Genomic DNA, 259907 nt, shown 5'->3' on the forward strand with positions numbered 1-259907 from the left:
AGTGCTTGTTTGGATTACGTGAATCAGTAGGAATTTCAAATTTCCTAAAGAATTAACACTAAAACTAACACAAATTGCTGCTAGAAAGAGTGCTGGAGGGGATTCAAGAGACCTGCATTCTAGCCCTGGCTCTACTGCTAGTCATGCCCAGAACATGGGGTGAAGAGATTAGATAATCTTATTTCCCAGTCAATTCTAGAATTCTATGATTTGCAAAATTTTAAAATTTATCTATAAATATATATAATAAATATATATAAAATAAATATAAAATAAATAGTATATACAAATAAATATATATATAATCAACCTGATGTAGGCAAATAAAGCAAAAAATTACATGTGGGGGGAAAAAAGAAAAGGTAGGAAAGAAAAACAATATTTGTCTCTCCTATTTAATGGTTAGAGTTAATAGTTATTAGTAGTACCTTTTGCACTGTGTCCTTCAGCTTTTGCACATTTCTCTGGATATGCTGGTCATCGTTCTCAATATGCTACAAAATGAAAACCAGAGCACTTATTTTAACACTGTCGTGCTGAAGCTTTATGAACCTCAGCGTCCCTAACTGAGGTGTGTTACAATGCACCTGGAGTTAAAGTTCTTAGCAATTTTGCCCACAATGACCTAGATTTCACCAGTGACCTAGATTTTCAAAGCTCTTGAATTCCCTTGGACACCAAAATCCAGTCATTTCCCTTACATGGGACCTCTCTTCACCCTTGAGAAATCCTACTGAGGTTTACGTTTGTGGAAAGAGTAGAGTGGTTTATGCAAATTCTGTGAAGAATAAAACCCTAACTCTACCCCTCAAAAAAATGCATGCTCAGAACAAGAAACGGACATAAAATGTCTTGTGTGAACAGTAGGCCCTCCTCAATAAATACTAGGTCCCTTCACTCTGCCCACTCCACTGCAGTCTTTTCATAATTTTAAATATTCAGAGCCATCAAGGTCACACACCTCTGACTTTTGTCCCTTCTCGTGACATCCAAAGGGCAACCATCTTTGCCCACCCAGCACTGAACATTAAATCTTCCCATTAGCCTCTCTTCTTCCCACCTGTTCCATCTATACTCCAGGGACCCATTCCCACACCTAGGCATTTTTTCCCTACAGGTCTCAACACCTTTCTTGTCTCACATAACTTGAGATGCTTTTTCCCAAGGACAAAAGAGCTTTCTCTGCTCTTGTCTTTCAGACACTCTTCGTCATCATATGTTCAAAATATGATTCAATTAAAGCAAAAACAAACATTCTGTGATTCCAAATGACTCTCACGGTGGTGTTGCTGAGGCACCTCTTGCTGCCAGCGTGGGAAGGGGCAGTGAGGGTTTGCAGAGAAGAGCTCTAAAGGAAAGAAGCAAGGCAAGACAGTCAAGTAGGAGAGGGTAGAGTTAGGCGGGGACAAAAACTCACACATTGGCTTAGCTTGTTGCTGAGCCTGGCCAGGAAGGGCACCACCTCCTGCATATAGGGCTGAAACCTATCGGATTGGGGGAGCAGCACTTCTTCAAGGGTAAAGTTCAGCACCTCCTTCATCAGATAGCAGCGCTCTCCCATCTGCAGGCAAAAGTGAAACAGCAGGGGTCATGTTGAGGGGCATCCAGAAGACCCAAAGCATCATCACCACCATCCAAACAACCAGGGATGACACACTGCCCCGCTCATCATGACTATGGCTTACATTGACTCCGTGGAACAGTTTCTCCCCAATGAGACGAACATCTGTGTTGTTATCTGCCAAACTAGCCTGGAAGAGAAGAAAAGACTAAGTGCCTTTTCATCTGTGATGAAAAGTCTGTGAGTAGAGATGCACTCTATCCACTCTCCCCAGAGCAGCCCCATGAAGACTCAAGAATTCAGATGTGTGCATGAGTTTAAAATAATGCACACAGGAGTAAGGAGAAACACAGTCAGAAGGGCTAATAAATGGCCTTTGGGGAGTAAAATTCAACGAACATATATCATCAAGGCCAACACGGAGGGTCTTCTGGTAAAGCCTAATCTCCAAAGAGTCTCTAAGGAGACATAGAAAATAATCTCTGGTCTACCAGTGAGGAGAGACAATGCATTCTTACAGATCTTAGTAGTGTTCTGGAAAACGTTTTAGGAACTATCAGGTTCCAAGGAGAGAAGATATGAAAGACAGAGAGACCGAGATAAGTACCTCCTTAGCCAGCATGAAGGTGCGGTTGGTGATATAGGGCTGCTGGAAGTTGGACTTGTCAAGTCTGCAGTGAGAACTGATGGGCAGCGCTGCCCCTCCCTGCACCCACAGGGCAATGAGAAGGAGGCAGCTGGCGGCCAGAGTTCCCATAAGGGTAGAGCTCACAGATTTCTGCAGGGCAGCCATCGCAGACAGCTCTAACTGGAACTAATGGCGACTAGAAAAGAAACCTGGTATCAAGAGAACAAGAAGCAAAAGCATAAGGGCAAACAATTAGGTATCAAGAAGTATCACGTCAAACGAACCCATCACACCAAGTTTGCTGAAACACTTACCTGTTTCGATGATTCTGCTTGTGAGGGGAAGGCAAAAGTTGCTGCTTTTATAGCCCCCAGAATACACATTTTTTTTTTTGTAAAAAATGACATCAGCAATTATCTAATTTCCAGTACTGTCTTCTGAGAACTACCTAACCACCACAGGAGCCCACAAAACGCCACCTCCTATTTTTCCCACCTTGAAATGCGAGTGTTTCCCTAAAACGTCACTATTAGGGCCCCAAAGGTGTTTTCACAGATAAATCCCAGAAATTTTCTAAACCCTACTTATTTTTCAAAGAAAGCAATTGCTTTGTCTTCGTGGATTCCAGATTCGGCATAATATTTTTTCATCTTCTGTAGTAGCTGAGTAAACAGTTTGGTCATAGGCTCATTTTCCTTCCAGCTTCATAGATTCTTATCTCATTAAAGGTGATCAGAAATAAAGGACTCGTGTCCTATATCCTCTGCCTTAAAATAAATAGTGATAATAGCTTGGAGATAATTCCACTTTTAAAAATAACCTTATATATTTTTAATACACTTTTATGTACATTTATTTTTTTTAAGATTATTGATTTTTTTTAATTTTTTTTATTTATTTATGATAATCAGAGAGAGAGAGAGAGGCAGAGAGAGGCAGAGACACAGGCAGAGGTAGAAGCAGGCTCCATGCACCGGGAGCCTGACGTGGGATTCGATCCCGGGTCTCCAGGATCGCGCCCTGGGCTAAAGGCAGGCGCCAAACCGCTGTGCCACCCAGGGATCCCTCACTTTTATGTACATTTAATGTACATAAAAATATACACATATATTTTTAATCCTGAGGAAGACTTGCATTTTTAAAATAACAGTGTTGGCTAATCTAAGCACTCATTTTATCCCATTCTGTGACTTTTTAAAGTGATCTTAATAATTATGGTGGATGCAAATATATCTTAAAATTTTCTTTGAAGGATACCTGGCTGGCTCAGTCAGAGGAGCATGTGACTCTTAATTCCTGGCATCATAAGGCTGAGTCCTACGTTGGGTGTAGAGGTTACTTTAAAAAAAAATTTTATTAAATTATAATCAGTATCAATTTAAATTTGGAAATACTAATGCTTAGCAATCTAATCGCTACCTTTCTTAACATACAAGTGTTTTAAGAATATAGTAGATATAGTAGCTCATCTTGAAATATTACCTGTGCTCATTCAAGTTAAGTAACACACAAGTTAAGTCTCGAAATAATATTTCCAAAAAATCTTTCTAACAACTTTTATCATGTATATGGATGCCTAAGGAAGAGAACCTGGCAATATAGTAGTTATATCTTGATTTTGAGTTATTAAAAATGGATTAAATTCTAAATAACACCTAAAAACTAGACTGGGAAACCTCCCAAGAGATGGATGACAGGGGAGCAAGTGCCATGATCTATTGCTAGGGGAAGGAGTATGCACATAGGTTTGATCAGATTTTTCTCCCACAACTAGTCAAGATCAAGAGTGTTGAAGAACTAGAAGAAGGAAAATGAATAATTATAGAATCTTGAGCATTGGTGAGATGGCAAGACCCAGGTGAAGGCCACCGTGGAGGAATAGAGCAGCACGAGGACACTGAGCATTTGGGAAGGTGTCTTAGGAGACAGATGCAAAGGGTGAGATTTGGACGAGTAAATAACAGTTAGACTCCTTCCAAACATTTGCTTGGGGGTGTTCATGAGCCCAAGATGAGAGACTCTTTTTCTTTCAATTTTCTATTATATGAGACATGGCCACTTTTGTCCAAAACTCTGTATAATTATATCAGCACTAGGTTTATGCTTATACTGTGGATTCAGTAGACTTGTTGGTTTGCCTGGGAACATGACAAGCATATATAATTGTTTTCCCATGGAAAATAAGTTTTGACATCATCAAGTTATATGCTTCCCAGGGAAGAGTCTTCATCTTGTTTATCTTTGCATCTCCAACACTTAGCACAGCACCAGACACCTAAAAAGAAATCAACAAAAAGGATGTCGAGGGAATTGATATATAGTTCTGTGAATTTAAATAACTCACTAAGCATCTTTGGGAACATGCATGGAGGTGAATTGGGGCTGCCTTTACAGTACTTGTAATTTGAAGGTTTGGTGCAATCTTGCTTGCCAGCCTCATTATTATTATTATTCCTGATTAGGGAATAAACAGCTGTGAAACAAACATCGAATGTCAGAAAATTGCAAACCAGTCTTCAGCAGCATCGACATGTCTCTGAGTCATTATACAGCCCTGCTGGGCAACCATCAAAAACATAGTGTTAATGGAGCCAAGATCTTAGGCTTCCATGAGCTTGACCAAAACCCACTAAAGTGAAAAAATGCACTAGGATTTCTGAACAGTGATAGAGAAAGTCTCAAAAATATTTGTTATTAGGAGAGCTGGGGATACAGCATAAAACTGCTCCCAGGAAGAAACAGCTGGAGCCATATCGGTGCTAAATAACTTCAGATCATGAGAGGTCTTCTCTTCTGTTGTTGACTTGTAAACTGTCAAATGTCTTCCAGCGGCCACCCCAGATGAACACCCCCCTGGCCTCATGTTCCCAGGCCCCAGACAGACTGTACCCATGGTAGATCTAAAATTTTAAGTGGCAGTTTTCCCAGCCTGATGCCAGGAAGGGCTAAACCAGAATCCCTATCCAGAAGGCAAGTCCTCTGTCTCATGCACTGTACTGTCCCCAGCACCCGGGAGAGCACTTGGCACGCAATAGGCGATTAATAAATATTCATTGACTGCATGATGAAACTATTTCTCAATTTTTTGTCTGATGTTCAGAAACCCATAACTCATTCTTTGGCAGTATACGTCTCTCCAGGAGAAAGAGAACTTCGGGTAACTCAGGTAGAAAGCTTTGTAGTCATCATACCCCCAGTACAATACACATGATCGTTGTTCTCTGCAGGTGTCCTTCCCTTCCCACCCCTGCACCTGCCCCCGTGTGTGTGTGTGTGTGTGTGTGTGTGTGTGTGTGAGAAAGAGACAGAGACAGAGACCAAGGCCTCACTCTCCTTACCCTCCTTCCCTCTGCATCACACACCACCACCTGCCATAGGCTCTAATATATTTATATACATTTCTGAATCCTTGTAAAACATAAAATGTTGTTGAGCTTGTGGACACGTTTTTATTTTATGGGAATGGCTCTCTTTCTTTTTTTATTTTTAAAGATTTTATTTATTTATTCATGAGAGAGAGAGAGAGGCAGAGACACAGGCAGAGGGAGAAGCAGGCTCCAAGCCCAACGTGGGACTCGATCCTGGGACTCCAGGATCACGCCCTGAGCCAAAGGCAGGCACCAAACCACTGAGCCACCCAGGGATCCCAATGGCTCTCTTTCTTAATCTTTCATTCAGCACCATGGCCTTGGACTCTGCCCACGTCGCTACAAGTAGATTCCTTTCCTAACATGCCGTTCCATAGTGGGTATCCATACTTTACCTTTTTGCTCCTCCTTCAGTGGGCACCTAATCCATCTCCAGTTGTACTCTACAGACCCTGCAGCACTAAGCGCCTCACCCAAGTCATGTAATGGTGTATTTTTGAGAATATCTTTGTAGTAATTATCCCAGAAGTAGATATACCGAGTCTTAAAGGTAAGTTTACCGGCTTTTACTAGATGCTACCAAACTGCTCTCCAAAAAGACAGCATCGATTACTCTCTCAAATCATTGAATAAAGGTTTGTTTCCTTACATCTCCACCCACACTCTCCAGCTCAGACTTTGCCAGCTTTGGAGATTCAAAATACTATCTTCTTACGGTTGTGATTTGATTTTTTTTTCATACACTTGGAGCCTCTTGAGTTTTCCCCTTTCTGTGAATTGATGGTTTACATCAATTGTCCATTGTTTTAGTGGGCTTGGGTCTTTTGTTGTTGTTGTGGATTCATAAGAGTTTCCTGTATATTTTATGTATTATTTCTCTTTTTGCTTGCAGGCATAACAAACTCTCCTCTCAACTTGCATCCTACTAACTGTGTTTTGTTGAACAGAAACTTAATTTGGATGACATCTAAGACATTATTTTTTGTCATAAGGTTTGCACTGTTCAAGACTTTGTTTAAAGACTCTTCCCATCTCTAGATCATGGAGATATTCTTCTATCTTTTCCTCTATTTATGGTTTTTACCTTTTATAATCAGGTCCTTAATGGCTTTTTGTATATGATGAAGAGTTGGGAATCCAGTTTATTTTCCTCTGCATAACAAGCCCATTTTCCTAACACAGTTACTAAACAGTGAGTCCTTTATTATATGTGAATTTCCATGTATAAATAGCTACATCTGGACTCTGTTTTGTTCCATTGGTTTATTTTTCTTTTTGTTCTTGAGCCAGTTCCATAATATTTTTATTATTGAGAAATGTCTTTATATCTGAACAAGAAAGTCTGCCCTCTTTGCTCTTTTTCAAGGCTGTCCTAGCTATTTATGGACCTTTCATATATTTTTTTACATAAATTTTATAAGAAATGTGTCAAGTTCCTGTAAAAAATGCAGGAGAGACTTTGATTGGGCTATGACTTAATTTGCAAAGAATTAACATCTTTATAAAATGAACTCATTCCATCTAAGAGAATTTGCCTTCTCTCTACTACTTAAGATCTTTTATTATATCCATTGACAGTGTTTTTCAAAATTTTCTTCATTGAGTCTTATGTACTTTTTTAAGATTTTCTTTATTTGAGAGAGGAGGGGACACAAGCAGGGATTCCAACCCGGGGCTTCATCCCAGGACCCTGGGAAAATGACCTGAACCAAAGGTAGACTCTTAACCCACTGAGCCACCCAGGGGCCCCTTGTATATTATTTTTAATTCTTAGTCACTTTATAGGCAAAGTAAGATATTAAGTTGTTATTAATCACTTTCACCTTGGTGTGAATAAGTACCAAGTTGGGATTATTGGGATATCCATCTCCTGGGAAAATGAAGAGCACATTTTTTTTTTTTTTTTTTTTTTTTTGGTTAGGGTCAGCAGAATAGAGAGTTAGAGATATTTTACTTCCCTGTTATGCTCAAAGCTGATCCTGAAAACACCCGGGCCAACTTTCTTCCATGCCAACTCACCCTGTTTGACACCTTGCCCACAAAGACACTTGTCAACCATAGCCACCTTTCTCTCCTTCCTGAGGACTAAATCTTGTGACTCTAGTCTGCATCTCATCTTCAAGAGGAAGACAAAGGCCACAGGAATGTGTCGTAATATAAATGAGCTTATTTTCCTCTCTAGTAAAACCAAGTACTGAAATCAATTTCAATGAAAGAAGAAAACAACATTTATTCAAATGCCTCACTACGCTAGTAGGTACAAACAGAATTTGGCTTTGGCTCCCTAATGTCTGCCCTCTACTGTCATATATTTTTAAAAATCCGTAGGTCTCTCTGAGTGTTTCATTTCATTTTTTAAATTTTGACTAGTAAATAAATTCTTAAAAAATCGTAATTCACACTTGCTCATCACACCAGATATTCAAAGTCATAGTTCATTAACTAATTTCAGTGAATCTTTTATTCTAATTCTCTAATCAATTTTAGAATTATTACTGTTTCTCACAATCATTCCCACAGGTTAACTAGTATTTAAGACATAACTTTTAAAAATTCCTATTCAAAACTGTGTGTCTTGGTGCAGATTTACCAGACCCTCTTAGTCTCTGAGGGAAAATTGTGGGCCAAGAAAACTCAGTATTTCCTACCTTCTCACTACCCTGGTGAACTTTTTAAAATACATGTGACCAAACAGTTCTAATCTTGAGGTTATTTGGTTTTAAAATATCATAAACATCATCCTGAGAAAATGGCTTTTTCCCTTTTCCTTTGTCACTACCCTAATTCAAATGCCATGTGTGTGCTATGAGTAAGGTGAAACATCAATAATTTAGGTTAGGTGGAAAAGACAGCCCTCTGAATCAATGGCAAATCTAAAATGCAGCATGTTTTAAAAGCAGTATAAGATTTTTACCACTTCCAAATTCATACAACCGAATCGACTAGGCTAATAATATTTTGTTCTGTTTAATAAATACCTTTTTTCTTACTGTTTGACTATTTTGTCACATGGGGTTCTTGGACTCATGTTTAACACTTTAAAGAAATACAGCACTAGGTAACATACTAATTGTGTTGTAGCAGCTTTAGGGTTAATCTGAAGTGGGCTCAGTTTTGAGATAAAACATTCAATGTACCTAAATACCAATTAGAGAACTAGAATTTAAATTGTTCTCCTATTAGTTAATTAACATTATTTTAGAATTAGAAGATCTACAGGCCCTTAAATGAGAAGAGGGGGAACTAAATATACGGACTGGATGGAAATAGTGCTTAGAATACTTAGCAGGCTGACAAAGGGGGGAGTTACAATAAATAATAAAGCCATGGATGAGTGGGATCATCTATTAGAATATATAGCTTAAATACAGGAGCGTAAGAGGAGATGTTTGGGAGAGGTTTGCCAGGAAATAAAACAGAAACAAAGAGCTACTTGTAGGATACCAGGTGGATGCTGGATGAGAGAAAAAGGGGCAATATGCTTTATTCATTCTTTTCCTCATTCATTCATTCACTGTAAGCTCAGCTCCATAAGAGCACAGATTTCATCTGGTAAGACCATCGTAGGCCCTTGATAAGTCCAGTCAACTAATTAAATAAACTACAAGCAAAAGTGACCCGATTATTGTTGCAATCATTACATTTTGACCTTTCAATTTATTAAGCTCCTAGCACAGTGCTTGGCATCCAGGAGGCACTTAATAATTATTCTCTTCATTGAGGGGACAAATGAATATTTATTGAGAAAACAACTCTCACTGCTTTGATCTCTTCTCACCTTTGCAACCACCCTCTAGGCACCCTAGACACGTAGTTGTACCCGCTTTTTATAGCCATTAGACTAATATTTGTGCGTGACCCACCCAATGCCACAGAGTCATCATGAGAAAGCCAGAACTTGAGGTCAGGTCTTCTGATTCAATGACCACTGCTTTTACTCTCTACCTAATTCTTTTTTATCCCCCATCCTCTGCAATCTGGTTTTTTCAAGTTCATTGCTGAAGATGGTTTGGGGCCATATGTTTAATAATGAATCTGACTCCTCCTCTTACTAACTAGATAACCTTAGCTAAGTTAGCCAGATGTTCTGGAAAATGTGTCCTGTATATACAGCTATGACAATCTGTAAGAAGTGCCTGGGCTAGTGCCTGAAACCCAGTAATGTCCAGAAAACATTTGCTATTAACAATAATGAGCATCTTCATGGACAAAATATGGAACAACCAAGAGAAAGTAGTGGAGATAGTCATGAGGAAGCCAAGAGTTAGGAAACAGAGATTCTGTAACTTAACTAGGTGTTTACCTTACACGGACCAGATCTGTTTAATGAATTAATGCATATTGTTCTTGACCTCAGATTTTTAGCATGAGTATCTCTTCTCCTTCATCCATTATGATCAAACTGTACTAAATGCTTCCATTTTTTTTCTTTGAAATATCTCTTAATTTAGGGTCTTTTCATAAATACCTACTGACACTTATTGTAGAACCACCCACTGCAAGTGTGAGTTGTTATTTAAAACAATTCTGGAAAAAAATATTTGTAATATAGCTGACAAAGGAGTCAAATCCAGAATATGTAAAGAGTTCTTGCAAATAAATAAGAATGCCCCAGAGGAGGAAAAAAACAAACAAACAAAAGCTTGAACAGATGTTTCTCAAAAGAGAATATGAAAGGGGTTAGATTTCATTAGGCATAGGGAAAGGTAAAATTGAAACCACATATGCACCAGAATGACTAAAATGAAAAAGACAATTCCAATTGTTGACAAGCATGTAGAGCAAAGGGAAATCTCACAGACACTTGTAGGAGTATAAATTGATGCAATCATGTTATTATTTTTATTGACAATATAGTTGAGATACAGTGTTACATTAGCTTCAGATGTACAACAAAGCAGTTCAAAAAGTCGATGTTATGCTATGCTCACAAGTCTAGTTGCCTGCTGTCATCATACAGTGCTACTACAATACCATTGACTGTATTCTCTGTGTTGTGCCTTTTCTTCTCATCATTTATTCATTCCATAACTGGAAGACTGTACCTCCCACTCCCTTTCACCCATTTTGCCCATCGCTCAACCTCCTCTCCTCGGGCAACCATCAGTTTGTTCTTCGTATTTATGGGTCTGTTTCTGTTTTTATTTGTTTTGTTTTCTAGAATCCACATATAAATGAAATCTTATGGTATTTGTCTTTCTCTGTCTGATATATTTCATTTAGACTTTTACCATCTAGGTCCACCCATGTTGTTGCAGATGGCAAGATATCATTCCTTTTATGGCTGAGTAATATTCCATTGTGCATATATATCACATCTTCATTATCCATTCATCTATGAAGGGTCACTTGGGTTGCTTCCATATCTTGGCTATTATAAATAATGTTGTAATAAATATAGAAGTGTATGTATCTTTTTAAATTAATGTTTTCATTTTCTTTGGGTAAATACCCAGTACTGGAATGACAGGATTATATGGTGTTTCTATTTTTAACTTTCTGAGGAAACTCCATACTGCTCTTCACAGTGGCTGCACCAGTTTGTATTCCCACCACCAGTGCACAAGGGTTCCTTTTCCTCCACATCCTAATCAACACTTGTTATTGCTTCTTTTTCTTTATACTAGTCATTCTGACATGTATGAGGTGATATCTCATTGTGGGTATAACCACTTTAGAAAATTGTTTTTGGGGATCCCTGGGTGGCGCCTGCCTTTGGCCCAGGGCGCGATCCTGGAGACCCGGGATCGATTCCCACGTCGGGCTCCTGGTGCATGGAGCCTGCTTCTCTCTGCCTGTGTCTCTGCCTCTCTTTCTCTCTCTGTGACTATCATAAATAAATAAAAATTAAAAAAAATATTTAAAAAAAAAAAAAAGAAAATTGTTTTTGCAGTGTCTACCAAAGTTGAACAGATGCATATCTATGACAAATTATCCAGTTTCTAGCTACATAAAAGACATAAATGAGTTTGTTATTGAGAGACATTTACAAAATTATACATTGCAGCATTCTTCACAATAGCCTAAGTCAAAAACCATTAGAATAGATAAATACAGTATGTTATATACCGGAATACTACACAGCAATGATAATATACATGATATTGCTACACATAACTACAGGGATTAACATAAACAAACGCTGAGCAAAAGAAGCCAAATACAGAAAAATAAAACATATATAATTCCTTTCATATAAAGTTCAGAAACAGACAAAACTGGTCTATCAAGTTAGAGGTCAGAAGAGTAACCACTTCCGGGGGTGATCAGATGCTGAAATAGGAAAAAAGAAGATTTCTGGGGTGCTTGTAGTTCATTTCTTTATCTGCCTGATTATATAGGTGTGTTTATCTGGTGAAAACATATTGAGCTGTGCATTTATGATACATTCATTTTCTATATGTATTTATATCTTAATGAAACTTTTCTTAATGTCATTCATTATTCCTCAAAATCAATTAAACCTTTTCTGCTGTGACCCTGTTCACATTTTTCCCTAATTGAGGCAAGAATTTCCAGGGCTTTCTCTGCTCACTTGTGTATAGCCCTAGGTATAGCCTGGACTAAAATGAAAAAAAGAAAGAAAAACAGGAATATGAGACTATGGCTACTCTACAGAGTTTCTAATAAATTATGTGACTGAACATGAAGGTCTTTTACAGGAAACTTCCCCCTTTACATTTGGAGCAGAGATTGAGATTGAGAGAGGATGGCCAGGAAGAAGAAGAGTACCATTTGGCCCCAAGGGGAGAGGAGGAGCAAACTGCACACTTCCTCATTTCCTAAAGGATACAGCCTGTACTCATATGACCAAGGCAGCCTCTTGATGGCCTGTCCTTTGACCTATGTTCAGGGCTGGGAGATCCCCTCGAGGAAGGTCAGATTGGGAAGGATTAGGTCTCTGTGTCTCACAAGAGTTGTCCAGTTCTTCCTACCACCAGCAGGCATGTGTGAGCCCAGAGTGACCCAATGGCAACGAATACCCAAGTTCACCACTGATCTGCTCTCTCCGCACCAGTGGCAGGGCTACCCTGAGGGCACTCTAGCTGAAAAACCACAGTGGCAACCACACCCATCTTTACTAGCTCTGCTTTCCTCCTCTTGCTCTGCTAGCACCGGTCATACTTACGTTGACTTCCATGCAATTCAGAGTCTCCAAAGTCTCCTCCATAGAGGCACAACCTCACTGGAATCACCCCCATACTCCGGGAGCTCCATCCTGCCCTCAGTCTTATAAAAAATTAACCTAGCCGCTGTTGCTACTACCCAAAGTGACACCAGGTAACTGAGACTATAATGACCAACTAACACATATCTAGATATAAATAAGACATTCTAAATGCAGATAGGCATTTTTGCAGGATTCTACATCTTAGCTTCAGGAATGACTAATGGGAAACTTGGGGAAAATGGCAGACTTGTAGTGGAAAAATTTGGATGTCTTTTTGTAACTTTCTGTGCCTCTTTCATATATGTTGGGTTAGGCCTTACCTACTCCTGACCCTCTGACTCTTTCCTAACATTAAAATTTCTGTGACCTCTTTGGAAACGTTTGTGGTTGATTGCATTCACTGTAGTTGAGAAAAAGTAGAGTGTTTTGATACTTTTGCACAGAATCCCTGAATATATATGTTATTTGACACCGAGTTGACTTCAGGGACCTACAGCATATTTACTACTGGGTAGCCATTAATGAACTCCCTCAAGGACGTCCAGAATACTTTTCCTAGAAACCTCTCTGAGGACGTGTTCTCAGATCATGTTTGCCAATGGGATTCCCCTATGTTACCCTGGTGGTTTAATATTCTCGACAATGACTTACAAAATGAAGAGGATTGGGGGAAAGAACTGGAAGCTAGCATCACTTTACCTCAAGAGCCACAAATGCTTCCTTCTTTCATTTTTTTTGTACCCACAGATACAACCAAAACTCTACCTTGATCTTTTGAGATAATCCACTTTCCTAGATATCTACCTTTGTCACACTGTGTTGCTAGGTCATTTGTTTCGTGAATTGGCAAAACCATAGTCAAAATGGCAAGAGTTTCCTTCATCAAAATAAATAAAAAATACTGGCATTCTGGCGGAAGTTCCATCCTGAAGTCCTAATCAATCCACAAAGGAGCTTTCCAAAGGACTTAACCAAAAGCCACTTGTCCCCAAGAGTCAGTCTCTCACAAAAGCTGAGTGACTACTGTGTGCCCAGTCCTCTACTAGTCCTCGTTATTCAGTAGGGAAGAAACATAGGGAAAGTTCCTCACATTACAATTGAATTAGTGAGACAAATGCAAAGGAAAAGCAATCAGGAAGCATTGATATTAAGTGTAACAGAGATTCAGGTCAGAGTAAGACACACGTCCTCTGTGTTTAGAAATCTTGCCATCTCCTTTTTTTTCTGGTTTCTATTAGAAAATAGAAATTTGCCCTTTAGGGTTCCAAATGAAGCTAAAAAGTTATCAGTGCCTGTTCACAATGCTGCTCTGAGAGACGGTTATAAAAGGAATCAGAATGCTCTACAATAGCATCACTTTGGAGTGACAGCCTTCTAGGCCAGCAGAGGGTCAGCCAAAAACACAGGCCCTCCCTTGGATGCCCAGACCTCAAACCAGTTTCAAACCAAGAGTTTTCTCCTAAAGGGAACTGTTCCATAATGGGTGGAATGGACTGTCTTATAAGAGAACAAACTCCCATCACTAGAATTTAGCATTGCTTCTGTAGAACTTGCCCTGCTGGGTGGTTTACGTAGCCCATTGATGATCCTCACCATACTCCTCCAAGAGGAGCATGTTGCAGATGAGCAAACAGCCTCAGAGGGCTTATGTGCCAGTTACTCGGCAGCGGAGCTGTGGCCTTCAGGTGTTTGTTACAACAACCCTCTCAGTGAGGCCACCTTGGCAGTTGCCAACACTCCCTAATATATCTATTCGCTATTTTCTTTTTGTATTGGTCACCAATTGCTATGTAACAAATTGCCCCCAAAATGTAGCAGCTTAAAACAACAAAGATTTATTATCTAGTATAATTTCTAAGTGTTTGGCTCTGGGTCACTCATGGTGTTGTAGTCAACATGGCCGGGACTGCATTCATAGGAAGGCTTGACAGGGCCCACAGGATCCAGTTTTAAGAAGGCTCACTTACATGGCAGCTGTCAGAGGCCTCGTGTCCTTACACAGGGTTCTCCAGAGGACTGCTCATGATACGGTCTCTAACATCCCCCAGAGTGTGAGATCTAAGACAGGGGAGGGGGGTCACAGTGCATTTCAAGATCTAGTCTCCAAGGTCACACACCATCACTTCTGACTTACTCTATTCATTTGAAATGAGCCATGAAGTCCAACCTACACAGAGGGAAAAGGCAGTTGGACTCAAACTCCTGGAGGGAGGCGTATCAAAGGAGGTGTGGAAATATTTAAAATCACTACATCTTCCACGCTATCTTTCCTCCACGGCATTCGTCACCACCCGACATAACACAGTTTATTTATTTGATGATTACCTGTCTTCTACCTCTGGGATATAATCTCTAAGGGAAGTTTCTCTGTTTTATTTACTATTTAATTCTTGAATCAGTGCCTGGAACACAGTAAGCGCTAAATAAATACAGGACAAACAGGTTGACAAAGGACTGAAGAAATGAAACAAAAACTGAAGAGATCAGCAGAGGTCAGGCTGTGGAAGACCTCCCAGGCCGTGTCACCACGTCAAGGAGTTTGGACTTTGCCCTAGAAACATAGGAAGCTATCAAAGAGTTTTAAACAGGTCACGTCAAGACCTGGATGCTGCAGAACAGCTCTCGCATCAGCTGTGGCATTTGAACTCCATCCCTCTGAGGTCCTTTCTGACTCAGAGTGTGGCCCAAATTGCCATGACCCAGCTCCCTTCCCCTTCACTGTGGAGACGGGCCCACCCCCAGGGTTCCACTACAGGTGAAGTAGTCTCACCGTTGGGAAATGACTTGCTACAACCAACCCACTGACAAATTTTTTTCCCCAGTGAAATGAATCCCTTTTATAGTTGTGCAAAATATTTGAGATGTGACATATCCTAAATGCCTCCCTTACGAGAAAGTGTTTGTTACAAATATGTGATATTTTGGAATTGATTTGGCTTTTTGTGCCTAATGGATCTAGCCCTGGGGGAGGCGACCTCTCAAACTGTCAAAAGATGGCAAAGAATCAAGGAAACTGTAGTTGAGAATACCTTCAGGTTTTTCAGTTGTAATGACTCTAGCTTGTTGCAATGGTGTCCCTGAGGAAAGGACTAGAAAGATGAAGTCTTCAAAGCACAATACTTGAAATTATTACTGACTGATAGAAGTCAAAGATTCTTACAATACGATTTGTAAGAATTTTTTGAGGCTACAAAAAAGTTTAGAGTCATGTAATTTGCAAATACTGAATCTGCAAAAGATGAGAATCAACTGTCCACACTTCCAGAAGAAGAAACAGTCATTCTGGAAGGAAATCAGCGCTGCAGTGGTTAAAGAAGGAAACAAGTAACAGCATCACATTCCACACAGTGTTCAAGGAACATGAAGACTGAGTCCCTTAGACGCTGTGAATGGAGGGTAGTTAGAGCCCTGACACCAGGCCAGGTGAGGCAAGGATTTGGTTGCTATGAGCTGGGGAATGATTGGGGGACACAGAGAGAAGGGAGACAAAACTTGGTCCTGCTCATGAGAGGAGAGAACCCTCATCCACCTGCTGTTGAAACAGATGCTCCACGAGGGTGGGAGACGTCTCCTCCTGTGCTCATTGCTGGGACAGAGGAGCTCCATACAGATCCCATCCCAGTAGGCCTGTCTGCTGGAGCTGGGGGGTACCTTGGGATCGTGTGGCCCGCCCCCTGACTTTACAAAGAAGAAAACTGAGGCCAAAGAGGCCAAAAGACTTACCCATTTACCCATAAGACTTACCCCTACTGGCTAAGGGCAGAATTATAGCTCCAAACCCAAGACTGTCTCATCTTGTTTCAGTGTACCTTTCTTTTTTTTTCTTTTTCTTTTTTTTTTTTTGGCAGACCGTGGAGCCAAAAATAGGAGAATGGAAATGAGAGGGAGCAAAAGTATTTGGCCTCATTATTACAAGGATCTTAACATATGGAGAAGCTGAAGAAAGCAAACTGCAAAACGGTTTGTGTATAGCATTTTGTAAAACTCCACTTCTGTAAAATCGGGACGACGTCACCAGTGACCCCCTTTATAAAAAATGGGGAGTATAGAACTGCTAAAATGGTTTTCTCTGGAGGGTGGGATTACAAGGGGCCTTCACCGGACATATTTCTGCAGTGTTTGGGTTTTATCCAAGGGAATCTATTCCTTTTGTCAAGAGAAAAATAAAAGAAGTACTTTTAACACCCAGGAGGAGAATCGCTGCTGTTGGCACCGGACAATGTTGGCTAAGGAGGGGGCTTGGGGACCTTGGAGCAACATAGAAAGCAAGTTGGGCCAGGACGCCTGCCACGCCTGGAACAGCGCCTGGAGTTTTCTCCAAACCCCAGAGGGAACTAGAGGAGCATGGGAGATGCTAGACTTACCACCCAAAGTGGGAGAAAGAGAAGGTGGTGGGAGACACAGGGAGGCATTCCCGCTATGGCAAGGGGGCCAAGGTATGTCAAAAACAAACCACAGATAATCTAGGAATTAATAACATGGGCACCTACTGAGAAGGAAAATGACTCAGAGGTTTGCAGTATCGAGCACAGAGGGTTTCCTGTCCACTCCCACATCTGGCTCGGTTCACACTCACACATGCACGCACAAACAGCTCCAGCACTCCTGCTTCTGCACGGCCTGCAAATTACCAAGCCCGCGGCTCTAACCTCCCGGAGGCCGCTGGAGGAGCCAATGCTGTGGTGCATGCAAAGTAAAGCACGGCAGCAGACTCCTCATAAGCTATCATCGTGGTGGCAGAAAGAAAAAGGCGATCCTCACAACGCACACACCTTAGGGAACTGCACAGATTTATTTTATGTACACGGACACCTTCTCTTAAGTAAACACCGCCGGATAGGGTTGTTTGGAAGTGGGAAATGCTGGATGTCCGTGCATCCTGACTGGGGATGATGCTGGAGAGTCTCCCAAGAGGTGATTCTGCTTTCTGAGGACGTGGTGGACGAGAGAGTGTTTTAGGGGGCCTGTTAGCCAAAGTTCAGGGAGGCACTCTCTTTTCTTTCCCAGGCTGTAAAGTAATAGGATCTTTTGAAAAGTCTGAGAAAAAGTTTGAAGCTCCGAGAGAGACAGGCATCCAGCATAAGACTTTCAACTTGGATACCGTTCGGTAGTGACTCCTGTGGTCATTGCTGGGACAGAGGTGCTCCATACAAATCCCTTGCCAGTAGGCCTGGGGCATCCAGGGTTGGCTTCTTGGTGCTCCTCCAGGGAGGTTCCTTTTCGGGAATTGTTTCAAACATCCAAGTAGAGCAGCAAATCAACTCCCCACTCACCCCCAACCCCACACTCTCCTCATGCCCCTCTACCCCCATCCCCACAAACAGTGGAGAGGAAACAGCATCCTTCGTCATCCACTCCAGGCACCTGCCTCCTGCTGCTGCCCTTGCAGGGAGATTAGTGACGGAGACACGCTGGTACTAGTCTCTATGGATGTGTAAGGAGGCTAGACTTATACACACGATATAATTGGCAGGAAAAACTTTCTTCCACTTTAGGGCACTAAGAGAAGGACGTCCTCTCTTCCCTAAAGGAAATATTTCCCTAAAGGAAATATTATAAATCATTAAAATGTGCTATAAAGCCTTAATAATAAAAGCAGTGTAGTACTGGAGCACCTGGGGGGCTCAGCAGTTGAGCGTCTGCCTTGGGCCCAGGGCATGATCCTGGAGCCCGGAGATCGAGTCCCGCATTGGACTCCCCATGAGGAGCCTGCTTCTCCCTCTGCCTGTGTCTCTCTACCTCTCTCTGTGTCTCTCATGAATAAATAAATAAAATCTTAAAAAAAAAAAAAAAGGCAGTGTGGTACTACTAGGCCAATAGACAAATGGACCAATGGAAAAGAACAAGAAGTCAGAATTAAGACCAAATGCCTACAGGGATTTGGTATATGACAAAGGTAGCATCTCGAGTAAAAATGGACCATTTATTAAAATGTGCTGGGGCAGTTGGGTAGTCATATTAAAAAACACAAAGCTAGGTGCATAAAATAACATTCATCAGAATATCACCAAATAGAATTTTAAACGTGGGTGGAAAAACAGAAGAAACTATAAAACTATGATGAGAAAAAAAGGGGAATCCGTTTGTAGTATCAGAGTAAGAAAGACTAAGTGTGGCTCCAAATCCAGAGGTTATCAGAGAGAATAATGATGCCCTCAAACCCTGTAACAAAAGCCCTCTAAATGGCAAAATGATAGCAATAGTAATGATGACAATAACGATACATCGAGAGTGAAGTCAAAAGATAAGGGACAAACTGGGAAAGATATTTGTCACTTATATCTCAGGCAACATAATCTCCCCACGCTGTATTTTTCACAGAAAGGAAACATAAGTGCCCTTAAACATATGAAAAGATCTCAACCTTAGTCATAAAAAAAAACAACTGTAAATCAGAACTGCATTAGGAAACCATTTCTCGCCTATCAGATTGGCAAAAATCCAAGTGTGATAAAGCACTCTATCAGCAGGGCGGTGGAGAAAGAGGCTTTTATATAAGGCTGGTGAGAGAGTCCTATAAAGGGCAATTTGACAATAAGCATCAAAAATGCATTTACCCTTAAGCCTACCAGTCCCTCTTCTGGGAATTTATCCTGCACATAGAGCTACGTGGGGAAAAAAAAAAAAAGTCATTTATACACGTTTATCCATTGCAACGTTGTTTGTAATTACAAGATTTCAAAAATTTTAGTATTTGCTGCGATTATCTTAATGCCCTAAATGCCCATTAGTGGGGACTAATTAGATAGAGGATAGCCGCATGATGGAATACTATGCAAATGCAAGGAGTAGTGAGTAGTAAATAAGTCCTAGAGATCTAATGCCCAGTAGAGTGAAAATATAGACAGCAGTCCTGGATTATAATCATCAACTTGCTAAGGGACTAGATCTTAACTATTTCAACTACTAAGAAGAAATGATTATGTGATGAGAGAGATGCTAATTATTGATAGCATGGCAACTGTATTACAATATAGAGCTGTATCAAATCATTATGTTGTACCTCTTAAATATGCACATTACACGTCAAATATATTTCAGTGAAGAATAAAAATGCACTTAATGAGAAAAAGAGAGAAAATAGATCATCCCCACCTTTTAACATAGGAAGATTACCAGGTGTAATATTGTGATATAATAAGAAACATATATTTGGTCCCTCGTCCCTGGCACAGATTTCATAACACCCTTGTGATTTCCTGAGTCATAAGGGTGATAGGATCATCTTTTCTTATATTATTTTGTTTTTGTCCCTGATTCCTGACAGGAGAGCTTCTAAGCCCCTTGGACTCTCCAGAGTGAGGAGTGTCTTTTTGAATGCTAATGCACTGACTCCTGGTAGCTCCAAGATGGGTGCTGGGGACCCAGAAACCAGACCAAGGGAGGACTAGAGGATTGCAACTTTCAACCCCATCCCCCAGACCTTCAGGGAGGGGAGAGAGGTTGGAGATTGGGAAAATCACCAATGACCCAACACTTGTTTGATCATGCCTCTGAAATAGAGCCTCCATAAAAACTCTTAACACAGGAGTTTAGAGAACCTCCAGGTCGGTGAATGTGTCCATGTGCTGGGAGAACGACATACCCTAAACTCCATGGGGACAGAAGCTTCTGTGCTCTGGACTCCTCCAGATTGTACCCTTTTATCTGAATGTTCATTTATATTCTTTGTAATAAACCATAATAATAAGCAAAGTGTTTCCCTGAGTTCTATGAACCATTATAGCAAATTATGGAAACTGAGGAGGATGAAACAGCCACTGAAGTCCCTCACCTGAAAGAGAGACTCGAGGCTATTTTGAGGAGACCAGAAAGGTGAACAAAGCAGGACTCCATGGTCAAAGGATGCGGCTTGTAGATTCAGTCCAGCAGTTTATTGGTTACATTTTCTGAAAATCAATATACCATGGTGCTGAAGACAGAGATCTCCAAAATCGGTTGGGTTTGCATTAAGCCCCAAGTATAGCGGTTATACCGGATGTGAACACGGCCAAGTTACTTCATTTCTGTATCTCATTAGGCAACGTGTCATGCAGAGTTAGTGCAGTTTCGAAGGAGGGACACCAAATATTTTCACTACTTCCGTCATTTTATTTTTCATTTCAACTCCTTTAAATCTAAGAGAGTAAGGCCCTCATTTGTATAGCTCCTACTGGGGCCAAGGGTGTAAAGGTATGAGTGTGTGTGGCAACTCTTCCAAATGAACCCACTCTTTATGTTCTGGGTACAGAGGGCTGCTACCCCTTTACAGCAGGAAAGAAGCCACTTCTAGCAACTTACCCCATGTGGGAGAAAATCTCAACTCTGAAAATCTCAACATCTCAAAGATGTCCTCAACTTTGGACATCTTTGATGGAAGTCAGCAAATCCTTAAAAGCAGTTAAATCATTTGGCTTCAGCAAATCTTTCCAATACAGGGTGCAAAGAGAAGTTTGGCTTTTCCCCTCCAGTTTCACTAAGATACTATTGACTATAACATATGTAAATTTAAGGTGTACCATGTGATGACTTGATACACATATATGTTGCGAAATACTTCGACAATAAGGTGAGTCAGCACCTCTATCTCCTCACATAATTACCAATTTTTGTAGTGATAACAGCTAAGATCTACTCTCTTAGCAATTTTCAAATATATAATACAGTATTGACAACTATAGTCACTAAATTCCCAGAACTTATTCATCTTACAGCTGGAAGTTTGTACCCTTTGCCTAACATCTCCCCGTCTCCCCCACTGCCAGCCCCTGGCCACCATTCTACTTCCTATGTGTTTGGCCTTTTTAGATTCCATACAAAACTGAGATTATACACAGTTGTTTGTTTTTCTCCATCTGACACTTCATTTAGCTTAATGCCCTCGGGTCCATCCATGTCGTTGCAGATGACTAGATTGCATTGTTTTTTGTGGCCCACTTGTATTCCACTGTATACATATGCTATATTTTCTTTATCCATTCATCTGTTGATGGACACTTAGGTCATTTCCAGGTCTTGGCTTTTGTCAACAAAGCTGCAGTGAACATGGGTTTGCAGAACCTCTTTGTGAGAGTGTTTTCATCTTGAAATATACGCCCAGAAGTGGGATTGCTGGGTTATATGGTAGTTCTATTTTAATTTTGGGGGGCACACTCCATACTTCCTTCCATAGTGGTTGCACCAATTTACATTCCCAGAAACAGTGCACAAGGGTTCCCTTCTCTCCACCTCCTCACCCACACATGTCATCTCTTGTCTTTTAATAATAACCACTCTGACAGATATGAGCAATTTAGCTTGAGCTGTTGCTTACAATTTTCATGGCAACAGAAATACGTATGCCCTGTGAGGAGATTCAGTAATGCCATCCTTAGTGACTAAGAGCTGAGCCACTACTCAGAGAAGTCGTTGCACTGCCACATCCATGCAGGAGCATTTATCTGTTACCTTCTGTGACACTGCAAGCTCTAAGAGGTTGGTGGTCATGGGAATGAGATAATTCAGTATAGCATTTGTTTATACAATGCTTAAAGCTGCCATATGCAACTTGATAAATCTTTCAAATGGAAGTAATGATAATTCTTATTCCACATGGTTATTGTGGTACTAAATAAATTAATACATATAAAACATTTAGACTAAAACAGGAGCATCATAAGAGCTCAATGAGTATAAGTGCTTAAGATAATAAAGCCTCCTCCTATTGTGTGATTATTATCCAATCCTGCTTAGGAAAAAAGGAAAAGTTAAACAGGAACCAAAGATTTAATTAATGTATTTATTTTGAAAGATTATATGTATTTATTTGAGAGAGAAAGAGAAAGCACATGCACAAATGGGGGGGGTGGGCAGAGGGAGAGGGAGAGAGAGATTCTCAAGCAGACTCTGAGCTGAATGGGGGAGTCTGACATGGGGCTTGATTTCATGACCCTGAGATCATGACCAGAGCCAAAATCAAAAGTCATATGCTCAACTGACTGAGCCATGCAGACGCCCCATGGAATCAAAGATGTAATTTAATTGATAGTTTGAACCATGTGAATTGTTAATATTTGATGATTTGCAACCTGCAGACGTGGTAATTTCTTAGGGTTCAATCCCATCATTTAGAGGGTTTTTGTTGTTGTTGTTGTTGTTGTTTGTTGTTGTTGTTTTTATTTAAACCTGGCTGACTCAGAGAAGCAAGTAGCACTTTCCCCATTGCAACCCAATCTCCCACATGATGTTATGGATTGTACTTTTAAAGGCAAGTTCCTTAGACTGGGTGTTTCCTTTTGGCATTTATGTAGCTGCCACCGGATGAACAGTGGTGCCTCAGCCTTGACAACCAGCTGGGCTTTCCTCACCATGGCTAAAATATAACAATCTTAAATACCTAGTATAATTATTTTATCAAGCTCTAATTAATTAGTAAAAGCGAAATGGTATGCAATGTAGAATACGTTATTAAGGTATTTGTTTTAAATAAAAATAAACACCTAGGTCCACCATAACACCTTTCTTAAACTAAAATGGCTGAACTGCTATCTTTGCCTGTTTAGAATAAACTTTTTTCTTCTCTAATGAAAATCTTTTCATTTTTGACTGCTGTTTCAAAAGTCAAAAAGGTTTTGTGTAGCCTCTCATGATTTTAGAGTCAGAATCTCCTGCCGTCCATTTAACTCTGCCGTCTGCCTATCAAATTGTCACTGATTTGAGAGGAGGCTGTAGGTGCCCCTTGTCCTTTCTCCATGCCAGTGGACAGGATTGATTGTACGTGTTTTGTTGAGTTAGAAGATCTGCGTTTAGATTCCAATTTAACTTAGCCTCAATTTTCATACTGGCAGAAGGGAAACAATGTTCATAAGATGATTTAGAAACATGAATTAAATCATGTAGCCAAAGGACAAGCCACATAAAAAGCATCGATCACTGTTATTTCCCTCCTAACCATAGCTAGAGTTTACTAAGTGTTCACTGTGTGCAAAGCACTAGGTAAGAATCCTGAGTGGACCTACTCATCTCATCCTTGTAGGAGGGACTAAACACAGGCTTAGAGAAATTCAGCAACTTGTCTGAGAGACGACATCAACATGTCAAAGCAAAGATCTGAACCCAGAAAGTCTAACCACACGACTTCTATGATTAGCCACTGAGCCTCTCAATGAGATGCTTGTTCCAAAACGTATCACAAGTTGGTTGATGCTGTCTTGCTTTTACTTATCAAATGTTTAAAACTTTTAGGGGATGCTCGCTTCAGTAGCACATACACTAAAATTGGAATGATACAGAGAAGATTAGCATGGCCCCTGCGCAAGGATGACACGCAAATTCGTGAAGCATTCCATATTTTAAAAAAATAAAAATAATAATAAATAAATAAAATTTTTAGGGGCGCCTGGGTGGCTCAGTTGGTTAAGTGTCTGCCTTCAGCTCAAGTCATGATCCCGAGGTCCTGGGACAGAGCTCCAGGTCAGGCTCCCTGCTCAGTAGAGAATCGGTTTCTCCCTCTCCTTCTGCACCTCCTCCCTCTGCTCATGCTCTCTCTGTCTCACTCTCAAATAAATAAGTAAATCTTAAAAAAAAAAAAAAAAGTTTACAACTTTTATAATGAAAAAGCTTGGAGAAGTGGTTCTCAACTAGTTCATGCAGAAATACCCCAGATGGAATGACAACTTTCTTAAGAGTTTGCGTGGTGAGTATACAGTCCAGGCTACAAGGTCAGGTAGGCAAAAAAACAATTTCATTTATTTTTCTCTATAATGAGACTTAATTTTCTATCAAGTGTCATTCAGGTGGGTGGTAGAATGGAGTTCAGATAATTGCAATCAAGAATCCCTCTCGCTTCTCTATCACATCGGGAGGCATCTCCACCTTCTTGTCCACCAATGGGGGCAGGAAAGAAACTAGTTCTCCTCTGTCACATGGAGACATGCTCTCATGTCTCATATGCTGAGATGTGCATCTTCCTGCCTGATTGTTGATCATCAAAGCCACAGTTACAGCTCCATTTCAATTATTTCTGAGCTCTTCTCAAAAGTACAGGACAGCAGTGCCTCGATGGCACAGTCAGTTAAATGTCCAACTCTTGATTTTGGCTCAAGTCGTGATCTCAGGGTTGTGAGATCAAGCCCCAAGTTAGGCTCCCTGCTGAGTATGGAGCCTGCTTAAGATTCTCTGTGTTGAAGTACCTGGGCAGTTCAGATGTTGGAGTGTCTGACTTTGACTCAGGTCATGATCAGAGGGTCCAAGATTGAGCCCCACATTAGGCTCCCTGCTCATCAGGGAATCTACTTCACCCCTCCCTCTGGCCCTTCCCCCACTCTGATGCTCTCTGTCTCTCTCTTTCTCTGTAAAACAAAACCAAAACAAAACAAAAGTACAGGACAAATTTGAGTGTTTTCCATGCCCATCTGTGGCCATGGAAAATTGTGGGATACTGTCTTACAACCTTTCTGCTAAGATGAGCCACAGGTCACTCAGCAACAATCATTTGTACCTTTTGCCAGATGTAGGTTAGACATGGATGGATTTCCAAAGATTTGCTACCTCCCTAGACTTTACCCAGGAAGTGAGGCAGAGGTCACCTTTATCCTCAAATAGTTCCCAAAGCAGTGATGTACCAGAAAATGTCTATAAAGCTGACCTGCAAGGGAAACATCTTGATTTGTCTCAGTCACCAATTTCTGTGTTGTAACGAGTCTCACCGTGGCCAGTTTCAAGCACCCAGTGTGAGAACACTGAAGGTGGAGTTGCGACTAGATGCCAGGATTGGTTCCCGCAGCTTCAGCACACCATTGCCTCACCTGAAGTGAAATGCCTGTACTCCTCACTCATCCAATCAGCCCAGGGCTCCATCCCTCTGAGAGGAAGGACCTCTCCCCCACAGCCCACCGACTTCTAATCCATCTCTTTCCCATTTCCAGCCCTAGTCTGGCCACTTTGGGTCTCCTGCTGGCCAGAAACACTGGCTTTGCTTGACTCCAAACTCAATGAATTTTTTTTTAAGATTTTATTTATTTATTCATGAGAGACAGAGAGAGAGAGAGGCAGAGACACAGGCAGAGGGACAAGCAGTCTCCATGCAAGGAGCCCGACGTGGGACTCGATCCCGGGACTCCAGGATCAAACCCTGGGTCAAAGGCAGGCACTAAACCTCCAAGCCACCCAGGGATCCCATGACTCCAAACTCAACCAATTTTTATCTTACGAAAACAAAATCCTAAAGCTTGACTTTGTATTTCACTATTCAGTGACCACCTTTTATAGGTAATAACAACATGTGCTCTAGTGTTCCACTAGAGAGAAAAACAGTTTAGCAAAAAAAAAAAAAAAAAAAAAAGCCAAATTGTGAGATGGGGGTAGGATGGATCTATATTTACTATAAAGAAGTAATAGCTTCCTACATTATACAGCATTCACTCCCTCTCACCTCCCAAACCCCCTCCAGCACTGCCTGCCAAGGATTATTCTCTGGGTGGCAAAGGTGTGGCATGTGTTTCAGCGGTTGCTCAGGCCAAAAGCTCTGGTGTACAAGAAACACAGTTTCATTTATTATAGTCTATAATGAAAATTCACATTTTTAGGATGACAATCCATCCAATTTATTAAAATTTAAAATACACATACTCTGTAACCCAACAATTTCATATTTTTCATATGTACCTGTTATAGGCTGAATGGTGTCTGCCTCCTGCCCCCAAATTCATATGAAGTTTTAACCGCTCAGTAGGTCAGAAAGTGATCATATTTGGAGCAAGGGTCTTCAACGAGGTAATTAAGGTAAGATGAGACCCTCTGGTTGGGCCCTAATTCAGTATGACTGGCGGCCTTACAAGAAGTGGTTGGGACATGTAGGGAAGATCACACGAAGACACGGGGAAGAAAGTCCCAAGCCAAGGACAGAAGCCTCAGAGGAAACCAGATGTGCCACTACCTTAATCCCAGCCCTCCAGCCTCCACATCCGAGAGGAAATTTCTGCTCTTCCAGCCACCCAGGCTGCAGTGCTTTGTCAGGGCCACCCTGGTGCACTCAGAGAACACCCTAGAGAAATACTTGCACATTTTTACAAGGCAGGCCATCATGGGGCAGTACTTAGACTTTGAGGACTTGACTGCGAGGAATCAGAACGACAGGACCGAAGGACACAGTGCTGCTGCTGCTGCTGCTGTGAACACAGTGGGCGCCCTGTCCCCGCCACCCCCGCCTTCAATGCAGCACTGCTGATTCCCAGCCGCAGCACGTGATCTTCTGGGGCCTTTCCTGTCACTTCCACGACAAGCCAGGGCATTGATGCCGCTGATGTTCACTTCCCTTCTCTCCCCAGCATCCTTCATGTGGTGGCTTATGGGAGGTTCTTCAACCTTCAGTGCAGAGCTGCAGGCTCCCAGAGTGCTCCCAGCTGTGCTAAGCTCCACAGCCCTTTACTGGATGCTTCTGTGATCAATCTCCAGGGTGGATGCATGGCTGTCATTGAGTGTTCAATATGAAAAGCATGCTCTTTTCTCTTTTTTTCTAACTTTTCTTTCAAGTCCCATTCAGGTGGGCGGTAAACTGCCATCAGTGGGGAGCATGCTGGAGTTCCAGGCCAAAGCTGCCAGTGCAGGGGAGCGTACCTGTTAAGCTTGGCCCTCCTGGCCCTTAGGCCACTGCCCCAACTTCCTGCCTCACAAGCGAATATTTCTTAAAATACTAAGCTAAAATTATTTTCCTTCCTCCAGTGTCCCCCATCTTCTTTAAAATAGAGCAATTTTAGGAAATAAGATAGAAAATAACAATCATAATTATTGAACTCCAACTCTGTGCCAGCATTAAGCTACTCCACATGCATGAAATTGTTTTATTTTCACAAAGAACCATTTGAGACCACTTATCATTCTCCCTATTATTATTATTACCACTGTTTATGGTAAGTGTTTAACATACTAATCAACTAGACCTCAGAGAAATTAGGTAACTGACCCACAATCACACAACTAGCAAGAGGTAGAACCAAGATTCAAACATCTTTTGTCTGACCCAAGAGTGAAAGCTCTGTTTAAAATGAACATTGACAGGTGGGTTTTTTTTTTTTTTTCCAGCTTCCTTGTTGTCTCAAGATTGTTAAAGAAAACCTAGGGATGCCTGGGTGGCTCAGTCTGTTAAGCGTCTGCCTTCGGCTCAGGTCATGATCCCAGGGTCCAGGGATTGAGCCCCACATTGGGCTTCCTGCTCTGTGGGGAGTCTGCTTCTCCTTCTGCCCCTCACCCTGCTTGTGCTGTCTCTCAAATAAATAAATAATCTTAAAAAAAAAAAAAGAAAAGAAAGACAATCTATTGTAGGAAGACTTGTGGAGATTGATTCATTCACCCAGAGAAAAATATGTTAACATGCTCTAACACATTGAACCATATATCGTAGCCATGTCTGGATATGAGATGCCTTGCAGAAGCCAAGGAAAAGATGCATTCTCTAGAATCAATGAGTTGGACCCATGGAAAATCAGAAGGCAAAAACAGGGCAAATATTCTTTAAAGCAGATTGGTTTGGCAGAGGGAAAACCATACAAGATTTGTTATATTTTTTTTTTTTTTGCTCTTTGTGAATATGGGCAGTGACACATGGCAGTTTGTTGGTGTTATCATTAATGCACACTCAAACACATATCTTGCACACACACGAACAGCACATACCATAGTTTGCTATAACTTAGATGGATTTCTTTTCTTTTCTTTTCTTTTTTTTTTTTTTTTTTTTTTTTTGCTATTAGCAATTAGGATAGAGTTTAATCTGTCACAGGAAAAAGGAAGATTTGCTGGCTGCCTATGCTGCCCTTAAGAGAGAAGAAAGTGGAAGTTAGTTGTCCATAAATTTGAAAATTCAAAAATCCATAAAGCATGAGTGGAAAGTTATCTTTCTCCTTATATGGAATTAACAAAAACCAAATAGCCAAATGTCTAGTAGATGATTTTGTAAATTGCAATTATGACATGTTTAAGTGGATTATTACCTAAAGAGACACTAAGATTAATGTGATTTAATCTGTGTAATTTTTGCATCCATTTGAATGAATGAACATATTCACTGAATTTGAATTTGTAAAATAGGGAGTGTTATCAGATATTTTTCTAGAAGCTTCTCCAACCAAAAGTATTCAGCTTCTACATTTTATTTTTTATTATGTTATTATTTAAATAGTGACTAAAGAACATGTTGAATATCAGTCTCTAGTACTCTGTATTTTTATATTTCCTCAAATTATAAAAACAAATCTGAATGAAATGTCTTTCCTTGGTCCCCACATTTTGACTCTGAATGACAAAAGAAAGTGACAGGTTCTTAGATCATTGATCCATGATGTTTTTACAGTCTTGGCAGCTACGCTTTATGTAGTAATCAACTTAAATGATCAGGCTTGGGTGTTGGTAATGCCAGGTTATGCTCATTTGGAAAGCACTTTAGATGTTTCATCTTCCAAAATTACAAGTCATACTTTATAATGTTATTGGCTCTTTATGGAGCCAAAGAGCTAGTGTTATACAAATCTATTTTCCATTCTCTTTGATTTGTCTAGAATCTTAATTGTTTTGACTTCACTAATTTTTTACCAGGAACATCAAATGCTTAGGTACTCATTGTGGGCAAAATCTTCCTGAGTGACATGCCCAAACTCTGATGGTAATTGAATTTAAAAGCGGAAAGCTCCTACATTTTCCCATTATGTGTGGCATCTAGGTAGTTTATATTTTCTTCTTGAAACTACAAAACCTTGAGTTTCATATCATCAATCTCTAAATAAAAAATAACTTGTAGCAAACATAGGAAATCATTGATATTGGCCAGGTATATTCATTTAGAGACCAGCCTTGCCTATCTTTCCTTTCATCGGTAATTATGGTGGGTCCTTTACTCGTATCTGATAACATCTCCAATTCATGGTTACACTAATACGGTTTGCACATCTCAGGTAATTGATTCCACCCTCTAGAGTTGCTGAGTCACAAGACTGTAGTCAGTCTTTTTTGCTTTACCACATAACGGAAATAGATAAATCATTTCAGCACCCCTGCCCCAAACTGGCTCTGTGTGAGCTGAATGTAGGTCATCACAGATAGGGCTTTGATGCCAGAAGCCACAATTTCAGGATACACTGCCTCCTGCATTCTAGATTTGAACCTAGCTTCTCTAAAACATGCTTACCACTCCCTACCCTCATTATTTTAATGAAAATTTGCCATCAAGACAACAGAACATCTTGAACTTCTGAATAGAGGATATGAAACACCTTTAGAGACCTTAAGCCATGTAATCTTAATTCTTACAGATGAGGAACACAGAGTCGAAGAAGTTTAACCAGCTTGCTCAAGGGAGAGTTGGAATTTGACCATAGGTTACCATAACTCCTAAGCCACCAGCTCTTAAAATACCTGAATATCAGAATCACTTGGAAGGTTATACACACAGACTCCCAGGCCCTCTTTCTAGGTAGTACCAAGGATGGATCATGGATAGTCTCCCTCTACGATCTATCATCGGCGATTTGTAGCTTATTTGTATTTTCTAGGTGGACTTCAGCCAAGAAATGAAACTAAGTCAAAGTATTTTTATTTTTTTAATTCAAGTATAATTAACATACAGTGTCATATTAGTTTCAGGTATACAATATAATGATTTAACAATTCTATACATTTCTCAGTACTCATCCCAATAAGCGTACTCTTAATCCCCTTTGTCTCCTTCACCCATCCCTCTGCCACCTCCCCTCTGGCAACTACAACCACCGGTTTGTTCTCTGTATTTAAGAGTTGTTGGGGGAGGGGGGTGTTGGTTTATCTCTTTTTTTTTTTTTTCTGTTTGTTCATTTGTTTTGTTTCTTGAATTCCACATATGAGTGAAATCGTGGTACTTGGCTTTATAAACTTCCTTAGATGGGAATGGTTTAAAGCAGCTTCCCTTGGGTTGCCTCTTCTCCTTTCTGAAGTGGATTGTTTTCTATCAGGCAAATGATATAGGAAGAGAATCAATGACCACAGTGTAGTGGTCACAGTGCTGGGCTTGAGACCGTCTCTGGTGGGTAAGTGGGGAGAAAGCCCTGATTTGTAACACTGGCTGATTTCCATGGTACAAATACTCCCACCATGGCCAATTTCAAACCACTGAGGGTTTGACAACCTGCTCACAACATTTCTGAACTTTTAACAATTGGCCAGAAGCCAGCTCCAACATACTAGTGGGTGTAGAATAATAGAGTAAAACTGAACAATCTCCCAACATTATCTAGATTGTCCACTATAATTATGTGATTCAAAGTGGTCATAACCTGGCCCCCCACACACATCACTCTACCTGTTGGCTTCATGCTCTTCCGAAGGCAACTCAGTGCCCTCCCATATTTCATCTCTTCCTCTTCCAAGGACACACTCTGATATGGGTCTGGAGCATAGTAGTGGATGGGACGAGTGGATGGAGCAATGAAGAGAAGAAAAGTGGAGGCCATCTTTGGGATGACTACTCTCTCTTATGCAGCATATAGCAGGGGTAGTGCTATAGGGCGGGGGCGTCCTCTGCTTGCGCGAGGCTGTTATCCTTCCTGGGCCTTGCAGACTCGGGGAGGGGAGGTAAGAATGAAATATGAAATAGGGTTATAGGAAGCTTGGCTCTCAACTTGAGAGGAAGAAAATGGTTGAGTCTTCCTATGTCTCTACTCACCCAAGGAGAAAGACCTGCACGGTCAAATCAGAGTGCAAGTTCAGCATTAGCATTACCATGAAGTCTACTGGAACAGCTGAAGATAACCCCAGCCTTCTTTTAATCCACAGTTATGCTGGAGGGGCAGACTGGCTTCTCACATGACCAGGCTGGCCGAGCACAACCCTAACTAGTCCAACGACAGAGACGGTTCTTCTGTCTGGAGTAGCCTTTGCACAGCTGACTCATCTTGGGAAAGTGAGGGTTGACGGCAGTTTGACAAAACTGGCCCTGCGCACGCTAACATGACTAATACTGCCTCACGTAAAAGTACCAGAAATATATTCCAAAACTAAATGTCAATGATTCTAGGATCACTTTGCACTTTATTTGCTCGTGTGGCAAACTTCTAGAAGTCAGGATAACTATCTTGGGGGTGTTGACAACTACAGCAAAGGTAAATAATCCCCATCTTTCAGCATCCTGGGTAGCCTATGCTCTATTTAAGTGCAAGCTTGTTTGTAATACTGACTCACTTTTCATTGACTCACAATCCATTTGTACAATAATTCAATGCCCACATACAGACCCTTCTCCCAACTATAGACACTTATCTTCTAAGACAGAAAAGTTAAAAAAGAAACTCCCTAACAAATCACCAGAGAGAGACAAGTGATCACAGTACGGACTCAAAATTTTAGTATAAACTTTCTAGTGTGGGCAACACAGGTAGATTTCGAGTAAAAAGATATAGATTTAATTCACCAGCTATGAGATTTGGGTCCAGTCATTTAGTTTAAGAGCATTTTCCTCTCTGTAAAATGAAGATATTTATACTTAAATCTCATGGTAACATTTCCTACCATGTACTAAGCATATTTATCATGTTCTTTATCCTTAACCCTCAAAATCAGCGTTCAAGAGTTCTTACCATGGAGTTCAAACTCCCAATGAGATCGATAGCAGAAACGAACATGCAAAGCCTACCATATATGCGTATGTGTGCATTTTTATCTGGGTTCTCAATCAGGGACACATGAGAATCTTAGCATCTGTGGTGAAGATGGGAGAAAGAACAGAAGCAGAGATGTGTGCAGTTTGGAAGAACTCTCCACTGTGATTCTGTTTTTTGCTCCCTGGTCTAGCTTGTGAGATACCGATTTTGACAAAAAGATCAAACCACCAGTTTAAAACATTGATTTGCATGTATACTCAAAGTAGAAGCTATATTAAAGATGAATACTGAATTATCTATTTTCCAGAGAAATGAAAGCATATATCCACACAAAAACTTGCAAACATTAATAGCAACTTTATTCATTACAGTCCCAAACTGTCAACAATCCAAGTCTACCAGTGGGTGAATGGATTAAAAAGGAACATATACATCAAAACAGAAGACTTCCAAAAAACACGCTGAGTGAAAGCAATATAAAAGATGGTTCCGTTTATACAAAATTCTTGCAAACTATACTGACTGCAGATTAGTGTTGGCCTTGGGATCGGGGGTGGAGGGGAGGATTGAACTGCAGAGAAAACTGAAACTTAGGATGATGGAACTGTAATAACATATCTTGGTTGTAGAGTGGTTTCACAGAGGTGTACCTTCTACTCAAATGCCATGTCCTTTGAGCTGCTTTCAGTACAAGTACTAATCTCTCAACACTATTCTCTTGCCAGGGCCACTGAGTAGGGCTTTTAAGAGGCAGTCAGTAGGATACTACAAAGCTAAATTGTCACCCAGAGACCGAGGATAACCTCAGCCTTGTAAGAACCATACCCATACCTGAATCTATCTAACACCCGACAGAGCAAGAGCAAGTTCGTGTGGTGTGACTTATTCCAACAGGTGTACCCGTATTTTAAAGTCTGCAGCTTAGGTAACATAGACTATTACACACAATTCCCGGAAGCTAGCTAGAATTCCTTTCTTTACTGTACATCAGTGCCAGTCATTGCAAACTCTATCCTAACCAACTAAACTAACCAACTTTGGAGGAAGAAAATGATACCTCTAAGCTTCTAGAGATAAATTCCAAATTTAGTTTACAGAGAATTTGCCTCAGTACATAGGTGTATGGAAGCCAAATGATTTTGTGTTCTAAATTCTAATTACACACTAATTTCTAACTTCTATTTCCACCTTTAGAGCCTTAATAACTTTATCAACTATTTTAAAGTGAGATATAAGTAAGCAAATATTTGTATGCCCACTTATTTAAGACCTCATAAGACCTTAAACTTACTGTGAATCAACAATTTGCAAAAGCACTTTTGATCAAATTGAGCACTTTAAAAGACTTTTATTTTCTAACCAACAGTCATGAATATTTTGTATATTTTATCTTCAGTACCCTCTGTGTATTCTCGTAAACATCACATGTAATACTTATGAAATTTATATTTTTTAGAAAAATTAGGTTTATGATTTACAAAGTGAAGAGTAAGAAAACAAAACATGTTCTACAAGTGAAGAACAATCAAAAAGTATGTGTTAAATTTTTGAAAATGAGTCTACCTTGGAAATACTGTATTTTTCTTATATTCATACAAAATTATTATGGACTTAAATTTCATTGCAAAAGAAGTAGAACATTTAGTTATCCCACTATGAGCAAAATGTTTCTAAAAGATAATTATTCCATGTAGTGACTTTCTGGAGGACAAGCCAAACACTTCAAACAAACAGAATTGAAATACTTGATCAATTTTTATTCAAAATGTCTACAAAGTTTTAACTCTCCATTATACAAATATTTTTTCAAAATTGAGACATTATTCAAATGTAAGCCAAAGTCCTTATACAAATAGAATACACACAAAGGTCAAAAATATACAAATTCTCTCAGCAGACTTTGTTACATAAATAAGAAAAATATATACAGCTCATATGTTCAGTTTAAAGTACAATTGTCTTAACACTGCAACCACATACAGAAGGTCCTAAAATAAAGACTACAGCAAATGTCACACGAATGACAAATTCATCTTATGACATATACACATAACCAATCTTCAAGGAATATATACTTCACACCTGGATCTTAATTTTTATTTTACTTTTGTTCATTTTTCAGAATATTCTGTGGATAGGTAAAATTCATAATTCTACCAGCTATGCTTGATACAAAACTTACAACATGTGAAGAAATCTACGTCTTTGTACTTTGGGGTGGGTGTTAAAAGAATTCTGTAAGTTGAATTTCTATGAGCCTGTGTTAAAATTTTCCAAGTAAACTGAATTGGCTATTGAAAAGTCGACCAATTCTTTTTAAGTAGGAAATGTTGGGGAAAAAATCCAAACACTTAAAAAAGTTTCAACATAGTAAAGCAATAAAGAAAAATTATGCCAATGGTTCCCTAGATTGTTATGCAACCCAACTACATATATGTTTAATTATGTTTTGCCCCAGAAATTCTCCTTCCTTTTCTGAGCTCGTGCCAGAGTTTGAAAAGCCCGGAGACTAGAAGCTGCAGAACGAGCAGAAATCTCAGATAATCTGTCCTCATCTGCAATGAAAAAATAATAATCAGTGCAGAAAATATTGCTAATAAAAATACTGTTTTATAACATTAACAGAAAATTAAAAGCATCAAGTTTTGTAATGTCAATATTCACTGGTCAGAAAAAAATATTAAAATTATAAAAATAGAAGATATTGACATTTTCAGGTGAGTTCATAATAATTACCATATTTAGAAATCAAACATTTTAATGTTACATGAGCATTCTGTTTCCTGCCTGAAATCCCACAATGTCGTTACCTAATAAACACATGGCCTGTGATTTCAGCATTACTTGGAAACAATTCATCATCATACTGTCTCGTCCTACTTTAAAAAGTACAGCTGTTCTAAGCAAAAAGCTTAAGCATTTTAAAAACAAAATGCTCTACCTTAACATAAAACTTACATTTCCAAAATAATCTCACTTAAGGTAGAAATAATGTTTGACTTTAACATGCTACCCTTAATTATTACAGAAATTCCTCATTCTGAGCAAGCAAATCTATTATGTTTATTTGCAAACAATGTTTTTCTATTAAGAAGAAAACACAATTGGATTTAGTGTCCAAATGTCTGCATTTCAAAAACAGTAACTTGATTTCTAGCTCATTGAATTCTGAAAAAAGTCCTAAGTTTGCTAAGAGGAAAGAAAATCTTTAATACACATGAACTTATAATACATAAAGTATTAATTCAAATTTACTTTCAAATCCAAAATTTATAAATTCAGATAGTTCATATATTTTAGGACGAATTAATAATTTTGATTGTTCACATCAGGAATTCAAAATTCCTCCTGCCACTATTAGAAGCAAATGAATTTGTCAGAATGACTGCTACACAAGAAAAAAAGTTCATTTTCCCTAATCATATTTTTTTGAGAATTGAAAATTGATAACACTTGAAAAAAATAATAGATATGCTAGACCAAATTCCTGAGCCCCCAGCTAGCCAGGTTGGAAAGACAGAGTATTGACCTCAAGTAAAATGTTAGGCATAATCTCTTATCATTAGTTTGCCCTAAAAAAAAAAAAAATTGAAGATTTTAGGTCCCAGTTTACTGATTTTAGGTCCCAGTTTACTCATTTGTAAATGGAGATAATTTCACACTCCTCTCAGGGTTTCACAGATCTAATGAACTAGTATCTGTGGAGGTGCTTTGTAAACTATAAAGTGCTAACCCAATGTTAAGATCATAACACTACTATAAACTACCATATAACAAAACTTCATACTTTGATCATATGTTACTTCACTACTGAAATACCTTCATCATTAAAGACTTCATGCTGAGGCAACTGGAAATTGTTCATCTTTGCTTTTCCCACTTAAAAAAAAAAAAAGGTAGAAAAATTATCCTTCAAAGCCACTTAACAGTATATCTTATTTATAGGAAAACATTAGTGAAAGTAGATTATCAAAAATTTTAGTGACTTTATATTTTTAATAGAAATTATCAACAGGCCATTCACTAATTTATAATGTGCTAAGCAAATATGTAAATAAACAACAAAATTTCTAGAATTCTTTACAGTGACAATATTGATCTATTCTAACTTTAAAGAAATGCAGTAAGCTTCTGTTTTTAAATATTTATTTATTTATTGGGGAGAAGGGTGGAGAGGCAGAGAAAGAGGGAGAGAGTCTTAAGTAGGCTCTGTGGGGCTCAATCTCAAGACCTTGAGATTCCGACCTGAGCTGAGGCCGGGTCAGACACTTAACTGACTGTGCCCCCCAGGTACCTCAAGAAATGCTGTGGACTTCTGTTTAAAGATGGTAGATGGACTACACACATTTACAAAAATGACATAGACCCACAGGACAGAGAAAATGAGACAATGAGACAGCAACAAAATTTTGGTAACTGGAAAGCAAACAGAAAAGAACTGAGTGCGTATCGTCATACCTACACTGAATCCTAAACCAGCAGAGGTAGGAAACCAAGAAGCAACCAATTTGTTCTCGTTTCCTGGCTCAGGTTTAGGAGTATCAAGTACCCCTGAAAGTTGGAGTGAAAGTAAGGCTGAGCCAGGAAACTGCTTTAATACAACAGTCTGCCAAATCCTTTAAATCTGCACAGCTGGCTAACCACTCTTCCTCCCAAAAGTGGAATGGAGGTTTCATCTCCAAAAAGTTATCAGTGCTACTGTGACTAAAGGACTCAAGTTCAACAGAGGGCAAGGCACCATATTACAAACAGGGGAAATTACATATATCATTCCTCTCTTCAAAGAGATAGAACATGACATCCATAAAAGAAGAACATGATGCTGTATAAAAGGAGTAATCAGTGTTAAAAAAAATTCTTAAATTAAAAAATATAGCACAATTTTTTTTTAAAACTCAGAAGGGGTGGGAAATAAAAATGAATAACCCTTAGAAGACAGAAATGGAAAATAGGAAAGGTAAGATGAGAAAATAAGATCATGTCCAACATCAGAATAACAAGGAGTGCCAGATGAGGAGGAAGCAAAAAATGGAGAGGAAGGAATTACTGACTCAACAATTTGAGGAAGCTGAGGAAGCAAGTTCCCCACCTGAAAGAATCCACTGAGTACTAGCAAAATGGAGAGACCTGCTGTAAAAGCTCAGAGTGCTGAGTGTGAAGAGGAGATCCCCAAAGGGAAGAAGCCACACACAATGATCAAAAATGAGAAGAGCATACGACTTCCAACAGTAAAAGTAGAAGCTAGAAAAGAGTAGACCAATGCTTAACAAAACGACAGGAAAATAACTTATGACCTTGAATTCTCCATGTAGGCAGCATTTAGCAAGATCTGAAGACATTTTTAGACATCGCACCTGGGAACGGGGCATGACTGGCATCTAGGGGGTTGTGAACTGGGGTTATGGCACAGCTGAGTGCTCCAGAGAGGAGAGGAGACTTTTCCCATTTAAAGACATCTGCTATATTAACTGAAAAACTAGGTAACCTAACTTATTAACATATAGCACGTACTTAAGCCTTTGCATCCATCAGTAGAACTTTCATTTTAAAAGACAAAAAATTAAAACCAAAATAATTACCATTATGCTGAAATTCTGGATCTCTCAGAGAGCCCTGAATTCGACGAGAGGGATGCCAGTAGGATGGAGCACAGGGTGGAGAAGGAGACTGCCCAGGAGTATTTGTTGGATATTCTGGAATTTTTGAAACTGGAAGAGTTACCTCAGCAAGTTTGGGGATATGATTGGCTTCAGAATCTTCCCTCAAAGGCAGGGGATCAATTGTTTTTATACCAGCAGCTGGAGAAGTCAGGAGGGATATGGCGCGACTTTCTTTCTAAGTGACAGGAAAAAAAGATACGTATATATGTCCATATATATATAAAACCAAACCTTTAAACACTCAAAAGAATATACTCGTAAAAAAATAAAATAAAATAATAATAATAATAATAATAATAATAATAATTGTAAAAGCATTAGGAGCAAAGTATGGGGAAAATCTATATAACCTCCATGTGAGGAAGATTTTATAATCCTACAACCACTATTGGTAGACATATTTAGCTGTATAAAAATATACAAACATTAAAAAAATTTTAAATCACAAATTTGAGGAAAATACACAATTTATATATTGACAATTAATTATTGTTACATAAATATTTCTTTAAAAGTAGTAAAAGATAAATTAAAATGAAGGATATATATAAGCAATTTAAATAGACATAAAGGACAAAGAGCAGAAATATCCTACCCTATTAGTAATCAAATAATTTCAAAATAAAAGCACCAAAGAACTAATTTTTCACTTTCCAGATTAAAAGATTAATTTTTTTTAAAAGCCATGCTATAATACCCAGCATTGACGAGGATGTGGAAAAAATTGGCACTCTGCTAGAGGGCTGTTGGGAGCACAGTCTTCCCAGGGAGCTGGTGAAACAGCAAAAGCCTTAAAAAACTTTGTGTTCTTTCATCATACAGTAATACTTGGGAGAATATTTACACACAAAAAGGTAATATTAGGAATAAAAAAGTAGCTGAAGGAGGATTTCTTTACAGTATTTTTTCAAAATAGAAAAATTAAGAAATAACAGTGGGCATCTAGTTTTAAAAAACTGGTTTCAATAATAAACAGGTGGTGTAACTATAGGTCACATATCATGTCACTATTAAAATTTAGTTGTGATATTTAATGATATGTGAATATGTTCACAATGCATTGCCAAGTGAGAAAAAAGTAGATTGTGAAACCTTATCTCCAGCACAACACATAAACACACTGTAAACCCAAAGAACTCAAACATTCAATAGTGGCTGCCCCCGAAGAGTAGAGGGGACATCACATATTTTGTTAAGTTGGTCCACAGTGATACATTTATCACTTTCCTAAAAGTCCTTGTATAATTTACTTATTAGTGAGAATACAAACCAGTGAAATCAAACACAGTTCCAAATTTTCCTAATTATTGCTTATCAATGTGGCCCTTCTTATTGATTTTGGGTTTATCAGTGCAATATTCAAAACACTGCTTTCTGAACTTAGGTATCGTTTTCTGCAATTGGAGAACTTACTTGATTCAAAGCAGAAAAGGCTTGGGATCTTACCCAGCAAAACTTTCTTTTTAAATCAAGATCTAAAATAAAACCACACATCTTCCTCTTGCTTCCCTTTTTAATTATAGGTATCACTTAGGAGAACTGTTCTTTTTTTCTTTATACACACACACACACACACACACACACAGAATTTGAGATCTGCCATATTGGCTTTACTATTGCTAAAAAAAAAAAAAAAAAAAAAAGGCCTGAATGAAATCTCTAGAATATTTTGTAACACGTAGCGTTCCCAGGTTTAACTTAATGGCCTTGGTGATCTGCATGTGAGCCCAAGGCTTCTCACTGGCCTCACTGCCTTAGCCCTGCCCCCATACAGCCCATTTTTTTTTATCACGAAAGACCAGATCATGTTTGCTGTGTGGCTTTAAACCCTCCCAGGGCTTCCAAGTGCCTCAGAACAACATCATCACTCCTTACCCAACCTCCCTTCCAAAGCTCATTTCCTACCCCCCCCCCTTCCCTCTCCAGGCCCCAGTCACACTGGTCTTCTCACTCTTTAAAACTTCCACTGCTGCACATTTGTACTTACTGTTCTTTCAAACTGGAAAACAGTCTCCCCTAATCTCTGCCTGGGCACATCCCTCATGAGTGAGGTCTTAGCTTTTTTTTTTTTTTAATTTACAGCACTTGCTACTACCTGAAATTATCTTTTTAAAAAATTATCTATTTCTCAAAATGAAACGGTAAGCTCCATGAGGGCAGGGATTACCATTACTGTTAACTACCACCTCTCCATAATTCTAATTTCTGACCACCACCTCCTGCCTTTAAAACTAATCGCCACGGCTACCCTAATTTCAACAAGTCCTTAAGTCTGCCAAGACCTTCCGATGATCCTGTCACCTCTGCACTGTGCCTTCCCTTCCCAAGTCCTATTTTTCTGCCCTAACCAACTCAACTTCCATGGCCAATCCTCATAATCACTTCCTGCTTATATCTTAACTCCCTGACCCCCTTTCTCATTTCCTCTTACTCCCTTAACAAAACACGGACCCCAATTAAATCTCTCTACTTATCCTGCACCTCTGCAGCCAAACATGTCTGGAGGAAAACACACAACTCATCCTGACTGGTCTTACATCAAATCTGTGACCACTAGCCTTAAATGGGCCCTTCAGGCTGCCCTGCATTATCTCACATTTCCCTGGCCTGCTCCCTCTCCCACTCTCGGAAAAAGACTATTCCCTGCCTTCTTCTCTTTACTCAAACCTCCAACCTTTTCTTCCCCGGCCTTCTTCTCAGCAAGGGTCTTTCTTCATGTGTTACCAAGAAACAATCCAGACACTTTCCCAAAGCCCCCATCATCACATCTCCCTATTTTATCTGCAGTGCTCACATATTCTGTGTCCTCTGTAACAAGGAAGGAATTGTCAGAGTGCCTAAAATCAACAATTCCACTCGTACCTCTCCCACATCCTACGCAACATCTTGAGGGGTGCTTGGCACTCAGTGCACAGGTGCAAAGGGGCTGCATCATCTTTCTCTGCCTTTAAAACTGTTCTTGTTGGGGCTCCTGGGTGGCTCAGTGGGTTAAGTGTCTGCCTTCAGCTCAGGTCATGATCTCAGGGTCCTGGGATTGAGCCTTGCATCAGGCTCCCTGCTCAGAGGGAAGTCTGCTTCTGACTTTCTGCCCCTCCCCACTACTTCTCTCTCTCTCTCAAATAAATCATAATATTTTTTAAAATCTTTAAAAAGCTGTTCTTGTCAACATATAAATGTGCTGTTATCTCCTCTCCTTCATCTTAACCTTACTCCCAACTACCATCTGTTACTCCACTCCCCTCCATGGAAAAAACTCTTTTTTTTTTTTTTTTTTTTTTTTTTTGGAAAAAACTCTTAAAAGAATTGTCTATGGGCAGCCCGGGGGGCTCAGCGATTTAGTGCTACCTTTAGCCCAGGGCTTGATCCTAGAGACCTGGGATCGAGTCCCACGTCGGGCTCCCTGCATGGAGCCTGCTTCTCCCTCTGCCTGTGTCTCTGCCTCTCTGTCTCTCATGAATAAATAAATAAAATCTTAAAAAAACAAAAAAAACAAACAAACAAAAAAAAGAGCTAGAAAACAAATCTCAGGTCTAAAAAAAAAATTGTCTGTGATGACTGCCTCCGATTCCTCTCATTTCTCTTGAACTCACTTGCACTTAGGCTTTTGTCCCTCCTCACCACCAAAACTGCCCTTTGTCAAGGTCACTGATGACATCTCTGTTGCCAAATCCAATCATCAGTTCTCATATCTTCCTGATCCATCAGTAGCACTGACACTCAGCCCTCCATGACACCTCCAAGGTACTAGTCTCCTATTTCCCACCACCTCGCTGGCTATTCTTCCTTAGCCTCTTTGTTGGTCACACCTCAACTACCCTGTATCAAAAAACGGGGGTTGACACCTGCCTATCCATACTCTTCTCTCTCTCTCCCCACTCCCCTGATGATCTCCCCTAGTCTCAAGACCTCACACACCTGTGCCACCTATATGGTAAAGAGATGCAAATCTGTATCTGCAGCCCAACCTCTCCTCCCATACTCCAAACTCAGAAAGGCAACTCCTACTCAACATGTCTACTTGTACATCTAATAAGCTTCTCAAATGTAATGTGTTCAAAATAGAACTCTGTTTCCCCTTACAAACCTTTTCCTTATACTCTCCTCCCCATCTCAGTTCAATGGCAACTCCATCCTTACTGTACAGGCCAAAAATCTTGAGTTGTCCTTGATTCTTGTCTTTCTCCCATTCTGTATCTTAACCATTAGCAAATCTCAGCAGCTACACCTTCAATGCATATCCAGAATCAGACTTCATCGCATCACCTCCACTGCTACCACTATGAACCAAACCACCACCACTGGATATTGTAATGGACTCCTATCTAGTTTCATGCCCCTGCTCTTGCAACCCTACTGTCTTTCCCCAACACAGCAGGCAGAGTAACCATGGGAAAACCTGAGTCAAATCACATCACTCCTCGCCCCTCCAAAGGCTTCTCATTTCATTCAAAATAAAATTCAAAGTCTTTGTTACACCCAATAAGGCCCTATACAGTTTAGTTCCCCACTATGCCTCCAAACTCATTGCCTTTTCTTGCTCTCCCTTCTCTTGCTCTCTGCTCCAGCCACACTCACTTTCTGCCTGGTCCTCAAGGAATCAGATAACTGATCGCCTCAAGGACTTTGCACTTTCTATTCCTTTTGCCCAGAATGCCTTCCTACATATGCATGTGGAATCTCTCGCCCACTTCAGATTCTGCTCAAATGCAACCCTCTCAGCAAGAACTTCCTATTCACTTCCCTTGCTTTATTTTTCTTAGTACTTATCACTATCTAGAACACTATGTATTGTATCTACTTATCCTGTTTATGGTCTCTCTTCTTCACTAGAACAGAAGCTCAAAAAGGGCCAGAATTTTTACCTGCTTCTTTCACTGCTATATCTCCAGTCCTAAAACAGTGCCTGGAACACAGCTGGAATACAACTGCCACACAGTAGATGCTCAATAAAAACTATTACTTTTCTTCTCTCTCTTCCTGTTGAGTTAGTATTGATAAGACTTAAAAGTGTATCAGCAGAGAGGAACCTGGGTGACACGGTTAAGTATCTGCTTTCAGCTCAGTTCATAATCTCAGAGACCTGGGATCAAGCCTCACGTCTCGGGCTCCCTGCTCAGCAGGGAGTCTGCTTGTCCCTCTCCCTCTGCTTGTGCTCTTTTAAATAAATAAATAAAATCTTAAAAAAAAAAGTGTATCAGCAGAAATAGAATGCCACTGCCAGAAATAAACAATTTAATGCCTTTGCCTTACTAAAAACAGGTTAATAACATCATCTCCACATGATACACAGAATTTTCTAAAATCTGAATCTATCATTCATTCCATGCAACTAAAACAATCATGCCCTAAAAAGATACTTTTCTACCAAAATATAAGTACTTACCTTCCTAAAATCATTCTTTGCAGATTCTATGACATCCTGAGAAGACATTCTTTTCCTCGGTTCGGGGACGGAAGGCCTCACTTTAGAGGGAGATACTAAAACAGCACCACCTAGAAAAATACAGAAGACAACAAGTCTCAAACCAAATTCTCATGTAGAAAAAGTAGGTAAAATAAGAACTGCAGTGTTTGCCCCTTACCAACAGCTGGAGTGGTGAGATCATGATGAGTCCTTTGGATTCCACCAAGTTCTCTCAGCTTTGGAGTAGGAAGCCTGCCTTCTTTTCCAGAAGATACAGAAGAAGAATCTGACCTATAAATACAGTCTACTATGAAGCATTTTCTCCAGAAAATATAATTTAAAATATTTTGTCATTATTGTGCAATAATAAAATACGTAATTTATAAGATAAGGCCATTTTGTTTCTGAAAAAAATAACAAATCCACATGCAATTGAAAGTGACTGAATACTAGAAAAGAGGGGAAGATCACTGCAAGTCAGCAACACAGAACATAGAATTCCTCCATTAAATCAGGGCCTAAGGTTCCTATTAGGTGCAAAACCCATGACTGAATGATAAGGGATTTAGATTATGAGCCAAAAGCACCATTATCAGTGATAGAGAACCACCTCCCAGAGCAATTAACATACATATCAACATATCAACAGGAATTAGCTATTTGCAGAAATCACTTATTTTAATATCATCAAACATTATCTTTCTTTTTGGTAAAACATTTGATATTGAAGAGTATCAGCTATTTTCCTTAAATCATAAAGAAAGCCATGGTCCCAGACACATTTACAAAACTGGCAGGTCAGAACTGATGGAACATAAATTAAAATGATTCTATAACTACTGCCGCCCAAGTAGCTCAATGTTCAAGTGTTCAACTACCAATTACTGGTGACTCAAATACCTGCGTGAACCAAATTATACATCAGATAGAAATGCCTGCATTGTGACATTAAAGTAACATCTGTTCTCTCTGAGTCATAAAACCAAGAGTGTAAGCCACTGAACTTAGTGACAAAACAAAAAATATGAACCATGTGCATAATGTTAATACCGATTAACTTAAAACTCTCACCCTTCTTTTATCTTGTCTGCCTCAGATTTTTCATGTACTTCCAACTTGTCCAGCTCTCCCGAATGAACCTGCTTGTCCTTTTCCATTTTCTCCTCCTCCTCCCCCTCCTCCTCTCGCAGCTGTTTCTGCATCCCCTCATTGGTGTTCTCTGCATCCCACGCCAGGCGCCTTCTAACAGGTAAGGTGGGAGCATCTGACATGCCCAATTTCTCTGTGGTATTTTTCTGGGGCTGCTCTTCCAAAACAGGCCTTTTTTCTTCCAGTGTTGTAGGAGGACACTTCTGCAAAGTCTTATGGCTTGTAGGATCTCTACATAACAAAAAAGTTTCAAACTTGAGTTTGAGCTTATACTAATTTTAATGAGTCTATCATTCCCTTCCAATGTTCACTACTATGTTTCCCACAAGTATTACCTTGCCCAGGTACTGAAGAAAGAAATCAAATTAAGAGTTCACAGGACAGTATAATAAAGTAATACTACAATTTGGATTTTCTATTAAAATACTCCAAAATAAAATATTTGCATCTTCTCTCATTCCTACCCTCACAAGGCATGCCCATACCACCGCTGACAACATGCATGGGTGTCCCCGGACCGGCATTTACACACATACATTAGGACTCCACATAGTCTAATTTGTTCACTTGTCAATTAGGGTTTATGCACAAACTCAAGTGTACTTGAGGATCAAGCAAACTGATTCAAATTTTACACTTTAGGTAATCTTTTTCAGACATTCCTAAGGAATGGATTTTGTGGTGAATTTTTAAAATCAGATGTCATAATTAGAACTTATAGGTCAATTGGGCTTATATGATGATATTAATAAATACTAGAACCAAAATATAATTTGCTACAAATCAAAGTGCTATTTCTCTTACAAACAGTTAAATAATGTTCACTTTAAAACCCAAAAGAGCAGAGAACTCTCCCATAGAATCAGGGCCTAAGTGTCATATTAGCCACATAAATCCATTAACGAATGGTGACAGGATGTACTACTAGCTTATATTCTCTAAGTTGTCATTGTTGTTGCTGCCTTTTCTTCTTACTTTTTTAAAGTTCTTTCCATCTACTGCATAATCATCCCTATTCTCTATCCTTAAGAGACATTATTTTAAAAAAGTAACATTATAAAGTCTAGTCTTCCAGATTTACATTATTATTTACACAAAGCTTTATGTCTCACAGAAAATAAACTAAAATAATGAATAATCTCATCCGACTAGAAGACAAATTTTGAGTGGTCATGTCATTTTCCTGTGATTCCATGACCTACTTAAGCTACAACAGACTTTTTTGCCGTCCACAAAGAACATAGCTCACCCAGCAAGATCTAGAGCTCTGATGTTACTACTAATAGTTCCTTCTGAGCTTGTTGTGGAGGAGACGTCCCAACAGCGATTGTTATCAGACAGAAGCTGATTCAGATGGTCCCGAGAAAAATGTGTTCCTTGAACTCGTTTCCTGTAAAACTCCGCCTTCTCTCGGAGTTCTTTAACCTACACAGGAGAGTTGAGACACTGTGTGTTACTTTGAATGCTCGATTGCAAATATCACCACGCTGCTTATCAACAATAATGCACAAATATAGCCAGAGACCAAGGAAAAGGGAAGGCAAAAGGAGCCACAGACATTCATCAGACTACGCACATTTTAAGCAGAAATTAAAACAGTCAAGCTAAAGCGCAATGCAGTTATTTTATTTCAGGCCAGCGGGCAGGAAGAACTTGCAGCAGTTAAGAAAAATATTGACACCTACTTCTTATTTTGACTGAAATTACACAAGTACTCTATGCATTATTACAGTTTTTAAAAACTCAAAAGCGACCAACCTCCGCATACCACATGGCATTTAGAGAAGCCTAGGAGAGGAATATAGAAACATAACTTAATGACAGGTTAATGTCATAGCAGAACATTAATGGGAATCAATGAAATACCTTATTATTCTTCCTTCTAAATATATAACAAACTTGTCAATCAATATTTTAAAAATAATTTTTAGTAATATTTAATCCACTAAGCAAGATGTCCTATTACTACCTGGAAACCCAGCCACATTCCCACATGGCTGAAATGCTATCAACAACAGGTAACCTAATTATTATTCCCACTTCCCCACGTTTGGAAGAGTAGTGACATGCCACAAACCCCTACCCTTTCTGTCCTAGCTGCTACTACTATCGAAGGCCCCAGTGAGAGAATCATGAGACTGCCCTCTCTCAATTGTTCGACATTCCCTAGGCATCAGCAAAATCTCAACTTTAAAAAAAAAAAAATGTATTAAATATAAGAATATCCCACAAAATAACAATTGTAATATATTCAGCAAAGTGACAATTCAAAAAACTGTTCTGATGAACTATAAGGTAATGTGAATTCCTTAACATGCAAAGAACATTTTTTCATTTGGAAGAAGCCTTTTATACTCTCTGAAACCCTTTAATTTTATACGTCACACTGCCACCTGCTGGCTTCCCTAAATTCAATTCCACAACGCAAAAAAATTAAGTTTCAGCTTAAAATTGTTTCAAATCATCTTTTATTTATTTTATTTATTTTATTTATTTATTTATTTTATTTATTTATTCTTTAAAAACTCAATTTTTCCTATCATAAAGATGGACTAATAACATTAAAAAGATATGCAGATGCTGTCTGCTAACATTTTCTTTCACTTATAGGCAAAAAGCAAATAAACTTGGCATTGCAAAAGCAACTGGGGAAACACATCCTCAGTTCCTTAAGGAACACTCCTGAATGCAAAGGGATGAAAGTGTTACATCTGCAAGGGAACTACCGAAAGCAAAGGACAGTACCTGTCATGGTGGCTAAGAAACCATATAATCCGAGCAGAGTACTACTGGCCTAACAAACCAAACCTGAAACATTCCTTAAGGATAATGCAAAATATTTTTTTTAAAGATTTATTTATTTATTCATTCAGAGAGAGAGAGAGACAGGCAGAGACACAGGCAGAGGGAGAAGCAGGCTCCATGCAGGTAGCCCGACGTGGGACTCAATCCTGGGTCTCCAGGATCACGCCTTGGGCTGCAGGCGGCGCCAAACCGCTGCACCACCGGGGCTGCCCAATGCAAAATATTGTCTTCACTGCCAAGAAAAACTGAGCCATGTTCATTTATCATTTCTGTTAACTCCTAAACTTTAAATTACCAGTAATGGTTTTTGTATTTAACAGATGGAACTGAGATATACAGTTTGAGTCCATTAACCAGAGCGTTCTGCTGTTAAGTAGGCTCCACGCCCAATGTGGGGCTTGAACTCAGGACTCTAAGATCAAGAGTTGCATGCCCTACCAGCAGAGCCAGCCAGGTACCCTCTCACCAGGGTGTTTTGAACGCACAGAGATCTTGTTATAAAAGTGCCTTGATATAATCCAGATCTTACTTCTATTAAGTCCTCTCACGTTTCAAATGTTTCACAGCTGCATTATCACCTACTTGATAAAATCTTCAAGCTTTAGCACAGCTTCCTCCTCCAGTCTCAAAGGCCTTCATGCATATCCTCATTAGTACTTATTTCATTCCACTGGAATTAATTGCTCTTGTCATTCTCCCCCATTAATCTATAAACCACACAATGTGAAGGAAAATGCAGCACACAACCTGTCCTGAGTGTAGACTCAGCGCTAGGCCTGAGCTGGATGGCTGGTAGCCAAAGATAAGCAAGAAAGTCCCTGCAGCACTCAATGTGCTCACAGTCTGATAGAGGAGGCCAACTTTCTCCTCCTTGATAAATTATCATAATACTGTATAGTCTATGCCATAATAATTGAAGGAATGGTTCAAATGCAGCCACACTGTGTAAGGTGAGCTGGGAAGGAACAGCAGAGAAGGCTGTATTTCATCCAGGTGGGAAGACCTATTGTCTGATGAACGAGAGGAAGGATAAATATCCCCTCCATGTGAACAGTGATCCAGTTTTACTTGTTAACAATATTTTTTTTTAAAAAAAGCAGATACTATGGAAATTCTATAAAGCTTTATTCAATTCTATTTGTTACTGACATTCAAAACTCAATGTTTTAAACTTATCATCAATATTTATTAATAATCTTAGTGCTAATGTTATAGTGGTTTACAAATATATGATTTTAGACTTCTAGATCCTAAACTAGGATGAAAAAATAGAAAGTTAGTATTTCCTAAAGCGAGCTGTTCTACTAGAAAAAGAAAAAAAACCCCTAATGGTATGAATTCAGTCTCAAGAACCAATAAGCAGAGCCACTAAAAAGGATATGAACTCAAACGCAATTAAAACAACACACACATCCTTTCCAAGTAATGCCATCAGATTATAGGATATAAATGCTGTAAGTAGAATGTTTTCATTTCTGAATTTCTTTGTCCAAAATAAGAATTCAACTAAGTTGTTTAACATTTATATACAGAAAATTCAGATTAAAAAAGATTAAAAAATAAAAATTTTCCCCAAAAGTTATCCCCCTCAAAATGAGTCATCTTTATGCATAGCCATCCTTACAATATCTGTCAAATTACAGTATGTCTCTCAAATGTGGGACTTTATCTTAAAGTCCTATTTGTGGAAGATACATTAGAAAAAAAAGCATCTCAACTAATGTTTGGATTATTAGAAAATTATCTAACAATCAAGAAAAAAGAAATTTAACACAGGTTCAGCAGTTATTCTAAGGATGAGACCGAACAATCACAACATGCTAGTTATTATTAAAAACCTTTAAAAAAATAAATAAAAATAAAAACCACCTTATAAGTGAGCGTTTTAAAAAGCAATAGTGCCAGTGGTTATATAATGGAGACAACAAATATAAGTCACTGGACAAATAAAATCAACCACCTTAATATTATATGAATAGGTACTTGGGTCTTAGGATAAGATACCCAGGCACTAGAGTATGAATAAATAGATTCAAAAAGTTTAATATTTCAAACAACATAGGAGGAAATGAATATGATATAGGGACTAGAAAACTATAACAGGACTCAAAAAGTTAACATTCTAATTATAATAAAATCACTGATTTCCAAGTGCATTTGAAGAGCATGAATAATATTCCTTCATGAAATGTTAGGAGTGGGAAATAAGGGAGTTCCCTATATGTAGATACTTCATAAGCAGCCACAAAAGTAAATGTCTTCAAGTTAAAAATAAAATCTAAGATTTAAGTAAAATATGGCCCACCCTAAATATTTATGACCTGGTTAACTGAAACAGCTATCAGCATCAGTATAAAATTTAGCTAAAACTTATTCTTTTCTAGCTCAAATTCACTATTTGAATTATTTTGCCCGCAGAGGTTAAGGCAAACAATAGCACTAAATGTTAACAACCACCATTAGCAATGAATTTTTTTTAAGTCTAAAAAACTCAAGATGGATCATAAATTAACATCAACACAAATGTTTTCTTCCATCAGGGCAGGATAAGGACTATCATTTTATCATGACTCCAGGCATAATCCTCTAGTCCACTAAATTTTTAGAACTGAGGTCTAAATACCAACTTGTCTTAATTTAATGAAGTCTCAGAGACTAAGAGATAATCTTTCCAAAACAAGAAGCCTCTTGTGAGCCCAACCCAGGGAAGCCCCTAAATCTAACAGGCCAGTGGCTAACACCGAATAATTGGCCACACGAGCTCTCTATGGCCATGCTCTGTACCCTGCTGCCTCTGCCCCCAGCTTTTCCTCATTCCCTTTGAGACTGCTCAGAGCTCCTCACCAAGGTCTGGCATGGCTGTAAACCAGTCAGGAGTTTCACTGACACTACTCCTTTGCTTCATCAGGCCTGCTCCCGATGCTCTTCTTTTTAACTTTATTTCACCAGGGTGACTATGTGAATTTTGACTCCACCAATATTTGGGACGGCTTCAAGATTGGCCCTTTACTCTGCTATACTGCTGCTGAGCTATGCTCAAGTAAAGAGCAGCCACAGTGGAAGGAATCAGGTAACCTCCTGAAACAACATGTGGAATACAGGAATCTCACCAGGACATTGGTCTGGGAGCTGCCAGGGCAAAGAGCCAGCAGCTCAAAGAACGAACGCCTTCCTCCAGAGGCTCATTACATGTAACTTTTGGCTATGGCTTCAAGTACAGAGCTAAATAAAAGGTTCATTCCCCATCCAAATTCTCTCTCTCTTCACAATGAAGGGGGATGGGATGTTTTACTTTTGCTTATTCACACAGAAAAAGGCAGGGAAACCATCAAGATGTGGTTTAAAAGATGATAGTTACACAACAACCCAAAAAAACCCTCCACTGTTTCTGACTGTAAGAAGCTTCCCAAAGATTACCCTTTCCCTCAAACCTTTCTTTCGGATCCTCAGAATTTCTCCCACATGTCAGGGTATCCCAACACTAGAACTCAAACCTCTATCAACACAGGCCACTCCTCCCTTACTCTTACAGACTATAATAGTTACACACTGCCAGTGGATTCCACTGTCAGACAAACTAATCTTGAAAATTAACCTTCAATTGAGAGAGTGGAGGTCTGGATATTATTAAGAAAACTACAATGCTATAATTCTATAAACTCAATTGGATTAACACAATGAAACCTTGGATTGTAAAAACCTTTTTAACTTAAAAGACTTTAATAATAAAAATCTCTAGTTGAAAAAGGAACTATTTGATATAAAAAAAATAAACATGCTCATAAACTATATCCTAACACATAACTTTAAGTTCCAGATACTTTCAGTGTTACTACTGTATCACATATCTTTAAACTATTGTCCCTATTACTAAAAGAAACTCACTGTGAAATCAAACTGGGATACAGGCTCAAAGAAAATGTGAGCTTACTGACCTTATATATACTCACCTGGTCTGGTATGTTTTCCTTCACACGGGTCCAAGCCCCGGCTTTATATAAATACTGGGCTGGGCTCAAAAATTTTGCCCTATATTCAGAATTCACCTTCCTAACAAAAATGAAATGAGAGTAAATATTTCAGCATGTTAATCATCTAAATACCATGATATTTTTCTTCTAAAATACATACCCAAGCCTTTGATGTCTCCAAGGAGTAAGCTTCTTTTTAGGCTGGCTTGACTCTTTTGATTCCATCTCTGCTTCTAATCTTAAAGGATCATCTGTTTTATCACACTACAATGGAAATAATTTAAACATTTTATGCTTAAAATGTTATACATTAAAGTGAAAACATAAATATTAAAAAGTATAACTGGACACTGTATTACAATTCTGTTTATGGAAGTAAGTTTTAACTACTAAAGATAACCTAGAAGTCACAAGGAATTGACAAGCAAGTTTTAAAACTAGTATACTTTGGTTTTTTGAAGTATAGCTCAGGATTTGGTTCATTTTACAACAAAGAAATTTTATATCCTTGGCTAGGAAAAAAAAAACTTTTAATTAACAAACATCTAAATAAATAAACTTGATGTTACTACCTATTGAACAATTCTTTTACATTTGCCTTTGATATTCAAATTTACATTTAATTGTGTTGTAGTAATTAAGTAGGCTCCATGTTGGGCGTGGAAACCTACTTAAAAATTAATTAATTAAAAACTTAAAAATACACGTATATATGCATATTTGTGTTTGATTTCCATTATTTAAAGTATGTGTTTCTATCTCTACTGTCACCCCTATAGCTCACATTACTGTAAGGCCAATTATTTGCTATTACACATGATAGACTTACCTGCTGTATTGCCAAGCACTTGCCACAGTATTATATTTATTTAATTAAATCTTTGTCTCCCCACCAGCACAAGAGCTGCATGGGGCTTAGCGTGGTTATTGTATTCTCAGTACCTACCCAGTGCCTGGCTCCCAGTAAATGCTTAATGAACATGAGACACTTAATGAACAAATGAATAAACTAGCTAAAACCAAAAATTTCGGGTAGCATTTGGTAAAAGAAAATGTGTAGAGTCTAAAATAATTTTTTTATTTTGTTTAAAGTTAAGAGTTGATGAATACCTTCTTTTCAGGAGATACTGCTTCAAAGTTTCCGTTATCTTTCAAATCATTTCTTAATTTTGGTTCTTTCACTGGAGATAAACCTTTGAAATTTCTTCTGTATTCAGTTTCATGGATGACTGAGTTACCTTTGAATTGTGGAACAAATTTGCTTTTATTGTGGAAAACCTTAAAACAAAAATTACTGTAGTTTAGTTCTTTGTTGGTTAAATATACAAAACTTAGTTTTTCAATTGCTTTAAGAATTTCACATATAAAATTGAATTATAGGATCCAAAAAAAGTAAAATTATATGACTGTTTATAATGTCATTTCATATACATCAAAAGGACAACAAAAGCAAAAACAGACAAAATGGACTGCATCAAACTAAAAAGCTGCCATATAGGAAGGAAAACAATCAACAGAGTGAAGAGGCAACCTATGGAATGGGAGAAAATTTCTACAAATGCTATATCTGATAGGTTAATATTCAAAATATATAAGGAACTCAATTCAGTAACCAGAAAACAATCTGATTTCAAAAATGGGCAAAGGAGGGGAGCCTGGGTGGCTCACCCAGTTAAGTGTCTGACTTCTGATTTCAGCTCAGGCCCTGATCTTAGGGTCCTAAGATTGAGCCCCACATCACAGTCTGCACTTAGCAGGCAGTCTGCTCAAGGATTCTCTGTCTCCCTCTCCCTCTGCCCTTCCTCCTGTGCAGGCTTTCTCTCACTCTCTGAAATGAATAAAATCTTTTTTAAAAAAAATTTTTTTAATTTTTAAAAATGGGCAAAGGGACATAAACAGACACAAATAACAATGGAACAGAATAGAAAGCCCAAAAATAACCTTGTGCATATATAGTCAATTAATTTATAACAAAAGAGACAAAAATTGGGAAAGTATAACCGCTTCAATAAATGGCGTTGAAAAAATTTGACAGTCACATGCAGAAAAATGAAACTAGACCCTATCAATCAGACCAAAATGGGTCAGAGATGCAAATATAAGATCTAAAACTATAACTAGAAGAAAACATAGGCAGTAAGCTCCTTGACATTGGTGTTGGCAATGATTTTTTGGATTTGACCCCAAAAGCAAAGGCAACAAAAGCAAAAATAAACAAGTAGGACTATATCAAACTAAAAAGCTTTTGTATAGCAAAAGAAAGCACCAACAAAATGAAAAGGCAAACTATGGAATGGGAGAAAATATTTGCAAATCATATATCTGATAAGGGGCTAATAACCAAAATAATAAAGAACTACAACGCAGTAGAAAAGCAAACAATCCGATTAAAAAATAGGCAAGGAATTGAATAGACATTTTTCCAAAAAAGACATACAGATAGCCAACAAGTATATTAAATGGTGCTCAACATCACTCATCATCAGGGAAATGTAAATCAAAACCACAGTGAGTTATCAGCTCACACCTGTTCAAATAGTTATTATCAAAAATACAAAAGATGACAAGCGTTAGCAAAGACGTGAAGAAAAGAGAACCCTTGTATATTGTTGGTAGGAATGTAAATTAGTACAGTCATTATGGAAAACAATATGAAGGTTCCTCAAAAAATTAAAAATAGAACTACCATATGATCCAACAATTCCACTTCTGGGCATGTTCCCAAAGGAAATGAAATCAGTATCTCACAGATATCTGCATTCCCACATTCACTGCAGCATTATGCATAACAGTCAAGATATGGAACCAACCTAAGTGCTCACAAACAGATGAATGGATAAAGAATATGATACATACAATTAGAGGAATATCATTCAGCCTTAAAAAAAGAAGGAAATCCTGTCATTTGCAAGAAAAAAAAAAGATGAACCTGGAGAACATATGCTAAGTAAAATAAGCTAGACACAGAAAGACAAATACAGTAGATCTCACTTATGTGAAATCTAAACAAGTGCAACTCACAGACGCAGAGAATAGTGGTTACCAGGGACTAGGGAGCAGGAGAAATGGAGACACACTTGTCAAAGGGTACAAAGCTCCAGTTTGCACAATGAATTCTGGAAATCTAAGGTACAACATAGTGACCATAGTTAATACTACCATATTATATACTTGAAATGTGCTAAGAGGGTAAATCCTACCACACACATACACACAAAGGCAACTGCGATAAATGTGTTAATTAGCTTGATTATGGTATTTCACAAAGTACATACAGATCAGAACATTACATGTACACTGTATCATTTTTATTTGTCAATTATACCTCAATAAAGCAGGGGAAAAAAAACCCAAAAATCAATTTTCTACACTCGTTGTTTTGAATAATAGTTACTATAATAAAAAATAACATTTAAACCAAAAAAAAAAAAAAATGAACCATATCTTTTCTCCTCAAAATTTCCCTCTCCCCTCCCCTCCCTCTCAGCAGTATGGTAAAGGGATAAGTAAAATAGGCATATTTTAAGGATATGAACAAGACATTCACTTTTCAAGCAATTCTGTTAGTTCTACAGGTTTTTTCCTTCCTTGACATCAACTTTTTTTCTTCCTCCAAAAAGAGAAAGATTCTCAACATTTTGAATGTCTGATATGTTCATTTGTTCAGTTTTAGTCCTTTGCTTGCTTATCCTTAGCTTAATGCAAGGGAAAAAATAGGTAATTATTATCTTTTTAGTTTTAAACATTTTCATTTATCCTGAATATTTTACAATATGGTTTCTATTGTACCACTGATTACAAAGAAAGCAAAAGGAAAAGACATGGAGGGCAAATGAGATATATTATTGCTTGACAATGCTGAATAGTGCATCTTCATTCAGACCAAATCCAAGCAGAGTATCTTTTTCCTGAGTATAACCTCAAAACTTTTCTGCCAAAAGTTGTTCAGACCCCTGTACATATTAATATAAGACATCCTTTCAGAAAACAGGTGCTTGGTAAAATAGGACCAAATAGCTCCTTTAGAGGTTCCCTATCAACAAGCATTGAAAGTTTCCATCACATGGTTCTTCAAACTACAGACCCTAAAATTGATATGCTTTGAATCAACAAAGAGCATTTGCTTCCCCCCCAAAAATATTTGAAACCCTCACTGATGAAAGCAGTAAAGCTACTAAGTGAAGGTACTGCTAGTGATTTACTTCATAATATCCTTGTGGGCCCATAAAAAGAGCATTTCTGAAGCACAATGTTTCTCCTGAAATATGTAAAAGCCATCAGTGGGGCTTTGATTTGAATCAGCTTTAGCTGATAAAGGAGAAATGCTCTACAAAAACTGAACAATTACAATTTTCAAATAGTAAGTAATTTTGTAGGTACACTTACTATTCAAGAACACTTGTGAGCCAGCAAAAGAAGTACTGCTCCTATTTACTAGATTCACAAAGGATACACACATCACCTCATGCTATTTTTTGTTTCTAAAATGTTATATAAATTTCAGTTTTTTAGAAAATTGAATAACAAGTAAGCAAGCCCAATGCTGCCACAATTTACAGGATCACAGGTATTATCATCTTAGTATAAGATTACTGATATTACTGTCTTGTTGAATCTACCCTCTCAGTGCTCAGGGGTATATAATGTTTGTAAGTGAATGTTGAGATAGAGGAGCAAATGAACATAAGGGTGTATGGGAGCAGGGGCGGTTTATAAAGAAAAATGCCAAAATCAAGAGAAAGAAAAGTCTAAGCTGCCATGGGCCTCTGCAGCTATTCTAAATTAAGTATTTCCTTACCTGGGCCTAGAAGTATGATTAAGAAGTAAGAGTTAAGAGCCTAAGAACTGTTTAGATGATGATAGTAGTAAAACAACAGAGCATTTATTAGTTAACGGTAGTCCAGTACCAAAAACTGCGTAAAGGTATAATGAAATCTAGTATCACATTTAGTTCTCATCATAGCTTTCAAATTTTACAAATGTAGTTAAACTGACAATTCTAATTACTGCTCATTTGATACAAAAACAAGATTATGTATCTTGCATTGCTTTTATTTTGTATTTACTAAAATATACAAAGCAGTTATGCCTTTCTTGCAAGACAGAAAACATGCAACATATTAGTCAACAAACACAATATTTTAGAATAAGACCAATCTAATAATTTTTTTATTAAGCAAAAAAATCCCACAGCATGCAGAAACTTACCAGGAATCAAGTTTCATTACCCTGTCTCATATTTAGTGGATGTCATGGATTTGGCAACAATGATCATGAGTGGCCTAGGACAATATCACTTATCACTACTATAAATCAGAATAGAATGATTTTAGCAAAAAATCTCATTTTCACTTTCCTAGAACCTACCTCCAGGCCTACTTAAGTACCTAATTTCTCTTAGCTCTTAGTTCCATGTAAATCTCCATCACTAGATCAGAAGAGGATACTTAAAAATGTATTACATCCATTAACCTACCTGATTGGCGGCAAAAACTGGAGCAGTTTCTTTAGGGGTCTTCCAAACAAACTGCCTTTGATACTCAGAATTCCTCAAGATATTACGTGAAGGAACAACAGTCAATCCTGCTTTCTTCCGAAGAACTCTATCCAACTGTTAGGGAAGAAAAATCCCACCCAGAGTCATTAGAAGTTTCTATTCAAACTTTTTCTTTCACTATAGTAAAAAAAACAAAACGTGTAACATGAAATCCACCCTCTTAACAAATTTTTAAGTATACAGTATTGTTAACTACGTGCACATCGTTGTAACCACAAACTTTTTTCAATTGAGAAGTAATCTCCCTTTTAAATTGTCAAACTATTGAAAATTCCTTTAATTCCTTACAAGGAATTTAAAAAATTAAATTAAAAATTAAATTCCTTACAAGGAATTTTATTTCTTAATTTCTGTGCGTTCCACGAAAAGATAGCACCTTTCATTCAATCTCTTCCTACCAGTTATTCATAACTAAATCTGTTACGAAGAAACGGCAGCACCTTGCCTTATCCACACCTTGCTTCTGAGACACCCCTTCCCCTGCCCACCACTTACACGTCACCTTCCTTGATTCTACTGTGCCCCCCGGTTTTTGCAACAAGCCACAAATTCTTCACCAACACTTCTGAATGCCTCTCCGCGGTTCTGGCGGACAAGAAATGGGGAAGAAGCAATGCACTGGAGAAAGATGCGGGAGGCAGTGAGCCGCCTGCACAGGTCCCTGCAGCCTATGCTTATGTGCTCGCAGGGACGTTCCGCGGGCCAGGTGTGACATAAGAGAGCAGAACTCCAAGATCTTTGAGATTCAGCCAGAACTGCCCTTCCTTTTGCGTTTAATCAATTGCGATTCTGTTTGTTTACACAATAAGAAATTGAAAAGGGCCCACGTAGAAGTCAGCTCACCACCCCCGCCAGAGGTAATGGCCTGCTACTCTCCTTCTCCTGTCTCAATTTGATCTCTCCCTTAGGACTGTGGTGCTGATATATGATGAATAAAATCCAGAGGCAAGCTGTCCATCCAATGAAGAGATATCTTAGTATAACCAGTACAAAATGGCAACTACTAAAAACAGAACTCCCAATAACTAAAATCAACAGCCTCTTACCTATATATATTCTCTAAGACATTAGATAAGAAAACAACAATGGAAAATTTTTAAGCACAAAATATAGTATTACTGAAATGATGAAATTTACAAAGGATTCTATGGTTTTGAAAAGAAATACCGTGAGTATACCTACCCCGTTATCTACATTTTCTGAATGAAGCTTAGTGGAAGGTTCCGGGTCCTCATTTTCTTTAACTGGTATATGGTTTGCTATTATATCCGCATTATTTTCCACAGTATCTGAAGCCCCTTCAGCTCTAGAGTCTGTAGACTGAGATCTGGTTCTTTTGGGAACCCTTTCTTGGGTAACATCTTCTTTTTGTTCTGCCTCTTGCAATTCTGTTTCTGGGGCTTCAGGTTTTGGGGATATAACTATATCATTCTCTGGGATCGCTCCATTCCACTCAAGAGATTTTGAAATCTGTGGGTCATGATAAGGGACTCTTCTTTTTGAAATAAAACTTGGCTCTCTTGTGATTCCTACAAAATACAGCATATAAAAATTACAGCTACCAAAGTATAAAGTTACAAAGACAACTTTTAATAACACTTGTAAGGGACGCCTGGGGGCTCAGTTGGTTGAGCGGCTGCCTTCGGCTCAGGGCGTGATCCTGGAGTGCCAGAATCGAGTACCACGTCGGGCTCCTTGCATGGAGCTTGCTTCTCCTCCCTGTGCCTCTGCCTCTCTGTATCTCTCATGAATAAATAAATAAAACATTTAAAAATAATAATAATAATACTTATGAGAGAAGAAATGGAATTGAAAATTCAGTTGAGGTACAAGGTCCTTTGAGTGGCAGGATAAAAAAAAGTTTATCAACATAAAAATCTTTAATTTTGCTTTTTAAAAATACTAAAAGTTTGACATAATTTTTTTTTTTTAATCGGGGTCACAATGTTCAAGTTATCCTGACACAAGTCACTAGAATCACAACGTGACGGGCCTGGCAAGCCAAGCAGGACATGTTGCCTCCGTTTCTAATTACTTTCCTGTGCTACTTAACAGAACAATGGGCATTGGTACTGTCAAAATTTGGAACTTTTCACAAAGCTTCTCTTATGCACAGTAGACCAAGAAGAGAAGGGATGAGATGTCATTATGCTGGATCTTGGTTCTACGTTTGCATTGATTTCCTGGGAATTAAAGAGAATGAACCCTTTTAACAGGAGCTAAGATACTATTTCTCTATATTTCTGTCTGGCAAGCAAATGTCTAAAAAACTGAACCTTCTACCCAAGTAAGAGGAGCTCTGTGGAATGACAGCCACTGAGATACTGTCCTAGTTTGGGGCCATTCTTTAAATAGAAGCCTGTGTAGGATGGGGAAGAAGGAGTAAGACTAGAAAGGAGGAGAAGGAAGGTGAACTGAAAATCTGGCAATGACATAGAACCCCCAGTTCTCTAGCCTGTCACTGAGTTTTGGCCATTGAACCAGGGTCCCCACCCTTACAACGCTTCCCTAGACTAGTGGTCTTCATACTGGGTGCATATGTGTCTGGAGGCATATGGAGACATTCTGGGGGATAAGCAGAAATGGGCCGCTTAAGGGAATCATTTTGCAGATCCTAACTCTATATGATTTCCCAACACTGGTCTGCCTGAGAGCTGCACCTGCCTTCTGTAGTCTTTGTTCCCTTTCCCACTTTGCAAAAGGAAGACATACCTCTCAGCCAGCCCCATGGGATAAAAAAAAATTATCCGAAGTGGGAAGGACAAACAAAGGGACAATTCATGTGTAACTACTGAGAGAGAATATCTGACAGCCAAGCAAAGAAGGCTGAGATTACAAATAACAAAGGAACAGTGCTTTATTTTATCCAGCTCCACACCTTCCTATCTATCTTAGAATTAAAATTCGGGAGTCAGAGGGTTGTCACATGAAACAACTAGATGTTAACACATGTTAACACGTTTACAGCAATTGAAAAACACAGACTTTTTTCTCACAGAAAGGAATTCTAATTTGCCTGATTAGTTTGCCAAGGAGGACTGACTTTCCCAATTATATGATGAACATTTACCATAAATTCAATGAGCTACACTGGCAGCTCCAAAGTTTTAACAAAGCATATGTGAAACAGATGCACAATATTCAATATGCCAGAAAGCATATCCTTTGAAACTATTTGTTACACTTATGATTAAAAAACTTAAATATTAACTTGAAAATGTGAAAAGATGCAAAGACTTTCCAAACCCTTTTAAGGGATATGAAAGCAAAAAAGTTTGAGGGCCATTGCCCTAGACTTTAACACACAGAGAGGCTTCTGGTGGAAGAGCACAATGAAAGGGGAAGATTCTCAAGCGCTCCGGCCTTTTCTCCCAGCACCAGCAAAAATACACTAAGGGGGAAAAATACACTATGTTAACAGAACGTCCAGCTCGTCCTTGGTAAAACCAGCGTTATTCCTCACTAGCCTCCCACCTCCCTTTCTGAACACCCTGGAGTTCTCACTCTGCCCTTCCCCTTAACCTCACATTCTCCATTAATACACCTCCCCTGGACTGTTCCTGCCTTCATAATATACCATACTCCAAAGTGGCTTTGCTCCCACTCTTGTTTCAACACACCCTCAAATGTAGCTTATCTAAGTTAAAATGTTACGGGGACAATGATCTGGTTAACCAATTCCCCAGTGTTCTAACGGGCCATCAGTGGAATATCTATACTTTAGGATTTACTTTGGATTAATCTAATAGAGCCTCAAATTTGTAGACTTTTGGGTCATTTGGTGGATTCTGAGTACCACCTTGCCCAAAAAGCAGGGACATCCCGTGTCTGAAGTCGGGCTCTGGACAAAGGATCCTGATGCTTCAGAGGAACCCAGAGCCACCCACTTAGCCCACTCTTCCCTTTGTTCTCCAACCTAATCCTGGAAACACTCTCCTCATTTTACTAATTTCCCAAGCTTGGGAAAATCATGCTTATTTCCCATTAAGTCTTTTTCTTGGCTTCAAATACCTAACATTTGGGGGACATATATGTCATACTTCACGCACTCTCATATGTGGGGCCCCAAGCACTCATCTGCATATACGCACCGCCCCTTAACAGGCAATATCTCATTTAATCTCTCCCAGCAATCCTGTGCAATGGGCTTCCTAAACCCCACTCGGTAAAACAGTCCCTGTTTGCCAACGTCACATAGCTAATGTGGAGTCAAACGCTTACTCATTCATTCAAACAGTAGCCTCAACAAGCACTAGAGTGTGTCAAGGCCCTGTGTCATCTACTAGGCAGGAAGATTGAGCCCTTGCTCTGAGAAATCTTGAAGTCTAGTGAGGGAGAATAAAACCAGTCTTTCTCCTTTACCATCCTCTGGGAAACCTTGGTTGGCCCAGGGCTCTGACTTCCCTGGGATACCAGAAGGAAATATATGGGATGACAAAAGTACAGCTTTTGAATTCAGGGGCTTTCCACAAGACAGACTTGATTTCAAATTACGGTTTTGCCACTTACTAGCTCTGAACTCTGGGCAAGTTACTTAATCTAAGTCTCCCTTCCTCAAGACACGTCCCCAGCTTTGTCTGCTCTCAGCCTTCACCTGTCGGCTCAAATATCACCTTCTCAGAAAGGCCCTTCTGGACCATTAGAGCTAAAGTGTATTCCCTCCAATCCTGCCCTCCCCCAAGTTATCTCTAGGCTAGCCTGTAGCAACCTGAAATCCCCCGCTTTATTTATTGTTACCTGGTTACTGTTTTTTCCCTATAGTTTGGGTCTTTGTCTGGTTCTAGGCTCTCTCCCTAGAAGCTGGGAATAGTCCTGGCCCATAGTAAGCCCTCAATGAATATTTGTTAAAGAAGTAAGCCAACCAGGCCAACTAATGCTTCACAAGTTTTTTTTTTAAATATATATATTTTATTTATTTATTCATGAGACACACAGAGAGAGGCAGAGACACAGGCAGAGGGAGAAGCAGGCTCCATGCAGGGAGCCCCATGCAGACTCGATCTCAGAACTCCGGGATCACGCCCTGGGCCAAAGGCAAACGCTCAACCACTGAGCCACCCAGGCGCCCCTTGCTTCACAAGTTTTAATCATTCTGCAAATGTAACCCCAAGGTTACTTAAGCCATGATGACTGCTAAGTGTGTTCGACTTACCTAATTGATCGGATCTAAGTCCAGCCCATGGGTACCTCCTCCCCACTGAGGGATTATACGACTCTGACAAATAGGACTTCTTCCACAGAAAGTTTCTCTGGTATTCACTCAGCCCCTGTAATACAAAAGACACTTTGAGCATGATGCAATTCATGGCTGTTGTTTTAAAGAAGGCATCGGTAAAAAGGACCTCGGAACCACGACAAGGAGTTCAGTCTCGAGCTCCCCGTCACCAGCTGCTGTTTATCCAGCCCCATGCTAAGCAGGTTGCACCTATTCTGATCCTTTAATCCTCACAACCACCTGAGGCTCTGAGTGGCCACCTTTCTTTCTTTTTTTTTTTTTTTTCTTTGCTGGATGGCTGATTCCAAAGCCTGAGCTCTTGTCTGATAACAGGTGACCATCCAAATCCTCATCACAATAATTGTCCTAGCTGATTAAGTTCTCAGTGAGGACACACCATCACCAACAAGGGCCTCGTGCCTTTTGAAATTCCGTAAAAGTCAACCAAAGACAGACAAGAGTCCCCTCCCATCATTCTGGATAGAGGCCCCTAAGATAGAATAGGACGGGGATCTGCGGGAGAGCTGTGGCCAGCTGTTGGGGCGACGGGTGCCTGACCCCCCGACGGCGACCACCTACCTGGAACTCTGGCGCGACGGTGAACAGTGTGAGTTTCCTACACCCTATCTTCGCATTGTCAAGGTCCCACGTCTCTATCCCTTTTAAAGACGCAGGCAGTTTGAGGTCTTAAAGGGTAGGGACGGGGCGGGGGGGGGGGGGGACAAGCGTAAGCCCTGAGACGGGCCACAGGTGTCCCCAGGTGAAGCCACCTTCGATCTCATTGCAAAGTGCTCGCCTTGCACCTGCACCGCCTCGCGTCCTGCAAAACCCCTGCAAAATCGGTCTCTCTCAACACGGCCTAACGCTTCCGCGCTGCAACTCGGGGGTGTGTGTGCGCGGACCGGGAGCCAGGCGTCGTGCAGGACCGCGGCCGGCGGGCTCCGCGGGGCCCGGGAGCCCCCCCTTCCCCTCCCCCGCCCCCAGCAGCCTTCGGGCCCGGGGACCACGGCCTCACCTTGAAGCGCACCGGCATGTCGCCCGGTGCTGGAGCCCCCGCCACTCCGACAGTTAACGGGACAGAAAGCCCCGAGGGGGCGGGGCGACAACAGTGGGTTCCCTAGCAAAAGCCTCGGCCCGGCGTCCCCGACTACGCGCCGGCGCACTTCGCTCCTGCCGCCTTGAGCCCCGTCGCTCCGCCTTTCCCCGCCCACCCCTAGAGCTAAGAGCCAATCGGGACTCGGAGGCCTTCCTGACGTCATTAAGATCCGACCAATCAATGCCCGGAACGGAGACGCCCGCCTCCCGCCGCAAATTGGGGGACTAACAGAAATGGCGGGCGGAAGGCTGGCCAATGAGGCTCCCGGAAGGGCGGTGGGCGGGGCCCCGCGGGAGCTTCGTCCTGAGGAGAGCGCTGGGCGCGTCCTGTGTGACTAAGGGTCACCCCTGCAGGTAGGCTGCGTGTGTCGCACGCCTCGCTGGGCCGGCTTCGTGACGTCGTAAAACGTGAAGGTGTGTTCTTAATTCCGCATCTGTGACGAAATCGGAATGTAGGTTTTGATGGGTTTTTTTTGTTTGTTTTTCTGATATGAAAGAATGTTCAGGTCTCTTCTCCTGAGAACCCGTTCCTACAGCTGACAGGCATGTTACACCACGTATTGTCACATCAAAAGGGTCGGGCAAACAAAGAAATATTGCTTAGGCAGGCCCCCCCCCCAAAAATTTATTTATTTATTTATTTATTTATTTATTTATTTATTTATTTATTGTGACTCTTGCAAGAGAAAATGCTCACTTCCGGTGACGTTCTTGCCTCCCCCGGCCCCGCACCCGCCGCCTGCCGCCCGCCACCCGCGCGCCGAGCTTGCACGTCAGGGACCATGAATGAGGCTCCCGGGTCCCGGTTCCCGAAGAGTCCGCGTTGTCGCTCCTCTCACTCATCTTAAAAAATAATATGCATCTGATTTGAACGGACTGTTGCCGTCGCCAGCAGGTACTTCTCTACCATCGACAGAGCACTTGCCTGGACGCTGAGGATGGGAAGGACAGAATTGTCCAGGCAGGTGCCCAAGACACTTGCAGAGAAGCATCCTCTGTATTCAATGATAGTATAACGTGTCATTCTACTAAAGTTTTAGTTGTAAAGTACCACCGGGCACCCCGGGTGGCTCAGCCGGTTAGCACCGCCTGCGGCCCAGGTCGTGACCCTGGGGTCACGGGATCTGCTCGGAGCCTGCTTCTCCTTCTGCTTGTGTCTCCGCCTGCCTCTCTCTCTCTCTCTCTCTCTCTCTCTCTCTCTCTCTGTGTGTGTGTGTGTGTGTGTGTGTCTCATGAATAAATAAATAGAATCTTTAAAAAAAAAATAGGTTAGGATCATCAGGAGTTGGAGGACGGAGTTGTCCTTGAGGGCAGAGATGATCAGAAGAAGCCTCCAGAAGAAATACTGAGACACCGCCTTGATGATGAGAAGGACTGACATAGAGGAAAATGGGATGATCAAAGGGCAGATGCCTGAATGGAACGCTGCCAGGCTTCTTCCAAAAACCGCGAGGACAAGTGCCTTTACTTTTGTCATTTGTTGACCGAAGAAAAGTATACCATCTTTTAAACTTCCAAATAGTCATAGCTATCCAGGAATGCTCTAAGCCTTTTCTGCAAAGACTCGTCTCCCTGGATCCTAATTGATGTCTCTGTTCTTCTTCACCATCATGGAGATATTTAAAAATTCATTTGAAGAAGGCACCTGATATCCGAAAACAAAGAGAATATTAAATTAGCCCCTATGTGGCCATGCATCCAGGGGGCCCTTGATAAATGTTAATTGGTGATGACAGCATCTCTGTCGTGTAAATTAAGAATGGCACAAACAGGACACCGTGGAACATAAAACGAAGGTCCTCTGCAGGGAAACAGCCCGGATCTCACAGAGTAGGAAAAACACAGCCCTGGTTGTATGCACAACTTTGTTATGACACAATACTGAGGTGAAATCAGTAAAAGCAAGCATGCAGAATGTAGCCTGTCTGCTAAACAAGGGCCATAAAAAAAAAAAATAAAAAAAAAAATAAACAAGGGCCATGATGACTGCAGTGGAGCTCTGCTGAGCACGGAATGAATGACAAGAACAGCAGATGGTAAAAATATCTGAGTCATAACCTGGGTTTGCTGAGATGTGTTATAAGGACTCAAGGAAGAGGAGTACTTTACTTTTTTTTTTTAAGATTTTATTTATTTATTCATGAGACACAGAGAGAGAGAGGCAGAGACACAGGCAGAGGCAGAAGCAGGCTCCCTGCAAGGAACCCAATGTGGGACTCGATCCTGGGACTCCAGGATCACCACCTGAGCCCAAGGCACATACTCAACCGCTCAGCCACCCAGGCGTCCCTACTTTGCTATTTTTAAATGAAAGCCCACTCAAATTAATGGGGGAAAGACATAAAAATGAAAAAAAGGGACAACCTTAGTAAACGAGAGTCTATAGCCTGTGTTTTATCAGCTTTTACACTCTCCGCTACTGCAGGAACAGCCCCAGAACCTACAGCGTTCCACCCGGGTGTTTTGGGGCATCCCTAGGAGGTGTCTCACATGTGCCTACAGCCACCACGTATGGTATGCTGGGCAACACTGCATCTCATTCCAATAGCCACACATCTGTCTGTGTGTGTCACTCTTGCTGCTGGTCACCACAGCCGCATTTGCCGAGTCCTGAAGTCTCCACTGGGCATAGCATGAAGCCTCCTTGGACTGCCCAACCCTGCTTATGATCTGTGACAAGGCACCTCTCGCATTTTTGTGTTACCCTGTATTGAGTATCACAGTGTCTTAGAGGGCTTTTCCATTTGTTTTTTAGCCTTTCTTCTCTCCAAACGGAATTCCACGGAGCCTGGGCCAGAAAGTCACCCTCAAATGATAGGTTTCATTCTGTGTTATTCTATGACATTCTATTCTAGATATGCTTCTCTCTTCCACTAGCCAAGGCCCTCTTACTAGGACAGGGGTGTCATACCTGGCTCCCTCTTCCTTTTGTTGATTTCTCTATTTCTCATGCAAATAGATTTCTCTTTAATATGCATGAGATTAAATTGGTACCATCTCTATGAAAGACAATTTGGTAATCCTTTTGACCCAGCAATTATTTTTATAATTCGTTTACAACTTTATCTTATAAATATACTTGCCCACTTGTGAAAAACATTTAAGATTGTTTACTGTATTGTTTAAAGCAACAAAACTTGGAAATAATTTAAATGTACATCCTAATTAAAGATATTATGGTTCCTCCAGCGCCCAGAACAAGGACAGGCTATGCAGCAGGTCCAATTGACAGTGCAGGCTGCTCTGCTTCTTGGGACTTCCAGCCCAGCAGATCCAGCTGGGTCAGACCCACTTCAGGTGTCAAATATTATATCCATCAGGGTCTGGCTGGGAAAACAAACTACCAGAGGCATTTCAAAAAAGATAGCTTAATATAAACTGTTGGTTAATGAGTTATTGGAGAACTTCAACAAGCTAAAAGGAGAAAACAAGATAGTAATTCCAGAAAGCAGCTCATACCTCTGAGGTTAGAAGAGCAGAGCAAAATGTTGATGTTACTGGAACACAGAGGTTTTCCCTAGAAGCCTCAGGGAATTGGCGAGACCTCTGAGAAGGGTCACAGCCTAGCTGGTATTGGGGCTTCTTAGGGAACAAAGTGAGGCTGCCTCTGGGAATGACAGAAAAAAAAGGAAGGGAGGGAGAGAGAGAGAAAAAGAAAAAGAGAGGGAGAAAGAAAGAAAGAAAGAAAGAAAGAAAGAAAGAAAGAAAGAAAGAAAGAAAGAAAGAAAGAAAGAAAGAAAGAAGAAAGAAAAAAGAAAGAGAGAGAGAGAAGGAAAAGTTGGAGACCAACTACTACCATGGAGCAAAAGGTCATTAAGATGCTGCTGAGAGCAAACAGCAAGCAAAAGCAAGTATTCTGGTCTCTAGTGTCCTCTCTTAGCAGACCTAATGGAGTTAGCAGGATCCAAAGGATCTGCAGAGCCTAGAAGGTAAGATTGGAAGTAAGAGACTATAACATATTAACCTCCACTCATCCCACTCTTAAAAAGGAAGAAGCATGTTTTTATGAGCTAACAGAGTTAGAAAAAAAAAAAGTTATAGACGAGTGTGTATGGTATACCATCGGGATAAAAGACAAAGAATGATGTATGTAATAGCATCATTCACAGGTATTTGTTTCGTCACTCACAAGTCTAACTCCATTAGCAGCAGCTATGAAGGTACCATTTCATTCAACTTAGAAATACGTGAAAACTTTAAGGAATTGGTAGTTATGGCTCTTCTCTTCATGAAATAACTGCACTGGCACTTTCTAGATTCATTTTGATTTGCATATATTGCAATAAGACTATTGCTTCTTTTAGAGACAAAAACATATCAAAATCCTTTAAAAACAACCTTTGGGGATGCCTGGGGGGCTCAGTGGTTTAGCGTCTGCCTTTGGCTCAGGTTATGATCCCAGGGTCCTGAGATCAAGTCCTGAATCAGGTTCCCCACCAGGAGACTGCGTCTCCCTCTGCCTCTCTCTGTGTCTCTCATGAATAAATAAATAAAATCTTAAAAAAAAAAACCAACCTTTGCACTCAAAATATAAATACACTACTCATTCTATTAAAAACAGGAAATCACCCGCTTCACAAATTCAACAATCTCCCATCATTTCCTCGGCAGCAATTGAAACATTGGGGAATCTGTATTCAAATTTGTGTTTGTGTGTTGAATCTGTATGTGCTTCTAACCATATCTTTATGTTACAAACAAAAATGTGTTACATATAAGCGGAACACCTGCAGACAAAAGGGTTGTGGAAAGAAGATACCAAGAAGGGTAGGACCTAGCCCCTGCCTTCCAATCTGATTATAATCGAATCAGGGAACTGACACATATACAAAGAGCTCAGGAAATGATGGAAAGAAGGATTCAAGGAAGGGGCTAAATGTGAGCACTTGGGTATTCTGAAGATGCTTTTAAATCCAGTGCCAGAAGGTCTGATCCAAGACTGGGGACTAAAGAGCAGACAGGATAAGACAGCCGCTTTTAAGTTCCATCCTGGGAAACACCTGATCTACAGGACCTTTCACTTTCTCTTTTGTTCGGCCCTAGGTAGCTGAATCCAGGCCAGAACTAACATTTGCCCAAGACTGGGTCCCAAAAAGGTAAGTTACTTGCTCTCTGTTGTCTTTTTTTTTTTCCTCTTGTTGCTCCAGAAATCAGAGTAAAGCTGTTTTAGAACCTACTGTTCCATCAACACAGTGATACATTCGCCTTGTGTTTGCATACATGTAATTTTTTCTCAAATACCTTGCAAGGTAACTGAAATTCCAGTTTCCAGGCTTAGCAGTGCTCTTGAGCTCTGTCGCCTCCTCTTGGGTCATATTTACGTGGGCTTTCCTTGGTAAATCTTGTTCTCAGCCTCTGCCAAAAAGCGATCAGTCTGACAGCCGCTTTCTTTGGCCTTTTTCCATAGGTTTTAACTGCTTTTTCCTCACATGAATGAATTTCTGATTGCACAACTGAAAAGAAAAATGACAAAATTAAATCAATGGATTCTGTCTCAAAAGCAAAATTGCTGAAACTTCACATTAGTGTCAGTAAGAATCAAATAAACAGGGTGTGTGATTAAGACTCACCAATGAGCCAAGTGCAATTTATCCCCCAGACTTTTCACCATGGGATGCCTTTGTTGACAAAGAAGTGTCTGGCTTTTGAATCAATGGGGCACCTTTTGGAGGGACTCCAGGTTCTCTTGACAACATGTACTTTTTTCTTTCTTTCTTTCTTTTTTTTTTTTTTTTTTTTTTTTTTTTTTTTTGTGAGCTTGAGGGACTCCTGACCATACAAGGCCATAACTGAATAAAGTAATTCTTAGTAAGGCATAAGCCAGTGCAAGCCTCACATACCATAATAACATGCTGTGCCTCTGCTGAACAAGACACAGGGAACAAAATATGAAGGCACAAAATTCTTTTCATTTTAACACCTTCACTGTTGATGATTCTGTTATCAAAAAATTGCCTTCCCTTTTCTTCCGTGATTATTGTCTTAAATCACCATCTTTGTGAAAGTATCCACAGGAACACAGTGTTTCTAGAATTGCTAACTCTGTAGATTTGGAAGCATTAATTCTCTGGCCACTTGAAACCAGATGTATCTTAAGGTCAGATCAGAGGACACGGTCTTCCTAAGAACCTTCCAAATCTGTACACTACACCAAAATAAATTTTGAAATATTCTTTTATCACATAGTGTGTAAGCACCTTAAGAACTTCAGGTCAAGACCAAAGTCTGGGGGATCCCTGGGTGGCGCAGCGGTTTGGCGCCTGCCTTTGGCCCAGGGCACGATCCTGGAGACCCGGGATCGAATCCCACATCAGGCTCCCGGTGCATGGAGCCTGCTTCTCCCTCTGCCTGTGTCTCTGCCTCTCTCTCTCTCTCTCTCTCTCTCTCTCTGTGACTATCATAAATAAATAAAAAAAAAAATTAAAAAAAAAAAGACCAAAGTCTGTTATTATTCCTTCTGAAATTGCTATTCTATTACTAATGCTATATCAAATATCAATAGGGGACTAAGAATTTTTCAAAACATAAATCAGTTATCCTCTCCTTAGCGACTTATACTTGTTGGTTCTCTTTAAAACTTATTCATTTGGGGACACCCGGGTGGCTCAGCAGTTGAGTGTCTGCCTTTGGCTCAGGGTGTGATCCCGGTCCCAGGATCGAGTCCCATATCGAGCTCCCTGCAAGGGGTCTGCTTCTCCCTCTGTCTGTGTTTCTGCCTCTCTCTGTGTCTCTCATGAATAAATAGAATCTTTATAAATAAATAAACAAACTTATTCATTTGGGTTTTGCTGGCACAATGAGTTCATCAAATTTCAGTGCCATGTTGTTCATTCTTCAGTTTCTCAACTTCTGGTGATTGAATACTGTTCGATCCTATAGAGAGTGATAGACCCAATTGTAAAATATCACACATATGAGTTTAAAGAAATGGTTTCAATATCACTGAGCACAACTTGCAGAATAAGTTTTAGGAATCATGCTCGTTTAAGTTAATCAAAGCGGTGGCAGATACTGAGGCTGACACTGCGAATCCATTCCAACCTCCTCCTCATGTACTGCAGAAATCAGAAAGCTGCAAGGCCCTTTGCCACTAGACCCTTCACAGCTGAAAGTCAGGCATAACTTACATTTTTGCTGATGAGAAGCACTAGCATAAACGGAGTTAGATGGGAGAAAGGCAAAGCCCAGGCACCTGTTGTGATGGTGTAAATCATGGCAGGAGTAGCAGTAGCATGGTTCTGAGAGGGCAGCTCCATCAGCAGCTCCCTGATTACTGCAGGAGTAACAGAGTTTGGGAGCCAGAGCTTACAGCAGTGGTTTAGTAACTTAGCAAGGAATCTCCTGGTTCTACAACTTCCTGGTGTTAGTGGGTCTGTTCTGTGATGTGGTCCTAGAATTGACTTCTTCTGCCTTCCCAAGGATTCCCAAGCCACTTCGTGTCACTCATCTATTACCACAATAATGCTGTATAACAAACACCTCCAAATGCAGTGGCTTAAAATAATAACCACATTATTGCTCATGAATCTGTGGGTCAGCTGGCCAGTGTTACTAGTCTAGGTTGAGCTTGGCTGACCTCACTGAGCTTGTTCAGGTATTTGTGCTTAGCTGTTGGGGAAGCTGGAAGCTGGCCGGTCTCAAGATGACCTCAGCTAGGACAACTCTCGCTGCTCCTTCACCTTTCAATAGGCCAGCCTGGATTATTCTCTTGGGAGATGAAAGTACCAAGAAGGAGAGCAAAGTGTGCAAGGTCTCTTGAGGATTAAGTTTAGAAATTACACACTATGACTTCTACCACATTCCATTGGCCAAATCAGGCCAAAAGGCCAGCCCAGATTCAAGAGGTAGGGAAACAGACTGAGTCTGTTGGTGGGAGGAGTTACAAAGACCTGGTCTTTGTAAAGGAGGAAGGAAAATGTGGGGCTAATTACAACCCATCCATCTCAACACTGAACACCCTGAAAATACCCTCTCTGCTTTAAATAACTGAATAAAATATGTTCTCTGCTGTTTAACTCTGACCAATACAGTGGTGAGTTATACATATGCATTTATCTCTATTGCCTCTTAAAAAGCCATAAAATGACAATAAACGAATGAAACAGGTATAAATTGACGAGGTCGGAGAGAATGGCAGAGGAGATAACTGCAAAATGGAGACGTCGCCAAATATTGGTGATGTGGAAAACAGAGTTTGTTGCAGGCCGGGCTCTGTGGGAAGCAGACCCCGAGATGAAGTTGAGTGTGCTGAATGTTTATTAGTGAGGGGTCCTTAGGATCAACACCCTAAGGGAGGGAAGGGAGCAGGACTGGGTAGAAGTCAGACTTTGAGGCAGGCCTGACAACAGCTTCAGTTAACCCCACGGAGGGTCCAGAACTACAAGGGCCTGTCAGACTTATCCTGTGCTGGGCCTTAGGAAGAGCATGGCCTTGGGGAAGGTGGTTCCCTGCAGGGGAGGTAACAGTAGAGGTCACAGGCAGTAGCAGCAGCAACTATCCTCCCCTCAAGTGGGACAGGGACAAGTGCGTCACCGTAGGTATGTTCCTACTAAGTAAACAAAAACCCATGCATTTGAAGCCAAAGGCAGAATTATCTCTGTTCCCATCAGGAGCTGGTCTCAGCGTAGCTATGAGAGTGTGAGTCCCCAAACCTTCAAGAGTGAAGGAGGGTACCTGCCAGCACTGGGACCCTTAGTTCTGGTTCAGAACTCCCAGAGGCAAGATGCTGGACCTGACTCCCGCAGTGCCCTTTCCCTCCCCTGGGCTGTCTCCTCCACCCTACCATGCTGCAGTTGGCTTTGCTCCTACGTCAGCCCATCCACAACCTTGTACGTCCAGAGACTCTGGTGGTGCTGGTGCCATGCAAACGGTTAGGAAAGCCAGGTGCAGGAGCCAGCAGGACATTCTGCTTATGAATTTCACAGGCAAAGGGTGGGAATTGGAGCTGGAGAACACAGAAACCCCCTATCTAAGGAGCAAAAGAAAAATAAACTGGACCTGAGGAGGTGGCCTAGGACTTGCCTTTTTACCTATAGGTATATAAAGCTCACATTTTAAAAAATTGTCAATACTAGTGAACCAGGAAAAGAAAAAAATATTGACTCCCCAAATTTAATTCCAGTTACAGTCATTTGTAAACTGGCTGCTGCCAGTTATACCTGATTGTCATATAGCAAGATAACAAGTATACATGTCATAGAGTGTATGTTCAGTAGATTGATTGGAAAGCTAAACTTTCCGATATATGGACAGCCATTAGGCTTTGCTATTTCTGCCTTGTGATCCAAGGCTCCCCCCATAACAATGGAGGGCACATGAGCCAGAGGGCAACTCCATTCCCTTCTGATGAAAGAATGCTCTGTGGAACAAATCATGTTTCAAATAAGTGTTCTGTTTACAATATAAGCTGCATTCTTATTTGAATTGTGACGTTCTCTTGATCATGGGCTTTTATTGTTAGGAAAGCAACGGTCCATTTGCAATACATGCTTCATCTCAGCCAAATGCAGGAAAATGTGTGCAAACACTTCATGAATTTGAAAACATTGTAGAAATGGGAGCAGTTCCTGGCATTAGGTGTTTAAAATGGTCTCCTTTTGAACCATTTTGTATGACTCCTCATCTTTGCTCTTCCTAAACAGTGGAACTCACACAGTTTTACATAACTAATTAGTCTCCAATTTATTGTGAATAATACCTTTTCTAATTATTATTCTTGTTATGTCTAGTATTTATTGAGTGCTCATTACATGTCTTAGGACTGTATATGCTGTATCAGAATGAGCTCATTAGGAAAACAGAGCCACTGTAAATGGTATAGAAATAAGGGGCTTCGTATAGAAATGACAGCTTACATAGATATGAGAGGAGCTGGAGGAGGAAAGGTCTAGAAGGTGGCAGCCAGAGGAGTGGAGAGTCACTGATGTGTTCAGTCTGAAGTCACAGAGTGTGGATGGAGAGACTCAGCTGATGGGGCGTGGAGCTCCATGAGAGCTCATGGAGAGGGCTGTGAGCCTCTATGTCCGGTGAAGCCCTGATGAGCCTAAGTAACTATTATCCCAGAAACAATGGTCTCCCTTCACTTCTGCTTTCCAAGTCTTGTGCAGGTCACAAACTCCAACCTGGAAGCACAAAGGAAAGGAGATTTTGGGAAGTTCCAGCCATGCCTGGTAGTTCCCAGCCTTAGATAGGAGTGATATAAGTTACCATCAGGCAATGCAGCACACAGACAACTCTAGTATCTAGGAAACAAGTGTTACTGTTAGCATTTTTTGTCAGTTAAAATTCTGAGATGTTTAACAACTTGCCTGAGGTCACATGCTAATAGGTGGCAGAGCTAAAGCTCAAACCCAGGCCTGTCTGATACCCATGGTCATACTTTTAACAACTCTTACTTAATGGCTCTTCAAAATCTATAAATACTGACTATCCGTCAAAATATTTAATACTATTTTCTGTCTCTGTGAAGACCAGAGGCATATGTTTCGACTATTCTAGAACACTATGGTTAAGACATACAGATTTCAGAACTAAAGTGATGTGTCAGGGATGCAAGTCTTTATTGGGGCTGAGCTGGGACATTTCTGCTGAGGTATTAGGGGTTTGGCAGCTTACAGAGCTACATCATCGGGAAGTCTCATTTCATCCTCTGGCTGGAGAAAAATTAATAATGCCTATACCCCTTAATTCTCCCAACCTTTCTACATGCTGTGACTACACAATGATACCTTGAACTCTCCTTCTGGGAGAAAGGAAAGAATATGCTTTCCATTACCTCAAGCCGAGTGGAAAGAAGTTCCAGGGAATATTTGGAGAGTTTGACAAATGTTCCTTGGACTTTGCGAAACAGAAAGGCTATTATCTAATTCCTGCCTGGGGACTCACAATGGTGAAAGATGACAACTAGAATTGCTGGTTTAATGGCAGAGTAACAAGAAGTGAGTACATTAGAAACAAACTACACTTCTGCCCACAGTAGGACAAAAATGTCTGAATTTGCTTATGGGCCAAGTTGAACAGATGGGAGGGAGCCAACCTGGGGTCATGTTCGCTCCTACCCAAGAGTATTGCCTGGAGGGGAAATGTGACCCACAGGTGGATTGTCACAAGTCCAGGTGCTAATGGTGGGATCATGGTGGCTATTGATATATAGCCCCACCCATACCAGGGAAGCTGCAGTCAGAGGTCCTCAGTGGGCACACCTCCATGTAAACATCCCTCAAGGGGAAAAGCCAGCAATTGTGCACCTGCCACCTCAGAGGAAATCATCAGATTACAGGCTGCACAAGCCACAAAAAGTCCTTTTCATTAATCCCTCCTCCTTCTGAGGCTGGCCCTGGAGAGGTCAGAAGCAGTACCTACAAAACAGGGAAAGGTAGATGGACAAGGTAAAAATGAAGAAGTAGAGAAGTCAAGTATGTGTCTCTCTCCAACTGGGCACAGTTTTTTTTGTTTTGTTTTTTGTTTTTTGTTTTTGTTTTTGTTTTTGTTTTTGAGGGGAGTAGTGGGGACAGGCGGAAAGGAAAAAGGAACCAGATCGAGTTTTATACTACATGAGGACTTTTAAAACTACCAACTGGAGGCTGTTCTTATGACTAAAAGTAACCATGGGATTTTTCCCCCCTCTCTATGAGTAACTGAAAAAGTTTGGGTACCAAGACTGTACCCAGGAATGGGATCTAACAGAGGGAGAGAGGGAAGAATGAAGTTGATGTCTAATGACCCTATTCAGTCCAGCTTGTAAGTAAAATGATTATACCAATATAATAGGAACAATGAAATAACGTGAGAGAATTCTTAGCAACTAAAAATGTTATAGCAGCATCTTAGAATGCCGTGTAAGAGTTAGAAAATAAAGTTGAAGCCACCTCCTGGAAGTTAGAGCAAAAAGAGAAAAAATCCATAAAAAGAAATAAAATACAATAAAAATCAACAGTCACTGAGGAGGTCCAAAATCTGACATTGTAATAGGAGTTTGTAAAAGGGAAAACATGAAAAAAAAATGTAGAGAAAGAAATTAAATTTTTTTTTCAAAAAATCTTCCCAGAATTGAAAAGATGAGTTTCTAAAATAAAAGTACTTACCAATCATATGTATTAATCATTCAGCAAATATCTGAAAACACCTTTCATGTGCTAGGCCCTATTCTAAAACTACAGCAAAGACTAAAACAAGGATGTAAGCCCCTGCCAAGTAGCTTGCATCCTACTCAGAGAAACAGGTAGTAGACAAAGAAATAATTACTTATGTCATATAGTGATAGATGTCATTAAGAAAAATAAACCAGAATAAAGGAATATGAGATAATTAGATGGTGGGAAGGGATTGCTATTTTAGGCCAGATGGTCAGGGAAGGCCTTTCTGATCACATGAGAGTTGAGCAGAGAGAGCAAAGACATAGACCTGCTGGAAATAGAAGCACAGCAAAAGCAAGGTTCTTTGTCTGCCGTGTTCACTAATGTATCCCAACTGTCTAGAATAGTGCCTGGCTGACAGTAGGCACTCAAGAAACACTTGTTGAATGAATAAATCAAAGCATAAGGAAAAGCATATGCAAAGGCTGTGGCACAAAAACATCCGTGGTTCCTTCAAGAATGCCAGCATAGCTGGAGCAATGGAAGCTTAGAGAGGAATGGTAGGTGATGACCTTGTGGGCCATGGCAAGGACTTTGGATTTTATTCTGAGATAGACAAAAATCCATTGCAGGTTTCTGGACATCAGAGTGTCATGATACAATTGTATTGTTAAAGAACCACCCTTGCTTCTTTGAGGAAGGTAGACCGTAAGGAGGTGAGGCTGGGAGCAGAGGCAACACACTAGTCCAGACAAACGTTAGGAGTGGCTTAGAGTTGGGTAGTATGAGTGGAGACAGGGAGAAATTATCAGATTATTGATAAATCTCAAAGACAGATTACACAAGACTTGCTGATGAATTAATAGGATGTCATATGTGAGAGAAACAGAAAAGTTAAGGATGAAGCCCAAGTTTTTAGCCTCAACAATTAGAAGGATGGAAGGGGGAAACTGTTAAATGCAAGTTGTACCAGTGCAAGGGTGAAATGAGGGGTTGTGCTGGATTTAATAATTTTGAGATGCCTACAAGGCATACAAGTGGAGATGTCACATGTCATATTCTTTCCTAAATAAATAAATTTAGGGGAAAAATGCGTATTCAAGTTTGTCCTCCTCAATATAATGCATCTATCTCAAGGGCCAGACAAGTGACCAGATTTTAAAGCCCATTTCCAACCCTGAGACCTGACAATCCAATAGTCCTCCCCTCACAGCTGAAGTAAAAGCTATTGGTTCTCCTCTTTTATGACTCCTACAGGATCTTTCCTTCCGCACATGCATTCCTTGCATTTTCCACATTGCATTCTCCCTCTTTCCTTTAGCTTCCTGAGGCATAGGTCCCTCTTATTTTGGAAAAAGAAGAAAAGAAATACAAACCCTCCATTTGACCATCCTGTTCTTTCATTTTCCTCATTTCCCTGACTAAACTTGGTCACTTCCCCCTCAGGTCTCTGATGAAGCTTTCTCTTCTTAACCCTGATTTCCCTCTCCAGTCCTGACCCTAAACCAGTCCTTTTGAGGCCAAGCCTACAGCCTGTTCTCTGATCTGTGCACCCGCGCTGGGGCTCTGTACCATTCCCTGTGGTTGACGTCTCATGGGGGCCTCCCCCAGAATTCATTTTTGGCCATCTGCTCTCCTATTTGCATGATTTTCCCTCAGAAAGCTCATCATTCCCATAACTACAATGAACATCCCTACGTGGATGACTCCCAGCTGTTCATGTCAGTCTTTGCTTTGTATCAGAGTTTGACTTCCTAAGAGCAAAGCAGTGGTCTAGCATAAGTGCTGGAATCGATGGCTTGGGGTTAAGTTTAACTATATAAACTTGGAGTTATATTTAGCCTCTCATCCTTTATAAAATGGCAATAATAATAGTACCTAACTCAGTTTCCATGAGGATTATGTGAGCTTTATGTATAAAACATATAGTCCCTGGCACATTGTAAATAATAAATGTAATAATAAAATGTAAATAATAAAAGCCATCATTATTGGAGATCACACGATCACTGCAAACTCAATTTATAGAACCCCAATTCTTCCTTTGCCTCTCTCCATTTCTAATTGGTTCTCAAGTTTTTCTGTGATATCTCTATCATATTTAACATTTGTAATAATCTTTGATTTACCCACTACTTCAATTTTGTTAATCCAGTCAGTTGACAAATAGGTCTTGCCAACTTTCCTACTAATTTTTTTCTTGAAATGCGACTTCAATCTTTTTCTCTGCGATGCCCCAGCTATTTCCCATCTCCTCATACTAACACAAGCAGAGCAGCAACCTCCTCATTAGTCTCCATGGACTCAGCCTCTGACCCCAAAACCATGGAAATATTCTCTAAGTCCCCATCTATTCTCTCCTTCAATCAGAAACTTTGAGTTGCTGTTCCTTTTCTAACAGATGAAGAATCCTCTAAGTACATAGTACTTTTTAGAACTTCCATAATACAGCTCCATTCTATGCAATCTTATTTCCTTAAACTCACCTGCTTACCAGCTCTGTCTCCCCACTGCCTGAAGCCCATCTCATGTGCTTTCTGGCCTCCCTCCTTTCATGCACATTGTTCTCATCTGGAATGCCCCCCTCACTTTTCTTCACCTTTCTAGTCCTACCTGTTCTTTAGCCCAACTCTATCTCAGCCTTCTCCCTGAGGTGCATGAAATCTCATTCATTTGATTACTCCCATGCCTGAAATCAACATTTGATGCTATTTACATATTGTAGCATATTCTTCCATAAAGTGCCAAATATATGTCATTTTTGGATGTATTAGATTATATTTTAAAAGGTTACAATCTTTCCTAAACTTCATTGTTCCTGCTTCATCCCTTCCCTACCCCAAGCCTAGGAGAGCTGTAAGTGGTAAAGACCCCGGAAGCCTTGATGAGAATATAAAAATAATGATGATGAGGATGATGATAATAAAAGTAATAATAATAATATACACTGTGCTATATGCCAAGTACTCATCTATGGCTTTTTACATATATTAATCATTTAATCTTCACAATAATTCTATAAAGTAGAAAGATTATGTCTATTTTACAGCTGAAGGAAACTAAAGCACAGAAGTTAAGTACCTTGACCATGATTGATTACTGACCCAGAGTAATCTTCACACATGCAAATAAGTGAAGGAATGCAAAATATAATCTAGGAAGACAATATTGTAGAACCTCCATTGAAGAATCAAAAAAAGAAATCCTAAGACTCACCCTTACTTCACTGACACAAAGTAACTGTATTGTAAGAGGGAAAGAATAAATATAGTATTTTTTTTTAAGATACAATTTGTCATCTCTTTATTTCTCTGATTCTCAATGAATCACAGAAGAGGCTGGAAAAAACATCCAGTCCCACCCTCATTTCCCCCATTCCCATTATAAATCAGGCCACCCAACTACAACCATCAGCCCCTAACATTAAATAAGCATCCATGTAAATTGGCAACTGCTGTGTCCTAGGAGGAGACACATGTTACATGGTCTTCTCTGAAAGTCATGTGCTTCTCTTCTATACCTGGCACATGGGACAGTTTTGGATATGCACAAATAAAGAAGTGCTGTATGAATTAACTTGTGACTGAAAATCGATCAAGTATTCCCCCACAAATAGCAGCTTGTCATCACCTACCTGAACTCCAGCTGTTCACTCTTTAGAAGAGCCTGGAGCCATCCCTCCATGGCTGGCCCAGGAGGCTGCAGTCTAACACAGAAAGCAAATCCCCCAGAGCTGGGCTGTCCCATCCACACTCAGTATCTCCCATGGGTGAAGGAAAGACTGTAGCTTGACCACAGTGAAGACTAACGTGGTGATTTGAAGACTTAAACAAATCAGTCATTTTCCTGTTGCATAAGTAAGAATTTATACCTCTTGTCTTTTTGTTAGAAAAGGAGGGAGAAGTGTGGCTTGTTACCTCAGAAAACGCTGCCCAATGAGAGGCTGGCCCTTTAGAGGCTCTGCCCTGGTTGCCACACAGGATTTTGCAAACCTGGCTTAAAAGTTCTTGAAATAGTTATCTTTGTTTACAGTGGTGTTTAGAAAAATAAAATGAAAATTAAGAAACCTTGTAATATAATACTCTATACCACCTCATTGGTATTCAAATATGTTTTTCTAAGCTCAGATGATTTCCATATGGGTGGAAGACTTCAGATTTAATTTTACTAAAGATAATTAATATCACTTTGAAACAGTAGCTATCTATATATCATTCTACCTCCAGCAAAATATTTATGCTTTCCCTCTCACAACCCAGGAGATGTTTCACCTGCCACACATATTCTTGACTGGCATTCAAGTGGATCATTAGCTGTCGTGCCCCTAGCATCTATTCTGTCTTAATGACTTCTATCCTCCGACACTGCTGAAAGTGACTTGAGGCAGTACAGATTCCAAAGGCAGCCTGCCAGATGAAGCAGAGAAGCTGCAGGAAGCATACATTGAAAGAAAAGTGAGGGCAGTTCCCCAGAGATAGGTGTACGGTTAATGTAACCATGGTTTTTAATCTCCTCATATACTCTCTTTGTAACTATACATGCCTTGAATAGTATGTTCAAAAGAAACATGATAATAGCTAACAGCTGGACTCTTTCTAGCACTTTCTTATCAAGTACCTTCTAGTTTGCAGCCTCCCAGAACAAAGAGTGTCTCTGTTGCTTAAGCCCAGAAGCTTGATTTATAAACTTAGTGTAATGAACCCTGTCAAAATTTCATTACCAATTGGTTTGTACCATAATATATGTGTGGAGCAGCTATTGAATACAAGGATGACTTCTTTCAACGCACTAGAACTTTCCCTTTGTTAACTTTCTCTTAGCACTGGGAATTGTAATGTCTCCTTTGTATTTAGATAGTTGCCATTTAGCCAGCTGCCATAAGATAGCCATCTCTATCTGATTTCTTTGGAGCTATAATTCACATATTAAAGTGGAATCCATATCTTTTATTCCCCCCTGGGTGATGAACAGAAAAGATCCTGTCCATAGCTGATCAAACACCTGTGTGTTCTTGCTCATAAGAACCCAAGTTAAATCTCAAACTACAAGTAATCATTACAGTCTTTCTGGAACCCACGAATGCCAAGGCACTTGCTCCACAAGACAGCCTGGAACCAAGGTGTAATCAAGCCTTTCACTGGTCCCACCGGACCGGGCTATGAATCATCTCCCTTTCTTACCCAACTGGCACAGATAAATAGCAACTGAACAGTATTTTGTCTCCTGAAGAGTATAATTTCCTTAAATTAACATAAGGTACTAGCTGTTGTATTCACTTGCAGCTTTTATAAGGCCACACATATCTCAGGAAGGCCTAACTAATCTCAGGAAGCAACCCACATGTGGAAAAAGCCTATTACAGAGTTCAAATCCTCTTAAGGAGCTGGCGTAGGCGGTATCGTCCTCACAATCACCTGTCTGGGAAATTTGAGCTGATGGGACCTGAACAGCATTGCAACGCCAAGCAATAACGCCACCTTTTGTGCTCAGGTTCATTTTATTGCCGGAATCATTCTATCACCTGCCTCTTCCCTAGGGGCTGAGCTAAGAGACTGTTACATCTATCAGCAAGTCCATCTGGTTCACCGAAATTTATCTCACAAATAGTAGCTGGTCAAAAGATGAGAAAGTGGCACAAAGTGGTCAAATTTTTGTAAGTCCTCTCCCCCACTACACATACACACAACTCTGTGGGGAAAAGCACCGGCTTCTCTTTCACTGGAGCAGCAACCTATGAAGTGATGGGTCCTTTCAGAGCATTCAGATATGGCCTACATTGGGGCTGATACTTATTCCACTTGTGTCTGGTATTTTATTCAGGTTAAACCTGCAGCGATTCGGTCTTCCACTGAAAGTGACTTTTTCTCCTAATCTTCATAACCTGGAGGGAGTACAAATCATTTAGACATATACAAAAGGTAATGATGCATCCATAATATAAACAAAAAGCAGGAAATTTTTTTTCCTTGCAAGTATTCCTGCTAAATATTTTAAGAATCAGTGGGAATTATGATATTTATTCATTTTTTAACCATGGGTCGGATTTGCAGCACCCCTTCGACCTCCTAGTCTGGGGCTAGAATGTAGTTTCCCACACTTGGTGCCCTACTGGTCAAGAATGCATGCTCTGTAGCCACCTGGATTTGAATCTTGACTCTACTATACAGCTAATGGTGGCCTAGAGACAATAATAGTACCTCCATCATGAGATGGTAGTGAGGATTCATTTGGTTAATAGAGATGAAATATTTAAATAGTAACTAGCTGATCATAAGTGCTACATATTATTTTGATTATATTCCACCGAACACTCGTTCCAAGAGATGTTCCTGGGGAAACAAGAATCTGTGGTCAAATAAGATTGGAAATACTTCACAGTAATATGTTTCATGAAATCTATAAAGCTTATCAATTAGGTACCAGTAAGAAAGGAAAAGCAGGAAACAAGGCTCTCCTGGGACTTGGCAGTTCGGATTTCAATTTTATTGCTTTCTTGGCATGTGGCAGGTAATCCTTTTGCATCTATATCAGTAACAAAATACACCAACTACAGCGTATCTTCCTATCTTAAGTTCTATCAGGCACTTGGTTATTGCTTTGCAAGAAAATATGGAATGGTAAACCCTGCAGTACTGAAGTTTTGCCACTCTAACATCGTACATACACCCCATTGCTGTGTTTCCATACCTCTTGGCATATACAGTAACTTCTCATTTCAGTGCCAGATTATGGTGTGATCTTTCTGAAGACATTTTGAAGAGCAATTAAACATCATATACATTCTAAGAAGATATCTAACTCAATTAATATGATGACAATAGGAACATCTGTGACCAAGTTCACATGTGCCCAGCAGTGACCTCAGTTGAGCAGGTCTCAACTGCTGCCTCCCAACAGCCCCTGTAAGATGCCACTGTCCAAGAAGTATACTAGCTTCAGAGATGATAAAATATGGGAGGAAAGTACTGCTTAGAATTGATGAAATACTTATGAACTCCTTTAGGACCTCTCCAATACGCATATTAGCATATTAAAAGTAGAAGGAAGCACTGCAGTAAAGAAACCATCTTCCCTGATTGAAGCCAACATATCAGACCACACAGCCTTCTTTACAAGTTAATACCTATCAACCTGTTAGGGTGTGCTTAAATTAAACCTGATATTGCAGAGTAATTGGAAGAGATTTTTTAGCTCCTTTATATTCAAGTAGCAACAAAAAGAAGGAAGACAGACCCTAATGGAGTTCAGAACACGCTACCCCAAAATATGGCACCTTGGCATATTAAATATTTTAACCTGGAGGAGTTTGAGAAAAGGGCAACAGCAGGAAAGTCAGTCACTCTGAGCTCCCCTGCTCCCAACTCTTTTCCCCTGAAGTGGGTCATAAAATCCTTAATGTGAGAGTGCCCTCCCTCTACCCAGAGGAAAGGAGCATTCTTATCTCCAAAAACGTAGGGTGCCCGGAAGAGTCCTAATAAGCAGGCCTTGCTAGTTTCCCCTAGTTTAATATACTTACCTCATACTCTTTAACTTATCATATATCTCTACAACTGCCCACTTTTCATCAAAGAGAAAAGATACATAGATCTGTTTCTTCAGGTCTTCCTTTCCTTATGAAGGCTTCCGTATCACATAAAACTTACATTCATTACATTTGTGTGCTTCTTTCCTGTTAATCTGTCTTTGTCAGTTTAATTTCCAGACTCAGCCAGGGACTCTGAGAGAGCCAAGAAAAACTTTTTCGTCTTCTACAATCCTGTTTGGTATCAAAGACAGAAAAGTAGCCCCCAAAGAACTGCTAGAGACTAGTGATGTGTCAGTCTCTCCATACTTTTAAGGAAAATACTTGCCTTGATCTCAGTCCAAAGTTCTCATGATGAGGAGACTAACACCTTGGAACTGGTCAAATTCTAGTTTAATAACAAACATTATTGAGGTCTCAATATCTAATAAGCCCTGAGCTCAGGAGCAGAGCTATGAAATAATTATGCAAGTTCCCTTTCATCACTGTAAAAAGGTAATAGTAACATAATAACAGTGTTATTGTCTATATGCAATGGAAGAAAGGAGTCAAGAAACCTTGTAATATAATACTTTATACCACCCTAATTACAGTGCCTGGCACAGATTGTTGCAGGGTTCATTCCAATGAGAAAGATGGAAAGGAAATGTAAGAAATGCTGCAAGAACAAGGGCCACTCTCCCTCCCCTGTCCTCTGCTCTAAAAGGGCAGATTCCCATAGAGGCCACCAAGCAAATGGCTCACTGTCCTCTGGCTTAGTTTAATGTTAAATTCAATCCATTCTAGTTCCTTTGTGCCTGCAAAAAGAGAGGAACTAAATGAGCCTTCAGCCTACTTGGCATCTGGTCCTCTGCCCCTTGCAAATGCTGGGGCATGACAGAGCAAAGCAACAACTTGTTCCGCCTTCAGCTTGGCATTTGGGATGAGAACCAGAAGTGAGATCTGTTAGCAGAGGGGAGAAAAGGTGCATAGGAGCATTGGCCAGTAGGCTGGAGACAAACATCAACTCAGGGCTCTCACTTCGAGCCCCAGAATGGCAACCCAAGTGAAGGATGGTGCCTCAGGTACTGCCGGATGGCCCCTACTGACCCTCCGAAGTCGGGGCTGGTGAGAACTTTGTGAGATATACAGGCCCACTTTCACGGGAGTTAGAGCCAGACTAGGTACGGAGATTTTGAAGACTGGGATACGTGTCCTCAAGAGCACCCACTTCACAGCCAAGCTCCCAGTTCTTCTCCCCTGTCAGAGCAGCACAGCCAGCCGCTCCTACAGTGTTGTAGTGCTTCTGTGTACTCACAGCTACTCTGAGCAAGATGTCAGAGCTTAGAAGCTTAGCCTCCTGCTGGGAAAAAGAAACTGAAGTAAAAGAGAATGGTTTAAAGGGGGTTATTTGGAGGATGGGAAAACTATTAAATCCGCTTACTTTCTTTTCCTGTTTTTCATCTTAAGTGACTCAAAAGGAGGGGAGGGAAAAAGGTGTACAGTTCATCACTGAAAAAAATGACTGCTGGCAGAAAGTTGCAAGAGCATTGGTTCTGAATGTTCTCTTCAAAGTAAGATACTGTTTTCTGCTACTGTAGGGTCAGGTCTCATCCTATTAGTCTGATAACTAAAAGCTACAATACCCACTAGGGAATGCATATGCTTCATTGCTCCAGATTAAGTGTTGTAATAATAGCTTGTCTTCATGCACCAAATCGCTCTCAAAAGAACAAAGAATATATGATTTTTAAAAGTCTGACTGAACTCATTTATAAAATGTTAACTAATAGAGACAGCCTGGTATAATATCTGTCTGATGCCCCATGGATGGGTAACTGGTGTTACTTGATTTCACTCTTTAAGACAGTTAGAGCTATCTATTTATGGTGACTTCTTAAAAGTTGAAGCAAAACCCACACAGAAATTGGAACATCAGTAATTGGCAGTAGTAACAAAACTGATAACTTTAAGTTGGGTTTGGCTTCTCCAAGCAGACATTAATAGTGATAAGGAACAACTTGTTGAATCAACAAAGATTGTCCTCACTTACAAGGAGGAAAGGAAGAACAAGGTAGATATGCGGCCCAGAATCACACCCATGAGAAAGAGTAAGGCGTAATACAAGAGAAGAAGAGTGGAGGTAGAGGGTTGGGGATGCATTCAAGGGAAAGTTTGGTAGAGAAGACATTTGCAAACCAGTGACAGAATTTGAAAATGGTAAGCAGAGGGAGTTAATCTTATTTTTGTAGCAGCCTCTATAACTGCCTGGAGGATGGAGAGAGGCCACAGAGAAAAAGATGGCATATGTCATTGGTTTCCATGGCAATGCCTAATGGTATCACCATCAGAGCATCATGACTTAGCAATGAGAGAATAGCAATGAGGATATAATACTAACATATTCCTCTTAAATCACTCCCCAAGCTCTTGTATTTATTCACTAATTTTTACACCTATGACATACAGAATATTATCCATGTTATTTTGGAGATTAAGAAACCAAAACAGGAGCAGTTCAAATGGACACAATCCTGAAAAGTAGTATTGCTGTTAATCTTTCACCATACATCACTTGAGAAATAATCTATGTGAAAGACTGTTTCACTGGTTTCATTATAAGTAATGAATTTTGAGCTAATTATTTTTTGGAAAATGTACTACTGTTGTATGGAGGAAAAACCATTTCTAACAACTATTCATATGTTTCTTCTTTGCTTACAAAACAAGAAAAAGCAGAAATTTCAACTATTTCAACAGCTCAGCATTGCTTTCCAAACTTTTTGCATCGAAGATTGCTAGTCTGTCTATCTTCCCCTTATTGCAATTGGCACTCTTTCAGGCTTTTAATATTTTTTTCTGGGCTTTGTTTCACTTTTGTCTTCTGTCTCCTTCTCTCTCCTCCTTCATTCATCTGAAACATAATCCCCTTCAACACACTTTTAAAACCAGGGGTGAGACCTGTGACCATATAACTCCAAAATTCTTAGTAGAACTAATTAACATGAAGAAGGAGTTCGTATGGCAGCAGAGAAGGCTTTGGAGTTGGACAAACTGCAAAACTGCATTCTAATTGTGCCTCTGCGACCTATCAGCAGGGTGACCTTGGACCAACCACTTCCCTAACATTAAAATAAGATAATAGAATGTACTTCACAGAGTTATGAGAATAAAATTAAATAATGTATATAGAGTACTTAACAATTATTATTCCTGGAGCTTTGAAAACCTAGGGGTCTCTCCCTAGGTGGCTCTCGTGTCACTTTCTCATATCCTATTTTACATTTTCTACCTTGGCTCTAAAGTCATTTGACAGTTACCTCTATTAATATCATGAGGGGAAAGAGAAATGCTCAGAAAAACTATGTTCACACTCAGTATCTGTTAGGACCTCAGGAAGCAGCTGAGAGACTGTGGATCTAGAGACCAAAGTTTTCTTGCTGTGTGCCCTCTTACAAATTGTGTGATCTTGGGCAAGCTACTTAACTTCTCAGACCTTCATTTTCCTCTTCTACAAAATGTCATCAATACTTCATAGGGGGTTATAGGGATCTTGTGAAGGTTAAATGTGATTATGAATATGAAAATTGCCTTGGACAAGAGCATAACACACAATAGATGCTCAATAAAGTATTAACTGAATATTACTATGAATTTAAAATATTCCCTACCTTCTCACTTTTCTCAAATTTAACAATTTTGGTATATCCTATAATATAGTTGCTAAAATCATGTAGTAAAAGAACATTTATTAACATGAGACAATGCTTGTTATATATTACTAGGTGAAAAGAAGTATTTCTATCATTTTTGGGTTTTGTTTTTAGAAACACACACAAAGAGACTGTAAGAATTTTTACCAAAATGTTAACAATGATTATCTCTGAGATGGTATGTAGGTGGTTTCCCTGTTTTCCAAGTGTCCTGAATTAAGCATGAACCCTTTTCCCTTTAGGAAGAAAAAGTAAAACTAAAATTTAAAAAGGAAACTATGGCAACTTTTAAAAAGTATTATATTCTTAGGTACATAAAGCATGACCATGGAAGAAAAGCAGTAAAAGCAGCAGGGAACGTTGAGAGACAAGGAAGCAGCCAAGAGCTTGGGGGGGAAGGGCGAGGGAGGAAAAGAGGTCAGAGAGAGGACATGGGTCAAGTCAGGGCTAAGACTCAGAAAGAGCCTTGTCCTCTTCCAAGCATTTGTTTCTGCGACCACCAAAAAGCCTGTAGGGATCCAGGGTTGTGTCCCAGTGAGGGAAGCCACCACATACCAGTTCCACCAGAGAACTGGGAGTCTGTGGCCTTCTGAGCTCTGTGGTTTCAAACTGCCTATCTTTTCTCTCTCAGGTCCATGAAAGGGTGATATCCTTGCCTGCCTTCATAAAACCTAAAAGATGACTCAGATGGCCTCTAATGTGGTTTTCAAGCCTAGGAGTCTTGGGTACTTAGGTACCCTTAGGTTTACTAGGGTAAATGAGCAATAAACCAAAAGCTATTGCCACTAGGTGGCATGCCCCAAATACTATTTCACTTTGAAACTGGCAGAAAAGTTGAACCAGAGACCCTCTAAGTCCAAAGCATTGTTAGAAGCAACAAGGTGAAGACCATTTAAGGTTTTCAGTTTCTTCCTGGTTAAAAAAAAAAAAAAACAATCATCACAATCATCACCTCCATAACACTACTCTCCAGAATAATAAATTCAATGTATTTCTCATGGACACATCTGAAAGTCTCCTTGGAAGACTCCCCTCCCACCCGCACTCTGGTCCCCATCAGGGTCTGTAACCAATAACCCCATCTTTAGCCAACCAAAATAAATAAGTGCCCTCACAATACTCCAAAAGTAAAAATAGGTCTCTGGAATCATCACTGAAAAATGTCCAGCTGCAGATGTCAGATTAGCATTAGATGAAGGAGGACAAGAAAGGTCCTAATGTGGGATCTATTATAGTTGAAGAAGGACAAGAATGGTATTCAGCCCAAAATGAATATACTCCTTTTGACCTAATAAGCTTCTTTTACTAAATAGCAGTGCTACTGCCAGGACCTCCATATTTAGCTAGAGCTATCAGTCATTTACACCTTGTTGTCTTTTTTCCTAAAAGTTACATGCTGTTGAATATCCTGTAAGAAGAGGATTTTGTTCAGGAGGCTAAAGAGAGGGACCGTTTTGAAGCACAAGAAAAGAGCACTCAGAGAGGAGGGAACAGGGTGGGACCTTGAACTTCAGGACTCTACATCTGGCTGCTGAGGCTCTCTGAACTCTTGGCATTTTTGAGTGAGGAGAGGAGAGTGGAGAAATAATTAGAGGGAAGTGCTGAAAGAAAGGGATGTGGCAAGACACACTTTGCATAATTTGCAGATCTGCCTAGGACTATCTGGATCATAAAGCCCTAGTGATGAAATATGAAGAAATATAGGCAGTTTAGTATTTTCTGATCATATAACTAATAGGAAACTGCCCCGATTCCCTGTTATTTAAGTAAATTAACTATGTGAGATATGACAATAAATATAAGGACAGATTTTTTAAAGCAAACTCCCATGGATATTCACACAAATGGGTACTACCCCTTTAAAGTGGGAACCTTAGGAAGCTGATCACTCATTTTGATGATACAAAGCATTTGGGGAGTTGCTTTTTTTGAATTGATTTTAGAAACTGACACATACCTTTTGAAAAGCCACAGTACTAACAAAACATCATTCTTTTTGAAGATGGATTTCACTTGATGATAGAACCAAAAGTCATGTGGAACTAAATCTGGCAAAAAGGAAAGATGATCAATAGGAATGTTCTATTTTGAAATGAGATGACTTTGAAGTATTGACTGAAAGTATATGTTCTGGTTTCAGCGTGGGCCCCCATACCCATTCCACTATTTCATTAGCTTTGTGAATATAAGCAAGTTATGAAATCATTCTGTACCTCAGTTTCCTCATCTATAAAATGCAAATGATAATATTGCTTACCTGATAACGCTTATATGTGATTAAATGAGATAATATGTGTAAAATACTTCCATGGTACTGGTACATACTGTTTACTAAATAAATGGTCATATTGGCAGTAGAGGCAATAGCCATAATAGAAGTAGTGGAAACCACAATAAAAGTATACTGCCTCCTGAAATAGCAGCTTTTAATAATCACACTGATTTGCATATGTTTTCTGAAAAAAATTTTAAATCTTTTTTACTTATTAGCCAATCCTTATTTAAACTCAGGTGGTACATATTTCCAAAGAGCTCCTCCGTCAGTGGAGAATATTTAAACAGCAGTTTCTGCATCAGTGGTTTTAAATTACTATACCAATACATTTGAATTAATTAAGATGCTCTATTTTCTAGACATGTCAAATATTGTATGCCTTTGTTAATTCAACAAGATATACAAGGCTAATGCAGATCATTTTAAAAACTACTAACATAGATCCTAATCAATCAACAAACAATTGTTGACCAGGAATTTTGGACTGAACGGACTAGCCACTGTGCTAGCCAACAGAGATTTAGGAAATTAGACCAGCAAGAAGTTTTTGGATTTTTTTTTTTTAAGATTTTATTTATCTGTTCATGAGAGACAGAGGCAGAGACACAGGCAGAGGGAGAAGCAGGCTCCATGCAGGGAACCCAATGTGGGACTCCATCCCGGGACTCCAGGATCACGCCGCGGGCCCAAGGCAGGCGCCAAACCGCTGAGCCACCCAGGGAACCCCTCTTCTAGGATTCTTTCCCCAGTTTTTGGATTCTTAAAAGTACTTTTAGTTAAAAAAAAAAATACTACTTCTAGCTACATCCCCACCCTACCCCACGCACACAACATCACCTCTAAAACAACACCCAAGACAATAGTGATTATGGAAAGCAACCATCTTATATCATTTTGTACTGAGTTACCATGCACGTGCACTATCTTTTCAAAACGTAAAGAGAAACTAAAAATTAAAACTTTTTTAAAGGATTGATTGATTGACTGATTGATTTTAGAGGGAGAGCAAGCATGAACAGGGGTAAGGGCAGAAGGAGAAAATCTTTAAGCAAACTCCTCACTGAGTGTAGAGCATGGCATAAGGATTAATCCCATGACCCATGAGATCATGATCTGAGCTGAAACCAAGAGTCTGATGCTTAACCAACCAACTGAGCCACCCAGGTGCCCCTAAAATTTAAAACTTTTATATAAACCAAGAAATTTAGTAGTTTATAATTCTGATCCATCTATTTTAATTATCTTTGTGTATCCCCCTTAACTCAGAAAGAAAATTAAATCATCCACTGTGATATAGGATAGTGATATAGTATTGCTATTGATCCCCAGCCCATTAATTACTCCTAATTTCCCTTGTAAGCACACAATAACAGCTATGCAATCTATCAATCTATGTGCTCCAGTGACTAGCCTGTTGAAATGCTTTGCTAAATGAATTTAGTTGTGGCAGGGTTATCAGGATCTCACTGTCTGGCTGGGTAACCATTCTGTAGCTGGCCAGCAGGGTCTGCAACCCACATAGCGGAGTGGCCCAGCATCCTCCTCATCCATCAGCAGCATGTCTCCCACAGGCACTGAGCAATGACCTTCCTCCATTAATGCTGAGGCTCATTTTCCTTTTGGAAGCTCATTGCTCTGTGCTTGATTCCAGAGAGCAGTATGTCCTTCAGCTTTAACCTTGTCAAGAAATCCATCAATCAGTCTATCCACAAACATTTATTAATCATCTCCTATGTTCCAGGCACCATGATAGATGCTTTGGGGCATGTCAAGAAATACAAAATGTGGTTTCTAACCTATAAGATTTTCTTGTCTAGTTCAAGAGATAGACTATCTAACAATTCCAAAAGTAGAATCATAAAGGATAGAATATTAAAAGTGACAAATCAAGAGGTGAAGAGGAGGAAAGAGAACTAACATTTATCAAATGTCTATATACTGTGCTAGGTGCTTCATATATGCTTTTTACTTAATCATCCTGCCAGCCCTGCTTTTAACTCCATTTTATAGACCTAGAGATGAAGAAAGTTGCCTAACATCACACAGATAAGAAGTGGCAGCACTTGCATTAAAACTTCAGTAAATTTGATTCTAAGGCTCTGCTGTGCTGACTCTAAAGCTTTGTTCTTCCCCACGTATACTATACTTCCCCATAGGATATAAATGCCCCAGGAATTAATTGGAATGACCTATCACTTGAAGTGATAACATTAGATACCATGAATAGGGGTTGAAATCTGAGGAAAGTTTTCAATGGGTTAAAAAGCCAAAGATAGGTAGAATGTCGTAAGGCAAGAGGAAGGAAGGGTATTTCCATTTTGTAAGAAAGGCCTGTACTGTGGGGTAGAGATGGAAAAGCCCAAGCTGGTGAGAAGAGCATTAAGAGCCCAACCCTGTCACCTGCTCTTCAACACAGGTAAACAGCATGGTTGTGAGAGCATGTAGCTGCTTCAGGAATCAGCCAGTTTATAAATAAGTGGGCTCTTCTTGGGAGGCTAAAGCCCTGGGAATACACTGGGAGTGGCATGGGCCTGGAGTGTCTTAAAACCTTATATGTTGGGGTACCTGGGTGATGCAGTAGGTTAAGCAACCGACTCTTGGTTTCGGCTCAGGTCATAATCTCAGGATCATGAGATCAAGCCCTGCATTGGGCTCTGCACTCAGCACAGTGTCTGTTTGGGATTCTTTCTCTCTTTCTCTTTGCCCCTCCTTCTCCTGCTCTCTCTCTAAAACAAATAAATCTCTTTAAAAAGGGGGGGGGGGAGGATCCCTGGGTGGCTCAGCGGTTTAGCGCCTGCCTTTGGCCCAGGGCGCAATCCTGGAGTCCAGGGATCGAGTCCCATGTCGGGCTCCCGGCATGGAGCCTGCTTCTCCCTCTGCCTGTGTCTCTGCCCCTCTCTCTCTCTCTCTCTCTCTATGTCTATCATGAATGAATGAATGAATAAATAAATTAATTAATTAATTAAATAAATATTTTTAAAAAAACAACCTTGTGTGTTTTCTTAGAGATTCTTGGTGTATGTCAGGGAGATGGACCATACAAGACCAGCAATTTTACTTTGTTATAAATAATGACTATATTAAAACAAACATACAGATATTTTGGAGTAGATTCCAATGTTGACATAATTATTTTTTTATTTTTTTAAAGATTTATTTATTTATTCATGATAGACACAGAGATTGAGAGAGAGGCAGAGACACAGGAGTACTTTCTCTTCCTTCTCCCTGGGATACCCTTCCCTGAGACATCCACATGGTAGTCTCCCATCCCCCTCCAGCTCTCCATGCAAATGTCACTTTTTCATTGAGGGTTTTCCTATTTTTGCAAAGCTCTTACTTCCCTGCTAGCAACATCTGGGATACCATGTCTTTTTTTTTTTTTTTTTTTTTTGATACCACGTCTTATACCTGTTCATTGTCTACCACCCTCCACTAAGATGTCCGTTCCACAAGGGCAAGGATTTTTATCATTTCATTTACTCACAGCACCTTGAATAGTGCCTGATACTTAGTTGGTAGGCAACAAATAATAGTTGGATGAATTTGGTAGTCTTTTGCTCAAAAAATTTTCTTAATAAAGCACGGATCAAACTAAACTACCTGCCAAAAGGCAAAGAGAAACTGCATTTAAATAAAATTTAAAACCAGTTGTAGAATTTGTATAGTATACTCTTTTGTTGTTGAAATGATACGTTTGGGTACATATTTTTCAGTACTAGTCGGTACTGACTATATGCTAGCAGTTTGATAAACATACTATCCATAGGCCACGTTATATGCTCTTATGCAAATGTTTGTAATTGCATGAACAAAGCTCTGGAGAAATACATACCAAACCATTGGAGAATGAGTACAAGGTTTGAGGGAGCAAGAGAAGACTAGCTTTATTTTATACTTTTCTCCATTATTCAAGTGATTCATAACAAAAATGTATTATTTTATAATTTAAAAAGAAAAATATCTGAAAAGACTGGATATCAGTCTTATGTCTGTTGAAAATTTCCCATTTTCATCGATTTACTTTGGATTTGGGGCCTGTGGTAATTTACATGATTGTAATTCTCCCAGAAATTCTTTCTTGACTGCCATAGAAAATACTACAAGTTTTGGTGCCATCCAGAAAGCAAAGGATGAGGATGATGCCTTTTCTTCCCCTTTGGGTTGCATTTTGTTTTAAGATATCTTGTTCTAATTGGCATCGTTATGAAATGAGAAATATTACATACAAGAATGCTGCAATCCACATTTTCTGCCTATCTTTTTGTCCCACATGTTCTTGAGATTTCTATCAGCTCGGTATCTACCATTTCCACATCTGTAGTATAACAGCGTGGTGCAACAGTCCTTTGCAATGCTGCAGACCAACAGAAAGATGCCAGGCCCCGCCGCAGTTTCACAACACACAGGGTCTTCCCGCCTTAGCTGGAGTGATGCCCAGAAAGGCTCGGCAGAGGATTCTTAAGGTCTCCACACAGAGACCAAGGCCTGTCACAACTGCAGTGTTCGGCTCCACACAGTCGGCAAGGGACGTCGTCCGTGCAGCAGTTTGCCTGTGTCCCTCTGGCTCACGCTTGTTGTTGAGTTGAGCAACTGGGGCTGTTCACTGGCAACAGAGATTTCCACAACCTCTCCCATCTGGCTTTTCAAGGCTGCTCTTAGGAGAGTTACTTCTGCCCCTCAGTGGCCACGCCCTTTCCCAGGCTGGGCCCAGCGGAAGTCAGGCCAGGAGGGGAGGAGGCGTTGCAAGTTGTGGGAACCACAGGAACTCCACACTCCTCCTGACAAGATCTACTCCACCTGGCTCAGAACCAGCTTTGTTCCTCTCCCCCATCCCCCAGCCCTCTTGCCCTGAATGGCTGACTTGGGTGATATTTATACTCATAGTTTCACACTATGGAGGTTTGGGTACAGGGATCAACACTGTTACCACTCAGATTGCACTCAAAAAGCCTGATGCTGAAACATACTTGACCTCCATTAATCAAGTCATGCAAATGGGGGGGGGGGGGGCGGGGGAGCCAAGATAGTATTTTATATATATGTGGGGTGGGGGGAGCTGAGGGAGAGAGAGCAAGAGATTTTTTCATGGTAGCAGTGGTTGCCAAATACTTGGTTTCATTTGACTGCTGCTAGAGTGCACAGCTTTGATACAACCTTTCCAAAAGGTAATTTGACAACATGTACCAAAAGCCTTAAAAATGTACATATCTACCAGTAATTCCATTTCAGAAATGTAATCTAAGGAAACACAAGATGTACATACAAGAATGTTCTTTGGCAGGTTACATCCATAGGCATGTACTACTTTAATATTTTAGAAGGTAGAAGGTACTTTTAATATTTTAGAAGGTAGAAGGTTTTTTTTTAAGGGCATGAAGAAGTGTTCATGATAAATGAAAAAGCCACTATATTTATGTTAAAATGTACATATTCTATGTAAAAATGTACATATTCCATGTAAAAATATGCATGAGAGAGGGAGCACTCCTTTCTCTTGAGCTACCCTCTGCCCTTGGCTACTGAGCACTGTACTCTCTTCTAATTTTCTTCCTAGTCACTTGCCACTCCTTCAGTTTCTTACATGTGTCCTCCTCCTCCTCCTCCTCTTTCCAATGGACACATATTGGAGGGCCTCAGGTCTCAGTCTCAGATTTCCTGTCCATCTTATTTAACTTCCTAGACAGGTCTCTTTTCCATCCTCTCAATCAGATGATCCTCAGATTAGAATCCCTAGTCCCATCCTCTCCCCAGGGCTCCCACCATATATCCAACTGCCTGGGCCCAACTGGATATCGAAATCTTCACTAGGATATAAAATTTTCACTCAAACTTCTCATATCCAAAACTAAACTCTTGATTTCCACCACTGCATTTCCCCTACATACACACACACATCTGCTTCTCCCTTGTTATTTTCCACCCCTGTAAATGGATCATCATTTCACTGGAAATGAGATTGGACAGCATCCTTTTCATGCCTGCCTTCCTTACATCCAACCCATCAGCAAGTCCCATTGTTTCTATGTTCAAAATATATGCCAAATCTAACAACCTTTCACCATCTCCGCCACTTACCCCTCAGCCCAGGACACCAACATCTTTTCCCTAGACTTCTGTAACAGCCTTTCAATGGGTCTCTCTGCACTCATATTATGTGCCTATAATCCATTCTCCACACAGCAGTCAGTGATCATTTTTTAAAAATAAGTAAATCAAATCAAAAGGCAAGAAATCCATTCCAAAATGTTAAAGTTATCCAGGAATGATGAGATTATGAGCTGTTCTTATTTTTTGTCTGTTTCTCTGTTATTTGTCAAACTTCCAACAACAAACATGTTTCACTTTCCTAGCAAGAAATCAAATTTTTTTTTGAAAAAACAAAAATCATTATAGGTTTCAGCCTGAAATGTTAGGAATTCATCTCCCATGAATCAGTTCTGGCAGACCAGGACCAAACAAGCTACAGAGCAGTAGTGAATACTCCACCTCCAAATGCAACTCTAGGAGCAATGGAGGAACATCCTGAACTAAGGTGGCACATACACAGCACTTGTGAAGCCACTTCTCCTCCTGCCCCAATGTGTGGCAGACATCACTAAATGATTGCTATCATTGCCAGCTGAGTTTAGATATAACCTCAGAATCCTTCTCAACACAGAGGCAGCGACTATCACTCACTTAGGATTGATACTTAAGGGGAAACATATTAGTCATCTGTAATAAGCATCCTATCTGGAGATTGAGAAGTTAAATTCTACTCTTTTTTTTTTTTTTTAATTCTACTCTTTCTTAAGTGAGTATAATGCACTAAACATTTTCAAATCAGTTTTATTTCTAAAGTGTCATATAACTTTGCAAAACCCCATTTGGTGGGTAGGGAAGATTTTTTTTTTTTTTTAAAGATTTTATTTATTTATTCATGATAGTCACAGAGAGAGAGAGAGAGGGGCAGAGACATAGGCAGAGGGAGAAGCAGGCTCCATGCAGGGAGCTCGACGTGGGATTCGATCCCGGGTCTCCAGGATCGTGCCCTGGGCCAAAGGCAGGCGCTAAACTGCTGCGCCACCCAGGGATCCCAGGGGAAGATATTTTTATCCCCCTTTTAATGGAAATGAGAGTCACAGTAGCGAGAGTCACACCGCAGGCTCTGGTCACGTCGTTGCCACACTCCTGTGTGCTTTTCCATGGTTCCCATGAGCCTCTGCAGGCTATGAGAGAGGTCAGAACCGCATACCAGACCCTGACCACAGGAGAAAGGAACATAGGGGCTAGGGTTAGCACCAAACCTGAGCAAAGATGGCCTGTTTGTAGGTAATGAGTAATTCATTACTATTAGCAACTTTGAAAATAAATAGTGGTGAAACAGATGAAGTTCACAAATTTCATAACAATAGCCATCATCCTCTTCAGGGGCAGGGCCTCTGAAAGACAAACATGTTTGTTGGTTACCATAGCAACCGTGACTGGCCAGTCTTCCATTTGACCTATTCTGAAGTAGCTTTTTATTCAGGGCTCCAAAGCCTGCAAAGAACAGATTACTCAAATGGCTTTAGCATCTTTTCACACTTTCTTGTCACCTTCTCTACAGTCATACGCGAGTTCAGTGACCAAGAAAAATAAAGCATTCACATGACTGCCATGAAATAGAGTACACATTCCCACTGCTGTTCCATCTGTCTGAAGTAAGCAGCTTACTCCATCAGCCACTAAGCACTTCTGATTGCCATCAGAGGTAGTGTGACCCCTGCCCTTGGCAAGCCAATTAATGGAAGTTCCATGGTAGGAAAAAAGTGGAGAAAACTCCTATTCCCAAAGGAATAGGCATGGCACTCTAAAATAGAAAAGACCAGCGAGAAGATTAATCTTTTGTAACATGGTCCTGCCAGTGGTATCATTGGCAAATGGGATTCATCTTCTCTTCAATCTCCCCTTCCGCTCCCTTCTCCCACACATATCTCCCATTAACTGCTCCACCTCTCCCCACCCTCCTTCAGCATTCTCCCCAATTCCCCACAATCAGGTACCCAGAGGCTAGACCCTCTCTATTCTTTACGCACCTTTATGCCTCTTTAGTTTTAAAATGAACTGCTGCATATCTGAGCAATATACAAATGGCAGGGGCCATCCTTTAGCCAAGGAATTTCCTCTTCCTGATAGCACAATAAGAATGCTTCTGGTATAGACTGGTTCTGCCTTTTTTGGGTGCCAGGGTCAAGTGGAGGTAGGGAACTATAGAGCACTTAGGTTGTGCTGTCAGCCCCACCTCCTTCAAAGATTATTCCACACACATCCACCCTTCCACCCTAAGACTATGGGCTTCCAGAATCCAAGGCTCTATTTCACTTTGCTGCAAGAATGGCCACTGCCCCTCATTACTGCTGGCAAATGAGAGCCTGACTTTCAGGTGTGCTGGGTAAAAGTGATTATGCAAATGATACTGTTCAAAGGACGGTGGGCTAAAGTCAGAACGAACACTGGGATCAAACACAGTATTTGACCCCTTCCACTTGTTAATCACATGTGTGGACTCTGTCTAATTTCCTCTATGGGATAATAATTGCCATAAAGTATGATGTGCTGGTATGATACTAATATAGTACCACCATGGTAATACCATCTATGCCAATTATAGACACTAGAGAAGTCAAGTGAGATGAGAAATACAAAGTGTGGTTTAACTAAATAAAAAAAAATAATCAGTAAATTGCTTTCAGGGTGTGCCTAAGTGCCATGCAACTCCCAGTAACAGTTAGGTATTCTGTTAACTATGTGCCAGACTGGATCTGTTTTAAATTTAACTCAATTACAATAATTGGATTTATGAAGGGCCATTTGCTCACAATCAAAAACAAAACAAAAAGGACCCCTCCATCTCTCTCTCCCCTCCAGGAAAAGTGGAAATGGCATCCCTAACGTGCCCCATGTTAGTGTCCTAAGTCTGCCAGCTGTCCAATGTCCAGTCACACTGTTTTATTCTGTGCTACTTACACACCTTCCAGCTCCAGCTCCATCTATCCCATGGCTCCTAGGATTGGGCAAAGAGAAATAGGTCGCTCAGGGACAGCTAACAAAGTGGCTTCTCTGAAGGAGGCCTGCAGGCTGGATCAGAATGGCTGGCATTTCTTAGTGGAAAGGATGAGGCGAAGGAGACCCAACTGACAAGTACATGGGCAAGAAGGAGGTTGTTTGCAGGAAGAGAGTGACAGGAAGAGGTGCCAGTTGGAATGAGCCAAAAGCTGTGATGAGTTGCTAAAGGATAAGCACCAAAACTGCAGGAGTTAGAAGCCAGGAGGGAGGTATCCCCAAAAGACAGCCACCAGATATGACTGGCTGGGAGGCAGTGCGCCTTTCCATTGGCCCAGCTTTCTGGGGCTCTCCCTTGTTAAAGGGGCCTCTCTTGCTCTTACAGGGCCTGAATCCTCATAAGACTCTTATCTAGATCCCAAACAGGTCTGAGAAAATGAACCAGGCTGGACAAAATGGTAGAGTTCAAGGAAAAGCTATGACTCCACTCCTCACATTAAAAAAACAAACAAACAAACAAAAAAAAAAAACCAAAAACAAAAAAAACAGGGGCACCTGGGTGGCTCAGTGGCTTAAGCGTCGGCCTTCAGCTCAGGTCATGATCCCAGGGTCCTGGGATTGAGCCCCATCGGGCTCCCTGGTCAGCGGGGAGACTGCTTCTCCCTCTGCCCCTCCTCTTCTTGTTCTCTCTCTCTCTCAAATAAATAAAATGAAATAAAATCACAAAAAACAAAAGATGGTCCCCCCAGTCACCAAATCTGTGTCAGATCTACCATCATCCTAAAAATGGTAGGTCTGGACCCTGCTTCAGGAGTGTAGTTTCTTATCCTGGTGAAACACAGAAACATAAGGGAACAGGGGGGAATATAGTTACATTTGTTGCCTTATAATTATAGGATCCTAAAACAATAGGCTTGAAAGGAATTTGATACTCCACACCCAATAGGAAGAATATGGGTCACAGAGGACAAATTCATGCACAAGAGTTCACCATGTGAATTACCCCATCCTACCCCACCCACCCCACACACAAATACTGTAGTTATATTTTGCCAAAGCAGGGCAGCATATTCTGGTATCATGCCAAGACAAGGCTTTCAGTGGTTTCCCATTGTCCTTAGAATGAAATCCAAACAACAGGGCCTATAAGGCCTGGCATGATAGGGGTCCTACCTCCCTGGCAAACCTTATCATTTGGTGTTGCAGCCTGCCTTGCTCATGCTGACTTAGCCACTCTGGGCTGCTCTCCAATCCTTTTTCTTGCCCCAGAGCCTTGGCACCAGCTGTTTCCTGTGCCTGTACTCTGACACCACCTCTCTTCCCAAACAGCTCTTTCTCATCCTCAAACCCCAGTTTCATGCACACCTCCCAAGAAAGCCTCCACTAATGAAGTCATCCAGCAGATACTGAGAACCAGCAGCGGGCCAGGTGCAGCAGTGAACTGCAAAGCCCCTGCTCTCCTGGGGCTTACATTCAAGTTGGTGGCCACAGACAATAAACAAACAAACCAAGAAATATTATACATACTCTGTCAGATGTGGTAAGTGCTATAGAGAAAACAAAGCATGGTTAGGAGTTAAGGGAGAAGATGGGGGGGGAGTATGATTCTATTTTAAAATCCTTTATTCTCTCTCTTGGCCTTTGTTCCCTTTATAATGCCCATCACAATGTGTAACTTTTTAATATGGGTTTGTTTTTGTTTTTAATCTAGAATGTGAACACCCACTAGAATGTAAACTCCATGAAGGTGAGAGGGAGGATTTGCTGCCTTATTTTCCATTCATCCCAGCACGTGTACTATGCCTAGTAGGTGCTTAATAGAAAAATGTTGAAAAATGGAGGGAGGAAGGAAAGCAGGCAAAAGGTAGGAATTATGGAGAAGAGCCAAGAAATCAGAGACTAGAAAAAGACAAGCTGAGTGGGAAGGTGGTCTCAGTGGATATTACCCTACAGTGGACTTTAACTGATTGGTAAGTGTGTGTGCATGTGCATGTTGATGGGAAATGGGACTGGGAAATGGGAGTAGAGATTGGCCTGGGTTCACATCTAAAGGGTTTGACATAGAATAAAAAGAAGAAACTTAGAACTACCTCACTCTCCTAAGAAGAAGAAACAGATGTTCGGAGTGATTGCTCAGCCAAGTGAGGTGAGAGTTGAGAAAGTTTCAACTCTTAAAATGGAACTGAGACACTACCCTTGGAAGGGAGTGATAAGAGGGACAAATGTCGGTCCTGTGTCCTTAGTGCTGCTATCTTTGGGAGGTACATGTTCTTTGAAAGTTTTTAATTGGTGAGAAGTTACTTTATTGAGGATGAATGAAATGAGCACTCATGTATGTTGATGGTGGCAATATAAATTGATAAATAACACTATAAAGGCAATTAGGCAACATGTATTAAAAATGCAAATGCCCAGAGATCTTAAAATTTTGTTTTAGGTGTTTTAAGGAAATAATGCAAAATATGAAAAAGTTTTATTCCCCAAAATATCCAAAGATGGTTTTTTAATTATTAACAAATTATAGCATGCAAAATAATCTTAAGTGTCCTACAATAGACGATAACCAGAGTATATTCACTTGATGGAATAGTATGCAGTCATTAAAAATAAAGTTTATGAAGACTGGGTAAGTCTTCTGGGTAAGTATTGAAAATATTTCCTATAATGTTTAGGAAAAAACACAATAATAAAATGTTTATACGATATGGTCTCTCACATAAAATTTACATCTGTGTAGAATGTAAATTTACATTTATACTATATGGTCTCTAACATAAAATTTACATCTGTGTAGAATGGAAAACACCATATGATTAAAGCAAAGGTTAAGAGGAAATGTTTCTAAATGTAAACAATGATTCAATTTAAATTCACCTCCACAAATATTGATTGAGCTGTGTAACATGAAATAGGAAGTGAGCTCTGCACTGAGGATAAAGAGAGACCTTCCAAACGAGCTAAAATACTGTTCAGTGAGCTATATGGTAGAAGAAATCTATGTGTTTTTTTGTTTTTGTTTTTGTTTTTAAGCAAACAGGAAGACCTCGAAACTCAGATTTGGTAGGGCAATGGGGAAGGACAGTCAAGAATGGAGTTTGAGGGAGGAAAGTAGTATCTAAATTCCAAATCAGAGGGAGAAAAAGATAAACACAGGCACGGAAACAAAGAGATAAAGCATAGAACCAAGAAAGGTGGAGAGTTTTAAGCAGAGTCAACAGCTCGTGAAAAAGACCAGAGACAGCAGGAGAGGGTGCAGCTCATTCAAAGAATTGAAGGAAATTCCATTTGACGCAAGCATCATATGATAGGGACTCAGAGGAATAGGAAGCTGAAGACATAAGCAGAGCCAACCCTGTCGAGTGGTTTGGACACTGAGGGCAATGGGAAGCCTTTGAATTGTTTTAAGATCTGTGTTTTGGGAATATCTCTCCCTGGCCCTGCAACTAGATTGGAGGGTGGCTAGGCTAGAAGGAAGGGGGTCAAGTTTAAAAGGCTATTTCAGTAATCCAGGAGAAAGAGAAGGATGGATTTGTCTTTGAGTAAAAGGATTATGGATAATGTTTTGACCTTCAGATTTTTCTACTGTTTCCAATCTTCACTTAATGAGCATGTGTTATTTTCATAATGGGAAAAAAGTAAGATGTTTTAAGGAAGAGGAACTTTATAGTATTATGCCTGAAAGTCCTTCTGAGCTTTTGGGACTATCTGCTAAGCCCGGGGCCTCTGTGTTTGTGTAAGAATCCACAACCACATGCTGACCCATAATACCCTGGGAACCACCCACAGTTTCTACCCTGAGAAAGTGGAATTGACGATAGGCAAGGGACTCAGGTATATTTGGCAGAAGTAACAGCATCTGAGAAAAGAGACAGATGGTTTCCAGCTCAAACATAAAATCCAAGTTTTCATTTGTTAAGTTATGTATCCATTCATCCACAAATACTGAGCACCTACTAACTCCAGGCCCTGTTCTAGGTACTGGGGATACACAAATGAACAAAATGACAAAGTTCCAGTTCTAGGGGGCAAGCAGATTGTCTACAAACAAAAGCAGATCGTCTACAAACAAAAATTTACCCATGTACCCCATTTGATGGGAAAGTACCTATGCCATACTACTACTTATTGACAAGAATGGCTTAGGAAACAGAAATAATTGCAGGTTCCATATTCATACTAAGTGTGGCACCTGTTCACAGGCCTCTATAGCTACAGTGTTTGCAACTGGGTTGAGTGACACTCTTTCCTGGAACAGTGTCAATCTCATATACATGCACGTAAATTTATAAACAAAACAAATTTCTCTAAGGCTCCCCGGCCAGTGGGTACAAATGAGGTTACAATAACAATAATAATTCACATCTTATTCATGTGTTCTCCTACCATTTCAGGAGGGACCTCAGCAATCTGTTCTCCCATGCTTGTGTTTAGGGCAATCTCATGGGCATCTCAATCCAAGGTCATCTCATGTGTGTTCAAAACAAGCTTCTTATATTCTTGCATCCCACCTTCATCAGTGATGCTTGCCATAAAGCAATCATTTGGAGTAGCATCTCACCCCAGCCCTTCATGAGAATTCTGCTTCCATGCCCAGAAAGCAACTTACAGAGATCCCCAAAATGCAACTACTGAGGTAGCACACTCTTTTAAATCAGGAAAAAAAGTTCCTTTTATCTAACCTAAGGGAAAGACCCAAACTGAGTGCATTATAATTGTTCAAGATTCTGTAAGCACTAGCTCTGGAAGTGATTAGCAATGTTTGCGTGCACCCTAGGTAGCATTTGCTCACCTGGACCCCATAACAATGTTGCTTGTGGCCCTTTGTGTCAGAGTTCCATGTAAAAAACAAACAGCCTTTTTGGCTTCTGCTTGCAGTCTCCTCTCCACTGAATGCAAACCTAGTCCACAGGCTCCTCTGGGGAATAGCCCAGTGCCTCCTCCACACAATTCTCAGCTCCAAGCCCCAAGCACAAATATCCCTCAGCTGGGGCCCTCTGGGGTCACCAGATGGACCCAAACATGGCTATATCTTAATTTAGCAGGTGAGATGGACCAAATTCAAACAGATTAAGCATGGTTTAGGAGAGTATTAGGGCAGAAAAATCCTGCCTGTGCCACTGAGAAAGGGGGAATTAACAGAGGGAAAAGTGGTCTGGAGTCAGTAGTATGCCACTTAGGACACTGCGCTTCAGGATGCAACTGTCCCAGCCCAAAGGAAGAACGCACCCTCCATCCTAGCCCCCACTACTTCTCATACATGACTGTCTGGTTTAGAAGCCCTGCTATGGAGGACAGAAGATCTTAGGGGAGGGAGGGAAGACAGCAATATTGCCAGGAACTATTTCTAAATTTCAATTCTGGGGCTGTAATCCAAATTGTATTTGCTTTTTGGGTTTTGTTTTGTTTTTTAATTTTTTTAAGGTTTTATTTATTTATTCATGAGAGACAGACAGAGAGAGAGAGAGAGGTAGAGACACAGGCAGAGGGAGAAGCAAGCTCCCTGCAAGGAACCCGATGTGGGACTTGATCCCGGATCCCAGGATCACACCCTGAGTCAAAGGCAGACTCTCAACCTCTAAGTCACCCAGGCATCCCCCAAATTGTATTTGGTAGCAAGCTTTGCCCTGTAGAGGTTTAGGGTTTTTCAGATGGTGGATTTTGGCCCCTACTCAGCACTAGAAGTCAGGTCAGGAACCTCCTGTCAGTTCCAAGACCACTGATTGAAGTTAGTTATTTGTACAGAGAGACCCCAATCCCCTTGCCCCCTAAACAAGCTGGAAATCCTGAAGGCCACATCCAGAAACAGAAACATCCATCTCAAAGGCCAACTCAAATGCTACTCCCTCCATGAAGCACACCTAGAGTTCCCACCCAGAGGTCCAAACTCTTTGTAATCTTTTTTCTTTTTCGTATAAAGTTTTCCAAGACTTTGGCCTCTCTTCACCCCATTGGGTAAGGATTTGTATGTCCATTTCCTTTGCTAGCAGTTAAACTATCGATGACAGACACCAGACTTCATCTCAGCAGCCCTAGCAGCACCATGCAAAGTCCCTCCTGTAACACATACTTGGTTAAGTAATTACTGAGCCAAGTAGGTGTCCAGGGGACCACTTATAAAGGCCATTTTTCTTTGGCCTTGATGTGGTAGGCCCTGAGTTGGAATGGACAATTATAAAAGACCATAGAAGTGTGTGTGTGTTTTGGGGGGGGGGGGTACAAGCCAAATTTAACAAAGGTCAGAAAAAAACACAAATACATATTAGATCTGCCACCTGCCTATGGTGATCATGAGCCTGTCAAGTATCACTTGAGATCCTCATGTCATTACGGAGAGGCAGGTATCTCTATTCTCTGGCCATTATGTGGCCATCGGTGGTATCCTCTGGACTAAAACCCTTGGCCTCCGTCCCCAACTCCTTTGATGCCCTCTCCTAGGCAATGCCTTTCCTTGAGTTTTCCAGATGCCTGCAGCATTCCCCCACCAGCAGCTCATTGGTATTAGCAGACAGAGCCCACCAGTTCCTCTCTAATGCCACTGCCCCTTCCCGAAGGCCTACACAACCATCAAAATCCAGAAAGCAACCTCTTACCCATATAAGTGATTACTTTTAAAGGCATGATCTATTCAAGCTGACTTCTTGCGGAGTTCTTTCATTCACTGAAGCAGTATTTCTCAAAGCATTTGAATCATCTGGGATGCTTGTTAAAACATTCCCACTGAATCAGGCGTTCTCTGGGTGAGGCTGGGAGTCTGCATAAGTAACAAGCTCTTTAAGACTGTAGCTGATTCTGTCTCAAGATAAAAGTGCAAAGAACTAGTTAATCTCATCCCTATACACACCAAGTTTAGGGTTTCTTAGGATTTCTTCTGTGCTTCCTCTTCTTCACTGCCCCTGTCTTACCACACCACGTGCTCAGCCCATTCCCTCTCCCTGTGGACTTCCCATGGCAAATCCCTTCCATCAGTCCCTGGAGCACCCTGGCCTCCACTAAGCTCTAGATCTCTCTTTCTTCCTTAATCCTCCCAAATGTTGCCTGCATTTTCCCCCACACCCATTTTATGCTGGTAGCTGCGGGTGGAGGGCAGAGCTGGGAAGAGATCATCAAACTTTTTCTGTAAAGGACCAGATAGTAAATACCTCTGTAGGCCATAGTCTTTTGTAACTACTCAAGCCTGCCAGCCACTGTAGTTCAAAAGCAACCACAGATGGTAAGTAAACGAATGAACGTGTTTCAATTAAACTTTTTCTTTTTTTTTTTTAAGATTTTTTATTTATGTATTCACGAGAGACACACACAGAGAGAGAGAGAGAGAGGCAGAGGCACAGGCAGAGGGAGAAGCAGGCTCCATGCAGGGAGCCCGACATGGGACTCCATCCCAGGCCTCCAGGATCCCACCCCGGGCTGAAGGCAGCGCTAAACCGCTGAGCCACCGGGGCTCAATTAAACTTTTTCTATGGACACTGAAATGTGAATTTTATATAATGTTCATATGTCACAAATTTCTTTTGAAAAAATTTTCAACTATTTAAGAATGTAAAAACTATTCGTAGCTCATGGGCCATACAAAAAAAGGGACTGGACTAGGTTTGGCCCATGACTCTTCTTTGTTGACTCTTGATCTAAACTGGTGCTTCTCAAACTCTAATTTACATACATATCATGAAGAATCTGGTTAAAATGCAGACTTTGATTCAGTAGATCTGGGGTTCCTGAGATCCTACATTTCTAACAAATTCCCAGGTGATGCAAGTGCTCCTGGTCAGTGCAACACACTTTGAGCAGCAAGGTTCTACAGTTGTGTGTCAAAATTTATTCTTTATATAATAAAGGCATTAAAATAGTTTAACGATATAGGAAAGTATTCCTACTATAATTTATGTTTGGTAGAAAGGCTGTGTGGAAGGCCTGGTGGCTGAGAGCAGGCTTTCAAACCTAACAGACTCCCACTTACCAGTTATATGAATATGGATACGCTTGTTAACCTCCCTCGGTTTCCATTTATTCAACTGTAAACCTATGCAATAATAACCTCTACCTCAGATGGCTGTTGGATTTTAACACGATTATGCAGCTAGCAAGTGCTCCATAAATCTGAGGCATTATTATTTTTAAATTTAAAAAGCAAAACATGAACCTGTACATAACAAAATAATAAGAACTTTGAGTGCCTCAGGGGACCTCCTTGCTTTCTTTCTTGGAAAACATTTGCAAGGGTCATGCCCGTTCCTTTATTCAGGAAACATTGGCTGAGCTGCTACGTCTCCTGCCAGGCAATGTGCATTGTTGGATCTGCTAAGATGACTGAAATGTAAACTCACATTAGTGGAGGAGACGGAAATACAAAGCAATTTCAGCATGGAATAAGTGCTGTATGCAGAGTGCTGGGGGAGATCTGCACTCCCTCTCTGCTATGAGGAAAGGCCAGAGGATTCCACACAGGAGGTGACCTTCAGCTGGATGTCAAAGAATGATTATGGGCCTGAATGATGGAGGAAAGAGGGAACAGGGTAGGCAAAGGAGGTAGAGAATTCGGGGGGAATCCAGGGCAACTGGACTCTAGGGATGCATGGGATAGGCCAAGGACTGGCCCTGACCAATCAGAGTAGACGTAGGCCCTGATGTTACAGAGGTTTGGACTGGCTGAGTATCAGCCCAGGGTAGGTTATTATCCCTTTTGGTAAAACATCCTGATATAATAACCTTAATACATGCCAACAGGGACTCTAAGAAAAGACAGTGCCAGAAAATCCTTGACTACTTTTGCTAGGGAGCCTTGTGCTGAACCGAGGATTCCCAGCCCCTGTGGCTTGTGCTCCTCAGAATATAATAGAAATAGACTGGGTGAGTATTTTCTCAGGTGCTAGATGGGGACTCAGTGCCAATTAAATTATGATATTAGCCCCCAAGGAATCTCTGACACCAAGGTAGATATGCTTTGACAACTTATATTTCACAAATTACAAAAATAAAAATATCAGGTAGCATGAATACAAGGCATTGTCTCACACATCAACAATTTAGTTCCCTAGAAAAGATAGGTAAGGAGAAGAAGGACAGGATGGGAAATTAGTGCTTGTTTTAATCTGCTTTGGAACTGCTATGGAAGTTCAATTGTCTTCTGTTTTTTTCTGTTTCCTGTCCATTTAAGGAAACCACGCTGGAAACAACCACATTGAGGCACTGCATGAAACATCTGTCCTGTTTTGGCTTCTCAGTGAGATGTCAGTTCAGCTTTTGCATGCAGCACCTTGCTTCCTTGAGACAAAAAAACATTCCCAGGCTCTTTAAGCTATTATGTAGGGTTGCTATTAGGAACTGAGTGCATTTAAACAGACTCCTCAGCCCACCCAGGAATATAGGTCTGACCCTTAAGGATAGTAAATCAGGGAGTCCGATCCAAGAAAGGCTGACACTCCCTGTCCAGTTATTTTTAAACCCCAGAGGCTACTTCCGCATATGATATCACTTATGTAACTTCTCTATGCAAGGACCCCTCTGCGCCCCAACCCACCCTCCACACCCATCCCGCCCTGGAGCATCAGCACAATGACACATGTGCTGCTCCACCCAGCTGTGAATTTGCCAACAGTTTAAGGATGTGGACATTGAGTAAATAAACACACAAAAATGAAATTGGCTTTTGTGCAACCAGCTTTCAGGAGTTACATTTTGTTCTTTTAGGTTTAAAATTTCAGTGCAGTGGGATTAAAAAAATAGCCCAAGCTATATTACAAAGCTGATTAGGAATTTCCATCAACAGAAATAGCATTATGTTACTGGGAATAAAAGATTATTAATTTATAGTGCAGCTTCTATGTAAGGATATGACTATTAATCTGGAATAATCCTCTGGTTTCTATATTACTGGGTTTATAAACGAGTTTATGATTAAAACCATATATTAAACCTTTTAAATAAATTCTAACAGTAATTAGTGACCATCTACTCTCTAAAAAGTAGGCACCAACTAATGGGATTTTGCTTCAAGGAATCTGGCCTATTAAATACGACATTAAATATTCATCTATTTAAAAAGCTTCAAATGTCAATGAAGGAACAAAGCTGTCAAATGCTAGGAGCATTTCATTAAGAAAACAGCCTCAAACACTGATGAGACTTGATGAAGTTGGGGACTCAAACCAGCTTTCCCTGCTAGTAAGGCAGCTATGACATTGTTTGTTGTTACCAAAATGTCAAAAGAGTGGGAAAATAGCAATATGGTGTCCTGAATTAAAATTTCTTTTTTTTTTAATTAAAATTTCTTTTCCACATTTCTACTAGCTCAGTCCTGTTGAAAAATAAAATCTTTATGTAACTAAATTAAGTCAACTTCTGGAAAATCATGACATCAATATTATAGTTAATTTTATTACCATAGCCAGGCTAAGAGAGGAAAAGAATGGATAATCAGTGTTTATAATAACTTAAAAGGGTCATTTTAGCAATTTCTTTCAATCTTTTGTTTCAGATAGAGATCCTTTTGGCTGCAAGTAACAGAACATCCAAATAACAGTAGTATAAAAAATAGGGTGTTCCAGTTTCTATTGCTGCAGAAATAAACCATCCCCAAATGTAGTGGCTTAAAATAACATTTTCCTCCTGAATCTGCAATTTGGGAAGGACTTGGTAGAGGGCAACTTGTCTCTTCTCCTTGGCATCAGCTAGAGCAGCTTGAAGACTGGGGCCTGGAATCATCTGAAGGCTGGTTCACTCACATGTTTGTTCATCCTTGATGGGAAGAGTGAGAGAGCTGGAGCCTGGTACAGTGGGGGTCCTCGAGCATCTCTGTTTCTATGTGGTCTCCTACATGGTTTCTCTGGCAAGGCAGCTTTTGTGTAGACTGACTTCTGATACATCAACTCATGGCTCCCATGTGAGACAAAGAATAACAAAGCAGTAACTGCATGACCTTTTATGACCTAGCCTGGGGAGTCATATACTATCCTTCCCACTGCATTCTGTTTTGTTGGAAGCAACTCGCTAAGGCTGGCCTATATGAAAGAAGGGGAATTAGGCCATTTCTTTTGATGGGAGAAGTATCAAAGAATCTGTAACCATTTATTGAAACTACTCTGTAGGGATTTGCTTTTCATATACAATGTCTAGAGGGAAGCAATTCTATATAATGTGGGACTCCACGATATAATATTTATTTTATTAAAGATTTTATTTTATTTATTCATGAGAGACACACACAGAGAGAGAAAGAGAGGCAAAAACATAGGCAGAGGGAGAAGTAGGCTCCATGCAGGGAGCCCAATGCGGGACTCGATCCCAGGACCCCAGGATCACGCCCTGGTCCAAGGCCAAACCGCTGAGCCACCCAGGGATCCCGTCCACAATATAATAAAAACAAAGGTTTCTTCCATAATTCTACTCTACAATTTTTAGTTACATTGGTTTATTGTCTCAAAGTCATTGCTGGATGACTTGTGGATTTCGCCGTCATAACTATGGGTCAAGACCAAAAGAAATCGGAAGGTTATAGTACCAGCAGCTTCTGGCCTCTTTTATTAGGAAATAAAAGATCCTTTCCCAAACCCTCCATTTCAGAATTCCACATACGCTCCATTGGCCGGAACTCTGTCAGAAGGCCGCTCCTTGCTGCAGGGGAGATTAGAACAGTGATATTTAGCTTCTTCATTCTCCATTGTAGTGGTAGGCAAGGGTAGAGAGACCTGGAAATGGGCTTTGGGTCAGGCAAGCCACACTTCTGCCCTAATAAACCCCCATATGAGACCCATGAAGTCACATGTAAGAACAGTTTCAAAGAGTTTCTTCTCCTTCCTCAGCCAAAGTTAACAATGAAATGACCCAAATATGGTTAGCAGAGGGAAAATGCATCAGCTAATGAATGGAATCATTTTCAGCTATATATCTGCAGATAGTATCAAAAGCTAGATATTGAATTAAATGAAATCATTTATACAGTTTAAACAGGAAACAGAATTGGGTCACCACAGAAACTTGCCAATAAGATAGGAGGACAAAGAAGAGAGAAGATCACTGACTTGTGATAAAATGTTAAAGATGCCTAGAAGATTGCCTTGGGTTCAGAGGCCCAGGGCCTAAAAATAATTTGTGGCAGGGTACATAGGAACTACTAACTTATAACCCAAACCCAAATTTTGTATCTTACTTTATAGAACATCTTTTTTTTTTTTTTTTAAAGGCTTCTGTTATTCACTGATGAATAGAAACAGGAAAAAAAATGCTGAGTTGATAGATTTTATTTAACCCATCTGCAACAATTATTCAAATTTAAGCTTTAAAGTTTTCTAACATTTAGCTAAAGAAAAAAATCAAAACTCCTTTCTTTCCTCCCTGTAAGCACAGAGCCCCCCTGCCCCCCCCCCAGACTATTGTATCATGATATGGTCTCAAACAAGTTAAGGAAATAGCACTGCAGCAAGTATTTTCTGGAGCCTTCATTTATACAGGCATTAGCACATGACCTCAACAATAGCTAAGACTGAAAAATGAAACAAGTAGATTTATTGACACTGATGGTGTAGAGAGCTCTTTCCCAGGGAAATTAACAGACATTCATGAAAACACATGTGCTTGAGGGAGAGCCCTGAGTGTGAAGAAAGTATGTGTCCTCAGTAAGAATTCCAGTAAACCCCAGGTTACAACTTGGAGTAAAGTATAAGGGGATAAATGAGTGCTTAATGCTCAAAAGAAATGGAATGGGGAATAGGAAAACTTTTCCTTTACAATGAAAGAACTCTAACATAATTAAATAATTTCTCCAAAGCGATATGGCACATATTAAGCAAAAAAAAAAAAAAAAAAGTCCAGGCATTTGTAAGCATTCCCATTTATAGTTTAATTTGGGAGAGAAAGTCATGCAGGTCTTTGTTCTAAGCAACTAATTTGATCTTACATGAAATAGACTCGTTAAACAAAATCATAAAACATATGTATGGGAGTTACCAGTCTCTTTTTATCATTTATAAGCTAATAATCTGCTTTCAATGTTTCTATCATCTGCACAACTTAATTAAGTAGTAAAGAATAGGCTTATAGAGATCATGACCCCACATGCTTCTTACTCACATTTCAAATTATAATCATATCATGATGGCTTTTGATCCTCAAAGAGTACAACAAAATAATATATTTGAACTTTTTCTTATTAAAGAAATGCCAATTTAGAGGCCGATTATAAGATACTTAGATACTGTCAAGCAATATAGCAAAATTCTCAAGTGCAGAAACTATCATAAAACTTATTCTTTACCTCTCAAAAGCCACTGCCAACAGTTCTAGGAGGATAAGTGTTCAGTTAATAGTCAACAAAATTTCATTAGATATTCAATATCTCTCACAAGTACATATATATTCTTTGTGTATGAAAATATTTTTCAGATCAAATATTTTCCACACTAACTAGAAATTCCCATTGGGTTGTAAAAGAAAAGATTTATTAGGTATTATTCAATTAGGTGACAATATTAATAGTCCCCATTAAACGCTAATTTGCTCTTTATTCTGCAAAGACTAACACAGATGTAAAACAGGGGTTGGCCACCCTCAGAACATATGTCTAAGACGGCAAGCAAGCTGAGAGTAATTTGGAACATGCGCTGGCTGTCCCTTCCATACCTCCCTTTCCACTGGCAGTTCTGTCACAGATGGAATTTAACACTTTTCTATAATATGTCCAACTTCCTTGGTGCTAGTAGTTTCTATGGCGGGCGGGGGGGGGGGGGGACATGCGTGTGCGCAAGTGCACACAGGTTAGATCAACAAGCATTTATCAAGTATCCACTACCAGGCATTTATCAAGTGTCTGCTACCAGGAACCATGCTGGTGTTATAGATACAGTTGCAAAAGGTGCAGCCTTGGGAGTCCGGCTGTCTAAATTCACACCCCTTCTCATCATTCACTGGTTATATAACCTCAGGCAAGTTCCTCAGCCTCTAAGCCCCTAGCTTCTTTATCTGCAAAATGAGGATACTAATAATACTTATCTCGTGGGAGTTTTGTGAATATTAAATACCTCATATACAGAGCCTGGCACCTACTGAATACAGTAAGGTTAGCTGTCATTACCATCATCGTCATTATCCTCATCATCATAGTGTGGTCCCTGAGTCTTTAACCCCCAGTAAACTAGGAGGAAGAAGACACATAAACAGATTATTCCAACTGTGATAAGTGGAACTCATAAGAGAGGCACTTATCTCGACTTGGAATTCAAGAAAGATCCCTGAGTTGAGAGTTCAAAGATGAGTGACTTAGCCAGAGGAAGAAATGTTCCAGAGGGAAGAACTTGAGCAAAATCACAGGGAGCATGTTGTATGAACTAGATATGGTTTGCTATTATTAGACATCAAGCTCAAGGTAGGGAATGGTGAAAATGAAGCTCATGAGGAAGGTGAGGACCAAGTCATCGGAAGTCTCATATACCATGTTAACATGACTATATTTCTTTCTGTAAACCAAATTCCCTAAACCAAGTTATATAAAGTACTATTATTCATTGAGGTATTCCATGAGATGCTCTTGGTGTCTCTCAAAACAATAGCTTCATTGTAACTTATGTCTGAAAATATCCTCATTTTTGGCCCATATGATTGATTCATGATGCCTTACATTAGCATTTGGAAGGCTCTGAGAAGTCCTGCAATAAAGGAATCTCTTTATCTCATGTTAGCCCTATATTTTAAAAATTGATTTAATTGTAGGATATCATTTTTACAGACTGCTGGGAGAGGTTTTGCCAGGGTTTGTTGGTGGTGGTGTTGGTGTCGGTGTTGGTACTGTTTTAAGTAGGCTCCACACTGGGCCTAGAACTCATAACCCTGACATCAAGACCTGAGCTGAGATCAAGAGTCAGACACTTAATCAACTGAGCCAGCCAGGCATCCTTGCCAGGTTTTAATTAGAGAATGAACTATATAGTTTAGCTTGTTAGTAAAATCACTCTAGATACAGAGATGCATTTTAAGAGAGCACTACTGGAGAACATGAGTGAGATGATGATGATTTAGGATGGAGGAAATGGACAGATTCAAGAAATATTCAGGAGGTAAAATCTATGAGTTTTACAATGGAGTGGAGTGAGGGAGACAGCTGTACAGAATGACCTGGAGTACTGGCTTGAGCTAAAAGAATAATAGTGCCACTTACTTCAAAAGGATAGAGGGATCCCTGGGTGGCGCAGTGGTTTGGTGCCTGCCTTTGGCCCGGGCGCGATCCTGGAGACCTGGGATCGAATCCCATGTCGGGCTCCCAGTGCATGGAGCCTGCTTCTCCCTCTGCCTATGTCTCTGCCTCTCTCTCTCTCTCTCTCTCTGTGTGACTATCATAAATAAATAAAAGTTAAAAAAAAAAAAAACAAAAGGATAGAAAAATACAAAGCAGACAAAGGAAAAGGCTTTAGGTCAGATAAAGAACTTAGTTTTGAGACTTCCAAGTGAAATTATATGTAGTGATTAAGTAAAAAAAAAAAAAAAAAAAACATTATTCAGCCCCAAACTAAACCAGAATCATCTGACAAACAATTCCCTGGTAGTCCTAGTCAAAATGTCAAAGTTAATTTAAGATTTAATAATGCATTATTCTAATTTTAACAGAAAATTTGCTAGTAATAAGATCAAATTTTACTTCTATTAAAAAACTCAGGGTTTTCTCTTTGGTAAGATTTATTTATTTATTTGAGAAAGAGAGAGAACAGGTGTAGGGGGCAGAGGGCGAGAGGGAGAGATTCTCAAGCATGCTCCCTGCCGAGTGTGGAGCCCAATGTGGGGCTTGATTTCACAATCCTGAGATCATGACCTGAGCCAAAAGTCAAGAGTCAGACGCTTAAACAACTGAGCTACCCAGGTGCCCCAAAACTCAGGATTTTCCTAATGCATCCCCAAACTTATCCCTACCTCAGGGCCTCTATATTGCTGTTCCCTCTGCTTCAAGTTCTCTTCCACCTGGCTCTTCCCCTGACTGACTCTTTCTCCTTATTCAGGTCTCAGCTCAAAATGTCACCTCACCTAGGGAAGCCTTCTCTGACCACCTTATCTCCTCTGTGATTTATTATCCCAACACTCCATGTTACTCCCTTCATATGTTTGTCATTCTGTAAAATTATCTTGCTTATTTAGTTGTTTACTCATTATTTTTCAACTTCTCATCTAGACTATAAACTTCATGAGTGCAGGGATTATGTCTGTCTTATTCATTGCTCCACCTCCATGTCTAGAGCAATTTTTGGCACAGAGTAGCTTCTTGATAAATTTTGTTTTTAATAAATGGGTGAATTTTTTTAAAAAACCACAATAACACAGTCTTGAACTTTTAGAAATATGCCAAAGTTTATGGTCCTGAGAACAAATGGTTTTCTTGTCTAAAATCTCCAAGAGCAAAACAATTTTAGATTTAAATAAAAGCTAACTTCAGTATATTTGACTCAGAACTTGCCTGATATAATCCTGATAATTACCCTCTATCACAGGTAAATAGTTTTGCTTACCACATACTCTTTAACCTAGTTATAGTACTATAAGGAAGAATTAGACCCTTGATATAAGTTGCCAAGTGTCATGTTTTTAAATAAAACAAGCCCTCAGGACTTTGGAAGGGAGCCCAATAGACTCACAGTTCAAAGCTTCCAGATCCATTTACATGTGGTAGCAGTAAGGAAAGGCTAACCTACAGAGCGTTCCTATGGACAGCATATAAAGTCAGCGATTTTTTTTCTAAATTCTTCAGTTACAATCCAGTGAAAATAAAATTTGTAGGAAAAATGTCCAAGATAATCAATACCACCTCTTTAAGGGTCAGATGTTTTCAAAACCACAAGGAAAAGGGCATACATTTCTGGTCAGTTGTCTTTCTAGATGGTTTATTCAGCAATTTGGAGATTTTATTGGGATATACCAGTATTTTCATGAGGAAATTCTTTGAATTGGAAGGAAAGGGAGAAGAGGCTTATACCACTGCTCTTCCTAGCTCTACTACAGATGCCAGTAACAAAGCAAGTAAAATGCCCCGTTCCTGGAACTCCCAAAGACATTGTCATATTACGGGCAATACAAAAGGCGGGGAGGAAAACTGGTGGGTGGTGGGACAAATCAGGGGACATAGAGAACACATGGTCCTAGGCAGCAGAAAGGAGCACTCAGAAAGTGAGGACCACTCTCTTCCCTTGGGTCCTTTCATTTCCTCTGCTTTTCCCTTTCTCTAAGAATAGTCCACAAAGTCCTAGAAACTCCTTCAGGGAATATGTGAGATCAAAACTGCTCTTACAATAATGTTAAAGAATGACTTGCCTTATTCACTATGTGGATTTTTACACTGGGTGCAAAAGTAACAGTGGGCCAAACTGCCAGTGTGTTAGTACAAGCCACAATGGTGGCACCAAATTGTATCTAATGGTCACCATATTCTTCACTATCACAAGTTCACAAGGAAGGAAGGAAGGGAGCGAGGATGGAGGAGGGAAGAAAGAAAAAAGAAGAGAAAAGAAAAAAAGAAAAGAAAAGAGAGAAAGAAAGAAAAGAAAGAGGAAAAAGAGAAAGAAAGAAAGAAAGAAAGAAAGAAAGAAAGAAAGAAGAAAGAAAAAAAGAAAAAAGGAAAGAAAAAAGAAAGAAAGAAAAGCAAGCCAGTTTTACTTAAGAAAATCCTTGGTGAAGCATTAAAAATTGTTAGTTTCATTAATTCTCAATACTTCAGTGTAGGTCTTTGTAATACTCTGTGTAATAAACTAGGAGTACACAACTGTAATAGCGTGTGTAACAAACTAGGAAGTGTTATTGTTTGAGTTGCAAGCTGAACTAACTGTTTTTTCTTTTCATGAAACATCATTTTTACCTTAAATAACAATTTGTTCAGATTTAGATATTGGCAGACATTTTCTTGAAAATGAACAGTGAGCCTGTCGCTTCAAAGAACATATCTGGTAATATCTCTTGACAAATAACCTTTAAGAAACTCTCTTGTTGATCTTTGGGGTAGAATCTACAGCTATCCAAAAATGGTATTAAGATATTCCTCCGTTTTCCAACTATGTATCTCTGTGATGCTAGATTTTCTTCATATACATCAATAAAAACAACATAGACCACATTGAATGCAGAGGCCAATGTAAAAATCCAGCTGTCTTCTATTAAGTCAGACATTAAAAGGATTTGCAAAAAGTGCCAAAGAATACTATGATACTCATTACTTTTCTTTGTTTAGAAAAATAAATATTTTTAATAAAAAGATGTTATTTATGGGGCACCTGAGTGGCTCAGTCAGTTGAACATCTGACTCTTGGATTCAGATTGGTTGTCATGATCTTGGGGTCGTGGGATTGAGCCTCAAGTCAAGCTCTGAGCTTGGTGTGGAATCGGCTTGGGATTCTCTCCCTCTCTCTCCTTTTACCCCTCCCCTTCCACATGAGCGCTCTCTCTCTCTCTCTCTCTCTTTCTCTAAATAAAATATTAAAATCTTTAAAAAATTTTTAAAGATTTTATGTTACACATAATGTGTTTATTATTGTTGTCTTCAAATGAACTAGTATTTTTCTTAATGTCTCAGTTTTGCCTTCTAGTGTGGTAAATATCCATAGATATAACCCAAATAAACAAAAGCTCTTTGGGATTTTCAATAATTTTTAAAAGTGCAAAAGAATCCCAAGACCAGAACCTGGCACAATAGAGAGTCATAATACAAATACATTAAGGAACTACATAAAAGAGAAAAAAAATGTATGGTAAAAATATTTAACAAAAACTCAAATCATACATTTCTAATAGCACAGATGAGATCATTTTCATTCTACCACAAAAGAGAGTTCCATTATATAGTTAAAGTAAAAATTCAAGTAGTAAAGCCTGGGTTACTACCTAGCATGTTCTTAAAGTAACCAATGGCTTATAAGAGTTAAAAAGCTGTGAGGGAGCAGTGGCAGGTGGGCTTGTGACATAGGAAAGAGCCAGCCATGAATGGACTGGAGAACAAGATAAGACGTCATGGGATAAAATGCTGCAATGTGTGGGGGTGTATCTAGGTGCAGAGATGTGAACAATGAGAAATGAACTCTGACACAAGATAACTTTTAAAATTATTTTTTAAATTTCATTATAATTAATATATAATGGGGCAGCCCGGGTGGCTCAGTGGTTTAGCGCCACCTTTGGCCCAGGGCATGATTCTGGAGACCCGGGATCGCGTCCCACGTTGGGCTCCCTGCATGGAGCCTGCTTGTCTCTCTGCCTGTGTCTGTGTGTGTGTGTGTGTGTGTGTGTGTATCTTTCAGGAATAAATAAATAAAATCTTAAAAAAAATAAATCCTATAAAAAAAGTATATATAGTGTTATATTAGCTTCAGGTATACAATATAATGATTCAACAATGCTATACTCAGTGTTCATCACAGTAAGTGTACTCTTATTCCCCTTCACCTATTTTACCCATCCCCTGACCTACTTCCTGTCTGGTAACCACCAGTTTGTTCTAAATAGTTAAGACTCTGGTTTTTTTGTCTCTTTTCCTTTGTTTTGTTTCTTAAATTCCACATATGAGTGAAATCATATGGTATTTGTCTTTTTGTGACTTATTTCACTTAGCACTATACCCTCTAAATCATTCTGTTATTACAAATGGCAAGATTCCATTCCATTCTTTTTTCTAATATTCCATTATATATATATATCACTTTTTTCTTTTTTTCTAATATTCCATTATATATATATATATATATATATATATATATATATATATCACTTTTTCTTTACCCATTTATCTATTGATGTACATGAGGGTTGTTTCCATATCTTGACTACTGTAAATACTATTGCAATAAGCATGCATGTGCATATATGTTTTTTAATTAGTGTTTTCAGTTTCTTTGGGTAAATACCCAGTAGTGGAATTACTGGATCATATGGTAACTCTATTTTTTAAAGATTTTATTTATTTATTTGAGAGAGGGAGAGAGAGAGAGAGTAGGCACAAGTAGATGGAGGAGCAGAGGGAAAAGCAGACTCCTCACTGAGCAGGGAGCCCAATATGGGGCTTGACCCTGGAATCATGACCTGAGCTGAAGGAGATGCTTAACTGAGTGAGCCACCCAGGTGCCCCTGGTAGTTCCTTTTTTAATTTTTTGAGGAACCTCCATACTGTTTTCCACAGTGGCTGCACCAGTTTGCATTCCCACCAACAGTGCACATGGGTTCCTTTTTCTCCACATTTTTGCAAATACTAGTTTCTTGTGTTTTTTATTTTAGCCATTCTGACAGCTGTGAGGTAATATCTCATTGTGGTTTTGATTTTCATTTCCCTGATGATTAGTGATGTTGAGCATCTTTTCATGTATCTATTGGCCAACTGTGTGTCTTCTTTAGAAATATATCTGTTCATGTCTTCTGCCCATTTTCTAATTGAATTATTTCACTTTTTGGTGTTGAGTTGTATAAGTTCTCTATGTATTTTGGATACTAACCCCTTATCAGATATATAATTTGTAAATATCTTCTCCCACTCAATGGTTGTCTTTTTATTTTGTTGATGGTTTCCTTCACTGTGCAAAAGCTTTTGCTTTTGGGTATAGCAAAAGCTTTTTTGTTTGGGTGTAGTCCCAATAGTTTAATTTTCTTTCTTTTTCCTTGCCAAAGGAAACATACCTAGAAAAATGTTTCTATGGCTAATGCCAAAGAGATTACTGCTTGTTTTCATCTAGGAATTTTATGGCTTCAGGTCTTTAATCCATTTTGAGTTTGTTTTTGTGTATAGTATAAGAAACTGGTCCAGTTTCATTCTTTTGGATATAGCTGTCCAGTGTTCCCAGCACCATTTGTTGAAGAGACTGTTTTTCCCCCATTGCATATACTTGCCTCTTCTGTTGAAAATTAATTGAACATATAATTATGGAGTAATTTCTAGTCTGTTCTGTTGATGTACATGTCTACTTTTGTGCCAGTAGCATACTGTTTTGATTACTACAGCTTTGCAGTATACCTTGAAACCTGGGATCATGGTACTTCCTGTTTTGTTCTTATTTTTCAAGATTGCTTTGGTTATTTGGGGTATTTTGTGGTTCCAGACAAATTTTAGGATTATTTGTTCGAGTTCTGTGAAAAAATGATGTTGGTATTTTGATAGAGATTGCATTAAATCTATAGATTGCTTTGTGTAGTATGGGCATTTTTTTAAGAGTATTTGTTCTTCTAATCCATGAGCATGGAATATTTTTCCATTTGTTCGTGTCATCTTCAGTTTCTTTCATCAACATTTTATGATTTTCAGAGTACAGGTCTTTAACCTTAGGTTTATTTCTAGGTATGTTTTTATTTTTGGTACAATTATAAATGGGGTTTTCTTAATTTCTGTTTTTGCTACTTTATTATTAGTGTACAGAAATGCAACAGACTTCTATATATTGATTTTGTATCCTGCAACTTTACTGAATTTATTTATCAGTTATAGGTTTTTTGGGGGTAGAATCTTTAGGGTTTTCTATACATGGTATCATGCCATCTGCAAAAAGTGAAAGTTTTGCTTCTTTTACCAGTTTGGATGCATTTTCTTTTTCTTATCAGACTGCCATGGCTAGGACTTCCAGTACTATGTTGAATAAAAGTGGTAAGAGTAGACTACCTTGTCTTGTTCCTGATTTTCAAGGGGAAAACTCTGTTTTTTTTTACCATTGAGTATGTTAGCTATGAGTTTTTTATATATGGCCTTTACTATGTTGTGCTATGTTCCCTCTAAACCTACTTTGCTGAGAGTTTTTATCATGAATGGATGTTGTACTTTGTCAAATGTTTCTTCTGTGTCTATTGAAATGATCATATGGTGTTTACCTTTTCTCTTATTGATGTAATATATCATGTTGATTGGCTTGCAAATACTGAATCATCCTTGTATCCCAGGAATAAATCCCACTTGATCATGGTGAATGATTTTTTTAATGTGTTGTTGGATTCAGTTTGCTAATATTTTGTTGAGGATTTTTGCATCTATGTTTATTAGAGCTATTGGCCTGAAGTTTCCTTTATTTTGTAGTGTCTTTATCTGCTTTTGGTATTAGGGTTGCACTGGCCTCATAGGATGAATTTGGAATCTTTACTTCCTCTTCTATTTTTTGGAATAGTTTGAGAAGAATAAATATTAACTCTTCTTTAAATGTTTTGTAAAATTCACCTGTGAAGCCATATGGTCCTGGACATTTGTTTGTTGGGAGTTTTTTTTTTTTTTTTCATTACAAATTCAGTTTCATCACTAGAAATTGGTCTGTTCAAATGTTCTACTTTTTTTCTCTTTCAATTTTAGGAGGTTATATGTTTCTGAGAATTTATCCATTTCTTCTAGGTTGTCCAATTTGTTGAAATATAATTTTTCATAATATTCTTATAATCCTTTGTATTTCTGTGTTATTGGTTGTGATCTCTCCTCTTTCATTCCTGATTTTATTTAAATCTCCTCTCTCTCTTTTTTTTTTTTTTTATGAGTCTGGCTAAAGGTTTATCAATTTTGTTAATCTTTTCAAAGAACCAGCTCCTGGTTATATTTGGTCTACCCTATTGGTCTTTTAGTGTCTATGTCAGTTATTTCTGCTCTAATCTTTATTACTTCCTTCCTCTTACTGGTTTGGGGCTTTGTTCTTCTTTTTCTAGCTTACAAGATAACTTCTTTAGATTAACTTGTGTTTCTCCTTCTGTTTGCCCCTCTGAACGCCCCTTCATATGAGTACCAGGCTTTGTGCTTCCTTGCCTCAGTGAAAATTTGAGGTTGGAATTCCTGAGTTTTGTTTTCAAAAGCCTGAGGGCATTAAGGAGAATTTAGTTGAATCCTAGGAGAAATATCCCCTGTCTAAAATGAAAGTCTCTCCTGCTCAAGGAAAACCCAAGGTCCAGGGTTCCTTGTGTCCTAACTTACTCCTTGTCACTGACCAAAGACACACAGCAGGACCTCAGAGAGATTAGCCATCAGTTTACCAAGAGGCAGAACATTAGCCCAGACACCTCCCAACCACAGGAATAACTCCCATACTCCAAAGGTGGCACAAAGTTGGCAGTGAGGAAGCCCTTTAAAGGACTACAGAAGTTGGGCAGCCCGGATGTCTCAGCGGTTTAGTGCTGCCTTCCTGGAGACCCGGAATCAAGTCCCACATCAGGCTCCCTGCATGGAGCCTGCTTCTCCCTCTGCCTATGTCTCTCACCCTGTCTCTCTCTCTCTCTCTCGCGCGCGCGCGCGCGCGCGCTCTCTCTCTCTCTCCTGAATAAATAAATAAAATCTTTAAAAGAAAAAAAAAAAGGACTACAGAGGGAGAGACAATGGCATCTCAACAGTAACCTATGTGGCCAGGTGGTTGATGCCTTACTGGGCATCTGAGATGTCTCAACTCTGCTTGAAAATTTGGAACCTTGCATAGCCTCCAATAGGAAGCTCTGAGAATAAGTTTAATTGCTCACTAGTCCTTTGGAATGCCAGGAGAGAGTCATAGTTAGCTATTGAGTTAAAAATAGAGAATCATGGGGATCCCTGGGTGGCGCAGCGGTTTGGCGCCTGCCTTTGGCCCAGGGCGCGATCCTGGAGACCCGGGATCGAATCCCACATCGGGCTCCCGGTGCATGGAGCCTGCTTCTCCCTCTGCCTGTGTCTCTGCCTCTCTCTCTCTCTCTCTCTGTGACTATCATAAATAAATTAAAAAAAATTAAAAAAAAATAGAGAATCATGAATATTATTTGGCAATAAAAAGAACGAAGTATTGACAGATGCTATGATATGGACGAACCTTAAAAATATTAGGCTAAATGAAAAGAGTCAGTTACAAAAGGCCACATTTTGTATGATTACATTTATAGGAAATGTCCAAAATAGGCAATCTACAGATGAAAAGTAGATCAGTAGTTGCTAAGGTAAAGAAGAGGTAACTACTAAACAGTAGGGTTTGGAGAGGGTAGTAATTAAAATATTCTAAAATTAATTGTACAAGGCCCCTGGGTGGCTCAGAGGTTGAGTGCCTGCCTTCAGCCCAGGGCATGATCCTGGAGTCCCAGGATCAAGTCCTACATCAGGCTTACTGCATGGAGCCTGCTTCTCCCTCGGCCTGTGTCTCTGGCTCTTTCTCTCTCTCTCTCTCTCTCCCTCTCTTTGTCTCTCATGAATAAATAAAATCTAAAAAATAATAATAATAAAATTGATTATAGTGATAGTTGTACAACTCTATGAATACACGAAAAAATGCTTAATTTTATATTTTAGGTGAGTGAAGTATATGGTTTGTGAATTATATATCAACAAAGCTGTAACCAAAAATAGTAGAGAAATGTGATAACTCTTGCCCATTTGAGTCTGTTCTGAGGTTCATACCCATTTTATGTGCATGATGCTTTACAAAGTTATTTTATAAGATTGTGTCAATCTAAGGTGAGAACTTTGGTACACACACTGTACAAACACAGGAGCTAGTCAGGAAGCCCAAGACACAAGCACTGGGGAAAGGTGCAGCAGAGAAGAGAACATGGGTTCCAGGGAACAGGTGGTCTAGGGAAGTAGCCTGCACCACCAAGGAACCACACACACCACCAGAGCACCATCTTGGGGAACACAATAGATGTAGGAGGGCAGTCAATATCAAGAATACCTTGAGCAGATTGCAAGGTCTCACCTCATGTAAGGGGCCCAGTGACTGGAATCCTGCCCCAGTGCATTATTGCAATGAGGGCTGCAGCCCCAGAGAGATGGGAAAATTTACCTGAGAAGGCAGGGGCCTAATTAGTGACAATAATAATATAAGTATATAATTGATGTCATTTATGCATAATAATATAAAGTATAGATCAGCTAAGTTCTGTAATAATAATAACAAACACTATTTGGCAGGTACTGCTATATGTACTTTTATTGATAAATTTACTAAGTCTTCACAACAACCCTCTATAATAACTATTATTACTCCTCTCATTTTACAAATGAGAAAACTGAACCACAGAAAGATGAACTCATTTGCCCAAGATCATCAGAAAGGGCAGAACTAAGATTAAAACATAGGCAGTAGTTCCCAGGGCCCATTTGAACAACTCTACCCTCTGCAGTTAAGGTAGAGGCCCACTTATTGCAGCCACTTCATCAGGACCAACAGGAACCATGGTTGATGTTGAATCCTCTTCTGCATTAAACTAAAGATCTCTACAGTCTTTGCATGGAAGAAAGATTAGTCCTGAAGCCTGGGCTGGGCTGAGCCTACAGACAGTGGTTAAGTGATGGTTACTCTACAGAGAAGCAAGATAGGGAGCCAGGCAACTGCTGACATGCATCATTATCTTTCCATTTCCACTATGATGCTGAGGTAGGTATTATTTCCTTCATTTACTGATGACCAAACTGAGGCTCAAAGAATTTACACAATTTGGCTGAAGACCCAAAAAACAAGAGAGCCAAGACTGGATCCCAGACCTTCTGATTCCAAGGTGGAATCCATAAGCTGGCTTTGGACATTGGCAGGCAATTCCAAACAGCAAGTAAATTGGGAAATAGGGTAGCAGAATGGTTACAAACGTGCTTGATGGCCAATTAACTCCAGCTATGCCAATTACTCTATGATCTTGAAAGGGCTCCTTAAACTTCCTGAGACCTAGCACCTTCATCATAAAACAGGTTTAGTAGTAATAATAATGTCTACCTCCTAGAGTTGCTATGGAAAGTAAATGAAACACTGTATACATGAATTTCTGATACAGGGCAAACATATAGGTGCTCAATAAGTGGTAAGTGTTTTGAGCAGTCAATTATCTTATTATACTGCTGAGTGAGGGCAAGCTCTGAAGCAGGCAGTCCAGATCTTTCTCCTGAGCCATTTTGCCTCTTGACTCAGAGAACGTCAGTGTTGGAAGCAACATTAGAATTGATTGGATCTGGTTCTCTTAACAGTTGAGAAAACTGAGGATTCAAGGAGTTGTATGAGTTGCCCAAGGTTTTACAGCTAGTTACAAGTAGAGCAAAACTGTATCATTTATTTGTAACTTAAAATTTTAAATAGCTGTTAAGAGAAGAAGGAGAAGGAAAAGAAGGAGGAGGAGGAGGAGGAGGAGAAGAAGAAGAGGAAGAGGAAGAAGAGGAAGAAGAAGAAGAAGAAGAAGAAGAAGAAGAAGAAGAAGAAGAAGAAGAAGAAGAAGAAGAAGAAGAAGAAGAAGAAGGAGGAGGAGGAGGAGGGGGAGGAAGAAGAGGAGGAGGAGGAGAAAGAAGAAGAAGAAGAAGAAGGAGGAGGAGGAGGAGGAGGAGGAAGAAGGAGAAGAAATAAAATTGACACAACCTTAGGTCACCTTAAGGTCACCCTAAATTAGTCAGGGATATAACTTATCGAGAAAAGAAGGCCTGCCACACCTGAGAAGAGCAAGATGACTGATAATGCCCTAGTGGAGCCTCCCTTTTGCTGTCAGCAAGCCCACATGAAGAGACACTTCCTGGGAAGCACAAAGTATTGCTTTCAGATATTCATTCCATATTATCACATCCCTACACTGTGGTTTTGTCTGTACCAAACAAAGGAAACTGGAGTTTGGTTGATACACAAGAGAAGTTAACAATAGGAATGGAACCAGTAACTTAGAAAGCAGATGTTAGATAGGTCATTAGTGTTACTAAAAGGATCAGAGGCAGGAAGGAAGGAATGAAGGGAAGAAAGGAAGGAGGGATGAAGGGAGGGAAGGAAGGAAGGAAGGAAGGAAGGAAGGAAGGAAGGAAGGAAGGAAGGAAGGAAGGAAGGAAGGAAAAATCCCCTTTATATTATTTGAATTGGTTGCTTTCACTTGCTAAAGACTAAGTGAAAATTGAATGGGATTAACAAGCAGGTGTTAGATAAGGATGCAGAATGTTCAAGAAGGTGTATTGAACTGTACAGGTAATAAAAGACTTTAAGAATGAGGTTTGAGGAAAGCAAATGTGTATGTTTGCACACGTGCGCATATATATATTTAGCAGAGTGCCTGTGTTTCCCCTTTGCAGTTCATTTAAGAACTGCCCTCCAAAGCAAATTAAATTGTGTCCACTGTGCTATTTACAAGTGTCAAGGGAGGTTCTTGGGTATGATGGGAGTTGTAGTGGGAGTATGACAGGGCAATGCAGTTAAGGATTAAGGAGCAGAAATTCCAAACTGAAATTGCTGTGTCCACTTGCTATGCATTAATTATGCAACAATTACTGTCTGTTTAGAGTCACTGCTGCATCTTTCAAGAGAAAGTACATTTGGGAATGTTTGGGAAACATTTGACAAATCCACTCACAAAGAAAGAGAAGGTTAGAATTTTGTATGTTTTTTTTAACCACATACATTATTAAAAGAAACTAATAATCCCATTTAATAAAAACACACTGAGTGATTACCAGGCAAAGAAATCAGCCTAGATTTCAAACCACTACTCCAGTCTCATTTGTTTTTTTTTAAGCACCCAAGTGATATTAACTTACAAATTGTTTTACATAGATTTGCATTTTTACTTAAAGAGGCACATGGGTACATATATGTGAAGGAAAAAGGCAGTTAATATTGCAGACTATCCACTAATGCCATCAGTTGTAAAATCACACACTAATAAGATCAGTCTCAAAGACCACAACTCTTCCTGGAGATCCTCCCAACAGGAGAACCACAAGTAGTATGGGAGAAGAGAATTGCCCCAAAATTGAAGTGACAAAGTTGACACAAGTTACAGATAATGCAGGATTCCCATCTAAATATGTACTCACCCTGATGAATGATGCACATGTATTCCCATGTGACTATCACTCCAGATGGTGCCATTCCTTGCCTGGATGCTGCTGCTGCCAGTCCTCCCGTAGAAGATGCTGTAGCTAGTTGTTCTGCTCAGGAAACTGCTGTTTTTTTCTTGTGAAGACATCCTTGGGAAAGTCTAGTTTTTATCCATCTTCTAGTCTTGGGATTTTGTTGGTGCTTGTCCTTCTGTCTTCACAGAACATTTGCAAGCTCACTAGCAATCCTCTCTAGTCTTAATCTCCCACCACTTCTTTCACACAGATATGATTTTAGATTGATGGGCAACCATTAATGTTTGTCCAGGAGCTGCTGGGTTAACAGGTGCTGCTGGAATTTCTGTTATATTTATGTGCTTTTTGTCTGATTATACCATTGTTTGACCCATTTCAGTCATTTCGGGGAACTTATTTAAACACATACCCACGACTCGTAAGCACTGTTTTCATAATGCTTGTCATTAGTCACTCCCACATTTTAAATTGTCTTGGCCATATATTTACACACAGAACTAGAATATAATTTCTACATACCTCTGTTAGCCATGTTGCTGTAATAAGAAAAATGTTGTCAGTGCTCTCTTGCTCCTTAAGTAAACTAGGTAGGAAATCAGTAGCAGCCCTCGCTAAAGGGAAGATTGGAATTGGAGCCTTCATTAACAAGATTAGATTTTACTTTATCCCATTCTGTTCTGAAGCCAAAATACCTAAGCAGTGAGAATCTCTATTGGTGTCAAGTTTCTAAGGGGCTTACAAGGCATGAGAAAAAACCAAGGGAGAAAATCCTTGAGAGAAGGGTGGTAATTCCAAAGGGAGGGGACATAGGCACAAGTCTGCAGACCCTAGGAGGTGACAGCTAAGAAAAGAAAAGGCAATTGAGGAGAGAAGGATCAACAATTTAGAACTCCCTCCTGCCACAACATCAAATCCTTTGAGTGCTTTCTTCTATTTAGCATACAGCAGGAAAACTTAAGTTTAAACTGCTACTGCCTCTGTTCCTCCTATATTGCATGATTCTTTCTGAAACATATCTGGTCCTAGGGCCAAGTCTCAGGGCAAAAAAGAACAATCCAGATGCCGCTCAACATTGCAGCCTTTGCTCTAGCGATAAAGGCAGCCCAAGGGTCCCTAGTCCTCCAAATAGACCTAACTAGAACAGTTCCTCCATCTTTCTCTGTGGAGAAACTCAGTAAATTAAGCAATTTGGTGATCCACAAAATATTGAATTCTTTCTGAATCTGTAAGAATTTTGTCTTTCCTTTCCTAGAGCCTTTCATGCTGATTTTGAGAATTTCAAATTTTATGAGGTTCCTGGGAGCCATTACAGAAGGGAGATTTGTTTACTTGCTATTCTTTGGGGTTATAGAATTTCTTTGTCCAGGTTTTCATAAAAACTCCAGGAAATAAAAAGGCTAAGGGAAATATAGGAATGCCTCCGGGACAAGTGATCATCCACAAAATGTTCCACAAACGGAACTTACTTAAAATATCTTTAATAGTGACCATACGAGACGTAAAATAAAGTACATAGAGCAAGACACTGACCCTCAAATTTTAATGTGCCTCAAAACACTTTTGGAACTTACTAAATATAAAGATCACAGGGTATCAACCCCTGAGATCTTGGAGTGGGGCACTCTATTTGTAATAAGCCCCACAGGTGAGCTTGTTGTTGCAAAGTGGTTCTAAACTAATTGTTGGAAGACATCAATTTCTCATAAGGGTCTCAGTTTCCACCTTCTCCACTTCTGTCTTGACATCCTCCCATCCCACCAGTGACCTCCATGTTCCCAAATCTGTGATTCATTTAGTGCTCATCTTGCTTGACCGATTGACTGGATTTAATACAGTTAGTTGATCACTTTCCGCCTTGAAACACTTCACCTGTTCCTAGGGCACTAATCTCTCTTGGTTCTCCTTCTCACTTCCTATGTACTCTTTCTCATTTGCTGACCTTATTTTCCTAATTTCTAAACCTGGAGTGGCCCCAGGATTTCAATCCACAGGCCTTGTCTTTCTTAGTCTATGCTCATTTCTTCAGTATTTTCATCCACTCCGTTTTCACATAGCCTGTTAATGCTTGGAATTCCCAAATTCGTATTTGTAGTCCACTCCACTCTCCAGAGCTACAGACTTAGATATCCAGATGCCAACTCAGCATCTTCACTTAGATGTCTGATCGGCATACATTAACATGTACAAAACCCCTTATACTTCTCCTCCTACAACTTGATGCTCCATCAGTATTTTTCAGCTTAATAAAGGACAACTATTCTTCGAGTTGCTAAGTCCGAAAACCTTGGAGTCACTACTGATTCCTCACTTTCTTCACAATCCACAGCTAAACCATCAACAAACCCTGTCAGCTCTACTAGGAAATACATCCAAAGTCCAATCACTTCATGCCATGTCTAATCCTATCATCCTGGTCTAAGTCATGATCATGGCTCAGCTGGATTAGTACCATAGCCTTCTAACTGGTCCTATTGCTTTTACTCATGCCTGCTCTCCTTATGTGTTCTCCACACAGCAACCTGAGTGAGCCTCTTAAAACATAAATCAAGTCTTGTCACTCCTCTACTCAGAAGCCTTCCCATCTCAAAGGAGAGTCCAAATTCCCCATAATGACCCACATAAAATGACATGATTTCATCCATTGCTTTCTCTCTAGCCTCATCTTTTGCCATACTCCCTTCCCCTCAACCTGTGCACTAGCTGTTTCCCCTGCCTACAACACTTTTCTCCTGGACAGCCTCACACCTGCTATCTTACTTCCTTAGGTTTCTGCTCAAATGTCATCTCATTAGAGAGGGCTCCCTAACTGTGGTAGGCAATTTCTAAGATGTCCGCAGGGATCCCCACCTGCTGATTTATACCTTTATATAATCCCCAACACTTGATTTAATGACTTGCTTCTAGTGAATAGGATTAGGCAGTGTGATGGGTTGAGATTAGGTTACAGAAAGACTGTGGCTTCCATCTTAAGCACAGTCTCTCACTCTCTTGCACACATACTCTGAGAGAGGCCAACTGGCATATTGTGAGCTACCATATAGAGAGGCCCACATGGCAGAGACTGAGGGAGGCCTCCAGCCATGCCAGCAAGAAACTTTCTTGCTGATGACTGGCTATACTGAGATCCTCAGTACAACAGCCTGAAACAAACTGAATCTTGCCAACTGTTCCAGCCACAAACTGAACGCAACCTCCTAAGAGTCCTTGAAGAAGAGACACTAGCTAAGCCATACCCAGGTTCCTGACCTACAGAAACTATAAGATAATAAATGTTTGTTGTTTTAAGCTACAATATTTGGAGTAATTTGGTTTTTCAGCAAATGTAACTAATACAATGACCATCCCATATAAATCTACAAGTTCCTCCCACCCTCGCCACCTCTTTACCCTCATTACTTTCTCCACACCACTGTTCTCCAAAGCCTCGCATATAATATATTTGTTGTTTTGTTTGTTTAGTTCTGTTTCCACCCACTAAAATAAAAGCTCCATGGGGTCAGGGACATTTGCGGGTTTTGTTCACTGCTACATCCCCAACAGCTAAAACATGCCTGCCACATAGTAGGCACTCAATAAATATTTGTTGAATGAATCAATGAGTGAGCAAGGGAAAGAGCTTTGCGAGGTGGTGAAAAACAGCTCACAAGGTTGTGGTGAGCATTAAAAATGAGCAAAATATGTAACACATATGCTCCTTAGTAGGTACTTAGCACAGAGGATTCTCTCTCTCAAAAGAAACTTTCGTCAAATGACTGCTGTGGACAGATCAAATTGTAGAACTTTTTTCAGACTGGGATGCTTATTTGCAGAATGCCTTACAAAAAAGGGAGATGCTCCTTTAAATTAAGACGCAAAACATCATCTCAGCGGCTACTTTCATTGTGGATCTTACTCAGCTTAACCATTTTATTCAGGATCTCTGAAAGCAAACAATACTTATTAAGGAGCCATACCTTTAGTTTTCTACATTGTTCTATAACTCCATCTCCTTTCAGCTTTACAGACTTTGAGCTATCATAGAAGTTCTTTCAGACCTTTATGAGCTCTGAATTAGATTCTCACATGGAGAGTCATTCAGAGAAAAATAAAATAGTGCCTTCTGTCACTCTTATTGAATGGCCTCTTAAAACCCCGCTGCCTTCATAAGCATTGCCAGACAATAAGATAAACCCAAGAGCAATAGGCAATTATTACCATTTCAAAACCATTGTGCAGTTGCCTCTGAAACAAAATCATTGGGTTATATGATCTTCAGTTACTATGGACTTATGGCATTCTCCAGCAGGAAGCAGCGTAAGTGGATCATTTCTACAGAACAGTAATGTTTAAAACTTTAATATTGGCCAAGCAATAGAAGCAATTTCCCTAACAGGACTGAACCGAGGATAAATGGGATATCTGACAAGCTACTCTGCTGCACTGATGTTTCTTGAACCTTTCAGGAACTGTTTTCTTCACTGTTTTTTTCCATATCTAACACAGTGCCTGTTACATGAGAGGTGCTCAGAAAGTGTGGGTTCACTGGATACATAGGCAAATGGAAAAGTTATCATGAACCCCTACTGAGCATATCCTTGTCTTAGAAGTTGGCCCACCTGGGTACAGTACAACAGCCTGAGTGGTCACTTCTTTTCTACCTGAATCAGATGGTAGCCTGACTTGCCTTGGTGGTTAAATAGACTTGACTCTCAAATCCTGACCTGCCACTTCCTAAAAGTGTGACATTGGTCCTGTCACTTCATCACTCTCAGACTCAGTTGCCTCATCTGTAAAACTAGTATAATATTTACCTCATAGGGTTATTAAAAACATTAAATTAGTTAACATGTAAGATACCATAACAGACACACCTAGGCAGTCAATACTTAATTGTTAATTAAACCTAGCCTATCCTCTGTCATTATGAAGAAAAATATTCCACTTGGTCTGTTCTCTCTTAAGCAATTTTGTTTCTCAAGCCCCGGGTAGGTTGGTCCTTAGTAAGGAGAAACTTATGCACCAGAAAAGTACTTCCATTATTATGTTTGCTAACTCTTTTTATTTAAATTTTCTTTTCTGTTTACAAAGTGCTCTCAAATACATCATTTCTTCGAATCTTACAACAACACTGAAAGGTATAAACAATTGAATTACTTTCACAAGATCACATGGTGATGATAAAGTGGAGTCTCAAACTCAAGTCCAGAATCCTTTCATTACACAGCCTCTGACAGGTGAACAGAGGCAAAAAAGCCAATAAAATGGCCCAAATACATTTCTTAACCTTAGCCTATCTCAAGCAGCATGAGTAACATAAGATGCTGCACAGGCAGCCCCTTCTGGAATCTTGAACCTATGTCTTTATAAATTGTCAGATCATTGAGCATCTCTGACTAACAGTGGAAGGGAGCCTTTGAAAGGGTGATTTCAAGCCTTCTGGTATTTGCTCTGAGTGTGAGGTGGTGGTGCCAGCATTGGGTCACTCCCACCAAGAGTTGCTATGGTGACAGATAACTTGAAACTGAGAGGCAGTTTCTTTGAGCACATCACAGTCCTGTTTCACTGGTCCTCCAAATACACAGCCCTAAGATACTTGAAGAGGGAGTATTCTCTAGCCTCTTGCCACTTTGCAGCACAGCTAACTAGATTTAGGAAAGAAGAGTAATTCACAATTATTGACCATCTCCTAAGTTCTAGGCATAAATATTCTGGGTTCAAGCTTATAGGAAGTGGAAAGAACATGGAGGAATTTTATGTTCCAGAGCCAGATGTGTTACACAATTTGACAAGGCCTCATATATATTATCTCATTCAATTTAATCCTTAAAATAATCCTTACATCCCTTGATGGAGAAGGTGGTACTTCCTCAACATCTAGTCCTTCTTATCTTGATAACCATTCCAATTTCTATTCAGGTACCCACACCTCCTCCACATAATCCTTATGTTCTAGAGAAGCTGCCCTGCCCTGCTGCTATAAGTGGGAAAAGTGGATTGGGCTTAAGCTGATCTGTTGAAGCCCATTCTCTGGTCTCAGTTCATAGAAGACATGTGAGCAAAATTGGGTCAGTAAGAAGTTTGCTGGGGATGTTGAAAAGATTCTTACTTGTGTACTCTTTCTCTCTCTCTCTCTGCCTCCTCCTAGAAGGTGTGATGAGGTAAGGTGAAGCTTGGAATTTCCATAGCCATAGGGTAAAGTTGACTCCAAAAAAGACAGAGCAAAGTAATAGGAAGAAATCAATTATTTGATGATGTCATTGAATACTGAACCAAACAACCCTAAAGTTTCCTCTACTTCTTAAATTTTCTACTGTGTGGGAGTCAAATATATACCATCTACTTATTTACCTAGTTTGAGTTGAATGTTCTACTACTTGTGACATAGAGTGTAAACTAGTGTAAATTGATTAGGGTAAGGCTAGGCTGTCATAACAAAAAGACCCAACAATAATAAGTGGCTTAAAGAAGTCAAAGTTCATTTATCTCTCTTATAACAGTGGGCAGGTGTTCCAGGTAGGCAGGCAGCTCTGCTCCTCATGTTCATTTAAAGACCCAGGTTCTTTCCATGTCATTGCTCTGTCACTCCTATAACTCTTGTCCTCATCTCCCTGGTCAAGCTTAGGGTGCTCTGGATTCAAGCTTGTAGGGAAAGAGCATGGAAAGCATGTCCCAGAGCCAATGTGTCACACAACACTTCTCACATTCCACTGGCAGGGAATTAGTCCCTGGCCATATTTAACAGTAAGGTCATATTCGTATAATTATACAAATTATGTTAGTAGTCATGTGCTCAGCTAATACATGTCTGTTCCTACAAAAGAAAACAAGAATGGATTTTGGTGAACTAAAAGCACTATTAACCATGTTAACCATTATAGGACCCATTTTATAAAGGAGAAAACTAAGGCTGAGAAAACTTGCCTAAAGTCACATATCCAGTAAGAGGCAGAGTCAGAATCTGAACCCAAACTTTCCATTTTTACTACTTCATTCTCCATCGGGCAGACTCTCTTTCTCTTCCATGCGTATAGTAATGCCTCTCTACAATTCCATCTCTTAAATAATAACATCACCCACCCTTAGCAATGTACATGGCATAGGTTGCTAATCCCTGATCTGTCAGTGGTCTGGTTCCCCACAAAGATAGCTAGCTTCCTCCGTAACTCCCAACCACAACTTTATTTTCTGTTCTCTAGAGGGGGAGGTGTTGAAGCAAGGATTGAGGAGATTCCCCCCTCCAAAACATATGGCACACAGAAAAAGATAATGATAGCCAGAAAGGTTGTTAGCTGATAACAACAGGAGAAATCAGGAGACAAACTGAAGTCAGAACAGAGAGAGGAAAATGTATGGTACTTAGAGGAACAAAGGAAATACATTAAATGGTGGATGGATGGCCACTATATTCAATAATGAAAGAGGCTGAGAGGAGAGTTGGAGGTTATAGTACAGGTTGGGTAAATGTAGATCATTTCAGATTTAATCTGTGTCAGAGCACATTCTTATTTAAAATGTTTTTATTTATTAATTTGGATTGGTAGTACATTTCCAAAAACAACAAAAGGGGGTACAAAGTAAAAAGTGAAAAATTCTCTCTCCCACTCAATCCCCCAGGCACCCAAATTCTCTCCACCAACATACTACATATTATCAATTTCTTACATATCCTCCTGGACATGTATACATGACATACACACAAGCAAATACATACATATCTAGTGTAAGTATTCTTTCTCTCCTCTTTTTTTTCAGTTTGCTGCACTTTAATTTTTGTCTTTTAACAAAATATAGATCTTTCAATGTATGTACATAAAGAATATCTTCATTTTTATGGCTATATCATATTCCATTATACTGATATGCTATAATTTACTTAAATAATCCCTTATTGATAGATGTCTGGATTATTTTCAACCTTCTGATGTTAAAGCAATGCTACAATGTATAACCTTGTGAACTTATTACCTACATGCATGAATACATCTGCAGGGTAAATTCCTAGAACTGGCTTTGACTCATCAAAGAATATATATATGTAATTTTGAGAGGTATTTACAAATAACCCTTCATTAGATTGTACCAACTTATTTTCCTACTAGTCACCTATGAGAGCACCCGTTTCCTCATACTGTTACCAACACAGCATGTTGTTTATTTTATCATTGCCAATCTGTTACATGAAAAATGAGTGTTGATATAAATTGAACTTCTGTTTCTTATTATGAAGCTAGCTATCTTTTAATATCTTAAAGAAACATTTATATTCCCTTTTCTATGGACTTTCTATTTTTGTATTTTTTGTTGGGCTCTTGGTCTTTTACTGGTTCGTGAGACCTTTTTATATAGAATCAGCTCTTCTCTATTAAATGAGTTACAAATATTTCCCCTTTTTTAATGGTCTTTTGACTTTGCTCCTGATAGGTTTTACATTGCAGAAAAGCATTCCTTTTATTCACTCTCTGAAGCATCTCAATTAGCTGGGAGGAGCTCCTTAAACAAGCCAAGCTTTACTAAACAGGTAGGAAAGGATGATGAACTTGGCAGAACTTTACTTTTGAAGATTTTCTGTCCTGTTGGATCCCATCTTTAATTACTCCCAGATAATGACATTGTCAGACAACTCACCCTACTGAATAAAATTAAAATGACTAACCATGACTTCCAGCAGTAACAAAGTGCAAAGGAAGCCAAGTTTCCTGCCCATTGGCTTTCCAGCTAAATCAGAGAGGAAAGTAATGTTCTGAACATCTCTAGAGAATGCTGTTGACACATCAGCTTTCATTCTTTCTGAACCTACTTCCTCCACACAAGTCAGTTATAAAAGTCCTCAGATGAATGGGATTGAGCTGAGGGAGAATGGGCCCATGGATACATTAGACAGATGGGAAAAGGAAATAAAGGAAAGGAGCACATGGATACTAGGAGACACTGCACTTAAGTGAGGGGTGTTTCACAACAGGAATGAAATTGCTTCTGCCACAGGCAGGCAAACAAATCTCCCTGCACAAGGATAAGTCCAAACATAAGTCAAGGACGCTAGAGATCATGACAATATATGTGGAATGGGGATGCCCCTTTTCAAGGTCTAGGAAGGAATGTCAGCAGCATTTCTTTAACATCACCAAAAAAATGTGCTGAGGCAGCTTTGGAGAACATTCTGGTTCCTCCTGCATTTCTCAGCCTGACTCATGGCAGTGACTGAAAAACCCCAACCTTCACCCTCAGCTGGTCAGAGTCTGATTCTGCCTTGCTGGATGTTTCCCCACCCCTCTGATGAGCAAGTAGCTCAAAGTGTGGAATTGCACTACTGCCTCTCTCTATGCTTGCCCCTTTCTCCCCAACCCAAAGCATTGTGCTGTGCAGAACCTGACAGGACAGCCCTTTCCAGGCCTGGGCTTCTGCCTGGCTTCCTGACTAGCACTCCAGTGCCTGCTCTTGCTGGAGCATTGCCCTGAACTTCAGCCTGCTTGGCAAGGGCATTCACAGCCCAGCTGGCCCTCAGCCATCCTGTTCCTCCCAGCAACCAGCCAGAGTACTGTTTCAACCTGATGGCCCTCCCCCAAGGTCCCCTCTTCCTGACCAACAATTGAATTAGTGTTTCCATGATCCATTGCTCAATTTTGCCCCTGCTGTGTTCCCTGCCTTCCACTAGATGGGACCCCGTGGACATCTGTACCAGGTGGATCAACCCTAGATTCTCCATACCCAAATACCAATTTAACATGCTTCAAACAATAGGAACATTTATTATGTAACAAGAAGTCAATGGATGGGAAGATTCTAGGCTTGGTTAACTCCATGGCTCAAGGTGTCACTAAGGACCTAGAGTTTCTTGTCTTTCTGCTCAACCATCCCTACCATGTTGCCTACTCCTTTTACAAGATGGATAGAGCAGCTCTATATAGTTAGCAGTAAGCTCGAGTTGGCTCCTGAGAGCCAGTTGCTAAATTTGCCAGCCATGTGTTGAGCTATTGGTAGCCTGAAAGCAGCCATTATGAGAGAATTTACACCACAGAAATAGAACTAAGCAAACACTACAAATCAGGGCTTTTTGTTTCTGGAGAGCAGGTTAATACCATCACATCCTTACACAGTAATATCTAGAGACAGGGTCTATTTCTCAAATACATCTTTTTTGAGGAACAAAGATTTCTAGAAGCCTCACAGAAGATCCCCAACTCCTGCCTCCTTGGCCCAATTGTGTCACATGCCCATGTTTCAACCAAAGATTAGCAAATGGATAGGATTTTGATAATTCCTCTGAAGCATTTTGGGGCACCAATACCTGAAAAATCAGTATTCTCTTAGCTAGAAATAAGGTGCAAGATAGCCTTTGGGAGGGTCTTCAACAAGACTTGTCACACACACACACACACACACACACACACACCATCCATCTATCCATCTAGCTGATTGAGAGCTTATCTCTCTGCTTTGGCCCATCATGGAGGTTCCAGCAGGTTTACAGGACATGTGGTATATGACAGCCTGAGATGCGTGCAAAACTACCTCACTAGAAGAAGAAAAAAAAAACAACAGCCATCACTAAGGATCATTTTTCCATAGGTTCTAAGCCTACAGTTTACCCATGTGGTTCCAAAAATCTGGCTTTGTTCAAGCGCTATCAATAAGAATTGTCCTGTTTCCATTCAGTAATGCTTTTTCTATAAAGAAACTCATATTCAAAAAGATTAAATGCTAGCCAGGAAGAGAATTACATTAATTTTTAAGTTTTGACATGCAATTTAAACCGAGTTAAATCTTGTTAAGCAGTTCACTCAAAATTAACTTTTCTCAATTCAGACTTAACCTAATCTTGGTTTTCTCTCTGGTTTGAGTAGACTATAAGTTTGAACTCACCCAAATCTTTTTTTCTTTTTTGGGAGGACTCAGTCCTTCCAAAAGTTTGTCTAAGTTTGTGAAACTTTCAATGACATTGTGAAGTATCAGATTCCATGCTGTCTGTCTTCCCTGTGGCTTTCATTGCCCCTGGGAAAGGACCTCATCAAGCCTGCTATCTGCTAATTTTAAGTATCTGGATTGATCTTCTTGAAGTTCATTCAGAACTTCATTCATTCAGTTGCATCCCATCCAACTTCTTGTGCCTTTTCCTCTACATTAATAAAAATAGAAATCAAAAACTTCTGACCACATATGCCTATGTTTTGCATAACAAGTTGGGCTTAAATATATTAAACTTTTATACAAGCCTCTGTAGACTTTAAAAAGATGCTCAGAGTTCAATCCTTAACTTCAAAGAGCTGACAATTGGGTTGCAGGGGCTTATACAGGAAGCAAAGGAGCACTATAGAAAAGCTACAGGGACGCCTGGGTGGCTCAGTGGTTTAGCACCTGCCTTCGGCTCAGGGCGTGATCCCAGGGTCCCAGGATCGAGTCCCACATCGGGCTCCTACATGGAGCCTGATTCTCCCTCTGCTTGTGTCTCTGCCTCTCTCTGTGTCTCTCATGAATGAATGAATGAATAAATAAATAAATAAATAAATAAATAAATAAATAAATAATTTAAAAAAGAAAAGAAAAGCTACAGACATTTGGAAAAAGGAGAAATCATTCTGAACAAGTGATTAGAAATTTTGTTTTCCTTATTAATGTTTTCCACTATTTGATTATGTAATTTTCAAACATAAAGAAAAGTTAAAAGAGTGATACAATGAACACCAAATCTCCATCAGTTAGATGTAACCATGGTTAATATTCTGCTATATTATCTAGCTATCTAAATATTTTGCCATACATTTGAAAGGAAGTCACAGCCATTATAACACTTCACCCTAACTCCTTCTGTGTGCTCCTCTTTAAAAAGGATATGTGGCTGAAAACCACAATGCCTTTATCACATATAAGAATATTGACAAAAATTTTCTAATAGCATCTAAAATCTAGTCAATGTTAAAATTTTCCCCCTAAAATATGATAGCTGGTTTTTGCAAACTGAGTTCATACATTACATTCAGTAGTTAGGTCTCCTTTGCTTATTTTAATCTGGCAGGTTTTTCCTTCTTTTTTAAAAAATGATGTTGACCTCTGAAGACACCAGACCAACTGCCTTGTAAACAGTGCCAAATTCTGGATATGTCTGATTGTTATCTCAAGGTGTTGTTTAACTTGTTTTTCTAGCCTTGTTGTCTTTTTAAAATAAAGGCCTGATTAGATATACAGGGAATCAAAGTCCTCCCCAGAAGCAGATGGCCACACTCAAAAGGTTTAACTGAAGGGAGTTAAGTGAAGGAACTATTTACAGCCGAGTGGGCAGACATAGGGAACAGCCCCGGGAGGGGCGGGTGAAGCGCGTGGAGACTACCACCCCAGGCCTAAAGCAGCAATAGGGGAGGGGAGCTTTGGAAGAGGGACCTGCCACAGGAGCCAACTAAAATTGCACCCATGGAGGGAGTGAGATGGGAGGGAATAAATACCCCAAATCTCTCTCTGTCCTCCTTCAGACTTCTCCCAGAACCTTCCCATTGGCCAAATCTAATTAGAAGCTAAAATGGGAGGGAGACTGGCTGATTCATTGTGCAGAGCAGCATCTCCAGGGACAGAGAGCAGAAGGAAGAAAGGCATCAAATGGAAAGGCAAATGGAAAATAACCAACACAGAGCTTAAACCTTTTTGCCTAGAATGCTTCATAGGTCATGCAGTGAATTTCAGATTGTGTCACATCAGGAGAAACAATGTGTTAACTTATCTCACCATTAGTAAAGCTAAGGCATACCACTTGGTTAAAGTGTTAACAGCCAGTTTTCCCCACTGAGATGCAGAAGGATGTTTTTACTTTTAAATAAGCAAGTAATCCAATCCAAGGGCAGACTCTTTGGCATGGGGGAATGATCTTTTACCCCTACAACTTTTCATGTAATAGTCTTAGCATCCATTGATGATTCTGGTCTGACTCTTTATTTCACTGGAGGTTGCAAAACGTTGATTTTTCTATTCTTTCTTTCCATATTTCGTTGAACCAGGTGAAATTTTGCAGGTTAAAAATAGTTGGATTATCAACAATTTCGACAATTTCATAGAGTTCAATCTAAAACATTTATTATCTAGTGTTCTGCAGGAAGGAGGAAGTCTTTCCCTCCTCAACCAAGGAAAAACTACAGTCCTTCCTGAAAAGACGGGATAAATGTTTAGTTCCTTTCCTTTATATACCAACTGTCCAAGAGTCACTACCAAAAGAGTAAGGCAGCTAATACTCGTTTTTATTTTGTCCTCTCCTTGTCCTCTTTGTCCTCCTTGCCCTCCCCATCTTCATCCTCCTCCTCCTTGTCTTCCTCCTTCTTCTTTCTCTCTCTCTCTTTTTTCCCTTCTCTTCTCTCTTCACTTTTTCTTCTTTATACCCACATTGGCTCAAATTTAGTCATTGGGTGCTCCTTCAAGCTGACTCCCCAATAGGAGTCTTGGAGGATGTCCTTTCTTTCTGAAACTATGGGATGTCCTAGGCTCACCTAGGTTAAGTTATATTCCTCTGCCCCGGATCTTCTTCAAAGAGCCTTGGCTTGATTTAGTGGAAAATGATATGTGTGCAACATCGTGTACTAGGTGTGCTCATTGCTACTGAGGCATTCTTGCTTCTAAGCTTTTACAGTGGACAGAACTCCTATATGATACACACACATTTATACATATCTTTAATCAAGAGTTCACATTAACATTTATTAACTAGTCAGGAATAGTTATGTGAAACAAAAATCTGAACTGGCTTTGGGAGGTGTGTACAGTATCTTTTTAAGAAAATAATTTTTCTGTTATATAATCACATTTCCAAAGGAAAAAAGTTATAAGAAAGAGAGAGGTGCCTGGTTGGCTCAGTTGGTTGAGTGTCTGACTCTTGGTTCCAGCCCAGGTCATGATCTCAGTGGTTATGAGATCAAGTCCCGAGTGGGGCTCTCCACTCACCACAGAACCCACTGGAAGGCAGAGGGATAACTCTGCCCCAACCCCCACTTATGCACGTGCTTTCCCTACATATTTCTCTTTCTCTAAAATAAATAAATAAATCTTTAAAAACATAAGGAAAAAGAAAAAAAATTAAAAATAAAAACATAAGGAAGAGAATAAATTTACCAATAATCTCATCCTTTAAACACAACCATTTTAAATATTTGCATATAAGTCTTTCATATAAAACTTTCAAGTCTTTCATATAAGAACTGAAGGGGGGCAGATTCCAAAGAGGAGAGTTCAGGTCCTAATGTATGTGTAAGACTTGAAACAGAAAGTTTATATAGAGAAATTACTCTTCTGTAGGCTTCTATTTATACCATACTTCCTGGATACATAACCTTTCCCCTATCCCTGCCTCTCAAAATCATACTCATCTTTCAAAACAGCTCACCAGCTTTCCCTGATTCCCCCAACCAGGTAGAGCCTTGCCCTACCTACACAGTGCATTTCTGTGGACCTGATAGCACTTTTTACTTGATACCTTTTAGAGGTATTTGTATGTATTATACCTATGTTATCTCTCTATCTAGTTTGCAAATTCCTTGAAGTCAGGAATTATACCTGGCTGTCTCTGTATTGTTCAGTAGCTCATAAATAAAAGAGGGTTCCAGTAAACATTTGCTATGTTGAACTGAGTTGTGGAAACTTTTTTTTAATATTTTATTTATTTATTTATTCATTCATTCATGAGAGACACAGAGAGAGGGAGAGACACAGGTAGAGGGAGAAGCAGGCTCCATGCAGGGAGCCCGACATGGGACTTGACCCCGGGACCCCAAGATCACACCCCAGGCGGAAAGCAGGCGCTAAATCGCTGAGCCATCGGGCTGCCCTGAGTTGTGAAAACTTCTAAAATGAGTCTAACATGTTGCTATTGTGCAGACCTCTTACAACTGTTCTTTTCTCAGGTTGGAGAAAATATTCCCTTCACACAACCATCTTCCACCCTAGTTATTGACTTTTGAAACCTAGGGCTGTTATTTCTAATTGTGAAAATAGTACTTGAGGTTACTTATTATAACCCTTTCAGTTGCCTAGTAATACTTCCGTTTACTTTTAAGATTCCCTCAAATTTTCAAATAACAATTTTAAACACCTCTAAATAGAATATATTAGATTTTTAAACAGATGTATAAAGTGCTCCACGTTTTACATGTAAAAATGTTACTAGAAAGAGGTATAAAAAATGCTGTAGTGCTTCACAATGAAAGTGATTGAATTGCCTTCTTAGTAGGCTATAAAGTAAAAAACATCCTGCTGATACTGTTTAAACTGGCTGTGATAGAGGTAGTTGGATACATTATTATAAGAGACCTGGAGGTCCCTTTTCGCTCTATGATTTTAATTGAGCTCTATAAATTTACACAGTCCCACCTGTCTTGTGACTAAACTAAATTGATTTGAAGCTAAACCTGACTATTGGCAAGTTGTAATTTCAGTAACACTTGACAACACGGAAAGCTGGCTTCTGTTTTCTTATCTATAAGATGAGAAAGTTGAATTGTTAGTCTCTATGATCATGAAGCACTATAACAACATAAATCTTTCAGGAATCTATTATAGTTCAGGTACATGCTTTCTATGATATTGACTAAGAATAATTTTTTGGCTCCTAAGTCTTCCTAATTGCTGATAGATTTTTTAAAAGGACAAATTTAGCTCTATTGAATACCTTTGGTTTTCTAGCAAAAGTAGTATAGTTGAGGAAAAAGGACAAATAGATATATTGAAATGCCACTGGACATGGATTCAAATCCCAACTCTGCTATTTACAAGATATCTGACCTTGTGCAATTTACATACCCTCAGTATTTGCATCTAAAATTAAATAACAACTGCCACTTCATATCCATTAGGATGGCTACTATTACAAAACCAGAATACAAGTATTGATCAGGACATTGAAAACTGGAACTCTTCTGCACTGTTGGTGGGAATATAAAATGGTTCAAACACTGTGGAAAACAGTATAGCAATTCCTCAAAAATTTCAAAATTACCATATGACCCAGCTACTCAATTTCTGAATATATACTGAAAAGAATTGAAAACAGGGATGCCTGGGTGGCTCAGTGGTTGAGCATCTGCCTTTGGCTCAGGTTGTGATCCCAGGGTCCTCGGATTGAGTCCCACATCAGGCTCCCTGCGCTCTATATCTCTGCCTCTCTCTCTCTCTCATGAATAAAGAAATAAATAATCTTAAAAAGAAAGAATCGAAAACAGATCTCTAAGAGGTGTATGTATACACATGGTTACAACAGCATTATTTATAATAATTAAAACATAGAAGCAACCCAAGTACCTATGATGGATTAATAGATAAGCAAAATGTGGTATATATGTGCAATGGAATATTATCCAGCCTTAGAAAGGAGGGAAATTCTGACACATATTTGCAATATGGATGAGCTTTGAGAACATTATGCTAAATAAGCCAGTCAGAAGAAGACAAATACCATATGATTCCACTTATATGAGGTACTTAGAGTAGTCAGTATAATAAAGACAAAAGGTAGAATGGTGGTTCCCGGGAGCTGGGGGACAGGATACTAAGGAGTTATTGTTTAAAGGGTATAGAGTTTCAGTTTTGCAAGAAGAAACAATTTTACAATTTTGGAATAGATGGTGGCGATGGTTACAAAATATGAGTGTACTTAAAAACCACTGAACTGTACACTTAAGAAATGGTTACAATAGTAAATTTGATATTGTGTGTATTTTACTACAGTTTTAAAATTGGAAAAAAAATATTTCTATCTATCTTGTGTTATTATTATAAGGGTCAAATTAGATAACACAGATGAAAACCCCTGCATATCACCTGGCAGGTTGTAGATGAACAAATGTTTATTGATGTGCCCCATAGTACAGTTTTGGTAGAAAGAGGCAGTTGGTTTTTCTGTTTCAAGGTTTGTTTGGCTATTCAGGGTCTTTTGTGGTTCCATATAAAATTAAGATTGTTCTAGCTCTGTGAAAAATGTTGTTGGTATTTTGATAGGGATTGCATTAAATGTGTACATTGCTTTGGGTAGTGTAGATATTTTATCAATATTTTTCTTCTAATCCATGAGCATGGAATGTCATCTCCAGTTTCTTTCATCAGTATTGTATAGTTTTCAGATCCCTTCCTCTGCGGTTAGGTTTATTCCTAGGTACCCTATTATGGTTTTTGGTGCAATTGTAAATGAGACTGATTCCTTGATTTCTGTTTCTGCTGCTTGATTGGTGTATAGAAATGCAACATATTTCTGTATGTTGATTTTGTATCCTGCAACTTTATTGAATCCATATATAAGTTCTAGCAATTTTTTGGTGGAGTCTTTCAGGTTTTCTATATAGAGTATAGAGTCTTCTGCAAATACGGAAAGTTTTACTTCTTCCTTGCCGATTTGGATGCCTTTGTTTCTTTTTGTTGTCAGATTGCTGTGGCTAGGACTTCCAGTACTATGTTAAATAACAGTGGTCAGAGAGGACATCTCTGTTGTTCCTGACCGTAGAGGAAAAGCTCTCAGTTTTCCCCATTGAGAATAACATTAGCTGTGGGGATTTTTTTGTATATGACCTTTATTATGTTGAGGTATGTTCCATCTAACCCTACTCTGTTGGGGCTTATTATCACGAATGGATGTTGTACTTTGTCAAATGCTTTTTCTGCACCTATTGAAAGGATCATATGATTTCTACCCTTTCTTTTTTCTTTTCTTTTCTTTTTTTTTTTACCCTTTCTTTTATTAATGTGGTATATCACATTGATTGACTTGCAGGTATTACTCAGCCATAAATAAGAATGAAATCTTGCCATTTGCAACGACATGGCTGGAGCTATTATGCTAAGAGCATTATGCTAAGCAAAATAAGTCAGTCAGAAAAAGACAAATAGCATATGATTTCACTCATATGTGGAATTTAAGAAACAAAACAAATGATCACAGGGGGGAAAAAAGAGAAAGGCAAACCAAGAAACAGACACAACTACAGAGAACAAACTGATGGTTACCAGAGGGGAAGTGGCGGGGGGGAATGGGTTAAATAGGTGGTGGGGATTTTTTTAAGATTTTATTTATTTATTCATGAGAGACACAGAGAGAGAGAGGGGTAGGGCAGAGACACAGGCGGAGGGAGAAGCAGGCTCCATGCAGGGAGCCTGACGTGGGACTCAATCCCAAGACTCCAGAACCAAGCCCTGGGCCAAAGGCAGGTGCTTAACTGCTGAGCCACCCAGGGATCCCCAGTGGTGGGGATTAAGCAGTATACTTGTGATGTGCACTAGGTGTCATATGTAGGTGTTGAATCACTAAACTGTATACCTGAACTCATATTACACTGTATGTTAACTAACTGGAATTTAAATAAAAACTTCTAAAAATAATAAAAATAAAATAAAAAATAAGAGGTGGTTAGAATTCTCTGGTCAGACTGCCCACTGCACTAATTCAGGTTCTTGGATGTCAGTGTCAGAAATCTACTCTGGCTAACTTAAGCAAAGAAGAGGAAGAAGAAGAAGGAGAAGGAGAAGAAAGAAGAAAGAAGGAGGAGGAGGAGAGAAGAAGAAGAAGAAGAAGAAGAAGAAGAAGAAGAAGAAGAAGAAGAAGGAGGAGGAGGAGGAGGAGAAGAAGGAGGAGGAGGAGGAGGAGGAGGAGGAGGAGGAGGAGGAGGAGGAGAAGGAGAAGGAGAAGGAGAAGGAGAAGGAGAAGGAGAAGGAGAAGGAGAAGGAGAAGAAGAAGAAGAAGAAGAAGAAGAAAGAAGAAAAATTACTAGAAAGATATGGAAAGTTCACAAAATCAAAGGTAAGGCTGGAGACCAGGCCCAGCAGAGGACAAAAAACGAGGCTACTTCATGGCCTCTAAAGCAAGAATATTACAAAAGTCTAGACAAAGTGTTGCCACTGAAATAAGTGAGCCCCAACTATTTCCAATCTCTTTGTACACTGATCAAAACTCAGGTTCCTGGAGGAACACTCATTTAGGTTCACTCAGGTCTTACTCCCTCCCACTGACCAGCGGTGCTCAGGGTATCTTGGTTAACAGCTCCCACCAGAATGCTACCAGTGAGAGAGAAGTCATTCCCCCAAAAGAAAAATATATGTCATTGCCAAGAGATAGTGAAAAGATTCAGGACTGACAAAAGTAAAAAAGTAAAAAATAAAAATTTCTACCAATCACTGACATTTTTGTATTTGGGGAAAGTAGGAGGTGTTTGGTAGAGACGTACTACATGGAAGAGCTTCTAAAACCCCCCAAAAGACTTAGCTGCTGCAGGCACAAAATTGCCATCAGAGGACTGGGTGTCCAGCCAACCTTACCTTCTAGTCTGGAAGATTCTTCCCAGAACTAACAATTGTATCCTATTTGTGCTACTGTGTTGACCCTCTCTCTCCTTCATAAAATCCTGTGACATAAGCCTTATCCCCTTCTTTTGATTCTATTTGTCACTAAACCCTGTATCTTGGGATGCCTGGGTGGCTCAGAGGTTGAGAATCTGCCTTCAGCTCAGGGCATGATTCCAGAGTTCCAGGATCGAGTTCTGCAACAGGCTCCCTCCGAGGAGCCTTCTTCTCCCTCTGCCCATGTCTCTGCCTTTTCTCTGTGTCTCTCATGGATGAATAAATAAAAGATTTTTTTAATTTAAAAATTAAAAAATAAATAAAAATTTTAAAAACCGTGTATCTTATTGGTGCCTTAAACTCAAGTCTATTCTGGCTACCAACCTCAGTCTTCCAGATCTCTGTTCTTAACACTTTCTCTTTGATACTGTAGTTTAGTTCAATTGGGATGGTATCTATGTTACTTACCTTTCTATGCCTCAGTTTTCTTCAGTGTAAAATAAAACCTTTTAAAGGAAGGTCAGGGGAGCAGATGACCAAGGAGTAAGGAACTTGGTGCTGAAAATTCTGTTTGTTGAGGATAAAGCCCTTTGGACTAAGCAATTTATGCTTCTAGTGAGAAACATTGGAACATTTTCACACTACAATTTACTACTGAGTTTAATGGCATCCAGAGCTTATTATAAGACAAAAATTATCTTATCAATAATCTCATCATAAAGACCACAGCATGGACAGTATCATAAGCCAGTAAAGAACCGACAAGTATTCAAGGATCTGGTTTCTAGTTCAGCTTTGCCACAAATAAGTATGAAATATTTTCTTACCTCTCTGAGCTTGCATTTCTTCCCTATAAAATTAGGGGGTCGAACTAGATTTGGCCTCTAAATCTCTCCTTGCTTTTATATATCCTAGGATTTCAAACAAGATGTAGCCAGACCTTTAGTAAAAGCTAAAAAGAGGGGCACCTGGGTGACTCAGTTGAGCATCTGCCTTTGGCTCAGGTCGTGATCCCGTGGACCTGGGATCAAGTCCCACATCGGGCTCCCCAGAGGGAGCCTGCTTATCTCTCTGCCCGTGTCTCTGCCTATCTCTCTGTGTCTTTCATAATAAATAAGTAAATAATCTTTAAAAAAATAAAAGCTATAAAGAAAATCCAGAGCAAGGTGAAGGGACAGAGAATGGCCAGGATTCTATTTGAGATGCTGTAGTCAGGAAGGATATCTCTGGGGAGGTGACATTTACAGAGACTAAAGGTAATGAGAGTGTCCACATGTAAATATCTGGGGCTAGAGAGGTCTAGGCAAGATCTTTCTTTTTTAGTGATGACGTACAGTGCTGTGTACAGTGTGACAAGAACTCTTATTCCCTCTCAAATGTCCCATCTCTGTTGAGAGGAGACCATGAAGAGATCATGCCAGCCCAGGACAGGTCCCAAGGGAGCTGGATGGGATACAATAGGAGCTGGGCGCCCAAGACAGGGGGTGCAGTCCGAAGTCATGCCTTAGAATGGTCAAATCCAGGGGAGCAAATCCACAACAGCTCATTAATTTAAAGGGATTGTTAAAGAATGGAAGTCTGGGGCCTAAATGAGTAGAGAAAAGAGAGAGGCTAAAGTTGCGCAACAGAAATTGTCCTACAGTGATATTTTTCAAAGTGAGAGTAATGACCTATGACCCATTGGTCATGATGAGCTTATTTTAAAAATTAAATTAGAGGAGAAAGGATTTACCAGAGTATATCACATAGAGGAAGGGCAAATGTTCAGTAAAACATGTGTTTCAGGTATATATATACACACATATACCTGTGTATGTGTTGAGTTACTTTGTAAAATTTACTTCTCACTGTGGGTCATGGTCAAAAAAATTTGAAAGCCAGTGGCCTAGAAAAATTCCAGATATGGAGTATAGATGCCAGTGGCAGCTCTTCACTAAAAGATTTATGTGAGTAGACCAAGTTAATTTGGAAAAGCCAAAGCAGAAAATATGAAACACTGTTGATTGGAGTATAAATGTGAGCAACCTTTATGGAAACATTTTAACAATATATCCCAATAATCTTTTCTCTTTCAAGATTTTAAGTAATTTCTATACCCAATGTGGGGTTCAAACCTACAACCCCCAAATCAAGAGTCACACACTCCACTTACTGAGCCAGCCAGGTGCCCTTATCCCAAAATTCTTAGAATAAATACTCCATTGTTACAAATCTATCTTAAAGTGATGACTCAAAATACACAGTTCTATATACTGAGATCTTCATCACAACGTTATTTATAAAAGTGGAAAATTGGGAACACCTAAATGTCAACTTTAGGAAAATGGATAAATTATTGTATACCCTGCATCAACTCCCTGAAATTGAACTAGCAGGAATGGGAATCATTTAAAAAGAAAAACAAAACAAAACCAAAAAAATGCAAATTATGACTGCACCCCTGTTCAGTGATTAGAGTAGTTTTACTTTACATTCCTGGCTTCCTCATTCCTTGGTCATCTGCTTCCTTCCCCCTTGCAGATTTATGACAGACATTTATCATCTAACCTGTTGATTTGGGAACTCTAGTTTTTGTACTATCTGCTCATCTTAGACTTCTGCCTCTTAAAGTAAGCAATTCTAGAATCTCTTTATTGGTAGTCTGTCCTCACTGCCTCCTGTCTCCTCTCTTCTCCATAAAGGATATAGGATATGTTTTCCCACTGGACCTGGCTCTCACTGAGCCCTTATCCATTAGAAAAGTTCAGGAAAATGTGATATACCCATATAATAGAACATTGTTCAGCCACTAAATTTATTTTCCTGAATAATTTTAATGATGTGAGAAAATGTTTACAATGTCATTGTGTTTGGGTCAAATGCAAAGAAAAACCTAGACCCAAAGGGAACCCAAGGGATTAAGTGATTTTGGGCTTAGCAGGCTCTCTTTGCCTTTAAGTGATGTGTAAAAGCAAAGAGAGAAGAGGTACTTTCTTAGCATAATAAAGTCAGTTTTATCAGTTCATAAGAATATGGCCAAATGTATATAAATAAGATGCAGAATAGATATGGGAGGTATGAAAGGAAATTTATCCTGTAGATGTAGAATTTGTTTGAATTTCAGACATAACCAGGAGACAAAAAGGAGAAGCCACAAGATGCTCTCCCACCTTCTCCAGCAAGAGGCAACCACCTACCTACCTTCACCTTTGTTACTACCACCATCACCTATAAAAAGTACAGCTTTGGCCTTGAAATGTTGGGTAAGAATTGTTTTTAAACTAAAAGAAAACTCAAATGCCTCTCCAGGGCACAAGAATAACAAATGAGATTGACCAAGGTAAGAAAAATGGGAGTGTGGGGCAGGGATAGCTGAAATAGGTATGCTCTCCTCCACTAGGAGGGGCAGCTGCTTCTCAGCACCTTCAGCAGTTGCCCTGCAAGAATGTGGGCTCAGTGTGGTCAGAGCTTTAGTTTTTGAAGAGATGCTGGAAATCTAGATTTTTATATGAAAAACATTTTAAAGCAATGTTCTTGCCAAACAGAACATGTCTGAAGGCCTAACATGCACTACACCAAAATGTGAATAGCTGTTGTCTTTGGGTGATGGGATTTAGGGTCGTTTTCAATTTCATTTTTACACTTGGCTGCATGTTCCAGAATTGTAACTGTAAACATGATAGGACTTTTGTAAGCAGAGAAAATTTGTTACTTGTTAAATTTTTAAAAATTAATTGCTGAACAGAGCATTAAAATAACAAATGCTATAGGAATTTTCTCTGGGTGGATGTTTCCATGGGACTAAATTTTTATAATGGTTTCTGTCTCAAGTTTGCAATATATCAAGAATAATTTCAGCCAAAGCACAGCAACATGCCAATCTTCAGGTTTACTGATTCTAGCTTTGTGGTCATCCTCTTTAGCTATTGTTTCCAGATCAAGATTTATGAAAACAAATCGTTTGTTCCATAATATTATCATCATTTCTATTTAATTAAGTATTTAAGATTCTATAATATGAAAGTCTGATTCTGAATAGAGGTTGGAGGAAAAGAGCAAGTAATCCTTTCTCTGAAGTAATTATAGGGTAATCTGCCATATGAGGTGGTTACAAATAGTAAATGAGTTAAAATTTGTAAAGCACTTAGATGGATGTCTGGCACAAAGCAGATGTGAAATATTAGCTATCAATCTTTCTGACTTGCTAGCATTGTCATTACTTTCATCATCATCATTATCCAATAAGCAGCAGGTAAGAATAACCATTTCTGGGACACCTGAGTGGCTCAGTGGTTGAGCATCTGCCTTTGGCTCAGGGCACAATCCCGGTCCTGGGATTGAGTCCCACATCGGGCTTCCCTGCGAGGAGCCTGCTTCTCCCTCTGCCTGTGTCTCTGCCTCTCTCTGTGTCTCTCTGAATAAATAAATAAAATCTTAAAAAAAAAAAAAAAGAATAACCATTTCTTGCTAGAGGGTGGGAGAGATGACAGAGGGAGAGGGGGAAAAGGGAACTTTAGGAAGGGAAGGGGAAAAAAGATTTTTTTAAAAAGGCATTTCTAATCTGCTATTTCTTTACTGGGAAGACAGCAAGAGGTAACTGGAAGAACTGAGAATATGACAAGTCTGGAGAATCAGGGTGGAGGTGGAGTCCCAGGGGAAGGACAGAGCTGGTGAGATCCAGCAAACTCCCAGGTATCTACTAGACCTCAATTTCCCTAACTGTGGGTGGCACCCATTATGGGTCATTAAATTAATTTAGTAAGCGACAATCCACATTTTTTTTAACGAAAGAGAATGGAGTAGAGCAGAAAGCAGTAGTGCAAGTAGTTAAGACAAGTAGTGTTTATTGAAAATTGTTTTTTTTTTAACATATAGATGTATGTGTGAGTAATAGTTGTAGCAGTCAAAAGTTTTTGAAAGCCTTTTACTAGACCAAGATGAAGCATTAGCATTTCTCTGTGTTGTACCCCTTCTTCAAAAGGATGTATTCGGATGTAGGTGTGTGCGGGTGTGGGTGGATTGCAGGGGTGTGTGTGTGTGTGTGTGTGTGTGTGTCAGAGAGAGAATGTGCACAAGAGCACAAGCGTTCACATATACATATAACCACCCTGAAAGCATTTCAGAAAAGGAACATCTTGAGAGAAACGAAGAAACCCCCACCCAAAAGGAATGCCCTAAGTCTAAAGATATTTATTTCAAGGGCAAACTTTTAAGTACTTATCAGTACTATATTTGTATTATACTCAATAAATAGTAGTGTTTATTGAGACCTTACTGTACTCCACATTTAATCCTTATAACAACCTTATGAGATGAAAACAAACACCAACAATACTAAGAAACCCCTAGATCAACAAACGTCTCAGATTTAAAATCTACAGAGGACAGGTGACCCTCCTTCCCTGTCCTCTCTCCTTCTCTCTGTCCCTGTTTCATATCTCAGGAAGAGAACAGAAGAATGGCAAAAGAGAAGGAGAAAGAAAAGCCACTGAAATAGAACAGATGGGAACAAGGAGAGTAGGAGAGAAGAAGGTGATAAAAGGGAAAAAGAGGAATATTAAACACAGTTGACATACCATATGTCTCTAATAAATGATCGTTTTGCATGTAAAATCTTGCAAGGAGCTCTGTAAGGGGACTCCATGGTTGAAGGAGGGGTTGAGAAGGGCAGAGGGGAGTGGCGTGCCAAAACAACCTCTGCTCCCTCATTTCACTCAGTCTGTCTTGTCTACACACATGCATCCGATCTGGCATGAAAACCCGCTACAGACGGACTGCTTCTGTGAAAACCAGTGCTGAGGTACTGATATCAGCATCTTGGGCAGGGGTAGCCTGGAGTCCTACATTTCCCCCCTCAGGGGAGCCCTCTATATCTGATTTCTGTGACGCATGCCAGAAGGCTTTGGCTCAATGTTAACGACTTTCTTCCTTTTGAATTCCTGTGAGATGTTATTCCTTTTGGTTTCCAGGAGTTGTGTGCCAGGGTGATTTCAGCCCAGTAACAACTTTCACTATGATAAAAAGCAACTATGAGGAAGGCCTGCTGTGTATCCTCTGCCTAATGCAGCTACCCAACACAACTGCTAAGGCTGCCTTTCAGAGAGTGCAAAGGCTAGGTTCTGTTCCCAGGGCCCCGGTCATGTGCCTTTACTGTCTAATAAACTGAGAACTCCAAACCATGAGCTATTCACACATACTCTCTACCTGGGAAAGACCCCTTTGGCTAGAGCTCAGTGGACAGACACGTCTGGAGAGACAAAAATATTGAGACTAGTGACCTAACTCTCACTTCCTAACTAATACAGGACAGACCACCAGTTACTAAGCAACTTTATTGTTAAGATATTCTTCACCAGCGTTTTTGCCAATGCTGTCATTTCAATACATTTTAAACTAGGGTTGTGCTTATTTTGCTGATCTCCACAACCCTCAACCCCTGCTTATGTGTGCGTACACACACACACACACACACCCTTCCTTCACCGATGTAACAAGCTGGGGTAGGAAAACATCTGCTTAAACTGATAATGAGTTCATCAAAATTTCTACTTTACCAAGAATAACAGATTTAAGACAATATTACCTATAGGAGCCTAGAAACTCAATTTTTAATCTTCCTGACCCTAAAGAAAGCGCAGAAGTATCCCCTTTGGCTTTTGATTCTTCCAACTGGGGCCCAGGTTTTATCTGTGTCAATGACACTCTAAATATAGGAACTTTTAGTGACTCAGGCCATTCAGAGGCACCAGAAAACTCCAGGCTGGGACACCAAACCCTCATTCCTGATCCAGTCTTTCAAAGCATCCCATAGCATCTCAAAATATAATGAGGGCAATAGCAGAAAAAAAGTCCTCAAATCAAAATTACTTTTAATCTGCTTTGATTAAATGCCTTTTAGCACTTTGTTGAGACAGATGAAGATATTGTTACAAAATCGAAAAGCAAGTGATTCTCTAATCTCATTTTTGTTGCCAAGTTCCAGCTGACCTACTTTTAAGTTGCCCTGCAAAATGTAGCCTCCACCCACTTCCTCCTCCTTCCTGTCCACAGCTCCTCTTGACCTCGGTGCCTCTCTTCCCTTCTGGTTCTTTTCTATCTTTCACAGACTCCTCTTTCTCCTCCAACTGTTGTCTTTGGGAGGGTCTTGAAGTTGGCCTTGACATCCTCTTCTTCCCTTGACCTGATGATGAGACCCCACATCCTCATGGCTTTTCCTTATTCCTTTTGAAGGGAGACACCCAAATCTCTAGCCATGACCCCTCACCAACTCTCCAGTCCCCTAAGTCCAGGGTAAACATTTGTCCCCTTTTGCTGGGACAGTCCCAATTTATGTCTTGTTGTTCCAACTTAATTATGAAGTTACTTACTTTCACCCTCAGAAGGGTTTCAGACAATCTATGATTTAGTCAATATATTTTCAGTCACTCTACTTAATATGAAGATTTCCCTATGAACATTTACTTGATCCCATGTATCTTCACTCCTCACTAAACACAACCTCGTTCCTATTTCTGTTGGTGGTTCTGCTGCTTTTCCATTGTTCAAAACTAGAAGCTTTGGACTTCCTGACTTCTCCTCCCTTATCTCATCTTAACAATGCACAAGACAATGGCAAGAGCCAAGGTGGGAGGAATGGACACAACTCCTGACTCTGTCACTTACCAGTTCTGTGCCGTTGATTACATCCTATTTCTGTGCCTTCATGTTGTCATTTGTGAGACAATGAGGACAATATGTTCTGACAGGACATTGCGAAAAGCAAATGAAGCAGCTTCTGAGGAGGCCCCCAATACTGTGCCTAGCACAACAAATCTGATTGCTTTTTATTTATACACTCATTCAACATGCATTTATTTAGCACCTGCTATATGCCAGGCACTGTTCTAAGTCCTGAATAAGACAATAAAAATACCCGCCCTCAAAACAAAAGAACTTAACACCCCAGTAGAGAAATTAGACAGCAAAGCAAATAAAGAAATCATGTCAGGTGGTGATAAGGGAAGGAAAAGCCAAGCAAGATAAGGAGGCTGGGGAGTGCCAAGGTGAAGAAGAGCTGCTATTTTCAGAAAGGTGGCCAAGGAAGGTGACATTTGTCCTGAGACCTAAAGAAGATGAAGGAATTAGCTCTGCAGATGTTTAGAGGAAGAACAGGCACAGGGAAGTTTCCTGAGACAGGAACAGGTCTGATGTATTTGAGGAATGGCAAGGTGGACAGCTCTATGGAGCAGAGAAACAGGTGGGCATGTGGAGTACCGAGAATGGATGAAGCCAGAGGTAGCAGGAAGCCAGCAGTACATCCCTTGTAGATCCCAGGGATGGGTTCAGGCTGTCCTCTGAGCAAAGTGGGAGTTGATGGCCACACAGTGGACAGTGTGTGCCGAGGAGTGATTGTGTTGAGGTAAGACCACAGGAGGCCAGACCAGAAGCAGAAAGAGGTTTGGAGGAGGTTTCAATAATCCACACAAGAGGTGAGGTGGCCTCGACCACAGTGGCAGCGGTAGAACAGATGAGAAGTACATTACTTGGAAGAGTCTCTCAACTTCTGACACATTTCCTTCTCACAGCCCAGCCCCATCCCTGGCCTTGTTTGTCCAACAGCTGAATTACTGCCACAGCCCCTCATGGGTCCTCACTGGACCTCCTATTCCTGTCTCTGCTTCTCTCACTTTCATCACCTCACTTCTCTGCTCAGGAAAAACAACTGTGCCCAAGTCACTATCCAGCCAAGTCCAAATTCCTCCACCCCATACTCAAGGCCTTACACTGGGTTCTGCATCTCCAGTGTTCTTTCCTACCATAAACCACTCCCTATCAGTACTCCACATCTGGGTTCTGCATCTCCAGTGTTCTTTCCTACCATAAACCACTCCCTATCGTACTCCACAAATTCAGTAGCAACTCAGACAGTAACTGGCTTCCCAAATGGCTAAGAGATTTGCTATTTGATTTGGTCATTCAATATTAATAGGGTAGTTCTTTTAATTGGATCTTACCACCAGGTATCTATTGCAACAACAGACAGTAGCAGCTGACGTTGATGAAGTGCTTGCTGAGAACTCTACAAGCTGCATCCCCTTTAATTCTCACAACACCTTTATGAGATGGTTACTATTATTACCCTCAATTTTACAGATGAGGAAACCGAGGCACAGAGAGGTTAAGTAAATTGGCTGACATCACAAAGCTAGTTACATATAGGAGCAGGCTGTGGAGCTGGGATTTGATCCACAAAGTCCAACTTCAGAGTCGCATTCTTAGCCATAACTGTCTGTTGCCTTCATACTTGGACATTCTGTCTCAAATTTCTTTATGTAAATCATGTAATTGTAAGTGCATGTACTCAAAATGTCATTACTGCCCCCATACCTTTTCTTAGCCTTTTCTCCTCCTCCTCCCTACCTATCTCTGCCTTGCCAAATCCCACCCAGCTCTCAAGGATTAACTTACCCTCCTGTTCTTCACAAAACTTCTCTAATTATATTATACCTTGTTGACCTTCCATTCTCCCAAATAGTTGAAATCCATAAAAAAAAGAAAAGAAAAGAAAAGAAAAGAAAAGAAAAGAAAAGAAAGAAGAAAGAAAGAAAGAAAGAAAGAAAGAAAGAAAGAAAGAAAGAAAGAAAGAAAGAAAAAGAAAGAAAGAGAAAGAAAGAAAGAAATCCATAACAAATCACTGTGGGTTTTCCTCTTGTAGTCCCCAACTATACTACAAGGCTACTTATTTACAGCAACTACAGATTGTATCTCTTTTTATATCTCCACAGTATGTGGCCACAATCCTGGGCCATTCAACTCAATAGATATTTTTTTAGAATTTTTAAAAAAGATTTTATCTATTGGGGTATTGAGTGGCTTGGGTTAGCTGAACATCTGCCTTCGGCTCAGGTCATAATTCTGGAGTCCTGGGATCGAGCCCCATGTTGGGTTCCCTGCTCAGGAGGGAGTCTGCTTCTCCTTCTGCCTCTGCCCCTCCCTGCTTGTGTTCTCTCTCACATGCTCGCTCACACACTCTCTCTCTCTCTCAAATAAATAAATAAAATCTTCAAAAGGAAACAAGACACAATCCCTGCCATTAGGGGATTCCCAGTCTAGTTACCACTTTGTAGTCTGTGTTACCATACATCTTAGGGCATGATTGGACATAAAAAACAGAAAATCCTTTTAAATCTGCTTTAGGTAAAAAAAGAATACAGAGAAATCTCACAGAACTCAAATATCAAAAGAACAACAAGGCCTGCAGGTGACTAGAACAGAGAATGACCCAGGAAGTTACTTTCTCCATCTTTCCCTCCCTCTCCCCTTCCCCTTCTCTCTCCATCATACCTACCCCAGATTTCCTTCTTTCACTTTGCTTTCACATGATCTATAATGGTTTCCACAAAATGGCACCCTCAGCCTCTAAGTACCTACATGGTGACCTTGCAGGTGCAGCATCACTATTAATTAGATTTTCTGTATTCTAATCCCAAATGTCCAGCAAGAGAATCCAACAGGCCCACCCTGAAATAGATTTCCACTCCTAGTACAAACAGCTGTGGCTGGAGAGTGGGGAAAAAATGCATAAGGTCATGCTGAATGACACACAGGGCTGCCAAGGACCACTCTTCAAGCTGTGGCAAAATGCAAACATGTGGGATGGTGTCTTCTGTGAATAGAATATAATACATAGCATAATAGTTGCTCTAGAATACAGACACACCTCAGGTTCACATATTGCAGACTTCACCTATTCATGGAATTTTAGAAACCTAAGGAATTCTAGGAATTATTGACACAACTTACACACTTGAGTTCAGTGGAAACCAAAGCCCAAGGGCAGTTAAGAGTGGAGGCCAGACTAGATCCTGTGTTCTGTGACTCCTAATTTAAAGTGTTTTTTCTACCTTATGCCTAACATTTATCAAACCAGCAGCCTTTTCAGACCACCTTTGACATGAGGTTGCCCAGTCTATACATCACAGTATGTCATTTGTTTGTCCTTTTTACTGTAATTTCAGTACCAACTAAGCACTTTCACACATACCTTTCCATTTAGTCCTCATAACAATCATGAGAAAAATCATTAAACCTATCTTGCAGATGATAAACTAAGATTCAGCAGAAGTCAGGAGACTTGCCTACATTTTACAGTTAGTACTGGGCTGACCCAGGATTTAAATCTAATGTATCGGACTCTAAATCTTTGCTCTTTCTGCTATGCAATTCTGCCTCTACTCTCCAGAAATCAGTTAGGTGTCAATCAATAAAAAAGAATTAGGAAAGCAGATTGACAAGTTCAGAGGTTCAAAGAATTAATATGTACAGTAGAGGAGTGGGATGCTCAAACCCCATGATTGTCTTTAATCCCTGACAATCATGGCTACTAGCACTTTCCTCCCTCAGCCTTTATGTCTCCAGCACAGCAGAATGAAAGGAGCATTTTCCAATGCATTTATCAATCCCATTTGCACAGAGGGAAAAGCTGGTTCTCATATAAGATTGTTCTGCAATAATGATTCATTCTATCAGTGACATCACTGCTACCTTTGATATGGATACTATCATTATCCATGGAATCGATCTTGAACCCATGTGTAGCCTGGTTTGGCCTGGTGAAATTCTTCACAGATGTCTAAACTACTTCAAATGCTTCTGGATACTTTGACCTTGTGTTCCTGGGACCAAAAAGGAGTGAGGCACCAATGTCTAAATCCCAAAGTGGTTCCACAAAGTAGCACTTCAAAGAATTTTGCATAAGGCAATTCCTTAAAACATGTATACTTTCACTGCCTATTGACTTATGTTTCTTTGCCATTGTGGAGATTTATTACCCTTTAAAATGCAATACTGAGGGCACCTGGGTAGGTGGCTCAGTCGGTTAAGTGTCTGACTCTTGATTTCGGCTCAGGTCACGATCTCAGGGTCGATATCAGTATCGTGAGACTGAGCTCTGCATTGGGCTCTGTGCTCAGTGGGGAGTCTGCTTGAGATGATTTCCCTCTGTCCCTCCCCCCACAACTCATGCTCACTAATGCCCGCTCTTGCTCTCTCTCTCTCTCTAAACTAAATTAAAAAATCTTTTTCCAAAAAAATGAAATACTGGACTCCAAATCAATTGCATGCTCTGGTTTCAAGAAGTCCTGATAAGGTTCTCTCGACAACACAGTTAGGGATAAGGTGATCAACCTTCTCAATTTGCCCAAGACTGAAAGGGTACTAGAGATGCAGGATATTACATCTCAAAACCTTTCTGGTAAAAAAAAAAAAAAAAAAACAATCAAACAAACAAACAAAAAAAACAGGAAAGTCCTTGAGAAGCTGGTCGCCCTAATCTGGAGATAGCTTTTTTTTTTTTAGTAAATCTTTTGTCTTCCTAAGTTTTAAGAGGTGTCTGTAGAACCAAATGTCTTGGCAATACAGGATGCTCATTGTCCTTTAATGTCTTTAACAACATATTTTTTACAGGCGTACAGAAAACCCAAAGTATGAATGTGTGACAACTGTACAGCAGATCAAACAGTGATTCTTAATACTCTAAATGTAGATAAAATACATCCAGCACATGAAGAGCAAAACTGACAAAGATTCATTTCAATCCGTAAATGCCCAACAGGAACTTCTATGTAACAGTCTTTAGTAGTAAGCATGGTAGTCTTTGATTCATTGCCTTTAAATACAGGCCCTGCTAGACTTCACTCTTCTAATGGTAAGGGGTGAGGGTGCTTTAGTTCCAGGTGCCCTGTTGAAACTCCCACCTCTGCCTATGTCCAGCAGAGTTGGAACAGGTAGCCCAAATAATGTGCACATTAATTAAATTTTCAATAGGGGAAGAAGAGAGGGATCCTGGTGAGAGTCCAAATTGCTTTAATCCTTTCTGGGGAATATGAAGAGTTAACGCTTTACCAATCTAGCCTCTAAAACTAATCCTTCAAGACTTAGCCCCGCAGTGCTAATTGATTGATGTCATTTATAAGTAATCTAATAATGCTGAATAATTTATTTTAAAAAGACAGATGTTAAAAATATAGAGCCATACTAATCTGTATCTATTGAAGAATATTTTTTATGATTATCATATATGACTTCAGGTCAGGATTGAGTTTTGTTTTGTTGTAAAGATTTTATTTATTTATTTGAGAGAAAGAGAAAGAGCATGAACAGAAGGAGGGCCAGAGGGAGAAGGAGAAGCAGACTACCCACTGAGCAGGAAGCCCGACATGGAGCTTGGTCCCAGGACTCCATGATCTATGACCTGAGCCAAAGACAGACATTTAAATGACTCAGCCACCCAGGCACCCCTTATTTTGTTTTTTAAACAATCTTCAGATACTTCATTTTAGTACTTATAATAAAGTGAATTTAGAAAAAGTGTCATTTTGAACCAGGGGATAAAGCTACATTATAAATTTGTCATTCCATGAATACATGCTAATGTATGGATGGTAGGAGATATAGCAAAAACTAGAAATGGTGCTTGTCTTCCTTCACTGGGTTTCCATTTTAGTGTGAAGACTGATAGTAAGCAAGTAAACAAATACACAAAATAATTTCGGACTGTGATTAAAAATTAATCAGTCTTCATATTACTTTATCTATAGGTCTTTGAACCATTCATAACGGCCAACCTCAATATCATATATTATTCAACAACAGCTTTCTTTCTCAATTCAGTGTTTGTTAGTTCCTGCTTCATTTAAAAAAAATCTTCATGAAGAAGAGTGGTTTAATACTACATCATAATTTTCCCACTAGAAGAACTATATGATCCACCTTAGGCTATTAAAAATTCTTTATTACTTTTTTATTGTTTTATTCATTATTTTAAAAGCCCTGGAGACGATTTACAACATCAAAATGCAAGCTTACAAATAAGCTGGAAGTGCAGTTTCTCACCATTCATAAGGCCTTCTTTCCTTGCTAATAAGTTTAATGCCTGTTCTTTCTGGCTCTTAGAACGAATAGAAGAATAAGGGGGAAAATCAGTGTGTTCCATCTATGTTAAGTATGAACAGTGCCAGGAGAAGAGATACAGAAGATAAAGCTGCCTTCAGAATACAAGATGGCCAATCAACTTCTCTAGAGAGGACAGTCAGGATGGCTTCCCCACCCCCTCCCCACACCCCATCCCAGCATCCCTCTTTCCTTCCCTGCAGTGGCCACTTTCCTCCCAGCTTCCCTAAGAGCCTTCTCCACCAGCACAGCTTCATCTTCAAACAGGACCCAAACTCACTGATACAAATGTGTCAGTGATTGATGATAGGAAGAATATTACCATTTTAATAAGGATCAAGGTCTTTAACTAAAAAATGAAACTCCAAGAATAAGGTCTAACACTGATGAGTGAGTGGCTGATGTGGGAGTTGTATATATTTGGCCAGCCCTAAAGAGATCTTGACTCTATGTTTAAAGTATCCTGGTCTAAAAGCCAGCTGGCACATAGGGTGCTGGTGGCTTCTGATGCAATCTGATTGTCATACTCCAGGGTCATGATATAATCAAGTAATGCCATTTTCAATTTATTATAGAATAATATCCAGGCAGCTACTTAACTAAAAACAAAAACAAAAACAGTGTAGGTACCCTCAGTCCATCTTGGATTATCTTGTTTAATGGTTTTTTAATGTAGTGAAATGTCCTCCATCTATTGCATTGTTATTTAGATTTTTTTAAAGATTTTTATTTATTTATTCACGAGAGACACAGAGAGAGAGAGAGAGAGAGAGAGAGAGGCAGAGACATAGGCAGAGGGAGGGGAAGCAGTCTCCATGCAGAAAGCTGGCTGTGGGACTCGATCCCAAGATTCCTGGATCATGCCCTGAGCCAAAGACAGACATTCTACCGCTGAGCCATCCAGGTGTCCCTTTTATTTAGATTTTAATGTGTTGACATTTGTCTCTACTAGGGCAGGGACTTTTTTCCTAAATCAGCCCATGGAAAATATTGATGGATAGCCCCTTGACTATTAAGTATAAATTAACTTTTCCAGGACTCATTTTATATGTCATCTTGTTCTGAAAGATGTTGTTGTTATTATTACTATCATTATTAATATTGGAAATTATGTTTATTGGGTATTTGCCATGTACTAGGTAATCTCCCTTACGTTATTGCTTGAGCTCATCATAGCTCCACATTAGTTATTATTATCCCTCTTTCTGTAGTTGAAAAACCGCCCAAGGTCACACAACTGCAGAGAAACCCTCCTATGTTTGTCTGCCTCTCTTTTGAGAGATGTGATGGAAGTCTATCAAAGTTTTTACTCTTGTATGGGTAAGGGCCAATAAGGTAAGAAAGATGCTTTGGCATGGCCATTACATGAGACATATGAGGGCACGAGGTTAAGAGATAGGCAACTTTTAAAACCTCGTTGTTTTCTGAGGGATATTTATGAGTCTGGAGGTGAGTCAAGAATGAGACAGCCAGTTGCAGGGTGTGAGAGCTATAATCAATTCTATGGAACTCAGCAGAAACAGCTTAAACAGAGGAAAGAGAGTTCCAATTTAGATTCGCCCTTTCCAAAGCAGGCAATAATAGAGCAACAAACGGACTGCCAACCACAGGTTTGAAGCGTGTGATGTCAGGACCAACCCTCCCTGGCAAACCAAACCTTATCCCAGACTAATTTTTAAGTGCTTTTGCTTTACTTGGCATTATTATTAGCTTTGCTGTCATAGTATAAACCCGGGGTTTCAGTCGGAGCAGGCCTGAGAGCAGCTTAAGTATGGTTCTCCATTCTGTTCCTCCCTCCCACTCTCTCCATCACTGCTGCCTGCAGAACAGCCTAATAATAGTCACAACTACCATTGGTAGACTTTACCCCAGTTGACAAGGTCCTTTCACATAGCTTATTTCATTCAACCTTGTGAAATAAGTATTATTAGTAGCCCCATCTTAAATAGGAAGATGGTTCAGAGATAAGTTATGACCTAATTCAAATCACATCGCCAAGAAGGACCAAGCCAGGACCGGATCCAAATTTTCTGGGTCGGAGACCAAATGAAAGCCTACCAGGGAAAGGGTACCCCATGATTATCATTTGATCTACCCTCCATCTCAGCCTTCAGGATTAAAATTAATAACAATTTATTGGATTTAATGGTGTCCTACCATAGTCTACCCACCACCAACAAAAATACATCTCAGTCCCCCAGGACTATCTCATTACATCTTGTGGTTTAATTTCATTTGCTAGAGTTTATAGAGAGTATTGCTCTCCATCAGTTCCTCTTTTTCCCTGGAGGTTTGTAGACAACACAAACAAGTATTAGTGAAGAATAAATCCTCCTACATGTCCACCGTAGGCCTGGGACTGATTTTCACTGCTTTGCTATGAACTATAAAGCTATATCCCGAGTACTCTTAGTCTCTACAATATGGTGATAGTACTCATTCTTACTATCAGGATAAAAGCTCGTTCTCAATAAAAACAGCTCCTGTTCACTTGGAAGTGAGAGGAAGAGAGGAATTTGAAATTACTGTGAGTACTATTTAGGTTAATGGTCAGTAATTCAAGAACCAATTATCTAGTTGGTGGATTTTTTTCTGTTTCTGTACTGCCTCCCTCTTATTGTCTACTGGGCATTTCACTATTCATTTCATCTCCTGCATATTGTATCAAAGAAAAAGAGTGGAAGTGAGATTCCAAATAAAATTTCAATAAGCAATTATTAAGCACCTACTTTGTGCCAGACACTGAGATAGGTGTGCACATTCTAAATGAGTAGTATATGACCCCTGCTTGTGGGTTCCTGTGATAAATGCTGCACTAAAGATAGGTATAAAGTGCTCCAGGAACCTGATGGAAGAACAACAAACCTGGGTCTTTCCTTTCTTAGCATATTGGCTCATTGCATTATGTTTCCAAGATGGCTACTGCAGCTCCATCACATTTATACCAAAGGCAGCTCCAGCTATCACATTTACACCTAAAGCAGAAAAAAGTAGGGAGTAGGCTGAGAGCTTTAACTATGTGTGTCCCATTTTATCAAGAAAGAGCAAAGCTTCCCAGAAGCCCCAAGCAGACTTATGCTTACATCTCATTGGCCTGAATTGGATCACAGAGCCACCTTAGCAGTAATGGAGACTGGGAAAGTGAGTATTCAGTTGGATACACTGACACCTCAAGCAAAATAGGATTCTTTTAGCAAGCAAGAAGAGGGAAGAATGGATATTAGGGATTGCACCATCTGGTACAATAAACTTCAGAATATTAATATAAGGGTTAAAATAAGCTGAAGTGCCTGGCATACAGTAAGTGCTCAATAGATCTACCTCTTTTAGTTATAATAGTCCAAGAACAAAATGATTCAACTCTGAACTAGGACATGGCATAGGGAATAATTTTGAGACCTAGTAAAGCTAAAGGTCTTGAAAACAAAACAGATGAAACATTGGTGGGAAAAAAAAAGAGTTGGTTTTCATTTCTCTTGCTCTTATTTCTCCTTTCCCTTATAACCGGAGAAGTGTCTGTTTTCCACATTATTATCTTTATTTCTAATTATTTTATAATTGTGTAACTTGTTAGAATTTAAGTGCTTTATTATTTTAAAAATCTAATTAAAGAAAACATAAAATGTGAGTTCTTAAATCTACTTGATTAAAAAACCTCCAACAGCAACTTTAACTCTACTTCCAGTTAACAGTGTGTACAATTATGTAATCACGTAATGCTGGGCACTGTGATCTACTCTTAGCATGTATTTGTTTTAGATATAACTTGCCTGTGTGAAGGAGAAATATCTCCTATGTAAAGAGGTAAAATTCATCGCACCATTGTAGTTACATGACATTCAATGTTTCTAGAACTAGTCAGCAACACAGCTTCCAGAAACCCAATTGCCCATTTTGCTGAACCCATCTTGAGACACTTTCAAGGAGGCTCAAACAATTGATAGAATCACCATACTTTTTCCTAACCATGGAGAATGGTTAAGGGCCAGAATCCAAAAACCATTGGCAGCTATCTAATTGCATAGTGTTAGAGAGGAGAGAGGTAAGTGGTATGGGATATAAACTAAAAAGAAAAGGAAGGAACTGGAATATGATACCCCCACTCCAAAGGCTGGTTACAGCCTTCCCACTCCATCCCCTCCTGTCCTCAAACACACGAAGTTCTCTAAAATGTGCTTAGTAAGGGAGAAAAAAGGGAACAAAATTGCAGAAGAGAGCCTTCCAAACTCTTGTTAGATATGGGCAGCATCTTTAACCGTTTTGGTTTTTTTCCTTTTTTTTTTTTTACATTAAATATGTGTTACATTTGTAATCAGGTGGAAGAAAAAGGACAATATTACACAACTGAGCAGCAAAGGAATACATAGGATAAGTTCCTCTTCATCCGTGGCCTGAGGTCAAGGCAATTCTTCTTTACCCTCGTGAGGCTTGTGTTTTGGCCCGAAGTATGAAATATCATTCCCTTTACCTTTCATAGCTTCAGTTTACAATAAACTGTGGGTCAGCAGTTCCATGACTGACCTGGAATGATTTCACATCGCTGCTGGCCGCGCCAGGCAAGGGGTGATGAAGTGGAGCTAAGAACTGTGGAAGCTGCATCTGGTCAGACCCAACAGCAGACAGCAGAGCTGCTGCAGACAACTCTCTTTTCTGTGGTCTCTGATTAGATCTTTTCACGGTTTTTTCGGTTTTTTTTTTTTTTTTTTTCCTTTCAAGAAGACAAGGGTGTCTCATTGAAGCTTCAGGGAAATGACTAAATTTTAATGGAATCTAATTGGCTCCCATGGTATCTCAAAGGAGCTGTGGTCATAAAAGTTAATTAAATTAGATTCATTTGCATATTCAAGACCATTCACTTTAAAACCAGAGAAAGAGAAGATGTGTCCCTCCGCCCTGCGTAGGACACGCAACAATGTCCATATCGCTTTATTTGTATGCTTGGAATTAGAGTAGTAGGTTATTTTTTTAATTCTCTTGTCTCACTTGAATTCTCCACCCTTTTTTAGGTGTGTGTCAATGCAAGAGTTACGTTGGTATGCCTTGCAGTTCTCACTTTGAAATATGGAACCAGTCCTTTATGGAATGAGCTTTGCTGTGCTTAAAGACTGAAGTGATTTTCTAAACAAAAGATGAATTCAGAATGTTCAATAGAAAAGGAACTAACAACATTTACAGCCACAGGACAAGCTAGAAGCAACTCCCTTTTGTGTATGTGCTTGCTTGCATGTTTATTAGCAACAACTGTGTGCAGAGCTTTCTTAGGGGGTCAGAGGAATGGAACAATTGGACCCTAAGAGGATGTCAAGTCTACCTGGCTGCCTGTGGTAGGCCTAAAATAACCAGCTGAAATGGAACTCTGGCCTGTTTTCTGAAGCCTCAAGGGAAGGCTTACTCCTCTATAATCCGACCCATTTTTAACAACCCTTAATATCATACCAGCAAGCATTCCCTTGTGTCAAACCTATATCCCCTCTGCTGCTGATTTACTGTTTGTTCTCACATGCATGCAATGCTGGTGTAGGGGATCAAACCCAGTCCCTCCACCCTGCTCATTTGTACATTCCCTTGGAATAGCAACTGGATATTGATACTGGTCCAGTGCCCAGATCAGTCTCTAGATTAAAGGCAGTGTCTGCCTTACTTCTCTTGACCACTCTTGTCTGTTAATGCAGTAAAGGTATATCATTAACTTCATTCTCCCTGTTGTGAGAAGACAGGTTTGATTTCTTTTTAGGGTTTTTGTTTCTTTAATGAACACAATGTGCCATCCCAGTGCTAAGTTCTTGGAAAACAATGGTGGACAGGAAAGACCAAGACCCTGCCCTCATGCATGGAGTTCAAACAGAGTACAAGTAATTATAAGTGAGGTAAGAGTTAAAAGAAGTGTAGGTTGCCAAAAAATCACACAACGGTCTGAGCTAACATAGACTGGGAGGACAGGAAAGCTTTCTGGATAAAGTCATGTTTCACCTGAAACCTGAAGGATAAATAGGAATTATCAAAGTGGAGAAGAGTATTCATGGCAGAAGGAATGGCATACTCACAGGCCCGAGCAGGAGAAAGAGAGTGACCTGTCTAAGGGCTGGTGCTGAAGTTCAGACAGTAGGATAGAAGCTGTGGAACCATCAGACATCACTCATAGCCCATACCTGCTCAACTGCTCAGCCCTAGTCCTGGCTTTTGCAGGTTGGGAGCTCAGAACCACTGGATGCTCAGAGACAAGGGTCAGGTACCTGGAGGAAAGGTAGAAGGAAAAGGCCCCACTTGAGCACCCAGAGGCCTTGAATGCTCTAGAGGCTCCTGTGATAGCATGACGTAGCACAATAGCAGCAGTCAACTCGCAGGGGATTGAGGTGCTGTGTGTGTAGTCTTTAGCAAGTCACACTTTCAGGCTCCCTAAACCCTCATCTATAAGATGACAAGTTTAGGTATGGACCCTCCTCACTCATATTCTAGAAGCATTTCACAACAGTAGTCCCTATATGGTTTGTTCATTCTTAAGTGGGTCACGTTATTACTGAGCTAGCCTACATTTGGGAGTGGGAGGAGGAGTTATTCAGACACAGCCAGCAGGCCTCTCTCCAATTCACTTTTTTTTTTTTCTTTTTTTTTTTTTTGGTGTGTGGGGAAGGGTCAATTTTTTTGTTGTTGTAAAATATACATAACATAAAATTAGCATTTTAGTCACTTTTGTGTGTACAATTCAGTGGAATTAATTACACTCACAGTGTTGTACAGCCCTCACCAGTATCCATTTCCAAAACTTTTTCACTCAATTCACTTTTTTTTCAGTGAGGATAGTTTCCCTTTTTTTTTCCAGTTTTATTAAAATATGACTAGCACATAATATTGTATTAAAAATATACAACATAATGATTTGATAGATGTATATGTTGAGAAATAATTACCACAATAAATTTAGTTAACTCCAATTCACTTTTTTTTTTTAAGATTTATTTACTTAGAGCACAGGAGCATGCACAAGCAGGGGGAGGGGCAGAGGGAGAGAGAGAATTTCAAGCAGACTCCCCACTGAGCACGGAGCCCAACGCTAGGTTCATTCCCAGGACTCTGAGATCATGACCTGAGCCAAAACCAAGAGTCAGAGGCTTAACTAATTGTGCCACCTAGGCGCCCCAACTCCAATTCACTTTTTTTTTTTAAGATTTTATTTATTTATTCATGAGAGACATAGAGAGAGAGAGGCAGAGACACAGGCAGAGGAAGAAGCAGGCTCCATGCAGGAAGCCCGATGCGGGACTTGATCCCGGGACCCCAGGATCACACCCTGGGCCGAAGGCAGGTGCTAAACCGCTGAGCCACCCAGGGATCCCCCTCCAATTCACTTTTAAACAAGTCTGGCCAAGTTCTGTAAGTGTCCTCACAATCCACGAGCCTGACCATCTATCATGACTAGTGACTTGGACCTTGAGAGATCTGGTGCTACTCTTAAAGCAAATGATGCTTCTTACTCCTTGTATAAACGTGTACAAAGGGTAAAAAAAACTGTTCAGTAAACTGCTTATATAGTTAAATCCTCTTCTTCTGCCACTAGATAGATCACCTTGTTTAAGATCATAGTACTTAATACCCCTAATTTACCAAGCCCCATCTATGTGCCTAGCACTAAGCTAGTGGCCTTATACATGTCATTTGACAGGTAGGTAATATTATTCTCCTTTTACAGATAAAGGAATAGGCTCTGATGGAGCCGGATTTTCAACCCAAATCAGTCTGGTTTTTTTTTTCCACCCCTCTTTACCTAGTTGCTTCCCCAAAGGCAGCTAAAGGGGAGACCTGAAGAGGGCATTTTGAAAAATGAAGAAGAGCAAAGTAAAACAAAAATTAAGTTTAAGCTCATGCTTAACCTACTCAAATTTGTGATTGGTTTTGTCATATAAGCTCTAGCGTCTTCAGTGCAGTCTTTCTTATCTCTCTAGGCCATGGAACTGATGGTATTTACTGCCCCACTTTTCAAGGATGGTATGTGGCTCAATTACTTAATTAAGAAAATCCTCAGAGCATCAGGGTGCTTAGCAGGCAGGAAGGGTTAATAGCCCAAGGAAGGGCTGAGCTCCCTCTACCTCAGGTCGGCACAAGCCAGAAATAATGAAGCCAGGTGAACTGCAAACCTTGGCTGCGAGTCTTGATAGAACAGAAAAACATTGAGACAAGGGAATTGTCAGGTAAATTAGTATTAAGAGTTCAGATTTTGGGAATGTGAACTGGTGCAGCCACTCTGGAAAACTGTGTGGAGGTTCCTCAAAGAGTTAAAAATAGACCTGCCCTACGACCCAGCAATTGCCCTGTTGGGGATTTACCCCAAAGATTCAGATGCAATGAAACGCTGGGACACCTGCACCCCGATGTTTCTAGCAGCAATGTCCACAATAGCCAAACTGTGGAAGGAGTCTCGGTGTCCAACGAAAGATGAATGGATAAAGAAGATGTGGTTTATGTATACAATGGAATATTACTCAGCCATTAGAAACGACAAATACCCACCATTTGCTTCAACATGGATGGAACTGGAGGGTATTATGCTGAGTGAAGTAAGTCAGTCGGAGAAGGACAAATAGTGTATGTTCTCATTCATTTGGGGAATATAAATAATAGTGAAAGGGAATATAAAGGAAGGGAGAAGAAATGTGTGGGAAATATCAGAAAGGGAGACAGAACATAAAGACTCCTAACTCTGGGAAACGAACTAGGCGTGGTGGAAGGAGAGGAGGGCAGAGGGTGGGGATGAATGGGTGACGGGCACTGAGGGGGGCACTTGACGGGATGAGCACTGGGTGTTATTCTGTATGTTGGTAAATTGAACACCAATAAAAAATTAATTTATTAAAAAAAGAGTTCAGATTTTGTTTTCTTTTTCCAGTAACAGGTGTGCTATGAGAATTCAAAGCATAAAGAAGGAGAATGGGTTAAAAATAGTATGACAATAGCCAGTGTGACAATAGCATCATAAAAAGAGCATCATGGATTATACAAGAGGACTGTAGAAAAAAAAATTTAAAGAAATAAAAGCAGAGGCAGGAGCAAGCACATTAACACCATGGAATCTTTAAAGGCTTAGAATGAAACCTATGTTTTGTATGATATCATAAAATAAAAAAGAAATACAGGGTTCCAAAAGTATGAAGATTTTTAGGGGCACGTGGGTGGCTCAGTGGTTAAGAGTCTGCCTTTGGCTCAGGTCATGATCTCAGTCAGGGTCTTGGGATGGAGAGTATCAGGCTCCCTGCTTAGTGGGGAGTCCTCTTCTCCCTCTCCCTCTCCCTCTGTGCCCTGCCCTGACTTGTGCTCATGCTCTCTTTCTTTCTCTCTCAAATAAATAAATAAAATCTTTTTTTAAAAGTATGAAGGTTTTTAAATAGAAATGTTTGTCCCTCGGGGAAAGTCAGACTTCATTATCTTGGCTTGCAGGTCCCTCTGTGTCTTGCTGCTCCAGCCTCATCCCTCCTGCCACCATGAACAAATCTCTAAAGAACTGCTTGGATGCCTTTCATTTGTTGTCATGCTCTCTTACTCTCTCTCCATGGCCTTATTCCCTTCTCTGACATGTCAAAGTGGGTCAGATCTCTGAGTTATCTCTTCTAACAGCTCCGTGCTAACCTTATTATCCTTGTAAATATTGCTCAATATCTGCTTTCCCAGGGTAGGGTCCAAATCTACCTTGTTTATTGCTAAATTGCCAACCCTAGCATAGTTATGAATAAATGAATGAATGTTGGTGGCCATTTATGTTTCTAACTGCCTAACTTCATGACATCTAAAGAAAACAATTGCTTCCTTATCATATATCATGTCAGAATTTAACTAAAGAAGCAGAACCAGTATAAGGGTTTTTTTTTTTTAATCTATCCATTTAGTTATTACAAGGAATTGCCTTACACAGTTGTAGGAGTTGGCTAAGCAAGCCTAACATCCACAGGACAGGTAGTCAGGAAAGAGAGATCACAAGCAGGTTGGGACCTCACAAGAATGAATCTGATGATGAGATTATCCTGCAGAAGCCAGAGCTTTCAGTCCTGGAATCAAATACACACACTTGGCCCAAGAGTCAGTGAAATCAAATGAGGATCCAGCTGGAATGGAAACCAATTTCAGGCCCAGCTGCTGCTTCACACCAACAAGGCAAATCAGCAGATCAGCAACACCAACTAAGTTTTGCCCCAGAGTGTAGAAGAAGATTTTACAACTTTCCTTCTTCCTCTTGTGTGGACTCTCTGACATCTTGGAGGGTTTAAATCCTCTTTTTAAAAGCTTTCCTTGGGGGTAAGGGGGTTTGGATGAAGGTGGTCAAAGGTACAAACTTCCAGGTATAAGATAAATAGTACTGGGGATGCAAAGAACAACATGTTGACTTCGGTTAATACTGCTATATGGTATATTTGAAAATTGTTAACAGAGTACATCCTAAGAGTTCCCATCACAAGAAAAAAATTTTTTTTAATTTTCTGTATCTATATGAGATGTTGGATGTTAACTAAACTCACTGTGGTAATCATTTCACAATGTAAATCAAACCATCATGGTGTGCACCTTAAACTTTATACAGGGCTGTATGTCAATTATATCTCAATAAAACTTGGGGGGGCTTTCCACTGATTAAATCATCCAGAACAATATCCCTTTGGTTAATTTAAAATCAACTGAGTAGGGGGATCCCTGGGTGGCGCAGCGGTTTGGCGCCTGCCTTTGGCCCAGGGCACGATCCTGGAGACCCGGGATCGAATCCCACGTCGGGCTCCCGGTGCATGGAGCCTGCTTCTCCCTCTGCCTGTGTCTCTGCCTCTCTCTCCCTCTCTCTGTGTGACTATCATAAATAAATAAAAATTTTAAAAAAATAAAATAAAATCAACTGAGTAGGGGCTTTAATTACATCTGCAAAATCCCTTCACAGCAGCACCTAGATTGATGCTTGGTTGAATTAGGAGTGGGGATGTGTGTACTACAAAATAGCTGCTGCCAAGCTATCAGCCTCCAAGTTTCTTTTTTTTTTTTAAATGATATAACAGCCTTAGAATTTTTTTTAATTTTTTTTAAATTTTATTTATTTATGATAGTCACACAGAGAGAGAGGCAGAGACATAGGCAGAGGGAGAAGCAGGCTCCATGCACCGGGAGCCTGACGTGGGATTCGATCCCGGATCTCCAGGATCGCGCCCTGGGCCAAAGGCAAGCGCTAAACCGCTGCACCACCCAGGGATCCCCCCAATTTTCACAAAAAGAATCTTCCTTGTATCTCACCATAGCCAGGAACATATTAGAAATGGAATTCTGGGGGATGTAGTTCAGCCTAGCCAAGTGGACACATCACAAAGCCATCACAGGTCACATCACAAGACAACTATTGCCCTAACCTTCAGTTTGGCCCTGTATGAAGGAAATTAGTGACAGAAATAGCACCACGCACATGTGGGAGGGGTCACTTTGCTAGGAGACGTAGCGCTGACCCTGTAGAGGCAAAGCAAATGAGTAAGCCTGAATGAGAGCATTGAGCTAATCACCTTAGAGGAGCATGTTTTCAAGAAGTGGAGGAGGTATAAAGGAGCTCTTACCACCAAAATGGTGGCCAGTAAGAATATATTTCTATCAAAAGTTGGAGAAATCCCATTCCAGGGTTCCAAGCTGGAATATAGGTGTCCATCAATGAAAGTTTGTTGAATGAATGAATAATCAATCAGCGAATGAATGCCTCCTTCTAGCTCATCTATTCAGAAAAGGTTAAGGCCCTATCTGAAATTGTGGTGGTAAATAAGACACACTGTTGTCACCTTAATGGAGGGTTCCTAGGGATAGAAGTGCTGCAAAGATCAGCTCAAGCTATAAGCCAAGAGTTCTCTTAAGAACGGTCACTAGACTGACAGTCAATGTTCATTGACTGTCATCAGTTCCTTAGAGGGTACTAGTTACTTTTTTGTTGCCCTTTCTTTCTTTCTTTCTTTCTTTTTTCTTTTTTTTTTTTTTTACCATTTCTGCATTGCCTGAGCCACACACAGAGGACACAATAGGCTTTGTGCAGCTTCCAACACAAAATTAAGAATGAGAGCTGAACATCTAGTTGACAGTGCCAATCTGATAAATATAGAAGCTTAGGTATGATTTATCTTGAATAATCAGTGATTGAATTATGTGCCTTTAAGCTTAGCCTATACCAAGTGCCTCTGGGAAAGGTAAAAAAAAAAAAAAAAAGCAAAAAACCCTCAGATTTTGCTCTCTGGCTTAGAGTGATTGAATTATGCTGTGGGCTATGGTAAATTCATTGCAGTGCTAAAAATAAATGAAGGGCAGTTCAGTAACCCTGGGGAATTTTATCTGCCTCATTCATGCATCCAGAGATGCTGCTTACGTAAAGCCAAAATAAGCACAACCAAAAGGGCATCGAGGAAGATTGATAAAAGCTGATGATTCAGATAGAAACCAAGAAAACAAGCAAGCAGTTAACAGCAAAGATCAGGCAAAGTCCTTGTTGCAAAGATCTGAGCAAGAAATGGGTCTCCGAAGAGATACAGTACCTTCAACTTTCTAATAGCTTCTAGAGGCAAATTTAGAAACCTCTTTCCGGAGAAAGCCACAGCCTCCAGCTGTTCTTTCTCTACACATTCAGGCATAGGCCCTCATCACAGTCTCTCGGGGATTTCTGCTTCACAGTGGCAGGGCACACATCATCCCTCCTAGAAATGTTCCTCCTCGACCTCCAGGCAGAGCACCAGAAAGACAATTAGGAACCATTTTTAAATGTTACTCAAGCAATTCAGAGATAAGCAAGGATACCGAAAAGTTCCAGGAGTTCCCCTTGGCCAAGCTTACCACCAAGTTATTTTATTATACGAGTGGTTTTTAAAGGAAATCATTTATCATAAGGTTACAGGAAAGGTCTGTTCCTGGTCTCCAGCTGCCTGTGGAAAGAGTCTAGAATTGGCTGGAGTAGCTCTAAGAGGCTGGAAATTCAGTTCATGGTCAAGTATGTCAGTGTTTTAAAACATTCTAACAAACCCAGCAGCACCATCTGTAAGGACTGCATAATTTGCAAAATTTCTTGCTAAATCAGCTGGCCAAATGCAAAGCCAATTGCTTTGGCTTCGGTACAACAGCATGCTGCAGCCGGGAAGTATTTTAAGTGGATAATGAGTAGTCTCTTCTCTCAATGACTATATTCAAATAACTTCCACTGCCTAAAATATGCAAAGTTCCTAGTCAAGGGTGCCTTAGGAACTTCTGCCCCTTAACTCAGAGTTTTAATCTTTGGGGGCTATAAGGAGGTTCTTAGATCCCCCTTCTCTATCGATATTTAAGAAAGCAGTTGCCTAGCAAAGACCTCGGACACTTGCCAGCTTGCACACATACACACACAGAAAAACTCAAACACGCAGCTCACGTTAGTCCTGAGATATGCAAGGCTTCCATCCTGCATCTGAGAATAGCAGCCAAGTCTTTCATTTGTTTAGTTACAGTAGTATCTCCTCTAAAATTGTTAATTATTTGGATACTCCAAATGCCATTTTTTAATGAGGAAACACAGGTAGAAAGTATTTCTCTGCCTTTTTCTCTTGAGAAATATAGTTTTCCATTGGTTATCCATGGAAAATGTTCTCTCTCTCCCTCAAGTGGCAAAACAGATGGAAGTTCCTTCTGTGAAGAAATCAAATCCTATACTCTTTATATCCAACCTATATTACCTCCATCTCTATAACTTAAGATATCAATAAATATGCAATAAATGCTTGATTGTTTGTTTAAGTGAGCTACTCCCCCAAGTTACTTTAGAAAATCTTACCACTCAACTCCTGGTCCACAGACAACAGTACCAGCATCATGAGCCTGTCAGATATGCAGATTCACACCCCAGACCCCTGAATCAGAATCTGTGTTTTAACAAAATTTCCAGGAGACTTGTAAGCACGTCAAGTTCAAGAAGCACCATTTTAGAATACATCTTGATTCATACATTGTTACTAGTAGTCTAGTAAGTTCTGTGACTCCTCAAAGATCATTTCTTGCCATTGGGGACACTTACTTCTGTGGAAGCAGTGAATTATAACTGACTTTATTGGGCACTAACTGTGTGTCAGGAGTAGAAAGCACAAAGTTGACATGATGGGAGTTACACAGCTAGAAAGACATGAAGCTAGGTCAGAAGTCAACCTAGCTTCTGGGCACACATTTTCCATCACTGGGCTGCAAAGCCAGGTGCTGCTGCTCAGCAGGAGCATGATTAGCATGTGAGGACTGGCAGTTTTATGGAACTTTCTCATGTTCTGTAGGACGTTTGACATCCCTGTCCTCCACCCACTAACTACAGTATCCTGTTACCCTAAGAAAAGCCCCCCACATTTCTAGATGCCCATGGAGGTAGCCCTGGCTCACACAGAACTAGTGTCTTGTGGCATTCATGTAGGGATTTTGAGAAACTAGTTTTCTGAGACTTCTTTCTTTCTTCCAATGTTTAATCTATTTATAAAATTCTTTGACATTTTACATTTTATTTTTCAATTCAACAGAAGGCTATAACTATTGAGTATCTACTCTGTGCAGTCTAAAAGATAAGGTCCCTGCCTGCCAGCAGCTGACCATCTGGTTGGGGAAATCAGGCCTTAGCAATTCAAGGCACTCTATGATTAAGTCGAGAAATGACAACAACAACAACAAGACCTAGATTCATATTCTGACTTTATACCACTTATTACTGGCAAGGCCACTGGTATTCTCTAAGCCTTGGTTCCTACATCTATAAAATGGGCGCATTATTAAACAATGTGTGTAAATTGCCAATAGAGTGCCTACAGCATGATACATGCTTAGTAAATGTTAGCCACCCCTACCCCTCACCGCCACTCCCAATCAGTGTAGGCATAAGAGACAGCATCTAGGCAGGAGGCACAGCCTAAGCCAAAACTTGGTGTCAAGAGTGAGCATGCCTTAGGAAAAAATGTGTATAGGGCTCACAAACTAGATGAAGTGAAGGGTTTGGGTCAAGGAGTTATGAGAAGTGAACATGTGGAAGAAAACATAAGTTTGCATTTGCACAGTATCTCCTGGGGATTTCTGAATTTCTCTGGTATCATGACTTTCTAAGAAATGCAAAAAAAAAAAAAAAAAAAAAAAAAGTAAGCCTACAGAAAAGTTGAACTTCTATACCATAGATCATAAATATATCTATTATCAATCATTATCTTTAGAAAAATTAAATACTTGGCAGTGCTTTGAGATAGATTTTAAATTTTTACTTAAATACAAATCTGTCCCCTAATTTATTTCAGACTTCACTAAACGCCTTTTAAGCTCAGACCTGGACATAGCTGATAAATAAGGGTACATATAAGAATACATTTAGTTCTTCAAGTTTATAAAGTCCATAATTTCAGCATAAAAGAGGATTTAAAAAGGATTTAAAAATATCTTAAAATGTCCAAGTAGCTATTGCTACTACTAGTAAGTCCAGATAACTTGTTGCAGCATTCTTGTTACAGCTGCTCATTAGTAAAAGTTCTGTAACACCCAGCAGAAAAGAATAATTAGCAAATCAATTAATTAAGGCCCTATTGACACTCCTCTTGCCACCCCCAATTGCATCTTTGTTGTAAATAAGCTTTCTTGCCTACGTTAAAGTCATTAGCTCTCCATATGTAAATAATAATGTCCTTTAATTTAAACTGATTAAATATCAAAGAACCAATTTCAATCCACTCCTTCTGATCTAGCCAGGATATTAAAAACAAAGAGCGTTATTGTCTTACTTATCAAATTCAACACAACTGTATACACTTTTGAATTCATTAATTTCCAGGTTCACCTTCCCTCCTGAGGACATTAGCCAGAAAGCTATCTTTAGTTATAATACACACACACACACACACACACACACACACACACACCACAAATACTATAGTAATTAAAGAAACCACCCATTTCCTTCCCCCCCTAAGTTCCAGGAAGCTATGTTATTTCTGTGGACCAATTTCTATTTGCCAACTGTTCTCCAGAGCTTTTAACAGAAAATAAAATGTACTAGAAGCTATTCTCCAAATGACAGCCAAGAACACATCTCTTAGTGTCTCCTCCCTTCAGAGAAAAAAGCAAAAAATGTTTGTGTGTATTTAAGACCTTTACATTTAGGATTTTGTTACATCTTAAAATATGTAAAATCCCACAGTCCCTTGAAAAGAAATGTTTGAAGGAATCTCTAGTCTCTAAAGTTAGCTAGATTCTCTGCAACATTCACCTCTTATTTTGGCTCCTCTAATTATCCCTTTTAACTTAATGCTGGTTATTTTTGTTTCTTCCCGTCTTTACTCATACCACATTGTTTACGACTGGTAAAAAAAAATCATATTTACATATATTCTCAGTGGTAGCTTGTCAGTGTGTTTCCTTCCCCCATTTACACTAGGGGAGTTGGTGGAGGTTTTGGCTTCTTTTATCCTTTTCCTCCTTCAGAATAAATTATCCGTATAATCTCCAACAAACAACTTCTTAACTATTTCCCACTCCTCAAACTTTGGTCTTATTATAACACAAATTAGATTTACCTCAACCAAGAGTCACCTATGGATCACATCATCATGAGAAGGGAGATGGGAGGGGACCTATTTCCTTCTGATCTGGACCCAAGACAGATATCTTGTGTTATCCAGAAGGGAGCCAAAGCAAGACATCCCCACAGCAATTCCCCGCTCTCCGGTCTTTCTTCTCTTTGTTCTTGTCCCTCACAAATACCTCCCAGAAGGCCAGATTATTTTGTTAGAGACTCTTGAAACTGCCTAAACCCCCAAACAGGACAGAACGTTAGCAAAGTTTATGTAACTGATACTTATTTTCCTCATTATGACCAACACAAAAAAACGGTCTTCCCCTCCTGCTCCCTCAGATGATGCCCTTCACTTCCTGTCCAGGTCAGATTCCTCTGCTGGAGGTTCACCGAGGGCTCCACTTCCTGCGGCCTTAGAGCCTGCTTCATTTCCTGTGAACCTGATGCCAGTTTTCCTCACTGGCTCCGTAGCCTGTCGCACCATTTGTTTACCTCTTGCTTGCTCCTGACGCCTTCTGAACTTGTCTCCTAGACCTGCTATTTTCTTTACCCACTCACCAGCCTCACCCTTCCTTAAAACCATCTTTTTCACAAAAGTCATTCGGTAGCTAAGGCCAATCAGAACTTTTTTAATATCCTGTTGATTCTGGTTTGCTTTATTAGCTTAATAGTGAAAATCACCACATGCAGGATTCCATGTCTTTTAAAGGTCTAGAAACTCACACTTAATTAGGAATATTCGATATCTTTTTTTAAAAAAGGAATATTTGATATCTGAATTGTGCTGCTTATCAACTATGAGTCATGCCTTTCTTTTTCTTTTTTCTTTTTTTTTGGTTTTGTTTGTTTTTTTTTTTTACCCTGAGCAAGACCACACCTACCAGCTACCTCTCCTGACTCCAAAGGTTAAATTAGTTCTTCTAGTCATTCTTTCTCATAATACCTTATATCTGTTGTTGTTTCATATATGGCCAGCATAATAAATTGTCTAATTATTTATTAGATAATTCCCCCATGCACACACAACCTGTAAACTTTATGAGACCAGAAAAAAGCCAGGTGGTCCCTTGTCAAGCTGTCCTCTTTTCTTTTCTATTCTCCCTTCCTCACTTTCTGCTGCCAACACAAACACAGAGTGTGGCACATATTAGAAGATCAATAAATATATATTGAATGCACCACAAAAGAAAAAAAGAAATAAATGATAATTATGGGGAAGTGATGGATATGTTAATAGGCTTAATTGTGGGAATTATTTCACAAAGTATACATATATCAAATCATCACTTTATACACCTTAAATATATATACTTTTTGTCAATTATACTTCCTAAAGGTGGAAAGAAAAAATACATATTGAGTAGATGAATGAATGAATGAGTGAAAACTTCTCCCTCTTTTTCATCCCACTCTTCTTTCAATACTACACCTAGTTCTCACCTACAACTGTAATAGCCACTTGGCTCCAGTAGAACCAAAGAAGCATATGTCCTGCCTGTAGTTGATTATGTGAATAATACCTTTGAGGTCCTTCTGGGAACAGCATTCAAGGCAGAGTCACAGTGGTAAGACTTTTGTTTAACTGCAACAATGCATCTTTCTTTAATCATTCCCATTTAGAAAGGAACCTCCCTTTATAAATGTTCTCTATATCTCTGTCAGTGCATTATTTAACTTGACATGTCTGGGGTCTGTGGTGACAGATTTTGATATATGTATAGGAAATTCTTCTTCAAACATGAATAGAAGTTGGCAAAAGATTGCTTTGCTGTACTACTTTGCAAAAACCACTAATGTGGGGTGGGTTGCACAATAATAAATTATTCAGATCATAAATCTAAAGTAATTAGCTCATCACGATCAATACAATCTAAGTGAATTGGTGTGTGGCATTCAATTTTCGTAATATAATTAGTTTTGAAATATTCAAATTAAGGAGACTAAGATCCTCATAAAAAGTACTGAGTCTCCTGATTTCTAAGTATAATAGTGTATTTTGGTCTTTATACTAATAAGTCTAAATTATGTTATTTTTCCACTTAGATAAAAATTTCTTTTTTTTAAAGGTCTTATTTATTTGACAGAGAGAGAGGGAGGGAGAAAGCATAAGCAGGGGGAGCTGCAGGCAGAGGGAGAGGGAGAAGCAGAATCCCTGCTGAGCAGGGAGCCAGATGCGGGGCTCAATCCCAAGACCCCGGGATCATGACCCGAGCCAAAGGCAGATGCTTAACCAACTAAGCCACCTAGGTGCTCTTTTTTATTATTATTTTTTTTAATCAAATATGTCTGACTGGAGTTACTAAAGTCCTGGCCATTGAGAAATACTCGAAGAATGATGGGAGGTCAGCAAAGGCCATTTGCAGATGAATTTAAGTTATCTTATCATAAGAAATTTTTTTTTCAATAATTAAAAGCTGGCAGTTTGAAACTGTTCCCTCTAAACCACAGAGGACTTCTCTAAACCACAAAGAAAGATAAGTTTTCTTTCTAATGAGAAACTTTGGATTATCATTCTATTCATATGTCCAGTGTAAACTGTGTCATTTCCATAAACTTATTTTTATGTCCTGTGCTTGCCAAGATAATATATTGTCTCCTGTCTTCAAATTTTTCTGAGCTTGGAAAAGTGATGTCTACATGACTCATTAAAAGCATAGTCAACAAATTCTTGTTGTTTTAGGTAGAGTTTCTCAACCTGAGTACTAATGACATTTGGAGACAATTTGTTGTGGAGGCTGACCTGTGCATTGTAGGATGGTTAGCAGCATCCCTGATGTCTTCCTACTCAAAGCCAGTAGCATCTCCCAGCTGCGACAACCAAAAAGGTCTCCAGACATTACCAAATGTCCTGTGGGCGGCAAAATTGCACCCAGGGTGAGAACCACAGTTTTCAAGTATTATTGCCTTCCAAATAAGAAGGCATTATTAAATCATTATCTGTCTTTCTCTTTATTCTTTATCAATAATGCTAATAACCATTCATGGAAAAATATTTAAAGCCTCACAAGAAAAATTCACCACAATTAAAGCAAATGAAAGAATGCATTTCAGCAGAAATTGATCTTTTCCCTCTTCCTGATTATCCGAGTAATTTTGTCTCTTGCCCCAAACTCTTTGCTTTGTCAGTGGAGACCTGAGACTTGCTGCTACAACAATGAGTGTGTCTGTGGGGTGACTAATAAGGTAGCAGTGTGGTGTAATGGTTAAGGGGTCCTACTCGCATCAGATGCCTGGATGCCTATTCTGGCCTAAATACTTTTGTGCCTCAACTTTTCTTATCTAAAAAATGAGAATGATGACAACAGCAGTACTTATTCAGGTTTGTGGTAATACATAACAATAGTAGACTTATCGTGTGTACTCACGTGTTAATTAGCTGTTATTAGTTAATTATTATGAAGTAAGTTGCCAGATCACCCAGAGATTTGCTATCTTTGCCCTGGCTGCTGCAGCCAAAACTTCTAATCAATAAACATATAACTATCATTTCCTTTAACCCTGAATTCCGGGGGCTTGGTGGGCTCTGCTTTCCAGCAGCACTCCATAGATGAATTGCTCTGCAGCTTTCATAACTCTAGGGACATGTTCACCATATTTTTTTTAAGATGATGGGAATTGATTTTTATCTTTAATTTTTGCTTACAAATAATTCATCTGTTATGAGAAAAATAACAAGCTCCAAAGGGAAAATGCAGACACCAGTCTGTTCCCACACTGCCTTGAGTCGAAGGATAAGAATTATCTACCACCAATAAGCTTAATGAGAAACAACCTTTAAGTTGTAATTTCAATAGACTATAAATTGAGGTCTAGCTCTACCCACTGTGATGTTCTTCTAAAATGCAGAGTTAAATACTGTCTCATTACTCTGTCTTATTAGCTGGGACTCTTTCTGATGAAAGTGACTAAAACCCAATTAAAATCAACCTAAGGAAAAAAAAAAAGTGGGAGGGAATTTATCAGCTCTTGCAACTTGGAAGTCCAGGGGCGTTCTGGCTTTAGATGGAGCTGGATGGAGCTCAAGTCTTATCATCAGTTCTGTGTCTCCAGGCTCTGCTTTCCTCTGTTGTGCCGGTTTCCTTCTCTCCAAGTGAGAATTCATTTCTTATCAAAATGAAGGAATTAAAAAGGAAAAAGCATATTGAGAAGCCAAAGCAATGGCTACTATACTAGATAATATCCTGCTTTGCACATAATAAAGAAACGAGCTAAATAGAGGCCTGCTCCCTTAAGAAATCCAAGTTCTACTCGTTATTCAGAGTCTAGGAAAATTGCCATCTCTGCCATGAAGCCTTCTTTGATAACCTTACCCCTAGTAATTGCTACTTTATCAAAATACTAATGCACTTACTGTCTACGTAGTTTATTTTGCAAAATAGCATGAATTACTTTGTAGTATTAACTATATGTAGAAAATATGCTCATATACAGTGTATATTTCCAACTCAACTCTTTTTTAGAGAGAGAGAGAGTTCACACACACATCCACACACCTGAACACACGAGCTGGGGCAGGGTGAGGGCCAAAGGGTGAGGGATAGAGAGAATCTTAAGCAAGCTCCATGCCCAGAGTGTGAAGCTCCACGCGGGGTTTGATGTCACAAACCTGAGATCATGACCTGAGCTGAAATCAAGGATCAGACATTTAACTAACTTGGCCATCCTACCGCCCCTCAATTCTTTTTTGCAATCACAATTATTTTTTCTTATTATAAAAGTTACACCTACTTCAAATTATACCTGGTATATTGAGCACTCAGATTTATTATAGATTTTTCTCAATCTCCCTTGCCTTCTGCCCATGTGATGATAAAAGGATTTTATTTAAGGCATTAATACTCAAGGACAAAGAAGAAGCAAAAGCATGATGAACTGGACAGTCCGTGGTAACTGACTTTGCAAAGCCAAGGAACAAGAACCGCTTTGGGAGAAGCTCAGAAGTAAACTGGTGTGTGCTACAGAATCCCAGAAAGACTTCGGAAGAAAAAGTTCCATATACCTCTGAAAGTGATGATTCAGTTCTAGAGGAGGCTGCAAGCTAAAGGCTTAATTAAATGTCCATGTTGAATCACTATGCCATACACCTGAAACTAATGCACATGGCATATCAACTATACTTCAATTAAAAAAAAAAAAAAGCACTGAGTCCACCAGCTAGGACTCCTCTATGCAATGGAGCAGCACTGCTGCCCCTCCCCAACCTAGCAGAAAGGGAGGTAAAACAGGGAGACTCAGGCATCAAAGTTAGCAGGCCCAGTTGGGGTCAAGGACATACTATATCAAAATCAAGGACACTTGAGGTACCTAGTTGGTGCAGTCGGCTGAGTGTCAGACTCTTGATTTTGGCTCAGGTCTGATCTCAGGGTCATGAGATCAACCCCTGCATCCATGGGGCTCTGCACTCAGCAGACAGCTTGAGATTCTCTCTCCCTCTCCCTCTGCCCCTTCTGCTCTTTCTCTCTCTCTCTCTCTCTCTCTCTCTCAGATAAATAAATCTTTTTTCAAAAAAATCAAGGACACCAGGCCCAGCTGACGTGGAGGAGTGGTCTGTGCACACTAATGCAACTTCATCCCTAACTACAGCAACAGTAATGATGTCATTGTTGCTCTCATTTGTTGAACGTTGACTATATACCAGCCACTGTGCTCAGCATTATATATGCATAATATCACATCTAATCCTCATATCCTGTGAGCTAAGTACTATTTTGTACTTTAATAAAATACTTTAAGGGCTGCCTAGTTAAGCTTCTGACTCTTGATTTCAACTTAAGGCATGACCTCAGGATCATGAGATCGAGCCCCAGGTCAGGCTCTGTGCACTGGGTGTGGAGCCTGTTTAAGATTCTCTCTCATTCCAGGGGGATCCCTAGGTGGCTCAGCGGTTTAGTGCCTGCCTTTGGCCCAGGGCATGATCCTGGAGTCTCAGGATCGAGTCCCACATCGGGCTCCCGGCATGGAGACTGCTTTTCCCTCTGCCTGTGTCTCTGCCTCTCTCTCTCTCTGTGTGTCTCTCATGAATAAATAAAATCTTAAAAAAAGAAAAAAAAAGATTCTTTCTCCTTCCACCCTTCTTTCCCTAAAAAAGAATTAAATAAAACACTTTACAAGGGAAGTAAAAGGTTATAGAACTGGTTAAGTTATAGTAAGATTAAGTAACTGGCTGAAGAACTCACAACTAATAAATGTCAAAGCCCAAGTTTGGACCCTGAATCACTACACTAAATGACCCCCCATTTATCAATTAATTTGTTCATTTATTCATTCAACAAACATTTGCTATGTGTCCAATACTGACTCATCAAGATTTGTAAAGATGAATATAGCATATGGTCTCTAACCCCAAGAAGCTCTCAGTATAAAGAGGGCAACAAATCTTGGGGTGACTTGGTGACAGGCACTAAGGCAGGCAGTTGACAGGATGAGCACTGGGTGTTATGCTATATGCTGGCAAATTGAACTCCAATAAAAAAAATAATAAATTTTTTTAAAAAGAGGGCAACAAATCCATAAACAAGCATAACTGGTACATTGAACAAGTAGGTCCCCACACTGGAGTTAGAGAAAGGATTCTATTATTTCTCTCAGCCAGTTCTCTGACTCTGTTCTGAGGCCTGTGTCTTCCCTACATGGAAAGTAGATGAAATCTTAGGCAGATTCTATAAACTCTTTTGAACACTCTGGTGCACAGTCCCTTCGTCTCTGCTAGTCAGAAGAATAGTCTGATTTTAATTCAATAATCCGAACCTCATTCACAGTTAAAGCTTCTCAGCTCCCCTGGCTGGGCAACAATCAGTGGGGAAGAAGGGGTATGATGGGCTTCTCCTGTGTCTCTTGGCCTTGTGCTCCTCTCTCTGTGCCTTCCCAGTACTGTCTCTGGCTCCCCCAGGGATGGAGGGAGAAAAAGAAGGGTAAACAGGAGGAGGTGACTTATCTATCCAGTACTCTTGTGATAGACCAGCAGTGTTCTGTGGCCTTGAAGAGTTTTAGAGCTGACTGTTCCCAAGAAGGGGGCTCTTTTGTGCAATCTCACGATACCCCCATGGAGCCCTCTGAAGAGCCAACTGATACAGGCTATGTCTCTCTTCTGGCTTCTGATCTCTTGTTCTGCCTTCAACCACCCAGAGTCACACTTCTTCTGGAGTAACTGCTCTCTTCCATATCTTCTTGAGCAGGATTCCGGAAAGGCTCCTATGACTCCCCTGTCCAGTCGATAAGAAACTTACACACTCTTTTGTCAGTCATTGTGAATGCAAGTGCAGCTTATTCCTCATAAAGACTGTTTCTCTGTGTTCTGGCAGTAGGCAAGTGGCTCTAGCCCCAGTCCCTTGCCTTCAGTGCAGTCAGGCCCAGGACCAGTGCCTATCCCTTTGCCCTCAAACCCCATGGCACTTCTGTGTTTCTCTTGAATGGTCCTGTTGAAGGCTTCTTGCTTGACAATGGAGACTTGAGGGGTGGTAGCTCTCAGGTCCCCCTCTTGATCATTGCACATATTTTTACTTCTAGAGCATTATTATGCTTACAGAGACAATTCATGGTTTCACTTAATTTTCCACTGAGGTCACATGCTATTTTTAGAACTGCATTCTATGCAAAATATATAAAAAACAAGCTCAGAGCCATGGTTCCAAATACAGACTATGTAACCCCTGAGAAAAAGAAAGCCTCTGGGGTCTTGTTTCTGATGGCATTTATCCATAATCAGAAAGATCAAAAGCCACTCGAGAATTATTTATAAGTCAAAAGGTGAATAAGTGACCCACACAGCAACAACTTTTCAGACACACAAAATTAGGTCTGATTGTCAACATCTTAATTGCATTCATTAATTCTTTACTTGCATGGCTTGCTTTTGATAGATCATTTGGAAATAATCTTATCCCTGATGCTACTTGTTTCTCCCAGACACTACCATGCACATGGACATGTATTATTTTTATGGATGTCTGGAACTTGCTGTCCCCCCAAAAAAACTCATAAAAATTCTGAGAGCAATAATAGCTAAACTATATAAAGCCAGGGTAGGCCATCTAGTTTGGTTCCTCTTTGAATGATTACTTGGTATGTTCCACAATTTCAAGGCTAAAGAGATTATTTCCTCAACATCATTGTCTCACCCTTGTATTGCCTTAATTGGATTCCCCATTGCCTATAATATCAGCCTTTACCAAACATTGTGATAATCCTATTTGTTATCAATGAGATAATGAGATTTTTCTTGGTTAAACACAAAGCAAACTTTAATACTCAAATCTCACTAGAAAACAGAGAAGTGAGGCGCCTGGCTGGCTCAGTCGGTTAAGTGTCAGACTTGATTTTGGCTCAGGTCTTGATCTCAAGTTGGTGACATCAAGCCCTGAATGGGGCTCCATGCCCAGCATGGAAATTCTTGAGATTCTCTCTCTCTGCCCCTCCACCCTCTCTCTCTTAAAAAAAAAAAAATTAGAAAACACAGAAGCTTCTTATTAGTTTCTAAATGTCCTTCCTCTTACCAGACATGATTGTAAATCAATATCAATCACAAAACCCACAAATTCCATGGTCAAAATATCCCACAGAGGATCACCCTAGTCTGCTACTACCCTATAGGAAGTTCCCAAGACTAGGCTTAAATGTTGTTTTCTCTCTCTCAAGATTTATTTATTTGACAATGGCAGGGGAAAGGGGGCAGGGCAGAGGGAGAGGGAGAAAGAAACTTAAGCAGACTCTATACTGAGGATGGAGCTGATGTGGAGCTGGATCTCACCACCTTGAGATCATGACCTGAACCAAACCAAGAGTTGGTTGCTTGACTGACTGAGCCACCCTGGCACCCCTTAAATGCTATTTTCTTAATACCTATACCTCCCCCAGGCTCCCAGAAGGCCAATCTATCACCTTTGTCTCAGCATCTCCTGAGCATACACATCAGGCCTGGCACATAGTGGGCCATCAATAAATGTGGACTGAATTGTTTTGTTGAATTTTAAGTAAGCCAGACCTCTTAGCAATCACATCATAGGTGTTTTGAACCTTTTTTTGTTTTTAAGTTTGCTCACAATCAGCAGTTGTTTTATTGCTTTTACAATAAAAATTAAATCAAAGAGGAATAATTTATAGAAGGAAGTGGAGTTTGAGTGATTTAAGGCCACTTTGTGTCTCTCTTGCTCTGCTTTGGTCTTCTATCAAGCAACTCTGCCTTTAGCTTTCAATAAGAAAAAAGGAAAGGAGAGGAGGAAGGTTAGAGAGATTGGGTCAGGTTCTCAGAGGAGAAAAGAAACACCACTATTGTCATAAACTACAGGAAACATTTCTTGAGCCTAGTAATTTGGGTGCAAATACAGGATCAACTGAATTACGTAGAAGCCCTGCTTTGGAGAAGACAACTTATGAAGGGCATTTCCAAGTTATGGAAGCCTATGAAGCCTTATGAAGTTACACTTTCAACTTGCTTGGACTTTTACAAGAGGTCTACACTGGGATCCCTGGGTGGCTCAGCAGTTTGGTGCCTGCCTTTGGCCCAGGGTGTGATCCTGGAGAACTGGGATCTAGTCCCACATCAGGCTCCCAGCATGGAGCCTGCTTCTCCCTTTGCCTCTGTGTGTTTGTGTCATTTCATGAATAAATAAATAAAATATTTAATTAAAAAAAAAGGTCTACACTGTCAAAATAATCCTCCACTATTCCATTTATAATGTGAAAGTGGAACAAACTTTTTCATTAATGTGTTGAAAATATTCATTTGAAAAATGTGGATATTAATTTTAGGAAAAACTTTGTGATAGAATAGGGCTGAATTTTCTGATTTAACATAATTCTAGGTATCCTTGTATCATCAATGTGTGTTTATGACTACTTTATGGGCCTTAAGCTTGATGTTTACTATGCTAAATTATTTGAGAGGATTGTGATTGTAGCTTTGTCTTTTTGACATGTGATCGATCATGACTATACCTTATGTGACACTGAGTCCTTGGTCAGCCCTGAGTTGCAACATCAGCGCTAGAGGAGAAAATGTTCCATTTTATGGAAGATGTGATTTCTAAGAAAGCAATGTGGCAAGAAACAAGACTGACTATAAAATCTAGGAATGTGTATTTATGGCTACAAACCGATAACAGGAAATGTCTTAAGAAAAAGGAGACTGGCAGATTGTAGGATGGATCAGCAGCAGCAGCTTTCCGGAGAAAATAGGCCTCAATCTGTTATCTGAAGGGCAGGGAATAGAATGAAGATGAGAAGACATGCTGTCAGTGGTTACAGTCATTGTTGTTTAACATCTGTCCAACAGAAAGTGCTTATTGCAAGTCACAGCAACACTCAGGCCATAGAAATGGGTATATAAATTTGTTTTCCTTTGTAATGTAATCAATCTGATCGCTTGCTGACCATGACCCAGGGTCCATCTTGGGTATCAGAGACTATAAAGACAGTTGCAACCTGGTCTTTGTTTTCAAAAGGCTCCCAACCTGGTATGTAAGATAGACAAGTAGATAGTGCAGTAAAGCCAGTGCTATCGTAGAGGTAGTGTTGGAATACAAGGAGCAGATATGAAACTACATTTGTGGGCACAAAGGAGGCTCCTCAAGAAAATGTATGAAAGGATGAAGATGAAGACATCCAAAAAAGAGGCCAAACTGAGCCACTAGACTAGCCAAAGGCAGGTGCCCTTCCAAAACAGGGGCAGCCTCAGCCCACCCTGCTAATCTGCCACATGGAAGGGAAGAAAAGAGCATTTGTCCTAAAGGCACTGCCCCTCAGGGAAGAAGGCTCAAAGCCACTGTGTTTCTTCACCAAGGCCCCACCACCACCACTGTGTCCACCAACTGGACATTCCTGGTGGTCTCATTGGTGACAGACGTGTCCCAGAGTCCCTCCCCTAAAACTGAACCAGAGGAAATAATGAGCTACTTCTAGGACTTAGAGGATAGGGCTTCAGTATATGAGGTTTGGAGAAGCTGACTACCTTTTACCCCACTCATGTCTTTGGAAATAATGGGGTAGAGGTGCAAGGAAGGACCCCTTCTCAGTACCCCATCATTATCCCAGCCTCCCATCTCCTGTCCAATTCCTGCTCTGAGTCTTTGACCCAGTCAAGAGAAGCCTTATCTCTACTACTGTTCTTTTAAATCTCTCTTACACAAAGATCAAGACTTTTCAAATTTAACCAAGAATTTAATTCTTTGTTCTCTGGCTCTACTTCCCTTTCCCCTACCTCTGGCTGGCCAATTAGGGATAGGGATAGGCCAAATTTGGGGGCAGGGGAGGTACAGGGAGAAATAAAAGGAGAATATGTTTTTTGAAAATCTATTACTATCTCACCCCTCTTGAACACATGGCTTTGTCTATCAAATGAGGTAGTTGCTGCTATCCAGAATTGTGACTGAAAACTTTTAACATGGTTGAAAAGTAAACAGATCTACCTCTGAGAAACATCATGGGTTAAAAAAGTTTTCTATGGGGTGACCTAAAAACTAAACACCAATTGCAATCAGAGAGGGGAGAAAAAAAGTTTCCAAACCCAAACTTTATTTACCATGTATTGTATAGACGATTTTGTTAATATGCAGTTTGATACATTTAATCTTGTGCATTTACAAGTGCACATGTGAATAATTTATATACTCATAGTATCAAGAGTTTCTTGTTTCTGTCATAGTTATGTTTATGTTACCAGGAATATATGATTTCTTTGCTTTCTACTCAATTTTTCCTAATCTAAATTAATTCAACCTAATTTTCCATCCTGCCAATCTCCTGCAGGTTTTTTAATGATAAGCCAGGAGTCTTCTTTGTGTGCTTTTTCTCAGTGATCCTGTGTAGTGGCCATGTATACAGTCATAAATATCCCGGTGGTCTCCCACTTTGGGAGCAGATCTCTAATAGGTGAACCCAGTATTTACAGTAGCTGCTGCCACACAGCCACCAAAACAGCGTTTAAGTGACTGCTCCTCTTAACTGCTTCCATCTGTCTCTCCAGCTCTAAATGGTACGTTGAAGTGCTCCAGGGTTCAGTGCTCTGACCTCTTTCTTATCGATTTATCTATCTACTTAGGTGAGCTCATTTAGCCCCAGGGCTTTTAAGATCCCAAACTTAAACTCCAGCCCCAACCTCTCCTGTGAACACATATCTAGCTGTCTACTTGAAGTCCTTACTTGGAAGAATCTCAAACTTCAAATACACTAAATAGAACTCCCAATTCTCTGCCACCACACATAAACATGCACATACACACACAAAACATGCTTCCCGGAGTATTCTTCATCTCAATAAAAGAGGACTCCATTCATCCAATACTTACAATTTCTCAAGCTGAAATCCTTGAAGTCATCAGTGACTCTTCTCTTTCTCTCATATCCAGTCTAGATCCAGGACAAAATGACATTTTGCCCTTAACTCCACCAGTGCCCTGAGCCACCATCCAAGCCACTATCATCTCTCACCTGGATTATTACACGAGCTGTCTAACTGGCCTCCTTGCCTCTGCCATTCCTTTCCCACAGTGTATTCTCTGCAGACCAGACTCACAGTCAGAGTGAGTTTCTTAAAATGGTAAGTCTGATGAGGCCAGTTCTTTGTGCATAATATTCCCATACCTTCCTACCTCGCGGAGTAAAACACAAAGTCCTTCACCATAACTTACATGACCATGCATGACCTGCCCTTCCTTAATCTTCAAGCTCTGACCTTATCTCTTACCTCATCTCCCCAGTCCCCTCTACTCTCACGTAGTTCCAGCTATACTGGCACACCTCACACATGCTAAGTAGCTTCCCCATGACAGTTGCTCTTGCCATTCTCTCTGCCTGGAATGTCCTTCTCAGAGATAACCTTTACTTCAAGTTACTGCTCAGAACTCACCTTATCACAGATGTCCCTGACCATCCTACATAGAGAAGCCAAGCCCCTGCCCAGTCTTTCCCTATTCCCCTCACCCTGCTTTATTTTCCTACATAGTACTTGCTGCCTTCCTGGAGACAGGCAGGCCAGTTAGACAGCTTTTGTAAAAACCTCTAACATATTATACATTTTTCTGTCAACTGTCTCTCCACATTACTTAATATACTCTATAGAAACAGGAACTTGGGATGTTTTATACTCTACCCTACCCACAGCAACTAGAACAGAGATTGGCACGGGGTTCATGCTTTTTAAGTACTTGTTGAATAAATAAATGAAAAAAGCTTTAGAGACCTCAAAACATTATGTTTCCTGATGGCTGGCCACATGGTTTCTGGTTATAGCTGGGAGGTGTTCCACTGGAATTGCCCTACTTCAGCCCAAATGGCTAATGATAACCTGGGTATCGTGGTCAATATTGGCAATACATCTGGAAACATTATCTTGCCTGGGTCCCCAACCCCGGAGGGCCTGCACCTGCAATAATACATGCAACTTTAGTTGTTCTAGCTCAAGAAACGTCCAAATAAAAGCAAGTACAGAGATCCAGGAAATAGAGAGTACTGCCAGAATAAGCAGGACATTTCAGTCTGGAGTGATAAAAGATGAGGAAATATGATCAAAATTTTAAAAATCATAATCTTGTGGGTGCTTGGGTAGCACAGTTGGTTGAGCATCTGACTCTTGATTTTGGCTCAGGACATGATCTCAGGGTCATGAGATTGAGCCCCATATCAAGCTCTACACTCAGTGTGGAGTCTGCTTGAGTTTCTTTCTCCCTCCCCCTCTGACTCCCCACCCCCCCACACACACACCCACACTCTCACTCTTACATTCTCTCTCTAAGATAAATAAATAATTTTTTTTTAAGAACCATAATGTTGGGATCCCTGGATGGCGCAGCGGTTTGGCGCCTGCCTTTGGCCCAGGGCGCGATCCTGGAGACCCGGGATCGAATCCCACGTCGGGCTCCCGGTGCATGGAGCCTGCTTCTCCCTCTGCCTGTGTCTCTGCCTCTCTCTCTCTCTGTGACTATCACAAATAAATAAATAAATACCTTAAAAAAAATTAAAAAAAAAAAAAGAACCATAATGTTGTGATCAAGCCCAAGGTGAACTTGTATATGAAATTGAAGATACAAAAGAAACAAAAGAAGGAAACTCATTAATACTTGGAAGGTAGTATGATGTGGTAGAAATATCACACGGACGATGAGATAGGGACACTTGAGTTTACTTTTTTTTTCAAAGATTTTATTTATGAGACACACAGGGGGGTGGGGCAGAGACACAGGCAGAGGGAGAAGCAGGCTCCATGCCGGGAGCCCGATGCGGGACTCGATCCCGGGTCTCCAGGATCAGGCCCTGGGCTGAAGGCAGGTGCTTAACCGCTGATCCCCCCAGGGATCCTGACACTTGAGTTTAAACCTAAGATCTAGCTGCATGACCTGAGACATGAACTACTATGAACTAAAGTTTGTATGTACAATTAAAAATAATGGTACTTATGCTATAAGTACCATTATGAAGACAATGAACATATAAAACACACAGTAAATGCTTATTCTCTTCCTGTGATAAGGAACATATTCACTTATAACATATAAGTGAAAAGAAGTCCTAAAACAGAAGGCAAGCTTAGGTAGGTTTTGTATAGGATGAGAAGAAACAGTAAATGATAGAGGTAGGAAATGCGTATTATCTTATGTTCGTTCAGCACTTTAGTCAAACTATTTTCACTGACTTAATCTGCTTTAACCTCATAAGCTATCTTAGGAGATAAGAAAAGTAGGTATTATTAAACCCATTTTATAGATGAGGAAACCAAGGATAGAATTTGTTCTAAGTCTTTTTAACACAAGTTCAGTGATCCTCCCACCACTCCACAGGGCCTCTTTATAGAATTTAAAGCACTTCTCAGAAAAGCTTAGTCACTTAGGAGAGACTCACTATGGGTGATTAACGAAAACAAAGATGTCTGAGGATTTAGTTTGTAAGTGGAGTTAAGAACTACCAAATGCTTTCTCAGAACACCTCACAGGCCTGTTATGAAAATATCCAGCTGGATGAGGCCTGGACCTAATTCTCCAGAGCAAGTTTCTCAGAGCACAGTTTGCTGTCCTTAACTGGGCATGAGTGCAGTCCATCCGTGAGACGTGCCCATGGACATTTTCTCCCTGCCTCTGGTTTTGGAGGGCATGTTGTTGTGCATTCCCAAGGGCGGAGGGCAGACTTGGGAGGCCTGGGTCTTCAGTCACAATAATCCCAGTTACCAGAAACAGCTAAACCAAATTTATAACATATGTTTCCACAGCCTCAAATACCCACCATTTGTCCCATGACCTTCTGTCTTTAAACAAATGCCAAACAAGGAGATTCAATTATTCAGTCAGTCTAATAAGGAATTGGTTTATGCTGAAACTCAGTGCTAGGTTTATGTAATTTTACACTGTGGGTTAAACTTAAAACTTTATGCCAGCCTGTATCTGCAGTCAAGGAAGATTTCTACCTTTCTTTATAGTTAAATTAGTTTCCAGGCAGAATTGATCCTCAAAGGAGAAAAAGCCAATCATACCACACCAGTTTTTGTAATGGAAAACAACAGAGAAATAGCATCCATTCATCCATGCAACAAATATTTACTGTGATCTTTCGAAGTGGCAAGCACCATACAAGGTATTGGGACTATAAAATGGACAAGAAACAGTCCTTGGTCTCAGGTTCAGGGTTTTGTGGGCAGACAGACACTGAGCAATCTAAATCATTTACAACATAATGTAATATTACGATGAAAAGAATTGTAAGGTGTAATGGGAGCTTATGTTACATAATTATTGAATATTCCCAGGAGATAATCACCTCAGTAATTAGGATGACCAACTCATTCCAGTTAGCCTGGGACTTCCTGGTTTTGTCACTGATAGTCCCAGTGTCCTGGGCAAAGTAGGATGGTTGGTTATCCTACCTGTGATCCTAAACCAAAAAGAAAAAAAAAGTTGATTTTGCTCTCCTTGAAAAAGACGATGCTTATTCCCAGGGGCACAAGGGATCAGAATGACCTCATCAGACTGAAGACTCAGTAGTTGGTGGAAAAATAGATGTCCCCCATGGTTCTTTCAGAGACAAATGAAAACCAGCCTGACATCTTCATAGAGCTCATGCGTGGTTTCCCTGACCCTTGACTAGAGTCCTCTGTTTAACCTGTATGAACATTTGTCTATTCGTCTGTAAAACTGTAGTAGATACGGTATTAGTCAGGCTAAGCCAGATTCTGCTGCTAAATCTTAGTGTCTTATAACCCCAAAAGTTTATTTGCATTTCAGGTCAGCTGAGGCCATGCAGCTCATCTCCTCATCCTAGAAGCCAGGTGAATGGGGCAGCCACCATCTCAGCTGTAGTCCATCGCCAGTTCAAAGGGAAAGAGCAACATTCTTCCTGCCTCAGAAAACATTCTCTCACCATCCAGCAGTCATCCCTAAACTAATGCTTTTGGTTGATTTTAGGTATCTTTTGTTGCAACAGCAGTTACCTGGCCTATTCTGACCAATGGGGATACCCCCTGGAGCAGCAATTACCCATAGAGGAAATAAGAGTAGTGGAGAGTGTCGGTACCCTCTTAAAGTTAGTGCTGAGGTTAGGGTAGGTTTAGGGTGTTGCTAAAGATCAGCATTCCTGGTTTGACCTTTATCAAAACTCGTAAGTTTCTCACAGAGCAACACTTTTTCCACAGCCAGAGCCTGCAGCCGTGGTCCCACCCAGCTCTTCTGACAAATACCTAGCAGCCAGCCAGTCACAGGGCCAGAAAGTATGGTTGGCACAGCAATTCCCCTCCCTGCTACTGAAAACATAACTGTGCTGCATCATTCTCATGTTTTAAAATGGGCTTTTTCAAGCCACTGGATCATTTAGAACATATTTCTCATGAGTTATATGACATTTTAACTCTATGCCCCTCCTTTTGAGTTTCATTGCGAGTTTCCTGTTCATGCTAAAGATAGTCATAAACAAACTCTGTGGTCTGTATCTCAAAAAGGGAAACATATGTAAAGTCCGATTATCATCTCTTTTCTCTGAGAATGGAAGGGCTCTGCTTCCTACAGGGTAACGTGCATTTGCTAATCGCCCTTTGACTGGCAATAAATGGCTCCTCTGAACCGATGGCCTCTCCTTTTTAGAAATCATTCAAAAGAATCGGGTGGATAGCTGCAACATCTGATTATAAAGTGAGTAGCAAAAAGGGTTTTTCCTCTAGGGATCATGCAGCAGGAGTTTCAATGTGGTTGAACTTTTATATAACTGAAGTCATCCATTATGTTCTGACGAGCATGTGCATAACACACTGCCTATGTAACTGGGACATCAAAAAGTTCTGACCTTTTAGTTAAGTGAAATGAAATGTTTCTCTTAGTCTGATGGCCGAATTGGTCTTTTAAAAATTTTTTTCATAAAAGTTTAATTCTGCTTAGGTGAGTCCCATTATGATTTTGCTTGGAAATGAGTTATCCTACAACATGAGTTTTCTAGTCACTAATTTCCTCCTTTGTTCAGTATAGCAATTACTTAGCTGTGTTCTTATGCATTAAAGCACATTCTCTAGAGTTCAATTTATTTAGCTTCACTCCTGATGACACTGGGAATGAAATTTCAGCATAATCTCATGAGGATCCATGGACAGGAAATTGTCCAATGGTGAAACTCCAGTGAGACAGCAAAAGACCAGCTTGCATCTGAAGTTGAAGATGTTGGATAGTGGGAGCCTGGAAACAAGCATAAAGGAAATGGTTCCTGGGGATAGAGTGATTGTCTCCCAGGCAACACTCAGCACAGGAAATAATTACCTTTCTTACCGAAATCACTAGAGGTCTATTAGGTTCCTCCTTTTTTCATGGGCAGACTTACAGGCAGTGGGAATTCTAGATAAGACATCCATAAAATGGATGGTATTCTCAACACACACTCTTGAGTACAGTATAAGGGACTGCAGAGCCACATGGCCTACGTTGCACAAATCTGTGCAGTCCTAAGCAGGAACAGAAAAGGAATTAATTTTTCCCAACATGGGAGCCTCAGATCCCTAAGTTTCCACCAAGAGACTTAGGGGAATCAGGAGTGACACACAATTCAAAGTCTCATTCACTTTCTTGTTGATTCCGTGACTGTTTATTATGTTCAAGTTGCTCTACTAGGTTCTGGGAATTAATCAGCAAATGAGATCCTTAGTCCCTGACAGAACAAAGCTTATGTTCTACTGGAGTTCTCCAGCATGATACAACTACTTTCAAAATTATTTAATTAGTGTTGTGTGAAGTGTTGCAAAAGAGAAATGTCGGATATTAGAAGAGCATATAACAGGGAACATCACCTGGTCTGAAGTTCAGGGAAGGCTACCCTGAGGATATGTTGTAAAAACTGAGAGGCCTTAAAGGATGAGTTTTAGTTAACTAATCAGAGAGGTGGGGTAAGAAGATGATAGACAGAATGGCAAATACTAAGACCCTCAGGTGGAGAGAAGAATGGCATTCTCAAGGGACCGAGATACAGCCAGGTGGAGCACAGATGCCAAGCAGGTGAGGAGAGAGCAAGGCTCTGAAGGCTGCCAAGGGCTTGGGGTCTGAGCTGATAGGGGGAACATGCTTGACTGATAAATTGTGAAAGTAATGTAAGTTGTATTGCTTGTAAACAAATAATAAATTTCCTGGTAAAAAATGATATGAAAAATTCCTTGAAAGTTTCCTTTTACCATCTACCCTCCACCCCAACTCATAGTGGTTAAGAGTAACCGCTATGAACAGTTTTGTGTGGGGATTTCTAAATCTATTGCTTTAAGTATTTTAAAGAGAAAGTTGCTTTGTATTGTCCTTACATAAATTAAACTATGCATATTATTGTGAAATTTTTCATTTAGTGTTGTGACATAGCAATCTTTCCATACTTTCTATATTTGGATCTACAACATTCTCTTATTTATTCTTCTATTAGCGGATCTTTTTTCAAAATTACAAGTATTATTGCCATTGATTTCCAGGAACATGGGATTCTAAGCCAAAATCAAGGCCTCCCTCTCCCACACTAAACAATAGAAATTCCTAACCAACTCTGATCAAAATAATATCTAAAATACATAACTACCTCAAAAGAGGGAGAGGAAAACCCACAGGTGCCACCAACATAGAGGGAAAGGAGAGCCAGATTGGGGTTGTCTTGGTTAGAGGCCCAAGTGTCTCAGGCCTGTGGTTCCCATGCAGGCAGGAGTAGGAGATGAGACCTCAGTGTGCAGGAGGGCGTGAGCGAGCAGCTGGGACTGTCACGTGGCCATCAAAAAAAGGATCAGAAACACATTGTCTAAGAACCAGAGGAGTCATGAATAAGCCTGCCATAACCCAGAACCTCTTTTGGAAGAAAAAATAGCACCTTGTGAAGTTGAAACTGTACCATATGTAGGTTCATAGGAACCCCGAGATAAGAAATTACCATAAAAACCTCCACATGGAAAACTAGAAAACATTACTGAAAGAATATAAAGAAGATCTAAATAAACGAAGGAGTGTATCATGGTCAAGGACTGGGAAACTCAATATTGAAATGATGTCAGTTTTCCTCAAATTGATCTACAGACTCTGTACAATTCCAGTTCAAGGGATCCCTGGGTGGCGCAGCGGTTTGGCGCCTGCCTTTGGCCCAGGGCACGATCCTGGAGACCCGGGATCGAATCCCACGTCGGGCTCCCGGTGCATGGAGCCTGCTTCTCCCTCTGCCTGTGTCTCTGCCTCTCTCTCTCTCAATCTGTGTGTGACTATCATAAATAAATAAAAATTAAAAAAAAATTCCAGTTCAAAATCCCAGTGGCTTTTTTTTTTCAAGTGGAAATTAAAAAGCTGATTCTAAATTTATATGGAAAAGAAACAGGCCAGAAATAGCCAAAACACTCTTGAAGGAGAACAAGTTGGGAAGATTTATTCCAGATATCAAGACTTAACATTAAGACAGTACGATATTGGCATTATTTCCAGGTGAACTATAGATCTAAGTGTGAAAGGTAAAACAATAAAGCCTCTAGGATTTAACACAAAGAGTATCTTTGTGACCTTGAGGCAGGAAAGCAGGAAGAAAAGAGGAAGAAGAAGAAGAAGAAGAAGAAGAAGAAGAAGAAGAAGAAGAAGAAGAAGAAGAAGAAGAAGTAGGAGGAGGAGGAGGAGGAGGAGGAGGAGAAGGAAGAGGAGAAGGAGGAGGAGAAGAAGAAGAAGAAGGAGAAGAAGAAAGGAAAAAAAGAGAGGTTGAGAGAGAGACATATATATGGGGCCATATGCAGCAAAAGCAAAGGCAAAACCAAAAGCAAAACACTTCTGCTGGGAGACAGCCACAACTTAGAAGACACATGACTCCAAAAACAGAAAATGAAAAAACAATGCCCTGTAAAGCGCTCAGTAAAATTACAAATCACAACCAAAACAAATGCTCAATTGGAATTGCATTAAATGCACAGACTATTTTAAAGATAATTGGCATCTTTAGTATGATAGGTAATCTATTAAGTATTTTCCATATGCCTGGCACTGGGCTGAGTGTACTAAACAGATCATTTTATTTAGTCAGATCATTATATACAACTCTCATCCTTGACACAGGAGTTAACAAATATTATTACTCTCCTTTTACAAACAAAAAAGCCACACCTTAGGGGCACCTGGGTGGTGCAATCAGCTGAGCATCTGACTCTTGGTTTCACCTCTGGTAGTGATCTCCAGGTCATAGGATCAGCACTGCCTGGGGCTCTGCACTCAGCATGGACTCTACTTAAGATTCACTCTCCCTCTCACGCCCTGCCCTCCTGCTCATGCTCTCTGTCTCAAATAAACAAATCTGAAAGAAGAAAGAAAGAAAAAAAGGAAAGAAAGAAAGAAAAGAAAGAAAGAAAGAAAGAAAGAAAGAAAGAAAGAAAGAAAGGAAGGAAGGAAGGAAGGAAGAAAGGAAGAAAGAAAGAAAGAAAGAAAGAAAGAAAGAAAGAAAGAAAGAAAGAAAGAAAGAAATTAAGAAAGGAAGGAAGGAAGAAAGAAAGGAAGGAAGAAAGAAAACCAGTCATACCTTAGAGGAATGAAGCAACTGTTCTGAGATGACCCAGGAGAGAATTGGACTCGAGTGGTCAGACCTCAGGCTCCTCACCACATGACACTGTGTAGAAACATGGACTGTACTTTTGCAGATTCAGGCATTATTTTTCTATTCTTAAATAACAGTCCAGAAACTTTTTTTTGTGAGTATGAATTCACATATTAAGTTTGTCTCTAGGTGTTTTATACTTTGGTTGTTTTTTTTTCTTTAAGGTTTTATTTATTTATTCATGAGAGACCCAGAGAGAGAGGCAGAGACACAGGCAGAGAGAGAAGCAGGCTCCCCGAAGGGATACCGAGGGGTACTCAATCCCAGGACTCCAGGATCACAACCTGAGCCAAAGGCAGATGCTCAACCACTGACGCACCCAGGCATCCCTATAGTTTGTTTTTAATTCCAGCTAATTGATATACAATTCGATATTGGTTTCAGGAGTAGAGTTCAGTGGTTCATCATTTACATACAACACCCAGTGCTCATCACAAGTGCCCTAATGCCCATCACTCATCTAGCCCATCTCTCTGTTCCCTCTGTCAACCCTGTTTGTTCTCTATCATTAAGAGTCTCTCATGATTTGTTTCCCTCTCTCTCTCCCCCCCCCCATATATTCATCCATTTTGTTTCTTAAATTCCACATATGAGTGAGATCATATGGTGTTTATCTTTCTCTGACTGACTTATTTCATTTGGCATAATACCCTCTAGTTCCATCCACATTGTTGCAAATGACAAATTTTCATTCTTTTTGATGGCTGAGTAATATTCCGTTTGTGTGTGTGTGTGTGTGTGTGTGTGTACCACATCTTCATTATCCATTTATATCAGTCAACAGACATTTGGGCTTTTTCCATAATTTGGCTATTATTGATAATGCTGCTATAAAAATTGGTATACTTGTGCCCCTTCAAATCAGCATTTTTGCATCCTTTGGGTAAATACCTAGTAGTACAATTGCTGGGTCATTGGGTAGTTCTATTTTTAACGTTTTGAGAAATCTCCATACTGTTTTCCAAAATGGCTGCACCAGTTCCCATTCCCACCAACAGTGTGTTATAGTTTTTGATGCTACTGTGAATAATTGCCTTCTTTCCCTTGTATTTTCTACATGGTTACTGTTGGTGATTGGGAGATTGATTTTTTTTTAATCTTTTATCTGACTACTAAGTGGTCTTAGTTTTTCCAGTTGATTCTCTTGGATATTCCAGGCTGTAAGATGAGGTATGTAAATAATGACAGCTTCCTCTCTTTCTTTCCCCTGACTACATTATTTGCCAATTTGGGGGTATTTTTATGACACAGGGAAAAGTTCACAATGTAATCCTGTGGTGGAGGGGAGTCCTTTAATGCATTCCAGGCAGCAGGAACTCTGTTTTGAGCACGAGGTTATGAAAGAGGTTGGCCATGAAATTAAGAGTAGTGTGACGTGACTATTTGGTGGGGTGCAAATGAAAGAGGTTGGCCAGAAATTAAGAGTAGTGTGACGTGACTATTTGGTGGGGTGCAAATGAGGACAGCAAAAGATGCTAACTTGAAAGGAAAGACAGAAGATCTTGTAGGATGACAAGCCATTAAAAGACCAGCAGGGATGTGACATGAAAAGACTTACATTAAAAAAAAAAAAAATACCCAGTCAGTTATATGGAGGACATGCACTAAAAAAATGGTAGCTCTTTATGGTGAAGCTACACAATGGCCATGAGAGCAAAGTTGAGGTCACAGATTCAGAAAATGGTATCCATTAAAGTGCCATGCCGAAGCTATCACTTCCTCTTCTGAGTTATCAAGGAAGATAAATTGTGACATCTAAGTTATACAGGAAGATAAAGCTGTGTGTTATCCCCTTTCAGCCACAACCTAAGTTCAACCCCTCTTGTGCTCTTTGTTTTCTCTTCTCCCTGACTACATCCCACCTTTAAGACTGCTGTGAGGATTAGATTTGCATCATGACACAACTGAACTACACGGTTCAAAAACTAGTGTGCTAACTCAACAACAACAATAAAACAACCCAATTAAAACATGGGCAAAGGGCGTGAGTAGACATTTCTCCAAAGGACATATGCAGATAGCCTACAAGCATAGGAAAAGATGCTTATCATTAGGGAAATATAAATCAAACCACAATGAGGTACCACTTTGTAACCATTAGGATGACTGTAGTTTTTTTTAAAGAAAAATAACAAATGTTAGCAAAGATGTGGAGAAATTGAAACTGTTTTCATTGCTGGTGGGTATGTCAAATCGTTTAGCCAGTGTAAAAAATAGTTTGGTAGTTCCTCAAAAAAGTTAAACAGAATTACCATATGACCCAGTTAATTCTACTCCTAGATATACACTCAACAGTATTGAAAACAGGTGTTCAAACAAGCACAGGTTACACACATGGTGTGGTCTGAATATTTGTGTCTCCCCAAAATCACATATTGGGATCCTAAGGCGTAATGTTATAATGTTAGAAGGTGGGGCCTTTAGAAAGTGATTAAGTTATGAGGGTAGGGCCCTCAGGAATGGGATTAGTGTCATAAAAGAGAGCCACAGAGTTCCCTAGCCTCTTACACCATATGAGGATACAAGAAGTCTAAGAGCCAAAAAAGGGCCTTCACCCAATCATGCTGACACCCTGATCCCAGATTTGCAGGCTCCACAGCTGAAAGCAATAGATTTCTGTATTTATAAGCCACCCGATCGGTATTTTATTTAGCAGTTCAAATGGACTATGACAACACAGGTTCATAGAAGCCCTATTTACAAGATCTAAAAGGTTGAAACAGCCCAATATCTATTAATGGATAATTATAAACAAAATGTTGTATACACATATAATAGAATATTACTCAGCCACAAAAGGAAATAAAATACTGATATATACGACAACATGAAAAACATTATGCTACATGAAAAAAGCCAAACACAGAAGATTATATATTATATGATTCCTCTTATAATAAGTAACTAGAACAGGTAAATTCACAGTAGGGACAGAGCAAAGATTGGTAGTTGTCAGAGACAGGGAGGAGGGAGAATGAGGGAAAATTACTTAATAGGTATGGGGTTCCCTTTTGGGGTGATGAAAATGTTATGGAACTAAATAGAGATGACAGTTGCACAACATGGTGGATATAGTAATGGTTAATTTCATGTTCATTTTACTTCAATTACATAAATAAATGAAAAATATAATTTCTAATTATTATGAAAGCCTCTTCACAGAAAGTGATTGTGACTGGCTGCTCGAGTTCATAGACCCTTGCCTCAAGTCACCAGTAGCGAACAAAAGGTAGTTTGCGTTAAACCACAGTGGTACCCCTTCCAGAGCATTAATGCCCAGGCATTCTCTCCTATTTCACACCACCAGTAGCCCCAGTGAGAGTGGTGTGTCTCCTATGTAAGTCGCTACCTTTACCTAGCTGAAAACTGCACTGGGGCCCTAGTTTTTTCTTTCCATTGTCTTCTCTTCCCACAGTGCCCCCTGAATACTCCCAACCTTGGGCTAGTTCCATGGGCCTTTTGGAGGCAAAATTTCTCTCTTCGAGTTGCTGAATTTTCTTTGCAATATCTTTAGAGTCCTCACATGCTGTTATACGAAATTATTATGTCTTCTTATGTCTATTAGCCTATAAATTCCGTGATGGCAAGAACCACACTGCTTTGGTTCACCACTATACCCAACACATGGCACAACGAGGAAATTTAGGTGTTTAGATGCCCATCTCGGTAGATCTGGCTTCCCGGTGGCCGAGCATCACAGCATGTGAACAAAAAAGTCAGATGAATTGGTTTTCAGTTTTAACATTTTAACTTTATCATTGTCCTATGTGCGTAGGAGAGGAGATTGACTACAAAAGAGGTAATGCTTCTCTAATATCACCATTCTCCTCTCCAGTCAAAATATCACCTTGGCTCCCTTACCAGTCGATGAAACACAGGCTCTTTCTCAACCTCTTCCACCTGCAGCTCTCCTATGCTGCTCGTTCATTACCATCTGAAGGTAAAAATTCTAGGATATTAATTCAACATGGTTTGAAAAGTGAAATAACATTTCACTTGTTTCTTTCTACTCAGAATTCAAATTGTTTAATTTGTTGTATTAAAAAGAGACAAAGCATTAAACGCCCTCTCACTTCACATTTTTTTTTCTTTTATTCCAGGTGACTCACTTTTGTCCAGTTACTGACTTCCCAGGAAATGTTGCCAGTACTAGACGCTGAGATTGGACTATTTGATTGCTCTATACAAACAAAGCCTTAATCTAGCTGTAAGGCTCAAAGAAAGACTCTACAGGTAATAATTACAGACAAGGGTTGTTCCAAAAGAAAAAGATGTTTTGACACTGTTAAGAATCACCATGTGTAGGTGCCTTCTATGTCAAGTACAATACGTGGGAAGAAGACCAATTTACTAGTCAAGACGGTTTCAGGTTTGAATCTCATCTCTGCCACTTACTGTATGAGCTCGAGCAAGTTACTAAACAGCTCTGAACAGCTGTTAATTTTACCCATATTTGCCAAATGTTACCCAATTTTTGATGCTGCTTTCCTCATCACAATCCATAATTTCCATAAATATACACCTATGATTCCATATATACATAGGTCCCAATGGGAAACAAAACCAGATGTTAATAAGAAAAGAGCATTTTTCAAATACTGTCTGATTCTTGGGAGGCTCAGAAATGATTTTCATAGTAAAATGAATTTAAATCAATTCAATAACTAGCTAGATGATGCCTACCACATTCAAGACACAGGAGAGATCCAAAGATAAATATGATATGGGCTGTGCCCTAAAGCAGCTTACAATCTAGTAAAAACCTGATACTATCAGCCACAGGACAGATCTTATTATTCTAACAAATCCACTTCATCGCAACTGTGGCCTGTTCAGTGGGTCTCACAGAAAAGAGTTCAGACAAAATCAGTTGGAAACAGTATAGGTAATATTGTAGAATCTTTGGGCAGATAATCTTTTTTTTCAGAATAACAAAACAAAATAAAGTTCCCAAATTATCCTGTGGCTGGCTCTGTTGTTTGTGTTCACCAGGTAATAACTCAATTATCCTTTTCAATGTAGATGGCACCATTATTAATGAGACCATAGCAGAGAAGCTTTGGCAAGATTATTTGCACAAGGAGGTATTTCCTTATTTGTACCAAACACGATGACATTTAAGCAACTCGAGGGAAATAAATTTTTACACTGTGCTGGATATTCTGTGCTAAGAATTCTTATGTGGTACACTAGGTAAATTCCATGTAAGATAATTTTCCTTAAGAAACAGAATGTTCACGAAGACATCCTTGTTGATTTTTTTTTTTTTGAAAAGGGTTAATCCAAAATTTGACCTTATAAACAATACCGGCACACTATGAACCAGACACTTGCAATTCACTGTTTTTCTCTGGTATGCTAAGCCCTCTAGGGAGGAGAAGGAATGGAACATCATTTCCTCTCCACAACTAGGTAACTATTAATAGTCCAGCATTCTAATGAAAACCCTAGTGACCTGGAAAAGTTAATATGCCTTTCAGTGTCTTATTTATACCAAAGAAATAACTCAGGATCAAATCCAAGATGTATACACGTTTTTATACACACATACACAACACAGTTCATGGACTTATCCCATTCATGATGAAAGCCAGAAAAAATTAATTACACAGTCTATATTTCTTTTGGTTTTCACATTACATAGCCGATGATTGAGGACGTTGCAAAATAATAAAGTTCTATCAGAAGTGCCTTTAGGAAAATGACAGACCAAATTTTGGAGATATGCAATCAGCTGGGGAAAAAAATCACAGCATTCCTCCTCTGAAAAACTTAATAAAATTCAAAGGTTATGTCAAAAAGTGAAACCAGTAGAATGAAAAATGTAGTCTTAAATAAGTTTAAATATCGGTTATACAGGCATTCCCCCAACTTATGATTGTTCAACTTATGATTTTTTTGACTTTGTAATGGTGTGAAAGCAATATGCGTTTAGCAGAAACTGTATTTTAAAATTTGAATTTTGATATTTTCCTAGGCAAGTTATGTGGTGCAACATTCTCTCGTGACTGTGGTGGGCAGTAGCAGTGAGTGGCAGCTCCCAACCAGGTACGTGATCACGAGGATCAGCAACTGGCACACCTGCAACCCTTCTGTATCCATATGACCATTCTGTTTTTCCGTATGGTATTTAATATATTACATGAGACATTCAACACTTGGTTATAAAATAGCCTTCACGTGAGATGACTTTGTCCAACCATAGGCTAATGTAAGTGTTCTGAGCACATTTAAGGAAGGCTAGATTAAGCTGTGGTGTTCAGTAGTGAGATGTATTAAGTGCTTTTTGGCTTAAGACATTTTCAACTAATGAGGGGCTTATTGGGATGTAAGCCTGTTGTAAGTTGGGGAAGATCTGTATATACGGACATTATTAAAATGATAACATAATTATAATTGGCAGAATGTGTATCACGGTTTACAAGTCTCTTTCCTTTTTTTAGGTGTCCACTTGGACTTCCTTCCAGAAGACTCTCCTGGCTCGTAGACCAGGTTAGGTGCCCTTGCATGTGCTCCTTATCTTAGCATTTGTCAAGTAAGCCTGGCAAGAGTTCTGTAAGATATATGGAGTTTTGATTGTCATGCTACAGATAAGAAAACTGTGTTCAGAGAAACTAAGTGACCTGTCTTACCAAGATCATCAAGCAGAACCAGGAACCAAACTCCTACCAAATGATTCCAAACCCCACACTTTGGCTGCAGGTCACAGGGGAAAGGTCAACCTGTGGGCCTCTCTTCCACTTACTCTAAGACTGAATCTATTAAACATTAAATAGAGAGATGAGCAACTATCTGTTGACTTTGGGCAATAAGCATAGATCATTTGGGTAATAATGCTAAGAACGTATTGAGCACTAGTGCCAAGTGCCAAGCACTTGGCTAGCTGCTTAGTGGGTTCTCCCATCTTATTCTTAAAACCTCCTGTCAGATACAATGATTATCCCCCTTCGTCCACTTCCACACTTTGCAGTTGAAGAAACTGAGGCTCAAGGAGGTAAATGACTGGCCCAAGGTGACACCCCTGGAAAATGACAGAGCAGGCTCTCTACCCGGATTTCTGACTTTTTTTAAAGATTTTATTTTATTCATGATAGACACACACACAGAAAGAAAGGCAGAGACACGGGCAGAGGGAGAAGCAGGCTCCCTGCAGGGAGCCCAATGCAGGACTCAATTCCAGGACCCAGGATCACACCCTGAGCTGAAGGCAGATGCTCAACCACTGAGTCACCCAGGTGCCCCCAGATTTCTGATTCTTGAGTCCACTTGCTTACATACCACAGCTATTACCCACTTCAAGCCCCTCCCCCAAACTTTTTCCTTAGATATTTATTTAAGAGAGAAAAGTATAGGTTACAAGGTAACAGGTGCCCTGAATTATTTTAATAACTATTGAATCTTACCCTTTTTAAAAACATTTAGACATATACTAAGAATTCTCCTCAGATTTGGGTTCACATTCTGATTCAACCACTTAGCAAATGGAAAGACTGTGTTCACGTGGCTGAACCTCCAAAACTCAGTTTTCCCCATTTCATAAAAGGAGCTGATAAGACCAGATGAATAGAGTGGTTGCACCTAAAGTGAAATCACGTATCAGAAACCTCCAATTGTGGAACCCTCTAGACAGAAGTCACTCAATAAATATCAAGCTCAACACCCTCCCTTCCCCTGGGTTCTAGCTTTAAATATAGGTGTAAATCAACCACACATCAGATAACAGAAAAATCTTTCGTTCATTAACTCAGCCATTCACCTCAGAATATTGTTGACCTTTCTTGAATCTCTCCAGTTAAGATTTTAAGATGACAGCTTCCTAAAATTCTTTTTTTTTACATTCTATATATGGATGGCAAAAGCCCCTTGAACATTTTTCTTTGTTTGTTTATACAAGTGCTATATCTTGAAAATAGTATCAATGATGATAGCTACTCTCTTTAGTTCTACAATTATCTATTAAGTGCCTCCTGTGCCAAAAACCACCCCCACGCCCAAGGAGCTCATAGTTTGAGTAAACAAACAGAAGCATAACTAGGACACTGTGTGATAATGGTGCCATAACAGAGGCATGTACCAAGTTCCATGGGAGCAATTAATTCTTTTCAAGGTGTTTGTGACTAGTTCACAGTGGAGGTGACATTTGAGTTCAGCCCCAAAGAATGAGTCACCTGCTCCAAGGCCTGAGGAACATCATCAGAGTCAAATTTCAAGGAGGGTATCTTGTTAAAACTATGACACAAGAATGCCACACCAGAGAAAATACTCTTCTTTTGCTTGGTCCTCATTATTAAAGACAAAAGAATCATGATGACTTTCAGGGTTAATCAGCTAAGTCATTTGATGGTGGTTTTACAAAGCGAATGTGTGGTATTTAACTATCCCAAAGCCACCATTCTGTAGCACTTAGGATTCTGAGCAACGTGAGTTTTTCCTTTGAGGGCTCATATATAATGAATGCATGTTACATTAAAGATTATTGAAGATTGTGAGCCTTCTTTTTAATGTGTTAAGATTGGTAGCTTTTAAAATATTGATGCATTTGTGCAAGTTACTTGACTTGAATTTTACAGTAAACTCAGAAAGGAAAATGTCAAAGTTGAACAAATTTTAAATGCACTCTTTTAAAAAATACATCTTAAAATGGGTAATATTTTGGGATGAATTAGTCCACACATCTCATCCTGGATCTCAAAGTATAAGTAGCTCAAGGGTACAAAATAATAGGATTGAAATAGCAATGAAGGCTTGCAGAAATGCTCCCAGACTTGTTTTTGTTCTATGTGTAACCCATGTTTTCCTACTTTTTGCCTCTAATTGTTCTTCCATGTGTCAGCATATGAACATTTCCTGTGTGCTGACAAATAAGTCTAGTAGCCAATCACATGGCCCCTGCTACTCTCTTCCTATTGCTTTCATCCTTTCACTGTTCACCATGTCCAACAGGCATTGCCATCTCCTACTACAGCTGATGCCATGAAACTGATGTCAGGATGACAAGGCGATTTTAGTGTTACATGGAACAATTGGGAAGAATGTCTCTCTTCCTTTCTTGACTTACTCTCTCAGAGAGACAGGACTGAGGCAGACATCTATGGGCCCCAGAGATGGACACCATTATCAGTACAGTGGCCCTTTCAAGCTTTACTCACAACCTTCCCATACCTCTTTCCATAGGACTCAGACATCAGGCCCTGGGCAGGAGACAAGCTGACTGACAATCCAAATTTCTCTCCTCTGTAATGATTAAAGCTTTGTTTCTGGGTCTAGCTTATGCCTGGCAGCCTTACCTGTCAGAACTAGTCCTCTCCAAAGACACCCTGAGACTGTGTCATAGAGATGCCATTTCCTGAGATAAAGCCAAATTAGTCCTTCAGAGATCACTTAGTTTGGTATTATAGGATTCTTGAACTTATTCTTACTTGCTTTAGTTACTTGATAAGAAGAGGTTAAGCCCCATAACAAACCTTGGAGGAAGCTAATGTGCATTTTTATTTGGTAAAAGGTAAATAAAGAAAGGAAGGAAGGAAGGGCGAAGGGAGAGAAGGAGGGACGAACATAGGGAGGGAGGAAGGTCCTGTCAAAGCCGTACCTTTCCTGAAGTGAATGTTTGGTAGAAATGCTCCATCTCTGTAACCACAATACCTAAATCAGTCTCATTATTTCAAATATTTTGTCCATTTTCCTTAGAAATAGTACCAGCTAGAATTGATATCACATTTTACAAAGCCTTTCCATATGTATTCCTTCATTCCTATAAAATAGAAAGTATTTTGATCTCCATTTTCCAGAAGAGAAAATTAAGCAGTCCCTCACCCCCAACCTCACCGCACTGCCCTCTTCACTACTAAACTTTACCAACTGTTCAAACTACACTGAAAACAGCATTTCCTCCAAGAAGACTCACCTCCATCTTCGGCATCTGTTCCGGTACAGCAGAGTACCAGCTGGCCTGAAGGAGCTTGGGATGGCCAGAGCCCATCAGACGCATCGCCTCAAGCCTAGAGTTGTCCCATTCATTCCCCCCAATGCTGTGTGAGTAATAATATTTTCCATGTATGCCAGGATGCGTAAAAGGCTAAGAAGCACTGCCATGGAGTCACGGCTAAGAGCATGGGTTTCAAAAGCACTTATTAGCTCAGTGACTTTGGGCAGTAATCTAACTCATCCAGTGTTAGTCTGCTCAACTGGAAAATGGAGATAGCAACAGTGAACACTGAGAGAGCACTTACTACCACGAGGTTATCTCATTTGCTTCTCACAATAGTGTTGAGTAGGTAAATCATACAAAGAGGAGGCTGGGGCGCAGGAAGGTGAAAATCACACCTAAGTAGCTTGAACTTAATGTGGACAGTATAAGAGCAGTGACTCAAACTCACGCCCGTATTTGTTTGTAATCACTACACTACCCTGGGATCATAACTGAACCTTCCCCACAGACTTGTTGTAAGGACTAAATTTGATCATCTGTATAAATGATGTTCTTGTTTTCTCAGAATCATAACTGAAGACCAAAACCACCAAGCACTCCTGCCACTGCTCTGCAGGCTGTAGTGAGAGGCATCTCTGAGAGGTAACTAGAGTTACCACCCACTATCATCCCACACACGCTACCTCACCACCCCAGTCAACATACAGGGACTTACAGAACTGCTTCCTGCCCATGTAAGCAAAGCGGATGAAAGACGCTAAGGGAGACAGGTGCTGTGCCCACACTGCTGAGGGAGGGGATATCAATTTCAAAGCCCTCTTTCCTAGAAAGATGGACCCTGCACTTGACATCCCAAGAATTGACTGGGCATACAGGGTAGTTGAAATCAGGAGCCATACCTTGCCATAATTGGAACTACACGGTGGGCAAAGAGGCATTTGCTTCAAAGTTTTACACAACTGGGATGGGGGATCAGCTGGAGACAATGGCTAAATCCATGGTGAAGCCCCCTCAGGCCCTCACCTATGAAATATGGAAACGGTGATGCATTTCCCATGGGACTGTCACAAAGACTACATGAGATAATGTGTGCAAGAGTCCCTCTGCAAAGTGTACCCACAATTAATGTTAGCTCCCTTGCCACGCTTTTGCTACTCAGTGTTTAAAGCCTGGATAAATACTTTGAGTGTGGGAAGAGAGGGGTAGCTTTTCATAATGTCAGATTCAATCTAAAAAGAAAAGTCTGTGTTTGCAAAGTTCTATCTCCTTGGATTACCAGGCAGATTCTGAAATTTATTAACCTTTTTAGTCATTTGTGAGCACCAGCAAGAGAACTTTTTTGAATAATCAAAAAACCCTCTCATTCTGGCAGCTAAATAAAAGGAGGCCAGGTGTTCGGGATTAAAAATGCATTACCCCCACCACTGACTTTCTGGTGATGGTGTCAAGAATTTTCTCTTTCATAATATGTACCATTTCTAAAGTAGAGAAAGAGGTGGGGAAAGTGAACAGAGATAAGAGGACTTTAGGAACCATAGGGGTGGACAGAAACCTGAAGGGTGAAAGTGGCAGACAGAGAGAGGAGAATTCTTTATATTTTAACCATTTATGGTCTTCTTCCCTCCCCTTAAAAATAAACCCTCTTCCTGCCCACAGTGAATTGAGTGGACAATATCTGGGGTTCCACAACACCATTTGTATATCTATTTGAAGGCATGGACATTGTGTATCTTTTGAACAAGATTGGGTAGGCCTTTTAACACTAGATACACAGCCACCAGATTTCCTCTAGAAATGTTTCTAAGAAAAATGCCCCACATCCACAATATCATTTTTTAAAATTAGCCTTAGCCAGGCATGCCTGGCTGGCTCAGTTGGTGGAGCATGCAACGCTTGATCTCAGGGTTGTGGGTTCAAACTCCACATTGGGGGTAGAGATTACTTTAAAATAAAATCTTGAAAAAAAATTATCCTCAGCACAAGGCTAAGACTATTTTCTTGAAGTAAAATTAAGATTATTTCTGGTTGCTAATAATACTAACTGCACACATGTTGAGTGTGTATTCTCTGTGCCAAGCACCATGCTAAGTTTTGACATTCATGGTACCCTTTTGGCAGATGGGGAGATTTTGGCTCAGGAAGCTAGTGGACTGGATCGGGGCCACAGAGCTCATATGTGGTGGAATTAGTATTCAAACCCAGGTCTCATCCAAACCCTGACGTAGTCACCCTTAGGAACCTGTAGTGGCTGCTACTTGAGTACTCAATCTGAGCTCTGACACTGGGCGCCGCAAAGAACACAGGCTATGGGAAAGGCAAGAACTGAGATACAGTGCTGGTTGTTACAGAAAGGAGAGCTGTATTACAAGCCCTTCAGACTTTGTACACAACAGGCTCGTGGAGCACCATGGGGCCATTTTGAGGCCCAAGGATTACTTTGGAAAGCCTTCTGTAATTTCAGAGTTTAATGATATGAAATTAGACCTAGAATCCTCAAACAAACCCATTTCGAAACTACAATACCCCTGGCAATGAACACTTCCATTAAATTTGAGACCATTACGTCTCCATCTCTGTGTGAGGGAAATAGATGCTTTTACGTTAGAACAAATATAAAACATCATTTTCATCCAGTACAATTTCCTGAACTCCTTTTATCCAATTTCCCAATTTTTCAGATATTTGAAACTGAAATAAAGCTTTCCTCTTAGCCCATTTTCTTGTTCACTTTAACTCCGCAACAAAATTATTCTTAGGTTTTATCACTGCCCTATTTCTTAGATAGGATTTGGGTTTCATTATTTCAACTTGGGGTCAAAAATAGAAAAAAAAAATGTTCCAGAAACAGAAGTTTGTTATTTTCCCTATAACATAATCATTGCATCTTTACACCATTGTGCTCAACCCTTGTACATTATATGGGAGATCCTTAAACAATTACAAATCTGCTACAACAATAGTTTCTGGTACTCAGGTAATAAGAAACATCTTTTTTTTAAGATTTTATTTATTTATTCATGAGAGGTACAGAGAGAGTGAGAGGCAGAGGGAGAAGCAGGCTCCATGCAGGGAGCCCAATGCAGGACTCCATCCCGGAACTCCAGGATCACACCCTAAGCCAAAGGCAGACACTCAACCTCTGAGCCACCCAGGCGCCCAGAGAAACATCTTAAAGATGAGAAACACAAGGTATTTACAATAGATTGAGAAATGAAACAACCTAAATATAAGGGAAACATTCCCCAATCTTATGTGAATAAAGATTACATACATCACAATTAGGAAAAGTTTCATATTTTTTAAACATAATAAAATATTTTTAGTCTTTAGGCCAGTATTTTAAAAATCCTTGGTTAAATATATTTATTGTGCATATATGTACATTATATAAGACATTCTCTAAGATGCCATTAGGTTACTGGACAAATAATAAATGCATGTGTCACTAACTTCAAGAATCTTTCAATCTTAAAGGAGAGGTAAGAAATGTGCTTACAATCTATAATATAAAGACGAATGTGATAAGTGCTATAAAGTAAGATTCCTTTTTACTAGTGATATTCCATTGTATGGGTATGCCATAATTTGTTTACTCACTCACCATTTTGATGGACATTTATGTTGCTTTTAGTTTGGGGCTATTACAAATAAAGCTATTTTCAGTATCCATATACAAGTCTTCATATGGACATATGCCTTCATTTCTCTTGTGTTAGTATCTAGCCATGAAGTGACTGAGTCACACAGTAGGTTTATGTTGTGCTTTTTAAATAACTGTCAGGCTATTTGCCAAAATGGTTTATCACTTTGCATTCCCACCAGTATTGTATGAGAATTTCAGTTGTTCCACAACAGAACGTTTGGCATGGTCGCTGCTTTTTAATTTTGGACAGTTGAATAGGTATGTAGTGATATCTTATTATGGTTTTCATTTGCATTTCCCCAATGACTAATAAGTTTTCATGTTTTTATTTGCCACTTTTATAGCTTTTTTGATGAAGTGTCTGGTCAAATCTTTTGCCCATTTTTAAATTATTATTATTATTCTTGAGATTCCAGAGTTCTTTATACATTCTGCATATAAGCTCTTTATCAGGTTTATGACTTACAAATATTTTCCCCACTCTTGAAAAGGGCTTCAAAGAATAGAAGTTCTTTTTTTTTTAAGAGTAGAAGTTCTTAATTTTGATGAAGACTAATATGTCAAATTTTTTAATGGACTGTGCTTTTGACATTGCATTTTAAGAAATTTTTGCCTAACTCAAAGTCACAAAGATTTTCTGTGCTCTCTTCCTGTTTTATAGTTTTACATTTCAGTCTATGATCCATTGTGAGTTAATTTTTTTGTATGTGGTGCAAAATTCATATGGTATGAATTGAAGAGTTTTGGGAAGAAGCTGGGTGTTTTTTTTTCATATTATATATTTAATTGTTTTAACATCATTTGTTGAAAAAGTTATCCTTTTTATCCAAATATCCTTGTCAAAAATCAATTGACCATGTACGTTAGGTCTATTTCTGGGTTCTATTCTGTTCCATTGATTTATTTGTTTACCTAGATGCCAATACCACATTGTCTTAATTACTAAAGTATTATAAAACCCTTGAAGTCAGGAAGTGTAAGTCCTCCAAATTTGTTCTCTTATTTCAAATTATGTAAACTATTCTGAATCCTTTGCATTTCCATATAAACTTTAGAATCAGCTTATTAGTCTCTACAAAACAAAACAAAACAAAACAAAAAAACAAAAAACAAAAAAAACCACGCTGGGATTTTGATTGGGATTGCATTGAATCTATATATTAATTTAGAGACAATATGTCTCTCTATGTTGGTTTTCTTTCATTTCTCTCAGCAATGTTATATAGTTGTCCATGTACCTATCTTTCACATCTTTTTTCAAATAAATCCCCAAATATTTCATATTTTTTGTTATTTCAAATCATTCTTGTTTCAGTGTCTGATTATTCATTGCTAGTACTATATATTGAAATCCAAAGGATTTTCGTATATGATCTAGTATCCTACAGTCTAGCTTAGGTCATTTATTAATTCTGGGAGTTCTTTTATAGATTACATAGGATTTTCTATGCAAATGATCATGTCATCTCTGAATAAAGAGAGTTTTACTCCTTTTTTTCCAATCCAGATAGCTTTCATCTTTTTAGTGCCTGATTGCAAAAAAACTGTGACTCCAAAATCCTACAGTCCTCCCAAAGAACACGAGGTACTAACTCATTGGTGCTAGCACTTTGTAAGAATTCTCAAGCGCAAGAGAAGATGGCTCTCATCAGCAATGACCAGCTGTAGATACCCCAAGTCACGTCAGTACTAGACTTAAGTTTGCTCTTCCATGACTTTGGCTTCCAGCATGTATATATTTACACTTATATATGCATTCAGCATCTTTTTAAAGCTTCCACACTAAGCTTAACTAGCCCATTCTAGAACTAGACCTCCCCAAATCCATTCTAAACTTTCTCCTTTCTATTATGATGAGTTACTCCTCAAAGTAACATCAAAGACAGTTGATGTCTTTGCCAAATGACCTAGGTTGAGTCCATTTTAATTCATCTGATACTTTTCTAATAATATTAAACCTCAAAAAGGAAAGTTTTATCCACTACTTCTCAGAAGGCTCCTTGCACCTTATGCAGATATACCCATCTTTTTTTTTTTTTTTTGATCAACGTAAAACAAAAGCTCTGTTACACACTTTTCTCTAAACAATGGTATCTGTTGGTCTTACATATATTTAAAAGAGACTATTCTAGAGATTGTTCTCAGGTAAAAGGATATCTGCCCCAAGGAAATTTTTAAATTCTAACACTAAAAAATAGAAGCTACTGCCAACTTTCAAATAACAATTTATTCTAATTTTTAAAACTATTACAACTTAAAAAAAAACTATTAGAGCTTAGTCTCAGTGGGCACCCCTCCAAAGAAATTTTTTTCAAAACTAAGAAGAATATTTTAGAAAGATGAATATAACAGTGATTTGAGAAGTAAATGACAATTGGAAAGAAAGGTGAGTCAGGAAGATCAGTTACCAGACTATTTTAATAGCCCAAGTCATATATAATAAGGATGTCACCCAGAACTAATAGTAATAATGGAAAGAAAACAGTGAATGTATGAGATCTTTTTATAGAGAGATTAAATAAGATTTAGAAAATGGACTATGGAGAAAAGGGAGAGAAAGAAATCAAAGATGGCTAACTAGTAGAGAAAATGGTAGACCACTTGCAGAAGAGAATGGTCAATACATAGGAAAATATGATAAGGGGCAAGTCTGAATGGAAAGGTGATCAGTTAGATGGTGGGCATGTTGAGTCTGGCTCCAATGTTGAGAGGCAGTAAGAATTGAAAGAGAGTAGGGATCAGAAAACCTGTCTAGTTGTGGCACTGCCACTGACTCACTGGGAGACAGTGACAGACACTGTGGGAGCTGGCCCAACATTCATTTTCCACTGCACCTTCTTCCTTTTTAGTCTCAAAGAAAACAGATTTAGTTTGACCCAACTTGGTAGACCATGTGCTCCAGAGGAGGCTGGACTCAGCCTCAGGGGGTAAATTCTGATTGGTCTAAGTATCCCCAGGGCATGTCACAAGTCTGACCAATGAAGCATGAAGGAAAGTCATCTGTGTGCTTCAGGGTAGCAAACTCTCACTCTTAAGAAGAGCTATACCACAAGAGATGGTCTGTCCTTTCAGTGGACATTGTCAGATATGAGTGAGACACTAGGAACCACTTACAGCCATCTAACCACCAGGAACTGGCCTGTAAACAGACCAACATGCTGTGGATGGCAGAGCCAGGAGAGAGAGAAAATGGGCCCCTGAGGCTGTCTTTGAACAGCTTTGGAAGATTACACATTTACACCAATTTCATTGGGATTTTTTTTTTTTTTTTTGAAGCTAAAGCCATCCTTACTGACCCAGCAGCTGTGGCCCAAACCAGTTTACTCTGTACACTACCATTTCTTCCTATGTAAATTGACAGTGGTCTCTCCAAGAACTCTTGCATCTCTAACCACCTATGATTTTATTATTACAGGTAAAAATACAGGTCAGAAAGGAAAAATGAACATCTAGAGAAAGATCAAAAATACAGATACAGGAATCATCTATGGAATGTAAGACTTAGAGTCTTGGGGATAAATGAGATTGTCGAGTGAATCTTACTGATTGCTACACATGTTAACAATAACATCTCATTTTATCCACACAACATTCTGCAAGGTGGGCATCATTGCCATTTTCTATGAACAAACCAAGACACAAATGTCAAGAAAAGTATGAACAATGTCCCAGACTCTACGAGATTGTCAGAATTTCAGCACATGTTTCAGACAGGTCAAGAAGGAAGACTAAGAAAAGGTCAAACATCTTGATGACTGGGAGGTTCTTTATGCCTTCAAGACAACCATTGCCAGAAAGTCCTTAGGGATGAAAGCTAGGGTGAACGGAGGGAGTAAAAAGTGAGAGATGTTAAGGAAGTAAAGACCATTTTTATCAGAAGCTTAGCATTCAAAGAAAAGGGAAAGATGAAAAAGTACTGGAAGGGAAGAACAAGTTTGAGAGAAAAATTATTTTCGTTCTTGTTTGAAAGACCCAACCATACTGGTGAGCAGAGAGAAAGGGACCAGTGGAGGAGGAAAGCTGAAGGAACAGGAGAAAGAGGGCCTCTCTGATGGTATAAGTTCTGGAGGACCCAGCAGAGGATGTACTGTTTGCCTTCCCTCTGTTTTCTGCTCCTTGAGCTCCAGTTGACTTGAGGGCTCTGAGAGCCGATCGATGGCCAGACTGAGCTGATGTAATCACTGCTATGAGGTATTAATAATGAATGAACGTTATTTCTTTTATGTGTTATTTTAATAGCCCTTTATAAAAGGATCACTGGAAAAAGACCAACATATCTTTCCAAAGTTTATTTTTAAGATGCATAATTAATACAGAAAAGCATTACTATACAGTAAAAACCAACATTTATCTCATTCTCCTAATAGAATATGACCTACGGAGAAGGAAAAGATGAAAAATATTATTAAAAATAAAATAGTTTTATATACCAAGTCCCAAATTTCACTGGGAAATTTCCTCGACCTACATTACAGGGGGAAAATCCAAACTGAATAACAGAAGATACTATTTAGTAAGAACTTAGTATATGCCAGGCCCTGTGTTAAACAGATCTTACACATTATCCTATCTAATCCTTATAATACCCTATGAGATGGGTTATTAGCATTATTATATGCTGAAGAAACTTAAGCTTAAAGATATTATATCCCAGAGATCCACCTACAGTACTGTTCTCTATGAGTTTTCATAAGTGAAACTGTTATTCATATATACAGAGTGTTAATTATGTTCTAACAAGTGCTGGGTGCTTGCTAGTCTTGTGGCAACTGTGTGAGGTGTCTCTTTCTATTATCTTTATTACAGATGCAAATCTAAGGACCAGAAAATTAGCCACCAGATCCTAGAGGCCATCCTCAAATCAATATGGTCTGATTACCTACAAAGATTTTTAAAAATAAAGTCGAGGTAAGACTCTTTAATTTGAAAATGCTTTATAGGATCATGTAACATATCCAGCAAGTATAAGCCAAATCCTCAATTCCCTGGAAGGAATAAAGTATAGGGTAAATTTCTAAGGATGAAAATGTTGCCTCTAGCACATAAGCTTAGTAGTTAAAAATGTTTGAGTCAAAATTGAACGCCAGTTATGAGACACTAAACTGTGGTGTGTTTAGTACTTTCCCCTTAATAAAATAGTCAGTAGTTGATGTTCCAAAGGAAAGAATGTATTTTGTTCTGTGGTGCAATTCGCTATTAGCTTCCAAATGCACATTGGCTTGGGCCTTTAAAGGGCCCTAGCTCATTAGTTTTCTCTGAATTTAAAAAGTAATAACTAACATAACCAGAGATACTGCAAAGCATCTTTTAGCACCAATGTCATTACTCCATTTAGTAAAAAGAAAAAACATTACATGAAAAACATTTGGAGCCATACTGCCTTGATTTAAATCTAAGCTCTGCTATTTACTTACTTACCTGTGTGACCTTTGATGATTTTCTTATCCTTTCTATGCCTTGTATCCTCAACTGCAAAATAGAGAATGAAGGATGAGGTGATGTGTGCAACCCTGGCGTGTGGTAGCTAAATGTTAGTTGTCATACACGCTTGGATGTTTATAACACCATTGGTGGCGCTCTCAGTTTATTCTTGCCCAACTGGACAAATAAAAATTATAACTTTTTTTTTACAAAGCATGTTTTCAGTGTTATCCTGGGTTATTCTTGCAGGAAAAAAATCCTCTTTGAAAGTCTAATTCCGCCTCTTCTGTTGTTAGGACCAGCTACATCATTTACAGGACCCAGTGATAAAAAATGAAAATGTGGGTCTCCTTGTTCAAAAATTAAGAAATCCAAAATGGCAACAGTGTTAAGCCAAGTGTGGAAACTTTCTCAGCACAGGACTCTGTAACTGCATGGGTCACATGCCCATGAAGCCTGCCTTCCTTGGCACCACTTTCTTTGATGAAAAAATAAGATGCCAAGCTCTCCAGATTCACTCGGTTGTTCATTTATTTCTTGGAATATTTTTTTCTAACCCTACCTTTCCAAGAAGAGATTTAAGATAATTCTCTTTCTATAGATATAGTCTGAGTGAAAATATTCTTCAGAAAACCAACTTCCCATTCCAGGGCAGATTTTTACTAGGTTGTTAAACACAACTAATCTCCTGGAGCATGGAAAAATCAATCTTGGAATTAATAAGGATTCGTTCTGTTCGGTGATAGGCTCAGAGACTTTTTCCTGGACTGAGAACTGCCCTACTCATCTCTACACAGGGGCAAAGCGTCAATGAAGCCTGAGGCACCGGGGCAATTCTTCACCTCTGACCCACAGCATGAGTCCTAAACTACCACCTAAAGGTTATTATTCCCATTGGGAGAGCCAACTCAAGTTTTTAATATGCTTTTCCCCTTGTGGTTTTTCTCAAGTTGATCCCTAGATATCATTCAATGGTATTCAAGACTGAAATTTATTAACAGTAGTTCTATATCAATATTAGGTTACCAGTGTTAATCCCTATTGAACATTAAGAGAAACACCAAGCCCCCTTCTTAATGAAGAGCCTTGATTTTATTAGGTTCAAATAGCAAAGAAGGATAAGACTACACATAAGTATAGTGTCTTTTATTTCAGAAACACCTAGTGCTTAGCCTGGATTTATCCCATATGTCCTTCCTATGGACTATATAGCAAGGAGAAACTCAATCTGTAAAAGACCCAGATGTTCACTCAATCTCCTCTGAAACTTCCTTGAACTGATAGCTAGTGAAGAGTTGCCATTTGTTTAATTCATTTGCTCCGTTATTTTAACTTAAACACCCTTCAAAATTCCCAGAAGTCTTGAATCTCCAGGAATTGTCTGCAAGTAAGGCAACCCTAGTTTTTGCAAGTATTGACAGATATTAATAACAAAAATATAGTAATACTTGCTTAAATTAGCTCATTTTCTAACGTTGCTATTTATCAGCATTTGAATTTGAGCTGTGGTTGGCTAGGCCAAAGTCAGGAAGCCAGACAGCCCTGTAATCAGATCATGGAATAGGGCCAGGTGTCAGTTATTGAAGCCAAAGAAATATACAATCTTGAGTCCAAAAGTAGACCCAAAACTATGAGGATAAGCAGATTAGAAGAACCAAGCAAGCAGTCCATGTGTAAATGGTGCCACATTGTACAGTGTAGAACCTTTACAACCTGATCAACCATGACTCGAGAAGGCATTAGAGGGAAATTAGTACTCAGGACAAATAGCAATCTCTACAAGGATGGTGGTATCTGTAGGACATGTTGGTTATTGCAAAACAAGGTCAAAACTTAAGTACTCAGGAACTGGATCACAAAGATTAGAGCAGATTACAAGGGAGTTAAAGCTACCTCAAAAAGCTACTGACCCAGAACTTCTTATAGTGACCTGCTTAGGAATAAGATTAGGCCCACGAACTGGGCTTGAATGAATTTATAGATAAAGAGATTAGTGACAGTGGTGTCAGCTCACATCAGCTCAAGAGAGCCAATTGTTAACATACAAGGAATTTTGGGCAGCCCGGGTGGCTCAGCAGTTCAGCGCCACCTTCAGCCCAGGGCTGATCCTAGAGACCCAGGATAGAGTCCCACGAGTCCCATGTCGGGCTCCCTGCAGGGAGCCTGCTTCTCCCTCTGCCTGTGTCTCTGCCTCTTTCTCTCTCTGTGTCTTTCATGAATAAGTAAATAAAATGTGTGTGTGTGTGTGTGTGTGTATGGAATTTTGTAAGCCAGATGTTAAACACAACCATTATTAAAAATTAAATTATATAAACATATAACTAAAGACATATTAAACACAAAGGTAATAAACACTCAAAGCTCATCCCTTCCTAATTACTTCACCATGTTTTACTATTAGCTGTGGTTTTGAAGTTCTTTATGTCTGCTGTAACTGTGTGGTGGAAATATTTTAAACTGGCATGATACTTAGTGAATCTCTTCCCACTTTCATGTTCAGTAAATGTCACATTGGTGGCTTGAGATTGGCCATTACAGGAGCATGTACACCATGGAAATCGAAAAGCACAACAGATCAGGGCTTTCTGTGGGGACCTGGAAGAAGGAGGTAACTGTTAAACTTGTACTGGCAAGTCACTGGTTAGTGTCTCCAGTACAGAGTTACAACACTGAAAAGTGTCATACCAATGGAGGTGAAGAGGATAAAGGATTCTGCGACTGCTATTTGCAAATCCCAACCCAAAATATAACAGTCTTCATGATGTGATCCCAATTTACCTGTCTAGATTTAACCCATACCCCCTATTCTCTGCCCCCCTCAAGAATCTCCCCGATAATATACCATGTTTTCTCACACCTCCGTTTATTCAACATGACATTTACCAAGCTCCTACTTAATACTTGGCACTGTGCTCTGGATTGAGGAATCAGAGATGTAAGAAATCCTTCCTCCCCCAAGTAGTTCATAGAAAGAAAGGGAAACAACAAAGAATGCTTCACATAGGGCATAAGTGCTGTGACAGAGGCAGATGTGTGCATGTGCTTTGTGGAAAGGTGACCTTGAGGAAGTTACTTAGCCTCTCTGAACCTGTTTTCTCATCTACAAAATGAGATCCCTCCCTCACAGAGTTATTTTGAGGATTGAATGAAATAAGGAATGCAAGGCATTTAGCCCGATTTTTTGCAACATTCGTCTTTATATTAAGCACCCAAGTGAAAAAGGGAATAAGGAATATTATTGATAGAGAAAATGGTGCATGCAAATTCTAGATGCATAAAAGATTATAATGCGTTTCTCCAACTGCATTTTTAAAAATATGACTGTAGCCCAAAATAATAGGGAAGTGGGAATTTACCCTCTTGCCAAAAAAATAGCCACTTCTTTTTTTTTTTTTAAGATTTTATTTATTTATTCATGAGAGAAACAGAGAGAGAGGCAGAGACATAGGCAGAGGGAGAAACAGGCTCCATGCAGGGAACCCAATGTGGGCCTCGATCCCAGGACCCCAGGATCACGACCTGAGACAAAGGGAGACAGATGCTCAACCACTGAGCCACCCAGGTGCCCTCAAATAGCCACTTCTTTAACTTTCTGTAACTATCACTCCCAGTTGTCAGACCCGAGATCCATCTTACACTCCTTCTTCCACCCACTCCTACATCCACTCAATCACTAAGTCCTGCAGAGGAGTGCCTCTCAACCAACTGTAATGAGGTCCACTTTGTATTGCTTGCCCATATGGTCCAATACTTGGATAAAATACAGTAAAAATTAATTACTGGGTAAATGAAATAAAAAGCAAAGATCTACAAAATATAATCCAAGTTTTTCATTATTAGATTTAACAGGTAACTGTTAAATCCTTTAACTTGCCACAAAAGTTTCTAAATTCTTTCTGTCGATTTCTGTATTTATCTCATAGCAGACTAGTAACCATCAGTTCACAGACAGTCACCGGTTCAGGAACCCTACTTGGAAAAGTGTTGCTACAGAACACAATACATCCTTAGCATTTCTAAGCTTTCCTTCCTTAGTTCAGCCTTAAGGCCTTCATCATCTCTCTTCCAAATAACAACCTCAAAATGGCCTCACAACCTCCCTTATCTTGCATCCCTCCAATCCATTCTCCACATTATAGCCAACCAGATCTTTGTAAATCCCAAACCTAATTACATTCTCTTCCATCGAAACTCTGTCAGTTATTTCCCATTGCCTTCAGGACAGAGCCTAGAACTCCTCCATCTGACCTCTGCCTCCTTTTCCAGTCTTTTCTCACTAAACATCATCCTCCACTGCCCCACCACGCACGTGTGCACACACACAGTCTTACACTCTGTGCTACGGGTATACCAAACGACATGCAGGTCCACAAGCACGGCTAGCTGTGTCACACCTCCATGCCTTTACTCACATTAATGCCTCTACCTGAAACACCTTTCTCCATCTTCACAAAAGAAGAAGGAGAAGAACAAAAAAATCTACTTACCTTCAAGATTCAGTTCAAGGGTCATATCTTCTATGAAACTTTTTCTGATTCCATCTCCCTGCTCAACCCCTGCCTCAGGGACCTAACACTCATTCCTTTGTGCATTCACTGCCTCCTTAACACATTGATAACTATAGCACGTATCACACGTATTTATGTCTATTTACCTCCCTAGACTATGAGTTGCTCTTGCACGGACACCATGTCTAGACTTCTTTGATTATTTCCCTAGCACTTAGACTACACAGTTTTCAACATCTTCTTGGCCCTTGTGAGTAGAAGGTTGGATGGACTAGGATGGAATAGATGGACAGATAGGTGGGCGGATGGACAGACAAATAAATGATAGGAAAAAAAATAAAGTTGAAAAGGCATAAGAACCAAGTCAAGAAGTGCCTTGTATATCCTGTTACAGACTTGAGATTTTTATCCTAAAGGCAATTGAAGGCCATGAAGAATTATAAATGGAAGTATGACAAAATCTCTATTGAGTGTTTGTAATATGGGGATACAGAGGAGCCTAGAGAGACCAGTTTAGAATCTATTGCTGCAATTCAGGCAAGAATATGGAGAGGAGATGGAGAGAAGATTGGTTCGAAAGATATTTAGGAGGCTAGACTCTGAGAACTTTATTGATCAATAGGAATGCGGAGGATGATTTCCAGATTTCTGTGTTGAATCATTGCAGCCAGTCACTGATCAGAGGATAAGAATAAGGAACAGGTTATTTGAGAACAAATAACACATGAGATCCTTCCTTTGTGCTCAGTGGCAATTTCAAAGCTGTTCACTTTTTTCAAGCTTCACCAAAGATGCCCAGCAGAGAATCTTACTTGCTTCTCTTTCAGGAAAAATTATAGTCATTAGACAAGAATCTCTCTACTTCCTTATTGTCCTTCAAGCCTTGGTAGAGGAGGTGCCTCCTTGGATCTCACCCAACGCTGTGCCTCATGACCTCAGCCCTAGTGAAGCCTCTTCTCATATCTTTAACCTGTCCCTCTCCACTCTTCTCCACAGCACACAGCTGTCTCCCATATTAAAAAGAACCTCCTTCCACATGTTGCTTATTCCTTGCTTTTCTTTAACAACCAACTTTCTGTCAGATAAAAACCATTGCTAACTTCAAGTAATATTTGCAGTACATTTTTGTTGTAAAAAAGCTCAAAAACACTTAGAGGTATGAAGGAGAAGTTACATGTGATTCCACTATCCAGAAATAGTTCTTGCTAATAGGCTGGTATATTTCTTTCTAGTAATTTTTCTATGCAGATATACATGTATGTATAAATGACTATTTTATACTTTTCACTTCAAATTATAAGTGTTTTGGTATGTCATTAAAAAATTTTTCACTGGCATTTTATTTTTAATGTTTTTATTTATTTATTCATGAGAGTCACAGAGAGAGAGGGGCAGAGATGCAGGCAGAGGGAGAAGCAGGCTCCATGCAGGGAGCCTGACGTGGGTCTCGATCCTGGGTCTCCAGGGTCACGCCCTGGGCTGGAGGCAGACGCCCAACCGCTGAGCCACCCAGGGATCCCCTTCACTGGCATTTTAAAAGATGTGTTAATAATCTATTGTCTGGCCATCCAAAATTTATTTGATTAACTCTTACTATTGAATTTTTAAATTTTTCTACTATTTTGTCAAGGTAAATAACAATGTGTACTATAAACCTTTACTCACTGGGTCCCCTGAGTGTCTGCCTTTGGCTCAGGTCATGACCCCAGGGTCCTAGGATCGAGTCCAGCATCAGGCTCACCTGCAGGAAGCCTGCTTTTCCCTCTGCCTATGTCTCTGCCTCTCTCTGTGTCTTTCATGAATAAATAAAATATTTTAAAATAAAAAATAAACAAATAGATAAATAAAATAAAATTAATTAATTAATTAAAATAAACCTTTACTCACATTTCACATTGTTTTCTTAGAATAAATTTCTCAAAGTGGGATTCTTATGCCATAGAGTAGGAACATCTTTAAAGTTTTTGATGCATATTCCCAAATGCTTTCCAGAAAGGTTGTACCAAATTACATTCCTATTCACTCTGCCTTTCCAGGTTTATCACCATTTTTTTAAATTTTATTTATTTATTCATAAGAGACAGAGAGAGAGAGAGAGAGGCAGAGACACAGGCAGAGGGAGAAGCAGGCTCCATGCAGGGAGCCTGACGTGGGACTCAATCCCAGGACTGAGCCACCCGGGCTGCCCCTTTATCACCATTTTTTAAAGTAGAAAACCAATTTTTTCATCTAGTTATCAAAAATGGTATTTGACTGTTTTGTTCTGCATTTCTTCAATTAAAAAAGAAGTTGGAAAAAAAAAGAAGTTGGCTATTGAACCATACGCTTAAAAATGGTTAAGGTGGTAAATTTTAAGTGTACTTTACCACAATAAAAATTTTTTGAAAAAAAAAGTGAAGTTGGGCATTTTTAATATTTATTCATCTGTTTATTTTTGATGAAATATTTATTTGTGTCCTTTATCCATTTAACCTCTGTGCTCTTAATATTTTTTCTTATTGATTTTTATGAGTTCTTTATATATTATAGGCATTAAATCTCTTGCTGTCAAATTTATGGAAAATATTTTCCCCTATTTTGACATTTAAGTTTATTTATGAGCTTCGACATTTATGGAAGGCGGGTAGTATAGAGACATTTTAAATTTTTATATATTCAAATCTTTCAATAATTTCCTTTAGGATTTCTTTTATTGCTACTATGTTCAAAAATTCCTTTTCTAGCCAGTCATCAGGGAATTGTTCATCTACATGATTCTATTATAGGTATTGTTCTTTAGTCTGAGCAGTAAAATAAGATGAAAACACTCATTCTCCATCTCAGTGGGGGAGCAGACATGTACACGTATAAATACAAATGCATAAGAGACTGCTATAGAAGGACCGTTCACCCTACTTGTGAGAAGTTCATGACTGGGTCATGGGGCCAAATTTGCCTACAGCAGCTCATCTTCTGCTTTTATCATCATTTATTAATTTGGGACCATTTAACACATTCACAAAACTATATATACTGTTTCTAGAAATATATGAAATGGGAGGGCACCTGGCTGGCTCAGTTGGTTAAGCATCTGCCTTCAGCACAGGTCATGATATCAAGGTCCTGGGATGGAACCCTGTCTCAACAGGCTCCCTGTTCCACAGGGAGTCTGCTTCTCCCTCTCCCTCTGCCCCGCCCCCCGCCCCACTGCTCATGCTTGTGCACATGCGCTCTCTTGCTCTCTCTCTTTCTCTCTGTCTCAAATAAATAAATAAAATCTTTAAAAAAAAAAGAAATATATGAAATGGGAATATGATAACTCATTCCAGCTAATCAGCCCTTTCTTCCTGACTCTGGAGGTTTTAAAAACAATGACTCATGAAGTATTTGCCAGGCAACCATCCATCCAGTCTTCCCACAAGTCTGAGTTTGTCAGCCTGCCTCAATTTTATCTAAGAAATTAAATCTCAATTTTAGTTTTATTAGCACATTTACTGCTTTGCTGTTTTTCAGAAAACACTTTAAAGGGAAACATGTAAATTATAATGAAGATAAAGAAGAAATGAAAAGCCTCAGGTACAATGGCAGTGGCTGTTAATAAATAAACATTAACAAAGGTTTCCAGAAATTAATCAGCACAGATGGGCATGGCAACCACTTGTGAAGGAAGCCTTCATAGAAATGCTTTGCTGCAAGGGTTCTGGGAAATGCTGAGTGTCATACACTGGTAAGAGGAGCATAAAATTGATAACTTTCCATAGGATAATTCTCAATGTGAGTTAAGAGGCTTAAAGGTGTTTATACTTTGTGATATAATAATTCCATTTCTTGAAATCTTTTTTTTTAAGATTTTATTTATTTATTCATGATAGTCACACAGAGAGAGACAGAGAGGCAGAGACACAGGCAGAGGGAGAAGCAGGCTCCATGCAAGGAGCCCGATGTGGGATTCGATCCCGGGTCTCCAGGATCGCGCCCCAGGCCAAAGGCAGGCGCCAAACCGCTTCGCCACCCAGGGATCCCCCATTTCTTGAAATCTATTTCAAATAAATCATCAGAAATTTATGTGTACTGATAATCATTGCAGTGATATTATGCCAAATATTCTAAACAGCCTTAAAAATAAGGAAATAATTAGATAAATTATTGGTAGAGCCATACTATAGGATATACTATGTAATTATTCAAAACTGTGTTTTCAAAAAATTCTTCTGGATAATGGCAAAAGAATATGCTTTCTAAACAGTGTAAGATGAAAAACATTAGGTTACAAAAGATATGTACAGTTAATTCCAACTTAGGTTTATGTTGCATAAAAGAGATTGAAGAAAATTCACCCAGATGGTTTTCTGTGGCTAGTGAGATTACCAATGCTCTTCACATTGTGGATTTTCCAAACTTTCTACAATAAACTAAGTTCTATGAGGAGGGAAAAAAGCTATTTTTGTAAATGTTTGCTCTGTGCAGTATCAGGCCAATCCTTGTGATTGGCTATGAGTAAGCCTATTTTCACCCAGACCCATTCCATAAAACTGGGTGATGTTTAAAGGTATGGGGCTTACTGAATCCTTCCATTAAAGAGAATAAAAAAGACATGCTTCACCCTTTACTTAAAATATGAATCAAAGAGTATTCCGAATTTATTTATGTTCCCATCCCAGCCTGACCACTTTCTCCATGAAGATCCATTGCTTCTTAGGCAAAACAATGAAGAAATAAAAACACGTTGAGTGCCTACCATATGCCAGGTAATTTCACATACATTGTCTTATTTGACCCTCACAGAACCCTGTGACATTGAGTTTGAATGTATTTAAGCAACTTATCCAAAGTTATAGACATATTAATAATTAGAGCTGAGATTTGTAGTCCAGTCTACAGACTCCAAGTCAAGACTTCATCACAACAGCCTTCTGTATGTACATCTGCACATCTGAGAGATACGGATAGTCCAAAAGTGTCCATGTTATTTTATTACTTGTCAGCTTAGAGAAATAAGATATTCATATTGTGCACTCATGTTAGGTATATGATAATAGATATATATTTTTTTGCTACTTGTCATTTATTTAAGCTCTGCTATCCATTATCATCATTTCAAACTTTCATACAGAACAAATACAGTTCTTCTCACACAACAAGCCTTCTGTAACATTTTGAAAGGATTCGTTTAAAAAAATTTGGGTCACAGATTGTGCATTTAAATTTATCTTTCCAGATTCACTTCTTTAAATCATTTCCCAAGTCACTAGAGATATGTGTTTACCTTTACTGGCAATCCTCTTATACTCACCAAACCACCTGTGGCCCTCAAACTTCCCACCATGTCAAAGAAATCGATCTCATTCATCTCCATTAATGCTGGACTAAATCCAACGTCAAATTTTGGTTCAACATTCTCCAACTGAAGACAGTTTTCTAAGACTGACCCAGTTCTGCTTTGATCATTCACTCCATATTCTTCTACTAGTGATATGTTTAATATGCTCTAAATAATTTCACACTTCATATATCCTCTCGTGTTTGTTCTCATTCACTTTGCTTCTACCTATTTACATCTAAGCCTCCCAGGAACCATGACTGTACCTTTTTTTCTCTCTTATTTCACCCCAGATGATTTGTTAAATGTTATGTACATTTTTATTCATTACGTATGTAATGGATATCCAATAAATGCTTGTTAATTAACTGTCCTCAGCTTACTTATATTCACCTACAAAAACAGACTCAAACAAACAAAAAATGAATCAAATGGAAAAGGAAGAGGAGAGGAACCCCACTTTGAATTAGCATAGAAGCCTTTACTTTCATGAGTTAACTTGTATATCAGAAAGTACATTCAGGAGAGATGCTGGGTGGCTCTATTGGTTGAGCGTCTGACTTTTGATTTTGGCTCAGGTCATGATCTCAGGGTCCTAGGATCGAGACCCGAGTCAGGCTCAGCTGAGGGGGAAGCCTGCTTAAGATTCTCTCTCACTCGGCCTCTCCCCTCAGCAGGCCCCCTGCTCACTTGCTCTCTCTCTCTCAAATAAATAATCTTTTTTTATGAACATGGAGAATATATGAAAAAAATCAGTTTGCTCATTTAATATTTCAATATATGAAAATTGCTTATCCAAATTTTCCTTAAATCTATAAGTTAAACATAATTGAAAAGACAAATTATGTAATGTTCTTGTTTTTTAAAAAAGTCTTGGCTAAGGAAACCAGCCATCTGAGTACTTTTTTAACCAGAATTTTCCTTTAATCACAGAAACATGAATATAATCAGGAAACTGAACTAATGTAAACCCTAAATAAAAAACCCAAAAAGAAAAAAAAAAGAACTATATTAATCTGCAGAAACACAAAGGGAACCAAGCACAAGTATGGTAATAACTTTTTACAGAACCAAAATCTCTCAGAAAATTATTTGCTTATGTCTGAGGTTTTTTTTTTTTTTTTCAGATAAATCATAATTTTTCAATACTTTTAGAAAAATACTATCCAGCAAGGTAGTATGTCCTTAAGAAGAACAAGTTGGATATTAAATAAAATGGTCATTCCATTCTTCTCTCCAGAAACACTTGGCCAACCCAGTCTGGACAACAAGCTGAAAACCAGGGTTCTGAAAACTGGGCTTTAGAGGAAACTCTAGAGAAGCTGGGAAACATGGGGAGAAAACCAACATAGGCTGCGAGTCCCTGGCCCTGATCTGAGGTGATGAAGAATCGAAACACCAGCAGAGGAAAGGAGTGAGAAGGCTGGTATCTACTTTTCTTTGTTTTTTTCCTTTTTAAACTCTCACTCCTTTGGGGCACCTGGGTGGCTCAGTTGGTTGAGTGTCAGACTCTTGATTTCAGCTCAGGTCATGGTCTCAGAGATGTGAGGTTGAGCACTGCGTCAGGCTCCATACTCAGTGGGGATGCTGCTTAAGACTCTCTCCCTCTCCTTTTGCCTCTCTCTCTCTAAAATAAAAAATAAATCTTTAAAATAAAATAAACTCTCTCTCCCTCTCTCATGATCTTTTCTCCCTTTCTTTCTTCTCTCTTTTGTGCAAATCATCTCTTTTTCCTCTACTTCTTTTGCTACTTATTTCCATATATTTGCTTCCTATATTTTCTGTTATTATCTCTGTCTTTTCTCATCCATATTTTCCCTTTTCCTTTTCTTTCTCTTGTGCTACTACTTTTTCCTTTCTATGGATCCTATTATTTTGTTTTCCAATCTCTCCCTCCCTCCATTTTTTTCTTTTCAATGATCTGATCTCATTTCTCACCAAAATGTTTATAGTCTTATGAAACAGACTAAGTAATATTTACTTATTTGCTTTATTAAATGTGACAATATACATTATTCATAATATTTAGGGGGAAATGTTATTTATATGCTTATCAACCCTTTTTGTTAAATGCTATTTCCATTTTTCTGTCACCACTCCATAATTTGCAAAATAGGTTTTAGTGAATGTGGGTAATCAATTGCAAATTCATAACAGTGGTAGATTTTAAGATAACCTTGCTATTTCTCATGGTGATAGTTGCATCGAAGATGATCCCCCAATGGTTCTTATCTCCTGGTATTTATGCCCTCACATAGTTGCTTCCCACATTGTCTAAGTGTTGTTTTGTGTGACCAGTACAACATGATGGAGGTGACAGTGTGACTTCTGAGGTAAGATCATAAAGAACAACTTCCACATTGCTTACTTGAATCATTTGCTCTGGGAAAAGTCAACCATCATGTTGTGGAGACACTTGAGCAGCCCTATGGAGAAGTACACATAATAAGGAAACAAGGTCTCCTGTAAACAAGCAGCACATATATCCCAGACAGGTGAGCATGCCATCTTGGAAGCAGACTCTAGCCCCAGTCAAGCCTCCAGATCACCACAACCCTGGTCAACATCTTGACTGCAACTTCATGAAAGACTTCCCAGCAGAACATTAGCTGGTCCCTAATTCCTCACAGAAACTGTGAAAGATAAATATTTATTATTGTTTTAAGCCACTAAACTTTCTGATAATTTGTCATGGAAAAATAGATAATCAAAATGCTATTTTGGAAACAAAACCAAAACAGTTTATGCATACATAAACACCTTTACTCTGCCAGTAGTAAATATGTACACACCAACTCTAGAAAGGAAATTTTGGAAAATCTTCTGGAACTTTCTTTTCTGCACTCAGCTTAATTCAGCAGTGCTTCTGTTATTGTTCTCATATGAGGATGGAGAAAATAATATACAAAGAATAAAATTAATATTTTGCGTTTAACAAGTCTAATTACATTATTAAACAAGACTCCTACAACAACACATCAAAAAGAAGCTCCTCAAAAAAAAAAAATCAAAGCAATAAGGTATAAAGGAGAAACAGTTTCTACTTTCTCAAAACAGTGTGTTTATATCCTGAAATATATCTTCTTTTAATTATCCAGAACATGGAAATAAAAAACATTTTTTATTTGTTCTCATTTTGAAGACATTTATACATCCCCTCGTCATAATTATATTTTCAAATAAATTTGAAATCAAAAGTGATACTTAATCTTGCTAAATCTTGTAAATAGGAATTGCTATCTAGCTTCTACCACTGCATTTTTTTCTTATATTTCAAAAAAGTAAAGTCACCTTTCTAATGACCCAAGAATGTAATCTTATAATGCTATTAACCCAAAGCTAAAATTGAACATCAAAACATTCCTCCATATGAAAACTGAACTGTACTATCATTTAATTAAATCTTTAGATTCACCTTTAGTGCATCACTTCCCAACTGCACTGGGAAGTTACTGCCAAATTGTTCCTATAATTCTGCATTTCTTTCATGCAGAGTATCCTGATGAGTATAATATGATCATCATTTACATGATCCAAGATTAGTATGATAATAAAAAGGAATTAGATCAAAACACCAGCTAAAGAATCCTTCATTATATATTTCCTTTATAATGATAACCATGCTTTAATTGTAGTGGCCTATGAGAATTTTGATACTGTGTAGATTAAAGGCGAGTGAAATTCATTACATGATTCCACAGATGTTTACTGAGCTCTGATTGGGTGCTTGGCATCATCCTAGAGTTTGAGAAGCAATGAACAAGGAACATCAGTTCCTTGCTTTCATGGTCTTCATATTTCAATGGTTGGCAGACAGACCAAAAACAGATTTAAAAGAAGAAGAAGAAGAAAGAAGAAGAATGGATTGTTTCAGATGATAATAAGCATTGTGAAGAAAATCCCCTGATGTTCAGGGGAAAACTTTGTAACGAGTAGTCAGAAAAGGCGTCTCTCAGGAGGTGATGCAATCTGAAACTCCGGATCAGACCATTCAGTTGGAGGAAGTATCTGATGACATTGAATCACTTTTATGATTCACTAATTTTTATACCCCTAAAATTCTAAGACACACTGTGAAACATTGTCAAATATATTTTTGTTTCTTGGTTTACCTAGTGGTGCTCAAGCTTTGATCCTAGCACAGATATGATGATCATGTACAAAGGGTCAAATATATTGACCCATCTTCCCCTAAACCTTAGCAAGCTTGACTAATGAAGAATCCTTTAGGAATATTAGGTATCCAATTTATCTGGTATCCAATTTATCCCTCATTCTCAAGGATTCTGAATCAATGTTGGAAAAATTGGTAGTGTTGGATGTTTATAAGTTGTAAGACTAGGATCTTAAAGCTCTTTGTTATTTTATGAAAGAATCATTATTTTCCATCAGCCAGCCTCTTAAATTAACATCATTTTGAGGTCTAGCCAGTTCAAAGACTGCAGAATCAACTGTCATGCCAAGTGTTTATAGAATCATGTTTCCAAGCACCTGTCTATGAGGTAGCTTAAGACAAATGGTAGCTCCCACCAATGAAGACACTATCGCAAAGTAGTGGTTTCCCGTAAAGTCGCCGGTTGACCAACATGCCAGAAAAGGCTCTCTTACCCCTCTTAACCCCTCAAAGAGTTCAGTAAACCCATCTAGATCTGTGTCTCCGAGAGGCCTCCCCACAATCTTTCTAAAATTCTTAAATTATAATTCTCAGTTTTTCTCTGCTTGGGTCCACATAGGTAACTCTGTCCTACTCAGTTGATCTGGACACAAGACCAGCCCTGACGCAAGTTTTTTTAAAAAACAAAAAACCAACTTCCACCAAATAGGAAACCAGTTCCTTCATTTCAGCTAAGATTTGCGCAGGAGGGAGGAGAGGAAGTCTCAGGCCCCCTTGTCTCTCCTTTCACTGAGCTGGGAAGTCCCTGCCAAATTGGTCCCTTTGTCTCAGGAACATTCCGCCCACACCATAGGCCCTCTGGGGCTCTCTTCTCTCCCCTCTCTTATCAGGGTATTTTTCAAAGTAAGTACATCCCCCTTTCTGAGAGAAATTTTGGTGCAAACTGCTAATAGGATAAACATTCCTCTGCCTCATGCCACTTGATGCACCTGTTGTCATATTGGGGCCACTTAGTGTTGGAAGAAACTTCAGGAGGTTTCGTGTATTTGAGAGCTTGCTGAGCCTAACTTTTACCAAATATAAAGTATTTTAAAGACAAAGTGGTGCCACAGGGAGGGGTGCTTAGAGGGGAGGAACTAACAAGTGGTTTTCCACATTTGCTCAAAGGGGAGGCTGTTGATCTGTGAGGTTTGTCACTGCTGCTTCCAAAGACAATCACACACATGCATACGAACATAAAAGAGCAGGCCTTTTCACTTTCTACAGGATCATATTTTGCTGCAAACTGTGACCCCGCGTAATGAGCTTTTGACACATTTCTTTTAAGTTGCTTGGTATAATCGTAGGGTTTTGCTGTTTTCAGATCTTCCTCGCTTAATTGAGGGATTGCCACACACAGATGACATCAGGAATTCCTGAGTTTCTTAGAAACAGCCTCTATCTACTTAGATTGTGAGAATGGCTTTTTTTTTTAATTTTTTTTTATTTATTTATGATAGTCACAGAGAGAGAGAGAGAGAGAGGCAGAGACATAGGCAGAGGGAGAAGCAGGCTCCATGCACCGGGAGCCCGATGTGGGATTCGATCCCGGGTCTCCAGGATCGCGCCCTGGGCCAAAGGCAGGCGCTAAACCGCTGCGCCACCCAGGGGTCCCGAGAATGGCTTTTCTAAAGGAAATACATTTATCTGAAAGCCACAGAAAATTTCTAAATACAGGGTAGCTTCCTGAAACAGCAGGAGTTAGTGCCTTTAGGATACTGTATTTGTATGATATAATGAAATTTGATTCCTTTGAAATTGACAAGTACATATAAGTTAAGGAAAAACTGACCCATTTTTTTTTTATGGAAACATTTCATTGTGATCTTAGCTTTTACATCATTACATGCTCCTTGGCTAAGTTGATAATAGGCATGTAAACTGTTTTATGCAATTGAAAGGAACATAATTTTCACATAATTTGGAGGTGTGATTATTACTCAAACGTTTATGCACAATTATGATAAACAAACGCCCATATAATTAATTCAGCTGGGCTTGTATTTCTATGATCAAGTCCCCTCTATCCTTTCTTGACCCCTGCTTGGTAATTTCTTCTGACTCATTTTAATCATGTTTTATCCTCACAGTGCTTCTTAATAAGAGTCCAATCTTGCCATCTCTCTGCCATGAAATGCTGTTCGTGTAGTTTGATCTGTGGACCTAAATGATCTCTGCGCAGATTTGTTTGTCTCACGTGGATAGTGACTGATTATACTATTTCTGAAACAGTTCTCCTTAGCAAATGCCCAAAAGGACTATCAAAGGTATTAATAATAATAGAAATGACTCTCTCTACCTCTGTTTAACCACCTCATGGAAAAGCAAGTGCAAGAATGCAACCCAGAGGAAACAGAAATGACCATTTTCTCAGCCACACTGCTCAGAACTTAAGATGTCTGATTTCCACAACTGTGCATGTTTTCATGCTCCCAGGGCCCCTCCCAGCTCCATAAAAATCAGGCACCCAGGGAAGACCCCAGCACAGTAGGATCCAACCTAACTAGTGCATGTTTAAAATATAAGGTGACATTTAGATGTCTAGAATATCAGAAATACACCGTGAATTTATCTTTAGGGCAGCGGAGCATTCAAACACTCAACCTGCCTCCTGACAATACCTGCAAGGAGAATATGCTGACTATAACAGGTGAATTTCGAGAAGACTGAAGACCAGTTGCAACACACTGAGTATTGTTAAAATGCGGATTCTGTTCCCTTACATAGACAGTTACTAAACACCTACTGTATACAGGTATCATGAGGATCACAACATAAGTAAAATAATTCTTGTCCTCAAGAAAGGCATATCCTCATAGAGAATGGAAAGGATATCAGTTGTAAAAATAACCCTGACAAATATTTGCTGAGTATTTACCATGTGCCAGATGCTCCACATGCATTACCTCATGGAATCTTCATGGCAACTGTCTAGAAAAATGATTGAAGAGGACAATGCAGGTGAAACAAACAATTTAACCATTACTTCATGAAGTAGATGGTCTCTTTTCCAAGGCCTGCAAAAAGGGGTAGAAGGCAAGAATCTTTTATAAGATTAAGCACAAAGGTCTAGAAAGAGAAAAGTAGAAAATATCTGATTGTCTGGGGCTGCATGGTCAACCTTGTTTGGGGTAAGAAGGCTCAGAGTTGGCTTGGCCCAGAGTTTGGGGCCAGCTGACTGAATATGCTGGCTGTGGTCAAGCAGAACCACTTACAGGTACACAAAAGTGAACTTAATTTTGGTTTTGCTGATGTGGCACCTTGGCCAGGAGTGGCTCCACCTCGGGCCTAGAAATTTATTTCAACCCAACCTTAAGATATAAAAACTGTTATTATCTTTGTTTGCAGATGAGAAGACAGAGACAGAGGGGTAAAAAATATATATATGTTCCAAGGCCAGAAGAGAGTGTGAAGCCAAGATTCAAATGCTGCATCTGCTGTCAGCATTTCCATCCCCACGTCATGCACTATACTGTGCCCATGATCATCATGTAGGGACAGAGTCAGGAGCACATGAGCAGAGAGAGCAAGGAGGGAAACGTTGAAAACCTTGCAATGCTCTCATATCTCTCTCTCTAACACACACACACACACACACACACACACACACACACACAAAATGTCCTTTCATTTGAACTAAGAAAACTGAAAGCATTATTCAAAGAAAAAATGAAAAGAAAAACATGTCCCCATTCCATTCTCACCTCTAAATATCATTTGTCGATTTATTTTAACAAAAGGGTTTTAGGACTGAATTTCCCTGATCATCGCTTAGGTTTATCACTTTATACATGGAGCCAAAGCTTCCCTCCAGACTCTCATTCTGACAACTTCTATAAGGAAAATGGACTCTATGAAATAGAAATCATATTAAACGTGCTTATTTTATCCTAGAGACTTCAACTATCCGATATTCTAGAATTGTTGATATTTGATTTCTAACCATGGTCTCCTATTTTAAGGGCAACGTTCCCAGTGTCTTCAGCATAGGTGACTCTCACACATTAGGACTAACAGCTGGATTGGTGGGCTGCCTTTATTGAATTTAATACCCAAATAAATTAAGGTTTCTCAAAGTTGATTTAAATCCCCATTAGGGACCCCCACTGGAGCCACCTCTACCAGCAACATGTTCAAGGTAATTCAGAGGTCTGTGGGGCCAGCCAGCCTGAGTCTGCTCCCCCTTAAAGTCTATGCATCACCTAAAAGGGACTCACCTCACAAAACTTCTGTGAAGGTTAATGAGCTTTCACTCTACTCGGTTCCTGAGGGTCAATCTAAATATGTGGAGGAGCCAAGGACCCAGCTTGAAGAAAGCATTTCACATCTCCACCAATACAAGTTGGTGTCAGGAAATATACTCACAAACGAAGCCCAAGATTCAGAGCTTGGTTCCATGGGATTAGACAGCTATGAATATCTCCAAAATGAACCTCCTGGATTTTTTCCAAGACTTGGTGGTACTGGTTTTGCTGGCATTGTTAGACTTCTTTTGGCCAGAGGGTCAAAAATAAAGAAGCTGGTGTATCCACCTGGGTTCATGGGACTAGCTGCCTCTCTTTATTATCCACAACAAGCCATTGTATTTGTCCAGGTCCGTGGGGAGAAATGATATGACTGGGGTTTACGAGGATACATAGTCGTGGAAGATTTGTGGAAGGAGAACTTTCAAAAGCCAGGAAATGTGAAGAATTCACCTGGAAATAAGTAGAATGCTCCATACTCTGCCCATTTTAATCAGTTATAGATAAATGTTGGAAACTCCATGCATTTTCTACAGAAAAATGACAGAGAAGTCAGTGCTGAATGTAGTAAGTTGGCTTTCTTCTTCAGGAAAAACTATACCAGGCTTCTTTGTTATCTTGGGTGATGCCATACTACCAGTGGACTAATCGGAATTCCTTTCACCCAGAGATAATGTCCGGCAGTAGAACTCCTGGTTCTCATGTTGCTATTTATGTACATAATTAAAATTCTGAATTAAAAAAAATCCCCATTAGGTAAACACTGGTAACACAGAGAAGAAAATTAGATCTCTTTCAATTGATTCGATTCCCAGATTTGTTACTGAAGTCATTCATGATTTTTTGGTTTAACTCAGAGACACACAGATAGCTAGTTAATGCACACAGTAATATCAACATATGATTTAAAAAAATAAAGAGAAACAAGATATGAGAAGAAATCAGCCCTAGCAACAGAAAATAACACAAGTAAACAAGGCAAGCAGTAGTCTCCATGCTCACCGGCCTCAACAATTTCCTTTATGGCACAGATACACATTTCCGCCAACAACAAAGTCAACTGGTGCTACCTCTTCACAACTTCCTGCCTTCCTCTTTCCTTCCCTCGCCCCCCTACCAGAGCAACCCCTGTGGGTGGCCCTCTGTCTCAGCACAAGCTCTTCCTCAGCTCAAACTCTTTTCCTGCGCAGAGCCGAGGAAGAGGCCAACCAACAGGTGTTCCCTGGATAACCATGCCCTTGCTTTTACAGGGCCACATCCCAGCAGGAGGAGGGACAGACCCTATTAGGTTCTGTAGGAGCACAGACTGCGTGGTCACCCCGCCTCAGAGCAGCCCGGAGATCTGGACTCTCACTCCCTCTGTAGCCTTGGGTGTAACATTAAAACTGCCCCCTCCACCTCCGTGTCCTCACAAATAAAACCTAGACAATGCTTACCCCATAGTTTTCATGTGATTTAAATAAACTTTGTTTAAAAAGCTAAGTATCAGATGCATGGCAATGCTCCCCGGCCTCTATTCATACATCTTTCTTCCTCCTTCCTATGGACGCCTCCCAGGTCCCCGAGACTGTGGACTATATCGAGGGATCTTTGCTCCCTAAATCACACTACCTCTTCTGGGTTTTTCCTACTCCGTCCCTCCCTTCGGCCAACATGACCTACCCTCACACTCCCAGAGAATGTGATCTCCACCCATGGGGGTTATTTCCCGTTCCTTTTCTGCATTTGGTCTTTGATTAAAAACAACCTGCGTCCGCCCAGCCTCTGCTATGGTCTCAACATGTGTGTCCCCACAAAACTCATATGCTGAAACCTACCGCCAAGGTGATGGTGTTTGGAGGTGGGTAATTGGGGAGATGATTAGGTCATGAGGCTGGATCAGTGCCCTTACAGCAGGGACCCCAGAAAGGGCCCTCTGTACTTCTGCTATGTGAGGACATGGCAAAAAGCCATCTTGAGCCAGGAAGCAGGCTCTCCTCGCACCCAGGATTTGTCGGCACCCTGACCTTGGGTTTCCCAGCCTCTGGAACTATGAGAGATAACTTTCTGTTGCTTACATAAGCCATCCATCCGGGCAGTGGTATTTTTGTTATAGCAGCCTGAAGGGAGTAAGCAGCCCCTAACAGTTCACAAAGCACCATCATAGCCAAGCCCTCATTTGTTCCTCCTCATGTTCCTACAACAGAGGCAGGATGGGTATTATTGCTCTTCATTTTATATATATTAAAAAAAAATCAAGGGTCTAAGCAATGAAGGGATTTTCTCAAAATGGAGAGAGAAAGAGGTAGAGTCAGGGATTGGTGCCAGGTGGTCTTCTGCCTTGAGATCCCTTGTTCTTTTCCAATGTTTTGTTCACTCTATCTGTTGAGTGCCAGCTCTGCCATTCCAGAACTGGAAATACATCAGAGAGCAAAGCAAAGTCTCTGCCAACGTGGAGCTTCCATTTTAGTTACAAGGGACTTACTGGAAATAAATTGATTCTTATATAATAACATAAATGACTTGTAATGTCGGAGAGTTGTAAGTGCTCAGTGCTCAGAAAAAAACACTGAAGCCGGATAGGGGATACATAGAAAGGTGAGTGGGGGTGAAAGAGGAGGCTCTTTTAGGTAGGGTAGTCCCGAAAGACATCTCTTCAGCAGAGAGCTGAAGAAGGTGGGGGGTGGGCTGGGTGAGCATCCACAGGCACAGCATTGCAGGCAGAGGGAACAGCAAGGACAAGAATCCTGAGGTGAGCGCGTCTTGGAGGGATTAAGGAACAGCATGTCCACTGAACACTGGTTTTATTGGTTGTTATTAGGTGTGACTTGAAAGAAGCACTTTGTAGTCCAGTAACTTTCTGAGCCTCTGGGTAAAGCAGAAATTCTGAGAGCCTCTAAAACACCAAAGCAGTCGGTGAATCTTCTCGAGCAAGCTACAGTGCACGGCGTTGCACAATGTTATTCAACCATGGAAACCTTTCCTCAAGGAGCATCTCCAGGGATTATTGTTCCACAGAACACTCTGGAAAATGCTGCACCACACCCTGCTTTTACTGGAAAGAGGAAGCGGGGCTAGGAACTAGAACCTCAGGCACTGTGTGCAGGCGGGGAGGACACAGGACACCTAGAGAGGCCCCGAGGTCCGCCGGGCGCGGCCAACCAGGCCTGGGCCTTGTCAACCCTGAAACTACCCTTGGCACCTAGTTCCTGCCTGACCCTCCGGGCTGTTCCGTCATTTGCCCTGGGCCAGTGGGTTCCAAGCCCTGCTGCCTGCCTTGTGCTGGTACTTGGGGAAATCGGAGCAGTGGGGGGCGTTCAGCTGGGGCTCCCCGAGTGATGGGTGCAGTCGGCGGGGGCGGGGGGGACTCCCCGCAGCCCAGGGAGGGGAGCCCCACTCCCACCCCAAGAATGAAGGGTGCAGTCAGGGGGGGCTCCCCGCAGCCCAGGGGGTAGGAGTCCCACCCCCCCCCCAGAGTGAAGGGTGCAGTCGGGGGGGGGGGCTACCCGCAGCCTGGGGGTGGGGGAGTCCCACCCCCACCCCAAGAATGAAGGGTGAAGTGGGGGGGGCTCCCCGCATTCCGGGGGGGAGGAGTCCCACCCCCACCCCCAGAGTGAAGGGTGGGGGGGAGCCCCCCGCAGCCCAGGGAGAGGAGTTCCACCACCCCAGAGTGAAGGGTGCAGTCAGGGGGGGCCTCCCCACAGCCCAGGGGGGAGGAACCCCCCCCCAGTGAAGGGTCGGTCGGGGCGGGGCGGGGGGGACTCCCCGCAGCCCAGGCCAGAGATCCACCCTTGTACAGAGCTCTGAGCCCCCGCTGCCAAGGACACTTCCAGAAGCCCCTGCTGCAGCCAGGTGTGGAGGGGGCTGGAGGGAGGCTCCCACTTGTCCGGGAGGAATGCTGGTCACTGCCCCCCTTGGGAAGGACTCCCCAGGCCTCTGCAAGCCACGAAGCCAGGAACTGAGTGGGAAGCAGCTGGGGTGGGCCCGCGGCGGAGACAGCGGAGGGGACAGCAGAGGGGACAGCCCAGAGAGCGCAGGAGAGGCCTGACCCCGGGGAGCCCGCAGAGGGCAGGGGGCCGCTGCCCAGGGAAGGCTGGGACAGCAGTGGCCGCCGGGGCTGTCACCCAGCAGGCTGGGCCAAGGCACATCAGAAGAGAGCTAGCAGGAGCCATCGGTTGGTTTTTCAAAAAATAATAAACTGTATAAATAGATGTCCATGCCAGTCGTTGCTTACTCCTAAAATAAATAAAAGGTAAGTGATCAAGTGAAAAATATTAAATGAATTCTTTCTTTCAGGACCTTTGGAGAAATCTTGCCCAAAAGATCTGGCGAGGAGCCCCACCACAGATGAGCAGATACATCCCAGGTAAAATGACAGTTTCTTTCATTGTGCGGCCTTGTCATCGGGGTTTTAAAAAACTCAACTTAGGACTACGTGTATACACAGCTGAAAAATTCTACTGAAAACGGCAACTGCCCCAGGCCAGAATTTGTGGGCATTTTCTCTTGAAGTGATGGAAAAGATAAAATTGAAGGTAAAAGAACTATTATAACTTTTCTTGAGGGTTGAGAGCTTGCTGAGCACCAGACATTTTGCACACAGAATTGTAACGTGTACTACCAGCTAGCATCACCGTGCCTATTTTACAGATGAAGAAACTGGTTAAGCAATAACATTAGTTAAGAGACTGGTCTGGGATGCAGACCCAGACCTCTCTGACTGGAAAGTCAGGCTCTTTCTGTGATCACAAGCCGTGGGTGTTATCACATCGATAGCAGCATAAGGCCCTGGGAACTGAGCACTTGGTATTCTCATTCTCTTACTGGTCAAACTGCTCTTTAATTCTGAAGACCCTTCCAGAAATAGGTAAAAATTCAATCAAATAACTACCAAACTGGGCTTTGCAGGGTCTCTGTGAAACCCTCCTACATCCTCATATACTTGATCACTTAAGGGATCAATTTGTTCTGCTTCCTGCAACATATCTTCCCAGAGCTGAATGTCACTCATGTTCTTAAATAAAGATGAACAAAATCCTTTCTGTTTAATTTGCTTTCATTTTAATAGCCAATTATTCAATTCGTAAGCCTACTAAGTGTGCCAGCCACATCTTCCCACAAAAAGAGGAAGAGAGGATCGGTTTCCAAGAGCAAGCAGCCATTGCTGTTACCTATACATTTTGTTCTTGACAGGGCAGTACATTTACAAATTTTTCAGCTGCATATCTGTTGACACATCACCAGGACTGAAAACAGTGCCTACACTCACCACCTTAGTGATGATTCCACCAATACATAATTCACATAATCCCTTAGGGTTGCCTATATAATCTAAATAATCCAACTTCAGTCAACAAATGGTTGTTGTGTAAAAACACAAAAGAGAAAACATGCTTCAGCTATGTCAGTATAACATGCACGATGATATTAATTTTCCTATCATAAAGAGTGAAGTTTTATGAAAACTTTTTGCAATAGTTTTTATTGGTGGTCTCTATTCCCATACCATAACCCTCAGATTGAAAATATCTACAATTGGGCAGAAAAAAATCTAAAATTGGAAGAGAAATTGAGGTACAACATTAATTCACATACATATTAACCACCAAGAAAGTTAATAACCAGTATGCAGGCTGGAATCTAGTTCAATTTCAGTTCAACATTAAAGCTACTGCATAAAAATTCCTTTGTAGTAAAATGAGCTTTAATTTTTAGAGGCTTTGTAGCCATTCTTGTAATCATCCAAGGTCAAATGCAAAAGGAGCAAAAAAGAACAAAGCTTGTCTATGTTTGCAAAAAAAAAAAAAAAAAAAAAAAAGTGGCAAATTTCCTTTCAATCTTTTCCCCTATTTCAACAAGATGAAACCAAGCCTCTCCAGCCTAGTTCTAGGCAACTATAGCCACACTTACTTGCCTACCATCCAATTCATTGCAGCTTTAAATGATTTATTTTAACATTTGGATCCAAAGTAACATCCTTTTTATGCATAGGTAGAGTTACTTTGTGCTGTAATTAGGATAATGGAGCAACTTCCCTTTGTCCTTGATAATCTGAATACCACTTTCCCAAAATGCGTTTCTCTGGGTAAAGATATTGCACCCTATTCAAACGTAAACATTCACTTTTTATCATGCATTGGGATCACCTGTAGGGTGACTATAACCACTTACAATTAACAGTTTGGTTGTTTGATGAAGCCATTTACAGGAAGGAAAATAGTTTCCCTGGTGTTACCCTTGAGAATACTAACACTGGGGTCTAAGCACTCAATGTCGTCGTGTTTTGCTGGAAGAGGGCCGTCCCAAGTTAAATAAGGAGAGTAAAATACATAGGTGTGTCCTAGTCAATACTTGGATAATCAAAAGGTAAACAACTCTTCTTGAAATCATGGCTAGTTAATATTTATATTTTGATATCTTTAGGCCTTTCTCTTCTTTCCTTTCCTTTATATATGTTTTTAGTTCCAACTTCTCCTCCCTAATTGCTGTGTAAGACTCTTCCCTTGAATCTTACTCTACTCCTCTAAAAATCAGTTATTTCTAGAAAAAAAAATCATTTAGGTCATCAATCTTTTCTTTGTTTTAATTCTCAAAGCCTCTCAGAGATCAAGAAAGAGCCATTTTACTTTTTTCTTTCTTTCTTTCTTTTTTCAGCCTCTTGTCATTGAAAAGTTTTTCCTGAATATCAGAAAGGGAGACAGAACATAAAGACTCCTAACTCTGGGAAACGAACTAGGGGTGATGGAGGGGGAGGAGGGCGTGGGGTGGGGGTGAATGGGTGACGGGCACTGAGGGGGGCACTTGATGGGATGAGCACTGGGTGTTATTCTGTATGTTGGTAAATTGAACACCAATGAAAAATAAATTTATTATTAAAAAAAAGAAAGAAAAGTTTTTCCTGAATGGGATTATAAAAATTAATGTTAATATTTGGCAAAGTAATGCTATTAACACTCTTCCCTCCCTGACCCCCACAAAACAATGTCATATTCACAGGATAATAGCAGGATTTATTGCAAAATATTAATTCATGGTGATATAATCCAGTAAGAAGATGCACATTTAAAGTGGCAGGATGCATTATGTCACTGAGACTCTACATGTTACCATGGTTGGAGACAACACATCAAAGAGCCAAATTTAATGTCATTTGTGAATATGGCTGCTACCAGTCATAATAAGACCTTACTCCATAGGAGGGAAAATGTTTGACAATGTGCTTTCTTCTAGAACCAGGAAGGAAAGGGTAGATTTGATTTTGGATTGCCTCTTTGATCCTTCAAATCTCAGAAAAAGGGAATTTAAGTCTGAGTTCCTTTGAAAGCATCATCCCATCAAGGAGAATTTAGTAAATAATGTAGTTATTTCTCCCATACTGCCCAACCTAATGATTGAAGCCCAATAGAAGAGGAAGCCTTGACTGCACCAGTCCTATCAGCGACAGAGCACAGAAGCATATTCATATTATTCAATCATCAAATGTTACAATAGTAGCACCACAAAAAAATTTAGTTTAATAACCTAACATCATCTTTCTTAAATTATTAAAATATTACTGAAGAATGGTTTAAAATAAACGGCTGATGAGGAAATTTTCTAAGAGGAAAAAATTCTACCTATTTTTGTGGCTCCAGATGATTTTCAGTATATTTGCCAGCTAATGCATATCACGAACCTACCTGATTACATAAATTTGACCCTCATTATTGTGGTTTCCTTAATTTTAAAATATGGTGAACAAGTGATTTCTCATCCTGGCTTTAATAGTGTCACAGTTAACCTATCCCCATATTTCTTTGTCTGTTTACAAAATGGATGCTTTATTTTTTTCAACCTTTCAGCTTTGCTGGAAATGCTGGGCAACAGGAAAGAATTGAGTTCATGACTCATCAGCTTATTAGGCCACTCTTCCCAGTGACTAGAAATGCTGCATCAGTCTCCTTTTTATAGTGCTGATAAAGGAAGGTAACCTGTGCGAAGGAGTTAGTTAAATGATTCGAAATGTCATTGCCCAACACTGGAGATGTATTAATTTGTAGTCCTGTAATTAGAAAACAGGATATGAAGTCATTAGAGGCTGGCTGGCCAGCTGGCCAACCAAATAATATACCATTATAACAGCAAAAGGAAATGTCATACAGCTCTTCCCTAAGTGCATCATAAGACTTATTTTGCAAATGCTTTTCTCTTTCATTGGTTCATTTGTAGCTTTTATTTGCTTTAGCTTCTAGCTAAAACATACTTTACAATGACCGTATTCTTTCTGTAAATTATCTGTACTCATTTCCAAAGGACAGTTTCTTTGCTTAGCAATATGAAGTAACATTTGTGGTCACTGTGGAAAGTAGCACAGTTAATGAGATTACTGCTAAATCAATAACACAATGAAATGCAGGGAGACTCTAGTTCTACGCATATCCCTCTCATGACATTATTTGACACGTTGTTCAATCACACTCTATGATCACACTGTTTCAAATAGCTATATAAACCACACAATATACAGATAATATACAAATTGAGATTCATAAACATACAAAACAAAATGAATTAGGAAATCAAAATCTATATTTAGGCATTAAGGCGAAAAATATTTTGGTAAAATTCCAAAAATGGTGTTGAAACATGATTTGACAGAGGTACTGGCAGATGAAGCATCATTCTGCATTTAGTGATCCTACCCATAAGAAACACATGTGATAAAGTGAATATACATTAGAGATTCTCTAAAAAAAGAGGAGTAAAAGAATGTATGTATAACTGCATCCAGACCTAAACAGAAAAAAACAAGTAGCGTTGCCATAACGTTAAAGAGTGAATTTTATTAATCCTTGAAAATGAGAGAAACATTGCTTTAAAAATACTGGAATAAAATTAAATATTTACTATGGAAAAGATACAGCTTTGAGTAAGATAGCATAGTCCATTAAAAAAGGTGTGGGCAAAACATATTTCAGTCATCTTGTGATCCTAAGTATAAAGAAAGGAAGGAACAACAAGAACAAGACTTTTTTTTAAGATTTTATTTATTTATTCATGATAGACATAGAGAGATAGAGAGAGAGAGGCAGAGAGAGAAGCAGGCTCCATGCCAGGAGCCCGATGTGGGACTCGATCCCTGGGACTCAATCCCTGGGACTCCAGGACCACGCCCTGGGCCAAAGGCAGGTGCTAAACCGCTGAGCCACCCAGGGATCCCCAACTTTTTTATTTTTTTAAAGAAGAGGAAGGAAGGAGAATAGGACAAAGAAAAGATTTTGATAAGAACTTTTCTGAAATATCAAAAGATTTCCATAGTCAACACAACCAAGGCCCTCCTGGAGGTAAGTCAGAAACATCGTATGTGAAGACCAACTTCTCTGCTTCACATTGAGAGGCCTTTAATTTCGAATCGGAGTCCACAGTAGATAAATCTAACTTGCTAAAGTAAATTCTAACCATTGAGCTGTGAAATTTTGAGGACTTTTCACATTCGAGAAATAATTTCTGTGTGTTTCTAAGAATTCACAGTAGAAAACACAAGATTAGGAGATTTTTCTAATGATACTCTTTCAGGACATACACCTACTCCTAAATATTACCACAACATCAATCCATTTCCAGTGGAATTCTTAAGTCTGCCTCTTGACATCTACAGTTTAGCCACAATTAAGAAAATCTAAATGAAAATCAACCCAAGGCTGGGTTCATGGCAATCATGAGTTCCTCAATCATCAGGAAAATGCCATTTAACAGACTTTCTTGGGTATGCAAAAGAAAAGAATTCAACTTTTAGATTCTCCTCTCTCTGTAGGATTCAGCTTAATGGTAAGATTTGCCCAACCTAAGCCCTACCATATCCAGCCTACATGAAGCAGCTGTAAATCACTGCACTCTAGTACTTTGAAGCATCCCCATAAAAAAGGGAACATTGGGGGGGGGGGGCACTTGGCAGGATGAGCCCTGGGTGTTGTGCTATATGTTGGCAAATTGAACTCCTATAAGAAAAAGAAGAAAGAAAGAAGAAAAGGAAGGAAGGAAGGAAGGAAGGAAGGAAGGAAGGAAGGAAGGAAGGAAGGAAGGAAGGAAAGGAAAGGAAAGAAGGAAGGGAAGGAAGGGAAGGAAGGGAGGGAAGGAAGAAAGAAAGAAAAGAAAGAAAGGAAGGAAGGGAAGTAATGTCCCCACAAAAAAAAAAAAAAAAAAAAGGAAATTGGTACAAAGGTAAGTGATTTTCTTACTGACCCCATCCCAACTCAAGAACACTTTATTATCCATTGCACAATGTTACTTCTACAAAGGAAGTAGGTAGATGAAAGCAACTGAAACCCAATCAGATCTAGAGAAAAAGACTGTGAAATTATACTACCATAAAATTTAGCATTATTTTGCCATAATTCTTTAACTATACTGATACAGAATCATGTAGATAACTCCCCTCTAAGAAAATATGACATAAAAATTTCTATCCTTTTTTTAAAAATTATTTTACCCAATATAATTAATTAAGTTAGTGTTTGTTTATTTGTTTGTTTTTTCAATCTCTCTGTGTGCCCAACACCATGAAAGGCCCTGGGAAGAGATGAACATTACATGACAAATTCTGTACTAAAAGATGTGTGCCAGAAGACAGGAAAGAAGATCGATGATAACTATATAGTGTAGCAAGCACTATCCTAGAGATGTGTTTGCAGAGTTGCGGGAATATTGTGGAGGGCATAGATTGAATGGTCAGCATGTGTCTGCTGAGTACTTCCGCTGGATACTGAAAAAGTGTGATACAGCCAGGCAAAAGAAAGGACAGAACTGCATAAGCAAAATTACCAAGGTAGGAAAGAGTATATAGTATTTGAAGGTATGTAAGCCAAAGGTTGTGACTGGGAGCACAGAGGGCTTGATTGGAAAATAAGGCTGAGAGGAGACCAGATTCGGTACTAAAGCGTCCTGAATGCCATGCTGAGTTTCCCTTGCTTTCTGAAGGTGCCAATGAAGGATTTTCAGCAGAAGAGTGACACAGCCATTTTTGGCTTTAGGAGGGAAAATAGTATCTGTAAGAAGAGATGGATTGTAGTAGGGTAGAGAGATTAGTTAGGACATCCAAAGCAATTATCCAGGGACTCACAATGGAGCTGCAGGTTAGCAGAATAATTCAAAAGACATAAAATAGAGTCAACAAGATCAAAGGATCAGTCAGTCATGGAACTGGGAAAAAGAAGAGTCTAGGATTTACTTCTAAGTTTCTGGCTTGGGCACCTAAGAGAGGAGCTAGAAAAGGGGCAATAGATTTGAGAAGAAAGAGGTTCACTTCAGGACACTTTGGATTTGAAGTACCTGCAGGTGCCTAAGGGAAGGTGCCAGAGAAATGGTTGGAAATGCTCACTCAGAGCTCAGAGGAACGGGCTGGTGGGAGGTACAGAACTAGGAGTCAGCTGTGTACAGAAGGAAAGCCAGGGGTGCGGATCTGATGGCCCAGAAAGAGTATGTACCATTAGAAGACCAGGGAAGAACCTTGGAAACACTAACAGAACTTTTCCAAGCTAATGAGTTTTGTTTGGAGCACTGCTCCCGGGGTAACTCATGATTAATATTAATGATTTACAGGCTATAAGATTTTTTTTTCACTATCTCATGCATTTGGGCTAACATAAGATCATGGCTTCCCCTGCACAAAACCAAAGGGCCCTGTGATGACAATCACCACAGATCCCTTATGGGACCTACCTAGAAACCATCAACTCAAACACCACCACAGAAGTATTTCAGGGAATCCATGAAATCAAATTTATTTTCATGACAAAACTAAGGCCATTATTTGTCTTTTTCGCTCTTTTGATATTTCCAATGACACTAAACAAAACTTCTGACACTTTAGCTCAAATCAACCACATGGCAGCAATCGTACCACAGGATATTTCTCCACCAACATGCATTCACATCAGAAAATTAATGCTGCTTCACCTAAGAATCTCTTTCCTGAAGCAGTAAAAAGTATTCGTTTCTGATGTCTCGACTCCTGATTACAGTTTGTGTGTTAAATCGGGAAGTACACGTGAAGAGCTTTTGTACACCAAAGTATAATGAGTGTCACTAGAAAAATTAAGTTTTGGGCCTGAACAAGCCACTTCGTTTTTCGTGGGCCACCATTTTTATTTAAAAGAGCAACTAAAAAAATAAAAATATAAATAAATAAATAAATAAATAAATAAATAAATAAATAAATAAATAATAAATAAGCGAGCAACTAACAGGGGTACCTAGCTGGCTCAGTTGGTGGAGCATATGACTCTTAATCTCAGGGTCATGAGTTCAAGCCCCACAGTGGGTATAGAGCTCATTAAAAATAATAGTAATAATAATAGTAATAATAACAATAAAAGAGCAACTGGCAGAAAATTTATGATGACTAGGACCTGGGTAGTAAGAAGACATTTTCTCAAAAAAATGAAAGTGAACCTGTCACTTCAAGGAAAATACCTCACAGTATTCACTGCCAGTGATGGAATTCAAGGTTAAAGCGAAAATTAGAGCTATGGAAAATTTATATTCATCGCATTCAGTTTGACAGTTTCCCAATGCTTAAAGACTTTTCTGATGATGTCAATGGTGACATTAACAAATGTAATTTTTAAAATATATATGATAAAATGTGTCAATTTTGTTACATTTGCATCTTTAAGTGAACTAATACTCTCCAAATGACCGATGAATAATGTTATAAAATCAAAACATGTAAAAGATTCATTCAAAGGACAAGATAGACCAATAGATTTTAATGTAACTGAGTACAAAAAGTTCATTGATAGGGGTTTACATCACAACTAACCATTGTATTAACAGATAATAGGGTTATTATTGCTATTTTAAATAGTTTTAAATCTCTGCTTTAGTTTTGAGTACGATAAATATTGATTCGATATAACCCACATAAACAAAAGCTCTTTGGAGGCCTCAATATTTTTTAAGAATTTTTTTTAAATGTGTTTATTTGAGAGAGCATGTATGCAACTAGGGAAGGGAAGGAGCGGGGAGAGAGAATCTCTAAGCAGATTCTGCGCTGAGCAAGGATTACAACACCAGGCTGGATCTCACGACCCTGAGATCATGACCCGAGCCCCAAACCAAGAGTCAGATGCTTAACAGACTGCACCACCCACGTGCCCCAATTTTTAAGAATTTAAAAGAACTTCGAGACCAAAAAGTTTGTAAACTATTTTCTCAGGGAAAAACAAAACAGGTTTAGAAAAAAGCCTATTCTCACTGCTGTGTTGCCCTCTAGCCTGCTCTCCTACCTTCTCCCAAGCCCAACCTAAGCAGTCTTTTGAGAGGTCAGTCAAATTCTTCCATCCATTGACCACCTTTGTCTACTTTTCCGATTTACCATTCAGTGACAGGTCATGGTTTTGTTGCAGATGTTTTGCATTATCAAATTGAGAATCTGCCCTTCTCAGAAGCCAGTCTGACCTACCATAACAAAACTATCTTCTCAGTCTAATGAATCCTTCCCCCCCCCCAATATTTTTAGATTCATTAAAAACTGTGGTCATTTTTCTATGAGTCTAGTCCATTCTTATTTTGAATGCCTTATGTTTTATTAGCTAAGCTGTTCAAGCAGAAAGATAATTATTGGGAACTCTTTTAGTCAATAAAATTTCATTAGATCATCTCTATGCACATCTTGAACTTTAATTATTGTGGTTTCATCATGATGTGTAAATACGTTAAAATGAGTAAGTTATTCCAATCCTAATCAATGGAAGTAAACAGAAATTTATATTTATGAGCAGAGAATATTCTTAATGAAACATACACATGTCTAACGTAGGTTTAATGCTGGTGCAAATGTTTTAACTCAAGAATAACATGCTAGAGAGATATGTACATGAATGTTGCCTATGCTTTCTGCCTTTTCATTGAATACACACTTGAGTTAAATGAATTCCTTCCACCCAAATTATATTATATTACATTGAAATCATTTCATTTCTTAGACCTGTAGCCAGTGTTTTAGGACCTCAAATAACCATTGCTATTTCACAGGTACACATAAAATTCATTCTGACAAATACCATGGATTGACGATTGACACGTATAACATATTCCAATACACTTCTAGCAGAGGTTTTATAGGAGAAAGTTACCATTCTTAGACTCTTTTGAAGCTAGGGTTCTGGGTTGATCAAAGATCCACCAATCAGGTACAATCATGTGAGAACTGTTTTTGGAATGGAGTTAAATGGGGTAAGAAATAGAGTGAAGCACCATTTTGGTGTGGATCTGGTTGGATCTGATTGAGGCTGCAGCAGTGTAACTCTGGACCCCAGACCTCAAGCACAACTGATTTAACAGATGGTTTTTCAGTCATGGCAGGAGAAGCTGAACAATTCTGTGGGCGCTTTGGGGTTGTCTGTGGAAGCTCAGCCTATTTCTTCAGCTCCCTGTCCCCCATGATTCTGTAAGCCATCTTAATCCTGCAATCATTCCATTCTGCCTCTAATAGCTAGAGTTGATTCTATGCTCAACAGCAACCAAGACTTCCATTTAAGACATTACTCATCAGACATGATACTATCAGTGAAAATTACCTTCTTTGCCCATATCACAATTACAGTACATGTAGCTGGCACTGTTTAATGGTCTGATGATACAATAGTTTAATTTCCACCTAAACTTAGAAAATGCAATTATCAGGAGCTAAGCAGTCAAGATGGGATTGTTTCTTGGCTTAGGGTTTTTAGGTGTGATTGGCTTACTGGGAGATCTGCTACAAGGACCCTTCTCTGATTACAACCGCCAGGCACCCTGAAGTCACAACATACCTTGTACCTATGGGATGCTTTCATAGTTGTAGGTGTGCTTTCACATATATTGCCTCAGTGAAGGTTAACAACACTTGGAAAGCAGAAAGAAAAGAAAAGGTCACATCTTCATTAACAATGAAAGAAGTAAAGCTTCAAGGAAGCCAAGAAATTTGCTTAAGGTATGGTAGGTAAAACGTAGAGGCAGGATTAGGACCCAGGGCATCTGTCTGCTGGTTCAGTGCTCTTTCTTGAGTTCTTCTCTGAAGGCTGTAATTCTTAAGTCCCTGTATATAGACCATTGCAGGGACCATAGCTGCCACCTGATATCCATTCTCTTTTCTTCTTTAGAAATAGAACCCCAAGGGTGCCTCGGTGGCGCAGTCTGTTAAACATCGGACTCTTGGTTTTGGCTCAGGTCATGATTTCAGGGTCATGAGATCAAGCCCTGTGTTGGGCTCCCTGCTCAGTGTAGAGCCTGCTTGGGAGTCTGTCTCTCCCTCTCTGCCTCTGCCCCTCCCTCACTCTGTGCTATAAATAAATGAACAAATAAATAAGAAATAGAACCCCAGTTTAGTTGGAGGCAACAGTATACTTAATTATGAGATTACATTTCCCATGCTCCCTAGCTGGGGCCATGTGACTAAGTTATGGTCAATGAAATATAAGCAAAAGGGTCAAATGGCTTGCTTATTGAGAAGGTTGCTAAGAAGAAGCTAACTCAGCTGGGAGGACTCTTTTATCCTTCGGCATTTAAAAAACAAAACAGTTAATTTTGTTAATGTCTCCAAGATCCTCTCCTTGGTCCTCTTCTAATGGTATTCATTTCCTCTGAGCCATCTCGTCTCGTGCATATCCTTGCCTTTCATTCTGTACATAGCTGACTCCTGGTCTGGGACCTCCCACCAGGCAATTCTTCTGAGCTCTGAACCAGCATTTATTTATTTATTTATTTATTTATTTATTTATTTATTTATTCATTCATTCATTTATTTATTTATTTTCTTTCAAAATTTGTTATTTATTTATTTGAGAGAGAGAGAGCAGAGAGCAAGAACACAAGTAGGGGGAGAGGGGCAAAGGGAGAGGGAGATTTAGGCTTCTCGCTGAGCAAGAAGTCCGATGTGGGGCTCAATCCCAGAACCCTGAGATCATGACCTGAGCTGAAGGCAGACGCTTAACTGACTGAGCCACCCAGGCACCCCTGAGCCGGCATTTCTAAACATTGCCCTGGCACCTTCCCTTCAGTATCTTCAGGCACCTCAAATTCAGGTGTCCCAAGCTCAACATCTTTCTCCTCCAATACTTCCTGCTACGTAAGAACTCAATTAGCCATACTGAATCGTAAGACTAGGTGTCACTTGCTAAGGTTGAAGTAGAAAAAAAAATGGACCTTGGGTCAATGACTTTACGGGGATATGCTACTCATGGACTTCTTACCTCTGGACTTTATTTTAGATGAGAGAAGATAAATATCTATCTTGTTTAAGCTACTGTGATTTGGGGTTTCCAATTATATGCAGCAGATCGCAATCCTAACTGATACACATAATTTTCCCAAATTATTTCTATTTTAAGGTTATGTTCTTTTAAATAAATGCTTTCACCAATGAGCAATCTGAGAATGGAGTGATTATCGCAAGATAATAGCTGTCCCAAGTTACAGAGTCAACATCTGGATATACTGTTAGATCTATGTTATATTTTGAAGAATAAAAGCTAGAGTCTTCTGAACGCATCTTTAAGAATGAAGGCTTAAGTCGAATCAGTGTGTTTTACATAGTATGCACCCCTCAATCTGGGTATAGGAGTACTTAGCAACATAGGTTAACTTGTGTAGAAATTGTGTGGATAGTTACTTAGCACAGTCCATAGAAATACCTCAGTCTGCCTGGATTCATGTCTGATATAATGTGTAGCAGCACCCTTTGCTTGACCCCTGGGGCTGCTTACATCTCCAGCGACAGGGTGACTGGTCTTTATATTCAAGATTTCTGACTCGGATCTCTTATATTGAGGATCAGTCATCCTTCTGAAAGCTAGAAAAGCAAATGAGGTTCTCTTCCTTTTTCATAAGATTCCCTAGACACCACATACAGAGTTTGGTTTAGAGGCTACCTTTGACCAGCATGCCCTCATTCCACATACCTTCATACCAACCTTACAGGGGTTCTTTAAAAAAAAAAAAAAAAAAAAAAAAAAAGATTTATTTATTTGAGAGAAAGCACAAGTGGGAGGAGGGACTGAGGGAAAGGGAGAGAGAATCTCAAGCATACTCCATGCTGAGTGTGGAACCTGACAGGGCTCAACCTCACGACCCTGAGATCATGACCTGATCTGAAATCAAGAGTTGGAGCTTAACTGACTGTGCCACCCAGGAAACCCCTTTCAGGGATTCTTAACCTGTCATGCTAGGCACCCATTTGACCGACTGGTGGATCCCTTTCAGAAATGTTTTTAAATGAAAGCATTTGAAATTAAACTGATAAGATTGCAAGCCAATTACATTGAAATACAGTTATCAGTGTGGTTTTGGGATTTGTGGTATTGTTTTTAATTCTGGTATAGTTAACATACAGTGTTATAATATAGTGTACAAAACAGTGAATCAACAATTCCATAAATCACCCAGTGCTCACCGTGACAAATGCACTCCTTACAATTAACCTATTTCTTGAATTTGGTGTCATAATATATGTGCTTCTTTAAAGCATTACATTTTAAGATATCACAGTGTCTAATCATCACGACCTTAAAGTGGAGAAACAATAAATGGTATTTTGTGATGTCAGTAGCAAATATAAAAAGGAAATATAATATAATGTAAATATAAAAGGAAAATAGCTGTGATTTCTATGAAAGACAGAATCACAGGTATCATCAATAGGTGATACTATTGGGATTTGTGGCCTACATTCATAAGGGAAGGAAATAGTGCATTTCAGCTGGGGATTAGTGAAAATAAGTTTGTGGATTTTTTTCCCATCAGGTATATAGACCCCTCAATTGTAAGCACAGATGCCTTTGGAGTCTATGAATTCCAAGTTAAGAACCCTACTTTAAATCATGAAAGAATCCTTGTGATTTCTGCATTCCATTAGAGACCACATGAGAGGTCTGTTTTGTGATACGATTAATGCCTGACAGGATCAGCCCTGGATTTTAGCACCTTTCACAGTTCAAGAACCTTGTGAAAGCCATAATGCATGGATATCTGATTCTAGTCACTGTCATCCAGAAAGGCCTGTGTTGTAAAATGCTAATTCCACTGCCAATGACAAATGACATCGGATTGCAGTTATAGGCCAATGCATGGATTACAGGAAAAATGAACTACCAGCTAGCCCCTTGAGGATCTCTTATTAGAGGATTGAGACCTAGGAAATTGGCCATGCGTTTATTATGTACAGATCATGTTTTGGCCAATCTGCAGATAAAAGACCTCAGTCTCAGGGGCCTTACTTGGGACAGCCTTCTGAACGCTAAAATCAAATATGAAACTAAGAAAAATAATAAAAATCAAATTCCCCTAAAAATTCACCATAAGCATTAAGCTCTAAGCTCTCCCCAAAATCCAATTTAGTGAAAGAAATTTCTACAATAAAGTGGTGCTTGACAAGAACAATTTAGAGAAATAGTTCTGGTGTCTTTGTCTACTATTAAAGAGACATACACAAGTAAAATATGATGACATGATCATCACAAACAATATGTTTTGCAATTTTTTCAAAACCATAGGAGATTTTAAAAGACAGCCTCACTGTTCATAAAAACGGACTATAACCCAGCCTTGAAGTAATTTCTGAAAACTATATTCAAATCAGTTCAGTGGAATTAAGGAAAATCAAGAGAAATTATTTCTAATTTAAATGATACTTTTTGAGAGAGAGAGAGAGCACGCATATGTGTTGATGAGCTCTGTGGAGGGGCAGAGAGAGAGGGAGACAGAGAATCTTAAGGGGGCTCCATGCCTCACATGGAAGGCATCTCAGGATTTAATCTCATGACCCTGAAATCATGACCTGACCTGAAATCAAGAGATGCTTAACCAACTGACGCACCCAGGTGCCTCTCATTTAAAAGGTACTTTTAAGTGGAGCAAAATTTGAGGGTAAAATTACCTTTTAACAAAATGATGCTTCTGTTGGGACAATTTTTTATCAGAAATTTCTTAATAGATGCAGAGAGCATACAGAAAATTTATAAATGCGTCTTGGCAATTCTAAACACACAAATGCATCATATACTACCCGATTTAGAGTCAGAGAAAGATATTTTATATCTTTGCTCTGCCATATATTTTAGAATTTGAGCTTGGGCAAGTTATTTAGCCTCTCTAATCTTCAATTTCCTCATCCATGGGAGAAATAACTGTACCTCTCTGGGCAGTAGTAAGAATTAAGTAAGTAAATAACTGTAAAACACCTAGAACAGTGCCTAGTATATGTTAAGCAGTATATATTTTACTGTCAAAAAAAAATTCTTGTGAGGATTAAATGTGGTATTACCTACATGGTTCTTGGTCTGATACATACTTAACACTCAACAGATGGTAGTTTGTATCGGAAATAGAAGTAAAAGTTTTAGTATTGGCATTTAATAATATTGGAATTAGTATCGACATTCAATTAATAGAGTATTGCTATTAGTGTTACAACTGGTATTGGTTGGGATATCAATATTGGATCAGTATATAGTATGGTGTAATCCTGGAATTCATGCCAGGATGAGGAGCCCCTCCTCAAGATGCTGTTGCACTGAGGAGCCCCCTTTCTGCCTTGTCTCAAAAAATATTAGAACTGGGCCATCTTTCTATGAGCATATCCTAGAAATGGATTCCAAACCAACAATTCCGTGGCTACATACGATGATGGCCAGAGACTCAGTGCCATTATCTTTGGGTTCAGGCAACAGCGCCATGCAAAAAATGTTGCTAGACTAGCCAAGGTTGATAGGAAGAACCATCACCATCCAGGGGCAAAGCTCTCTTCGAACTCCAGGGTCAGCTGAGCAAGAGCAACAAAGCTGAGCGAGCATATTAGGGCTGACAGCAGAGAAAAAGGGCAATAAAACAAGAACAGTTAAAATGTCAGCCTGGGTGACAAGGTAACCAGGACAGTAACAGTAGCTGTGGGAAAGCCACAGATGTCACCAGGCTCAAGGAATGCAGCTCAGAGAAGGCCCAGAGTGTAGAGTTGTACTGAATGACAGCCTCAGCCCTCCCCACACCCCACTTAGATACACACACTAACTGCATGACCTGAATAAAGACCGCAGACCTATCAGTGAGCAGTAGCACCAATTAGACTCAAGGAGCAAGGTGCAAGGGAAATGTCACCAGGTGACAGCGCCAAACAAGCCGCACCCAGACGCAGACAGAGAATACCTCCTTACACTTTTTAAGAAATACACTTACCCAGGGGCACCTGGGTGGAACAGTTGATTAAGCGTACAACTCTTGGTTTCAGCTCAAGTCATGACCTCAGGGTCATGGGATTGAGCGCCACATAGGGTTCTGTGCTCAGTGAGGAGTCTGCTTGAGATTCTCTCTCCCTCTCCCTCTGCCCCTCTCCTCCACTTTCACTATAAATAAATTAATTAATTAAAATCTTTTTAAAAAAAGAAAGAGAGAGAGATACTTACCCATTGCCCAAAGGTTGTCCTGAGCCTGTCTCTGCAAAGATATTTGTACAAATCATCCCTGAGTAAGCAATTCTCTAACCTACCCCACCAGGCCCCAGGAAAAAGGTGCATCAGGGAATTGATCAGATTTAAATATCAGCTATTTATTTGTTTGTTTGTTTGTTTGTTTGTTTTTTGAGGTAGAGCAGGAAGAGAGACAGCAGTGAGGGAAAAGGAGGTCCTGGTGCACATGAAGTTTGTCTCTAAACCTCATTTTCTTCTTTCCATTTGCACCTCCCCAATGTCTTGGCATATTTTCTCTTTCATCCCTGCTACCTGGCTGATGAATATTCCCCCTTCAAGGGCCCCTAGTAAAGGTTTCTTATCCCCTAAAACTTCCACCACTCAAAATGTAACACATTTTTCCTCTCTTCCCTCCCCTTCCCTCAGTTGAAGTATTGGGGAAGCAATCTGATTAAACTCATCAATTCCAAGTGTAAATGAAAGGTATCCTACTTCAGGGACCCCTCTAGATGAATGTCTGATAGGAACTATGTGAACACTGTGGAGAAAATACCTTGTAGCTGAGAGTCTTTTCCTCAAGCACATCTTTTTTTTTTTTTTTTTTTTTTTTTTAAGATTGATTGATTTGAGAGAGAGACAGAGAGAGAGAGAGAGCGTGCACATGTGCGGGGAGGAGCTGAGGGAGAGAATCCCAAGCAGACTCCCCACCAAGCAGGGAGCCAGATGCTTGGCTCAGTTCCACGACCCATGAGATCATGACCCATAAGAGCACAATCCCAGCCAAAACCAAGAGGTGGAGGCTCAACTGACTGAGCCACCCAGGCACCCCCTCAAGCACATCTTTGAGCAAGTCTTGATAGAAAGTCTTGATAGAGGTGTTACTGCTCCTCTTGGGAGTAGGAAGGAATTAGAAAACCTTGGGTTTGCTCCAATGACCACAGGGTAATTATGCAGTCAGACTTGGCTGGAGTGTGGAGTGCTCCATGACCCAGGTGTTCATTGAGGCCCTCAAGCATATCAGTGCAATGACTACGAAGTGCTGGGAATCAGAACACAGTGGTAACAGAAAACAGGCCATAGTTTTGCTAAAAGCAAAGCTATTCCAACACTCTGCTCTGGGTGTTGACTCTGGCACAATTTACTCAGAATTGGGTTCTGGGGTAGCAGAAATGTCCAGATCCAAGCAAGAGGCTGATAGAGAGAGAAAAGGAGAATAAGCTGATTCCTCCATCAGTAGGGAAGGAGGTAAGCCCTTGTCCCTTCTCCCAAGAGAAGAATTCAAGGGTACCTCTTGTCCCTCCTACTTTCAAAACTACTTCTCAGTCCCCTACCTTCCATCAGAAAAACACAGCTATGAAGGCCCTTGAGTAACAGAGTCAAGAGCCTTCAAAGAGACCCTCAGAGCAATTCCTTGCTCATCATTTTATTTTTCCCTTTCTCCACTTGGCTATACAAAATAATTACAATGACACATTAAAATGAACTACTTACCATTTATGCCTTGTTATCATGCAACACAACAATTATGGCTGTCATTAAATATATGTCTAGGTTCATTATAGGTGTTATTTGATGGGAATCTTAAAATCTGTTCACAGATACTCATCCTTCATACTTTATTGCTCAAGTGGTATGATCATTCACTCACAACTTTAAAAATATTAGGAGAACCATTAATTAAGAGGCCAGGTTTTAGTCCCAACTCTGACTATAATTAGCTGCGTGATTTGGGGCAATTCCCTTAGTCTCTTTGGGTCTCAATTTCCTCAAACATCAAGTGAAGTAATTGAGCTAGAAAGCTCTCTGATTTACCATCCATCTCTAAAAAGTCCACAATGTTGTGATTATACTAATATTGAACTTCCTTTAACATTATTAAAGAGACTTTTTAGAACCTTATACAACCTCAAATATTTTTCATAGAAAGTACTTATGATATCCGGCCATTCACTGAGCATCATATCTGTCCTAGGCACTATCCCAGGCATTTCCCCCACAGGGGCTCATTTCATCTTCATAACAAACCTGTAAGGTATATACTATTGCCCTGATTTTATAGGTAAGAAACCTGAGACTCAGCCTCTCAGCTCTGTAGAGATGAAATTCACATAACTGAGCTCTGTAAGATTCCACAGTCTGTGCTGTCCAAGGCATATCATGATGCCTCCCAAATAATTTTGCATAATGTAAACTGGGTAAGAGATTAGTTTGAATTGGTCCCGAATTTGAAATACACCTTAGAATTTGTGTGTATGTATTTTTTCTCTTCCCCGCTCCTCCCCTTGTTAACTTCTCCTCCTTCTTCAGCTACATTTCCCTATAAATTGGTTTTTTTATCTGTTTCTTTCTCATAAAATAAGAATTAAAAGTCAAAAATCGTACAGAAAATGTCCTATAATGATTTATAATCTATAGGCAGAGAAAGAAATCGGTGCAGTGAGGTGCATAGGCTTTGGAACTAACTAGACGAAGTTCAGATACTAGCTCTGCTGAGGAAAGGCCCTGTAACTTGAAGTTGATTACTAAACTTCCCTGGTTATGAGTTTACTCATCTGTTAAATAGATGCAGTAATACCTGCCTCCCAGAGTAACAGTATGGACTGAAGTTGCTAATGTAAGTGAAGGTAGTTACAACAAGTAAGAATGAATTACTGATTAAGGACCAGGCACCATGCTAAATATTTTTTGTACTATCTAATTAATCCTCACAACTATATATGAACTGCATCCTGTCATCTTCATTTTAGAGATGACAAAACCGAGAAAGCAAGATTAAAGAATTTGCCCGAGTTGTGCAAGTGGAGAATGACAAGGCCCCGATTTCAATCTAAGAAGTCTGTCTTCAAGACCTAGACTCAAAGTAAGGTGCCTGGAAAAGGAGAGAAACTCCGTAAAGATATGTTTCTTTCACCCCTGTAAATGTTTAAAGAGATTTATAATAAGAAATTGGTCAACACATAGTTTGATGGAGTGAATTTAATTTCTAGCCTTAAAAGTCCTAGATTTTGTAGAGAATAGTGTATCTGACTGTTGGAAAATATAGAGTGACCTACTTCAGGCAAAGCAGCTTTAAATAAGGTCTGTTTTAAATAGCATGCCCTAGAGTATTCACCACAAAAATTGCCAACAATTTATCAAGTGAGCCACCTGTGTGTGTGTGGGGGGGGGAGAGATTGAGAGAGAATAAGAGAGGAAGAGCATCTCACCCATTAATTTATTCTTCTGAGATTTGGTAAACAGACGTCTGCTATTGCCTTTGTTTTTAATACTGAATAATTTCATCTGAACTTGACTCTTGAGCTTGAACACAATATGAATCAAGATTAGTCACACTTTAGAGAAAAATATTTAGAGATTTGGGACTCTTAGGAGATTTCTAATTTTTTGTTACTTGATTTTTATCAAATAATACAAATCCCACAAAGAAAAAAAGAAAGAAGGAAGGAAGGAAATAAGGAAGGAAGATAACCTCAAGCCAAGGCAAAAGGATATAGCCACAAACATTCAAGTCAATAGGAGTATATTTCAAAAATAAATTAAAAAGATAAATAAAATATCCAACAAGTGCTTCAAAGATAACAATAAATGAAACACCCTACGGAGATAAGAACACATTTAGTATATACACAAAAATTCAGATATGTATTCTGCAGCTCTGATGATGAGAGAACCAATCTAGTCTTGAAAATGAGAAAAGAAGTAAGAGGTTTCATTAGAAATAAAATATATTACTGAGGAAGAAGTAATCATTGGGAAGAGAGTCTGTGGGCATTGGGATGGGGACAACAGACAAGCAACATGACATGATGTCATATGCCCTTTCTGGTTAGAAATCATCACTTCTACTGCATTGGAAACTAAGTATTTACTATATGTTGGCTAACTGAATTTAAATTAAAAAAGAGAGAGAGTGAGAGAAATCACCAGTTCTGGGCTTTGTTTCAGCCCTGCTGGGTAAGTTCCTATACAGTTTACAGTAAATTATATAAACTCTTTTAATGCATTAAAAATGATGCTACAAAAAAAAAATGATGCTACAACCACAATTAGGCTACATAGTACATTTGAAACTCTTAATTTAAAAATGCAGCTTGAATGAAGTATCAGTAACATGATTTCCCATTTCCCTTTGACTCTGTTTTCAATGCATTTAAGGTGAGTTGAGGCTAAACATGCATATTTCAGATATGGTAGTTTGCTTCATGTTTAAGGTGAATAAGAAGAGATGTAGATAGAACAGTTTTGCTAATGGGTCATCCTCCATGTTCTAGAAAATAATGAATAAAAGTTCTAGCAAATGACACAACCCGCATCCTCAAGTTTGTTTCCTTGACTGACACTAGATATGAAAAAATTGAAATGCTAATTACAGTGAGATTCAACAGCGGGGAGGAGGAGAAAGCAACCAAACTGATCACAATTTTATTTTCATTTAAATCAGTTTGTTAATTGGGTTAGAATCCTCCTGCTGAAAGAAGGAGGAGGACCATAGATTTGTTTATTTTTAGCTTGATGCTACAAAATTCTCCAGTGCTTCTTCCAGTTTGGAGTCAAAAGAAGAGTAAATGTATTTTAAGGTAGCAAAAAAGGTCAAGTTTCTTTCCCAGTGGCAGCGGCCTTCTCAGGACCTGGGAGTTTGATGTAAAGACATTAGACCCATGTCCTGTTCCTCCTTCTGCACCATGACTCGCTCCCAAGCCTCTGGCCTTTATGGAAGTTTTATCTTCCCCAGTGTTAATATATTGCAGTTGAGCTCTTTATAATCTTAAAACATAAACCACAGCCTCATATATATTAATCTTGAACTATTTATGGCTCACTGTTTTTTTCTTCCATGAATAATGCATAAGAGAAGACAACATATGGAATCGGCCTTTTATTTCTCCACCAGCAAAAACAAAAATAAAAATGGAAAACACCTATACCATTCTTTACTGATCACCTTCCCATCCAGAATAAGTCAGACAGCTGAGAAGTGGTCGGTGGTATATTCTCTGAGACTTCGATGCTTGCATTTCTCTTAAGACTGATCTCCTTGTTTGCCTTGTGTTGTTATTGTTCTAGTTGTCTTTATTCTCCTCTGTTAAGTCTTGAATTTCTTGAGACCACCGTCTATGCTTATTCCATCCTTACATACTCCCCAGGACCAACCTCAATACCTCACAGACACTATAAACTCAACATATTTTGCTATCATTTTTTCTTCTTACAGAAGGAATTACCCTACTATTTAGATGAGGAAATGGAGAAACAGCAAGACTTGCCCAAAGTCTCAGAGTTGGCCTTGCAGTCTTTATCATTCTATTAAATGGACCGATAAAATTATCCCCATCACTAAGTTATTGTATCAGAGAACTTGAAGTGGAGGTTCCCAGATTTGCCCGGCTATACTCACGTGACTTCAGGCCATTCACTGTAAAAAGCTACAAACCTCATAGCCTTTGAGGTCACTAAAAGCTTTATCTCCATTTTCACTGGAGTGATCACCACAGGGATGTTCAAGTCTGTTTATTCAGATTTGCCTCAAAACATGTTGTTGTCAGTCATCACAGTGTGGATGGGGCTGGGCTGCTCCGACCAGTATTTGGTGGCTGGCTTCCCAAAAAGGGCCAGGTAATGCAGGAAGTGGCAGGTGACTCACTTCTAGCGGCCAGCATTCTGAGTCATTCTCCACCAAATTCTTCAGGATAGTGAGAAGCAAAAGACCAAGCTGGAGCATCCCAACCCCAGGGAATTGTGAAATAAGCCACTTTTGGTTTTTCTCTCATCTCCTACTCTTCCCTGTACTCCCTGACCCTATCTGCCTCTCTGGGTGCCAGGCCTGGTCACTACCCCTTCTTGTCTTCCCCTTATTCAGATTCTCTCTCCTGATTCTTCAGGACTGGGTGTGAATCTCAGACAAAGAGTTCTTACTCTTGGTCAAGGCAATCTCTCCCTTGCCAAGAAATATGTTTTCATTTTGCTGCAGCTTGTTGAAGTTAACGCCCTTGCTTTCATTCCCTAATCCAAGGATGGCGAGTGCGTTTCATCTCATGTGTTAAATGCAGCCTATTGGTGGTAGAGCCTGGGATGCCGAAGCCGTTCCTGGGATCAGTG

At 39.8% G+C, this 259907-nt stretch overlaps 2 protein-coding genes, 3 long non-coding RNA genes, 1 other non-coding gene and 1 pseudogene across 13 annotated transcripts in view; 4 read left to right on the plus strand and 3 right to left on the minus strand.

Annotated features, from left to right (window-relative positions):
* Window positions 1–2354, minus strand: part of IL22 (interleukin 22) — a 4447-nt gene extending 2093 nt beyond the window's left edge. The window contains exons 1-4 of the mRNA XM_077913181.1: window positions 2169–2354; window positions 1686–1751; window positions 1418–1561; window positions 429–494 (exon numbers count right to left, since the gene is read on the minus strand). Coding sequence (XP_077769307.1) covers window positions 429–494; window positions 1418–1561; window positions 1686–1751; window positions 2169–2354 — 462 coding nt within the window. The remainder of the gene's footprint in view (window positions 1–428; window positions 495–1417; window positions 1562–1685; window positions 1752–2168) is intronic.
* A 21579-nt stretch (window positions 2355–23933) lies between these two features.
* LOC144324446 (U6 spliceosomal RNA) lies at window positions 23934–24040 on the plus strand. The gene has a single exon (XR_013389954.1). It is a non-coding gene; the product is annotated as a U6 spliceosomal RNA (small nuclear RNA).
* A 10004-nt stretch (window positions 24041–34044) lies between these two features.
* SAXO6 (stabilizer of axonemal microtubules 6) lies at window positions 34045–63252 on the minus strand. 3 transcript variants are annotated; one of them, XM_077913763.1, is made up of 15 exons: window positions 63085–63252; window positions 62007–62121; window positions 58037–58383; window positions 56774–56908; window positions 52408–52575; window positions 51458–51561; window positions 51277–51376; window positions 46280–46309; window positions 45771–45946; window positions 44444–44752; window positions 43551–43663; window positions 43352–43461; window positions 38030–38143; window positions 36128–36187; window positions 34045–34863 (listed from the first exon to the last, which is right to left on the minus strand). In XM_077913763.1, the coding sequence occupies exons 1-14, from the start codon at window positions 63100–63102 to the stop codon at window positions 36170–36172; spliced, it is 1857 nt and encodes a 618-aa protein (XP_077769889.1). In that variant the 5' UTR covers window positions 63103–63252; the 3' UTR covers window positions 34045–34863; window positions 36128–36169. The 3 variants fall into 3 exon arrangements, with proteins under 3 accessions (XP_077769889.1, XP_077769887.1, XP_077769888.1); XM_077913761.1 differs by having other exon boundaries at window positions 37888–38143; window positions 63085–63251; XM_077913762.1 differs by lacking the exon at window positions 46280–46309 and having other exon boundaries at window positions 37888–38143; window positions 63085–63251.
* Window positions 63253–63458: 206 nt separating this feature from the next.
* On the plus strand, window positions 63459–164340 carry LOC144323373 (uncharacterized). 4 transcript variants are annotated; one of them, XR_013388801.1, is made up of 8 exons: window positions 63459–63578; window positions 63849–64059; window positions 68208–68260; window positions 99084–99294; window positions 99466–99560; window positions 147842–147980; window positions 149305–149409; window positions 163653–164340. It is a non-coding gene; the product is annotated as an uncharacterized LOC144323373 (long non-coding RNA). The 4 variants fall into 4 exon arrangements; XR_013388798.1 differs by lacking the exon at window positions 149305–149409 and having other exon boundaries at window positions 63461–63578; XR_013388799.1 differs by lacking the exon at window positions 149305–149409 and having other exon boundaries at window positions 63461–63578; window positions 99466–99501.
* On the minus strand, window positions 63841–206459 carry LOC144323375 (uncharacterized). Of its 3 annotated transcripts, none has more exons than XR_013388805.1 (3): window positions 206124–206459; window positions 68406–68617; window positions 63841–64809 (listed from the first exon to the last, which is right to left on the minus strand). It is a non-coding gene; the product is annotated as an uncharacterized LOC144323375 (long non-coding RNA). The 3 variants fall into 3 exon arrangements; XR_013388806.1 differs by lacking the exon at window positions 206124–206459 and adding an exon at window positions 187465–187867; XR_013388804.1 differs by lacking the exon at window positions 206124–206459 and adding an exon at window positions 125437–126046.
* LOC144323374 (uncharacterized) lies at window positions 204822–240171 on the plus strand. The gene is made up of 10 exons (XR_013388803.1): window positions 204822–206251; window positions 206713–206789; window positions 213206–213284; window positions 214597–214698; window positions 215958–216092; window positions 223212–223425; window positions 224360–224446; window positions 226259–226440; window positions 237691–237760; window positions 240049–240171. It is a non-coding gene; the product is annotated as an uncharacterized LOC144323374 (long non-coding RNA).
* Window positions 230637–236889, plus strand: LOC144323372 (MICOS complex subunit MIC26 pseudogene; annotated as a pseudogene).
* Window positions 240172–259907: the final 19736 nt, after the last annotated feature.

This window comes from Canis aureus, chromosome 11 (genome assembly GCF_053574225.1).
Source record: "Canis aureus isolate CA01 chromosome 11, VMU_Caureus_v.1.0, whole genome shotgun sequence".
Classification (NCBI taxonomy): domain Eukaryota; kingdom Metazoa; phylum Chordata; class Mammalia; order Carnivora; family Canidae; genus Canis; species Canis aureus.

Excerpts from the sequence above, each read along its gene's own strand:
- SAXO6 (XM_077913761.1), bottom strand. Across the intron at positions 58,384-62,006 it reads ACTTAGATCCGATCAATTAG|GAATCACAAGAGAGCCAAGT; the intron begins GTAAGTCGAACA and ends TGTATTTTGTAG. Across the intron at positions 43,664-44,443 it reads GCAGACAAGATAAAAGAAGG|GTCAGATTCTTCTTCTGTAT; the intron begins GTGAGAGTTTTA and ends CTGTATTTATAG.